We start from the raw sequence: 288,358 nt of genomic DNA on the forward strand, positions 1-288,358 counted from the left end.
TCAATTGTGATGTGTCCACACGTTGCTGGACTTATATAAGACTGACACCCCATAAGTGGATAGTGAAAGGTTCCCTTGATCTAACTCCGGCGTGGCGGATTTGTGGCTAGCAAGCTCAAATCGACGCAGACGGTGAGTCCATTGTTGAAGGCGAATATTAGTTTTGGGGGGATTTCTCGATGTTGCATACAATGGTGTGATTTGCAACAAATCCATTTTGTGTATTCGCCTTTAAAATGCTACAATGATTTCTGGACATATTCCCTCACTTCTGATTTAGTCTACATTTTAGAAAAAATAAGACAAACTAGTGTTCTATTTCTTAATACTACTTATATACGCGAACGACAATCAAAGCTACATCGAAAAAATAACAACGTCCAATAAAGAGAGCAAAACCACTTCGTTTCCAGTGTTGTTGTTGACTAAAAACTAGAATGTGGACTTTTTTTTTAACGGAGGAAGTATGCTACAAAGAGTTCTTTCAATGTTGTAAACATATTTCAAGTAATAATGTTGGATTCAATGGGAAAATATGTTGGATGTGCTGATTTATTTTGTTGCAAAGGTGACAGAGGTGTAATTTTCATGGAGGGATTTGTTGCACACAATGTTGCTTTTTGCTACATATATATTGGTCTCTAAAACGTTACAACTTTTTTTGCTACACTTTGCAAAATTCAACAGAACCATAGAGAATGACATATTGTAAAACGATGCTCGCATTTCTGACAACTTGTTACGTACACATTAAAATATTACGTTTTGGATTATTATTATTTTGCAGCGCATGTGAAAGGGCCTGTCAAACGGGCTTTCTTACGAGTTTCTCGTTTTCAGTTTTGCCGGCAATGTTTTACAAGACTTAGAGGCCCAAATTGTTTCTTTGAGGGCCTTGCAGGCCTACTGGCCCGTCAAATCATCAGGGACTACAACTAGAAGTTCGAAGGGCCAGCCTCTGACAGATTTCGTGGCTCATTGTCCTATCGGGCTCACCCAAACTCGCAGCCTCTTTCAGTTGCTGGCTCAGCTATATCACGGCCTACATGAATGAATTTTTTCATGATTATTTGAAAGTTCGAAATGACAAAGGGTAGATACGAAATATGGAGTACTATTTTCCAGAGATATTGAGCTAATTTAAGGACAGAAAAATATTTGAAACCAAACAACATCTGAAGCCAAACTGCCGAAGCCATAACAAATGTATGTTTCTAGCCTATTCTGACAGTCTCAAGCTGCAAGAACCAAGAGTCCAACTGCAGATTTTCAACCCTGAATCTAGCGCTCCATAACATACGCAACAAACTAAACCACAAATCAAGGCCAGCTTCTTCCATTTCCCTGACTGCTTCGGCTACTCTGGTGATGCCACAGCCCACAACCTGCATGATGATCAGATAAAGAATGTAAAGTTGAGAAACGTAGTTGGAGCTACAAAAGGAAGCTTTCAGTATCATGTGAACTTGTGAAGAATGTCGCTTACCTTGTCACATTTCGCTCGATCAGCTGGACGTGCAGGCCGGCTTGCGAGGGGGAAGCTGGTGATGGGGCGTCCTCTGCACGCAAAGAACAGAGGAGATGGATTTATTGCTTACACCGCAGTTCAGCTCCGAATGATAGATAACTTGTAGTGCAGTGTATTGCAGTGCAGTTGAGCTGAACAGAATCTAGCACTGTCCTTTTTGCTACTTACCTTTAGCTTTGGCTTCAAGGACTCGATTGCTGTGGCCTGTGCACTGTTGCTTGCAGCTTGCTGAAGCGAAAGAAAACACATGATTCAGATAAGGAATTCTGTTGGTAGAATGTCTAACTTGTCAAGGCAGTAGGTGATATTCAGTTTTTTCTTTGCATGTACCTTGCCCAGGACCCAGTCTGCGGAGTCGAAATAGGCGCGCTCATGGTCCTGAAGTAGTAGAATGCAAGCAAAATAGTTTAGATCCTAATTCAGAATATATTTCTTCAGCGCTTCAGACTCTATTTTAGTTTCAGAAAATAGTTGCATACTAGTATCAGCTGCTGACGCTAGCGTGATACAATATTTTTATTCTCTATGGAGCGAATGCCATGAAGAAATCCATGATGATAGAGTGTGTTACAAGTCAAGCTAATTCATGACTGTCCGTGGAGTCGGTACCTTTGAAATCAGAGGCTTCTTAGGTGCAATTCCTCCGAACTTGCTCTCAGTGACCGTCTGCAATTCAACAAAAACAGAGGTTTCAGTGAACTGAAAAACGGCACGTCATATGTGCAGTATACTGGCTCAAACATCAGAATACAACCAAAGTTTGGTGTGTACTCTTTCTCTCCAGAACGCTGAATAAGCATGAGAGAAAGATAACGTGTGAGAACAATCAAGGAATCAGCACCCAGAACCAAGCATTTTCACTTAAAGAAAAAGCTCTGCATACATCATTAGTAATTGCAGGGTGCCAACAATGCACGATTTCATATTTGGAGAGCACTAGAAGTATCTGAGCCACGCCAGGTTGATAGATAGTGACCCCACAACAAAGCCGCCCTGACATGGACATAATTCCAGAAACTATTCCGCTAAATCTACTCGAAAGGTTGAAGGTTGGACTGCAATGTTCACCTTTTTCTTCGGTGCAAGAGATTCTTCAGAACAAAAGAAAACAAAACAAAAAACGTGTAAAGTTGACGCAGTGATTATATGGTTGATATGTACTACTGTTTTGCCCATTGACACGCATGAATTGACTGGTTTTGTTGTCTAGCTGTTGGGGATAAGCAGAAGAATAACTTTACATTGACTGGCTGGGGTGCGATTCGAATAAGGTGGCTCCGATTTCCCATCTAAATAAAAGTGTTCTCTGTCGAACAACTAACAAAATTGAACAGAACTACACAGGTATAGTTAGATGTCCCAGCCGAGTTCAGGCATGAATCGGGAAACATCACCTACCGTTCCTACAATCTTCAGATAACCGATCCTCGACAATCGACATTACAGAGAGAAACAAAGCAGAAGTGAACATCAATCAACACTAATAACAGAAGGATACTTGCGAGCAGTTCAAGGAAAAATTCCTCAAGAAATTGGTGGGTTTCCCAGATGAGATTGGCGTCTCATCAGAAACAGTTTCAGAAACAGGGGATGGATTCAATTCAAAGAGATGACATGAAAGTACCTGTTGTTCCATGGGCGAGGCGGATGAGTTGCCGTTGCAGCCTGCCATCTGATCGAACGATCGATTCTTTCCCTGACGAACACGAAACAAAGAAGAGGAAGGAGATCAAGTTTCAGACCTGGAACACACGAAAACTTCATGCTATTTAAACATATGGGTGCAGAGATTTGGGGTTAGGTAAGGGAGAACCTCGGCACTGTGTGGAGACGAGGGACGGCCGGGAGGGAAGAGACGATCGAAGAGCAGATGTGGGATGAGGAGAAACGTGTGAATCGACGTGATTCTATATATAGAGAGAGGGGGAGCAGAGAAATATATCATGCTCGTGGATGCGGGGAAAGAAGGAAAAAAGGCAAGAGAAAGGTGGCATGCAATAAATTCAGTCATGCGTTTCAGATTTGGGAAAATTCAGGCCTTGGAAAGATGGTACTCATTTATGAATTTCCTTTGTTGATATATGTAGAGTTAAGAGTTATAATTAGTAAGTATGGAAAATGATTATTCGCTTTCCAATTGCAATGGCAAGATGCACGTGACGACCACGCGTACGTTCCAACCGTGCAATGCGTGAAGCAAGAACCTGATGTTGCGAGATATGCACGGAAGGTACGTGCAAGAAGAGCAGGTGCGAGCGAAACTAGCGGTTCAGGTTGGGAACCCATGACAAGAACGAGTTCAGAAATATTCAGAACACTTATGAGTTTAGTAATCAGTAAAAGTTCTTGAATTCGATTTCTCTTCGTCTATTTTATTTTCACTCCAATTCCTAATTGTTTGAATTGTATAATTTGATTGTAATTCAATTCATGACCATCATAAGTAGAAAGTTCATATTCTTCAGTCATTGATAAATAGTTTGTCGAGAATGCACATACAAACAACAACGACTATTCCTGCAAAATGAGCAAAGACAGATGACTTGTCAGAAAGAAATTAAAGATGAGCGAACCTTGGCCCCACATGTCATTCACGCAGACGGCCATATTCCTTGGGTTGGAGATCTCTTTGGGGTTACTTGTAGCAGTAGCTTGTCTATTTTCATGTGGTCTCGCTCTCCATCGAATTTCTCGTCCTCGTGGATGATTTATTGACTTGGCTTAATTGGAAAATTAAGGTTTTATAAAGATAGTTAGTATCGGAAGTTCACTTCGATCTCAGGTGCATATGCTCTCTTTACACAAAATGTACATTTCAAAATAGGAACAAATATCTTAAAAAATATTTTGATTTTTGTACATATTCCAGGTGCATATCGATATTCTGTATGCGCACGTAAAGTATCGCCAAAAAATCGACAACTTTTCTATACGCCAATTAGAAAGACAAACAAATATCTCTGGCAAACACTTATTTTCGTACCAAAGTTTGTTTTCTTTGCATGGATCACACAAAAAGTCGTTTTTCCGTGAAACGACTTGGTGCACTCAAAGGTTGTGAAGGTGTCCACACGACATTTTTTTAAAAATTTTCTTTTGACATTTCAAAATCCATTCAAAATAAATGCAGGGTGCACCTCAGAGCCAAAACGCTGCTCCCGGTTAGTATAGTGAAGAGATGATTTAAATATTTCCAATTGTGAGGCATAGTACTGTGGCAATATGCTCTTCCGTTTCTGTCTCACCAGGCCATGGCGATTGAGTGGTTTGCTTGCAAGGTGAGATCATCGGTACCTACACAAGACTCCTAATCTGGAGCACTACCTGTTATTTATACATGCAGGCTAGCTGCTTTTATTTGTACTAACCTGCAGGCACACATGAATATATACGCACGTACAGTACGTTCCAACCATGCATTCGTCAAGCAAAAGAGCATGATGTTGCACGTGAGTACGACTGTACGAGTATATATACTTGTAAGAACCTGCCGGTAGCTATCTGAACACCACAAAATACACATATAAAACGACGAATCGATGAATTCGTAAAGTTTGATGAAACATTGTATGTATGACACACACTCGGACAGTAGACAGACACAATGCCGAACGGTGGCAAATTGCCAACATATATGCCGTGACAAAGGCGAGTGGAGCCTGGTCCCGCGTGTCATTGTCACAGTCGGCCATATTCCTTTCTTGAGGATCCCAAAATCCCAACAGGAGTCTGCTGTTTGTTTCCTTGTGGTCTCTTATTCTTTGCCTGACATAGCCATCGATTCTCCTAGGTGCCTTGCCTGCCTCTCTATATCAAGATTCTCCTCCCTAGCTAGGTCCTCGTGGCCGACTTGCCGACCTAGCTGAAATGATATCTTGGACGTCAATTCTTTCTTTTTTGTTCTCTCCTTGCCTGCTTTCAAATGTTCTTCCATATCTTCGGATTTCATGGTCTCGTCTTCGCTGAGTTGGCTTCAAATTTGATCTATCCTAGTGCCGATCGGCGTGATTGCAAAAGTGAAGCCGCACAAGGTTTTTGATGGTGATCTATCCGAGTGGACGGAGAATTAAACCAGTTTTCCCTAATTCAAAGAGTGCTGGTAGTCCGATTCTTCCATTACGCGCGCGTGTGGGTTAGTTCCTTTGACCGGACACAAGAGTCTAGTCCTTGTTTGCGTCTCGCTATTTTTCATGTTCACGAGTTGGTTGGGGACATATGGGCTTGCCGCTGGTGAATCCAAGATGGTGCCTTCCTCGAATCAAGTCCCACCATCCACCACCTCCATTCTCGCATGAACGGTGGATGGCGCGTTGACAATGGAAGTTCATGCGAGCTGTTGATCTCCGTAGATGACCGGTGTTAGTTGAGACATTACAACTTTCTCAGTTTAGGATATGCTCTTTTGCTTTATAATTGCGTGGTTGCTTTCGAACTATCCCAGGTATCAAGTTGATAGTACACTCCTTATTTGCACCGAGTCATACTTATTTTATCCTTCTATCTATAAAATTATATAAGTATGAGAAAACAATCCCCATTGCTCTCTTCTTTTCTTCTTCTTTTGAGGGGTTTTCTGCTTCCTTCATTTCATCTGAATCCTTTGCTCGTAGGCCGCGGCCTCTCCCGAGCGACGGAGTTGAGCACACACGCGCCTTTGACGGGGCGCCTATTTGCCGCTCTTAGCGGGAGCAAGCACGATGCTACTGAAGCGCAACCACTTCATGGGCCGCATTAATGTAAGTTTGTTTTGTGTGTTTTCTTTATGTTCAAATTGAAAATGTATAAATATTGAAAATATTAAAATCTAAAAAAAAAATCAACTTCAGAAAAATTCAGATTAAAAAAATCAAATTTAGAAAGAATTTTTTGAAATTTTGAAGAAACGTTCAAATGTTGGAAATTTGAAAGTTGTTCAAATCTGGAAAATGTTCAAACTTTAAAAAAGTTAAAAATAAAAAATTCAGTTTAAGAAAACGAACAAAAGAAAAGAAAAAAAACATCTGAAACAAAAAACAAAAAAAAAAATCGCAATGACAAACAGACTGAAGAAAACGGATAAAAAGAAGAAAAAAAAGCGCTAAATGGGCCAGGCCTGGCTGGCTCCCGTTGCGGGCGGTGAATAGGATTGACCGCCCGTTTCGTGCTGGCCATGTCTTCGAGCGGCGGCCCAAAAGGCTGAAGAGAGCCGTTTTGACCCTCACCGGGCTAAATTCCCGCAGCGAGCGGGAAAATATTTAAGCCCCACAGCCGCTGCTCCTCGCCAAAGGGAATCCCCATTTCGAAATTCCAAATCCAAACTCCAGAGCGAGCGCACGGGAGGCCGCTGCCTACGCAGATCAGGCGAGCTGCTCCGGCCGCCCCCGCCGATCCGCCCCCAATCCACGCCGCGAGCGGATCGACTCGCCCCGAACCTCAGCCTCAGGCCCTCTCCCCACCTCGCCTCGGCCGGATTCGGCTTGGCGGCGGGGGAGCTCCGCTCCGCCCCGATTCGTGCCGCTCCAATCCGTCGTCAGCCCACGGTGAGTTCGGTTCCGCCGCTCCTCTGCCCGCGCCGCTCGAATTCGGGGGCGTCTCTGACCCTGGTGTTGGTTGGGGCTAGGGTTTTGCGAGGGTTGCGGCAGATGGGGGTGGAGGACTACCACGTAGTGGAGCTCGTCGGGGAGGGGTCCTTCGGGAAGGTCTACAAGGGCAGGCGCAAGTACTCTAGACAGGTTCGCGTCAAACCCCTCCTCTCTACTGGTGGTACCCTGGAAGGAGCGAACGATTTGTGAGGTTTTTTTTTCTCCGTATAAAGTTGGTTTAATCCGTTGTCCTGTCTGAATTTGGTTCAGACGGTTGCCATGAAGTTCATTCTTAAGCATGGGAAGAGCGACAAGGACATCCACAACCTAAGGCAGGAGATCGAGGTACCTGCTGCTATAACCATCTCTATTTCAGTCCGTGGGAGAGCCATGAGACGTGTGTCATGTATGGAACAAGCGATTAACATATAGCCAGAAATTTACAACAGTTCCCATGTAGGAGTAGCTGCATTTGTTATCTCGTAACATTGCGTTTATTATCTCAATTCACCATCTCAATGTTTGCTCTCATCAATTCTTTTGTCTAGATTCTGAGGAAACTCAAACATGAGAATATAATTGAGATGATCGATGCTTTTGAAACCCCTCAGGAGTTTTGTGTCGTCACAGAGTTCGCACAGGTACACTGCCAGATCTTTCTTACCACAGCGTGCTTTCTCACCAATGATTGGTTTGGTTTCATTGTACTGGGGTTGGCCAAACTTCAGTTTTAATGTGGGGGTAATGGCTGTTTCAGGGAGAGCTCTTTGAGGTGCTCGAGGATGATAAATGCCTTCCAGAAGAACAAGTTCAGGCAATTGCTAAGCAGCTGGTATGGACTTGGCCTTGTTTTTCTCCTTACGAACCATGCCAGTCTAGAACTTATTGCTTTCATGGTTTGAGCGTGTGCCCTCAATTTCAGGTAAAAGCATTGTATTACTTGCACTCCAATCGGATTATCCATCGGGATATGAAGCCTCAGAACATCCTTATTGGAAAAGGATCTATTGTCAAGGTATATTATATTCTGTGTATGGTACTAGTTTTAGATCATCACAAGAAGTATTTTGGATTTTTCTTGTATTTACATGCTTCAGAATTTAAAGTAATTATGTACATTTTAGTCGCTGCCATGCTGGTGCTCGTTATCTTTATTTCTTTCCTCCTTATACAGTAATAGTCTAATATCCCATGGTCTGATGGAATAAATTGCTTAGCTAGCCATGTCTTTTCATAATACTGAAAAGAAGTATTCATCTCAGTAGCCACAATCCTTGTGTGAAAGATCTAATTGATGAGATGCTAGAAATTTAATTACTGGTATTTATGGCATTTTCTATTGTGTTTACTGTTCTGGTTCCAGAATTAATGGTCGATTACAGTATTATGATTGGAGTTACGATTGAGTTTTTTCCTGCTGTATTCACAGCTTTGTGATTTTGGGTTTGCTCGTGCAATGTCGGCCAATACTGTTGTGCTACGTTCTATAAAAGGTACCTTCCATCTTTGCTTGCTAGCTTATCTTACAAAATCATTTCCTTCCTGTATGCATCTGTTGGTATGTTTCCTCCATTACTGAACAGAAACTATCACTGATCTTGTAAATTCATTAGTGTAGACTTGTATTGGCCATTGGGCATGATCATTAAGATTTTGGTTTTCTAACATAAAATGTCTGCTTGTGTTAGTTATCGAGAATAATTTATAGGAAGCTATCTTTAGATTTTGGAGTTGACTTAATACTTCCTACTTTTGAGAATTGCCACCATTATTTAAGAAAGCATGACTGCATCTAGTTGATCATCTCATTGGTTCTTGTTTAGCTTATTGTGGCATTTGATACCCATGGTAATACTAACATGGACGTTTTCCTAGTATTTCGTGACAATTATGAGACCCTTTTGCCAGTCGTCCATTTCACTAAGCATGCTTCTCTCACCCAGGAACACCATTATATATGGCTCCAGAACTTGTGAGGGAACAACCGTATAACCACACGGCAGATTTATGGTCCCTTGGGGTCATCTTGTACGTAAACTCTTCTTCTTTGCTTCCTATTATACGATGTTACTTTACAAATAGTCTCTTGTGTACTCTATTCTGCAGTCGTGTTTCTTTTCGTGTGTCCTGTATACCATAATGTCATTCCACCAATGCCTGAGCTAGAGAATCTTTGGAATGAAAGTTATATTGCCAACATGGTTAGAGATAAGTGAAAAAATAATGTTAATCCCAACATGCTCTAACGCAAGCATTGTATGAAGTAAGAGCGAGATCAACAATCATTTTGTTTTATTTCACCTTAATATCTGATCCCATGCCAGTTTGGTTCTACTCTTTCTATAAAGCATATTTTTGTTATAACCTAACTTGCTCGCTTTGAGGTACTTTGTACTGTAGTTCACAGTTATACTTGGTTTCTACTTTGTCTTTGATAATTCTGTCAGTTTACCTACTTTCAACAAGCTAGCCTTTGTTTTGATGGCCAGGTATGAACTATTTGTTGGTCAGCCCCCCTTTTATACAAATTCAGTCTATGCACTTATACGACACATTGTCAAGGTTGGTCTGTTTACTGCTTGTTTCCAAATATTTGCTCTTTGAATTTTGATGTTAATTTTTTTTATCATACGCTCTCTCTGTGTCATGGCAGGATCCTGTGAAATATCCAGATAATATGAGTGCAAACTTTAAGAGCTTCTTGAAGGGTTTACTTAACAAGGTCCTAACTGATTTTTTCCCACTATGCACAGTTATTGAATTTATTGGTTCCTCCTTTTCTTCGCTAATGCTTTATATGGTGTTGAACTGTTAACAGTTGCCTCAAAGTAGACTAACCTGGCCAGCTTTGTTGGAGCACCCGTTTGTCAAGGATGAATCAGTTGAATTAGTAGGTGCAAGCGCCTTGAATTATTTCTTCCAAAAAAAAAAAGGATTCTCGAAATAAGAAACCATATGTTTGTATACTACAAATTTATATCATGAAGCTAATGCATTTTTCGTCATTTTTCTAGGACACCCAATCCACACCTTTTGAAGTGAAAAGATCTGAGGCTACACGGAAGGAAGATGAAATTCAAACATCAAAGAACCAACCATCTGCCGCTGAACCACCAAGTAATGATTTGAATGCTAAATATGTTCTCAGTCTTACGCATTTAGGAGAGTTCCACATGCTAACTAAACTTATATGAATGTTTGGCAGGTAGAAATACTGTTACCAATAGAGAAACTGACCATGATAATAAAATAAGCAATAAAAAAGATGGCTCTACGCCAGCTACCGACAATAATCACGGTTCATCTGCTGGTGCTATTTCTGGTGCTCCATCAGGTATCTTCTCTTCCAAGCACAAGTTCGACTTGTTAGTAATAATTACCATGGCACTAGTTTTGACCAGAACAGTCATGGTTTTGTCTATGGACTGTGTGCAATTAGATGACCTATGTGAAATGAATACGCCATATGCCACTAATTGCCATTTTTTGGGAGTTGTCCTTCACAGTTCGTGAGGTATTAATGGTAGAGTATATCTATGCTGAATGTAGGTGACCTTTCAGCCAATGATGGTTTGTGGTGGAAAACTAATATTGTATTGCTAATTGCCTGGGCAACGTACCAGCCATAGCGTATGAGGGACATATGACTTCAAGGAAAGGACAATGCTGGATTGATTGTAGTCACTTCACCGTTGTCATAATAAATAGTACAGTATGTCTTTAGGAAGAGAGATTGTGTTACTTAACCAGGACCTATTCGTTCATGGAGAGTGGTAATATACAGGATGGTACATCCACATCCCACAAACGAAGCAAACCATCCTTTCTAGCTAATTGAACAACCTCGAGCAACCTTTAGCAATCTATGTTTATCTTGCGTACCTGCACATCTGGTAGAAGCTGCATTGATCAATGCCTTGCTATCTCGAATAATCGGACCCCACCTGGAACAACCATCAGTAGTTGCTGTAGCTTCTTAAAGCTTAAGAACTTATAATTATTTCATTGTAAGCTTTCATTTATAATTTACAGACATACTAAACAGCACCAACTTTTTTACTGCATTGCAGTGTGCACGGTTTTAGATAAGCTGGAAAAAGCTTCACAAACAGTAAACGGTGCTAGCAGCATTATTGAAGATAGTGAAGCACTGTTGACTATCCTCGGCCCCATAAAAAAATGGTTGAGCAATCCTTCTAGTTCCCCAAGGTAGATTTATAGCTTATGCTTCTACATTCAGCATGAGCTATTCAGATAATTGTTTCTATTGTAGAACTTACATTATGGTCTCTATCCACAAATATCCATGTAATTTCTGAAGAACAGTGCTCATATGTTTTTCTGTTAGTTTGTATGCATCCTATCTCCTCATGTATTTGCTGCGCAATTTTGACATCATTTTAGTGGTATGTTCTAATCTATAAAGATTTATCCATGGAGTTTGTCCATAGATTTTTTTTTATCAAACAGATTATTTGGATGAAAAGTTTGAATTGTAGAACTGAAAATTATTCACTAGTTCAGTTAAAGTTACCAGCTGTACTTTGTTCCGATTTATCATCATTTCTAACTGCAATTTATGCTTGGTCAAATTTCACAGGGAATTGAATTTTGATGGTGCAAATCAGTCACTCAGAATTATTAAAAATCTAATTGAAGCTGGGTCTTATCACTCCTGTGCAGCAATTGATGACATCATCTCTATGCTTCTTGAGTTCACAACTCTCATTATCAGAATGAAGCTTTCAGCTGCTTACAGTCTTGCAGTGAAGGTATTTACATCAGACACCCAGAATTTCATATTCACTTGAAATATTTGAATTGGGAAGTGCAACCGAAAGCAAACTCTTAATTCTTTTGACCTAGCATATAAAGTACATGCTATTGCTATGCAAATAATAGTTTTCAACAGATACAAGTAATTGTGATGATATATTCATGTTATTATAATCTGTAATGATTAACAATGCTTTTGTTGGCAGTGCCTAGCTATAGCACGTAAGCTGCTCGATACAAGTGAAGGTGCTGTGCTAAGTTCTTATGGCAGACATTGGTCCGCCATGTATGATCTTTATTCACAGGTGACACTTTGCTACTCACCACAGGCTCCATTGTCTGATGTTTTTTTCTTCCTTTGTCCTGACTAGTTAAGGGTTTTGATATGCAGATTCTAGCTTCCACAGTTGATCCATCTGGAAGAATATCCCGTGAGTCGACTGCATGTCTTGCTCTGATGTTATCTCGGGTTATTTCTGTGTTGAAAATGAGTATCTCCTCTGAGGGTCCGAATCAAGTTGAAGAAAGTCTCATCAACATTATTGATCATGCAAGGAAGTCACAATTACTAGAACTCTTGTGCGAATGTCTAATAGCTTCAGGTTCAGACATAATATCAGGTTCTACTAACATGGTACCAGCAGCATGTGAGGCATGCAAGGCTATTTGGTATCTAGCTCATGCTGTTGACATTGTATCCCTTGGCGCACGCAATTTTTCATTTCCATTAGCTAGTTCATGGCGACAAGGTCACTCAAAGTTGGATGGTAAAATGCAAGAGCAAGATTTGTTACCAGATTCAAACTCTACTAATCTAATAGCCATATTTGTCAAATCATTTCTGGCCTCACGACCAATGCAGATTGCTGTTTACCACTGCTTGCATAATGGTCTAGAGTCAGCTATCCATGCTTCTCTTCAGGTAGTTCTCTCATGCTTGTTAATCTATGTGCAATTAAGTCTCTCCATGGGATTCTTTTGAGTTCTAACTAGCATAATAGGTTCTGCACTTGTTTGCACTATTTCCAACCAACTACTACTTTGTACTCCATTGCTATATTTGATCTCGTCAGCTTGTGGGTGAACTCACAAGCAGCCTCACCTGATGTTCTCATCTTATATGGTCCAACTATTCTAAATTATGAGAATATTCGGTTTCTCTAGTTGTTTTCTTCACGTACATGATTAAGAATGAAATCGATGTGAGCTTAGTTTTCCATGAAAGAAAGAACATAAAGTATATTTCCATAATGGAGGTTATAGCCTGATGTGGTACTTTTAGAACTTGCGGTATATCTAAATTATACCCCCCTGTCCCAATATAAGATGTTATTACAACCAGTATACTCCTATATTGGTTCTAATAACATCTTATATTATGGAACGGAGGGAGTAGAAAACAGAAGCTTTGCGGTTGTTGGTTGATTATGTCTTTACAACATGAACTATTGATAAGTGAGCTTATTACAATTTTCCACATTGAAAGTGCAATTTAGCGCATTTGCAGTTGTTACTGAATCTACATCTATTTGTTATGATTCCTAATGCACTTAAAATTTGCTTTTCAGCTCATCGCAAGGGCCTGCCTGCTGAATCCAACTTTCTGTGCTATTATGTGTGGTCCATTGAATTCATCATCAGATGCCAATGAAGTAGATTATGGTGGAGATGGGACTATTGTATCTGATATGTTTTCGTTGCTGTCACTATGTGGCTCATATTTGAACGAGTCAAAGCAGAACAGTAATCAGAAATGCAAACTATCCAATCCTCATGCTCTAGTAGTGCACTGTTGTCTGGCATTGGCAACAATAGCAGCATGTCTGAAGTTGGATGGGAAATCTTCAGCATCAATTATTTTAACAAGTTCAACCAAGAAACAGCGGTCCAGGCTTTCTGTTCTCGCTCACCTCTCTTCAGCTGATGATACAGTGAAGAGTTGCTTGCAGCCACACTGTGCATCTGCAACACTTGCACTATCAACACTTATTGCACTTGAAAATGGAGGGCAAGCCAGATCTTCTCTATGTGAAACTGCCCTTGCTCTGTTTCCTCGTATGGCAACACTGCACACGTTACTGAAGCTTTGGCTATCTGATGGAAGTGAGGAACTTTGTCGATATAATGCTGGTTTACTGAATCTGTTTGGCCTTCGTGATGGGAGTATTGGTCTGTTAGAGACTAGATTGAAATGGGGTGGACCATTGGCCGTCGAACAAGCCTGCTCCGTTGGTATCCCTCAGCTCCTAATTCGCTTGCTTACTGACGGATTCTCAAGGGAGCCCTCTGATGGGAAAGAAGGTTCAACACACCGCAGTGGATTATCACCATTGGGAGTTGCCTGGACTCTGTCAACTTTATCTCAATGCCTTCCTGGTGGTGTTTTCCGTGAAATTTTGTATAAAAAGGAACATGTAAAGCTTTTGACCGACATGCTCTCTGATATGCACCTGAAGGCGTTGTCAGCTTGGACTGGCCTTGGTGGTGGGAAAAGAGGAGTACGGGAACTGATAAATGCAGTTGTTGATGTTTTGGCATTTCCATTTGTCGCAGTTCAGAGCTCTCCAAACATGCCATCAACAGCGGCATCCATCAATAGTGGCTTTCTCCTCAACATTGCATCACCTGGGGGAAGAATTGGTACTGAGAACAAGGAAATGCTTAAAACTATAGAGCATAACATGCCTCAGTACATTCAAGTCCTCCTGGAGGTATGACCAACTGGCTCTAATCTTGCTCTTATTCAGTAGTATACATTTCCATAACTCCTCTCTTCCTTTCTTTTTCAGGTTGGTGTCCCTGGATGTATACTTCGCTGTCTTGATTATCTCAATATGGAAGACATAGCAAGGCCCTTGGCCATTGTGGCCAAAATGGTGGGCTATCGTCCACTTGCGTTGAAGCTTCTACGAGAAGGTCTTCTAAATCCATGTAGAGTAGCAAAGCTACTCAAAGGTCCTCTTGCTAAGGAGAGTTTGCTCGACTTCCTCATGATAGTTTCTGATCTTGCTCGCATGTCAAAGGTTTGTCTTTTGTTGGCCTGTTTGCACATGTCTTGGTTTGCTTAATGATGTCACATTGAGATACCAAAGCTGTGTTGGATATACATATATTGACACAAGTTACGCTATTGTCTCAGGACTTCTATGAGCCCATTGACAAGGCAGGCATGGTTGAATTTTTAAAGAACTTTCTATCGAACGAGGATCCTGATATAAGAGCAAAAGCTTGCAGTGCCATTGGCAACATGTGCCGTCACAGTTCCTACTTCTATGTTCCATTTGTAAGATAAAGTTCATTTATTTATTTTCAGATTGAAATACCATGGCAGAGATATTTAACCTTGTTATCTGGGAACAGGCCTCAAATAAGGTGATTGAGCTTGTAGTTGAGCGTTGTTCTGACCCTGACAAACGGACGCGGAAGTTTGCATGTTTTGCTGTAAGTCCGTAAACATGTTTCTGATTGTTTCTCAACCCTGCTAATGCTTTGGAGATTGATTTTGGAGCCTGATTAGCTATTTGCGATTTCAGGTAGGCAATGCTGCTTATCACAATGACATGCTATACGAAGAACTTAGACAATCAATACCTCAACTCACTAAGCTACTTCTTGCTCCGGAGGAAGATAAAACCAAAGGCAATGCTGCAGGGGCACTAAGTAATCTCGTGAGGAACTCTGACATACTCTGCGAAGACATTGTCTCCCAAGGCGCTATTCAGGTTTGGCACAGCTTACTCATGACTCATATTCTCCCATTCCAGAGAATTTCACTTTTGGCATTGAGGGAGGAAAAGGCCCCTGATATTTAACTTACCCCAAATTTAGTGAAGCTACTAACTGGCTATGACAGCATAAGTGATTATTGTTATCTCAATGTTAGCAGAAGTGGCAAATAGCTTGTTTTTTTTGCTTCTGTTGAGTTCTTCTGCTTCTGACATAAACTGAAATGCATGTAGTTGTACCATGTATCAACAAATTTCAATGTTAATCTGCTTAAGTGCTTGCTCTTAATTTCTTGAATGTTAGCTGTCGCGGACACTAATCTCTGGACTTATTCATGCGCAGGCTCTACTGAAGCTGGTCAGCAGCTACTCCACGGTGGCCCTAAGCCCCAGCAGAAAAGATGCTCTAACTGAATCGCCACTGAGAATTGTGCTATTCGCTCTGCGCAAGATGTGCGACCACACTGTCTGCAGGCTCTTCCTGCGGTCATCAGACCTGCTCCCGATCATCGTGCACCTCAGGCAGTCACCTGATCAGACGATCTCCGAGTACGCTTCTGCCATCGCCAGTAAAGCTTACCAGGCCTGACGTTTGCAAGCGCGAGGTTCCTAGTAATGTTAAATTGTAATGCAGTACCCGTTCAGCTTGTGCTGAACGATCCTGCAATCCATTCTGTTCTGTTCTTGAACTGTGTAATTTGGAACAGCATCACGTGCGAGCGTACGAAATTGCGTATGTATGTAAGATCTATTTTGCCATGTATATATACAGATATGTAGCCCCAAACCGATACAGAGAAAGTTGCGTAATCACATGCCATTTCTGTACTGTCCTGCTTGCTAACCAAGAGCTTCACACATAATGCAGGAGTCCGATTGGCTTCAGAAGAGCCAATGAGGAATCTTCCTGGGCTGCCACAGTTCTTCGATCGTCTTCAGGCTTGGTTTCCATGCCCCCCTGGACGTCATCTCCCTGCTCAGGAACTCCGGCAGGTTGTACCCAAGCCCTTCAACCCTCGTCGGAGCCTCGTCCCGCTGCTCCTGTCTACCAGCCTGCGGCCGAGATGCTGTCGCAAGCACACGACGGACATCGTCGGTGGAGACCCTGCCCCTGATGGCCCGGAGCACGACGTACACCCCAGCACCGTGCAGCACGTCGTCGGCCGGCAGCGCAGCAACCTTGGCACCACCTACGGCGGAGACGAGACGTGCATCGACGACGAAGTGGCACGGGTGCTCCACCATGAGCTCGGCTACGGACACTGGCTCTCTCAACGCCCGCACGGTCCCGTCAGGCAGCACGATCTTGCCGCCGCGGCTGCCGCCTGCCGACACGAAGTTGCCCATGGCAACGGCAGCTTTGCAGAGTGTGGATTGCTCTTGGCCGAGGAAGATTGGGACTTGAGAAGACGGGGGTATAGAAATGCTGGCGGTTGCGAGGTTTAGTTGGTGTGGACTCGGTAGTTTTCTAAGTTATGGTGGGTTCGGTGTGAACGTTATCTGACCCAGCTGCTCCGCTAGATCCAAGGTCGCTGGCTCGCTGCCTGGCCGGTCACGGCGCGGGGGCAAACGCCGTCGCCGGCGGACCGGTGACCAGGACAAGCTGGCACTCTACGAGTAAATATGTGTCTGTATTCCTTCATTGTACACGTTGATGGGAACGCGTGGTGTAAGCGGGATGGAGCGGCGCGATCTGGGCTGAATTTTTTGTTTTGCCACATATACCTGCTTTTGCCGCTCTAAACTTTAGCATTTTGCTTTTGCCCTGCTAGTAGTTCGTACTTCGTAATAACAAAACGGAGTACATCATCTTTCTTCTCTGAGAGTCTGTGGGGGAGATTTTATTTTGCTTTTGCCCACTTTGTTATTGCTGCCAATCAGGGAGGCGCTGAAGAAGAGTCCACGTCTAGCTGGCCAACATAGTATTGTTTCTTCGCGCGGAAGCACAGATCGGTGCTGTCACAAATCCTGATGCATCCAAGTCCTAGGATCATGTACGTGAGTTTCAACGCTATTGCAAAAGCAGTACCAACTAAGTGCAAAAAATCGTGTATACTAGATCAAAATGTGGTGTGTGCCAATATGAATCTAGCAACGATTGGGATCTACTCTTTTCTCGGGCTCACATATGTATCGTGCTTCTTTGTGAATCAGGATAGTATTCTATTTCTCTTATCATGTTTAAATAGGAACAACATTAATTACAGTTCGATATCATATGGTGCAACAACCATACGATGGATGCTTTTATGCAGTTCAGTACTCCATAAAGAGCACATGGGCAATCATGCACTCAGTGAAGTCGCTTCTTCCTTGATGTTTGTAGAGCATCTCCAGCCGTTCCTCCAAAGCGGCCATTAAGAGCATCTCTAGTCGGGTCTCTAAAAGTGGTCTACAAAGATTTTTGAGGCGTGTCGGATATTTTATCGGCCCCAGTCGCACTCCAAAGGTTCCTTCCACCCGGCATGGCTCAATATGTTGTCCGGCACCGAGCCCATCCCCACTCCATAGGGGACGCTCTGGGCGCTAGACAAAGCGATAAAACATGCGGGGGGTGGCGGGCGCGATGTGTCATTGACACACGACATCCAACCGTCGCCTACCTCGCGACGAAAGTTATTGGCGCGCAGCGACGGTGCAGTTTCCACAGAGGTGTAGTGACACGTCTCGTCGCGCCCAGCTCTTGGGCCCGCCTGGCAGCGACCGGTGCTGCATGCGTCTTCTCAGCCAACTGCCGGGAAGGGGAACCGCTGGAGTGGCAATGACGTCGATCGACGCGCAAACCGCTGGAATGGAGCACAAACTCCGTGGAATAGCAACCGCATCCATATTCGATATCTGCACATCATTCATCCCCGCTAAATAAGACCCCTACGTCTGGGCATTCGGATCTCCAACCGGTCGGCGCCCTTCATCTCTACAACTGAGCAACCTCTCTTCTCTGACCATGAGCAACCTCTCTTTTTCATCGGACTCCGATAGCAAGGGGAAGCTGTCGGGATGGCGCCATTGGTGGGAAGAACCGCCGCGCCTAGCAGCTCTAGCTCCCCACCGATGGACGACCAGGAGGAGGAGGGGGAGGCCATCGCCGATGACGACCAGGAAGAGGAGGGGGACACCATTGCTGATGACGGCCAGGACGAGGAGGAGTAATATGAAGAGGATGAAGATGCCAGGTGGAGACGGCTGGAGGCGGAGAAGGGGATTGAGGAAGCGGCGGTGGCAAAGAAGGAGGCAAGGGCCCGAGCGAAGGTGAAGGAAGAGGCGCAGCTGGCGTGCACCGACGACGACGAAGACACCAAGAACTACTCGTCAGAGGGGGACACAAGCTCCTCGGATGCGTCGAACGCCACTACCTCTTCGAAGAGGTGACGACCAGGAAGCGCCTCGGTGAGGATGCCGAGGCGGGGCCATCAAAGAAGAAGTAGCTTACTTTAAAAATTAGTTAGAACATATTTTTCGTAGTTTTTTTATGTTTAATTTGTTTCAACATGTTGCAGTACTTTCAAAATCTTGATTCTACCTACAAATTCCTTCTCTCTATTGAAATGAAAATAAAAAATAAACAAAAAAGAGTTATTTTAATGTTTTGGGGGGCGCGTTTAGGGGCCGCGGCTGGGGAGAACACACCCCAAACGTGGCACGAAGCGGAGACGTCCCCAAACGCTCAATCTGGTGCCGTTTGGGGGCCGCTTTGGGGAGATGACTGGAGATGCTCTAAAGCGTGCCAAATTTAGCGTTTGGGGAGCGTTGTTGCTTCGTGCCACGTTCTCAAAGAGTTTTTGGAGCTCTGACTCTAATGCATAGAGTATGGCACACTGAACTGTGGAGTATTGGTTCTTCCGAGTGAGGTAAACATTTTTAACCTCACCGGAAGCAGTTTCTGCAGGTGGATCACCCAGCGGTGCATCGAGCATATAGAGAAGTTGTCCAGCAGTGAGGACAATCCTCATGTTACAGAACCAGTCCGTAAAGTTGCTTCCATTGTTTTCCAGCTTTTCTTTCTCTAGGAACGAATTAAAATTGATGGTAGAGGCCGCCATAATCCTCAACATATTTGCAAAAAATTAGACTAAGTTCATGATAAATTGAGTTCAAATTTTAATTTTTTAAAACAAACTAGGTGAAGTCCCACTCAAAACAACATCCCTCACAGTGCCTTCGTGATTACATGAACCAAACCCACTACACCAAGTCCGACCATCATGAGAGATGATATAGCTTCGATGTCGAACAATCAACATGTTCATCATATCAATCATATGAATCATGCTCTACCTTTTGGTATTCCGTCTTCCGAGGTCATGTATGTACACGCTAAGCTCATCAAGTTAAACCTTAGTTTCTGCACGTGCAAATCTGGATTGCACCTGTTGTATGAACACGTTGAATCTATCACACCCGATCATCACTTGATGCTTCGAAACAAAGAGTCTTAGCAACGGTGCTAACTAAGGATGAACACTTTATTATCTTGAGTTTTAGTGAGATGGATCATCTTATAATGCTATAGTGGTAATCTAAGCAATACAAGATGCATAAAAAGGATTAACGTCACATGCAATATATAATGTGATATGATATGATCCTTTTATCTTGCGCTTTGATCTTCATCTCCAAAGCACGTTCATGATCTCCATCATCAACGGGCATGATCTCCATCATCGTCGGCGGGGAGTCAAGGACAATGGCACCGTCTTCATGGTTGTCCACCACTTGTAGCAACTATTACAACTACTTTGAAATAAAACTACAACATGATGTATCGAAATGATATTAAAGACAACCATAAGGCTCCTGCCGGTTGCCACTTTACAATAAGGATCATGTCATACATCAAATGCAATCATAATCACGTCATGGACATATCACATCACCAACCCCTGCAAAAATAAGTTAGACGCCTCTAATTTTGTTTGCATATTTTACGTGGCTTAGGGTTTTCGAGTAAGATCTGATCTACCTACGAACAAGAACCACAACGTTGATACAATTGTTGTCAAGCCACCAATGTAAATTGAATCTTAACTATGGTGAGAGAGAGACAAACACCTGCAAAGCCACTTGTTCAATACGAGTTGCACATCAAGCGTGGAGCAAATCTCATGAACGCGGACATGTAAAGTTAGCCCGGGTGAAAGGACACGGATGTCGCCTAGAGGGGGGGGTGAATAGGCGGTTTAAAACTTTTACGAGATGGGCTTAACAAATGCAGAATAAAACTAGCGTTTACTTTGTCAAGCCCAAAGCCTATATACTATGGTTCACCTATGTGCACCAAGAACTTATGCTAAGCAATACAAGTAACTATGTGATAGCAAGATATATAACTTCAAGCACGATGGCTATCACAAGGTAAAGTGCATAAGTAAAGAGCTCGGGTATAGAGATAACCGAGGCACGCGGGAGACGATGATTTAACCCGAAGTTCACACTCTTGCGAGTGCTAATCTCTGTTGCAGAGGTGCGGTGTCTTAGCTCTCCCGAACGCCACAAATGGCCTCACCTTGAGGTGTGGTTGCTCGATGCACACCAACGCCACAAAGGCCTCACCCCAAGGTGCGGGAGTCACACCACACACCGAGCGCCATGAAGGCGCCTCACCTTATCCTCCGGTGACCCTCGCCACAAAAGCCTAGGTCACGGTTGTTGTGTTTGGATGCACAAAATTTGGCCGTGGAATTGAATTGGACTAAAATTCCAAATCTGAGATGGAAATGAAATGGCCTCCATTTCAATTCTATTGTTTGGGTGTACATGATATTTGTTGTTGGAATCAAAAATTGGCACCCAATTCTATTTCTGGTTTGGATGCGCAATCGTGGAATCGAATTGGAGAGAGGCAGGGAGGGCAGGAAGATGCCTACGTCATCGTTCCCTACCGTCGTCGTTCCCCTATCACCCACCGCCGTCGTTCCTCGACCGCCGTTGTCACCCTACCGGCCGCCACCGTTCCCCTCCTGCCGCCATTCCCCTCCTGCCGCCGTTCCCCTCCTGCCGCCATTCCCTACAGGTGGACAGGGAGAGCCCACAGCCCGCCGCCCCACCCCTACTAGCCAGGAAGAGGCCACCGCCCGCCGCCCGCCGCCCTGCCGTTCCCCTCCCTACCGCCGTCGTTCTAGGGTTAGGGGTCGATGAGGACGACCGGAGCCGGAGAGGAGGGCGCAGATGGGGAGAGGAGGCGCAGATGGGGAGAGGAGGGTGCAGATGGGTGGCTTACCGGAGGCGTCATCGCCGGAAACGTCCGCATCGCCGGCCGACGGAGGAGGCCGAGCTCCCGACGCCCTCGTGTCCTCGGTGTGCCGCGGGTTGACGAAGGGGTACGCTCGAGATGTGATTCCACGCCTTTCCGAGGTCCCGAGCTCGGAAAGTTTCCAAGTGAAACGGTACGCGCGGGTGGGCTGCTCGGAATTTTCCCAAAGTTTCCAGGCCTCAATTCTAAGGTGATCCAAACAGTCGAATTGGGCCAATTGGCTCCAAATTCCAATTCCATGGCCAAATTCTGTGCAGCCAAACACAGCATTTCCTTAGAGGCGGAAACCTGGCCTTACACAAAGCTTGGGGCACACATCCACAACTTAATTGGAGGCTCCCAAGAAATTGCCACAAAGGCCTAGAATCCATCTAGGGTTCCAAGAACCCAAGAGTAACAACGTTCTTGCTTTCACTTCCACGAATCACCGTGGAGAACTCAAATCGATGCACCAAATGCAATGGCAAGAATACCACAAAGATGCTCAAGTCCTTCTCTCTTAAATTCCAAAAAAGCTACAAAAGCTATTGGGGGAATAAGAGGAAGAAGAAAGAGGAGAACACAAAATTCTCCAAGATCTAGATCCCAAAGATTCACTCACAAAGAGATGATATGGTTTGGTCAAAGTGTGGATCTAGATCTCCTCTCTCTTTTCCCTCAAAAGGGGGCAAGAATCATGGAGGTATAGAGAGATAGGGCAAGCTTCTCAAGATCAACAATGGAGGAGAGAGAGAGAGTGGAAGAAGCATCAGCCCAAGGAGGAAGAAGGGGGTATTTATACCCCCAAGAAAATCGAGACGTTGCAGGATATTTGGGGGCGGATAATCCGGTCTAAGTAGGGGCCAGATTATCCGCCGCCCCCCCCCCCCCCCCCCCCCCCCGGAAAATCCGGCTTCTGGAAAAATCCGGGCAAAAGTCCGGCCTAGTTCCAGGGTATTACTGAGCCGCATTTCGAAAAGTCCTTAGCCAAATTTCAGGGGCCGGATATTTTGCAAATATCCGGCCCTGAAAATCCGGCCTGGTGATATTGACCTGCTACCTTGTAAAACCCAAACTTAACATTGGTAGCTCCGAATAGAGTGAAACCAATTTTGTTGGAAAGAGGACGACAAGAGCTTACCCAAAAAAAGTGAAAATATGGAAACCAGTGGGGGGTGATTTTCTATTATATTTAGAGGTGCAACACCTCAACAAGAGAAACCGAGAAAATCACCAAACTCGAAAACGCAACAAGTGATATATGTGAAATCCGTTTTCGATGAACTAGAGCTTGTCATGAGAATAAGCATAAGCTCTAAAATATCACATGGATAAGATCCAAATAACAACCAAGAAAGATGATGCAAGGATGCAAAGGTTTGAGCTCTCCGAAGGATACGATCGAGTTACTCACTCGAGAGCCCTCTTGATAGTACGGCAACTAAACTATAAACCGGTCTCCAACTACACCATGAGACCGGTGAGAAAGAAACCCTATCAAAAGCAAACCTTAACCTTGCGCATTCCACTTGAGCTTGATAATGATGGTCTGACCGCAACAAGATGGAACACCTATCTTGATTGTGCTTTCTTGATGAAGTCATGCGAAATTCTCCCCCATACTCCACTATGGGAGAGCTTCTTCTTCGGCGCATCTTCACATATCCATGATCACCATATGTATTGCAAGCTTCAAGCATATGATCTCTTCGAGTTGGCTCATCTTGAACTTGCACTTCATTTCTTTATTCTTCATCATGTTGATGTCTTGAAGTAACTTGAGGGCTCACTTCATCTTCATCTTCAAGACATACTTGACACTTGATATCCTTCATCAATTCCTTCTTATTGCAACCTTGAAGCCAACATATGGTTCAAGCATTGCCTATGGACAACTCCTACAAATATAACTCAATGCTAACATTAGTCCATAGGGATTGTCATTAATTACCAAAACCACACATGGGGGCTCCATGCACTTTCACCGGGCCGCTTCATCCCACCATGCCGCAGGATGAAAAGTGCACAAGAGGCGATAACAAAAGCATCAACACCCACAAAACCATTTTGTTCTACTCGTGCAACCAATTTATGCATAGACACGGTTCTGAAACCACTGTAGGGATTCGTAGCATAGAAAAAAATCCTACCGCAAGAACGAATAACAAGCCAAGATCTAATCTAGTAGATGGTAGCAATGAGATGAATATCAACATACCCTCGAAGATCGCTAAGCGTTAACGAGATAAATCTCGTGGATGATGTAGTCGATCACTTGCCGCTCTCAGGAGCGAGATGAAGATCTTGACGGTGCCGCAATCGGGAAGCACGCCTCCGCACTCGGTCACATGTACAGTCTTGATGAAGACTTCCTTATCCCCATTCCAGCGGGCTGCAGAAGTAGTAGATCCTCCTTGGAATCCCGCTAGCACGACGGCGTGGTGACGGTGGTGGTGGAGATCTCTTGCAGGGCTTCACCGTCGCTGTGCGGGAGTTAGATGGAGGTGGCGAGAGGAAGGAAGGAGGCGGCGGCTGTCGAGAGCGGTGCAGTGAGAATGGAACGTGGAAGGGACGAGCTGGAAGGATAGGGCGCTCTTTATACATCGGTGGCAGGCGAAGCTGCTGCGGGGGCGTTGGATGCATTGAACGCCGGCGTGAATGGCCACACAACCATGCGCGATGAGACGCTTCACTGCGCCGCCTAGGAAAGCCGCGATGCCATTAATGTGCCTTGACCAGAGGTAAGCGATGGGTTTTGGACTTCAGTGTCACTGACCCATCGGAGCCACCACTCACGACGTGGTTTCACGCTCTATTCGACGCACCCGAAGCGTCCCCTGTGGAGTGAGAGGCGTCGAACAGCGTATTGGATCGCGCCGGGCGAAAAGGACCTTTGGCACACGCGAATGGAACCGGTTAAATGTTCGGCGCGCCAAAAAAACCTTTGGAGGTCGGTTTTAGGGACGCTACTGAAGATGCTCTAATATTATCAATCAATTGAAGTTTAGAATGTAGCTTCTATCGAAACCATGTTCGATGCCTCACGAGTTAGTTCCAAAAAAACCACCACGTTAAGATGTGTAGTTCGCAAACCCATCAGTATTCGGCGAAACTACAAAAAATTACTAGTATTACGCGAATTCGTTACAATATCCATGGAGGTGCCGAGGAAGAGTCCATGTCTAGCTGGCCAACATCAACATGGTATTGTTACTTCGTTTGGAAACACAGATCACTGCTGCCACAAATCCTGATGCATCCGAGTCCTAGGATGTATGTGAGTTTCAACGCTATTGCAAAAGCCGCGTACTGCCAAATTTGTGTACGCTACAGCAAAACGTGGTGTATGCTAGTATGAACATAGGCACCTAGCAACGATTGGTCTCTACTCCTTTCTCTGGGTCACATACGCATCACGCCTCTTTGTGAATTGTGATCATATTTCATTTCTCTTATCATGTTTAAATAGGAACAGCATTAGTTACAGTTTGATACTATATGGTGCAACAACCATGATGGATGCTTTTATACAGTTCAGTACTCCCATAAAGATCGAGCACACGGCAATCCTGCACTTGTGTGAGGATCTCTCCCCTCGGTGAAGTAACTTCTTGCTCGATGTTCTTATATTATATCAATCAATTGAAGTTCACAATGTAGCTTATTTCCAAACTACATTTTGTGAAAAACATTGGCGTTCGATGCCTCACAATATGACATTGTCACCAACGAGGAAGAGCAGGACTAAGAAGGGCTCTTTTACGGTAGGGACAAAGGAGTCTGAGCCGTCCAATGGCCCAGATCCGAGCGCTCATATTGGCTCATACTAGCCGGGCAGATGACTAGTATTTTTCCACTGAAGTGCAAAATTGTTATATTCCTGCCCACCGAGGGGCACTTTCGGGAGTTATAAAAGAAAAAAAGCATTTTTTTTAGGAGATCGAAATTTGTCCAACCGGCTCGGGCTTGATCCACCACAATCGCTCGGCTCGGGCGACCGCGCTCCCACTCCACTTACGCAGATGGAGACGAGCGGCGACTCGGCGGCAACCTAGCCATCCGCTCCTCCCGCAGTTGATCTCCCGCCCCTATCGCTGTTCTCGGCCCGGCCGCCTCTTTCCACGCCGAGCACCGCCGATGGAGCCACCACAGCGCCAACCTGTTGGCGAGGAGCCGCCGCGGCGAGGCTACTGGTGCTGGGTGCGTAGGCGAGCTCATGCGTCAGGCTGCATGCCGACCAGCCGGCGAGGAGCCCGAGGCGTACCCGCCGCTTTCACACCGCCGAGGCGAGGTTGCTAGTGCTGGGCGCGTGGGCGAGCTCTTGCGCCAGGCTGCATGCCGACATGCCTGCGAGGAGCCCGAGGCTGCTGGTGCCGGGCACGTGGGCGAGCTCGCTGCACGCCGACCTGCCGGCTACCTGCTGGTGAGGAGCCCAACGCGGATACGCTGCGGCGAGGCTTCTGGTGCCGGGCGCGCTGACGACCTCTTGCACCAGGCTGCACGCCGTCGCGTACGCTTGCTCCTCACCGCAGCACAGCGGCCACTCCGGCGTCTGCTCCTCTAGCACGGGACACTGTTGTCGGTTCCCGGTGGCAACACACTCCACTGACATCCTAGCACTGCTATTACAGGCGTGGAGATGGGGAACAGGGAGGCGCGGGCGGGCGGAGGCGGAGCCGCGTGCGATAGACGGCGGAGCGGGGCCGTGCGAGCGACGGCAGGGCGGCAGCTGGGGCGTGCGAGACAACGGCGGCTCTCTCTCTCTTTCTGTCAGTGCTCTGTCGACGGGATAGACAGGCCCCTAAATCATGGACCAGGCTGCCCTTTTTCAGTGAAAAAAAAAACAAAACGTTACCTGCCTAAACTACCCCGCGTCAATACTACTCACCCTGGGACAAGTAAATTGTACCGTAAAAAGGCTCACTAAGAAACCACAGTAAAAGTCTCATGCAATAATGTATAGACCAAAAATCATCAAAACATTATACCCTATATAAAAGTTGGTTAACTTCTCGCCATCTGATGCCATCAGCTACTGTAGATGGACACATTTATCTCTTCCTCCTGCAATAGTTACGTGACACGTTTTCCCTTTTTGGTATAGAATGGTTGTTGTTGTAGAGTAATTGCTTTTCATTTTCTTTTCTTTTATGTCAATAGGCAACGGGTTACCGGCTGTTTTGCCGTCATTGGGCCACTGGGTCATTTGATCAAAGCGGTGGCGTGGTAGAATAGAACAATGGAGCAGTTTTTGATTGGATCTTAACATGAAGCCATGTCTCCCCGACACGTGCTATCTAGACCCTTCCTCACAATCTGCTTAGCCATCCACCTTTCCTATCTCTTCACGATAGCAGTTAGACAGCTGGTCCTCTGCGCCCCTGGCCTCTCCACGAATGCCACCGACGAAATCGTGCTCCAGCCCGTGGCAGGAGGGCTCCGCTGGCCGCGGGGTAGTGCGGGTTGGAGGCACTGGGGGCGGCGCTGCAGATGGGGGCGGATCCCGAGTCGATGGTGTCGCATTGGCGGCAGGGTAATCAAACCCTTCCTCCGCTCGAGCAGCACCGCAACGGAAGTGGGGGCGCCGGGACGGGAGCCCCCGTCTTCACGTTCTACATCCGGGAGCGGGCAGGAGTCGCAAGGTTTGGTGGCGATTTCGCGTTATATGTGGTTCCTGATGAATTGGGTAATATTGTTAATCCTATTCGCTGGCGTGGTGATGCCCGAGGGAAGGCGGTGGCTGGTTGGTTCGAGGATTCGAGCAGAGCGTGATCTTGATGACGCGTGCGCTCTAGCGCCTTGAGGATGACGATTTCAGAACGGCTTGGAGCGACCGACGCGGGCGAGCAGGTCAGTGCTATCTATTTATCTCCTCCTTATTTCCTCTTATCTTCGGCCAAATTCCGGCGTGCATGTTCAGTACTCTCTCCCGACCCGTGCCTCTCGACAGCACCCCATCATACTTTGAATCGTTGTTTGACGAATTGATTCTTGGGCACCTAGAGGGCTGCTGTACCGTTCAATCCGTGTCTTATCCTTCTTCGTTAATGTTGATTGCTAATGCAGACACAAGATGAAACATTGGTTGCAGACCAGCACAAAAGGTGAGGGTGTGTTCTTCAGCCTGCATGTGATGCCCTGAATAATTTAGCAAGCCGCCCTGCCCCGCCCCCTCTCAGCAGCGAGCCGGACTGTTGTCGACGTGAGCCGGACAACTAGGATGCTGACGGCTGCTTGAGGATGAGGGTCACTAAAGAGTGGAGAGAGGAAACCGAGGTTGGCTGGCCGCCTCCGCAGACGGTCCATCTGGTATGTTCCCTTGCTGTACGCCATGCCCAGCTATCCTACGGTTTGATCTTGTGAGTTTTTACCCTTGGGGTCTTCTTACTACATTAAAATCTGAGGCAACCATTATTGGGTATAAGTTGCAGAAAACAGTCATGTCGGCTGCTGCCTGCTGGTGCAGCTGCTGCCCTTCCTCGAGCAGCAAGCCAGCGGCAGGCTGCCTCTATTGAGCCCCTACCTCATGTATTGCAGGTCAGATCTTGCACTCAAATAAATCATACGCCAGCTATGTACACTGAAGTTAATGTCATGCCGTGTTGTACACCACCGACTTATTTTTGACTTGGTATTATCTTTCTATCAAGCAAAAGTTTGTAAGATATAGTGGTTTAGACATAGATCCCTCCTCGACAATAGATGAAAGGGTAGCCCTCCACGATGACCAAGTTAGATAGTTTATGTACAGGTTCGTGTCTTCAGAGAAGTGTATATCTGATTAATAGTTTAAAACACATCACTCATGATAAATAAGACAATTGTAGTGCCATGAGTGATTCAATTCCTGGCCTAAACTAACCATCCAACTGTTTATTTAGCTATACTTCATGAAACAGAACCATTACATGGAATCCGTCTTTTAGCGGGTATAGTAGCATTTGAAGGGGCAATCTGTTGCTGTTTATCGGTCACGAAATGTTGTAAAAGTGGGCGCAATGAAGAAAATCTCCAATTTAGAATTGATGCACCTCATTTGTGTGGTTTTCTCATCTAGCTTCTAATATGGGGCCATCAGTAACAGTCGCCGCAGTTGATGAATCATTAACTCCAGTTGTGGATACTTTCAGTCTGCTCAATAGTGTGGACCAATATGATGTGTTGGCTTCTGATATGTATTTAGGATGAAACCAGTTTCACATTCATCGTCTACTGTATTTCTCTGGCTTGGTTAGTCAATATTTTTTCTGTTGCAATCATATCTACTTCACTGGCGATGTTTGCTATGTTTTTAGCTTTCTGAAACAAGTACCTTATTAACCTGTCAAACTATGTTTAGTACTCATGTACTGTGAGTAACCAGGGATGTTTTGTTCATCAATTACTTCCTTTATTATTCAACAACACAACATATAGGTTTTCATGCATTAAGAAGGTTATCTTCATGATTTGTCTACGCTTCGAAATTAAACAAGATTAATATGTTTGATCTGTCCATTAGATCTTCTCTGAGAGTTTAATCAATTCAGCTATGGATGCTGACTCAATCTTCAAAACCAAGGTAAATAAAGCACCCCCCTTAAGGTATTTTCTACTCTACTCTATAGATATTAGATATTAGTAATATCCATATGTATTTTGGGTGTCTGCAGATAGTCTGCATATTGTTAGTATCTCTAGCCTCACTTTCATGAAGAAGAGGATGACACTAGGAGAGTTGGGGCAATTTTCGTTGGTTTATTTCACACACATCTCACACAATGCCATGCCAAACTGAGGGCACGGGGCTACAGATTTATAGCTGCTAGCCAGCCAGAACATGCTAGTCTAAAGATGCTAACTGAAAGATGCTAACTGCCAGTCCTTGATGCCTCTAAAAAGCAGTCAAAGATCAGGGATGCTATCCTATCCTAACCACCTGTCCTTCACAAAGGACCATGTGTGTGCTGCAGTCCACAGGAACATGTGTGTGCTGCAGCAGCTCCACAAAGACCAGAATACAATGACTTATTCATCATTCTCCCCCTAAGTCTTGTCATTTTGTAAAAGCCGTAACCAATTCTCCTTGTCTTAAGATGAACTGACTAGTAACTGCAACTAGGTAGGGATCTGCGGCTCTATCATCGGTCTTACATGGACCGGTACAATGTGCGGAAGTATTTGCTCGCCCGTGATCACTACATCCTTGCTTACCACTCCGTTGATTGTGTTAAGAAGAGGTTTGCAAAAGCTAGATTTTTATATTTTGCAAAAAAATAGAGTATGTCCGGGCTATAATGGAGCTCTATCTACCACACGAGATCTGCCTGTGCGCTCAACCCGGCACAGTTTGCCCCCATTTATTCAGACTTGCATCAAAGTGATTACGAATGGTAAGTTGATGTTGTCAATTTAGTAAGTATTGAATTTCCGATGTCGTTGCTCCATGTTTCAACAATAAAAACAGCATAATGCTTTGGTCTTCTATTCAGTGTTAAATTGCTTAAATCTTTTTTTGTCTTGAACCATAGCTCTGAGATACCATCATCTCTCGCTGACAAACTAAGCGTAACTTAGATGGTTAGGTTCCTTGTGGTGAAATCAACTCACCCAGATTCAAATCCTGGATTTGGCCTAGGTATGTTCACATTTCATTAGATTTAATCCAAGAATCCATGATATTTTTAGTTGTAGGTGATGTGACTGCCGATAGTGAGACGCACCGGGTGACTTCGTTAACCTCAAGATTTACCGGCCGAGCCTCTCCAAGATACTCATGGAGTAGCTATGTAGGGTGTGTGTATGTGTTTTCATAGGGTGAGAGTACATGCATGTTTAGTTGTTTACCAGCATCCGCTTTTGTACCGTGTTTGTAAAAATAAAAACCATCATCTCTTGACTTACTCATCTGCAGGCTCTAGGTTGTGTATACGTTCATAGAAGAGTTCGTGTGTGTTTACCAGCATCAGCCTCTGTACTATATTTGTAACAATAAAAACCCTCATATCTCAACTTATGTTTCTAAAAATAAAAATCCTCATATCTCAACTTATTCATCTGCAGGCTCTATTGAAAATGGTCAGAAGGTACCCATGGACCACGGTTGCCCTGAGCTGAAAGATGCTCTCACTGAATCGTGCTCCTTTTTCGAACGGAGGGAGTATTATACGAGTATATACTAACAAACTGGACACCACACATAGCAAGACGTCACAAATTGTAGACCTTAATTAAGTAACAGTAAAACTTACCTAGGTAGGAGGTTCTGCCTGGTGTTAAATGGCGTGGACGTTGAGTTGGGATTGAAGGCCTATGCTTATTCTGTCGCTGCATCATGGCAGTGACGTCTCATCCGTGCATCAAAGCACAATGCTTAATCTGCAGTTCTAACGAAGAAACTGGTTCACAGGCACTATGATTTATTAGTACAATTTTCTGTTGTTAATCAAACCTGGTGATGTCTGTACAAAAGGTGCTAGTCAAGACCCCTAGAATGCCGACAACAAAAATTTGCGAATGGACGTATCACCAGGCCTCTACCTACTGAAATCTCTGAGCATCAAATAATCAGACAATAAAATTTATATCCCATCTTTTAAGATACTAACAATTCATAAGAACACACAAAAAATTGTAAAGGCTGCAAAACTTGTGCATTCTGTTTTTGTCTCCCCAAAAGAGAATTTCTTTTCTTATTCGAGATACCTCCTCAGCTACCTAGCTACAAACATTTTTACCAAAATTTCCTTAAGTTTTGCCACATTGAGCACTAGAAAAAAATTGGTTACAACAATAAGTTACTCCCCATGTTGCTAAGAATGGTCTAAGCTGCAAACTTCTTCGAGTTTTCAGTCCTTGTGCAATCTGAACATTTTGTTCTGAAGTGCTTCCTAACTTGTTTCTGACTCACCCTTGAAAGCTAACTCGTATATTTCACTGTATGTGTCAACAAAATGAACCTCCAGACCCTCCTTCACGTTAGGAGCAAGCTCGTCGAAATCCCTTTTATTTGCTGATGGAAATATGATTGTCTTTATCGAGCTTCGCCGTGCAGCAATGGCCTTCTCTTTTACCTATTTCAGGAGTAATTATAATCAATCAATTAGAGTTTTAGTGAATAAGTGAAGTTCGCAAGTTTTACATATAAAGGGATTCACCAAACCAAGTTTGGGTTAGCAGTAGAGGAAACATACCCCGCCAATTGGGAGGATTCTGCCAGTCAGTGTTACTTCACCAGTCATTGCTAGGTCCTTCCTGGCAGGTTTTCCCATAGCTAAGGACAACATAGATGTAATCATGGTACATCCAGCACCAGGGCCATCCTTAGGGGTGGCCCCTGCAGGAACATGCAAGTGCAACTTTGAGTTTGCAAAGAACTGATTCTCCGGCTCTTTGTCTCGTAGTATAGCTCTACTAACTGTGTGAGCAATCTGAGCACTCTCTTTCATGACATCTCCAAGCTGCCCCGTCATCACAAGTGCACCTTTCCCTTCTCCTTCCTCCACTTTCGTTGTTTCAATGTATAAAGTAGAGCCACCCATAGAAGTTCAAGCTAAACCCATGACCACTCCAACAGGAGTTTGCTCATATATACGCTCAGCTTGGAATACAGGTTTCCCAACAAAATCGTCAAGGTTTGATGAGTCAACTAGTACCTTCTCAACTGCCTGCTGCCTCTTCTTGTGCTTCCTCTGCGGCTTTGTTGCCCTAAAAAATACAAAACTCAGATAAATTGGTGACCCACATAAACTTGCAATATATTATCATTATCAATTCTCAAGTCAGCTAGAAAAATAAACTTGTGTTAAGTTAGCAACAGTGGCATCCATGGTTTTTGCCTCCACACTAACTAAACCTCTCAACCGCGAGCTCTTTTAATGGCGGCCATTACCTTCCAAATCATCCTCGTCTAAGGGCACCACACTCCCGAAAGCTCCCGTTGTCATGGGCAACTTCGCTTCGGCAGGCAGCGGCGCCAAGATCGTGATGCCGGACGGGACCGTCCGGGCGTTGGGAGAGCCCGTGTCCGTAGCCGAGCTCATGGTGGAGCACCCGTGCCACTTCGTCGTCGACGCGTGGCTCGTCTCCACCGGTGCTGCTGCCAAGGTAGCCGCGCTGCTAGCCGACGACGTGCTTGACGGTGCTGGGGTGTACGTCGTGCTCCCAGCCATCAGGGGCAGGGTCTACGCCGACGATGTCCGTCGTGTGCTTGCAACAGCATCTCGGCCGCTGGCGCAGTACCAGCAGGCCAGGGAGGGAGACAAGGGGGGACGGGGAGAGGGGGGGGGGGGGGCGCAGCCCCCCTATGCTCATGATTCTTCTTTGAACACAAGCCTAATAGCTCCTTATTTGTGTGATTTTAGTTTTTCCAACCGGGCTTCCACCCCTTTCCATTGCAATAACGGAAATAACAAGTCTTACATAGTCACTTTATTTACAATGAAGAAAGGGGAGTATGAAGAACGGAAGCGAGCTGGTGCAGTATCAGGAAACCCACTGCAAGTATTCGACATTGAATACCTGCCATGGGACAAAAACCTGATACCACATACATATAAGACTAGAGTTTCAACATAAACCTCCCCATGGAAGGACAAAGAGACTAGGATGGTCCAAACGCTACAAAGGCCAGGGAAGATAGAAACTACCACATCAACTCTGGTACAAACCAAGCAACAGCCAAAAGAAGGGAAGGACTCCATCAGGCGTAACTTCAAGCTTCAGTAATCATCAGCATCTGCCCCGGAGCAGCGGAGTTGGAACGCGAAGCGTAGATGGACGAAGCTGCTGTCATCATCTTCTGGGCTCCCATCAACAGATGGTTCTTGTCCTCGACCTTCAGTAACCCTGCCCAATACATCAACAGAGCAATAGAAGAGAAAGTGATTTCACTAGGGGACCTCAACACATGATCATCAAAGGTCACTTTGTTCCTTACTGTCCAAATGGCCCAGCAAGTAGCGGCAATCAAAATCATAAAGAATCTCTCAAAACCAGGACAAAATCTATGAAACCAAGCCATCGCTTGCCAAAAATTTGTTGGACCACAACTAGCACCCATTGTTGATCCCAAAACCCCCCAGACCACTTTGAACGTATTGCAAGCAAAGAACAGATGATCATTAGTTTCAACCTGATTGCAAAAGGAGCATAAGGGGGAACCCATCCAATTCCTTTTCCTCAAGTTCTCTCTGGTAGGCAAGGCATTTCTGCAAAGTTGCCACATGAAAATCTTTATTTTCAAAGGTATTTTGGCTTTCCAAATCCATTTACTATGTGAACCAGCTAAAGGCAGCTCCAAGAGCTTATAAACAGATTTGGTCGAGAAGATACCATTTCTATTTAAACTCCAAGAGATTTTGTCTGTGGTGTCAGATAAGGTAAGATTTTCAAGCTTAGAGGTAATGAGGTGCCAGGTTTCGAGCAGATCTCCATGGAGCCTTCGCCGAAAAGGAATGACATAATTACTGTCAACACATTTTTGGACTGTACAGTCCTGCATTTGGCAAAGATCGAAAAGAGCAGGGTGGAGCTCCCACAGAGGAACATCATCCATGTAGGCATCCTTCCAAAGCCTACAAATGTTGCCTTTACCTAAGGAAACTTTCCTCCCCGCAAGATAAGTATCTCTTACTTTTATAAGTGCTTTCCAACATGGAGAGTCATTAAATTTAGGAGTCACACTCGTTATCGTTTTCCTTTTCAAATATTTCGCTTTGACAATAGTTTGCCATAAGCCATATTGTGTTTCAAGCTTCCACCACCATTTGCAAAGAAGGCTAATATTTTGTTTCCGAAGGTCTTTGACCCCAAGGCCACCTTTGTTTTTTGAGCGGCAAACTTTAAACCACTTTACCATATAATAGCCTTTTCTTTCTTTTTTACCATGCCATAGGAAACGCCTTCTATGCTTATCAAGCTTCTCAATGAAAGTTTTGTTTAAAAGGAACAGCGACATAATATAAGAAGGGAGGTTTGAGAGACAAGCATTCACCAGGATCAATCTCCCCCCAGATGAGGAGGCACTTTTCCAGTCATCCAGTTTCTTGACAAATTTATCATTGATAAAAACAAGATCAGAGTTTTTAAGATTGCGAAAGGAAACAGGGACCCCTAAGTATTTCATAGGCAGAGTACCAAGTTGACAACCAAACATAGAAGAGTAATGATCAGCAATGGTATTATCACCTCCTATGATGAACAGCTCACTTTTTTGGAAATTTATTTTCAAGCCGGACATCAGCTCAAAGATGTAAAGGAGGAGTTTGAGATTTAAAGCTTTCTCCAAATCATGTGATGTACATATGACAGTATCTGCGTATTGCATTATCGCCAGCCCTTTATCAATCAAATCAGGAGCTAAACCAATCAACAAGCCATTGGCCTGGGCCTCCAGGACCATTTTTGTTAAGCATTGAACCGCAAAATTAAAAAGAAAGGGGGAGAGAGGATCGCCTTGCCGAACCCCTTTTGCACTTTGAAAATAAGAACCCATCACATTATTGATCTTCACCGAGATAGTACCATTATGAAGGATTTGCTTGACCCTATTACACCAGAAATCACCGAAGCCCATAGCTTTTTGACAATCAAGGAGAAACTCCCAATTCACTTTATCGAAGGCTTTTTCGAAATCAAGTTTGAGGATAATCCCCGTATGTTTCTTACTGTGAGTATGGTGCATCAATTCATGAAGGGACATAATACCGTCAACAATATTGCGATTTTTTATGAAGGCATTTTGATGAGTACTAATGATTTTATGCAAGAAAGGCTCCACCCTGATAGTAAGAACTTTGGTGAGCAACTTGTAAATACATCTGAGAAGACAGATAGGTCTATATTGGGTTATCTTCTCGGCATCCGAGATTTTTGGGAGGAGGGTTATGATGCCATAGTTAAGCCTTTGAACATCCAGGGAACCTTCATGGAAGGCATAAAACAAATTCATGATATCACCTTTAACAATGTCCCAGCAATGTTGGTAAAACTCAATAGGAATATTATCGGGACCCGGGGCTTTATTCTTTCTCATAGAGAAAAGAGCATCTTTATATTGTGTGATTTTAGTTAGTTCTGCCTCCTCATACTAATATTGTCCTCCTTATATTTCATTCCTGGCTCCCTCCCTGCAGCAGGCTGGTAGACATAGCAGCGGGACGAGGACTGAAGGGCTTGGATACCACCAGCCTGAGTTCCTGAGCCGGCAGATGACGTCCAGGGGGGCATGGAAACCAAGCCTCAAGACGATCGAAGAACTGTGGCAGCCTAGGAAGATTCCTCATTGGCTCTCTGAGCCAATCGTACTCCTGCATTATGTGTGATGAAGCTCTCCTTGCCCTAATTGACGGCCTAGGAAGATTCCTCATTGGCTCTTCAGCTTTAACGGCCCATCTACAAACATATACAGGTTGAAGTTACAGATGCTGCCCTCCTTGCCCTAATTGAAAATTACTGCCGAGAAGCAGGGGTTCGGAACCTTCAAAAGCAGATCGAGAAAATTTACCGGAAGGTATGCAACGTAGTGTTAGCCTAATGATCTTTTATCTGTTAGTTTTGGAGCAAGGAGAAGTTGTCTACTATGCTCAATACAGTTTAAGAAGGAGGGTGATACAACTTAAGATTAGTGTTTGTACAATACTAAAATTGTCATTATTTTTGTGTCTGCTTAGTCTTGAAGAACAGTATGTATTTGCACCTTTTTTTACTAGTTCTGCTAAAAGAAGCTATCTACAGTTCAAACTGATTGTCAATAGTGTTTAATCGGTCTACAAGTCCCCGCAAAAAAAAATCAGTCTACAAGTCATTACATGAAAGCCTGGTAGTTGAGAGTTAATGCTCCCATTCATACCCTTGTTCCGTAGCTCTTCAGTAATGAACATCCTTCTACATACTTTACACACCCTGTTACCCTTCTTCCATATAGCTCTGCAGCTTGTCCGCCAAGGGGTGTCAAACGAGCCAGCCCAAGTGGCTGTGATTGCCACAGCAAGCGACGAACTTACTGTTGGTGGTAGCGAAACAATGGTGAAAGATGAGAATTTGAAGGATCCTGCTATCGAAGATGCCGCCTTGGTCAACAGTATAATTGATCCTGCCCCTGAGGAAGTTAAGGAGGTACCATTGACAGAAGACTCTTGTAACTGAGCAAACTCTATCAGTGGACAAATTGAGCATATCAGAGGTAGTATATAACCATCTTTCATTCTGTTGTGTTTCGCATAGATAAAACATTGATAGCTTGATCCTGAATATGGTGTCTACTGTAACGTGCAAACCTAATGATTTCCATGGTATTTATGTGATGCTAATTGACACATCTGATGACGATTGGCCTAGAGGTAGCAGATCCACTAAACTGGTGTGTTAAGGAATTCTCTTTGACTCTTGAATGAATCTATTGATGTTTCACAAAAATTTATTATGTAAATACGCAATTGTTGGTATTCCAAAAAAACTGTGGACTAGCTAGGCGAGATTTTTTTTTTTGTTTAGCGGGTTCGATGTGAACGTGATCGACTCAGCACCCAAGCTGCTCCGCTAAGTCCAAGGTCGCTGCCTGGCCAGTCACGGCCGGGGGGCAATGCCGTCGCCGGCGGACCGGTGACCACTGCAACTGGCGGTACGAGTATATATAATGTGTATTCCTTCGTTATACACGTGGATGCCTACCAGTGGATTTGTCTGTTGTTAATCAAAACCTGGTGATGTCTGTACAAAAGTTGATAGCCGACCCGGACGAATGAAACATGGGTGTGCGCGCACCCATTTACAAAAAGTTCAAAAAAATGCTATTTGAAAATTTTAAAAAAATGTGAAGTAAAATTTTGCATGTACATATTATGTTGATACTTACTCGTGAGTTTTCACGAAAAAATACCATTGTGTGTGGCCTGCATAAAAATGACAAAATGTCCAAATGAGAATAGTGAACAGGAATTTGTACTATTCACAGGAATAGGAATTTGCATTTTATCATTTTTGTGTAGGTCACACACAATAGTATTTTTCCGTGAAAACACACACGAGTAAGTATCAACATAATATCTACATGCAAAAATTTACTTCACATTTTTTGAGAACTTTTAAATAGAATTTTTTTGAACTTTTCGTAAATGGGTGCGCGGGCACCCAGGTTCCATTCACCATTTCCGCTAGTCAAGACCCCTAGAGTGCTGACAACAACAAAACTGGGAATGGACATATCACCAGGTCTTGAATTGTAACTACTGAAATCTCTGCGCATCAAATATGAGAAAATAAAATTTATCCCATCTTCTAAGATACCAACAAAGTTCATAATAACACATTGGAAAAATTGTGAAAAAACAAAGCAAAACTTGTACATTCTGTTTTTGTTCTCCCTAAAAGAAAATTTCTTTCTTATTCGAGATAACCTCCTCAGCTACCTAACTACAAACATTTTTCCAAAATTTCCTCAAGTTCATTGCCACATGGAGCACTAGAAAAAAATAAATTTGGTTACAACAATAAGTTACTCCTCATGTTGCTAAGAATGGTCTAGCTGCAAACTTCTTCAAGTTTTCAGTGCAATCTGAACATTTTGTCCTGAATTGCTTGCTAGCTTGTTTCTGCCTCACCCTTGAAAGCTAACTCGTATATTTCACTGTATGTGTCAACAAAATGAACCTCGAGACCCTCCTTCACATTAGGAGCAAGCTCGTCGAAATCCCTTTTATTTGCTGATGGAAATATGATTGTCTTTATCGAGCTTCGCCGTGCAGCAATGGCCTTCTCTTTTACCTGTTTCAGGAGTAATTGTAATCAATGAATCGGGGTTTAGGTGAATAAGTAAAGTTCAACAGTTTTACATATAAAGGGATTCAGCAAACAAAGTTTGGGTAAGCAGTAGAGGAAACATACCCCGCCAATTGGGAGGATTCTGCCAGTCAGTGTTACTTCACCAGTCATTGCTAGGTCCTTCCTGGCAGGTTTTCCCATAGCTAAGGACAACATTGATGTAATCATGGTACATCCAGCACTAGGGCCATCCTTAGGGGTGGCCCCTGCAGGAACATGCAAGTGCAACTTTGAGTTTGCAAAGAACTGATTCCCCGGCTCCCTGTCTCGTAGTATAGCTCTACTAACTGTGTGAGCAATCTGAGCGCTCTCTTTCATGACATCTCCAAGCTGCCCCGTCATCACAAGTGCACCTTTCCCTTCTCCTTCCTCCACTTTCGTTGTTTCAATGTATAAAGTAGAGCCACCCATAGAAGTCCAAGCTAAACCCATGACCACTCCAACAGGAGTTTGCTCATATATACGCTCAGCTTGGAATACAGGTTTCCCAACAAAATCATCAAGGTTTGATGAGTCAATTAGTACCTTCTCAACTGCCTTGCCTGCTGCCTCTTCTTGTGCTTCCTCTGCGTCTTTGTTGCCCTGCAAAATACAGAACTTGGGTAAATAGGTGACCCACATAAACTTGTACTGTAATACATTATCATTATCAATTCTCAAAACAGTTCTTAAGTCAGCTAGAAAAATAAACTTTTGTTAAGTTAGCAACAGTGGCATCCATGGTTTTTCGAAAACCAACAATTGTATCCAGTATTTACGTAATAAATTTTGATGAAACATCAATAGATTCATTCAAGAGTCAAGACAATTCCTTGAATACACCAGTTTATCAGATCTGCTACCTCTAGGTCATCAGATGTGTCAATTAGCACCACATAAATACCATGGAAATCATTGGGTTTGCACGTTACAGTAGAGCACCATATTCAGGATCAAGCTATCAATGTTTTATCTATATGAAACACAACCAGAATGAAAGATGATTATATACTACCTCTGATGTGTTCAATTTGTCCACTGATAGAGTTTGCTCAGTTACAAGAGTTTCTTCTGTCAATGGTACCTCCTTAACTTCCTCAGGGGCAGGATCAATTATACTGTTGACCAAGGCGGCATCTTCGATAGCAGGATCCTTCAAATTCTCATCTTTCACCATTGTTTCGCTACCACCAACAGTAAGTTCATCGCTTGCTGTGGCAATCACAGCCACTTGGGCTGGCTCGTTTGATACCCCTTGGCGGACAAGCTGCAGAGCTATCTGGAAGAAGGGTAACAGGGTGTATAAATTATGTAGAAGGATAAGTTATGTTCATTAATGAAGAGCTACAGAATAACGGTATGAATGGGAGCATTAACTCTCAACTAGCAGCCTTTCATGAAATGACTTGAAGACTGATTAAACACTGTTGCAATCAGTTTAAACTGTAGATAGCTTCTTTTAGCAGAACTAGTAAAAAAAGGTGCAAATACATACTTTTCTCAAGACTAAGCAGACACACAAAAATAAGATGTCATGATGTTTGAATTTAGTATTGGACAAACACTAATCTTAAGTTGTATCACCCTCCTTTAAAACTGTATTGAGCATAGTAGACAACTTCTCCTTGCTCCAAAACTAATAGATCAAAGATCATTAGGCTAACACTATGTTGAATACCTTCCGGTAAATTTTCTCAATCTGCTTTTGAAGGTTCCGAACCCCTGCTTCTCGGCAGTAATTTTCAATTAAGGCAAGGAGGGCAGCATCTGTAACTTCAACCTGTACATGTTTGTAGATGGGCCGTTAAAGCTGCTGAAATTAACAATGTACTTGCAAAGAACATGCAAGGCTTATAGTTCTATTTCACATATCACTAGAAGTCCCGTACTCTAATTGTCAACTAGTGCAGTTACATCCAAATTTCATAATTAAATGTGATCATTATTTCCCTTTTGTTCTTATTAATGACAGGAAGCCGTATAACAGGAGTGTTAACCTTAATAAGGAAATCAGAGATGGATATGTTGAACTATTACTTATGCAATGATCACGGAGTAAGTGCAAAAGGCTTAAAAAAATCAGAAACAGGTCTAGTAAGTTGCAAACAGAGACAAAAAATATCTGCCAAAAATAAACTGGACACTGTTGAGAAGCATTCAAATTACAAGACCACATGCATATACAGTTTTCCAAATACAGCCCTGGAATCTGCCCCCCCCCAAGTCGATGTAAGAAAAGTCCACTGGGAGCCTTATAGTGAACTAGATTTGGTAAGTTATTACGATGACCACAGTTTCACAACATTATTAGAAGAAAACTTATGCGGAGCAATAATGCACAAAAAGCTATAAGAATTTAGAGGCCATACCTAACAAGCATAACTTGGTAAGATTTCAACTGCGTTCAACATATCATAAAATTAAAGCATGATCAGTTGATCACTAGTTTTTCTTGGTCATGTTGTGAACTTCCATTTCGTAGAAAATTAAACTATAATGTGATAGCCAATACTAGAAAATAAAGTAAATTGAATAGCTAGTCTGCAGATACCTGTTCAGGTTTAATGCCACAGGCCTCTCTGGTATTCTTCTCCAGATAATCTCGAGCAATATGCATCTTCTCATCAGTTATATAACCAGCTATTGAAATGATCTCCATTCTATCCAGCAATGGATTAGGTATTGTATCAATAACATTTGCTGTGCAAACAAACAGAACCTGGTTTTCATAAAACAACGTATTAGATGATGTTTGCAATAATTAAGTTCAAAAACTTACTCGATAAAGTACATCATAAACAGAAAATAGTATGACAGTCGAGTCATGAAGCACAAGCAAAACAGCACCAATAGTAAGAGAAGAAAAAGGGAGTCAGGCAAAAAGCAATATTGCATTATGTTACCTACGGAAGTACATGGCCCCACCATGGCAGCTCCCATTTATGGGATTAGATCTATAATCTTCCAAATAGTTAGTTTATCTTAGATAGATCTACGACTTGGCACCTAGAATTAATTGTTAGGCATCTATATAAAAAGGACCCTCTGAGGAACAAAGAAGGCAAGAATTAGAAGAATGGTTCTTCCATCTTGCCTCCAGGGGTGTCTACAAGCTACGACACATTAACTGAACCAGAACTCTCAAGGCGTCAAGTGTATTGTTCTATTGTGCCACATCAATTAATAGCACAAACACTGCATGTGATAGCACAGTAACAAGCATGCAGCACGCCCAAGCGTAACAGCCAGATGTATGAATATGCCAAGAGATGCAAACTGAAATAAGGCCTGTTACAACTGGTGAGGGGACTTTTAAAAAGTTGCTTTGAACTGTAAACTGAAGTTACCCAAGTGTATATATAGGTAAAATGAAAAAAATGACCTTGAGAAAGAAACAGCCTAACCTTGGATAAGTCAATAGGAACATCAAGGTAGTGGTCCAGAAAATTAATATTCTGCTCAGGGTCCAGAAGTTCCAGCAATGCACTCGCTGGATCACCAGAATGCCCTCTCCCAAGCTGCCAGCAAACAAAGATATCCAGTTGAATAATCGAATTAATGCACATGAACCAAAATTTTCCTAGTGGCTAACAAGATAAATTGTTGTTGAATATGTAGTTGATGTCTAAACGAGTCACAAAATATTATGCAAAGTAATTGGCATCTCAAACGAATAGAACAGAACCAATTTGTTACAGTACCTTATCGATCTCATCTATCAATACTAGAGGATTTGCTGTCCCGACTGATTTGAGACATTGCACCATCTTCCCTGGCATTGCACCAACATAGGTACGCCGGTGCCCCTAAGATTGTTAAAATGTTATTCGAGCGTCTGCTCAACTAGTTTTAAACAATACTGGCACTTGATACAAGACATGACATGGATATTTGTTGTGTACCTTGATTTCGGCCACATCAGCCAAACCTCCAACAGAAAATCTGTAAAACTGCCTGTTCAATGCACGTGCAATAGAGCGGCCAATACTAGTTTTACCGACTCCTGGTGGCCCAGAAAGACATATGATCTTTCCTGTTATAAATGGTAAATGAACAAAGTCATTGGTTGAATACAGGCGAGACATGAAGCAAGGTGCTCCTTCCAGTCACATAGAAGTGTTGTTTAGAGTCAAACTTTAAACTGCTACTAGTATATCTCTGAAATATTGATGGCATGCAAAAACACTGTGTAGATTATATAAACAAGTATGTTCACGATATTATCGTTTCACTGGTATTGTGAATATATTACAATGAAGCCTAGAGACTAACATTACGTTCTGAAGATCATGTATGTCAGAAATGACACTCTTCATGATCGTAGGGAGTACCAAATTTTAGCAAGAACGAAGTGAGCAATCTAGTTACAGTATGTCTATCAGAAGCGTCTGCAGCAACTTTCAAAATCTAGCTTTACCAAATGGTGAGCTAAGATGAAGTAGAGAAATCAGATCATTTATTTGTCATTGTTCATGAATGTGGTATATATGAGGATGCCAAGATAACATTTGAAGCATCTACACCTTGCATATAAATGGCATACTTCAAAACACAAAATAGAAAGAATATGATAGGGAGAAATAAAACCTTGGGAAGTCCCTCTTAGCTTCCCAACTGCTATGAATTCCAATATTCTCTCTTTAACATCACTGAGACCATAATGATCTTCATCAAGGATTTCTTGGGCATGATGAACATCAAAATTCTCGTTGCTGCAACAAAAGGACAAACAAGTACATAAAGGCCCTGAGCCCCCTGAACTATGTTTCGCAAAGAAAGGCGGATAAAGGCAAACCTATAATTTCCCCATGGCAATACCGTCAGCCAGTCCAAATAATTACGAGTTACGTTGAACTCACTAGAACTGGCTTCTAACAGTTGTAGCTTGGTGAGCTCTTCTTCAATGACTTGCAAAACATGAGGAGGACACTTGTCTTTCTTTGCCTCAATCCTTTCCCTAAATTTTGCTGCAACCCATAGATAGTTGGTTGATTATGAAGTGGAATGAAAAAAATTAATAAACAACACATTAACTGCCAATAAGTGTGACAGTTCAAGAACAAACCAGACAATGCTGTCTTGTCGTCAGTCTCCAAACCTAGCTCCTGCAAACGTGAGACAAGGTGAGTAATAGTGAAGAACCAATAAAATATCAACCTGACAGATTAAAACTCTTATATTTCACATTTGGGATGCACATATGGTTCAAGAAGCATAGACCAGATGTTTTCATTGGTCAATTTATAGTTCTAGCATGGGCATGAAATGATTGGTCATTCTACCACTTTATGAAAATCAATAGCATCATGGATCACTAAAAGTGCTAGATTAGACATCAGTAATTATTTAAAAATCAGACTGTAAGGAGCATAATCAACGTAGTAGAAGAAATAGCGAGTAATGAAGTACCTTCTTGATTGCTTTAAGTTGTTCATTCAATAAATAACGTCGCTGATCCCCACTAATTTTTTCTTCAATTGCTTTTGCAATTGCTTGCTGGACAAAGTATAAGTACATTAGAATCAAGAAAGCTCTAACTAAGAGTTGAAACTAAGAACATGAGCTAAGACAATGAATTACCTGTAACTTACTGATCTCCATGTCTTTCTTTACCAACTCAAGAGTTAACTTCAAACGCTTATCTACCTGTTCCAGAAATACAAGTACAACATTTGAATAAAAAGGAAGACAAGAAAGATAGCATGCACTCTGAACAACATATTGTTCTTTCAAGAGCACATAACTGAGTGCTGCATTGCTGGTGCAAAGACATGTATCTTATAGTTATTTTTCACAATTGATTGTGTTTGTGAATTTGGGAGCATAGTTTGCTAGTCCAGGGACCAGTATTATCGTTTCACCAAGTATTCTTGTGCTTTCAAATTGGTTTGAAGAAGGCCAATAAGTATGATCAGTGGAGAAGAAGCAAAAGAACGTAATCTCCTGCTTAGCCCTATGACCATGAGAATACTGTTCAATTGGTAGATGAAGTGATCATATTTCACAATTTAATATTTAGATTGTAAAGTCAAACTGAAGAACAAATAAGACCAGTGCACATGGGAATTTACAGTTTCCATGTCCTCTAAACATCAATGAATGCAGAAGTATACAATTTTGAGTGGATAAGAACTTTGTAGGTTTGAAGAAACATCCAGATTGCTTAGGGAATTAATTTAGAGTAGAAAATAAATGTAGAATGAAAGGAGTTAAACAAAAGCTTCTTACATCTAATTCCTCGAGCACTTCCTGGCAAAGCAACTTGTTGGCACCAGAAATAGCAGCACCAAAGTCTGCTAACCGTGGGTAGTTAAAATCACCCACATGCTGAATCAAGTGAAAGGAGCAAAATAATCAGAAAGTCAATGTGTAAGCGAACAGCGTCCAAGAAATAAGAAACACCTAGGTATACAATGAAAATACATGTTAGATTTATGATCAGGGATTTCTATGTCAACTCTGACATGGCCACTGCTTAGAGTTCTATTATATATTGTCATTACAGCCTGACACTAACTGACTACCAGCAGGGACTGGTAACCGGGAGAGAAAATTACGCCTCTCCTAGTCATCATACTACCTGTTATTCACTTTCAGCAACTAAAAAGGATGGAAGGACTTAATAGGATTCCTTATCATGCTTAGCCTGCCTATGTTGGATATTTCACACATCATTCCAACAATCAAAACACCAGCTGTGTTTTACAGGTTTGAAAAGTTCTATGATTTCGATACAATAATCAAAAATAAATGATAGAAGATACATTCATCCACAGATGAAGAAGTTAAGGACCTAATTCACACCTGTATGTAGGTTTGGACATGATCCTTCCAAAGGGAACTTGTCTTGAGGACCTCCCTTAAAGTTGATATAACTTCAAATGAGGTTGCTTTTATGACATCATCATCCTTATTGTAGGTATTTTCCTGTGAATGACAAGTTAAATTATTTAAAATGCAAGGTATCTTCTGACAACACATAGCAATGAAATGATCTTGCATTTAGTTCATGGTGAAATCAGGGTTAACTAAGCATACAGATTGAATTAATCATGTGCCATCAAAAATTATACAATGCGAAACAAGCTAGAGAAGTTCTAAATCATCAAAAATCCCACAACGGTGGAAGAGCAAATGCAAAATAAGAAAAAGGAGGGTGGTCTAAATTCTGGTATGTAATAAAGTAGTACTACATGGATGCAGCTAAAATTCGCAGCTATAGCAGAACTTAGGATCATACACAGACTTCCCTTTCGCTTCACCAAACAAAACTATAGTGCACTTGTTCATTTTCTGTGTGAGGGATTTGAGCAGCAATTTCCAATTTGGTGGAGGAGGGAGGAATTAGATATATCCATAATGGCAGATACAATAATAAAAGAAAACATGGGAATCAGTGGTATCATTGTAGAGTTACCTTCAGATGGTCAACTTTAACTGTAAGTGGGTCCTCCTCGACCTGCAATTTTTTTGAATTTTGATGTAAACAAAGTTACCGACTCTAACTAGTAGAAACTGAATGGTAGTGGATTTTAACGTATCTCACCATCTCAGTTATCCGCAAACGTCGGTGGCCAAGCAGCACCACCTGATCCCCTTGGATGCTGGTTATCTACAGAAACAACAAAGACCAGTTACAGAAAACATATTAAGATAACACCATGTTAGCACAAGACAATCCCAGTCTTTCCAATCATCAATTACCTGAGCAAGTGTGCCAATTTCATGAAGACGCTTCAACAACTCCTTCCCTTTGAGATTATCAATGCTTTTATGGTCTGAATCTGGACTGGCCACGATACTAGGGTCAGTACCTTCTTCATCCTTTACAAGAAAGGCCCCAGCATACGGGATTGATCTTTTGCGATTTTCTATTAAGGCTTGCAACAGCTTTGGGTCCTAAAGAATTTTTAAAGGAGAGGAAAAATTTACCAGGTCAATAGGAGGCAAACGAAGGAAATTACAGAGTGAGGAGATGTTACCAAATAGCTCAGCAACATACCTTTACATAGATCGGCATGTAAAATCCTGGAAAGAGTGGTCGATGTGGAAGAGGCAGTGCTATGACCTATGGTAAAGTAAGAGAAGGGCACCCTTATTAGAACACGTCATGAAAATATAATCACACAGCAACTCTTCACTCTACAAGTTTTTCTTGTAGCAATTAAGTTTAATAGAAATGTAACAGGAAGTTTCAAATACATTTTGAAACCTTCACTATACAACTCAGATGGATCAATCACATCGGCCCCAGAATAAATACTCACTCCGTGCTAAAAATCATCTCAACTTTGCCTAAATTTGCACGTATCTAGACGCATTTTAGAGTCTAGATACATACAAATCTAGACAGAGTTGAGACATCCTTTTCAGGATGGAGGGAGTCCATTACTTCCTTTAGCACTATACATAAGCCATTTTATCTGTTCCTATTTCCCACCATATGTATGTCGTTCCACAATTTTTTGTCGTTTTTTTCTGTCAAAGTTCCTACCACTATCCTCTTCGCCTCATGAATATTACTCCCGTTACTAATTGGCTCTGCTTTCCAATCCTTTCCCTCTTGGCGTAAAGTCGCCTTCCACAGAAAATCAAGGGTTCATTTACCAAACATCCCGAGCTCAAACCAAATTACAGATTCTACTACTACTACAGCACAAAATTCCACCAAATGGTTGATCCAGGGAACTAAACATGGCGGCTATTATCGAAAATGAGAGAGAGGGCGCACCGAAAGGAAGTCCTCGGGGCGGGGGTTGGTGGACACGATGGCGGAGGATGCCTTGCCTTCCGCCTCACCCTCCGCGGGAACCGCATCCTCGGCCTTCGCCTCCGCCGCCGCCGCCGCGGCCGCGGCCTCGGAGTCGCTCCCGGAGGAACTGGAGCAGAAGCGCACCCTCGTCCTCAGCGCCGAGCTCCGGCCGCTTCTCAGTGTCCCGAAGACCCTGAGCAGCGGCGACCTCATCTCCTCCGCCGCCGCCACGGCCGGCGCGGCGGCGAACCGCGCCGGGAAGGCGGCGGCGGCAGCTGCCGCCGCGCGCAGCATGGAGGATTCGGGAGGTTGGGCGATGGGACACTAGGGTTTCGGCGAGCAGCCGCAGATGTGCGCGCGTGCGTGCGGCGGTCGCTCTGCAGTTGTGGTTTGGGGAGGAAGAAAGAAATGAGCCAAGCGGCGAAACCCTTCCAAAACCCTTTTTATGATTTGTTTTATTTTTTTGTTTAAAACACTACTACTTTTTAGTTAAAATTAAGCGATACTAGCAAAATATTAAAATAGAGATAAATATGTTAATAGTGCTTCCATGATTTAGTAAAAAAATAGTTGCACGGATATTAAGTGATTACCTACATAATTGTTCACAAAAATTAAAATTAAACGCGACCATAATTAATTGAATTTACTATCCTTCCTTATTTTGGTAGGCTCGAATGTCGTCAGGTTAACGGTTGCGTGACACTTGGACACGTCATTCCCCTCTATGTTGAAGGAGATATGCCCTAGAGGCAATAATAAAGTTGTTATTATTTATATCTTTATGTTTATGATAAATGTTTATATATCATGCTATAATTGTATTAACCGAAACATTAGTACATGTGTGATATGTAGACAAACAAAGAAGTCCCTAGTATGCCTCTTAACTAGCTTGTTGATTAATGGATGATTAGTTTCATAATCATGAACATTGGATGTTATTAATAACAAGGTTATGTCATTGTATGAATGATGTAATGGACACACCCAATTAAGCGTAGCATAAGATCTCGTCATTAAGTTATTTGTTATAAGCTTTCGATACATAGTTACCTAGTCCTTATGACCATGAGATCATGTAAATCACTTATACCGGAAAGGTACTTTGATTACACCAAATGCCACTACGTAAATGAGTGGTTATAAAGGTGGGATTAAGTATCCAGAAAGTATGAGTTGAGGCATATGGATCAACAGTGGGATTTGTCCATCCCGATGACGGATAGATATACTCTGGGCCCTCTCGGTGGAATGTCGTCTAATGTCTTGCAAGCATATGAATAAGTTCATAAGAGACCACATACCACGGTACGAGTAAAGAGTACTTGTCAGGAGACGAGGTTGAACAAGGTATAGAGTGATACCGAAGATCAAACCTCGGACAAGTAAAATATCGCGTGACAAAGGGAATTGGTATCGTATGTGAATGGTTCATTCGATCACTGAAGTCATCGTTGAATATGTGGGAGCCATTATGGATCTCCAGATCCCGCTATTGGTTATTGGTCGGAGTGAGTACTCAACCATGTCCGCATAGTTCGCGAACCGTAGGGTGACACACTTAAGGTTTGATGTTGAAATGGTAGAACTTGAATGTGGAATGGAGTTCGAATATTTGTTCGGAGTCCCGGATGAGATCCCGGACATCACGAGGAGTTCCGGAATGGTCCGGAGAATAAGATTCATATATAGGAAGTCATATTCCAAGTTTGGAAATGATCCGGTGCATTTATGGCAGGTTCTAGAAGGTTCTAGAAAAGTCCGGAAGAAATCACCATGGAAAGTAGAGTCCCGGAGGGACTCCACCTTGCATGACCAGCCAACCCTAAAGGGGAGGAGTCCAAGGTGGACTCCCCTAGGGTGGCCGGCCAACCCACCTCAAGGAAAGGTGGGAGTCCCACCTTGGGTAGGACTCCCTCTTTGAGTAGGTTTCCCACATATGGGAGGTTTTAGTGTTGGGGTCTTATTCGAAGACTTGGACTAGAACTCTTGGGGCTTCCACCTATATAATGAGGAGGAGAGGGAGGGGGGCAGCTAGTCTTTGGCTCAGCCTTGGCCGCACCCCTTAGAGGGCCGACGCCCAACCCCCCTCTCTCCCCAAACCCTAGCTTCTTCTCCTCCTCCACTTCTCCCGCATATGCTTAGCGAAGCTCCGCCGGAGATCTCCACCGCCACCGCCACCACGCCGTCGTGCTGCCGGATTCAAGGAGGAGCTACTACTTCCGCTGCCCGCTGGAACGGGGAGAAGGACGTCGTCTTCATCAACACCGAACGTGTGACCGAGTACGGAGGTCTTTGCCGATTGTGGCACCGTGATCAAGATCTTCTACGCGCTTTTGCAAGCGGCAAGTGATCGTCTACCGCAGCAATAAGAGCCTACTCTTATAGGCTTTGGAATCTCTTCAAGGGTTAGTCTTGATCATCCCCTCGTTGCTCCCATCTTCTAGATTGCATCTTGGATTGGATTGCGTGTTCGCGGTAGGAAATTTTTTGTTTTCTATGCAACGTTATCCTTCAGTGGTATCAGAGCCGTGTCTATGCATAGATGGTTGCACGAGTAGAACACAATGGTTTTGTGGGCGTTGATGCTCTTGTTATCTTTAGTTTGAGTACTTTGCATCTTTGCGGTATAGTGGGATGAAGCGGCTCGGACTAACTTTACATGACCGCGTTCATGAGACTTGTTCCTCGTTCGACATGCAACTTGTATTGCATAAGAGGCTTTGCGGGTGTCTGTCTCTCCTACTATAGTGAAGATTCAATTTACTCTTCTATTGACAACATTAGTATCAACGTTGTGGTCCATGTTCGTAGGTAGATTAGATCTCTCTCGAAAACCCTAAACCACGTAAAATATGCAAACCAAATTAGAGACGTCTAACTTGTTTTTGCAGGGTTTGGTGATGTGATATGGCCATAATGTGATGATGAATATGTATGAGATGATCATTATTGTATTGTGGCAACCGGCAGGAGCCTTATGGTTGTCTTTAAATTTCATGTTGAGAGGTATTTCAAAGTAGTTGTAATAGTTGCTACATGGAGGACAATCATGAAGACGGCGCCATGAACCTTGACGCTACGCCGACGATGATGGAGATCATGCCCGTTGATGATGGAGATCATGTTCGTGCTTTGGAGATGAAGATCAAAGGCGCAAAGACAAAAGGGCCATATCATATCACATATGAACTGCATGTGATGTTAATCCTTTATGCATCTTATTTTGCTTAGAACGCGATGGTAGCATTATAAGATGATCCCTCACATTAATATCAAGATAATAAAGTGTTCTCCCCTCGTATGCACCGTTGTAACAGTTCGTCGTTTCAAAGCATCTCGTGATGATCGGATGTGATAGATTCAACGATTCACATACAACGGGTGTAAGCCATGTTGCACACGCGGAATACTTGGATTTGCTTGACGAGCCTAGCATGTACAGACATGGCCTCGGGACAACGGAAACCGAAAGGTTGAACACGAGTCATATGGATGATATGATCAACATGTTGATGTTCACCATTGAAGCTACATCATCTCACGTGATGATCGGTTTTTGGTGTAGTGAATTTGGATCGTGTACTACTTAACAACTATGAGGGATGTTGTATTAAGTGGGAGTTCATTAGTAATTAGATTAAAACATGAACTAATTATCATAAACATAGTCTGAGTAGTATTTTGAATTAATTTTGTAGTATTGGCATCCGTTTACTACTATGCGCTAGTCTTATAATTGAGATAGAAATACTGTTAAAATCTGACAAGAAACTTTACGGATTGGTACCGTATTGTTAAAGTATCAAGAATTGATTAAGTCCTATTGCAAACTTTTAGTAAACCTCACATTGTTGATTCAAAGAGCTATGGTTTCAATTAGTACCTAAAGTTATCTTGTCTCCGTGAAACTTGAAGTTCAAATTTGTTTGAAAAGTAAGGAGCTGAAAATTTAGTTTTCAGAAATAATCAAGGTATGAGATATATGTGATATCTAAGACCTTATTGCAAGATGATAGAATATAATTTGGTGAGACTACAAGAACTCATAAGTTTTATGGGAATGTACGAAGGTTGAAGACGCAAGGCGTCACAATCCTCCAAATATTGGGGCACTAACGATATTCGCATATCCATGAAGTGACCATCCTTAATATGCACCGTTACTAAAACTCGTCGTTTCGAAGCATCACGTGATGATCGGGTGTGATAGATTCTACGTGTGCATACAACGGGTGCAAGCTAGATTTGCACATGCAAATACCAAGGTTAAAACTTTACGAGCCTAGCATGTACAGACATGGTCTCGGAAAGTCGTCATGATATGATGGATAAAATTATGAGGGAAGTTGTTCATCATATTACAAAGTTACTAATAGTGAAATCTGGAACACTTGTCATATGATGATCAACTTCAAAGTAAGAACCTCAAGGTTATTGGTATTTGACCAACAAACCTAGAAGTTATTAATGTTGAAGTGTTTTTCTGAATAATGAGGAAAGCTAAAAGAGAAACTGCAAAAGATATTTTGGCAAAAAGAAAAGAAAAGACTAGAAAGTCTAGCTCAGGTGTATATAAATGATATACTTGTTATGGTTGTATTCCTAGTTAAGTCACACAATGAAATTCTTGGGTATTAGTACCATATTGGTTGGTATGAAGTGTCATACAAAATAACGCAATACAAGAATACAATGGCCTAAGTGACTGACAAGGAATATGATAGGAATGCACGTCTGGAACAAAATAAAGTGTTATTATGTTCGTCGTTGGCATTCTATCTAGCCCTTAGAATTTATAATAAAGAACTTAATAATTGTTATTTTACTCTGGTCAAATGAAAACAATGAGTTGTTCAAATTATGACATTACTCCATGTACGATGGATAAGTTATTATAAATCTTAATGGTGAAACACACATACATAAAACTGACGCTAAAATGCCATAAGGCAAATGATTTGAATTCCACTTATTTGTGGAACCGCCATTTAGGTCATGTTAGAAAGGAACGCATGAAGGACTCCATGCAAATGGATTTTTGGAGTCATTTGATTTTTGAATCATTTGGCGCTTGCAAATCTTTTCTAAAATTAATGACTGAAATACCATTCATAGGCCAAGAGTTGAACGGGCAACAAACTTAGTGGAAAAATACATGATGATGTATGTGGTTCACTAGGCATAGTTGTGTGCGGGAGATTCTTCTACTTCATGAAAACTTCAAACAATGAATTGAGTATATATATGTGGATATATTCAATAAGGAAGAAGTTTGAAACATTTGAATAGATTCAAATAAATTCAGCATGAAGTGGAAATCATTGTAATAGAAAAGTCAAATATCTATGATTGGATCATGGTAGAAATATTTGAATTACGAGTTTTAGCGAACATCTAAGAGAGTTATGAAGTTGTTCTACAACTCACGTTTCTTGGAGTATCATAGTGATGATGAAGTATCCAAAAGACGTATCCAAACCTTGTTGGATCAATGATGAGATAAAATATTGATGCCATTATATTTTGTGGATTATGCTTTAGTGACTACCGCTTTTACACTGAATAGAGCATCATCATGATCCGTTGAAATGACACCATACGAGTTATGGCATGGGTATGAAACCTGATAGTCTTTTCTTAAAATTTTGATATGCATAGCATAAGTAAATAAGTTTACAACCAAAATCGGATGAATGTCTTTGTTGGTTATCCCAGAGATTTGATTGGGAATTCTTCCCACGAGACAAAGACAAAAGTGTTTGTCAATGTTTCTTATTTCCAAGAAATTGTTTCTAGTGAAGTATTTGAGTGGGAGGACAATAGAACTTGATAAGGTTTATGAACCTGAGCATAATGATCAGAGTAGCGCAGCATCGGAAATTGGTTTCGGAAGCGACCGCGACGATCATGGCTCCCATGACTACAAAATGTTTTAGCCATGGAGATCGAAGTACATATTGAACCTTGTAGGTATGGTTTACTTTGTGATCAAATAAATGATTTGTGGACAAAGGATTGATTTTGAACAATGATAAACCAACTACAAACAAAGAAGTTATGATGGGCCCTGACTCCGTTAAAATGGCCATACGCCATGAAATCCATAATAGATGAATACTTTTTGAAAGTAAAAGGATCTATAGACTTGGATGAAATATCCTTAAAGAAGCTCGACTTGTCGAAAAATTGTTTACGACAAAGTTCAAAGAGTTGACTACGATAAGATTAGATCTTTCGTAGCAATGCTTATAGTCTATGTGGATTATTCTAGTAATCACTACATATTTCTTTTATGAGATATGTTAGTAGGATGGCAAAATACACTACTTAACAGAAGTATGTATACAAGATACAACCAATTGTTTTGCTAGTCCGTAGAATACTAAATAGGTATACGAACTTCAATTGGATGAAGTGAGTATTACGGAGTTGGAATCTTCACCAGATGAAATAGTCAAAGAGTTTTTGATTTCATCAGAAACGATGAAGAGGCTTGCATTTGCAAGAAATTAAGTGGGAGTGCTGAGACATATTTATAATACTTTATGTAGATGACATATAGTTGGTTATAAATGATGTAATTATATACTTGATTAAAAGGTTTCATTGAGAAATTAACTTCAATGAAAGGATATGGACTAAAACATATTTAGTGTCAAGATCTATGAAGATAGATTGAAACACATGATAAGTTTAAGTCAAAGTACATATAATGGATATTGAAATAGTTCAATATAGAAATATTAAGAAGATGTTCTTGTCATGTGAAGTTTTAACAAGACTTGAATGTATTTGACACTCAATGAGTAAAAACACATGAGTGATTATAGATCACGAATAATATGTACACAATCAGATATCATGTGCTATAAAGTGTTATGAGCATATACCAGAATGATTCATATGATGATCATTGGACGACAGTAAGAATATCCTTGAGTACTTTAGAAGAACTAAGGATATATATATTTTTTTTTTGTATGAAGAAATGACAAACAAATCGATGTAAGGTGTTACACCGATATTGGTTTTGTCACATATAAAATATAATTTCAATCTCAAATTAGACTTAAAAGGTAGCACAATGAGCTAGAAGTTGTCTATGCTAGATTTAGAAGAGTTCTAAATATTGTGACGGATTCTACAAAAGAAGGCAGAGTATGTCATTGTTTTGACAATGACAAAGGATGTTAAGTCAAGAGGTTCTTTGAGAACTTGGTGTAGTTAAAATGAGTCGAACTTTGAAGCTATATTGTGTGTGACAATATTAGTGACATATTTCAGACCGCGGAATTAAGGTTCCACCAGAAGACCAAACATATTTAATGCCGACTCATTTGGAAATGAGTGATGCGTTGAGACGCAAATGAATTACAAAATACATACGTATCTGAGCATGTCAGATCCGTTGACTAAAACCTCTCCCGTGAGCAATACATGATAAAGCACCAGAAGGCCAAGGTGTTATATCTTTACAAATGTAAACTAGATTATTGACTCTAGTGCAAGTGGGAGACTGAAGGAGATATGCCCTAGAGGCAATAATAAAGTTGTTATTATTTATATCTTTATGTTTATGATAAATGTTTATATATCATGCTATAATTGTATTAACCGAAACATTAGTACATGTGTGATATGTAGACAAACAAAGAAGTCCCTAGTATGCCTCTTAACTAGCTTGTTGATTAATGGATGATTAGTTTCATAATCATGAACATTGAATGTTATTAATAACAAGGTTATGTCATTGTATGAATGATGTAATGGACACACCCAATTAAGCGTAGCATAAGATCTCGTCATTAAGTTATTTGCTATAAGCTTTCGATACATAGTTACCTAGTCCTTATGACCATGAGATCATGTAAATCACTTATACCGGAAAGGTACTTTGATTACACCAAATGCCACTGCGTAAATGGGTGGTTATAAAGGTGGGATTAAGTATCCGGAAAGTATGAGTTGAGGCATATGGATCAACAGTGGGATTTGTCCATCCCGATGACGGATAGATATACTCTGGGCCCTCTCGGTGGAATATCGTCTAATGTCTTGCAAGCATATGAATAAGTTCATAAGAGACCACATACCACGGTACGAGTAAAGAGTACTTGTCAGGAGACGAGGTTGAACAAGGTATAGAGTAATACCGAAGATCAAACCTCGGACAAGTAAAATATCGCGTGACAAAGGGAATTGGTATCGTATGTGAATGGTTCATTCGATCACTGAAGTCATCGTTGAATATGTGGGAGCCATTATGGATCTCCAGATCCCGCTATTGGTTATTGGTCGGAGTGAGTACTCAACCATGTCCGCATAGTTCGCGAACCGTAGGGTGACACACTTAAGGTTTGATGTTGAAATGGTAGAACTTGAATATGGAATGGAGTTCGAATATTTGTTCGGAGTCCCGGATGAGATCCCGGACATCACGAGGAGTTCTGGAATGGTCCGGAGAATAAGATTCATATATAGGAAGTCATATTCCAAGTTTGGAAATGATCCGGTGCATTTATGGCAGGTTCTAGAAGGTTCTAGAAAAGTCCGGAAGAAATCACCATGGAAAGTAGAGTCCCGGAGGGACTCCACCTTGCATGACCAGCCAACCCTAAAGGGGAGGAGTCCAAGGTGGACTCCCCTAGGGTGGCCGGCCAACCCACCTCAAGGAAAGGTGGGAGTCCCACCTTGGGTAGGACTCCCTCCTTGAGTAGGTTTCCCACATATGGGAGGTTTTAGTGTTGGGGTCTTATTCGAAGACTTGGACTAGAACTCTTGGGGCTTCCACCTATATAATGAGGAGGAGAGGGAGGGGGCAGCTACTCTTTGGCTCAGCCTTGGCCGCACCCCTTAGAGGGCCGGCGCCCAAGCCCCCTCTCTCCCCAAACCCTAGCTTCTTCTCCTCCTCCACTTCTTCCGCATATGCTTAGCGAAGCTCCACCGGAGATCTCCACCGCCACCGCCACCACGCCGTCGTGCTGCCGGATTCAAGGAGGAGCTGCTACTTCCGCTGCCCGCTGGAACGGGGAGAAGGACGTCGTCTTCATCAACACCGAATGTGTGACCGAGTACGGAGGTGCTGCCCGATTGTGGCACCGTGATCAAGATCTTCTACACGCTTTTGCAAGCGGCAAGTGATCGTCTACCGTAGCAATAAGAGCCTACTCTTATAGGCTTTGGAATCTCTTCAAGGGTTAGTCTTGATCATCCCCTCGTTGCTCCCATCTTCTAGATTGCATCTTGGCTTGGATTGCGTGTTCGCGGTAGGAAAATTTTTGTTTTCTATGCAACGTTATCCTTCATATGTGTCGTTACCATCTTCCTTTCGACGTAGCCTCCTAGGATAAACTCTAATCATTTTTTATTTTGGACCATTTATCTATAATCTATAATAATGCCTAAATAGGTCAACTCCTTGGATAGCATTTGGAATAATCTACATTAGCATTGTCAACAGTTATCACTAATCATGTAAATTAAGTGTCACCCTTTCCGGCTAGAAGCATTTTATCAAATAAGAAAAAAAATCCACATGGCCAAGCAGCACCGGAGGGACTGGACACACTCTTCCGAGCAACAAGTAGGGTTTCCTCCACTCGGTTAGATCTCGGAGCCTTCGGCTCCTTTCTTTGGGTGCTACAAATTTCATCCCTAGGTGTTGGGGAGGGGACCTAGAGCATCTTAGTCTCCTTCGGTTGGAGATCGGGATGCGGGGTGATGCCCGGGCTAGATCCTTTGGACCTTTCCTTTGGGTGCACTAGGTTATGTCCCGGAGCCTTTAGGTCAGAAGCTGTGATCGTTAAAGGAAATATGCCCCAGAGAAGTTGTATTATTACATATTTATTGGTTTATAATTAAAGTTTATATTCTATGTTATAATTGTATTAGCTCCAGTTATTGTGATATTGGAAGAAAACCTAGTTACATGTATCGAATCATAAACACCAAATAAGATATCTTTAGTCACGCTTCTATAATTGGTTCATGTGATATTGATAGTCTCGTTTTCCCGACTATAGGGCAATAATTAAAATTTGTTACGAGGTTGCCGGCAACACATGAGATCAACATTGTTTGTAGAACGTTGATGGATACTCCCCAACCGATATATCGTGAAACTCATTATCAATATAGTTATTGGTGTTTTTTCAAATACTAAGTATCACATCTACTAAGATCGCTATACCATGATATTATTATGAAATATGTTACAAGATCTTCAAACGTCACCTCGTAACCGAGTAACAATAAAGATGATCTTCTTGCATTTTTAGATAATATGTCATAGTGTCATTTTATATGATCATGGGAATTTCTACTCCAATAATGGAAAGATACACTCTGGGTGCCTATTCATGCATCATGATGTTCGTCATCCTTTGGCCGGACACGTGACTCATTTTTTATGTCACAAGAACATCAGTGGTACAACATGAGTGAAGGAGTATGTCGAGGGTGCTCCTCGTCAATGCCCTCCGATAGGGGCTTAGGGTTGATGGAATCCTGCAAGCTGACACGAGACATCGGTTCACAGACAAGCGGGGAGAGCAATTTACCCAGGTTCGGGGCCCTCGATGAGGTAAAACCCTTACGTCCTGCCTGTCTGTTCTTGATTATGATGATAATGGGTTACAATGGGGTGCCGAATAGTTCGGCTGAGATCTCGTCGAGATGGCTAATCGCTAAGGTGACCTAGCTCTAAGCTTTTGCTGGCTAAGATTGCTCAGATTGATCGTGTCCCTCGGCAGCCCCTCTCCTGGCCTTTATATAGGAGGCCAGGTCTCAAGAGGTCTAACCGAATACGACTAGGTTTACAGTAGTTTTAGATCCGATCTTTTCTTGTTCGACTGCTTCCTTGTCTTGCCCGTCAAGGAACCTTCAGGTGCACCGTCCTAGTGGCCTGCCTTGCTTCCGAGTGTCTTCATGGGCCTCCAACTAGATGGTACAGGATAGGGCAACATCGGTTACCCGAAGGGTAGTGCCCACATCAGTAGCCCCCGAGTGTCTAGCCGAAGATAGTTCGGGTAGAGACTAAAACACGTCTCCTCCTGATGTTCTTCTCCTTCATTGTCCTTGTTCATCTTGAATCTGCTTCACCTTCTTCTATCGGGTGCGCGTCAGCGCTCCCGATGGGAGTAGCCCCCGAGTCTAGGTACGGATGCTTGCAATCCGTGCGTAGACTCAAGTTGTACCACTCGAATATTTCGTTCTGCCAAAGTTTTTTTCTGCAAATCTTCATAGGTCATCCGATAAATTTTCTTTATGCAAGGGATAATGAGTAACGTGCCCAACTTTTGTTGGTTAACTGCCGATGGCAAAACAACGTTACCCTACACAGAATCAAGTCCCCGGGCATGATCCTGGAGTGCAAAAAACTTTTATGGGGAGCGCGTCACGCTGTCACATCCCAAAATTTTCTAAATTTTGGAATGAAAAATAAAAATGAATTTAATGCTTGATTGTTTGAACTTGATGGAAAATCCACAAAGAATTAAAACTTTTTGGAGTTATTTAAACGTATTTTCCAAACTATTGTTTTTCCAAATACTTTTGGTTTCAAGTATTTCCAAAATCAAACATATTTGATTTTCAAAGTTTTCAAATCCTTAATGGATTTCTATTTAAGAAAATAAAACTATATCTGTAAAATATTGCCCAAATAGCCATATAGGCCAAGTGTATATGATTATTATTTTATTTTCATAAATGGATTTTAAAAAGGTTTCTTAATTGTCCTAAAACAATATTTTGACTTTTACAAATTTTTGGAAACTTGTTTGCTACACTTTTGTTGAAACCTTCTCATATAGCCATAGTGGCATAATTGTAATAAAAAAATATAAAATAATAATTTACAAAATTTAAGTATTTGTGTTATCCTATAACTAGCAAAATAATTTTACAAATTTATAGAAATTTGATTCACTTAAATCGAAGTTACGAAACTTATTTTATCAAAGAAACAAGTAATAGATAAAAAGAAAAGGAAATAAAAAAAAAGCAAACGGGCCGGCCAGCCGGACCGACCGGCCCAGCAGGCGGTCAGTCCAGACGGACCGAACCGACCCGGTCGTGTGTTACCCTAAGCACGCAGGATTTTCGTCTTTGACGAAACTATCTTCACTTAAATCTATTTTTCTTGAGCTACACAAGTCCGATTTCAGATCCGTTTGTTTCTACGCGTTCCTAACTTCGAGCCCCACATTTTCCACCGATCTATGGTCTATATAAACTCTTCAGCAGACCGCAGTTTTGTTTTCCCTTTCCTCCTCTCGAAACCCTACATCAACGAAATCTTAACTCGTTGTTTTGACCACCAAAACCACCTCAAATCGCTTTGGGCTCTACACGAAAGTTGTAGATCTCGTCGAGATCTTTCAATCCCGATCAATCTCATCTCTTTTCGTCCACCATACACGGATAATTTCGCATCGCAAGGCGTCAGGTCTAATAAAGGGAATGTTCAATTAGTTCGTGCTCGTTCCACGAAATCCAAATTCCTTTGGTGAGTATGTAGATCTGATCATCCTCTACAACTTTCATGTTGAAAGTTTTTCGATTTGAAGTACCAATGTGTCGCTCATCTATAGATCTATTTCGAGTCAACCGGAGCCAAATCGAGTTTCAAAACGATCTCGAATCGTCATGACTTCAACACGGAAGTTGTTCCTCTCGTCAAGATCTTGCAATTGCCGCAAGTTTCACCTTGTTTCGTTCACCGAGCAAGGAGAAAATGATGTTACAAAATTCAGATCTTATAAGGTATAACCCAGATCTTGTCAAACTCATTATTTCGTTGTAAAAAGTAATTTGTGCGTTAGATAGATCTATTAATTCTATGCAACTTTGATGTAGAAAGTTTTTCCATCTGAGTAAATTTTTCTGTCAACCTTTATGACATCATCATGACATCAGCATAGTCAACTCAGTCTGGTCAAAGTCAAACTACAGTCAGCAGTACAGTCAGCTGATCAATGATCAGTCAGCGTCTCAGTCAAACTTGGTCAAACTCGTTTTAAATTTAATTTTAAATATTAGATTATATGTCCAACTTAGAAATTTATTATAAAATCATCCAGAGGTCCAAAATTTGCAAATTTTATATCGTTGCAAAGCTTATAAGCTGTAGAATCCAAATACGAAATGATACTGTATAGGTTTTGTGTTAGATTTTGCGTCATAATTTAAATAGTTAAATTAAGACTTTCACACTATAAAATTTGTATAAAATAATCTACTAGGCCAAATCTTATGTTTTTGTACTTTCTGGAATCCTCAGATCATGTACTTCAACTTGGTATAGGAGTTGTACAACTTTGACACGTGCACAAACTTGTTTTACTAAAATCTATACAAATCAGTAATTTGACGATAATTCAAATTCTATAAATTATTTTGGAATAATTCCAATTGGTATAATGTTGTACTACTGTAACCTATCCAGGGAAGTCAAGTTTATATTTTTACTAAACATAAATCTTGCGGTAGCTAATTAATAAGGTTGTGTATGTTAAGTAGATACTCAATTATTGTTTTTCTAAACCAAATTAAATACCCAGGAAGCTTTATTATTATTGCACATATCAGAGAACACACAATACAACACATACACACTACCTCTTTTGTGAAATAAATTGGTGCATAGCATGCATGCATGTCTATGATTGTTCATATCAAATGTTTGTTTATTTTTGTTGTTGTTGTTGAATGGTATGTTTATGTTGTGCTATATTCTATGTTATAGTTTGTACGGAGAGTAACGTATTTTGATTAAGAGAAGTGAACGCGCTTCGACTACCAAAAGGCAAGTGACACTCAATTACCTATCTATTTTGTTAAGCATTAGTGTTTTATAAATTAGAATGCATGGTAGGAATTTTGTTTTCGAAAGTTATGCTATGCTTATCAATCCTAGTAGTGTGTAGCCACCCTTGAACCATTGCTAGTATTCTTATTATGCCTAGCAATAACAAAATGCCTCTGCTATTTTTGATTGTTTCGGATTGTGAGTATTGAGAATTAAAATTAACAACCTTAATGAATCACCTGGGTGGATTGATTGTGTGGTGGGCGGCTGCTCAGGGCTCCGATCCCTGGGGATGGACCAGTGGACGGGTGGGTGCCTGAGAGCGCGCAGTTGAATAGTGGTTTCCCTAGACTGCACCTCTGGTTTTCACCAGGGGATCGTGCAGGGGTTTATTATCTGTAATGGTTTTAAGCCTGTGGGTTTCACTTGTGGATGGCCACTCAGGATTAAAGAGATTATTATGTCGTCCATGTTTTAGATAGCTTCCAGTGCAACCACAATACATTATGGGATCTGTCTTAGCTAAGTACTTAGTGGGAAACCTCGCCTAGGGTACCGCCAGTGGGTGGAGTTTCAGGGTACGGACGGATCCGGTAGGTAGAGGGGCTACTAAAGAAAGGCTTCGTGGTGACCTTGTTCTGGCCTTAATGAAGATGAAGAATTTTGGCAAAAAGGCTTGGTTGCGAATTGTGGGTAAAGAGCGCAACCTCTCGAGAGTTAAATCTAAGATCTTAGCCGTGTCCCCGGTTATGGACAATTTGAGCTTTCTAGGCAGGGAATGTACGGAAGAATCTCATCACCTTTTCAGGATAAGCTAAAATTTGAGTAGCAACTGTCGGATAGTACATGGGAGATGTAACCATGATACTGTTTATGACATCATTATGAGTTTTGTAAAATGTTTTGTTTTAAATAAAATGTAGGATAAAATTGGCTTTATGCAAATTTGCCTAAACTCCACTTGCCAAATATCATGTAGATAGTAATGCCCAAAACAGCCACTATATAAGTGTCATTTGCCAGTACATCATTGTACTGACCTCCATTCGTGGGGCTGCATATTCAAACGTGCAGGATTTTCTGAGGAGAAGTACGTGGGAGGATCTCGAGTCTACATTCCAACATGACTGCCTGTGGCACATGAAGATGATGAAGGCTCATTGCTGATTTACTTTCCGCTGTGTTTATTCTGAGCTAGTCCATGTGACTATGCAATTTGTAAGGTTTTATTATACCCTCTGGATCAACGATGTAGTAATTTGATATTATTGCAATGATTGCTATATTTTGTAATGTGTGTGCTATCAGTGATCCCGGGAATAGCACTATACACAGGTATCTTACCTTTATAAAAAGGTAGGGTGCTACACACGCGCTCCCGATGGGAGTAGCCCCCGAGTCTGGGTGCGAGTGCTTGTAACCGAGTGCAGACTCGAGCTATTCAAACAATTTTTCTTCAATCCCTTCTCCCTTCGACTGCTCATTCTGTCGGGTGCGTATCATGCACTCCCGATGGGAGTAGCCCCCGAGTCTTGGCGCGGGTGTTTGCAGCCGGGTGTAGACTTAAGTCGAGCAATTATCTCTTCCTCCAAAACATTTTTCCTTCGAGTCTTCATTTTATCGGGTGCGCGTCAGCGCTCCTGATGGGAGTAACCCCCGAGTCTAGGTACGGATGCTTGCAATCTGTGCGTAGACTCAAGTCCTTCATCCGATAACTTTTCATTTTTCCTTCGAATGCTTCTAGCTTTTTTCATGACGTCACTGATGACGCTATACTGAGACCTTGATTCTGACTGACAGGACGTATCCGGCTGGGCCTATTCTTTCTTTGTCTGGCCCTTTTCGCACAGTCACCAAGGCGTCTCCTCGATTTCTGCAATCTTTAATTGAAAAGATCCATTAAAGGAACCGGTAGCAACGACACGTGCCTACACAGCTCTTAACTTCCCCTCAAAATCTCCAAAGGGCGAGAAATCCCTAATCTTCTCCATGTTTTCCGTAGCATCTCCTCATTCTTCTCCTTCTTCCTTCCTTTGCCGTTGCTGCGCCGCCACCACTGCTTTTCCTATCTTCATCAGATCTCACAATGGTGAAGAAGAAGAATCCTGCCGCCGCCAGTTCAGCGGAGGCGCCGCCGCCAAGTCCTCCTCTTCTCTTCCGAAGGGGAGCGCTTCGAACGCTCCTCCCCCAGCTCCGGCGCCGCCAGCGCCGTCGAGTTTAATGGTCAAGCCCGGAGATTGGGTAGCATCAACCGTCACCAAGCGTGACGAGAAGAGATCCCGAAGCCTGGGATTAATATCTTCTGACGAGGGAAACGTGATCTTTCCAGGTGCGATTTCTCGGCCTAATCCCCCTGCTGGCTTTACCGTGATGTTCTTATCTTTCCTATATCGAGGCCTTTCGCTTCCCACTCATGAATTCCTCCTCCATCTCTTGCGAACGTACGGAATTCAACTATGGCAACTTACCCCCAACTCAATCCTCCACGTTGATGTGTTCATCACCCTTTGCGAGGCGTTTCTGGGTATCGAACCTCATTTCGGGTTGTGGAAAAAGATCTTCTATGTGAAGAGATACAGCAGCAGTAATGAATACTTTGTCACTGGAGGAGTGGGGTTTGTAGCCCGTTCGGAGGTCAATTACTTCAATTTCCCAATGAGAGAATCCGTGCAAGGGTGGAGGCTGAAATGGTTTTACATCAAGGACTCCCTGTCACCTGAATCTCAGCTTCCTTGCTTTGCCGATGTCTCCGAAGCCAAGCCCAAGAATTCCTGGAAGAATATTCTCTCACCCGACGAAAGAGTAACAGCCGAAGAACTATTTGCCAAATTCCTCCGAATCAAAGAGGCCGACGGCCAAACTATGATCGGCACAGAGGTGGCAGCGGTATTCTTGAAACGTCGAGTCCAACCAGTCATGGCCAGAGTTCACCCGATGTGGTTGTACTCAGGTCCAAAGGATGAAACCAGGATTAATGTTGCTGATCTGTCGGAAAAGGAGTTGCTTGACGAAGTCCGTCGCCTTACTTCCTTTAGCTAGGAAGATTCGATTCCGTTGATTTCTTCTTATGCTCCCCTTGACGCTGACCATCTACCATCAAAGGTATTTTTCTTTCTTCACGTTCCCATTATGCTGCTTTTACTTAGCCGGCATAATTACCATTGTTCTTACTTTTTATTTTCTTTGACAGATCCCTATAGTTTCTGGAAATATGCATGATTCACCGGATGATACTTCTGAGGGGAGAGGCTCCTCAATCCCCGTAGATTTTCACACTGTCGAGCACACATGCCCAGAGGACGAATATAATGGTCTGATAGATTTTGAGGTTGCTCACACCGACCTTCCTTCCTCAGTCGATGATGCTCGCGACGCAGATGGATCAGTGCGTAATGACGACGCTGATCGTGATGCCTTTGTTAATGCAGCTGCGGAGGAGGCCAGGGCTTCACCTGCGAAGAGATCAACCGGCGGCTTTGCCGATGAAGATGATCTCTTCAACATGTAAGCAGTTTCTTTTCTGAAGTTACATTTTGCCCTTTTATTTTTCATACTCCTTTTATAACCATTGTCAATCATTCATCTTTGCAGTGACGAAGGCTTTATCGAGCCTCCATCTAAAAAAGCCAAATCTGACGCTGCCCTGCCGGTCGTAGTGGCTTCCGAAGCTTCGGCTCCTAAGGCAGCCCTTGTGGCTCAAGCATCGACAGCTTCTTCCCTTTCCAAGGGGAAAGATGTTCCTCCAACTGCTGCCGCCGTGACTCCTCCTTCTGTAAGTCCTTTTCTGATTGTGATGCAAATTTCTTGGAGCGTGCTTTGTTTAACAATTTTTGGTAAATCATCCTTCTTTCTTAAGGACCTGCGAGGCGTTATTTCCTCTTTGGAGGCCTTCGCCTCCCAATTCACTTCTCTGGAAGCTGACAAGACTCGGCTACAAAAGGAAGTCAAATCTTTCTCCTCGAAATTGGATGGCGCAGTCAAGATAGCTGCTGAGGCTCGCAAAGAGGTCGACTCTTTGAAGGAGGAACTGGGCAAGCTGAAGGAGAAGCTGAAGGAGGAGGAAGCATCCAGGCTGGCTGCTGAAGCTCGGGCAGCCAAAAAGGATGAACTCCTTCGTCAGTCTTCCTTGGCTTTACTTGGTAATCTTTTTTGTACAACTCTGTCGATTGATGCACTTATGGATTCGATCCTTTTGCCAATGTATTTTTTCTTTCTTTCCCCTGCAGAAGCGGCGAACATCCCTGCTGATGCCCTGGACAGAGTTCCAAACAATTCTCTGGCAAATGCTATGTCGATGACTCTTGCCTCTCACCAGCTTACGCGGGAGCTTCTTGTAAAGGGAAAGGGTGCCCTGGCGCGGATGCACTTGATGATTTTCCCCAAGACCAAGCAGGACAAGACCCTGGGGCAGCTGATTGATGCATTCGCGGTTGACACCAAGGAGGTTATCGAGGTATTCAAGCGTACATCGCGCACTTATGGTGCCGTCCTTGCCTTCCAGCTTATGATGGGTTACGGCTTTAAGGGTGATATCGAAGAGATGATTAAGGAGCTGCCGAAAGAGCAAGACGGGCAGCTTGTTGACTTAAGCGCCTTTAAAGCGTCTGCCCTTACTTGTGCTCGCCAGCTCCTTGAACTGGGTTCATCAAGGAAGTCGTCGGCTGGACCCAGTTTATCGACTCAGACCCAAGCCCCTTGATTTTTGTAATAAACTTATGCTCGAGCTGATGTGAAACATTGTTCTGCTGCAAAACTTATGCTTGTAATAAACTCCGTGCTAGCAATGTTGTTAGCACACTTTTGTTATGATATTTCTTCTTGTACTTCTCCCGATGGGAGTTACTTCGGATGCTCAGCTGTATCATATCCATCATCCTTTGTAACGGCGTTTCCTGCAGGTCTTCCTAGTGCCCTCATTTGTCGACGACTCTTCGGGTGCTCTTCCTCAAGGTGATCGGATCCAGCGTATGAAGGATCGGATTACGCAGATGGAAAAGGACCTGCGCAGCACTTATGCCTTAGCTGCTATTGTCAATAAGAAGAGCGAGATTGCAGCCGACGTGGAGCGGTACACTCTTACTGAGCTGCATAAAGCTACCGAGAGCTTGAACTGTAAGCTTCCTGATTCCTTTGCCCTTTTGTCAACAACGCCTTGTCTGATTCTTTATTGATTCCTTTGCCAGTCATAGCTTTGAACCGTGCGGAAGAGAACAAGCGGTTACACGAGCGAGTGCATGCTCTAACCCAGCTATCCTCATCCGAAGAGATTTTCTGGCGGGAACACTTGAAGGCTTCGGCTGTCGCGAAATTTCAGGATCGGGTCCAACAAGTCCACCAATTCTTTGACAAGTGCTACAAAGCTATGAGGGTGGTTTGGAAGACGATGTTCCCTTTAAACGCAATTCCCCCTACGCTTTTGACTTTGATGTCCGAGTTTGGAAACGCCAAGAAGATTCGGGACTTAGTGCGAGCTCAAGTTTTTGCAGGGGCCAGGTTTACGCTTGCCCTTGTGCTTGCTCGTTATCCCTCAGCAAGTTTGCTGTCTATTGCCAACGCAACTGGTGATTTGGAAGCACTGTATCCGAAGGTATTATTGCCTGCTAATATAATTGTCGACAGGCTTGAGGAGGAGTCAAAGGTACCTGGAGAAAGGGAAACTCCGCAAGGGTGATATCAGGGTTTAAAGTTGTTTTTGTAAGATAAATTGCTTTGGGTAGTCCATCCAAGTGTTAGGATTGTTAAGCCGAAACTTTTTATTTGGTAAATACATGAATATGTACTTTTACCATGTTGATGCCGTTGGCAAATTTTTGAAGGAGCAAATCTTAATTGCCCGTTAGATGTATGTATACTAGTTGGTCAGCAAATCATTATGAGTGATCAGCTCGTGTTGCAGGTTTTGCTAAACCTGTTGTATGCGCAACTTTGCTTTCAACCGATTGTAAGTTTCGCAATGATTCTGCCGATGAGCCCGTTGTTCTTTGATATTTCCATAAGTAAAATATCGAACGTGGGTTGTGTTTATATTTTCCAAACTCTTGCTTTGTACGGCACTCGTAGAGGCATCTGAAGCAGATGGAAGGATTAATGTCCTTGTTTTTCTTTGTAGCACTCGTAGAGGCTTTTCCCTTGCGACGCGATCTTCTGCCGCGCGTTACGTTGTACCGTTGCTTGTAAGCAAGGTTCACGGTGGCGCGGTCATAGATGCTTTAAATTACTGCAATGCTCAACAAGGAATCAAAACTTAAGTTCTCATTAATAGGGTAAATACGAAACTAGAGGGCGAAAAAGGGAGGCCCTGTGTAAAGTAAAGGGAAAAAATTTAAAGGGCTAAGGAAGTGCTTAATCAAGGAAGGGGTTCTTCTCATCTTTGACAGCATCTTCTGACTTCTTCACCATGCTAGTGGTTGCTGCAGCGTTGTTGATTTCGCCAGGGGTCTGGGCAGTGATTGCCAGCGTCTTGCTGTTTCCTATGCCTTCTATGCCGTCCTCTGCCGAAGCTTTTGCTGCCGAGGCTTCATGAGCAAGGTTGGCTGGCTTCTTCTTGGTTTCCCTGTCATGTTTTTCCTCCTTGATTTCTCGTATCGTCAGCTTGGGCAGAGGGTCGACAATTTCTCGTTGTGGCCCAAACTTTGCAGCAATCCTTTGAAAGTCGCGATCACAATTGTCCGAGCGTGAGAAACTTCCATAGACTATGATGTTCGTCCCGTTGTTCCCAGGCATTTTCAGCTTGAGGTATGCATAGTGCGGCACAACCATGAACTTGGCATAAGCTGGTCTCCCGAGTATGGCGTGATACTGTGATTCCCAGTTCACTACCTCAAACTCGATTTTCTCCTTCCTGAAATTGTCGGTTTTGCCAAAGATAACATTCAGGTAAACTTTGCCAAGAGAGTAGCCCAGTGCGGTTGGAAGGATCCCGTGGAAGCAGGTGTCTGTCTCTTCCAACATCCTCATGGTGATCCCCATACTTTTGATTGTGTCGACGAATATCAGGTTTAACCCACTTCCACCATCCATGAAGATTTTGCTCATTTTGAACCCCCCGATTTGTGCCTCGACTACTAAGGCTGCGTGTCCTGGTTTTGGTATGGTTATTGGGTGATCTGCTCGACTGAACGTGATGTTCTGAGAAGACCACTCGACGTACTCGGGGATGTTCGCCATGATGCTTTCTGCCAAGTTAATCTCTCGGGTGAGCTTCTTCATCTCTCTTCTCGAGACACCAGTCCTATGGATCATGCTCATCTGCCCTCGTGGAGGTGGAAACGCCTCGTTGGGTTGATGAGGTTGGGCCTGCTGGATTTGATGCTGCGGTGGAGGTGGTGGTGGTGGTAGGCTTTCTTGGCCTCCCTTCTGGATGAATTTGTACATGTCAATGAACTGCCGACAGTCCTTGAGCAAGTGGCTGGACTTCGTCTTGCCGTCCTTGGAGTCGACATACGAGTGCAAATAGCAGGGAGCGTTGATCTGCTCAGCGTAGGGCAATTCGGGAGTCCTCTGCTGCCGTGGTTTATAATTGCCGCGATTCCCAGAGTTGCTCCGATTGCCGTCCTGACGATCATCTCTTCTATCGTCATATCGGTCGTCCTGTCGATCGGAGTACCCTGTGGCTACCAGATTGTTGTCATCATAGCTGCGGTTCTTCCTTCTCTTGTGTCGATCCCTTCGACCACCCGAGTCGTGTTTCGGCTGGTCGTCGTCTTCCTCGTCACTGCGCTGTCGCGGCTTTCGCACGTTGTCTTCGCCATCAGCCCAGCTGTTGGCGATTTCCATTAACTTGGTTATGGTCTTTGGCTTTTTGCGCCCAAGTTCCTCTATGTAACTTTCACGTCGAATGCCATCGCTGAAGGCGTCGATTGCTCTGTCGACAGACACATCTTCGGCAACGTTTAGGAGTTTGGTGAATCTCCCGATGTATGAGCGCATCGACTCCTTCTGCTTTTGCTGGCAATGTCGTAACTCTTCAATTCCGACCGACCTTTTGTATGTTGCTTGGAAATTGGCGACGAAAGCATCTACTAGGTCGTCCCATGACTTGATGGAACCCTTCGGCAGGCCCCTTAGCCAGGCTCGCGCAGAGTCCTTTAAGTAAAGCTGCAAGCATTGCATCGCTGCTATCTGGTTCCCTTTATGCAAAATTACAGTTTGCAGATAGTCATCTATCCAGGACCTCGGCTCATGCTGCCCATCATATTTGGCAGCGTCGGTAGGGGTGGGTTTGAATTTTGGTAGGTGGCATCGCTGATGCGTGTGGTTGGCACGTCCGTTGGGAACCCCAAGAGGAAGGTGTGATGCGCACAGCGGCAAGTTTCCCTCAGTAAGAAACCAAGGTTTAATCGGACCAGTAGGAGTCAAGAAGCACGTTGAAGGTTGATGGCGGCGAGATGTAGTGCGGCGCAACACCAGGGATTCCGGCGCCAACGTGGAACCTGCACAACACAACCAAAGTACTTTGCCCCAACGAAACAGTGAGGTTGTCAATCTCACCGGCTTGCTGTAACAAAGAGTTAACCGTATTGTGTGGAAGATGATTGTTTGCGAAAACAGTAGAACAAGTATTGCGGTAGATTGTATTTCAGTAAAGAGAATTGGACCGGGGTCCACAGTTCACTAGAGGTGTCTCTCCCATAAGACGAACAGCATGTTGGGTGAACAAATTACAGTTGGGCAATTGACAAATAAAGAGAGCATGACCATGCACATACATATCATGATGAGTATAGTGAGATTTAATTGGGCATTACGACAAAGTACATAGACCGCCATCCAACTGCATCTATGCCTAAAAAGTCCACCTTCAGGTTATCATCCGAACCCCCTCCAGTATTAAGTTGCAAAGCAACAGACAATTGCATTAAGTATGGTGCGTAATGTAATCAACAACTACATCCTTAGACATAGCATCAATGTTTTATCCCTAGTGGCAACAGCACAACACAACCTTAGAACTTTCATCACTTGTCCCGGTGTCAATGCGAGGCATGAACCCACTATCGAGCATAAGTACTCCCTCTTGGAGTTACAAGCATCTACTTGGCCAGAGCATCTACTAGTAACGGAAAGCATGCAAGATCATAAACAACACGTAGATATAACTTTGATAATCAACATAACAAGTATTCTCTATTCATTGGATCCCAACAAACGCAACATATAGAATTACAGATAGATGATCTTGATCATGTTAGGCAGCTCACAAGATCCGACAATGATAGCACAATGGGGAGAAGACAACCATCTAGCTACTGCTATGGACCCATAGTCCAGGGGTAGACTACTCACACATCACACCGGAGGCGACCATGGCGGCGTAGAGTCCTCCGGGGAGATGATTCCCCTCTCCGGCAGGTGCCGAGGCGATCTCTGGATCCCCGAGATGGGATCGGCGTTGGCGGCGTTTACGGAAGGTTTTCCGTATCGTGGCTCTCGATGCGGGGGTTTCGTCACGGAGGCTTTAAGTAGGCGGAAGGGTAGGTCAAGAGGCGGCACGGGGGCCCAGACCATAGGCCGGCGCGGCCAGGGGTGGGCCGCGCCGCCTAGGGTTTGGCCACCCCGTGGCCCCTCTTCGTTTCATCTTCGGACTTACGGAAGCTTCGTGGAAAAATAGGCCCCTGGGCTTTGATTTCGTCCAATTCCGAGAATATTTCCTTACTAGGATTTACGAAACCAAAAACAGCAGAAAAGAATCTGGCACTTCGGCATCTTGTTAATAGGTTAGTTCCAAAATGCACGAATATGACATAAAGTGTGCATAAAACATGTAGATAACATCAATAATGTGGCATGGAACATAAGAAATTATCGATACGTCGGAGACGTATCAGCATCCCCAAGCTTAGTTCTGCTCGTCCCGAAGCGAGTAAAGCGATAACACAGATAATTTCTGAAGTGACATGCCATCATAATCTTGATCATACTATTTGTAAAGCATATGTAGTGAATGCAGCGATCAAAACAATGTATATGACATGAGTAAACAAGTGAATCATAAAGCAAAGACTTTTCATGAATAGCACTTCAAGACAAGCATCAATAAGTCTTGCATAAGAGTTAACTCATAAAGCAATAATTCCAAGTAAAGGCATTGAAGCAACACAAAAAGAAGATTAAGTTTCAGCGGTTGCTTTCAACTTGTAACATGTATATCTCATGGATATTGTCAACATAGAGTAATATAATAAGTGCAATAAGCAAGTATGTAGGAATCAATGCATAGTTCACACAAGTGTTTGCTTCTTGAGGTGGAGAGAAATAGGTGAACTGACTCAACATTGAAAGTAAAAGAATGGTCCTCCATAGAGGAAAAGCATCGATTGCTATATTTGTGCTAGAGCTTTGATTTTGAAAACATGAAACAATTTTGTCAACGGTAGTAATAAAGCATATGCATCATGTAAATTATATCTTATAAGTTGCAAGCCTCATGCATAGTGTACTAATAGTGCCCGCACCTTGTCCTAATTAGCTTGGACTACCGGATCATCACAATGCCTGTTTTAACCAAGTGTCACAAAGGGGTACCTCTATGCCGCTTTGTACAAAGGTCTAAGGAGAAAGCTCGCATTGGATTTCTCGCTATTGATTATTCTTCAACTTAGACATCCATACCGGGACAACATAGACAATAGATAATGGACTCCTCTTTTATGCATAAGCATGTAACAACAATTAATAATTTTCTCATTTGAGATTGAGGATATATGTCCAAAACTGAAACTTCCACCATGGATCATGGCTTTAGTTAGCGGCCCAATGTTCTTCTCTAACATATGCATGCTAAACCATAAGGTGGTAGATCTCTCTTACTTCAGACAAGACGGACATGCATAGCAACTCACATGAAATTCAACAATGAATAGTTGATGGCGTCCCCAGTGAACATGGTTATCGCACAACAAGCAACTTAATAAGAGATAAAGTGCATAATTACATATTCAATACCACAATAGTTTTTAAGCTATTTGTCCCATGAGCTATATATTGCAAAGGTGAATGATGGAATTTTAAAGGTAGCACTCAAGCAATTTACTTTGGAATGGCGGGAAATACCATGTAGTAGGTAGGTATGGTGGACACAAATGGCATAGTGGTTGGCTCAAGTATTTTGGATGCATGAGAAGTATTCCCTCTCGATACAAGGTTTAGGCTAGCAAGGTTATTTGAAACAAACACAAGGATGAACCGGTGCAGCAAAACTCACATAAAAGACATATTGAAAACATTATAAGACTCTACACCGTCTTCCTTGTTGTTCAAACTCAATACTAGAAATTATCTAGACCTTAGAGAAACCAAATATGCAAACCAAATTTTAACATGCTCTATGTATTTCTTCATTAATGGGTGCAAAGCATATGATGCAAGAGCTTAATCATGAGCACAACAATTGCCAAGTATCACATTACCCAAGACATTAATAGCAATTACTACATGTATCATTTTCCAATTCCAACCATATAACAATTTAACGAAGGAGAAACTTCGCCAAGAATACTATGAGTAGAAACCAAGGACATACTTGTCCATATGCTACAGCGGAGCGTGTCTCTCTCCCATAAAGTGAATGCTAGGATCCATTTTATTCAAACAAAACAAAAACAAAAACAAACCGACGCTCCAAGAAAAAGCACATAAGATGTGATGGAATAAAAATATAGTTTCAGGGGAGGACCCTGATAATGTTGTCGATGAAGAAGGGGATGCCTTGGGCATCCCCAAGCTTAGACGCTTGAGTCTTCTTAATATATGCAGGGGTGCACCACCGGGGCATCCCCAAGCTTAGAGCTTTCACTCTCCTTGATCATGTTGCATCATACTCCTCTCTTGATCCTTGAAAACTTCCTCCACACCAAACTCGAAACAACTCATTAGAGGGTTAGTGCACAATATAAATTGACATATTCAGAGGTGACACAATCATTCTTAACACTTCTGGACATTGCATAATGCTACTGGACATTAGTGGATCAAAGAAATTCATCCAACATAGCAAAAGAGGCAATGCGAAATAAAAGGCAGAATCTGTCAAAACAGAACAGTTCGTATTGACGAATTTTAAAATGGCACCAGACTTGCTCAAATGAAAATGCTCAAATTGAATGAAAGTTGCGTACATATCTGAGGATCATGCACGTAAATTGGCTTAATTTTCTGAGCTACCTACAGGGAGGTGGACCCAGATTCGTGACAGCAAAGAAATCTGGAACTGCGCAGTAATCCAAATCTAGTACTTACTTTTCTATCAACGGCTTAACTTGGCACAACAAAACACAAAACTAAGATAAGGAGAGGTTGCTACAGTAGTAAACAACTTCCAAGACACAAAATAAAAACAAAGTACTGTAGGTAAAAACATGGGTTGTCTCCCAAGAAGTTCTTTCTTTATAGCCATTAAGATGGGCTCAGCAGTTTTAATGATGCACTCGCAAGAAATAGTATTTGAAGCAAAAGAGAGCTTCAAGAGGCAAATTCAAAACACATTTAAGTCTAACATGCTTCCTATGCATAGGAATCTTGTAAATAAACAAGTTCATGAGGAGCAAAGTAACAAGCATAGGAAGATAAAACAAGTGTAGCTTCAAAAATTTCAGCATATAGAGAGGTGTTTTAGTAACATGAAAATTTCCACAACCATATTTTCCTCTCTCATAATAACTTTCAGTAGTAACATGAGCAAACTCAACAATATAACTATCACATAAAGCATTCTTATCATGAGTCTCATGCATAAAATTATTACTCTCCACATAGGCATAATCAATTTTATTAGTTGTAGTGGGAGCAAATTCAACAAAGTAGCTATCATTATTATTCTCAACATCAAATATAGGAGGCATATTGTAATCATAATCATATTTATCCTCCATAACAGGTGGTATTAAAAGACCAATATCATTATCATAAATAGGAGGCAAAGTATCATCAAAGTAAATTTTCTCCTCAATGCTTGGGGGAATAAAAAGATCATGAAAACCAGCTTCCCCAAGCTTAGAACTTTCTATATTATTATCAACAATGGTGTTCAAAGCGTTCATACTAATATTACTACCAGCATGCAAATAAGATTCCATAGGTTTTTTAATTTTCGCATCAAACAATCCATGTTTTAAATCAGGAAATAGAATAAGAAGATCATTCTTGTCCATTATGCCAAACTAGTGTAATAAAAACATGCATGATATTATAAAGTAAAACAAGTAACTAATTTTTTTTTGTATTTTGATTTAGTGCAGCAAACAAAGTAGTAAATAAAACTAAGCAAGACAAAAACAAAGTAAAGAGATTGAGAAGTGGAGACTCTCCTTGCAGCGTGTCTTGATCTCCCCGGCAACGGCGCCAGAAATTTGCTTGATGCGTGTGGTTGGCACGTCCGTTGGGAACCCCAAGAGGAAGGTGTGATGCGCACAGCGGCAAGTTTCCCTCAGTAAGAAACCAAGGTTTAATCGGACCAGTAGGACTCAAGAAGCACGTTGAAGGTTGATGGCGGCGAGATGTAGTGCGGCGCAACACCAGGGATTCCGGCGCCAACGTGGAACCTGCACAACACAACCAAAGTACTTTGCCCCAACGAAACAGTGAGGTTGTCAATCTCACCGGCTTGCTGTATGATACGTCTCCGACGTATCGATAATTTCTTATGTTCCATGCCACATTATTGATGTTATCTACATGTTTTATGCACACTTTATGTCATATTCGTGCATTTTCTGGAACTAACCTATTAACAAGATGCCGAAGTGCCAGTTCCTATTTTCTGCTGTTTTTGGTTTCAGAAATCCTAGTAACGAAATATTCTCGGAATCGGACGAAATCAACGCCAAAGATCTTAGAATCCCCGGAAGCATCCAGAACACACCAGAGAGGTCAGAGGGGGGCCACAGGCCCACCAAACTACAGGCTGGCGCGGCCAGAGGGGGGGCCGCGCCGCCCTATAGTTTGGCCCCCCTGTCAGCCCTCCTGCGCCGCCTCTTCGCCTATATAAAGCCCCTGGATCAGAAACCCTGATACGTTCGACGAAACCCACAGAAACCTGCCAGAGCCGCCGCCATCGCGAAGCCAATATCTGGGGGACAGGAGTCTCTGTTCCGGCACCCTGCCGGAACGGGGAAGTGCCCCCGGAAGGCTTCTCCATCGACACCGCTGCCATCTCCACCGCCATCTTCATCACCGCTGCTACTCCCATGAGGAGGGAGTAGTTCTCCCTCGAGGCTCGGGGCTGTACCGGTAGCTATGTGGTTAATCTCTCTCCATGTACTTCAATACAATGATCTCATGAGCTGCTTTACATGATTGAGATTCATATGAGTTTTGTATCACAATTCATCTATGTGCTACTCTAGTGATGTTATTAAAGTAGTTCTATTCCTCCTGCACGTGTGTAAAGGTGACTAGTGTGTGCACCGTGTGGTTCTTGTCGTAGGCTATGATCATGATCTCTTGTAGATTGTGGAGTTGATTATCATTATGATGGTATTGATGTGATCTATCTGGTTATGTTGATCTATCTTACACTATAAGGTTACTTAAATATGAACAAATTGTGGAGCTTGTTAACTCCGGCATTGAGGGTTCGTGTAATCCTACGCAATGCGTTCATCATCCAACAAGAGTGTAGAGTATGCATTTATCTATTCTGTTATGTGATCAATGTTGAGAGTGTCCACTAGTGAAAGTATAATCCCTAGGCCTTGTTCCTAAATACTGCTGCGTTACTACTGCTTGTTTCTTGTTTCTTGCGTTACTCACTGCAATACTACCACCATCAACTACACGCCAAACAAGCTATTTTTACGGCACCGTTGCTACTGCTCATATATATTCATAACACCTGTATTTCACTATCTCTTCGCCGAACTAGTGCACCTATTAGGTGTGTTGGGGACACAAGAGACTTCTTGCTTTGTGGTTGCAGGGTTGCATAAGAGGGATATCTTTGACCTCTTCCTCCCTGAGTTCGATAAACCTTGGGTGATCCACTTAAGGGAAAACTTGCTGCTGTTCTACAAACCTCTGCTCTTGGAGGCCCAACACTGTCTACAGGAAAAGGAGGGGGAAGTAGACATCACTGTAACAAAGAGTTAACCGTATTGTGTGGAAGATGATTGTTTGCAGAAAACAGTAGAACAAGTATTGCAGTAGATTGTATTTCAGTAAAGAGAATTGGACCGGGGTCCACAGTTCACTAGAGGTGTCTCTCCCATAAGACGGACAACATGTTGGGTGAACAAATTACAGTTGGGCAATTGACAAATAAAGAGAGCATGACCATGCACATACATATCATGATGAGTATAGTGAGATTTAATTGGGCATTACGACAAAGTACATAGACCGCCATCCAACTGCATCTATGCCTAAAAAGTCCACCTTCAGGTTATCATCCGAACCCCCTCCAGTATTAAGTTGCAAAGCAACAGACAATTGCATTAAGTATGGTGCGTAATGTAATCAACAACTACATCCTTAGACATAGCATCAATGTTTTATTCCTAGTGGCAACAGCACAACACAACCTTAGAACTTTGTCGTCATTGTCCTGTGTCAATGCAGGCATGAACCCACTATCGAGCATAAGTACTCCCTCTTGGAGTTACAAGCATCTACTTGGCCAGAGCATCTACTAGTAACGGAAAGCATGCAAGATCATAAACAACACGTAAATATAACTTTGATAATCAACATAACAAGTATTCTCTATTCATCGGATCCCAACAAACGCAACATATAGAATTACAGATGGATGATCTTGATCATGTTAGGCAGCTCACAAGATCCGACAATGATAGCACAATGGGGAGAAGACAACCATCTAGCTACTGCTATGGACCCATAGTCCAGGGGTAGACTACTCACACATCACACCGGAGGCGACCATGGCGGCGTAGAGTCCTCCGGGAGATGATTCCCCTCTCCGGCAGGGTGCCGGAGGCGATCTCTGGATCCCGAGATGGGATCGGCGTTGGCGGAGTTTACGGAAGGTTTTCCGTATCGTGGCTCTCGATCCGGGGGTTTCGTCACGGAGGCTTTAAGTAGGCGGAAGGGTAGGTCAAGAGGCGGCACGGGGGGCCCAGACCATAGGCCGGCGCGGCCAGGGGTGGGGCCGCGCCGCCCTAGGGTTTGGCCACCCCGTGGCCCCTCTTCGTTTCATCTTCGGACTTCTGGAAGCTTCGTGGAAAAATAGGCCCCTGGGCTTTGATTTCGTCCAATTCCGAGAATATTTCCTTACTAGGATTTCTGAAACCAAAAACAGCAGAAAACAAGAATCGGCACTTCGGCATCTTGTTAATAGGTTAGTTCCAGAAAATGCACGAATATGACATAAAGTGTGCATAAAACATGTAGATAACATCAATAATGTGGCATGGAACATAAGAAATTATCGATACGTCGGAGACGTATCAATCGCCTCCCGGATTTTGTAGCTTAAACAATCGGCTCCCCTAAGTTCGTCGTCGTTTTCCTGGCTCTCATCCGAACAATCACTATCGGACTTCTCCCTAGCGGCGCGTCGATGCCTTGCTTTGTCGATCTTGCTCTGGGTGATTTCATCCCGAGCGTCTCTTGCATGGTGTTTTGAGCCGCTGGCCTGCAACGTGGTCTTTTCCTTCCGTGGAACTAGATTATCTCCCAATATCGCGAGACTTTCTAAGGCACCACGGTGAGCCTGAGCCATGGATCCTTCAGGACGCTGGTTAATGAGGTATGCTGCAAGGTTGGCTGTTGCTCCCGCAATGGTTTTTGGCCGTGGCATGCCCGCGGTGTCCGTAGTCATAAAGGACTTGGTCAAGTTTGACGTTATCTCCCTTGCATCATCTTCCGAAAGCCTGGATAACCTCGATCGGTGCTTGCCTGCTCCCTGAGTACTTCGAGTGGCGCTTCCGTGCGAGCCTCTTCGTCGTTCGCTGGATCGGTCTGCCGCTGATAGGCGTCTCTCGAGGGTAGCTTGTTCTTTCGATAGATGCTCCCGGTTTTTCTCTAGTATGGAGCGATAGGCGTTGAGGGTTCCAACCGAGGTTCCTGCGGGGAGTGGCGTGTTGTTAAGTACGGCTGCCCTGGCTGCTGCCCACTCCTCGTCTGCGATGGTATAATCGTTGTTGTGGTTGCTGGCGCTATTTTAGAAACTCGTTCGCCTGCTGGAACGGGGGGTGTGATCCCCGTCTCCTCTGTGTCTTGTGTTTCCCGTGTTATTGGCGACATAAACCTGATGGTGTGCTATTCTCCGGACGGTCTTTTGGACGATGCTGTCGATACTGTCCTCTCCCGACGAATACTGGGCGTTGCAGATGAATGGTGTGTCACTCGATCCCAGCCCGTGCCTGGTATCGCAGTTCAAGCAATAATATGAGGTTAGCTCCGAAGAAGTGGGGTTGTCAGATCCAACCGACATGGATGACACTGAACGGGGTGTCGAGGGCGCAGGCGAGCTCGTCGAGCCCGTCAGACCAGCCGAAAGGTCGAGTGACGACGCGCTTGCGCTCGTTGATCTGGAGGTAGGCGATTCCAGCAGACGAAGGATTCCTTCCACGTTGACGTTGTAGTGGACGCTGCCGAAGGCCATCTCCACGTTCCCTTGTAGATCTGAGAAGGTTGAGCGAGAGGATTCACTATGCGGGGTAAATGATACGTCTCCGACGTATCGATAATTTCTTATGTTCCATGCCACATTATTGATGATATCTACATGTTTTATGCATACTTTATGTCATATTTATGCATTTTCCGGCACTAACCTATTAACGAGATGCCGAAGAGCCAGTTGTTGTTTTCTGCTGTTTTTGGTTTCAGAAATCCTAGTAAGGAAATATTCTCGGAATTGGACGAAATCAACGCCCAGGGGCCTATTTTGCCACGAAGCTTCCAGAAGACCGAAGAGGAGACGAAGTGGGGCCACGGGGCACCGCCACAGTAGGGCGGCGCGGCCCAAGGGGGGCCCGCGCGGCCCTAGTGTGTGGGGCCCCCGTGCGGCCCCCTGACCTGCCCTTCCGCCTACATATAGTCTTCGTCGCGAAACCCCCAGTACCGAGAGCCACGATACGGAAAACCTTCCAGAGACACCGCCGCCGCCAATCCCATCTCGGGGGATTCAGGAGATCGCCTCCGGCACCGCTGGGAGAGGGGAATCATCTCCCGGAGGACTCTTCACCGCCATGGTCGCCTCCGGAGTGATGAGTGAGTAGTTCACCCCTGGACTATGGGTCCATAGCAGTAGCTAGATGGTCGTCTTCTCCTTATGTGCTTCATTGTCGGATCTTGTGAGCTGCCTAACATGATCAAGATCATCTATCTGTAATGCTATATGTTGTATTTGTTGGGATCCGATGGATAGAGAATGCTATGTTATGTTGATTATCAATCTATTATCTATGTGTTGTTTATGATCTTGCATGCTCTCCGTTATTAGTAGAGGCTCTGGCCAAGTTTTTTGCTAGTAACTCCAAGAGGGAGTATTTATGCTCGATAGTGGGTTCATGCCTCCATTAAATGCAGGACGATGTGAAAGTTCTAAGGTTGTGGATGTGTTGTTGCCACTAGGGATAAAACATTGATGCTATGTCCGAGGATGTAGTTATTGATTACATTACGCACCATACTTAATGCAATTGTCTGTTGTTTGCAACTTAATACTGGAAGGGGTTCGGATGATAACCTGAAGGTGGACTTTTTAGGCATAGATGCATGCTGGATAGCGGTCTATGTACTTTGTCGTAATGCCCAATTAAATCTCACTATACTCATCATATCATGTATGTGCATGGTCATGCCCTCTCTATTGTCAATTGCCCAACTGTAATTTGTTCACCCAACATGCTATTTATCTTATGGGAGAGACACCTCTAGTGAACTGTGGACCCCGGTCCATTCTTTTACATCGAATACAATCTACTGCAATACTTGTTCTACTGTTTTCTGCAAACAATCATCATCCACACTATACATCTAATCCATTGTTACAGCAAGCCGGTGAGATTGACAACCTCACTGTTTCGTTGGGGCAAAGTACTTTGGTTGTGTTGTGCAGGTTCCACGTTGGCGCCGGAATCCCTGGTGTTGCACCGCACTACATCTCGCCGCCATCAACCTTCGACGTGCTTCTTGGCTCCTACTGGTTCGATAAACCTTGGTTTCTTACTGAGGGAAACTTGCCGCTGTACGCATCACACCTTCCTCTTGGGGTTCCCAACGGACGCGTGTTGAACGGAAGACAATACGTCGACCACGCGTAGCAAGCAAAAGATTTCTGGCGCCGTTGCCGGGGAGATCAAGACACGCTGCAAGGGGAGTCTCCACAATCCAATCTCTTTACTTTGTTTTTGTCTTGCTTTATTTTATTTACTTTCTTGTTTGCTGCATTATATCAAAACACAAAAAAAATTAGTTGCTAGCTTTACTTTATTTACTGTCTTGTTTGCATACTCCATATTAAAAACACAAAAAAATTAGTTACTTGCATTTACTTTATCTAGTTTGCTTTATTTACTATTGCTAAAATGGGTAGTCCTGAAAATACTAAGTTGTGTGACTTCACAACCACAAATAATAATGATTTCTTATGCACACCTATTGCTCCACCTGCTACTGCAGCAGAATTCTTTGAAATTAAACCTGTTTTACTGAATCTTGTTATGAGAGAGCAATTTTCTGGTGTTAGTTCTGATGATGCTGCTGCCCATCTCAATAATTTTGTTGAATTGTGTGAAATGCAAAAGTATAAAGATGTAGATGGTGACATTACAAAATTAAAATTGTTTCCTTTCTCATTAAGAGGAAGAGCTAAAGATTGGTTGCTATCTCTGTCTAAGAATAGTATTGATTCATGGACTAAATGCAAGGATGCTTTTATTGGTAGATATTATCCCCCTGCTAAAATTATATCTTTGAGGAGTAGCATAATGAATTTTAAACAATTGGATAATGAGCATGTTGCACAAGCTTGGGAAAGAATGAAATCTTTGGTAAAAAATTGCCCAACCCATGGACTGACTACTTGGATGATCATCCAAACCTTTTATGCAGGACTGAACTTTTCTTCGCGGAACCTATTGGATTCAGCTGCTGGAGGGACCTTTATGTCCATCACTCTTGGTGAAGCAACAAAGCTTCTTGATAATATGATGATTAATTACTCTGAATGGCACACGGAAAGAGCTCCACAAGGTAAGAAGGTAAATTCTGTCGAAGAAACCTCTTCCTTCAGTGATAAGATTGATGCTATTATGTCTATGCTTGCGAATGATAGGACTAATGTTGATCCTAATAATGTTCCGTTAGCTTCATTGGTTGCTCAAGAAGAACATGTTGATGTAAACTTCATTAAAAATAATAATTTCAACAACAATGCTTATCGGAACAATTCTAGTAACAACTATAGGCCATATCCTTATAATAATGGTAACGGTTATGGTAATTCTTATGGGAATTCTTACAACAATAATAGGAACACACCCCCTGGACTTGAAGCTATGCTTAAAGAATTTATTAGTACACAAACTGCTTTTAACAAATCTGTTGAAGAAAAGCTTGGGAAAATTGATATACTTGCTTCTAAAGTCGATAGTCTTGCTGCTGATGTTGATCTTTTGAAATCGAGAGTTATGCCTAATGAAAATCATCATAATAAAATTGTTACTACAGCAAATGCCATCCAAGTTAGAATTAATGAGAATATAAGATTGATGGCCGAATTGCGTGCTAGGTGGGAGAAAGAAGAAAATGCTAAAGAAGATAATATAGCTAAAGTTTGGACTATTACCACCACTAGCAATGCTAATGCTTCATATGTTGCTGCACCTCCTACTAATAATGGTAAAAGAATTGGTGTTGGCAATGTTTCCACTTCTAATGCGAAGCGCGAAAAACTGCCTGAAAGCGCTAAAGCTCATTGAAACTGCCTGTGATAAAACTGCTGAAATTTTTTCCAACATTGGGGATGATGATCCCATTGCTTTAGATTATAATGGTTTGGATTTTTATGATTGCCACATCTATGAAGTTATAAAGTTCTTACAAAAACTTGCTAAGAGTCCTAATGCTAGTGCTATAAATTTGGCTTTCACCAAACATATTACAAATGCTCTCATAAAAGCTAGAGAAGAGAAACTAGAATGTGAAGCTTCTATTCCTTGGAAGCTAGAGGATGGTTGGGAGCCCATCATTAAGATGAAGGTCAATGACTTTGATTGTAATGCTTTATGTGATCTTGGTGCAAGTATTTCCGTTATGCCTAAGAAGATTTATAATATGCTTGACTTGCCACCATTGAAAAATTGTTATTTGGATGTTAATCTTGCTGATCATTCTACAAAGAAACCTTTGGGGAGAGTTGATAATGTTCGCATTACCGTTAACAATAACCTTGTCCCCGTTGATTTTGTTGTCTTGGATATTGAATGCAATGCATCTTGTCCCATTATATTGGGAAGACCTTTTCTTCGAACTGTTGGAGCTATCATTGATATGAAGGAAGGTAATATTAAATATCAATTTCCTCTCAAGAAAGGTATGGAACACTTTCCTAGAAAGAGAATGAAGTTACCTTTTGATTCTATTATTAGAACAAATTATGATGTTGATACTTCGTCTCTTGATAACATTTGATATACACTTTCTGCGCCTAGCTGAAAGGCGTTAAAGAAAAGCGCTTATGGGAGACAACCCATGTTTTTACTACAGTACTTTTATTTTATATTTGAGTCTTGGAAGTTGTTACTACTGTAGCAACCTCTCCTTATCTTAGTTTTGTGCATTGTTGTGCCAAGTAAAGTCGTTGATAGTAAGGTTCATACTAGATTTGGATTACTGCACAGAAACAGATTTCTTTGCTGTCACTAATCTGGGCCTAATTCTCTGTAGGTAACTCAGAAAATTATGCCAATTTACGTGAGTGATCCTCAAATATGTACGCAACTTTCATTCAATTTGAGCATTTTCGTTTGAGCAAGTCTGGTGCCTCTTAGAAATTCGTCTTTACGAACTGTTCTGTTTTGACAAATTCTGCCTTTTATTTCGCATTGCCTGTTTTGATATGTTTGATGGATTTTTCGATTCCATTAACTTTCAGTAGCTTTGTGCAATGTCCAGAAGTGTAAAGAATTATTATGTCACCTCTGAACATGTAAATTTTAATTGTGCACTAACCTTTTAATGAGTTGTTTTGAGTTTGGTGTGGAGGAAGTTTTCAAGGATCAAGAGAGGGAGATGATACAATATGATCAAGGAGAGTGAAAGCTCTAAGCTTGGGGATACCCCGGTGGTTCATCCCTGCATATTTTAAGAAGACTCAAGCATCTAAGCTTGGGGATGCCCAAGGCATCCCCTTCTTCATCGACAACATTATCAGGTTCCTCCCCTGAAACTATATTTTTATTCCATCACATCTTATGTGCTTTGCTTGGAGCGTCTATTTGTTTTTGTTTTTGTTTTGTTTGAATAAAATGGATCCTAGCATTCTTTGTGTGGGAGAGAGACACGCTCCGCTGTTGCATATGGACAAATATGTCCTTAGGCTTTACTCATAATGTTCATGGCGAAGGTTGAATCTTCTTTGTTAAATTGTTATATGGTTGGAATCGGGAAATGCTACATGTAGTAATTCTAAAATGTCTTGAATAATTTGATACTTGGCAATTGTTGTGCTCATGTTTAAGCTCTTGCATCATAAACTTTGCACCTATTAATGAAGAAATACATAGAGCTTGCTAAAATTTGGTTTGCATAATTGATCTCTCTAAAGTCTAGATAATTTCTAGTAAAGAGTTTGAACAACAAGGAAGACGGTGTAGAGTCTTATAATGTTTACAATATGTCTTTTATGTGAGTTTTGCTGCACCGGTTCATCCTTGTGTTTGTTTCAAATAACCTTGCTAGCCTAAGCCTTGTATCGAGAGGGATTACTTCTCATGCATCCAAAATCCTTGAGCCAACCACTATGCCATTTGTGTCCACCATACCTACCTACTACATGGTATTTCTCCGCCATTCCAAAGTAAATTGCTTGAGTGCTACCTTTAAAATTTCTATTCTTCATCTTTACAATACATAGCTCATGGGACAAATAGCCTAAAAACTATTGTGGTATTGAATATGTACTTATGCACTTTATCTCTTATTAAGTTGCTTGTTGTGCGATAACCATGTTCCTGGGGACGCCATCAACTACTCTTTGTTGAATATCATGTGAGTTGCTATGCATGTCCATCTTGTCTGAAGTAAGGGGGATTTACCACTCATTAAATGGTTAGAGCATGCATAATGTTAGAGAAGAACATTGGGCCGCTAACTAAAGCCATGAATCATGGTGGAAGTTTCAGTTTTGGACATATATCCTCAATCTCATATGAGAACATTAATTGTTGCTACATGCTTATGCATTAAAGAGGAGTCCATTATCTGTTGTCTATGTTGTTCCGGTATGGATGTCTAAGTTGAGAATAATCAAAAGCGAGAAATCCAATGCGAGCTTTCTCCTTAGACCTTTGTACAGGCGGCATAGAGGTACCCCTTTGTGACACTTGGTTAAAACATGTGTATTGCGATGATAATCCCGGTAATCCGAGCTAATTAGGACAAGGTGCGGGCACTATTAGTATACTATGCATGAGGCTTGCAACTTGTAGGATATAATTTACATAACACATATGCTTTATTACTACCGTTGACAAAATTGTTTCTTGTTTTCAAAATCAAAGCTCTAGCACAAATATAGCAATCAATGCTTCCCTCTGCGAAGGGCCATTTCTTTTACTTTTATGTTGAGTCAGTTCACCTATCTCTCTCCACCTCAAGAAGCAAACACTTGTGTGAACTGTGCATTGATTCCTACATACTTGCATATTGCACTTGTTATATTACTTTACATTGACAATATCCATGAGATATACATGGAAAGAAGTCTAAATAACCCCCTTATGTATCAGCTTTGGGACGGTAGACCCCCTCAAGTTTGGATTGGGGCATTTAACCCCCCTAACTACGAAATACCGGGCAAATTACCCCCCTGACCACTTATATCTGGTTTGGTGCACGTGGACTAGTGGTTTTCGGCCGTGATGGTGGTTTCCCGGACCTGGTCGACACGCCTCGCCTCGCGCCACCGAACCTGTCCTCCGCCGCTCTCCTCATCTGTCCCGACGATGGCCACGAGGTCATGACTGATGATAGGATACTCAATTTGATGATCCCTCCATCGCAGCTGCTGAGACCGCGGGACCCAGGCTGTTGGTGCTGTTCTGTTCGGCAGGCAAGGGGCAGACGGGTGCGCTCGGCGTCGCGCTGGAGCTGCTCGAGCCGGTGGCCGATGTTGTTGCGTGCGCGCGCGCAGCGCAAGGTGCTAGGCGGTGTGGTGTTGTATTTGAGCAAGGGAAGCAGGGCACGTCCCGACGGCTGGCTGGCTCAATGCGTGAGCGCATCAAGGAAACAAGGGAGCGATGTGATGGTGCTGCTCAGTGAAGTGATCGATCGATGTGTTGCTTTCTAAATTGCCGGATGCCTAGTTCGGCTGGTCTGGTGATGCAAAGCAAAGAGAGGAGGCGGCGGGGAGCACCACAGAAAACACAGAAGGTCACCGGCGGTAGAAAACAGTGGAGGATTAAGCAGGTGATGCCGACCCGAAACAGGAGGCGCGCCCGTGTGCTCGAGATGCCGGAGTGGTCCGCAGATACGCGACGTGCTCGTTGTTCCCGCTGCTTGTGCGGAACAATGTTGGACGTGCGCGAGCTTGGCACGGCGGCCATGGCGTGCACTCTTGGGTCGGGACGGAGACGACATTTCCGAGGCGGGGAAGAAGGTGAGATGGGCGGGAATGAGGCGGTAGCTCTTGGCGAGCCGGCAGTAGCCAGAGTGGACGGACACAACGGTGTGCTGAAGGTGCGCATGGCCGGCGCTCCGGAAAGGAGACCTTGACGATGACGGGGAGCTCGGCCGGTGCAAGGTGCCAGCTCCATCCTCGGTCATCGTTAGTGGAGGCGGCGATGCGAGGGCGGCCGTATGCACGCTTTGTGTGATGGCCGCCATGTCCAGTGCGCGGCTGCTGCTGTCGTGACATTTGCTTCTTGTAGGCAGTGAACGAGAAGCCACTGCTTGGAGATTCAGGCAAGCTTGTTACGAGAATTTTTTCCGGCGCGGACGTCCAGGCCGGTGGCAAAACCACTTGTGCCCACCAAAACAGCTACCAAAACAACCATCATTGGTTAGAGGGGGTAATTTGACTGGTATTCCATACTTAGGGGGGCTAAGTGCTCCAATCTAAACTTGTGGGGGTTTAACGTCCCAAATCCAATACTTAGGGGGGTCATTTGGACTTCTATACATGTTATAAGTTGAAAGCAACCGCTGAAACTTAATCTTCCTTTGTGTTGCTTCGATACCTTTACTTTGATTTATTGCTTTATGAGTTAACTCTTATGCAAGACTTATTGATGCTTGTCTTTAAGTACTATTCATGAAAAGTCTTTGCTTTATGATTCAGTTGTTTACTCATGTCATTACCATTGTTTTGATCGTTGCATTCATTACATATGCTTACAATAGTATGATCAAGGTTATGATGGCATGTCACTCCAGAAATTATCTTTGCTATCGTTTACCTGCTCGGGACGAGCAGGAACTAAGCTTGGGGATGCTGATACGTCTCCGACGTATCGATAATTTCTTATGTTCCATGCCACATTATTGATGATATCTACATGTTTTATGCATACTTTATGTCATATTTATGCATTTTCCGGCACTAACCTATTAATGAGATGCCGAAGAGCCAGTTGCTGTTTTCTGCTGTTTTTGGTTTCAGAAATCCTAGTAAGGAAATATTCTCGGAATTGGACGAAATCAACGCCCAGTGGCCTATTTTGCCACGAAGCTTCCAGAAGACCGAAGAGGAGACGAAGTGGGGCCACGGGGCGCCGCCACAGTAGGGCGGCGCGGCCCAAGGGGGGCCCGCGCGGCCCTAGTGTGTGGGGCCCCCGTGCGGCCCCCTGACCTGCCCTTCCGCCTACATATAGTCTTCGTCGCGAAACCCCCAGTACCGAGAGCCACGATACGGAAAACCTTCCAGAGACGCCGCCGCCGCCAATCCCATCTCTGGGGATTCAGGAGATCGCCTCCGGCACCCTACCGGAGAAGGGAATCATCTCCCGGAGGACTCTTCACCACCATGGTCGCCTCCGGAGTGATGAGTGAGTAGTTCACCCCTGGACTATGGGTCCATAGCAGTAGCTAGATGGTCGTCTTCTCCTTATGTGCTTCATTGTCGGATCTTGTGAGCTGCCTAACATGATCAAGATCATCTATCTGTAATGCTATATGTTGTGTTTGTTGGGATCCGATGGATAGAGAATGCTATGTTATGTTGATTATCAATCTATTATCTATGTGTTGTTTATGATCTTGCATGATCTCCGTTATTAGTAGAGGCTCTGGCCAAGTTTTTGCTAGTAACTCCAAGAGGGAGTATTTATGCTCGATAGTGGGTTCATGCCTCCATTAAATGCAGGACGGTGTGAGAAAGTTCTAAGGTTGTGGATGTGTTGTTGCCACTAGGGATAAAACATTGATGCTATGTCCGAGGATGTATTTATTGATTACATTACGCACCATACTTAATGCAATTGTCTGTTGTTTGCAACTTAATACTGGAAGGGGTTCGGATGATAACCTGAAGGTGGACTTTTTAGGCATAGATGCATGCTGGATAGCGGTCTATGTACTTTGTCGTAATGCCCAATTAAATCTCACTATACTCATCATATCATGTATGTGCATGGCCATGCCCTCTCTATTTGTCAATTGCCCAACTGTAATTTGTTCACCCAACATGCTATTTATCTTATGGGAGAGACACCTCTAGTGAACTGTGGACCCCGGTCCATTCTTTTACATCGAATACAATCTACTGCAATACTTGTTCTACTGTTTTCTGCAAACAATCATCATCCACACTATACATCTAATCCTTTGTTACAGCAAGCCGGTGAGATTGACAACCTCACTGTTTCGTTGGGGCAAAGTACTTTGGTTGTGTTGTGCAGGTTCCACGTTGGCGCCGGAATCCCTGGTGTTGCGCCGCACTACATCTCGCCGCCATCAACCTTCAATGTGCTTCTTGGCTCCTACTGGTTCGATAAACTTTGGTTTCTTACTGAGGGAACTTGCCGCTGTACGCATCACACCTTCCTCTTGGGGTTCCCAACGGACGCGTGTTGAACGGAAGACAATACGTCGACCACGCGTAGCAAGCAGTAAACTCATAGCAGCCGAATCGAATCGGGCTTCCCAGGCGTGGCGACGATGGTGTCGATGAGGTTGCTGGTGACATGATTGGATCTGCCGATGACCGATCTTGTGCCGACAGGGTTCCCACAGACGGCGCCAATTGTCGAGGGTGCTCCTCGTCAATGCCCTCCGATAGGGGCTTAGGGTTGATGGAATCCTGCAAGCTGACACGAGACATCGGTTCACAGACAAGCGGGGAGAGCAATTTACCCAGGTTCGGGGCCCTCGATGAGGTAAAACCCTTACATCCTGCATGTCTGTTCTTGATTATGATGATAATGGGTTACAATGGGGTGCCGAATAGTTCGGCTGAGATCTCGTCGAGATGGCTAATCGCTAAGGTGACCTAGCTCTAAGCTTTTGCTGGCTAAGATTGCTCAGATTGATCGTGTCCCTCGACAGCCCCTCTCCTGGCCTTTATATAGGAGGCCAGGTCTCAAGAGGTCTAACCGAATACGATAGGTTTACAGTAGTTTTAGATCCGATCTTTCCTTGTTCGACTGCTTCCTTGTCTTGCCCGTCAAGGAACCTTCTGGTGCACCGTCCTAGTGGCCCGCCTTGCTTCCGAGTGTCTTCATGGGCCTCCAACTAGATGGTACAGGATAGGGCAACATCGGTTACCCGAAGGGTAGTGCCCACATCAGAGTACATGTTGAGTAACGAGGAACCTAGAGTTTCACCTCGGGCTATGTAAAGTATCGATAAGCAATGCGACATGTATCGAATAGTAATACCGAAGGTTCACACGACTGACATCTTCATGTTATATGTAGGGATCATTGCGGTTATCAAGCGCACTGCATCGATCATTGTTGCGGAAGGTCGTTCCGGACAAGTTCTAGTATATCCGAACACATATGCTCGCAAGCTTAAGGTTTAACAACATTTGGAATGTGAGTACGAATGAAGAAAAAGAAGGAAGTGGTCCCGAAGGTTGTTCGGAAATTCTTAGAATGTTTGGGAGGTGTCCGAAATAATGACGAGAGTATTTAGAACGGTTTTTGGATATTTCTAGAAGGTACCGAAAGGTAATACAACAGCGTGAAAGGTCTTAGAAGGTTTAGAATAACCCGTGAAACGGTTCAAAAGCTTCGTGTGAAAGGCCTGGAGGGGCCCAATAGGCTATGGGCCGCCATGTCCCCCTCCCCGCCTCCACCCTAGTAGTGGGTGTTGGTCATGGAGAGACATGACATCAAGCTCGACCTGATCAAGGCCAACATCATCGCGAAGAAGAGGAAAGAGGACATGGCGATCCTGCTCGTCGACACCAGCGCCATGACGATGACGTCAAGGCTTGGAGTGCGGCGCAGCGCACCACGATCGTAGCCGAGAGTCGAGCTCCACCCGCGCCCCAGCCCAACACTACGACTCCAGCGATGGCTACTACTCCACCGGCCACTAATGCTTCCCCGTCGACTGCCTCACCACCATCGCTGAACGCTACGTGTACGACGCCCACCATCGGCTCCAATTCCCCGGTGGAGCAAATTGCTTGATTTATCTAATGCCGGCCGGCCTACGTGCCTCCTTTTTTGGTTCTCTAGACATTTCTATGCCACGATTTGCGACGATGTGTTCGTCGAGACTTGCCATTTGCGACGATGTGTTTCGTCGAGACAATGATCTTTTTGTGGGCCAAAAATCTGATCGGCGTATGTTTTTATATTTCAAATTTGGGGTAGGCGTTTGGGGATGCGACTGGGCGTCGGTACCCCCTATTTAGGGGTTACGCGCCGGCACCCCCTATACGGTCAGGCGCCGGATGCCATAAGGAGATCTTGAGAGGAGATGCTCTTAGCTCTTGTGTTAACGTGACTTCATGAATTTCTTCATTGGCTTGATCCCCAGGTGCATGGGTGGGTGTATGGAAAATGTTTAATACCTCGAATTAGCATATTTGTATAAGAACCGATTGCTTTAATTGATTTGATCATCAACCTCTTTATTTCCGAGCTCTCTGTGGAACAAGCAGAATATGTTTATCTGAGCGCCGTAAAATATCAAAACACTACTAATGCCAAAACATAAGGTAAAACATGATGAAAAATGCACTCATTGGGAACAATGGGCGAGGAATGGGGGAGAGGTGACAGAAAACCTTGCGACGTGTAGGCACTTCCTAGGCGCAGGCCTTAGGCACCGGTAGCTCGTGTGTATGGAGGCATGGCGTAGGGGCGGATTCGTGCATACGGGGTTTGTATATGAGAGCCATTCTTCTGCGCGGATATGACCCACCACGTGATCTCATGGCGTGGACCCTTGTACGGCCACGACCTAGAGGGTTGGCCACAATCCATGTTGGGCCCCACAACATGGGAGAAGCCATGCTCACCCGCTCTCACCGAGATTCGCTTGTACTGTCCACCCGTACCAATTTTAGAATGGTCTCAATGTGCTTAGAAAAACACAAGGAAAACAAGAACGAAAACTAGAATTAGCTTATCATAACATTTTAAACTAAACTAACAACTGAGACCTAACTTTGTGGAATGTCATATGGAGAAAATTCATCCTTATGTTTACCACGAATATTCTTTTTTCGTAGTTGATAGACAACCCTTTGCAAGACTATCGAAGTTGTTGCATATCAAATACGATGAAGGGACAGGAGCTAGCATCCAGCAACTCGAAGTAGTACATGGGTGCGTGCGAAAGGCTCATGGAGCTTTATCCTGATGATTACGCGTGTCCTCACGGGTTGGCCATTGGATGTCATAATGCTTTGGGGAGACATGAATTGAAAAAATTGCGGAAACATTCGAGAAATCTTATCTAATATGTTATTTTAATAATGGATTCTACCATTTTGTGATGGATCTATTTCAGGCCCATCAACCCATATAAGCGGATGAAGATCCCCTACGGCATCTTTGCTCCCATCCATAGAGAAATTGGTACGGCCCATCAAAACATAGCAGGCCCCGTCGCTTTCTTCCCTCTAAAACTTAGTTATGTGAGGCCTGCCAAAGAGATCACACTCGATTCCCTTCTTATATAAACTAACCCTAGCAGCGTCTCTCGTCTTCCTCCCAGCCGCCACCACAAATCCCAGATCTAGATCACATTCCACCCATGCCTCCTTCCATCCAACGACGCTCTCCACAAATTCTCCTCCATAACATCCAAATCTGATCCCTAATCCAGACGCACTAGCTGCCTTTCCCTATGCAGCCAAATCGTCTTGATCACCGTCGGAGAAGAGAAGGGGCGCCACCATGTGGATGCAGTCTTACCCATAGTTATGATGCCTTCCGTGTTTGTGCGACGCGTAATATGGTACAGTGTTATAGCATTTGTACTTACCCAAAATTAGATACTAGGAATTCATTGTGCCAAAACACAAGGTATTTAACAATAATTCTCTTTGCAGCTCTTATTTACATATTCTATTTTTAGCATTTGCTTATGTAATTCTTAAGAGGTTTTTGAAATATACATCCTGCAGCAACTTGTGGGATATCAATTGGTTGAATTAATTTGGTCGTACATGCTTACACCTTATTTTGGATGCATTCATAATTATCAACTATGTATGAAGGGATGCATTTCTCCTATGAAGAAAAAACATACCCTAATATTGACTGACTTCTCCGGTTTCCCACGTTGTTGCTCCTTACTCTGCTTTTACCCTCATCCCCCACCCTATGATTTACAATATTTTTTTGAAACTTCATTGATTTAAAAATTCACATCTGTCTAGTTCTCTGTCTTGCCATCTAAGAAATTTGTATCAATTGTGTGATGTGTGTTTCCAGATTTTTTGTGTGTGTTCAACTATCTTCCATCGTCAGGTTTGGCTTGGGGCACGCTGAGCACAAGTATTTTCCCTCAATAATGGGTAAGATTGCACTCAATGTCGGCGTCGCCGTTGCTGGAACCAAATTTATGTGTTTAATGATGTTTGCTTTCTTCGTGTTGGATAAGTATTGGATGTATAAAGTGGCATCCAAAACCTTTTTGTTCGTAATATTGGGGCTTTGTTGCGGTAACTCTTTCTTTTACTTTTTATTATCTCATCTCCAATGTAAAAGGAGAACAATTAATGTTCTTCTTATTGTCCCAGGAGGTTCCTCCACTAGGTAAATTAAGCTTGTCCGCATATTAATGGGTTGCTCTTTGGATGCTTTTTTGTGTGAGTTTCTTTTGCCTGACAGGTCCGTCAATGAATATATACATAAATGCTATGTATTACCTGCTACTTTATTTAGTTGATATACTTTGTACTTCTTAATTTTCTAATGTAATCTATCACTACGTATATTTTTCATGCCATAAAAGGTAAAGTTACTCAAATAATTTTTTTACAATTTAAGTCTAAAAGAGTAAAAATTTACACATTTATTTTGTTCTTTTTAATATGAAAATGCAAATGATTGCATCAAAACAAATATCAGATTGGTAAACAAATAGATTTTAGTTTCTAAATATATTAACATTGAAGGTAGTTGAAATAGATGGTCATACCAAAAAAATACGGGTGGGCACATACCATATCTTTAGTATTTTGTCTATTGTGGGACTCACATTTACTCTTTATCTTGGTTATGTGTGTTTTTGGATATAGAAGCGATAAGTTCTTATATCAAGCATATCTTGATTTATCATCCATTTTTGTAAAATGTATGTTTGCACATGCAGATATACTCAACACGATACTAGACATGATTAATGTGGAGTCCGGAAAGTTGCATTTGGAGGAGGTACAATTCAACACTACATACGTGCTTGAGGAGTCCATGGATTTGGCAAACGTCCCCGGCATGAACAGGGACGTTGAGGTGGTCTATGACCCTATGACTTTTCTATTTTCTGATGCGATGTCATCGTCGGTGACTTCAAGAGGTTCAAAAAAATTCTCGACAACTTTCTCGTCAACGCCATCAACTTCATGATCAAGGCCATGTTGTACTCCGAGCATGGGCCAACGTCCCCATCTCTAGGACTCTCCATGATAAGAACCCCCTTGAGGTTCTCAAAGACCTACTACCTCTTCTCCTTTGGTATCCCAACACCTGTATCAGCCACCTCAAAATAAAATTTAACTGAGTTGGGATCATTGTTAAGCGTCATGCAAGGGAGGACGAAGCCGCGCAAAATACTCGCATGCCACTTTAGAATGATCCCAACACGGCTGAGTTTACTTCATGGTTGTTGATACTGGTGTGGGATACCAACGGAGAAGAGGGAATTGGTGTTTGAGAATTATATTCATGTGAAGGAAGGGCATGGCGGCACCAGCCTCGGGCTTGGAATTTTCTAATCCTTTGTAAGTGCCCCCCTCCTTTTCATGCATGTTAAAATTATCACTAGCACCCCAAGTTATTCTAGATTAATCTTACACTTTCGCTAGTTGCCAGTTCTCTCAGTGTGGACTAAAATTATAAAACAACTAAGCCTTGGAAAGGAATGAACAAGTATCTTGCTCAGTTTGAGGCAAATGCACATATTTTGTGATTTAGAGTAACATCTTATTTTCTAGAAATATATCTTTTGATTTGAATGTAGTTCTCCATTTTTCCTATAATAAGTAAATTGTTGACCATATACATTCAACCAAATGTTACCATGGTCATGCTATATATCGTTAGAAATTTGGTATTATGTTACAATATTTGTACTTACCACCAACTTTGTCTTGGGAATTCATTTGCGCAAAGCGCCAGGTATTTAACAAGACATTATATTTTTATATCATATACACAAATTATCCTTTTAGAATTTTATGTAATTATTTAGATTTTTTACCAACACATTCCTGCAACAACATATGAGGTATTACATAGTAAGATTAATTTGGTCGTATGTGTTTATATTTTTTTGGGTGTTCATGATTGTCGGCTTTCTGAACATGCAATATTTCTCCGATAAAAACATATGATATATACCGAAAAAATATTTGTATACATCATAGATGTTCACCATTACGAACAAAATAATATGCATGCTCAAATATTACTACCGGAGATCAAAATTGGTGAGAGTAATTAAATAATTTTAGAGTTAAAATAAATTGATGTTTTAAAAGGAAGCTGAGTCTAGAAGAAATCTTACAGAACTTAATTATGCATTGTGATACGTCCATTTTGCATCACTATTTTATATCATAACTTATTGTTATTCATTGATATATTTCATATTTAGAGGTGATACTTATGTTATTTCATCTATTTTGCATGTTTCATGATTGTTGGAGAATCGCGCACCGGAGTCAGGATTCTGCTGGAAAAAGCGTCGTCAGAATGCAATATTTCGGAAGATCAACAATTGACAGAAATTATACTGAAAATCCTATTTTTCCAGAAGACGAAGATAGCCAAAAGGAGGAGCCGAGGAGGGCCACCATGGGCCCCCCATAGGCCAGCGCGGGCCCAGGCCTGGCCGCACCGCCATATGGGGAGGGGGCCCACAGCCCCCTCTGGCCTCCTCTCCTTCGCGTACTTCTTCGTCTCGAAAACCTAAGCTCCAGAGGATAGTCGCGAAGAGTCACAGCCGCCTCTGCGGGCCGGAAAACACCAGAGAGAAAAGAGCTCTCCGGCAGGCTGAAATCTGCCGGGCAAATTCCCTCCGGGAGGGGGAAATCGACGCCATCGTCACCGTCATCGAGCTGGACATCATCTCCATCATCATCACCATCATCTCCATCATCATCACCGCTGCACCTCGTCACCGCTGTAACAATTAGGGTTGGATCTTGATTGTTTGATAGGGGAAACTCTCCCGGTATTGATTTCTACTTGTTATTGATGCTATTGAGTGAAACCATTGAACCAAGGTTTATGTTCAGATTGTTATTCATCATCATATCACCTCTGATCATGTTCCATATGATGTCTCGTGAGTAGTTCGTTTAGTTCTTGAGGACATGTGTGAAGTCTAAATGTTAGTAGTGAATTATGGTTGAGTAATATTCAATGTTATGATATTTAAGTTGTGGTGTTATTCTTCTAGGGGTGTCATGTGAACGTCGACTACATGATACTTCACTTTATGGGCCTAGGGGAATATATCTTGTATTCGTTTGCTAATTGCGGGGTTGCCGGAGTGACATAAACCTAAACCCCCGTTGGTATATCGTGCAGGGGGGATAGCAGGATCTCAGAGTTTAAGGTTGTGGTTAGATTTATCTTAATTACTTTCTTGTAGTTGCGGATGCTTGCAAGGGGTATAATCACAAGTATGTATTAGTCCTATGAAGGGCGGTGCATTAGCATAGGTTCACCCACACAACACTTATCAAAACAATGAAGATTAATCAGCTATATGAAGCGAAAGCACTAGACTAAATTCCCGTGTGTCCTCAAGAACGTTTGGTCATTATAAGTAAACAAACCGGCTTGTCCTTTGTGCTAAAAAGGATTGGGCCACTCGCTGCAATTATTTCTCTCGCATTTTACTTACTCGTACTTTATTCATCTGCTACATCAAAACCCCCTGAATACTTGTCTGTGAGCATTTACAGTGAATCCTTCATCGAAACTGCTTGTCAACACCTTCTGCTCCTCGTTGGGTTCGACACTCTTATTTATCGAAAATACTACGATACACCCCCTATACTTGTGGGTCATCAAGACTATTTTCTGGCGCCGTTGCCGGGAAGGTAAGGTAAAAGGCACTCACACTCCGGACCCCGACAACTAAGCTATTTTCTGGCGCCGTTGCCGGGGAGTGAAGCGCTATTCGTAAGTGGAATTGGTAAGGGAAACTTTTACTGTTCGTGCTGATTTTATTTCTGCCTGCTGCTATAATTCGTTATGGAGAGATCCTCTCTTGAATTTTTATTTGGAAAATCTACTACTACTGCAAAGGTAGTGGATGAGGGGCCAGGTGAGAAAGAGGTTCCATACAAAATACCTATGAAAATTATTGAACGTGTTGTGGATAACCGCTATGAAGGGGATGGAACTGTCCATCCTGGAGATCATTTACTGTTCTTACATGAATTATGTGGTTTATTCAAGTGTGCAGGTATTGCTATGGATGAAGTTAGGAAGAAACTATTCTCTATATCGCTGTCTGGTAAAGCGGCGCATTGGTATAAATTACTGAAGAATGGGGATTCTCTTGAATGGAATGATATTGTGCCCCTATTTTATTCTAAATTCTATCCTCCAAGTGAAATTTACAAAGACCGGAACCGCATATATAATTTCTGGCCTCATGATGGAGAGAGTATTGCCCAAGCGTGGGGGAGATTGAAGTCTTTAATGCTCAAATGCCCCATTCATGAGCTTCCTGGTAATATTATCATTGATAATTTCTATGCAAGACTTTCTTTTCAAGATAAGACCTTGCTGGATACTTCTTGTTCTGGATCATTTACATGCAACAAAGAAGAGTTTAAAAGGGACCTTCTTGATCGGATTCAGGAGAATATTGAAGGATGGGAGAACGACAAAGATAGAAAGTCAGGTATAAATTATGATTATAAATGCATTGAAGCTTTTATGGATACTGATAAATTTCGTAATATGAGTGCTACTTATGGTCTTGATTCTCAAGTCGTTGCAAATATTTATAAAGCTTTTGCCTCTCATTATGAATTGCCTAAGAAGAATTTTGATAAGTATCATGAACCGTATAAAGATAAAATTGATTCATCTATAAATAAATGTGTTGTAATTGAAACTGTTGATCATGTTCTTCCTGAAGCTTATATTGAAAAAACTCCTTCCCCTGCTAAAATGAAGGAGTATTCTGTTATAAATAGTGATGTTAATAAAAGTGCAAAGAAACCTATAGAACCTGAAGAGCAAATAAAGGTTGAACCTGCTATTGCAATAGTTAAAGATCTTGTGACTGAAAATGTGGAAGATGGTCATATTATTTTCTGTGAAGATGCTTCTAATATTGTTTCACATCCTAATAAGTCTAGGAAAACTAGTGTTCCTATGCTATCTGTTAGAATTGGTGATCATTGTTATTATGGTTTATGCGATATTGGTGCAAGTATTAGTGCTATTCCTTATGAGCTTTACACGGAGATCATGCATGAAATTGGTTCTTGTGAACTTGAAGATATTGATGTGGTTATTCGGCTAGCTAATAGAGAAACTATCTCTCCAATTGGTATTGTTCGAGATGTGGAAGTTCTATGTGGTAAGATTAAATATCCTGCTGATGGTACTTGGTTCTGCTGCTAGTAAGCATTGTCCTATCATTTTTGGTAGACCTTTTCTAAATACGTGTGGAGTTGTAATAGATTGCAAGAAAGAGAAAATTGTGACTAAATTTGCTGGTGAATCTTATGAGTTTAATTTCTCTAAATTTGCCAAAACTCCTTATAAAGCTGATTTGCTTGATAATGATTTTAGAGTTGAACAGTGTGCATCTATTGCTCTTGCTCCTAATAATCCTTTGCAGCAACATTTGGAGAATAGTGAGAGTGAAGTCTTTAGGGAAGAAAGAAACGAGCTTGATGAAATTTTCCTTCGTCAACCTATTCTTAAACATGATTTGCCGGTAGAAGATCTAGGTACAACACCACCACCAAAGGAAGATCCTGTTTTTGATTTAAAACCATTGCCTGATAATCTTAAATATGCTCTTATTGATGATAAGAAAATATATCCTGTTATTATTAGTTCTAAGCTTTCAGAGTTCGAGGAAGAAAGGTTATTGGAAATATTAAAGAAACATCGAGGAGCTATTGGCTACACTCTTGATGACTTGAAGGGGATTTCTCCCTCTATTTGCCAACATGCCATTAATATGGAAGATGATGCAAAGCCTGTTGTTGAACATCAGCGTCGTCTAATTCCTAAAATGAAGGATGTGGTAAGAAATGAGGTATTAAAAATTCTTGAAGCTGGTATTATATATCCTATTGCTGATAGTAGATGGGTTAGTCCTGTGCATTGTGTTCCTAAGAAAGGAGGAATGACTGTTGTACCTAATGATAATGATGAGCTCATCCCTCAAAGAGTTGTCGTAGGATATAGAATGTGCTTTGATTATCGAAAAGTTAATAAGGTTACTAAGAAAGATCATTACCCTTGATGCGCGTGGTTGACGTATTGTCTTTTCGTTCGACACGCGTCCGTTGGGAACCCCAAGAGGAAGGTGTGATGCGCACAGCGGCAAGTTTCCCTCAGTAGAAACCAAGGTTTATTGAACCAGTAGGAGTCAAGAAGCACGTTGAAGGTTGATGGCGGCGAGATGTAGTGCGGCGCAACACCAGGGATTCCGACGCCAACGTGGAACCTGCACAACACAAACCAAGTACTTTGCCCCAACGAAACAGCGAGGTTGTCAATCTCACTGGCTTGCTGTAACAAAGGATTAGATGTATAGTGTGGAAGATGATTGTTTGCAGAAAACAGTAGAACGAGTATTGCAGTAGATTGTATTTCAGTATAGAGAATTGGACCGGGGTCCACAGTTCACTAGAGGTGTCTCTCCCATAAGATAAACAGCATGATGGGTGAACAAATTACAGTTGGGCAATTGACAAATAAAGAGGGCATGACCATGCACATACATATTATGATGAGTATTGTGAGATTTAATTGGGCATTACGACAAAGTACATAGACCGCTATCTAGCATGCATCTATGCCTAAAAAGTCCACCTTCAGGTTATCATCCGAACCCCCTCCAGTATTAAGTTGCTAACAACAGATAATTGCATTAAGTATTGCGCGTAATGTAATCAATAACTATATCCTCGGATATAGCATCAATGTTTTATCCCTAGTGGCAACAGCACATCCATAATCTTAGAGGTTTCTCTCACTCCCCCAGATTCATGGAGACATGAACCCACTATCGAGCATAAATACTCCCTCTTGGAGTTACTAGCATCAACTTGGCCAGAGCATCTACTAATAACGGAGAGCATGCAAGATCATAAACAACACATAGATATAAATTGATAATCAACATAACATGGTATTCTCTATTCATCGGATCCCAACAAACACAACATATAGAATTACAGATAGATGATCTTGATCATGTTCGGCAGCTCACAAGACCCGACAATTAAGCACAATGGGGAGAAGACAACCATCTAGCTACTGCTATGGACCCATAGTCCAGGGGTAGACTACTCACACATCACTCCGGAGGCGACCATGGCGGCGTAGAGTCCTCCGGGAGATGATTCCCCTCTCCGGCAGGGTGCCGGAGGCGATCTCCTGAATCCCCCGAGATGGGATTGGCGGCGGCGTCTCTGGAAGGTTTTCCGTATCGTGGCTCTCGGTACTGGGGGTTTCGCGATGAAGGCTATTTGTAGGCGGAAGGGTAGGTCAGGGGGCGTCGCGAGGGGCCCAGGAGACAGGTCGGCGCGGCCAAGGGTGGGGCCGCGCCGCCTACCCTCCTGGCCACCTCGTGGCCCCACTTCGTTGACTCTTCGGTCTTCTGGAAGCTTCGTGGCAAAATAGGACCCTGGGCGTTGATTTTGTCCAATTCCGAGAATATTTCCTTACTAGGATTTCTGAAACCAAAAACAGCAGAAAACAGCAACTGGCACTTCGGCATCTTGTTAATAGGTTAGTTCCAGAAAATGCACAAATATGACATAAAGTGTGCATAAAACATGTAGATATCATCAATAATGTGGCATGGAACATAAGAAATTGTCGATACGTCGGAGACGTATCAGCATCCCCAAGCTTAGTTTCTGCTCGTCCCGAGCAGGTAAATGATAAACAAAGATAATTTCTGGAGTGACATGCCATCATAACCTTGATCATACTATTGTAAGCATATGTAATGAATGCAGCGAACAAAACAATGGTAATGACATGAGTAAACAAATGAATCATATAGCAAAGACTTTTCATGAATAGTACTTCAAGACAAGCATCAATAAGTCTTGCATAAGAGTTAACTCATAAAGCAATAATTCAAAGTAAAGGTATTGAAGCAACACAAAGGAAGATTAAGTTTCAGCGGTTGCTTTCAACTTGTAACATGTATATCTCATGGATATTGTCAATTTAAAGTAATATAACAAGTGCAATATGCAAGTATGTAGGAATCAATGCACAGTTCACACAAGTGTTTGCTTCTTGAGGTGGAGAGAGATAGGTGAACTGACTCAACAATAAAAGTAAAAGAATGGTCCTTCAAAGAGGAAAGCATCGATTGCTATATTTGTGCTAGAGCTTTGATTTTGAAAACAATAAAGAGAGCATGAAAGTAAAATTTTGAGAGGTGTTTGTTGTTGTCAACGAATGGCAGCGGGTACTCTAACCCCCTTGCCAGACAAACCTTCAAAGAGCGGCTCCCATTTTATTTTTATTTTTGTGTGGCACTCCTTCCAACCTTTCTTTCACAAACCATGGCTAACCAAATCCTTCGGGTGCGTGCCAACAATCTCATACCATGAAGGAGTGCCTTTTTAGTTTTATTATGATGACACTCCTCCCCACCTTTGCTTTCTCAAGCCATGGTTAACCGAATCCTTCGGGTGCCGTCCAACAATCACATACCATGGAGGAGTGTCTATTTTTATTAATTAATTTGGGACTGGGAATCCCATTGCCAGCTCTTTTTGCAAAATTATTGGATAAGCGGATGAAGCCACTAGTCCATTGGTGAAAGTTGCCCAACAAGATTGAAAGATAAACACCACATACTTCCTCATGAGCTATAAAACATTGACACAAATCAGAGGTGATAAATTTTGAATTGTTTAAAGGTAGCACTCAAGCAATTTACTTTAGAATGGCGGAGAAATACCATGTAGTAGGTAGGTATGGTGGACACAAATGGCATAGTGGTTGGCTCAAGTATTTTGGATGCATGAGAAGTATTCCCTCTCGATACAAGGTTTAGGCTAGCAAGGCTATTTGAAACAAACACAAGGATGAAGCGGTGCAGCAAAACTCACATAAAAGACATATTGAAAACATTATAAGACTCTACACCATCTTCCTTGTTGTTCAAACTCAATACTAGAAATTATCTAGACTTTAGAGAGACCAAATATGCAAACCAAATTTTAGCATGCTCTATGTATTTATTCATTAATAAGTGCAAAGCATATGATGCAAGAGCTTAAACATGAGCACAACAATTGCCAAGTATCACATTATCCAAGACATTTTAGCAAATTACTACATGTATCATTTTCCAATTCCAACCATATAACAATTTAACGAAGAACAAACTTTGCCATGAATATTATGAGTAAAGCCTAAGGACATACTTGTCCATATGCTACAGCGGAGCGTGTCTCTCTCCCACACAATGAATGCTAGGATCCATTTTATTCAAACAAAACAAAAACAAAAACAAACCGACGCTCCAAGCAAAGCACATAAGATGTGATGGAATAAAAATATAGTTTCAGGGGAGGAACCTGATAATGTTGTCGATGAAGAAGGGGATGCCTTGGGCATCCCCAAGCTTAGACGCTTGAGTCTTCTTGATATATGCAGGGGTGAACCACCGGGGCATCCCCAAGCTTAGAGCTTTCACTCTCCTTGATCATGTCGTATCATCTCCCTCTCTTGATCCTTGAAAACTTCTGGACATTGCACAAAGCTACTGAAAGTCAATGGAATCGAAATATCCATCGAACATAACAAAACAGGCAATGCGAAATAAAAGGCAGAATCTGTCAAAACAGAAAAGTTCGTAATGACGAATTTTATTGCGGCACCAGACTTGCTCAAATGAAAATGCTCAAATTGAATGAAAGTATCGTACATATCTGAGGATCACTCACGTAAATTGGCATAATTTTCTGAGTTACCTACAGAGAATTTTGCCCAGATTCGTGACAGCAAAGAAATCTGTTTCTGCGCAGTAATCCAAATCTAGTATGAACCTTACTATCAACGACTTTACTTGGCACAACAAAGCACAAAACTAAGATAAGGAGAGGTTGCTATAGTAGTAAACAACTTTCAAGACTCAAAATAAAAACAAAGTACTGTAGTAAAAACATGGGTTGTCTCCCATAAGCGCTTTTGTTTAACGTCTTTCAGCTAGGCGCAGAAAGTTTGTATCAAGTATTATCAAGAGATGGAGCATCATTATCATAAGCTCCCCCATCTGTAGTGGTACTAAGGGCTTTGTCAATTTTAGGCCTATAATAATATTTTTTTGGTTTAGGCACTTTAGAGACATACATAAACTTTTGCTCCTTACCACATAAGCTTTCTCCTTATATTTAAGAGAAGAAAAGGTTGATCCCAAGGTTCCCATAGCTTTTTCAAGTTCGCCAATCCTATCGGTTTGATTATCATGGACAACACAAGTTCCTAGGACACTAATTCTTTCATCAATTCCTCCTAAGGATTTATCAAGTTCATCAGTTTTATCAAGTAACATTTCCAATTTAGTTTCAACACTTGGAAAATTTTTCCCTATGGTTTCCAATTTTTTCATAACATCTTCAAGAGAGATTTCAATTTTAACTTCATCAACAGGGGGTATTCCAAATAGACTCTCAATAATGCAGCTAGCTTCTAATGCAGGAGTACTTAGGAAGTTACCTCCTGCGAGACAATCAAGAACATACCTATTCCAGCTAGAGATACCAACATAAACCAAGTACTTTGCCCCAATGAAACAGCGAGGTTGTCAATCTCACTGGCTTGCTGTAACAAAGGATTAGATGTATAGTGTGGAAGATGATTGTTTGCAGAAAACAGTAGAACGAGTATTGCAGTAGATTGTATTTCAGTATAGAGAATTGGACCGGGGTCCACAGTTCACTAGAGGTGTCTCTCCCATAAGATAAACAGCATGTTGGGTGAACAAATTATAGTTGGGCAATTGACAAATAAAGAGGGCATGACCATGCACATACATATTATGATGAGTATTGTGAGATTTAATTGGGCATTACGACAAAGTACATAGACCGCTATCCAGCATGCATCTATGCCTAAAAAGTCCACCTTCAGGTTATCATCCGAACCCCCTCCAGTATTAAGTTGCTAACAACAGACAATTGCATTAAGTATTGCGCGTAATGTAATCAATAACTATATCCTCGGACATAGCATCAATGTTTTATCCCTAGTGGCAACAGCACATCCATAATCTTAGATGTTTCTCTCACTCCCCCAGATTCACGGAGACATGAACCCACTATCGAGCATAAATACTCCCTCTTGGAGTTACTAGCATCAACTTGGCCAGAGCATCTACTAATAACGGAGAGCATGCAAGATCATAAACAACACATAGATATAAATTGATAATCAACATAACATGGTATTCTCTATTCATCGGATCCCAACAAACACAACACATAGAATTACAGATAGATGATCTTGATCATGTTCGGCAGCTCACAAGACCCGACAATTAAGCACAATGGGGAGAAGACAACCATCTAGCTACTGCTATGGACCCATAGTCCAGGGGTAGACTACTCACACATCACTCCGGAGGCGACCATGGCGGCGTAGAGTCCTCCGGGAGATGATTCCCCTCTCCGGCAGGGTGCCGGAGGCGATCTCCTGAATCCCCCGAGATGGGATTGGCGGCGGCGTCTCTGGAATGTTTTCCGTATCGTGGCTCTCGGTACTGGGGGTTTCGCGACGAAGGCTATTTGTAGGCGGAAGGGTAGGTCAGGGGGCGTCGCGAGGGGCCCAGGAGACAGGTCAGCGCGGCCAAGGGTGGGGCCGCGCCGCCTACCCTCCTGGCCACCTCGTGGCCCCACTTCGTTGACTCTTCGGTCTTCTGGAAGCTTCGTGGCAAAATAGGACCCTGGGCGTTGATTTTGTCCAATTCCGAGAATATTTCCTTACTAGGATTTCTGAAACCAAAAATAGCAGAAAACAGCAACTGGCACTTCGGCATCTTGTTAATAGGTTAGTTCCAGAAAATGCACAAATATGACATAAAGTGTGCATAAAACATGTAGATATCATCAATAATGTGGCATGGAACATAAGAAATTATCGATACGTCGGAGACGTATCAACCCTTTACCTTTTATTGATCAAATGTTAGAAAGGTTATCAAAAAATACTCATTTTTGCTTTCTTGATGGTTATTCCGGGTTTTCACAAATTGCTGTTAAAACTAAGGATCAAGAGAAAACCACTTCCACTTGTCCCTATGGAACTTATGCTTATAGACGTATGCCTTTTGGTTTATGTAATGCTCCTGCTACTTTTCAAAGATGCATGTCTGCTATTTTTCATGGCTTTTGCGAGAATATTGTAGAGGTATTCATGGATGATTTTTCTGTCTATGAGAATTCTTTTGATAATTGCTTGCGAAACCTCGATAAAGTTTTGCAGAGATGTGAAGAAACTAACCTTGTTCTTAATTGGGAGAAATGCCACTTTATGGTTAATGAAGGAATTGTATTGGGACATAACATTTCCGAGAGAGGTATTGAAGTTGATAGAGCTAAAGTTGAAGCAATTGAGAAGATGCCCTATCCTAGGGATGTTAAAGGTATTCGTAGTGTTCTTGGTCATGCTGGGTTTTATAGGAGATTTATTAAAGACTTTTCTAAGATTTCAAAGCCTTTTACTAATCTTCTTCAAAAAGATGTACCTTTTGTTTTTGATGATGATTGTAAGGAAGCTTTTGAAACTCTAAAGAAAGCCTTAACAACTGCTCCTATAGTTGAACCTCCTGATTGGAACTTACCTTTTGAAATTATGTGTGATGCTAGTGATTTTGCTGTAGGCGCTGTTCTTGGACAGCGAGTAGATAAAAAATTAAATGTTATTCATTATGCTAGTAAAACCCTTGATGCTGCTCAAAGAAATTATGCTACAACTGAAAAAGAATTGTTAGCTGTAGTCTTTGCTTGTGACAAGTTTAGATCCTATATTGTTGATTCAAAAGTTACAATCCATACTGATCATGCTGCAATTAGATATCTTATGCAAAAGAAAGATGCTAAGCCAAGGCTTATTAGATGGGTGCTTCTGTTGCAAGAATTTGATTTACATATTATAGATAGGAAAGGTGCTGATAATCCTGTTGCTGATAATTTGTCTAGATTGGAAAATATTGCTTATGATCTTGTTCCTGTTAATGATAATTTTCCAAATGAACAATTGGCTGTAATAAAGGCGAGCTCGCGAGATAGTCCTTGGTATGCTGATTATGCTAACTTTATTGTTTCCAAGTACTTGCCTCCAACCTTTTCAGCCCAGCAAAGGAGGAAATTATTTTATGACTTGAGGCATTATTTTTGGGATGACCCACACTTATATAAAGAAGGAGTGGATGGTATTCTGTGAAGATGTGTTCCCGAATACAAACAACAAGAGATATTGAGTAAATGTCATGGTAGTGCTTATGGAGGACATCACGCCGGAGATAGAACCGCGCAAAAGGTTCTACAATCAGGTTTTTATTGGCCAACTCTCTTCAAAGATGCAAGAAGGTTTATTTTATCTTGTGATGAATGTCAAAGGGTTGGTAATATCTCCAGACGCACTGAAATGCCTATGAATTATACTCTTGTTATTGGGCCATTCGATTGTTGGGGATTTGACTTCATGGGACCTTTCCCCTCTTCAGAAGGTAACACTCATATACTTGTTGCTGTTGATTATGTTACTAAATGGGTGGAAGCCATACCCACAAAAAGTGCTGATGGTGAGACCTCTTTAAGAATGCTTTTAGATATTATTTTTCCTAGATTTGGAGTTCCTAGATATCTTATGACTGATGGAGGGCTCTCATTTTATTCATGGTGGTTTTAGAAAAACTCTTGCTAAATATGGTATTAATCATAGAATTGCTTCTGCTTATCATCCTCAAACTAGTGGGCAAGTAGAATTATCAAATAGAGAGATTAAATCTATCTTGCAAAAGACTGTTAATAAATCTAGAAAGAATTGAGCTAGTAAATTGAAGGAAGCACTATGGGCTTATAGAACTGCTTATAAAAATCTCATGGGTATGTCACCGTATAAAATGGTTTATGGAAAAGCTTGTCATTTACCTTTAGAACTAGAGCACAAAGCTTATTCGGCTGTAAGAGAACTAAATAAAGATCCTAAACTTGCCGGTAAGAAGAGATTGCTACAATTGAGTTCTCTAGATGAATGGAAAAGTGAAGCTTATGAAAATGCTAAACTCTTTAAAGAGAAAGTTAAGAAATGGCATGACAGAAGAATTATCAAAAGAGAATTTAATGCTGGGGATAAAGTCCTATTGTATCGGTCTCGTCTCAGATTCTTTGCAGGAAAATTACTCTCAGAATGGGAAGGACCATATGTCATTGTGGAGGTGTATCGTTCAGGAGCAATTAAAATTAGTTCTCTCCAAGGCGATGCCACACAAGTGGTGAATGGACAAAGACTCAAGCATTATATCTCTGGTGATTCTTATAATGAAGATGTTGATGTTATTCGAGTGGTGACTCCGGAAGCTTTCATCAAAGGTCAAATTGACAGTCCGGCAGAGTTCGACTTTGAATAGGTAACAGTACTGGTAATAAAAAGTTCGCGTTTTACTTTCCGAACAATGTTTTTGCTGTTTTTGGAAAATATGAAAAATTACGAGATCGAAACGGAGTGGAGGAGACGCACGAGGGCGTGCCCCCATATGCCGACGCGGGCCCCAGCCTGGCCGCGCCGCCCTATGAGGTGGGTCCCTTGTGGCCCCTCTCCAACTCTGGTTCGACCTGGTACTTTCCTTTTGTCGCAAAAATTCCTGCTATATAATCCCCCGGACCCGTGGAGGTCCGTATATCGTTTTCTCGACGCGTTTTGTTTCGAGCTGTTTTCTGCCAGGATCTGCTTCGGATCTAGATCCATCATGTCTTCGTCGGGAACACCGAAGGATAGCTTGTTTGAGGACGTCATCAACCCGTACATGAACGAGCTGAAGATGCACCCCAAGGAATTGCTGCTCGTTGATGGAGAGTTGCAGATCAAAGATGTACAGGGTCCTAAAGGAGAAGGAAGCTTGGAAGACAGGATGGAGAAGCTAGAACAAGAGGTCTTCAACTACAAGAAGATGGCTGAGCGTGAAGTGGACATCTTCCACAAGATTGTGTCTGAACTTATTGATGGACACAAGAAGAAGACTGCAAAACTGTGGGACGACATCCTCTCGCTTCACGACACCACCAACAAACTCCAAGCTCAACTCTATGATGTTCAGAATCAAAACTGTGAGTATGAAAACAGGTTTAAACACATAAGCTATACTGCTAGTTTCAGGATTACCGAGACCAAGATGTTGTTTGTTGATGGTGAGCTCTTCCTTGGAAGTCTGATGATGGGAAGAGTTCATCATCACCACCGCCGAAGGAGTAATTCATCATCGGTATTGGCATCCCCTTGGTTTGTTCCAAGCTTGGGGGAGTGTCGCGGTATCACATCATCACTATCTTTTACTTTTTACTGTCAAGTAGTGTCATATCATGAGTAGGGAAGTTATCTTATAAGATGGGTTGCAGTGTGGAAGTATCTCTCTTTAGTTGGTTGTCTATGTATCCCTTGGTGTGAGTTATCGTTATGGAATATTAATGAGAAGTCTTATCATTTACATATTGCACATCTTATTTTAGTTTGCAATCTCTATTATATGATTGATCTTGTTATTAGTATTGGTATCACTTTGGGAGCATTGAATAAATCTATTTGGTTTTGGCAAACTTAGCATTGGTCAATAGCAACACCACTTTGAGATTTAAGTAGAAAAGAGAAATACATGTAGTTGTTTCATTGTCTTTCTTTCTTGTTAGCTCTTAGCTTATTATTCTGAAGTTAAAATTGTTTGTGCTTACAAGGAAGATGCATGATTGTTTCTATCACATGTATATTTGTTTGTTTCCCTCAACTCTTATGCTTGCTAATCAACCTTGCTAGCCAAAAACCTGTACTGAGAGGGAATGCTTCTCGTGCATCCAAACCTTAACCCAAACCTATGCCATCAGAGTCCACCATAACTACCTACTACATGGTATTTTCTGCCATTCCAAGTAAATGCTTCGTGTGCTACCTTTAAACAATTCAAAATTTATCATCCCTTATGTTGGAGATATGCCCAAGAGGCAATAATAAAAGTGGTTATTATATATCTTTATGTTTATGATAAATGTTTACATACCATGCTATAATTGTATTAACCGAAACATTGATACATGTGTGATATGTAAACAACAAAGAGTCCCTAATATGCCTCTTAACTAGCTTGTTGATTAATGGATGATTAGTTTCATAATCATGAACATTGGATGTTATTAATAACAAGGTTATATCATTATATGAATGATCTAATGGACACACCCAATTAAGCGTAGCATAAGATCACGTCATTAAGTTATTTGCTATAAGATTTCGATACATAGTTACCTAGTCCTTATGACCATGAGATCATATAAATCACTTATACCGGAAAGGTACTTTGATTACATCAAACGCCACTGCGTAAATGGGTGGTTATAAAGGTAGGATTAAGTATCCGGAAAGTATGAGTTGAGGCATATGGATCAACAGTGGGATTTGTCCATCCCAATGATGGATAGATATACTCTGGGCCCTCTCGGTGGAATGTCGTCTAATGTCTTGCAAGCATATGAATAAGTTCATAAGAGACCACATACCACGGTACGAGTAAAGAGTACTTGTCAGGAGACGAGGTTGAACAAGGTAGAGATACCGATGATCAAACCTCGGACAAGTAAAATATCGCGTGACAAAGGGAATTGGTATCGTATGTGAATGGTTCATTCGATCACTAAAGTCATCCTTGAATATGTGGGAGCCATTATGGATCTCCAGATCCCGCTATTGGTTATTGGTCGGAGAGAGTACTCAACCATGTCCACATAGTTCGCGAACCGTAGGGTGACACACTTAAGGTTTGATGTTGAAATGGTAGAATTTGAATATGGAATGGAGTTCGAAGTATTGTTCGAAGTCTCGGATGGGATCCCGGACATCACGAGGAGTTCCGGAATGGTCCGGAGAATAAGATTCATATATAGGAAGTCATTTTATAAGTTTGAAAATGATCCGGTGATTTTACGGAAGGTTCTAGAAGGTTCTAGAAAAGTCCGGAAGGAATCACTAAGGAAGGAGGAGTCCCAGAGGGACTCCACCTCCCCATGGCCGGCCAACCCTAGTGGGGGAGTCCAAGGTGGACTCCACCTAAGGGGGCCGGCCACCCCCCCACATGGAAGGGGGGAATCCCACCTCAAGTGGGAGTCCCACCTTGGGTAGGTTTCCCTACTACATGGAAGGCTCTTGTGTTGGGGTCTTATTCGAAGACTTGTAGTCCAACACTTGGGGATCCACCTATATAATGAGGGGCATAGGGGAGGGGGCCGGCCACCCCAAGACCTCAAGGTGGCCGCATCCTATAGTGGCCGGCGCCCCCCTCTCCCAAACCCTAGCCGCCCCCCTCTCCTCCACCTCTCCCGCAACGCTTAGCGAAGCTCCGCCGGAGTTCTCCATCGCCACCGCCACCACGCCGTCATGCTGCCGGATTCAAGCAGGAGCTACTACTTCCGCTGCCCGCTGGAACGGGGAGAAGGACGTCGTCTTCATCAACACCGAACGTGTGACCGAGTACGGAGGTGCTGCCCGATCGTGGCACCGTGATCAAGATCTTCTACGCGCTTTTGCAAGCGGCAAGTGATCGTCTACCGCAGCAACAAGAGCCTCATCTTGTAGGCTTTGGAAATCTTCAAGGGTGAGTCTCGATCATCTCCTCGTTGCTCCCGTCTTCTAGATTGCATCTTGGCTTGGATTGCGTTCTCGCGGTAGGAATTTTTTGTTTTCTATGCAACGAATCCCTACACCTTATTTGTGTCAATGTTCTATAGCTCATGAGGAAGTATGTGGTGTTTTATCTTTCAATCTTGTTGGGCAACTTTCACCAATGGACTAGTGGCTTCATCCACTTATCCAACAATTTTGCAAAAAGAGCTGGCAATGGGGTTCCCAGCCCCAATTAATTAACTTTCATAATTTTACAAATAGACACTCCTCCATGGTATGTGATTGTTGGAAGGCACCCGAGGATTCGGCTAGTCACGGCTTGAGAAAGCAAAGATGGGGAGGAGTGTCATCTAAATAAAACTAAAATAAAAAGACACTCCTTCATGGCATGAGAATGATTGGAAGGCACCCGAGGATTCGCGGTAGGAAATTTTTTGTTTTCTATGCAACGTTATCCTACAGTGGTATCAGAGCCGTGTCTATGCATAGATGGTTGCACGAGTAGAACACAATGGTTTTGTGGGCGTTGATGCTCTTGTTATCTTTAGTTTGAGTACTTTGCATCTTTGTGGCATAGTGGGATGAAGCGGCTCGGACTAACTTTACATGACCGCGTTCATGAGACTTGTTCCTCGTTCGACATGCAACTTGTATTGCATAAGAGGCTTTGCGGGTGTCTGTCTCTCCTACTATAGTGAAGATTCAATTTACTCTTCTATTGACAACATTAGTATCAACGTTGTGGTTCATGTTCGTAGGTAGATTAGATCTCTCTCGAAAACCCTAAACCACGTAAAATATGCAAACCAAATTAGAGACGTCTAACTTGTTTTTGCAGGGTTTGGTGATGTGATATGGCCATAATGTGATGATGAATATGTATGAGATGATCATTATTGTATTGTGGGAACCGGCAGGAGCCTTATGGTTGTCTTTAAATTTCATGTTGAGTAGTATTTCAAAGTAGTTGTAATAGTTGCTACATGGAGGACAATCATGAAGACGGCGCCATTGACCTTGACGCTACGCCGACGATGATGGAGATCATGCCCGAAGATGATGGAGATCATGTCCGTGCTTTGGAGATGAAGATCAAAGGCGCAAAGACAAAAGGGCCATATCATATCACATATGAACTGCATGTGATGTTAATCCTTTTATGCATCTTATTTTGCTTAGATCGCGACGGTAGCATTATAAGATGATCCCTCACTAAAATTTCAAGATAATAAAGTGTTCATCCTTAGTAGCACCGTTGCCAAGACTTGTCGTTTCGAAGCATCTCGTGATGATCGGGTGTGATAGAATCAACAAGTGCATACAACGGGTGCAAGCCAGTTTTGCACATGCGGATACTAAGGTGGCCTTGATGAGCCTAGCATGTACATACATGGTCTCGGAACACGTGATACCGAAAGGTAGAGCATGAATCATATGGTTGATATGATGAACACTTTGAGTGTTCGCCATTGAAATCACACCTTGTCTCGTGATGATCGGACTTAGGTGCGGTGGATTTGGTTCATGTGATCACTAAGACAATGCGAGGGATATTGTTTTGAGTGGGAGTTCACCTAGATTTTTAATTATGTTGAATTAAAATTTGAACTCAATTTGTCATAAACTTAGTCTAAACTTTTGCAAATATATGTTGTAGAGATGGCATCCCCAATCAATTTTAACCAGTTCCTAGAGAAAGAAAAACTTAAGAGCAACGGTAGCAACTTCACCGACTGGTTCCGTCATGTGAGGATCTTCCTCTCTGGCGGAAATCTGCAATATGTGCTTGATGCACCGCTAGGTGACCCTCCTGCAGAAACTGAAACCGATGAAGTAAAAGCTGTTTACGAGACTCAGAAAACTCGGTACTCTCAAGTTCAGTGTGTCATCTGTGCGACTGGAATCCGCTCTTCAAAAACGTTTTGAGCACCACGATCCTCATGAGTTGATGAATGAGCTGAAAGCTATATTTGAGACTCATGCGGCCGTGGAATGCTATGAAGCATCGAAACATTTCTTCAGCTGTATGATGGAAGAAGGCAGCTCCGTTAGTGAGCACATGCTCGCCATGACCGGGCATGCGAAGAAACTCGGTGACTTGGGAATAGTGATTCCTAACAGATCGGGATTAATCGTGTCCTTCAATCACCGCCACCAAGTTACAAGAACTTTGTGATGAACTACAATATGCAGAACATGAACAAGGAGTTACACGAACTTTTTGGCATGCTAAAAGCTGCTGAGATTGAGATCAAGAAAGAGCACCAAGTGTTGATGGTCAACAAGACCACCAGTTTCAAGAAAGAGGGCAAGTCTAAGGGAAAATTCAAGAAGGGTGGCAAGAAAGCTGCCACGCCTCCTGTGAAACCTAAGAACGGCCCTAAGCCTGATGCTGAGTGCTATATGCAAGGAGAAGGGACAACTGGAAGTGTAATTGCTCCAAGTATCCGGCTGATCTCAAGAGCGGCCTTGTCAAGAAAAAGAAAGAAGGTATATCTGATATACATGTTATAGATGTTTATCTCACTGGTTCTCGTTCTAGTACCTGGGTATTTGATACTGGTTCGGTTGCTCATATTTGTAACTCGAAACAGGAACTAAAGAATAAACGAAGACTACTGAAAGATGAAGTGACGATGCGCGTTGGAAACGGATCCAAAGTCGATGTGATCGCTGTCGGCACACTTCCTCTACATCTACCTTCGGGATTAGTTTTAAGCCTAAATAATTGTTATTTTGTACCCGCGTTGAGCATGAACATTATATCTGGATCTTGTTTAATGCAAGACGGTTATTCATTCAAGTCTGAGAATAATGGTTGTTCTATTTTTATGAATAATATCTTTTATGGTCGAGCACCTGAAAAGAATGGCTTATTTCTGTTAGATCTCGATAGTAGTGATACGCATATACATAACATTGATGCTAAGCGAATTAAATTGAATGATAATTCTACTTATATGTGGCACTGTCGTCTTGGTCATATTGGAGTGAAACTTATGAAGAAACTCCATACCGATGGATTACTTGAATCACTTGACTTTGAGTCACTTGATAGATGCGAAACATGTCTAATGGGAAAAATGACTAAGACTCCATTTTCTGGTATGATGGAGCGAGCTACTGACTTATTGGAAATCATACATACCGATGTATGCGGACCAATGAGTGTAGCATCTCGCGGTGGTTATCGTTATGTTCTAACCTTCACAGATGATCTGAGTAGATATGGGTATATCTATTTCATGAAACATAAATCCGAAACTTTCAAGAAGTTTAAGGAATTCCAAAGTGAAGCAGAAAATCAACGTAACAAGAAGATTAAATTTCTTCGCGGAGGTGAATATCTGAGTTATGAGTTTGGCATGCATTTAAAGAAATGCGGAATACTTTCACAATTGACACCGCCGGGAACACCACAACGAAACGGTGTGTCCGAACGTCGTAATCGAACTCTCTTAGATATGGTTCATTCTATGATGTCTCTTACTGATTTGCCGTTATCATTTTGGAGTTATGCATTAGAGACAGCCACATTCACTTTAAATAGAGCACCATCAAAATCCGTAGAAACGACACCGTATGAATTATGGTTTAATAAGAAACCTAAGCTGTCGTTCCTTAAAGTTTGGGGTTGCGAAGCCTATGTAAAGAAGTTACAACCGGACAAGCTAGAACCCAAAGCGGAGAAACGCGTCTTCATAGGATACCCTAAGGAAACTATAGGGTACATTTTCTATCACAGATCCGAAGGCACAATTTTTGTTGCTAAGAACAGAACCTTTCTTGAGAAAGAATTTCTCACTAAACAAGTGACTGGAAGAAAAGTAGAACTCGATGAGATTGATGAATCTTTACTCGTTGATCAGAGTAGCACAGTACCGGAAGCTGTTCCTGTACCGCCTACACCGGCAACAGAGGAAGCTAATGATAATGATCATGAAACTTCGAACGAGGAAACTACTGAACCTCGCAGATCGACAAGGGAACGTGCCACTCCTGATTGGTATGATCCTTGTCTAAATGTCATGATTGTGGACAACAATGATGAGGACCCTGCGACGTATGAAGAAGCGATGATGAGCCCAGATTCCATCAAATGGCAAGAAGCCATGAAATCTGAAATGGGATCCATGTATGGTAACAAAGTGTGGACTTTGGTAGACTTACCTGATAGCCACAAGGCTGTCGAGAATAAATGGATCTTCAAGAGAAATACAGATGCTGATGGTAATATTACTGTCTATAAAGCTCGACTTGTCGCAAAGGGTTTCCGGCAAATTCAAGGAGTTGACTACGATGAGACTTTCTCATCTGTAGCGAAGCTAAAATCTGTGAGGATTTTGTTAGCAATAGCTGCATTTTTCGATTATGAGATTTGGCAGATGGATGTCAAAACGGCGTTCCTTAATGGAGACATTGAGGAAGAGTTGTATATGGTACAACCCAAAGGTTTTGTCGATCCTAAAAATGCTGACAAAGTATGCAAACTTCAGCGTTCAATTTATGGACTGAAGCAAGCATCGAGAAGTTGGAACCGACGTTTTGATAAGGTGATCAAAGACTTCGGGTTTATACAGTGTCATGGAGAGGCCTGTATTTACAAGAAAGTGAGTGGGAGCTCTGTAGCATTCCTGATATTATATGTAGATGACATATTATTGATTGTGAATGCTATAGAACTATTAAGCAGTGTAAAAGGTTATTTGAATAATAGTTTTTCAATGAAAGACCTTGGTGAAGCATTGTATATATTAGGCATCAAGATTTATAGAGATAGATCAAGACGCCTAATAGGGCTATCACAGAGTACATACCTGGACAAGATTCTAAAGAAGTTTAGAATGGACGAAAGTAAGAAAGGGTTCTTACCTATGTTACCAGGCAAGGTCTTGAGTAAGACTCAAGGACCGGCTACGGCAGAAGAAAGAGAAAGGATGAGTCAGATCCCCTATGTCTCGGCAGTAGGCTCTATCATGTATGCCATGCTATGTACTAGACCGGATATAGCACATGCTGTTAGTTTGACTAGCAGATATCAAAGTGATCCAGGAATGGAACACTGGACAGCGGTCAAGAATATCCTGAAGTACTTGAAAAGAACTACGGATATGTTTCTTTGTTATGGAGGTGACCAAGAGCTCGTTGTAACAAGTTACACCAATGCAAGTTGGAACACTGATCCTGATGACTCTAAGTCATAGTCTGGGTACGTGTTTATATTGAATGGTGCTGCAGTAAGCTGGGCAAGCTCGAAGCAGTGCACGGTGGCGAAGTCTTCAACAGAATCAGAGTACATAGCGGCTTCAGAGGCTTCATCAGAAGCGGTATGGATGAAGAGGTTCATTGTAGAGCTCGGTGTGGTTCCTAGTGCATTGGACCCACTAGTCATCTACTGTGACAACATGGGTGCCATCGCCAATGCACAAGAACCAAGGTCACACAAGAGGCTGAAGCATATCAAGCTGCGTTACCACTCGATTCGCGAGTACATCGAAGATGGAGAAGTAAAGATTTGCAAAGTACACACTGATCTGAATGTAGCAGATCCGTTGACTAAAGCTCTCCCTAGGGCAAAGCATGACCAACACCAGAATGCCATGGGTGTTAGGTACATTACAATGTAATCTAGATTATTGACTCTAGTGCAAGTGGGAGACTGTTGGAGATATGCCCAAGAGGCAATAATAAAAGTGGTTATTATATATCTTTATGTTTATGATAAATGTTTATATACCATGCTATAATTGTATTAACCGAAACATTGGTACATGTGTGATATGTAAACAACAAAGAGTCCCTAGTATGCCTCTTAACTAGCTTGTTGATTAATGGATGATTAGTTTCATAATCATGAACATTGGATGTTATTAATAATAAGGTTATATCATTATATGAATGATGTAATGGACACAACCAATTAAGCGTAGCATAAGATCACGTCATTAAGTTATTTGCTATAAGCTTTCGATACATAGTTACCTAGTCCTTATGACCATGAGATCATATAAATCACTTATACCGGAAAGGTACTTTGATTACATCAGACGCCACTGCATAAATGAGTGGTTATAAAGGTGGGATTAAAAATCCGGAAAGTATGAGTTGAGGCATATGGATCAACAGTGGGATTTGTCCATCCCGATGACGGATAGATATACTCTGGGCCCTCTCGGTGGAATGTCGTCTAATGTCTTGCAAGCATATGAATAAGTTTATAAGAGACCACATACCACGGTACGAGTAAAGAGTACTTGTCAGGAGACGAGGTTGAACAAGGTATAGAGTGATACCGATGATCAAACCTCAGACAAGTAAAATATCGCGTGACAAAGGGAATTGGTATCGTATGTGAATGGTTCATTCGATCACTAAAGTCATCGTTGAATATGTGGGAGCCATTATGGATCTCCAGATCCCGCTATTGGTTATTGGTCGGAGAGAGTACTCAACCATGTCCACATAGTTCGCGAACCGTAGGGTGACACACTTAAGGTTTGATGTTGAAATGGTAGAATTTGAATATGGAATGGAGTTCGAAGTATTGTTCGAAGTCTCGGATGGGATCCCGGACATCACGAGGAGTTCCGGAATGGTCCGGAGAATAAGATTCATATATAGGAAGTCATTTTATAAGTTTGAAAATGATCCGGTGATTTTACGGAAGGTTCTAGAAGGTTCTAGAAAAGTCCGGAAGGAATCACTAAGGAAGGAGGAGTCCCGGAGGGACTCCACCTCCCCATGGCTGGCCAACCCTAGTGGGGGAGTCCAAGGTGGACTCCACCTAAGGGGGCCGGCCACCCCCCCACATGGAAGGGGGGAATCCCACCTCAAGTGGGAGTCCCACCTTGGGTAGGTTTCCCTACTACATGGAAGGTTCTTGTGTTGGGGTCTTATTCGAAGACTTGTAGTCCAACACTTGGGGATCCACCTATATAATGAGGGGCATAGGGGAGGGGGCCGGCCACCCCAAGACCTCAAGGTGGCCGCACCCTATAGTGGCCGGCGCCCCCCTCTCCCAAACCCTAGCCGCCCCCCTCTCCTCCACCTCTCCCGCAACTCTTAGCGAAGCTCCGTCGGAGTTCTCCATCGCCACCGCCACCACGCCGTCGTGCTGCCGGATTCAAGCAGGAGCTACTACTTCCGCTGCCCGCTGGAACGGGGAGAAGGACGTCGTCTTCATCAACACCGAATGTGTGACCGAGTACGGAGGTGCTGCCCGATCGTGGCACCGTGATCAAGATCTTCTACGCTCTTTTGCAAGCGGCAAGTGATCGTCTACCGCAGAAACAAGAGCCTCATCTTGTAGGCTTTGGAAATCTTCAAGGGTGAGTCTCGATCATCTCCTCGTTGCTCCCGTCTTCTAGATTGCATCTTGGCTTGGATTGCGTTCTCGCGGTAGGAATTTTTTTGTTTTCTATGCAACGAATCCCTACACCTTATTTGTGTCAATGTTCTATAGCTCATGAGGAAGTATGTGGTGTTTTATCTTTCAATCTTGTTGGGCAACTTTCACCAATGGACTAGTGGCTTCATCCACTTATCCAACAATTTTGCAAAAAGAGCTGGCAATGGGGTTCCCAGCCCCAATTAATAAACTTTCATAATTTTACAAATAGACACTCCTCCATGGTATGTGATTGTTGGAAGGCACCCGAGGATTCGGCTAGCCACGGCTTGAGAAAGCAAAGATGGGGAGAAGTGTCATCTGAATAAAACTAAAATAAAAAGACACTCCTTCATGGCATGAGAATGATTGGAAGGCACCCGAGGATTCGGTTAGCCATGGTTTGTGAAAGCAAAGGTTGGAAGGAGTGTCAACCAAAAATAAAACTTTATGGGAGCCGCTCTTCGAGAGTTTGTCTGGCAAGGGGGTTAGAATACCCACTACCATTCGTTGACAACAACAAACACCTCTCAAAATTTTACTTTTATTCTGTTTATATGATTTCAAAACTGAAAAACCTCTAGCACATGATTTAATCCCTGCTTCCCTCTGCGAAGGGCCTGTCTTTTACTTTATGTCGAGTCAGTAAACCTATTTCCCTCCATCTTAAGCAAGCAATTGAGTTGTTGTGAACAAACCATTTATATTGTGATCTACTTCATCATGTCTTTTACTCTTCCTTGTTTAGTACAAGTTTTATCTGAATGAATGTAGCTTTGAAAGTTATCAATGATTATGAGGAGATTATTATGATTGAGTATGCAAGTTGTGCCATATAAGCTTTAACATAAGAGCGCTGCTCGATAGATAAGTACAATCTGTTAACTGTTCTCTGACCAAGAACGAAGTTTGCAATCACCAATTATGATTTCTTATGCACCTTTATTTGTGATTACCTTCTACTTGTTTCAAGTTGAATTATATGAGGAAGTTGTTCACTAGAATGTCTTGTGTGAATTAATATGATGCTTCTTGTCCGTATTTGGTTTATCGACTCTTCACTCCATAAACATGTGGTCCTGTTTACCGAGTTCAGTTTCGCTTGGGGACAAGCGAAGTCTAAGCTTGGGAGGAGTTGATACGTCCATTTTGCATCACTATTTTATATCATAACTTACTGTTATTCATTGATATATTTCATGATTGTTGGAGAATCGCGCACCGGAGTCAGGATTCTGCTGGAAAAAGCGTCGTCAGAATGCAATATTTTGGAAGATCAACAATTGACGGAAATTATTCTGAAAATCCTATTTTTCCAGAAGACGAAGATAGCCAAAAGGAGGAGCCGAGGAGGGCCACCATGGGCCCCCCATAGGCCGGCGCGGGCCCAGGCCTGGCCGCGCTGCCATGTGGGGAGGGGGCCCACATCTCCCTCTGGCCTCCTCTCCTTCGCGTACTTCTTCGTCTCGAAAACCTAAGCTCCAGAGGATAGTCGCGAAGAGTCACAGCCGCCTCTGCGGGGCGGAAAACACCAGAGAGAAAAGAGCTCTCCGGCAGGCTGAAATCTGCCGGGGAAATTCCCTCCCGGAGGGGGAAATCGACGCCATCGTCACCGTCATCGAGCTGGACATCATCTCCATTATCATCACCATCATCTCCATCATCATCACCGCCGTCTCCACCGCTGCACCTCGTCACCGCTGTAACAATTAGGGTTGGATCTTGATTGTTTGATATGGGAAACTCTCCCGGTATTGATTTCTACTTGTTATTGATGGTATTGAGTGAAACCATTGAACCAAGGTTTATGTTCAGATTGTTATTCATCATATCACCTCTGATCATGTTCCATATGATGTCTCGTGAGTATTTCGTTTAGTTCTTGAGGACATGGGTGAAGTCTAAATGTTAGTAGTGAATTATGGTTGAGTAATATTCAATGTTATGATATTTAAGTTGTGGTGTTATTCTTCTAGTGGTGTCATGTGAACGTCGACTACATGATACTTCACCTTTATGGGCCTAGGGGAATACATCTTGTATTCGTTTGCTAATTGCGGGGTTGCCGGAGTGACAGAAACCTAAACCCCCGTTGGTATATCGATGCAGGAGGGATAGCAGGATCTTGATGACCCACAAGTATAGGGGGTGTATCGTAGTATCTTCGATAAGTAAGAATGTCGATCCCAACGAGGAGCAGAAGGTGTTGACAAGCAGTTTCGATGAAGGATTCACTGTAAATGCTCACAAACAAGTATTCAGGGAGTTTTGATGTAACAGGTGAATAAAGTACGAGTAAGTAAAGTGCGAGAGTAACAATTGCAGCGAGTGGCCCAATCCTTTTTAGCACAAAGGACAAGCCGGTTTGTTTACTTATAATGACCAAACGTTCTCGAGGACACACGGGATTTTAGTCTAGTGCTTTCGCTACATACGGCTAATTAATCTTCATTGTTTTGATAAGTGTTGTGTGGGTGAACCTGTGCTAATGTACCGCCCTTCCTAGGACTAATACATACTTGTGATTATACCCCTTGCAAGCATCCGCAACTACAAGAAAGTAATTAAGATAAATCTAACCACAGCCTTAAACTCTGAGATCCTGCTATCCCTCCTGCATCGATATACCAACGGGGGCTTAGGCTTCTGTCACTCCGGCAACCCCGCAATTGGCAAACGAGTACAAGATGCATTCCCCTAGGCCCATAAAGGTGAAGTGTCGTGTAGTCGACGTTCACACGACACCACTAGAAGAATAACACCACAACTTAAATATCATAACATTGAATATTACTCAACCATACTTCACTACTAACATTTAGACTTCACCCATGTCCTCAAGAACTAAATGAACTACTCACGAGACATCATATGGAACATGATCAGAGGTGATATGATGATGAATAACAATCTAAACATAAACCTTGGTTCAACGGTTTCACTCAATAGCATCAATAACAAGTAGAAATCAATACCGGGAGAGTTTCCCCTATCAAACAATCAAGATCAAACCCAAATTGCTACGGCGGTGACGATGTGCAGTGGTGGAGACGGCGGTGATGATGATGAAGATGATGGTGATGGTGATGGAGATGATGTCCAACTTGATGGCGGTGACGATGGCGTCGATTTCCCCCTCCGGGAGGGAATTTCCCCGGCGGATCTCAGCCCGCCGGAGAGCTCTTTTCTCTCCGGTGTTCTCCGCCCCGCCGAGGCGGCTGTAACTCTTCGCGAGGTACCCTCTGGAGCTTAGGTTTTCGGGACGAAGGAGTTCGCGAAGAAAAGGAGGCGAGAGGGGGCTGTGGGCCCCCTCCTCACAGGGCGGCGCGGCCAGGCCTTGGGCCGCGCCGGCCTATGGGGTGGGCCCACCTCGGGTCCCCTCGGCTCCCCCTTCTGGCTCCCTTCGTCATCTGGAAAAATAGGATTTTTGATATAATTTCCATCAACTGTTGATCTTCCAAAATATTGCATTCTGACGGCGCTTTTTCCAGCAGAATCCTGGCTCCGGTGCTCGATCCTCCAATAACCATGAATCATGCAAAATAGATGAAATAACATAAGTATTATGTCCAAATATGAAATATATCAATGAATAACAGCAAATTATGATATAAAATAGTGATGCAAATTGGACGTATCAACTCCCCCCAAGCTTAGACTTCGCTTGTCCCCAAGCGAGACTGAACTCGGTAAACAGGACCACATGTTTATGGAGTGAAGAGTCGATCAATAAAATACGGACAAGAAGCATCATATTCATTCACACAAGACATTCTAGTAAACAACTTCCTCATATAACTCAACTTGAAACAAGTATAAGGTAATCACAAATAAAGGTGCATAAGAAATCATAGTTGGTGATGGCAAACTTCGTTCTTGGTCAGAGAACAATTAACAGGTTATACTTATCTATCGAGCAGCGCTCTCATGTTAAAGTTTATATGGCACAACTTGCATACTCAATCATAATAGTCTCCTTATGATCATTGATAACTTTGCAAAGCTATATTCATTTAGGTAAAACTTGTACTAAACAAGGAAGAGTAAAAGACATGATGAAACAAATCACAATATAATGGTTTGATCACAACTACTCAAATGCTTGCTTGAGATGGAGGGAAATAGGTTTACTGACTCAACATAAAGTAAAAGACAGGCCCTTCGCAGAGGGAAGCAGGGATTAAATCATGTGCTAGAGCTTTTTCAGTTTTGAAATCATATAAAGAGAATAAAAGTAACATTTTGAGAGGTGTTTGTTGTTGTCAACGATTGGTAGCGGTACTCTAACCCCTTGCCGGACAAACCTTCAAAGAGCGGCTCCCATTTTATTTTTGTGTGGCACTCCTTCCAACCTTTCTTTCAGAAACCATGGCTAACCGAATCCTCGGGTGCCTGCCAACAATCTCATACCATGAAGGAGTGCCTTTTTATTTTAGTTTTATTATGATGACACTCCCCCCAACCTTTGCTTACACAAGCCATGGCTAACCGAATCCTTCGGGTGCCGTCCATCAATCACATACCATGGAGGAGTGTCTATTTAGGTTAATTAATTTGGGACTGGGAATCCCATTGCCAGCTCTTTTTGCAAAATTATTGGATAAGCGGATGAAGCCACTAGTCCATTGGTGAAAGTTGCCCAAAAAGATTGAAAGATAAAACACCACATACTTCCTCATGAGCTATAAAACATTGACACAAATAAGAGATAGTAAATTTTGAATTGTTTAAAGGTAGCACACGAAGTATTTACTTGGAATGGCAGAAAATACCATGTAGTAGGTAGATATAGTGGACACAAATGGCATAGGTTTGGGTTAAGATTTGGATGCACGAGAAGTATTCCCTCTCAGTACAGGTCTTTGGCTAGCAAGGTTAATTAGCAAGCACAAGAGTTGAAGGAAACAAACAAATATACATGTGATAGAAACAATCATGCATCTTCCTTGTAAGCACAAACAGTTTTAACTTCAGAATAATAAGCTATGAGCTAACAAGAAAGAAAGACAATGAAACAACTACATGTATTTCTCTTTTCTAATTAAACCTCAAAGTGTTGTTGCTATTGACCAATGCTAAGTTTGCCAAAACCAAATAGATTTATTCAATGCTCCCAAAGTGATACCAATACTAAAATCAAGATCGATCATATAATAGAGATTGCAAACTAAAATAAGGTGTGCAATATGTAAATGATAAGACTTCTCATTAATATTCCATAACGATAACTCACACCAAGGGATACATAGACAACTAACTAAAGGAGAGATACTTCCAAACTGCAACCCATCTTATATGATAACTTCCCTACTCATGATATGACACTACTTGACAGTAAAAAGTAAAAAGGTAGTGATGATGTGATACCGCGGCACTCCCCCAAGCTTGGAACAAACCAAGGGGATGCCAATACCGATGATGAATTACTCCTTCGGCGATGGTGGTGATGAATTCCTGACAAGCTTCTCAACAAGCTCCTGAAGCTCATCAATCTTGTACGTGAGGTTGCGAATCATCTCCGAATTGTGCTCGACGCGGTTAAGAAGTATGTCCGACGGTGAGTCCCAACTCTTGGAGTTATTTCCCCACTCTTCACCCTCAGGCTTCATCCTTCCTGCAGTGTTAGAACGATCTATATCCCAATTGCTAGGCAATGCTGCCCTGGGAGTCCTTTCAATTTGACTATTGAAAATTAGATTGCGGAAGGGATGGTGAGTGACTGAGAAAGATGTCTTCGGAGCTAGGTAATGACGTGGAACTCTTCCCCCGGTGCGAATTCTTGCGCTCTTGTTTGCACTAAAATGGTTGTCCACCACCTTGATGCTTGCAATGGTAGCACGCGGGTGTGCGCGCGAGTCTTCCTCCACCTCTTCTTCATCCTCTTCCTTGACGCTCTTGTCCACCTCTTTCCACTCGGGATCTCGAATATCTTCATCCGAAAGCTCCTTGCCCTTGTTCTTGGAGACCATGGTGCTTCTAGACTGAAAACAGATCCTGGCAGAAACAACTCGAAATAAAACACGTTGAGAAAACGATATACGGACCTCCAGGGGTCCGGGGGATTATATAGCAAAAAATTTCACGACAAAAGGAAAGTACCAGGTCGAACCAGAGTCGGAAAGAGGCGACGAGGCGGCCAGCTCATAGGGCGGCGCGGCCTAGCTGGGGCCCGCGCCGGCCTATGAGGGCACGCCCTCGTGCGTCTCCTCCACTCCGTTTCGATCTCGTAATTTTTCATATTTTCCAAAAACAGCAAAAATATTGTTCGGAAAGTAAATTGCGAACTTTTCATTACCAGTACTGTTACCTATTCAAAGTCGAGTTCTGGCGGACTATCAATTTGTCCTTTGATGAAGGCCTCCGGTGTTTCCACTCGAATAACATCAACATCTACATTATAAGAATCACCTGAGATATAATGCTTGAGTCTTTGTCCATTCACCACTTGTGTAGCATTGCCTTGGAGAGAGCTAATTTTAATTGCTCCTGAACGATACACCTCCTCAACAACATATGGTCCTTCCCACTTCGAGAGTAATTTCCCTGCAAAGAATCTGAGACGAGACCGATACAATAGGACTTTATCCCCAATATTAAATTCTCTTTTGATAATCCTTCTATCATGCCATTTCTTAACTTTCTCTTTAAAGAGTTTAGCATTTTCATAAGCTTCACTTCTCCATTCATCTAGAGAACTCAATTGCAGCAACCTCTTATTACCGGCAAGTTTAGGATCTTTATTTAATTCTCTAATAGCCCAATAAGCTTTGTGCTCTAGTTCTAAAGGTAAATGACAAGCTTTTCCATAGACCATTTTATAAGGTGACATTCCCATGGGATTTTTATAAGCAGTTCTATAAGCCCATAGTGCATCCTTCAATTTACTAGCCCAATTCTTTCTAGTTTTATTAACAGTTTTTTCCAAGATAGATTTAATCTCTCTATTTGATAATTCTACTTGCCCACTAGTTTGAGGATGATAAGCGGAAGCAATTCTATGATTAATACCATATTTACCAAGAGTTTTTCTAAAACCACCATGAATAAAATGAGAACCTCCATCAGTCATAATATATCTAGGAACTCCAAATCTAGGAAAAATAATATCTAAAAGCATTCTTAAAGAGGTCTCACCATCAGCACTTTTTGTAGGTATGGCTTCCACCCATTTAGTAACATAATCAACAGCAACAAGTATATGAGTGTTACCTTCTGAAGAGGGAAAAGGTCCCATGAAGTCAAATCCCCAACAATCGAACGGTTCAATAACAAGAGTATAATTCATAGGCATTTCATTGCGTCTAGAGATATTACCAACCCTTTGACATTCATCACAAGATAAGATAAACTTCCTTGCATCTTTGAAGAGAGTCGGCCAATAAAAACCTGATTGTAGAACCTTTTGCGCGGTTCTATCTCCGGCGTGATGTCCTCCATAAGCACTACCATGACATTTACTCAGTATCTCTTGTTGTTCATATTCGGGAACGCATCTTCCTATCTACAATATGTAAATCAAATTCTTGCAACAAAAGTACCCATCTAATAAGCCTTGGCTTAGCATCTTTCTTTTGCATAAGGTATCTGATTGCAGCATGATCAGTATGAATTGTAACTTTTGAATCAACAATATAAGATCTAAACTTATCACAAGCAAAGACTACAGCTAACAATTCTTTTTTCAGTAGTAGCATAATTTCTTTGAGCAGCATCAAGGGTTTTACTAGCATAATGAATAACATTCAATTTTTTATTTACTCGCTGTCCAAGAATAGCGCCTACAGCAAAATCACTAGCATCACACATAATTTCAAATGGTAAATTCCAATCAGGAGGTTCGACTATGGGAGCAGTTGTTAAGGCTTTCTTTAGAGTTTCAAAAGCTTCCTTACAATCATCATCAAAAACAAAAGGTACATCTTTTTGAAGAAGATTAGTAAGAGGCTTTGAAATCTTGGAGAAGTCTTTAATAAACCTCCTATAAAACCCAGCATGACCAAGAACACTACGAATGCCTTTAACATCCCTAGGATAGGGCATCTTTTCAATTGCTTCAACTTTAGCTCTATCAACTTCAATACCTCTCTCGGAAATTTTATGTCCCAATACAATTCCTTCATTAACCATAAAGTGGCATTTCTCCCAATTAAGAACAAGGTTAGTTTCTTCACATCTCTGCAAAACTTTATCGAGGTTCCGCAAGCAATTATCAAAAGAATTCCCATAGACAGAAAAATCATCCATGAATACCTCTACAATACTCTCGCAAAAGCCATGAAAAATAGCAGACATGCATCTTTGAAAAGTAGCAGGAGCATTACATAAACCAAAAGGCATACGTCGATAAGCATGAGTTCCATAGGGACAAGTGAAAGTGGTTTTATCTTGATCCTTAGTTTTAACAGCAATTTGTGAGAACCCAGAATAACCATCAAGAAAGCAAAAGTGAGTATTTTTAGATAACCTTTCTAACATTTGATCAATAAAAGGCAAAGGGTAATGATCTTTCTTAGTAACTTTATTAACATTTTGATAATCAATGCACATTCTATACCCTACAACTACTCTTTGAGGTATGAGCTCATCATTATCATTTGGCACAACAGTCATTCCTCCTTTCTTAGGAACACAATGCACAGGACTAACCCATCTACTATCAGCAATAGGATATATAATACCAGCTTCAAGAAGTCTTAATACCTCATTTCTTACCACATCCTTCATCTTAGGAATTAGACGACGCTGAGGTTCAACAACAGGCTTCGCATCATCTTCCATATTAATGGCGTGTTGGCAAATAGAGGGAGAAATCCCCTTCAAGTCATCAAGAGTGTAGCCAATAGCTCCTCTGTGCTTCTTCAGTATTTTCAATAGCCTTTCTTCTTCAAACTCTGAAAGCTTAGAACTAATAATAACAGGATATATTTTCTTATCATCAATATGAGCATATTTAAGATTATCAGGCAATGGTTTTAAATCAAAGACAGGATCTTCCTTTGGTGGCGGTGTTGTACCCAGATCTTCCACCGGTAAATCATGCTTAAGAATAGGTTGACGAAGGAAAATTTCATCAAGCTCATCTCTTTCTTCCCTAAAAACTTCACTCTCACTATTCTCCAAATGTTGCTGCAAAGGATTATTAGGAGCAAGAACAATAGATGCACATTGTTCAACTTTAAAATCATTATTAGGAAAATCAGCTTTATAAGGAGTTTTGGTAAATTTAGAGAAGTTAAACTCATAAGATTCACCAGCAAATTTAGTCAAAATTTTCTATTTCTTGCAATCTATAATAGCTCCACATGTATTTAGAAAAGGTCTACCAAAAATGATAGGACAATATTTACTAGCAGCAGAACCAAGTACCAAAAAGTCAGCAGGATATTTAATCTTACCGCATAGGACTTCCACATCTCGAACAATACCAATTGGAGAAATAGTTTCTCTATTAGCCAGCCGAATAACCACATCAATATCTTCAAGTTCACAAGAACCAATTTCGTGCATAATCTCCGTGTAAAGCACATAAGGAATAGCACTAATACTTGCACCAATATCGCATAAACCATAATAACAATGATCACCAATTCTAACAGATAGCATAGGAACACTAGCTTGCTTGGACTTATTAGGATGTGAAACAATATTAGAAGCATCTTCACAGAAAATAATATGACCATCCACCACATTTTCAGTCACAAGATCTTTAACTATTGCAACAGCAGGTTCAACTTTTATTTGTTCTTCAGGTTCTATAGTTTTCTTTTCACTTTTATGAACCGCACTATTTATAACAGAGTACTCCTTCATTTTAGCAGGGAAAGGAGTTTTTTCAATATAAGCTTCAGGAATAACATGATCAACAGTTTCAACTACAACGCATTTATTAATAGACGAATCAATTTTATCTTTATACGGTTCATGATACTTATCAAAATTCTTCTTAGGCAATTCATAATGAGAGGCAAAAGCTTTATAAAGATTTGCAGCAACTTGAGAATCAAGACCATAAGTAGCACTCATATTACGAAATTTATCAGTATCCATAAAAGCTTCAATGCATTTATAATCATAATTTATACCTGATTCTCTATCTTTGTCGTTCTCCCATCCTTCAGTATTTTCCTGGATCCGATTGAGAAGGTCCCTTTTAAACTCTTCTTTGTTGCGCGTGAATGATCCAGAACAAGAAGTATCCAGCAAGGTCTTGTCTTCAAAAGAAAGTCTTGCATAGAAATTATCAATAATAACATTACCAGGAAGCTCATGAATGGGGCATTTGAGCATTAAAGACTTCAATCTCCCCCACGCTTGGGCGATACTCTCTCCATCATGAGGCCAAAAATTATATATGCGGTTCCGATCCTTATGAATTTCACTTGGAGGATAGAACTTAGAATAAAACCGGGGCACAATATCATTCCATTCAAGAGAATCCCCATTATCCAGTAATTTATACCAATGCGCCGCTTTACCAGACAGCGATATAGAGAATAATTTCTTCCTCACTTCATCCATAGCAATACCTGCACACTTGAATAAACCGCATAATTCATGTAAGAACAGTAAATGATCTCCAGGGTGGACAGTTCCATCACCTGTATAACGGTTATCCACTACACGTTCAATAATTTTCATAGGTATTTTGTATGGTATCTCTTCCTCACCTGGCGCCTCATCCACTACCTTTGCAGTAGTAGCAGATTTTCCAAATAAAAACTCAAGAGAAGATCTCTCCATAATGAATTATGGCAGCAGGCAGAAATAAAATCAGCACAAACAGTAGAAATTTCCCTTACCAATTCCACTTACCAATAGCGCTTCACTCCCCGGCAACGGCGCCAGAAAATAGTCTTGATGACCCACAAGTATAGGGGTGTATCGTAGTATCTTCGATAAGTAAGAATGTCGATCCCAACGAGGAGCAGAAGGTGTTGACAAGCAGTTTCGATGAAGGATTCACTGTAAATGCTCACAGACAAGTATTCAGGGAGTTTTGATGTAACAAGTGAATAAAGTACGAGTAAGTAAAGTGCGAGAGTAACAATTGCAGCGAGTGGCCCAATCCTTTTTAGCACAAAGGACAAGCCGGTTTGTTTACTTATAATGACCAAACGTTCTCGAGGACACACGGGATTTTAGTCTAGTGCTTTCGCTACATACGGCTAATTAATCTTCATTGTTTTGATAAGTGTTGTGTGGGTGAACCTGTGCTAATGTACCGCCCTTCCTAGGACTAATACATACTTGTGATTATACCCCTTGCAAGCATCCGCAACTACAAGAAAGTAATTAAGATAAATCTAACCACAGCCTTAAACTCTGAGATCCTGCTATCCCTCCTGCATCGATATACCAACGGGGGCTTAGGCTTCTGTCACTCCGGCAACCCCGCAATTGGCAAACGAGTACAAGATGCATTCCCCTAGGCCCATAAAGGTGAAGTGTCGTGTAGTCGACGTTCACACGACACCACTAGAAGAATAACACCACAACTTAAATATCATAACATTGAATATTACTCAACCATACTTCACTACTAACATTTAGACTTCACCCATGTCCTCAAGAACTAAACGAACTACTCACGAGACATCATATGGAACATGATCAGAGGTGATATGATGATGAATAACAATCTAAACATAAACCTTGGTTCAACGGTTTCACTCAATAGCATCAATAACAAGTAGAAATCAATACCGGGAGAGTTTCCCCTATCAAACAATCAAGATCAAACCCAAATTGCTACGGCGGTGACGATGTGCAGCGGTGGAGACGGCGGTGATGATGATGAAGAAGATGATGATGATGGTGATGGAGATGATGTCCAACTTGATGGCGGTGACGATGGCGTCGATTTCCCCCTCCGGGAGGGAATTTCCCCGGCGGATCTCAGCCCACCGGAGAGCTCTTTTCTCTCCGGTGTTCTCCGCCCCGCCGAGGCGGCTGTAACTCTTCGCGAGGTACCCTCTGGAGCTTAGGTTTTCGGGACGAAGGAGTTCGCGAAGAAAAGGAGGCGAGAGGGGGCTATGGGCCCCCTCCTCATAGGGCGGCGCGGCCAGGCCTTGGGCCGCGCTGGCCTATGGGGTGGGCCCACCTCGGGTCCCCTCGGCTCCCCCTTCTGGCTCCCTTCGTCATCTGGAAAAATAGGATTTTTGATATAATTTCCATCAACTGTTGATCTTCCAAAATATTGCATTGTGACGGCGCTTTTTCCAGCAGAATCCTGGCTCCAGTGCTCGATCCTCCAATAACCATGAATCATGCAAAATAGATGAAATAACATAAGTATTATGTCCAAATATGAAATATATCAATGAATAACAGCAAATTATGATATAAAATAGTGATGCAAATTGGACGTATCAGATCTCAGAGTTTAACGCTGTGGTTAGATTTATCTTAATTACTTTCTTGTAGTTGCGGATGCTTGCAAGGGGTATAATCACAAGTATGTATTAGTCCTAGGAAGGGCGGTGCATTAGCATAGGTTCACCCACACAACACTTATCAAAACAATGAAGATTAATCAGCTATATGAAGCGAAAGCACTAGACTAAATTCCCGTGTGTCCTCAAGAACGTTTGGTCATTATAAGTAAACAAACCGGCTTGTCCTTTGTGCTAAAAAGGATTGGGCCACTCGCTGCAATTATTTCTCTCGCATTTTACTTACTTGTACTTTATTCATCTGCTACATCAAAACCCCCTGAATACTTGTCTGTGAGCATTTACAGTGAATCCTTCATCGAAACTGCTTGTCAACACCTTCTGCTCCTCGTTGGGTTCGACACTCTTATTTATCGAAAATACTACGATACACCCCCTATAGTTGTGGGTCATCACATTGCAAAAACAAAACATATCTAAACAAAATGAGGCATGATGAATTTTCCTAAGAGAGGTGAGTTGGATTGCACGTGATCTTTATAGTCTGTGATTATGAAGGTGGAACCTTGACTTCAAGAAGATGTTGCATGGTAGGCCGCAACATACTCCATTCATGCAACCATGTGGATCGCCGAGGAAACACTCAAGCAATTTACTTTGGAATGGCGGAGAAATACCATGTAGTAGGTAGGTATGGTGGACACAAATGGCATAGTGGTTGGCTCAAGTATTTTGGATGCATGAGAAGTATTCCCTCTCGATACAAGGTTTAGGCTAGCAAGGCTATTTGAAACAAACACAAGGATGAAGCGGTGCAGCAAAAATCACATAAAAGACATATTGAAAACATTATAAGACTCTACACCGTCGTCCTTGTTGTTCAAACTCAATACTAGAAATTATCTAGACTTTAGAGAGACCAAATATGCAAACCAAATTTTAGCATGCTCTATGTATTTCTTCATTAATAAGTGCAAAGCATATGATGCAAGAGCTTAAACATGAGCACAACAATTGCCAAGTATCACATTATCCAAGACATTTTAGCAAATTACTACATGTATCATTTTCCAATTCCAACCATATAACAATTTAACGAAGAAGAAACTTCGCCATGAATATTATGAGTAAAGCCTAAGGACATACTTGTCCATATGCTACAGCGGAGCGTGTCTCTCTCCCACACAATGAATGCTAGGATCCATTTTATTGAAACAAAACAAAAACAAAAACAAACCGACGCTCCAAGCAAAGCACATAAGATGTGATGGAATAAAAATATAGTTTCAGGGGAGGAACCTGATAATGTTGTCGATGAAGAAGGGGATGCCTTGGGCATCCCCAAGCTTAGACGCTTGAGTCTTCTTGATATATGCAGGGGTGAACCACCGGGGCATCCCCAAGCTTAGAGCTTTCACTCTCCTTGATCATGTCGTATCATCTCCCTCTCTTGATCCTTGAAAACTTCCTCCACACCAAACTCAAAACAACTCATTAGAGGGTTAGTGCACAATCAAAATATACATGTTCAGAGGTGACATAATCATTCTTAACACTTCTGGACATTGCACAAAGCTACTGAAAGTCAATGGAATCGAAATATCCATCGAACATAACAAAACAGGCAATGCGAAATAAAAGGCAGAATCTGTCAAAACAGAACAGTTCGTACTGACGAATTTTATTGAGGCACCAGACTTGCTCAAATGAAAATGCTCAAATTGAATGAAAGTATCGTACATATCTGAGGATCACTCACGTAAACTGGCATAATTTTCTGAGTTACCTACAGAGAATTTTGCCTAGATTCGTGACAGCAAAGAAATCTGTTTCTGCGCAGTAATCCAAATCTAGTGTGAACCTTACTATCAACGACTTTACTTGGCACAACAAAGCACAAAACTAAGATAAGGAGAGGTTGCTTCAGTAGTAAACAACTTCCAAGACTCAAAATAAAAACAAAGTACTGTAGTAAAAACATGGGTTGTCTCCCATAAGCGCTTTTGTTTAACGTCTTTCAGCTAGGCGCAGCAAGTTTGTATCAAGTATTATCAAGAGATGGAGCATCGTTATCATAAGCTCCCCCATATGTAGTGGTACTAAGGGCTTTGTCAATTTTAGGCCTATAATAATATTTTTTTGGTTTAGGCACTTTAGAGACATACATAAACTTTTGCTCCTTACCACATAAGCTTTCTCCTTATATTTAAGAGAAGAAAAGGTTGATCCCAAGGTTCCCATAGCTTTTTCAAGTTCGCCAATCCTATCGGTTTGATTATCATGGACAACACAAGTTCCTAGGACACTAATTCTTTCATCAATTCCTCTTAAGGATTTATCAAGTTCATCAGTTTTATCAAGTAACATTTCCAATTTAGTTTCAACACTTGGAAATTTTTTCCCTATGGTTTCCAATTTTTTCATAACATCTTCAAGAGAGATTTCAATTTTAACTTCATCAACAGGGGGTATTCCAAATAGACTCTCAATAATGCAGCTAGCTTCTAATGCAGGAGTACTTAGGAAGTTACCTCCTGCGAGACAATCAAGAACATACCTATTCCAGCTAGAGATACCAACATAAAAATTCCTGAGTAAAATAGTGGTGGAGTGTTTCTTAGTGCACCTATTATGGGCATTACTAATTCTATACCAAGCATCTCTTAAACATTCTCCCCCTTGTTGCTTAAACGAACGAACTTCAACTTCAGGATTACTCATTTTAGCAATAGTAAATAAAGCAAACTAGATAAAGTAAATGCAAGTAACTAATTTTTTTGTGTTTTTGATATAGCAAACAAGATAGTAAATAAAGTAAAACTAGCAACTAATTTTTTTGTATTTTGATATAATGCAGCAAACAAAGTAGTAAATAAAACTAAGCAAGACAAAAACAAAGTAAAGAGATTGGGATGTGGAGACTCCCCTTGCAGCGTGTCTTGATCTCCCCGGCAACGGCGCCAGAAATTTTGCTTGATGTGCGTGGTTGACGTATTGTCTTTTCGTTCGACACGCGTCCGTTGGGAACCCCAAGAGGAAGGTGTGATGCGCACAGCGGCAAGTTTCCCTCAGTAGAAACCAAGGTTTATCGAACCAGTAGGAGTCAAGAAGCACGTTGAAGGTTGATGGCGGCGAGATGTAGTGCGGCGCAACACCAGGGATTCCGGCGCCAACGTGGAACCTGCACAACACAAACCAAGTACTTTGCCCCAACGAAACAGCGAGGTTGTCAATCTCACTGGCTTGCTGTAACAAAGGATTAGATGTATAGTGTGGAAGATGATTGTTTGCAGAAAACAGTAGAACGAGTATTGCAGTAGATTGTATTTCAGTATAGAGAATTGGACCGGGGTCCACAGTTCACTAGAGGTGTCTCTCCCATAAGATAAACAGCATGTTGGGTGAACAAATTACAGTTGGGCAATTGACAAATAAAGAGGGCATGACCATGCACATACATATTATGATGAGTATTGTGAGATTTAATTGGGCATTACGACAAAGTACATAGACCGCTATCCAGCATGCATCTATGCCTAAAAAGTCCACCTTCAGGTTATCATCCGAACCCCCTCCAGTATTAAGTTGCTAACAACAGACAATTGCATTAAGTATTGCGCGTAATGTAATCAATAACTACATCCTCGGACATAGCATCAATGTTTTATCCCTAGTGGCAATAGCACATCCATAATCTTAGAGGTTTCTCTCACTCCCCCAGATTCACGGAGACATGAACCCACTATCGAGCATAAATACTCCCTCTTGGAGTTACTAGCATCAACTTGGCCAGAGCATCTACTAATAACGAAGAGCATGCAAGATCATAAACAACACATAGATATAAATTGATAATCAACATAACATGGTATTCTCTATTCATCGGATCCCAACAAACACAACACATAGAATTACAGATAGATGATCTTGATCATGTTCGACAGCTCACAAGACCCGACAATTAAGCACAATGGGGAGAAGACAACCATCTAGCTACTGCTATGGACCCATAGTCCAGGGGTAGACTACTCACACATCACTCCGGAGGCGACCATGGCGGCGTAGAGTCCTCCGGGAGATGATTCCCCTCTCCGGCAGGGTGCCGGAGGTGATCTCCTGAATCCCCCGAGATGGGATTGGCGGCGGCGGCGTCTCTGGAAGGTTTTCCGTATCGTGGCTCTCGGTACTGGGGGTTTCGCGACGAAGGCTATTTGTAGGCGGAAGGGTAGGTCAGGGGGCGTCGCGAGGGGCCCAGGAGACAGGTCGGCGCGGCCAAGGGTGGGGCCGCGCCGCCTACCCTCCTGGCCACCTCGTGGCCCCACTTCGTTGACTCTTCGGTCTTCTGGAAGCTTCGTGGCAAAATAGGACCCTGGGCGTTGATTTCGTCCAATTCCGAGAATATTTCCTTACTAGGATTTCTGAAACCAAAAACAGCAGAAAACAGCAACTGGCACTTCGGCATCTTGTTAATAGGTTAGTTCCAGAAAATGCACAAATATGACATAAAGTGTGCATAAAACATGTAGATATCATCAATAATGTGGCATGGAACATAAGAAATTATCGATACATCGGAGACGTATCAACCCTTTACCTTTTATTGATCAAATGTTAGAAAGGTTATCAAAAAATACCCATTTTTGCTTTCTTGATGGTTATTCTGGGTTTTCACAAATTGCTGTTAAAACTAAGGATCAAGAGAAAACCACTTCCACTTGTCCCTATGGAACTTATGCTTATAGACGTATGCCTTTTGGTTTATGTAATGCTCCTGCTACTTTTCAAAGATGCATGTCTGCTATTTTTCATGGCTTTTGCGAGAATATTGTAGAGGTATTCATGGATGATTTTTCTGTCTATGAGAATTCTTTTGATAATTGCTTGCGAAACCTCGATAAAGTTTTGCAGAGATGTGAAGAAACTAACATTGTTCTTAATTGGGAGAAATGCCACTTTATGGTTAATGAAGGAATTGTATTGGGACATAAAATTTCCGAGAGAGGTATTGAAGTTGATAGAGCTAAAGTTGAAGCAATTGAGAAGATGCCCTATCCTAGGGATGTTAAAGGTATTCGTAGTGTTCTTGGTCATGCTGGGTTTTATAGGAGATTTATTAAAGACTTTTCTAAGATTTCAAAGCCTTTTACTAAACCTCTTCAAAAAGATGTACCTTTTGTTTTTGATGATGATTGTAAGGAAGCTTTTGAAACTCTAAAGAAAGCCTTAACAACTGCTCCTATAGTTGAACCTCCTGATTGGAACTTACCTTTTGAAATTATGTGTGATGCTAGTGATTTTGCTGTAGGCGCTGTTCTTGGACAGCGAGTAGATAAAAAATTAAATGTTATTCATTATGCTAGTAAAACCCTTGATGCTGCTCAAAGAAATTATGCTACAACTGAAAAAGAATTGTTAGCTATAGTCTTTGCTTCTGACAAGTTTAGATCCTATATTGTTGATTCAAAAGTTACAATCCATACTGATCATGCTGCAATTAGATATGTTATGCAAAAGAAAGATGCTAAGCCAAGGCTTATTAGATGGGTGCTTCTGTTGCAAGAATTTGATTTACATATTATAGATAGGAAAGGTGCTGATAATCCTGTTGCTGATAATTTGTCTAGATTGGAAAATATTGCTTATGATCTTGTTCCTGTTAATGATAATTTTCCAAATGAACAATTGGCTGTAATAAAGGCGAGCTCGCGAGATAGTCCTTGGTATGCTGATTATGCTAACTTTATTGTTTCCAAGTACTTGCCTCCAACCTTTTCAGCCCAGCAAAGGAGGAAATTATTTTATGACTTGAGGCATTATTTTTGGGATGACCCACACTTATATAAAGAAGGAGTGGATGGTATTCTGCGAAGATGTGTTCCCGAATACAAACAACAAGAGATATTGAGTAAATGTCATGGTAGTGCTTATGGAGGACATCACGCCGGAGATAGAACCGCGCAAAAGGTTCTACAATCAGGTTTTTATTGGCCAACTCTCTTCAAAGATGCAAGAAGGTTTATTTTATCTTGTGATGAATGTCAAAGGGTTGATAATATCTCCAGACGCACTGAAATGCCTATGAATTATACTCTTGTTATTGGGCCATTCGATTGTTGGGGATTTGACTTCATGGGACCTTTCCCCTCTTCAGAAGGTAACACTCATATACTTGTTGCTGTTGATTATGTTACTAAATGGGTGGAAGCCATACCCACAAAAAGTGCTGATGGTGAGACCTCTTTAAGAATGCTTTTAGATATTATTTTTCCAATATTTGGAGTTCCTAGATATCTTATGACTGATGGAGGGCTCTCATTTTATTCATGGTGGTTTTAGAAAAACTCTTGCTAAATATGGTATTAATCATAGAATTGCTTCCGCTTATCATCCTCAAACTAGTGGGCAAGTAGAATTATCAAATAGAGAGATTAAATCTATCTTGCAAAAGACTGTTAATAAATCTAGAAAGAATTGAGCTAGTAAATTGAAGGAAGCACTATGGGCTTATAGAACTGCTTATAAAAATCTCATGGGTATGTCACCGTATAAAATGGTTTATGGAAAAGCTTGTCATTTACCTTTAGAACTAGAGCACAAAGCTTATTCGGCTGTAAGAGAACTAAATAAAGATCCTAAACTTGCCGGTAAGAAGAGATTGCTACAATTGAGTTCTCTAGATGAATGGAGAAGTGAAGCTTATGAAAATGCTAAACTCTTTAAAGAGAAAGTTAAGAAATGGCATGACAGAAGAATTATCAAAAGAGAATTTAATGTTGGGGATAAAGTCCTATTGTATCGGTCTCGTCTCAGATTCTTTGCAGGAAAATTACTCTCAGAATGGGAAGGACCATATGTCATTGTGGAGGTGTATCGTTCAGGAGCAATTAAAATTAGTTCTCTCCAAGGCGATGCCACAAAAGTGGTGAATGGACAAAGACTCAAGCATTATATCTCTGGTGATTCTTATAATGAAGATGTTGATGTTATTCGAGTGGTGACTCCGGAAGCTTTCATCAAAGGTCAAATTGATAGTCCGGCAGAGTTCGACTTTGAATAGGTAACAGTACTGGTAATAAAAAGTTCGCGTTTTACTTTCCGAACAATGTTTTTGCTGTTTTTGGAAAATATGAAAAATTACGAGATCGAAACGGAGTGGTGGAGACGCACGAGGGCGTGCCCCCATATGCCGACGCGGGCCCCAGCCTGGCCGCGCCGCCCTATGAGGTGGGTCCCTCGTGGCCCCTCTCCAACTCTGGTTCGACCTGGTACTTTCCTTTTGTCGCAAAAATTCCTGCTATATAATCCCCCGGACCCCTGGAGGTCCGTATATCATTTTCTCGACGCGTTTTGTTTCGAGCTGTTTTCTACCAGGATCTGCTTCGGATCTAGATCCATCATGTCTTCGTCGGGAACACCGAAGGACAGCTTGTTTGAGGACGTCGTCAACCCGTACATGAACGAGCTGAAGATGCACCCCAAGGAATTGCTGCGCGTTGATGGAGAGTTGCAGATCAAAGATGTACAGGGTCCTAAAGGAGAAGGAAGCTTGGAAGACAGGATGGAGAAGCTAGAACAAGAGGTCTTCAACTACAAGAAGATGGCTGAGCGTGAAGTGGACATCTTCCACAAGATTGTGTCTGAACTTATTGATGGACACAAGAAGAAGACTGCAAAACTGTGGGACGACATCCTCTCGCTTCACGACACCACCAACAAACTCCAAGCTCAACTCTATGATGTTCAGAATCAAAACTGTGAGTATGAAAACAGGTTTAAACACATAAGCTATACTGCTAGTTTAAGGATTACCGAGACCAAGATGTCGTTTGTTGATGGTGAGCCTCTTCCTTGGAAGTCTGATGATGGGAAGAGTTCATCATCACCACCGCCGAAGGAGTAATTCATCATCGGTATTGGCATCCCCTTGGTTTGTTCCAAGCTTGGGGGAGTGCCGCGGTATCACATCATCACTATCTTTTACTTTTTACTGTCAAGTAGTGTCATATCATGAGTAGGGAAGTTATCTTATAAGATGGGTTGCAGTGTGGAAGTATCTCTCTTTAGTTGGTTGTCTATGTATCCCTTGGTGTGAGTTATCGTTATGGAATATTAATGAGAAGTCTTATCATTTACATATTGCACATCTTATTTTAGTTTGCAATCTCTATTATATGATTGATCTTGTTATTAGTATTAGTATCACTTTGGGAGCATTGAATAAATCTATTTGGTTTTGGCAAACTTAGCATTGGTCAATAGCAACACCACTTTGAGATTTAAGTAGAAAAGAGAAATACATGTAGTTGTTTCATTGTCTTTCTTTCTTGTTAGCTCTTAGCTTATTATTCTGAAGTTAAAATTGTTTGTGCTTACAAGGAAGATGCATGATTGTTTCTATCACATGTATATTTGTTTGTTTCCCTCAACTCTTATGCTTGCTAATCAACCTTGCTAGCCAAAAACCTGTACTGAGAGGGAATGCTTCTCGTGCATCCAAACCTTAACCCAAACCTATGCCATCAGAGTCCACCATAACTACCTACTACATGGTATTTTCTGCCATTCCAAGTAAATGCTTCGTGTGCTACCTTTAAACAATTCAAAATTTATCATCCCTTATGTTGGAGATATGCCCAAGAGGCAATAATAAAAGTGGTTATTATATATCTTTATGTTTATGATAAATGTTTATATACCATGCTATAATTGTATTAACCGAAACATTGATACATGTGTGATATGTAAACAACAAAGAGTCCCTAGTATGCCTCTTAACTAGCTTGTTGATTAATGGATGATTAGTTTCATAATCATGAACATTGGATGTTATTAATAACAAGGTTATATCATTATATGAATGATGTAATGGACACACCCAATTAAGCGTAGCATAAGATCACGTCATTAAGTTATTTGCTATAAGATTTCGATACATAGTTACCTAGTCCTTATGACCATGAGATCATATAAATCACTTATACCGGAAAGGTACTTTGATTACATCAAACGCCACTGCGTAAATGGGTGGTTATAAAGGTAGGATTAAGTATCCGGAAAGTATGAGTTGAGGCATATGGATCAACAGTGGGATTTGTCCATCCCGATGACGGATAGATATACTCTGGGCCCTCTCGGTGGAATGTCGTCTAATGTCTTGCAAGCATATGAATAAGTTCATAAAAGACCACATACCACGGTACGAGTAAAGAGTACTTGTCAGGAGAGGAGGTTGAACAAGGTAGACATACCGATGATCAAACCTCGGACAAGTAAAATATCGCGTGACAAAGGGAATTGGTATCGTATGTGAATGGTTCATTCGATCACTAAAGTCATCATTGAATATGTGGGAGCCATTATGGATCTCCAGATCCCGCTATTGGTTATTGGTCGGAGAGAGTACTCAACCATGTCCACATAGTTCGCGAACCGTAGGGTGACACACTTAAGGTTTGATGTTGAAATGGTAGAATTTGAATATGGAATGGAGTTCGAAGTATTGTTCGAAGTCTCGGATGGGATCCCGGACATCACGAGGAGTTCCGGAATGGTCCGGAGAATAAGATTCATATATAGGAAGTCATTTTATAAGTTTGAAAATGATCCGGTGATTTTACGGAAGGTTCTAGAAGGTTCTAGAAAAGTCCGGAAGGAATCACTAAGGAAGGAGGAGTCCCGGAGGGACTCGACCTCCCCATGGCCGGCCAACCCTAGTGGGGGAGTCCAAGGTGGACTCCACCTAAGGGGGCCGGCCACCCCCCCCACATGGAAGGGGGGAATCCCACCTCAAGTGGGAGTCCCACCTTGGGTAGGTTTCCCTACTACATGGAAGGTTCTTGTGTTGGGGTCTTATTCGAAGACTTGTAGTCCAACACTTGGGGATCCACCTATATAATGAGGGGCATAGGGGAGGGGGCCGGCCACCCCAAGACCTCAAGGTGGCCGCATCCTATAGTGGCCGGCGCCCCCCTCTCCCAAACCCTAGCCGCCCCCTCTCCTCCACCTCTCCCGCAACGCTTAGCGAAGCTCCGCCGGAGTTCTCCATCGCCACCGCCACCACGCTGTCGTGCTGCCGGATTCAAGGAGGAGCTACTACTTCCGCTGCCCGCTGGAACGGGGAGAAGGACGTCATCTTCATCAACACCGAACGTGTGACCGAGTACGGAGGTGCTGCCCGATCGTGGCACCGTGATCAAGATCTTCTACGCGCTTTTGCAAGCGGCAAGTGATCATCTACCGCAGCAACAAGAGCCTCATCTTGTAGGCTTTGGAAATCTTCAAGGGTGAGTCTCGATCATCTCCTCGTTGCTCCCGTCTTCTAGATTGCATCTTGGCTTGGATTGCGTTCTCGCGGTAGGATTTTTTTTGTTTTCTATGCAACGAATCCCTACACCTTATTTGTGTCAATGTTCTATAGCTCATGAGGAAGTATGTGGTGTTTTATCTTTCAATCTTGTTGGGCAACTTTCACCAATGGACTAGTGGCTTCATCCACTTATCCAACAATTTTGCAAAAAGAGCTGGCAATGGGGTTCCCAGCCCCAATTAATTAACTTTCATAATTTTACAAATAGACACTCCTCCATGGTATGTGATTGTTGGAAGGCACCCGAGGATTCGGCTAGCCACGGCTTGAGAAAGCAAAGATGGGGAGGAGTGTCATCTAAATAAAACTAAAATAAAAAGACACTCCTTCATGGCATGAGAATGATTGGAAGGCACCCGAGGATTCGCGGTAGGAAATTTTTTGTTTTCTATGCAACGTTATCCTACAGTGGTATCAGAGCCGTGTCTATGCATAGATGGTTGCACGAGTAGAACACAATGGTTTTGTGGGCGTTGATGCTCTTGTTATCTTTAGTTTGAGTACTTTGCATCTTTGTGGCATAGTGGGATGAAGCGGCTCGGACTAACTTTACATGACCGCGTTCATGAGACTTGTTCCTCGTTTGACATGCAACTTGTATTGCATAAGAGGCTTTGCGGGTGTCTGTCTCTCCTACTATAGTGAAGATTCAATTTACTCTTCTATTGACAACATTAGTATCAACGTTGTGGTTCATGTTCGTAGGTAGATTAGATCTCTCTCGAAAACCCTAAACCACGTAAAATATGCAAACCAAATTAGAGACGTCTAACTTGTTTTTGCAGGGTTTGGTGATGTGATATGGCCATAATGTGATGATGAATATGTATGAGATGATCATTATTGTATTGTGGCAACCGGCAGGAGCCTTATGGTTGTCTTTAAATTTCATGTTGAGTAGTATTTCAAAGTAGTTGTAATAGTTGCTACATGGAGGACAATCATGAAGACGGCGCCATTGACCTTGACGCTACGTCGACGATGATGGAGATCATGCCCGAAGATGATGGAGATTATGTCCGTGCTTTGGAGATGAAGATCAAAGGCGCAAAGACAAAAGGGCCATATCATATCACATATGAACTGCATGTGATGTTAATCCTTTTATGCATCTTATTTTGCTTAGATCGCAACGGTAGCATTATAAGATGATCCCTCACTAAAATTTCAAGATAATAAAGTGTTCATCCTTAGTAGCACCGTTGCCAAGACTTGTCGTTTCGAAGCATCTCGTGATGATCGGGTGTGATAGAATCAACAAGTGCATACAACGGGTGCAAGCCAGTTTTGCACATGCGGATACTAAGGTGGCCTTGATGAGCCTAGCATGTACATACATGGTCTCGGAACACGTGATACCGAAAGGTAGAGCATGAATCATATGGTTGATATGATGAACACTTTGAGTGTTCGCCATTGAAATCACACCTTGTCTCGTGATGATCGGACTTAGGTGCGGTGGATTTGGTTCATGTGATCACTAAGACAATGCGAGGGATATTGTTTTGAGTGGGAGTTCACCTAGATTTTTAATTATGTTGAATTAAAATTTGAACTCAATTTGTCATAAACTTAGTCTAAACTTTTGCAAATATATGTTGTAGAGATGGCGTCCCCAATCAATTTTAACCAGTTCCTAGAGAAAGAAAAACTTAAGAGCAACGGTAGCAACTTCACCGACTGGTTCCGTCATGTGAGGATCTTCCTCTCTGGCGGAAATCTGTAATATGTGCTTGATGCACCGCTAGGTGACCCTCCTGCAGAAACTGAAACCGATGAAGTAAAAGCTGTTTACGAGACTCAGAAAACTCGGTACTCTCAAGTTCAGTGTGTCATCCTGTGCAGTCTAGAATCCGATCTTCAAAAACGTTTTGAGCACCACGATCCTCATGAGTTGATGAATGAGCTGAAAGCTATATTTGAGACTCATGCGGCCGTGGAATGCTATGAAGCATCGAAACATTTCTTCAGCTGTATGATGGAAGAAGGCAGCTCCGTTAGTGAGCACATGCTCGCCATGACCGGGCATGCGAAGAAACTCAGTGACTTGGGAATAGTGATTCCTAACAGACTGGGGATTAATCGTGTCCTTCAATCACTGCCACCAAGTTACAAGAACTTTGTGATGAACTACAATATGCAGAACATGAACAAGGAGTTACCTGAACTTTTTGGCATGCTAAAAGCTGCTGAGATTGAGATCAAGAAAGAGCACCAAGTGTTGATGGTCAACAAGACCACCAGTTTCAAGAAAGAGGGCAAGTCTAAGGGAAAATTCAAGAAGGGTGGCAAGAAAGCTGCCACGCCTCCTGTGAAACCTAAGAACGGCCCTAAGCCTGATGCTGAGTGCTATTACTGCAAGGAGAAGGGACACTGGAAGTGTAATTGCTCCAAGTATCTGGCTGATCTGAAGAGCGGCCTTGTCAAGAAAAAGAAAGAAGGTATATCTGATATACATGTTATAGATGTTTATCTCACTGGTTCTCGTTCTAGTACCTGGGTATTTGATACTGGTTCGGTTGCTCATATTTGTAACTCGAAACAGGAACTAAAGAATAAACGAAGACTACTGAAAGATGAAGTGACGATGCGCGTTGGAAACGGATCCAAAGTCGATGTGATCGCTGTCGGCACACTTCCTCTACATCTACCTTCGGGATTAGTTTTAAGCCTAAATAATTGTTATTTTGTACCCGCGTTGAGCATGAATATTATATCTGGATCTTGTTTAATGCAAGACGGTTATTCATCCAAGTTTGAGAATAATGGTTGTTCTATTTTTATGAATAATATCTTTTATGGTCGAGCACCTGAAAAGAATGGCTTATTTCTGTTAGATCTCGATAGTAGTGATACGCATATACATAACATTGATGCTAAGCGAATTAAATTGAATGATAATTCTACTTATATGTGGCACTGTCATCTTGGTCATATTGGAGTGAAACGCATGAAGAAACTCCATACCGATGGATTACTTGAATCACTTGACTTTGAGTCACTTGATAGATGCGAAACATGTCTAATGGGAAAAATGACTAAGACTCCATTTTCTGGTATGATGGAGCGAGCTACTGACTTACTGGAAATCATACATACCGATGTATGCGGACCAATGAGTGTAGCATCTCGCGGTGGTTATCGTTATGTTCTAACCTTCACAGATGATCTGAGTAGATATGGGTATATCTATTTCATGAAACATAAATCCGAAACTTTCAAGAAGTTTAAGGAATTCCAAAGTGAAGCAGAAAATCAACGTAACAAGAAGATTAAATTTCTTCGCGGAGGTGAATATCTGAGTTATCAGTTTGGCATGCATTTGAAGAAATGCGGAATACTTTCACAATTGACACCGCCGGGAACACCACAACGAAACGGTGTGTCCGAACGTCGTAATCGAACTCTCTTAGATATGGTTCATTCTATGATGTCTCTTACTGATTTGTCGTTATCATTTTGGAGTTATGCATTAGAGACAGCCGCATTCACTTTAAATAGAGCACCATCAAAATCCATAGAAATGACACCGTATGAATTATGGTTTAATAAGAAACCTAAGCTGTCGTTCCTTAAAGTTTGGGGTTGCGAAGCCTATGTAAAGAAGTTACAACCAGACAAGCTAGAACCCAAAGCGGAGAAATGCGTCTTCATAGGATACCCTAAGGAAACTATAGGGTACACTTTCTATCACAGATCCGAAGGCACAATTTTTGTTGCTAAGAACAGAACCTTTCTTGAGAAAGAATTTCTCACTAAAGAAGTGACTGGAAGAAAAGTAGAACTCGATGAGATTGATGAATCTTTACTCGTTGATCAGAGTAGCACAAGACGGAAGTCGTTCTCGTACCGCCTACACCGGCAACAGAGGAAGCTAATGATAATGATCATGAAACTTCGAATGAGGAAACTACTGAACCTCGCAGATCGACAAGGGAACGTGCCACTCCTGATTGGTATGATCCTTGTCTAAATGTCATGATTGTGGACAACAATGATGAGGACCCTGCGACGTATGAAGAAGCGATGATGAGCCCAGATTCCAACAAATGGCAAGAAGCCATGAAATCCGAAATGGGATCCATGTATGATAACAAAGTGTGGACTTTGGTAGACTTACCTGATAGCCGCAAGGTTGTCGAGAATAAATGGATCTTCAAGAGAAATACAGATGCTGATGGTAATATTACTGTCTATAAAGCTCGACTTGTCGCAAAGGGTTTCCGACAAATTCAAGGAGTTGACTACGATGAGACTTTCTCACCTGTAGCGAAGCTAAAATCTGTGAGGATTTTGTTAGCAATAGCTGCATTTTTCGATTATGAGATTTGGCAGATGGATGTCAAAACGGCGTTCCTTAATGGAGACATTGAGGAAGAGTTGTATATGGTACAACCCAAAGGTTTTGTCGATCCTAAAAATGCTGACAAAGTATGCAAACTTCAGCGTTCAATTTATGGACTGAAGCAAGCATCGAGAAGTTGGAACCGACGTTTTGATAAGGTGATCAAAGACTTCGGGTTTATACAGTGTCATGGAGAGGTCTGTATTTACAAGAAAGTGAGTGGGAGCTCTGTAGCATTCCTGATATTATATGTAGATGACATATTATTGATTGTGAATGCTATAGAACTATTAAGCAGTGTAAAAGGTTATTTGAATAATAGTTTTTCAATGAAAGACCTTGGTGAAGCATCGTATATATTAGGCATCAAGATTTATAGAGATAGATCAAGACGCCTAATAGGGCTATCACAGAGTACATACCTGGACAAGATTCTAAAGAAGTTTAGAATGGACGAAAGTAAGAAAGGGTTCTTACCTATGTTACCAGGCAAGGTCTTGAGTAAGACTCAAGGACCGGCTACGCAGAAGAAAGAGAAAGGATGAGTCAGATCCCTATGTCTCGGCAAGAGGCTCTATCATGTATGCCATGCTATGTACTAGACCGGATATAGCACATGCTGTTAGTTTGACTAGCAGATATCAAAGTGATCCAGGAATGGAACACTGGACAGCGGTCAAGAATATCCTGAAGTACTTGAAAAGAACTACGGATATGTTTCTTTGTTATGGAGGTGACCAAGAGCTCGTTGTAACAAGTTACACCAATGCAAGTTGGAACACTGATCCTGATGACTCTAAGTCACAGTCTGGGTACGTGTTTATATTGAATGGTGCTGCGAAGCTGGGCAAGCTCGAAGCATTGCACGGTGGCGAAGTCTTCAACAGAATCAGAGTACATAGCGGCTTCAGAGGCTTCATCAGAAGCGGTATGGATGAAGAGGTTCATTGTAGAGCTCGGTGTGGTTCCTAGTGCATTGGACCCACTAGTCATCTACTGTGACAACATGGGTGCCATCGCCAATGCACAAGAACCAAGGTCACACAAGAGGCTGAAGCATATCAAGCTGCGTTACCACTCGATTCGCGAGTACATCGAAGATGGAGAAGTAAAGATTTGCAAAGTACACACTGATCTGAATGTAGCAGATCCGTTGACTAAAGCTCTCCCTAGGGCAAAGCATGACCAACACCAGAATGCCATGGGTGTTAGGTACATTACAATGTAATCTAGATTATTGACTCTAGTGCAAGTGGGAGACTGTTGGAGATATGCCCAAGAGGCAATAATAAAAGTGGTTATTATATATCTTTATGTTTATGATAAATGTTTATATACCATGCTATAATTGTATTAACCGAAACATTGGTACATGTGTGATATGTAAACAACAAAGAGTCCCTAGTATGCCTCTTAACTAGCTTGTTGATTAATGGATGATTAGTTTCATAATCATGAACATTGGATGTTATTAATAATAAGGTTATATCATTATATGAATGATGTAATGGACACAACCAATTAAGCGTAGCGTAAGATCACGTCATTAAGTTATTTGCTATAAGCTTTCGATACATAGTTACCTAGTCCTTATGACCATGAGATCATATAAATCACTTATACCGGAAAGGTACTTTGATTACATCAAACGCCACTGCATAAATGAGTGGTTATAAAGGTGGGATTAAAAATCCGGAAAGTATGAGTTGAGGCATATGGATCAACAGTGGGATTTGTCCATCCCGATGACAGATAGATATACTCCGGGCCCTCTCGGTGGAATGTCGTCTAATGTCTTGCAAGCATATGAATAAGTTTATAAGAGACCACATACCACGGTACGAGTAAAGAGTACTTGTCAGGAGATGAGGTTGAACAAGGTATAGAGTGATACCGATGATCAAACCTCAGACAAGTAAAATATCGCGTGACAAAGGGAATTGGTATCGTATGTGAATGGTTCATTCGATCACTAAAGTCATCGTTGAATATGTGGGAGCCATTATGGATCTCCAGATCCCGCTATTGGTTATTGGTCGGAGAGAGTACTCAACCATGTCCACATAGTTCGCGAACCGTAGGGTGACACACTTAAGGTTTGATGTTGAAATGGTAGAATTTGAATATGGAATGGAGTTCGAAGTATTGTTCGAAGTCTCGGATGGGATCCCGGACATCACGAGGAGTTCCGGAATGGTCCGGAGAATAAGATTCATATATAGGAAGTCATTTTATAAGTTTGAAAATGATCCGGTGATTTTACGGAAGGTTCTAGAAGGTTCTAGAAAAGTCCGGAAGGAATCACTAAGGAAGGAGGAGTCCCGGAGGGACTCCACCTCCCCATGGCCGGCCAACCCTAGTGGGGGAGTCCAAGGTGGACTCCACCTAAGGGGGCCGGCCACTGATGGCGTGTATTTCACACGTTCGTTGGGCAACCCCAAGAGGAAGGTATGATGCGCACAGCAGCAAGTTTTCCCTCAGAAAGAAACCAAGGTTTATCGAACCAGGAGGAGCCAAGAAGCACGTTGAAGGTTGATGGTGGCGGGATGTAGTGCGGCGCAACACCAGGGATTCCGGCGCCAACGTGGAACCTGCACAACACAACCAAAGTACTTTGCCCCAACGAAACAGTGAGGTTGTCAATCTCACCGGCTTGCTGTAACAAAGAGTTAACCGTACTGTGTGGAAGATGATTGTTTGCAGAAAACAGTAGAACAAGTATTGCAGTAGATTGTATTTCAGTAAAGAGAATTGGACCGGGGTCCACAGTTCACTAGAGGTGTCTCTCCCATAAGACAAACAGCATGTTGGGTGAACAAATTACAGTTGGGCAATTGACAAATAAAGAGAGCATGACCATGCACATACATATCATGATGAGTATAGTGAGATTTAATTGGGCATTACGACAAAGTACATAGACCGTCATCCAACTGCATCTATGCCTAAAAAGTCCACCTTCAGGTTATCATCCGAACCCCCTCCAGTATTAAGTTGCTAACAACAGACAATTGCATTAAGTATGGTGCGTAATGTAACTAGTGACTACATCCTTGAACATAGCACTAATGTTTTATCCCTAGTGGCAACAGCACATCCGTAATCTTAGTGGTTCTTGTCACTCCTCCGCATTCACGGAGACATGAACCCACTATCGAGCATAAATACTCCCTCTTGGAGTTACTAGCATCAACTTGGCCAGAGCATCTACTAATAACGGAGAGCATGCAAGATCATAAACAACACATAGATATAACTTTGATAATCAACATAACAAGTATTCTCTATTCATCGGATCCCAACAAACGCAACATATAGAATTTACAGATAGATGATCTTGATCATGTTAGGCAGCTCACAAGATCCGACAATGATAGCACAATGGGGAGAAGACAACCATCTAGCTACTGCTATGGACCCATAGTCCAGGGGTAGACTACTCACACATCACTCCGGAGGCGACCATGGCGGCGTAGAGTCCTCCGGGAGATGATTCCCCTCTCCGGCAGGGTGCCGGAGGCGATCTCCTGGATCCCCCGAGATGGGATCGGCGGCGGCGGCGTCTCTGGAAGGTTTTCCGTATCGTGGCTCTCGGTACTGGGGGTTTCGTCACGGAGACTTTTTATAGGCGGAAGGGCAGGTCAAGAGGCGGCACGGGGGCCCCACACCACACGGCCGCGCGGCCAAGGGGGGGCCGCGCCACCCTAGGGTGTGGCCCCTCCGTGGCCCCTCTTCGTCTCTCCTTCGGACTTCTGGAAGCTTCGTGAGAAAATAGGCCCCTGGGCTTTGATTTCGTCCAATTCCGAGAATATTTCCTTACTAGGATTTCTGAAACCAAAAACAGCAAAACAAAGAATCGGCACTTCGGCATCTTGTTAATAGGTTAGTTCCAGAAAATGCACGAATATGACATAAAGTGTGCATAAAACATGTAGATAACATCAATAATGTGGCATGGAACATAAGAAATTATCGATACGTCGGAGACGTATCAGCATCCCCAAGCTTAGTTCTGCTCGTCCCGAGCAGGTAAAACGATAACACAGATAATTTCTGGAGTGACATGCCATCATAATCTTGATCATACTATTTGTAAAGCATATGTAGTGAATGCAGCGATCGAAACAATGTATATGACATGAGTAAACAAGTGAATCATATAGCAAAGACTTTTCATGAATAGCACTTCAAGACAAGCATCAATAAGTCTTGCATAAGAGTTAACTCATAAAGCAATAATTCAAAGTAAAGGCATTGAAGCAACACAAAAGAAGATTAAGTTTCAGCGGTTGCTTTCAACTTGTAACATGTATATCTCATGGATATTGTCAACATAGAGTAATATAATAAGTGCAATAAGCAAGTATGTAGGAATCAATGCACAGTTCACACAAGTGTTTGCTTCTTGAGGTGGAGAGAGATAGGTGAACTGACTCAACATTGAAAGTAAAAGAATAGTCCTCCATAGAGGAAAAGCATCGATTGCTATATTTGTGCTAGAGCTTTGATTTTGAAAACATGAAACAATTTTGTCAACGGTAGTAATAAAGCATATGCATCATGTAAATTATATCTTATAAGTTGCAAGCCTCATGCATAGTGTACTAATAGTGCCCGCACCTTGTCCTAATTAGCTTGGACTACCGGATCATCACAATGCATTGTTTTTACCAAGTGTCACAAAGGGGTACCTCTATGCCGCCTGTACAAAGGTCTAAGGAGAAAGCTCGCATTGGATTTCTCGCTATTGATTATTCTTCAACTTAGACATCCATACCGGGACAACATAGACAACAGATAATGGACTCCTCTTTTATGCATAAGCATATACCAATAATTAATAATTTTCTCATTTGAGATTTGAGGATTGTTGTCCAAAACTGAAACTTCCACCATGGAGCATGGCTTTAGTTAGCGGCCCAATGTTCTTCTCTAACATATGCATGCTTAACCATATGGTGGTAGATCTCTCTTACTTCAGACAAGACGGACATGCATAGCAACTCACATGAAATTCAACAATGAAAAGTTGATGGCGTCCCCAGTGAACATGGTTATCGCACAACAAGCAACTTAATAAGAGATAAAGTGCATAATTACATATTCAATACCACAATAGTTTTTAAGCTATTTGTCCCATGAGCTATATATTGCAAAGGTGAATGATGGAATTTTAAAGGTAGCACTCAAGCAATTTACTTTGGAATGGCGGAAAATACCATGTAGTAGGTAGGTATGGTGGACACAAATGGCATAGTGGTTGGCTCAAGTATTTTGGATGCATGAGAAGTATTCCCTCTCGATACAAGGTTTAGGCTAGCAAGGCTTATTTGAAACAAACACAAGGATGAACCGGTGCAGCAAAACTCACATAAAAGACATATTGAAAACATTATAAGACTCTACACCATCTTCCTTGTTGTTCAAACTCAATACTAGAAATTATCTAGACCTTAGAGAGACCAAATATGCAAACCAAATTTTAGCATGCTCTATGTATTTCTTCATTAATGGGTGCAAAGCATATGATGCAAGAGCTTAATCATGAGCACAACAATTGCCAAGTATCACATTACCCAAGACATTTATAGCAATTACTACATGTATCATTTTCCAATTCCAACCATATAACAATTTAACGAAGGAGAAACTTCGCCATGAATACTATGAGTAGAAACCAAGGACATACTTGTCCATATGCTACAACGGAGCGTGTCTCTCTCCCATAAAGTGAATGCTAGGATCCATTTTATTCAAACAAAACAAAAACAAAAACAAACCGACGCTCCAAGAAAAAGCACATAATATGTGATGGAATAAAAATATAGTTTCAGGGGAGGAACCTGATAATGTTGTCGATGAAGAAGGGGATGCCTTGGGCATCCCCAAGCTTAGACGCTTGAGTCTTCTTGATATATGCAGGGGTGAACCACCGGGTGCATCCCCAAGCTTAGAGCTTTCACTCTCCTTGATCATGTTGCATCATACTCCTCTCTTGATCCTTGAAAACTTCCTCCACACCAAACTCGAAACAACTCATTAGAGGGTTAGTGCACAATATAAATTGACATATTCAGAGGTGACACAATCATTCTTAACACTTCTGGACATTGCATAATGCTACTGGACATTAATGGATCAAAGAAATTCATCCAACATAGCGAAAGAGGCAATGCGAAATAAAAGGCAGAATCTGTCAAAACAGAACAGTTCGTATTGACGAATTTTAAAATGGCACCAGACTTGCTCAAATGAAAATGCTCAAATTGAATGAAAGTTGCGTACATATCTGAGGATCATGCACGTAAATTGGCTTAATTTTCTGAGCTACCTACAGGGAGGTGGACCCAGATTCGTGACAGCAAAGAAATCTGGAACTGTGCAGTAATCCAAATCTAGTACTTACTTTTCTATCAAAGACTTTACTTGGCACAATAAAACACTAAACTAAGATAAGGAGAGGTTGCTACAGTAGTAAACAACTTCCAAGACACAAAATAAAAACAAAGTACTGTAGTAAAATAACACATGGGTTATCTCCCAAGAAGTTCTTTCTTTATAGCCATTAAGATGGGCTCAGCAGTTTTGATGATGCACTCGCAAGAAATAGTATTTGAAGCAAAGGAGAGCTTCAAGAGGCAAATTCAAAACAAATTTAAGTCTAACATGCTTCCTATGAAGAGGAATCTTGTAAATAAACAAGTTCAAGAAGTATAATGCAACAAGCGTAGAAAGATAAAACAAGTGTAGCTTCAAAAATTTCAGCACATAGAGAGGTGTTTTAGTAACATGAAAATTTCTACAACCATATTTTCCTCTCTCATAATAACTTTCAGTAGCATCATGAGCAAACTCAACAATATAACTATCACATAAAGCATTCTTATCATGAGTCTCATGCATAAAATTATTACTCTCCACATAAGCATAGTCAATTTTATTAGTTGTAGTGGGAGCAAATTCAACAAAGTGGCTATCATCATATATAGGAGGCATATTGTAATCATAAAAGAAAATTTTCTCCTCAATGCTTGGGGGACTAAAAAGATCATGCTCATCAAAGCCAGCTTCCCCAAGCTTAGAATTTTCCATAGCATTAGCAACAATGGTGTTCAAAGCATTCATAGTAATAACATTCCCATTGGCATGCATATAAAGTTCCATGGGTTTTTTAATTCTCTCTTCAAACACATCATGTCCTAATTCAAGATAAAGTTCATAAAGATCTCTCATATTTTTGTTGTTTTCCATTATGCTTAACTAGTGAAATAAAAACATGCATGATATTAAGTAAAGTAAAACAAGTAACTAATTTTTTTGTGTTTTTGATATAGAGTGCAAGACAGTAAATAAAGTTAAACTAGCAACTAATTTTTTTGTATTTTGATTTAGTGCAGCAAACAAAGTAGTAAATAAAACTAAGCAAGACAAAAACAAAGTAAAGAGATTGAGAAGTGGAGACTCCCCTTGCAGCGTGTCTTGATCTCCCCGGCAACGGCGCCAGAAATCTATGCTTGATGGCGTGTATTTCACACGTTCGTTGGGCAACCCCAAGAGGAAGGTATGATGCGCACAGCAGCAAGTTTTCCCTCAGAAAGAAACCAAGGTTTATCGAACCAGGAGGAGCCAAGAAGCACGTTGAAGGTTGATGGTGGCGGGATGTAGTGCGGCGCAACACCAGGGATTCCGGCGCCAACGTGGAACCTGCACAACACAACCAAAGTACTTTGCCCCAACGAAACAGTGAGGTTGTCAATCTCACCGGCTTGCTGTAACAAAGAGTTAACCGTACTGTGTGGAAGATGATTGTTTGCAGAAAACAGTAGAACAAGTATTGCAGTAGATTGTATTTCAGTAAAGAGAATTGGACCGGGGTCCACAGTTCACTAGAGGTGTCTCTCCCATAAGACAAACAGCATGTTGGGTGAACAAATTACAGTTGGGCAATTGACAAATAAAGAGAGCATGACCATGCACATACATATCATGATGAGTATAGTGAGATTTAATTGGGCATTACGACAAAGTACATAGACCGTCATCCAACTGCATCTATGCCTAAAAAGTCCACCTTCAGGTTATCATCCGAACCCCCTCCAGTATAAGTTGCTTACAACATACAATTGCATTAAGTTTGTTTCGTAATGTAACTAGTGTTTACATACTTGAACATAGCTCTTTTGTTTTATCAATAGTGTCTACTGCACATCCGTATTCTTAGTGGTTCTTGTCACTCCTCCGCATTCACGGAGACATGAACCCACTATCGAGCATAAATACTCCCTCTTGGAGTTACTAGCATCAACTTGGCCAGAGCATCTACTAATAACGGAGAGCATGCAAGATCATAAACAACACATAGATATAACTTTGATAATCAACATAACAAGTATTCTCTATTCATCGGATCCCAACAAACGCAACATATAGAATTTACAGATAGATGATCTTGATCATGTTAGGCAGCTCACAAGATCCGACAATGATAGCACAATGGGGAGAAGACAACCATCTAGCTACTGCTATGGACCCATAGTCCAGGGGTAGACTACTCACACATCACTCCGGAGGCGACCATGGCGGCGTAGAGTCCTCCGGGAGATGATTCCCCTCTCCGGCAGGGTGCCGGAGGCGATCTCCTGGATCCCCCGAGATGGGATCGGCGGCGGCGTCTCCGGAAGGTTTTCCGTATCGTGGCTCTCGGTACTGGGGGTTTCGTCACGGAGACTTTTTATAGGCGGAAGGGCAGGTCAAGAGGCGGCACGGGGGCCCCACACCACAGGGCCGCGCGGCCAAGGGGAGGGCCGCGCCGCCCTAGGGTGTGGCCCCTCCGTGGCCCCTCTTCGTCTCTCCTTCGGACTTCTGGAAGCTTCGTGAGAAAATAGGCCCCTGGGCTTTGATTTCGTCCAATTCCGAGAATATTTCCTTACTAGGATTTCTGAAACCAAAAACAGCAGAAAACAAGAATCGGCACTTCGGCATCTTGTTAATAGGTTAGTTCCAGAAAATGCACGAATATGACATAAAGTGTGCATAAAACATGTAGATAACATCAATAATGTGGCATGGAACATAAGAAATTATCGATACGTCGGAGACGTATCAGCCACCCCCCCACATGGAAGGGGGGAATCCCACCTCAAGTGGGAGTCCCACCTTGGGTAGGTTTCCCTACTACATGGAAGGTTCTTGTGTTGGGGTCTTATTCGAAGACTTGTAGTCCAACACTTGGGGATCCACCTATATAATGAGGGGCATAGGGGAGGGGGCCGGCCACCCCAAGACCTCAAGGTGGCCGCACCCTATAGTGGTCGGCGCCCCCCTCTCCCAAACCCTAGCCGCCCCCCTCTCCTCCACCTCTCCCGCAACGCTTAGCGAAGCTCCGCCGGAGTTCTCCATCGCCACCGCCACCACGCCGTCGTGCTGCCGGATTCAAGGAGGAGCTACTACTTCCGCTGCCCGCTGGAACGGGGAGAAGGACATCGTCTTCATCAACACCGAACGTGTGACCGAGTACGGAGGTGCTGCCCGATCGTGGCACCGTGATCAAGATCTTCTACGCGCTTTTGCAAGCGGCAAGTGATCGTCTACCGCAGCAACAAGAGCCCCATATTGTAGGCTTTGGAAATCTTCAAGGGTGAGTCTTGATCATCTCCTCGTTGCTCCCGTCTTCTAGATTGCATCTTGGCTTGGATTGCGTTCTCGCGGTAGGAATTTTTTTGTTTTCTATGCAACGAATCCCTACACCTTATTTGTGTCAATGTTCTATAGCTCATGAGGAAGTATGTGGTGTTTTATCTTTCAATCTTGTTGGGCAACTTTCACCAATGGACTAGTGGCTTCATCCACTTATCCAACAATTTTGCAAAAAGAGCTGGCAATGGGGTTCCCAGCCCCAATTAATTAACTTTCATAATTTTACAAATAGACACTCCTCAATGGTATGTGATTGTTGGAAGGCACCCGAGGATTCGGCTAGCCACGGCTTGAGAAAGCAAAGATGGGGAGGAGTGTCATCTAAATAAAACTAAAATAAAAAGACACTCCTTCATGGCATGAGAATGATTGGAAGGCACCCGAGGATTCGGTTAGCCATGGTTTGTGAAAGCAAAGGTTGGAAGGAGTGTCAACCAAAAATAAAACTTTATGGGAGCCGCTCTTCGAGAGTTTGTCTGGCAAGGGGGTTAGAATACCCACTACCATTCATTGACAACAACAAACACCTCTCAAAATTTTACTTTTATTCTCTTTATATGATTTCAAAACTGAAAAAGCTCTAGCACATGATTTAATCCCTGCTTCCCTCTGCGAAGGGCCTGTCTTTTACTTTATGTCGAGTCAGTAAACCTATTTTCCTCCATCTTAAGCAAGCAATTGAGTTGTTGTGATCAAACCATTTATATTGTGATCTACTTCATCATGTCTTTTACTCTTCCTTGTTTAGTACAAGTTTTATCTGAATGAATGTAGCTTTGAAAGTTATCAATGATTATGAGGAGATTATTATGATTGAGTATGCAAGTTGTGCCATATAAGCTTTAACATAAGAGCGCTGCTCGATAGATAAGTACAATCTGTTAACTGTTCTCTGACCAAGAACGAAGTTTGCAATCACCAATTATGATTTCTTATGCACCTTTATTTGTGATTACCTTCTACTTGTTTCAAGTTGAACTATATGAGGAAGTTGTTCACTAGAATGTCTTGTGTGAATTAATATGATGCTTCTTGTCCGTATTTGGTTTATCGACTCTTCACTCCATAAACATGTGGTCCTGTTTACCGAGTTCAGTTTCGCTTGGGGACAAGCGAAGTCTAAGCTTGGGAGGAGTTGATACGTCCATTTTGCATCACTATTTTATATCATAACTTACTGTTATTCATTGATATATTTCATATTTAGAGGTGATACTTATGTTATTTCATCTATTTTGCATGTTTCATGATTGTTGGAGAATCGCGCATCGGAGTCAGGATTCTGCTGGAAAAAGCGTCGTCAGAATGCAATATTTCGGAAGATCAACAATTGACGGAAATTATACTGAAAATCCTATTTTTCCAGAAGACGAAGATAGCCAAAAGGAGGAGCCGAGGAGGGCCACCATGGGCACCCCATAGGCCGGCGCGGGCCCAGGCCTGGCCGCGCCGCCATGTGGGGAGGGGGCCCACATCTCCCTCTAGCCTCCTCTCCTTCGCGTACTTCTTCGTCTCGAAAACCTAAGCTCCAGAGGATAGTCGCGAAGAGTCACAGCCGCCTCTGCGGGGCGGAAAACACCAAAGAGAAAAGAGCTCTCCGGCAGGCTGAAATCTGCCGGGGAAATTCCCTCCCGGAGGGGGAAATCGACGCCATCGTCACCGTCATTGAGCTGGACATCATCTCCATCATTATCACCATCATCTCCATCATCATCACCGCCGTCTCCACCGCTGCACCTCGTCACCGCTGTAACAATTAGGGTTGGATCTTGATTGTTTGATATGGGAAACTCTCCCCGTATTGATTTCTACTTGTTATTGATGCTATTGAGTGAAACCATTGAACCAAGGTTTATGTTCAGATTGTTATTCATCATATCACCTCTGATCATGTTCCATATGATGTCTCGTGAGTATTTCGTTTAGTTCTTGAGGACATGGGTGAAGTCTAAATGTTAGTAGTGAATTATGGTTGAGTAATATTCAATGTTATGATATTTAAGTTGTGGTGTTATTCTTCTAGCGGTGTCATGTGAACATCGACTACATGATACTTCACCTTTATGGGCCTAGGGGAATACATCTTGTATTCGTTTGCTAATTGCGGGGTTGCCGGAGTGACAGAAACCTAAACCCCCGTTGGTATATCGATGCAGGAGGGATAGCAGGATCTTGATGACCCACAAGTATAGGGGGTGTATCGTAGTATCTTCGATAAGTAAGAATGTCGATCCCAACGAGGAGCAGAAGGTGTTGACAAGCAGTTTCGATGAAGGATTCACTGTAAATGCTCACAGACAAGTATTCAGGGAGTTTTGATGTAACAAGTGAATAAAGTACGAGTAAGTAAAGTGCAAGGTTAACAATTGCAGCGAGTGGCCCAATCCTTTTTAGCACAAAGGACAAGCCGGTTTGTTTACTTATAATGACCAAACGTTCTCGAGGACACACGGGATTTTAGTCTAGTGCTTTCGCTACATACGGCTAATTAATCTTCATTGTTTTGATAAGTGTTGTGTGGGTGAACCTGTGCTAATGTACCGCCCTTCCTAGGACTAATACATACTTGTGATTATACCCCTTGCAAGCATCCGCAACTACAAGAAAGTAATTAAGATAAATCTAACCACAGCCTTAAACTCTGAGATCCTGCAATCCCTCCTGCATCGATATACCAACGGGGGCTTAGGCTTCTGTCACTCCGGCAACCCCGCAATTGGCAAACGAGTACAAGATGCATTCCCCTAGGCCCATAAAGGTGAAGTGTCGTGTAGTCGACGTTCACACGACACCACTAGAAGAATAACACCACAACTTAAATATCATAACATTGAATATTACTCAACCATACTTCACTACTAACATTTAGACTTCACCCATGTCCTCAAGAACTAAACGAACTACTCACGAGACATCATATGGAACATGATCAGAGGTGATATGATGATGAATAACAATCTAAACATAAACCTTGGTTCAACGGTTTCACTCAATAGCATCAATAACAAGTAGAAATCAATACCGGGAGAGTTTCCCCTATCAAACAATCAAGATCAAACCCAAATTGCTACGGCGGTGACGATGTGCAGCGGTGGAGACGGCGGTGATGATGATGAAGATGATGATGATGGTGATGGAGATGATGTCCAACTTGATGGCGGTGACGATGGCGTCGATTTCCCCCTCCGGGAGGGAATTTCCCCGGCGGATCTCAGCCCGCCGGAGAGCTCTTTTCTCTCCGGTGTTCTCCGCCCCGCCGAGGCGGCTGTAACTCTTCGCGAGATACCCTCTGGAGCTTAGGTTTTCGGGACGAAGGAGTTCGCGAAGAAAAGGAGGCGAGAGGGGGCTGTGGGCCCCCTCCTCACAGGGCGGCGCGGCCAGGCCTTGGGCCGCGCCGGCCTATGGGGTGGGCCCACCTCGGGTCCACTCGGCTCCCCCTTCTGGCTCCCTTCGTCATCTGGAAAAATAGGATTTTTGATATAATTTCCATCAACTGTTGATCTTCCAAAATATTGCATTCTGACGGCGCTTTTTCCAGCAGAATCCTGGCTCCGGTGCTCGATCCTCCAATAACCATGAATCATGCAAAATAGATGAAATAACATAAGTATTATGTCCAAATATGAAATATATCAATGAATAACAGCAAATTATGATATAAAATAGTGATGCAAATTGGACGTATCAACTCCCCCCAAGCTTAGACTTCGCTTGTCCCCAAGCGAGACTGAACTCGGTAAACAGGACCACATGTTTATGGAGTGAAGAGTCGATCAATAAAATACGGACAAGAAGCATCATATTCATTCACACAAGACATTCTAGTAAACAACTTCCTCATATAACTCAACTTGAAACAAGTATAAGGTAATCACAAATAAAGGTGCATAAGAAATCATAGTTGGTGATGGCAAACTTCGTTCTTGGTCAGAGAACAATTAACAGGTTATACTTATCTATCGAGCAGCGCTCTCATGTTAAAGTTTATATGGCACAACTTGCATACTCAATCATAATAGTCTCCTTATGATCATTGATAACTTTGCAAAGCTATATTCATTTAGGTAAAACTTGTACTAAACAAGGAAGAGTAAAAGACATGATGAAACAAATCACAATATAATGGTTTGATCACAACTACTCAAATGCTTGCTTGAGATGGAGGGAAATAGGTTTACTGACTCAACATAAAGTAAAAGACAGGCCCTTCGCAGAGGGAAGCAGGGATTAAATCATATGCTAGAGCTTTTTCAGTTTTGAAATCATATAAAGAGAATAAAAGTAACATTTTGAGAGGTGTTTGTTGTTGTCAACGACTGGTAGCGGGTACTCTAACCCCCTTGCCAGACAAACCTTCAAAGAGCGGCTCCCATTTTATTTTTGTGTGGCACTCCTTCCAACCTTTCTTTCAGAAACCATGGCTAACCGAATCCTCGGGTGCCTGCCAACAATCTCATACCATGAAGGAGTGCCTTTTTATTTTAGTTTTATTATGATGACACTCCCCCCAACCTTTGCTTACACAAGCCATGGCTAACCGAATCCTTCGGGTGCCGTCCATCAACCACATACCATGGAGGAGTGTCTATTTAGGTTAATTAATTTGGGACTGGGAATCCCATTGCCAGCTCTTTTTGCAAAATTATTGGATAAGCGGATGAAGCCACTAGTCCATTGGTGAAAGTTGCCCAAAAAGATTGAAAGATAAAACACCACATACTTCCTCATGAGCTATAAAACATTGACACAAATAAGAGATAGTAAATTTTGAATTGTTTAAAGGTAGCACACGAAGTATTTACTTGGAATGGCAGAAAATACCATGTAGTAGGTAGATATAGTGGACACAAATGGCATAGGTTTGGGTTAAGATTTGGATGCACGAGAAGTATTCCCTCTCAGTACAGGTCTTTGGCTAGCAAGGTTAATTAGCAAGCACAAGAGTTGAAGGAAACAAACAAATATACATGTGATAGAAACAATCATGCATCTTCCTTGTAAGCACAAACATTTTTAACTTCAGAATAATAAGCTATGAGCTAACAAGAAAGAAAGACAATGAAACAACTACATGTATTTCTCTTTTCTAATTAAACCTCAAAGTGTTGTTGCTATTGACCAATGCTAAGTTTGCCAAAACCAAATAGATTTATTCAATGCTCCCAAAGTGATACCAATACTAAAATCAAGATCGATCATATAATAGAGATTGCAAACTAAAATAAGGTGTGCAATATGTAAATGATAAGACTTCTCATTAATATTCCATAACGATAACTCACACCAAGGGATACATAGACAACTAACTAAAGGAGAGATACTTCCAAACTGCAACCCATCTTATATGATAACTTCCCTACTCATGATATGACACTACTTGACAGTAAAAAGTAAAAAGGTAGTGATGATGTGATACCGCGGCACTCCCCCAAGCTTGGAACAAACCAAGGGGATGCCAATACCGATGATGAATTACTCCTTCGGCGATGGTGGTGATGAATTCCTGACAAGCTTCTCAACAAGCTCCTGAAGCTCATCAATCTTGTACGTGAGGTTGCGAATCATCTCCGAATTGTGCTCGACGCGATTAAGAAGTATGTCCGACGGCGAGTCCCAACTCTTGGAGTTATTTCCCCACTCTTCACCCTCAGGCTTCATCCTTCCTGCAGTGTTAGAACGATCTATATCCCAATTGCTAGGCAATGCTGCCCTGGGAGTCCTTTCAATTTGACTATTGAAAATTAGATTGCGGAAGGGATGGTGAGTGACTGAGAAAGATGTCTTCGGAGCTAGGTAATGACGTGGAACTCTTCCCCCGGTGCGAATTCTTGCGCTCTTGTTTGCACTAAAAGGGTTGTCCACCACCTTGATGCTTGCAATGGTAGCACGCGGGTGTGCGCGCGAGTCTTCCTCCACCTCTTCTTCATCCTCTTCCTTGACGCTCTTGTCCACCTCTTTCCACTCGGGATCTCGAATATCTTCATCCGAAAGCTCCTTGCCCTTGTTCTTGGAGACCATGGTGCTTCTAGACTGAAAACAGATCCTGGCAGAAACAACTCGAAACAAAACACGTCGAGAAAACGATATACGGACCTCCAGGGGTCCGGGGGATTATATAGCAAAAAATTTCACGACAAAAGGAAAGTACTGTGTCGAATCCGTAGTCGGAAAGAGGCGACGAGGCGGCCAGCTCATAGGGCGGCGCGGCCTGGCTGGGGCCCGCGCCGGCCTATGAGGGCACGCCCTCGTGCGTCTCCTCCACTCCGTTTCGATCTCGTAATTTTTCATATTTTCCAAAAACAGCAAAAATATTGTTCGGAAAGTAAATTGCGAACTTTTCATTACCAAGATCATCGTTACCTATTCAAAGTCGAGTTACGGCGGATTTGTCAATTTGTCCTTTGATGAAGGCCTCCGGTGTTTCCACTCGAATAACATCAACATCTACATTATAAGAATCACCTGAGATATAATGCTTGAGTCTTTGTCCATTCACCACTTGTGTAGCATTGCCTTGGAGAGAGCTAATTTTAATTGCTCCTGAACGATACACCTCCTCAACAACATATGGTCCTTCCCACTTCGAGAGTAATTTCCCTGCAAAGAATCTGAGACGAGACCGATACAATAGGACTTTATCCCCAATATTAAATTCTCTTTTGATAATCCTTCTATCATGCCATTTCTTAACTTTCTCTTTAAAGAGTTTAGCATTTTCATAAGCTTCACTTCTCCATTCATCTAGAGAACTCAATTGCAGCAACCTCTTATTACCGGCAAGTTTAGGATCTTTATTTAATTCTCTAACAGCCCAATAAGCTTTGTGCTCTAGTTCTAAAGGTAAATGACAAGCTTTTCCATAGACCATTTTATAAGGTGACATTCCCATGGGATTTTTATAAGCAGTTCTATAAGCCCATAGTGCATCCTTCAATTTACTAGCCCAATTCTTTCTAGTTTTATTAACAGTTTTTTCCAAGATAGATTTAATCTCTCTATTTGATAATTCTACTTGCCCACTAGTTTGAGGATGATAAGCGGAAGCAATTCTATGATTAATACCATATTTAGCAAGAGTTTTTCTAAAACCACCATGAATAGAATGAGAACCTCCATCAGTCATAATATATCTAGGAACTCCAAATCTAGGAAAAATAATATCTAAAAGCATTCTTAAAGAGGTCTCACCATCAGCACTTTTTGTAGGTATGGCTTCCACCCATTTAGTAACATAATCAACAGCAACAAGTATATGAGTGTTACCTTCTGAAGAGGGAAAAGGTCCCATGAAGTCAAATCCCCAACAATCGAACGGTTCAATAACAAGAGTATAATTCATAGGCATTTCATTGCGTCTAGAGATATTACCAACCCTTTGACATTCATCACAAGATAAGATAAACTTCCTTGCATCTTTGAAGAGAGTCGGCCAATAAAAACCTGATTGTAGAACCTTTTGCGCGGTTCTATCTCCGGCGTGATGTCCTCCATAAGCACTACCATGACATTTACTCAATATCTCTTGTTGTTCATATTCGGGAACGCATCTTCGCAGAATACCATCCACTCCTTCTTTATATAAGTGTGGGTCATCCCAGAAATAATGCCTCAAGTCATAAAAGAATTTCCTCCTTTGCTGGGCTGAAAAGGTTGGAGGCAAGTACTTGGAAACAATAAAGTTAGCATAATCAGCATACCAAGGACTGTCTCGCGAGCTCACCTTTAGTACAGCCAATTGTTCATTTGGAAAACTATCATTAACAGGAACAGGATCATAAGCAATATTTTCCAATCTAGACAAATTATCAGCAACAGGATTATCAGCACCTTTCCTATCTACAATATGTAAATCGAATTCTTGCAACAAAAGTACCCATCTAATAAGCCTTGGCTTAGCATCTTTCTTTTGCATAAGGTATCTGATTGCAGCATGATCAGTATGAATTGTAACTTTTGAATCAACAATATAAGATCTAAACTTATCACAAGCAAAGACTACAGCTAACAATTCTTTTTTCAGTAGTAGCATAATTTCTTTGAGCAGCATCAAGGGTTTTACTAGCATAATGAATAACATTCAATTTTTTATTTACTCGCTGTCCAAGAACAGCGCCTACATCAAAATCACTAGCATCACACATAATTTCAAATGGTAAATTCCAATCAGGAGGTTCGACTATGGGAGCAGTTGTTAAGGCTTTCTTTAGAGTTTCAAAAGCTTCCTTACAATCATCATCAAAAACAAAAGGTACATCTTTTTGAAGAAGATTAGTAAGAGGCTTTGAAATCTTGGAGAAGTCTTTAATAAACCTCCTATAAAACCCAGCATGACCAAGAACACTACGAATACCTTTAACATCCCTAGGATAGGGCATCTTTTCAATTGCTTCAACTTTAGCTCTATCAACTTCAATACCTCTCTCGGAAATTTTATGTCCCAATACAATTCCTTCATTAACCATAAAGTGGCATTTCTCCCAATTAAGAACAAGGTTAGTTTCTTCACATCTCTGCAAAACTTTATCGAGGTTTCGCAAGCAATTATCAAAAGAATTCCCATAGACAGAAAAATCATCCATGAATACCTCTACAATACTCTCGCAAAAGCCATGAAAAATAGCAGACATGCATCTTTGAAAAGTAGCAGGAGCATTACATAAACCAAAAGGCATACGTCGATAAGCATGAGTTCCATAGGGACAAGTGAAAGTGGTTTTATCTTGATCCTTAGTTTTAACAGCAATTTGTGAGAACCCAGAATAACCATCAAGAAAGCAAAAGTGAGTATTTTTAGATAACCTTTCTAACATTTGATCAATAAAAGGCAAAGGGTAATGATCTTTCTTAGTAACTTTATTAACATTTTGATAATCAATGCACATTCTATACCCTACAACTACTCTTTGAGGTATGAGCTCACCATTATCATTTGGCACAACAGTCATTCCTCCTTTCTTAGGAACACAATGCACAGGACTAACCCATCTACTATCAGCAATAGGATATATAATACCAGCTTCAAGAAGTCTTAATACCTCATTTCTTACCACATCCTTCATCTTAGGAATTAGACGACGCCGAGGTTCAACAACAGGCTTCGCATCATCTTCCATATTAATGGCGTGTTGGCAAATAGAGGGAGAAATCCCCTTCAAGTCATCAAGAGTGTAGCCAATAGCTCCTCGGTGCTTCTTCAGTATTTTCAATAGCCTTTCTTCTTCAAACTCTGAAAGCTTAGAACTAATAATAACAGGATATATTTTCTTATCATCAATATGAGCATATTTAAGATTATCAGGCAATGGTTTTAAATCAAAGACAGGATCTTCCTTTGGTGGCGGTGTTGTACCCAGATCTTCCACCGGTAAATCATGCTTAAGAATAGGTTGACGAAGGAAAATTTCATCAAGCTCATCTCTTTCTTCCCTAAAAACTTCACTCTCACTATTCTCCAAATGTTGCTGCAAAGGATTATTAGGAGCAAGAACAATAGATGCACACTGTTCAACTTTAAAATCATTATTAGGAAAATCAGCTTTATAAGGAGTTTTGGTAAATTTAGAGAAGTTAAACTCATAAGATTCACCAGCAAATTTAGTCAAAATTTTCTATTTCTTGCAATCTATAATAGCTCCACATGTATTTAGAAAAGGTCTACCAAAAATGATAGGACAATATTTACTAGCAGCAGAACCAAGTACCAAAAAGTCAGCAGGATATTTAATCTTACCGCATAGGACTTCCACATCTCGAACAATACCAATTGGAGAAATAGTTTCTCTATTAGCCAGCCGAATAACCACATCAATATCTTCAAGTTCACAAGAACCAATTTCGTGCATAATCTCCGTGTAAAGCTCATAAGGAATAGCACTAATACTTGCACCAATATCGCATAAACCATAATAACAATGATCACCAATTCTAACAGATAGCATAGGAACACTAGCTTGCTTGGACTTATTAGGATGTGAAACAATATTAGAAGCATCTTCACAGAAAATAATATGACCATCCTCCACATTTTCAGTCACAAGATCTTTAACTATTGCAACAGCAGGTTCAACTTTTATTTGTTCTTCAGGTTCTATAGGTTTCTTTTCACTTTTATGAACCGCACTATTTATAACAGATTACTCCTTCATTTTAGCAGGGAAAGGAGTTTTTTCAATATAAGCTTCAGGAATAACATGATCAACAGTTTCAACTACAACGCATTTATTAATAGACGAATCAATTTTATCTTTATACGGTTCATGATACTTATCAAAATTCTTCTTAGGCAATTCATAATGAGAGGCAAAAGCTTTATAAAGATTTGCAGCAACTTGAGAATCAAGACCATAAGTAGCACTCATATTACGAAATTTATCAGTATCCATAAAAGCTTCAATGCATTTATAATCATAATTTATACCTGATTCTCTATCTTTGTCGTTCTCCCATCCTTCAGTATTTTCCTGGATCCGATTGAGAAGGTCCCTTTTAAACTCTTCTTTGTTGCGCGTGAATGATCTAGAACAAGAAGTATCCAGCAAGGTCTTGTCTTCAAAAGAAAGTCTTGCATAGAAATTATCAATAATAACATTACCAGGAAGCTCATGAATGGGGCATTTGAGCATTAAAGACTTCAATCTCCCCACGCTTGGGCGATACTCTCTCCATCATGAGGCCAAAAATTATATATGCGGTTCCGATCCTTATGAATTTCACTTGGAGGATAGAACTTAGAATAAAACCGGGGCACAATATCATTCCATTCAAGAGAATCCCCATTATCCAGTAATTTATACCAATGCGCCGCTTTACCAGACAGCGATATAGAGAATAGTTTCTTCCTCACTTCATCCATAGCAATACCTGCACACTTGAATAAACCGCATAATTCATGTAAGAACAGTAAATGATCTCCAGGGTGGACAGTTCCATCACCTGTATAACGGTTATCCACTACACGTTCAATAATTTTCATAGGTATTTTGTATGGTATCTCTTCCTCACCTGGCGCCTCATCCACTACCTTTACAGTAGTAGCAGATTTTCCAAATAAAAACTCAAGAGAAGATCTCTCCATAATGAATTATGGCAGCAGGCAGAAATAAAATCAGCACAAACAGTAGAGATTTCCCTTACCAATTCCACTTACCAATAGCGCTTCACTCCCCGGCAACGGCGCCAGAAAATAGTCTTGATGACCCACAAGTATAGGGGGTGTATCGTAGTATCTTCGATAAGTAAGAATGTCGATCCCAACGAGGAGCAGAAGGTGTTGACAAGCAGTTTCGATGAAGGATTCACTGTAAATGCTCACAGACAAGTATTCAGGGAGTTTTGATGTAACAGGTGAATAAAGTATGAGTAAGTAAAGTGCGAGAGTAACAATTGCAGCGAGTGGCCCAATCCTTTTTAGCACAAAGGACAAGCCGGTTTGTTTACTTATAATGACCAAACGTTCTCGAGGACACACGGGATTTTAGTCTAGTGCTTTCGCTACATACGGCTAATTAATCTTCATTGTTTTGATAAGTGTTGTGTGGGTGAACCTGTGCTAATGTACCGCCCTTCCTAGGACTAATACATACTTGTGATTATACCCCTTGCAAGCATCCGCAACTACAAGAAAGTAATTAAGATAAATCTAACCACAGCCTTAAACTCTGAGATCCTGCTATCCCTCCTGCATCGATATACCAACGGGGGATTAGGCTTCTGTCACTCCGGCAACCCCGCAATTGGCAAACGAGTACAAGATGCATTCCCCTAGGCCCATAAAGGTGAAGTGTCGTGTAGTCAACGTTCACACGACACCACTAGAAGAATAACACCACAACTTAAATATCATAACATTGAATATTACTCAACCATACTTCACTACTAACATTTAGACTTCACCCATGTCCTCAAGAACTAAACGAACTACTCACGAGACATCATATGGAACATGATCAGAGGTGATATGATGATGAATAACAATCTGAACATAAACCTTGGTTCAACGGTTTCACTCAATAGCATCAATAACAAGTAGAAATCAATACCGGGAGAGTTTCCCCTATCAAACAATCAAGATCAAACCCAAATTGCTACGGCGGTGACGATGTGCAGCGGTGGAGACGGCGGTGATGATGATGAAGAAGATGATGATGATGGTGATGGAGATGATGTCCAACTTGATGGCGGTGACGATGGCGTCGATTTCCCCCTCCGGGAGGGAATTTCCCCGGCGGATCTCAGCCCACCGGAGAGCTCTTTTCTCTCCGGTGTTCTCCGCCCCGCCGAGGCGGCTGTAACTCTTCGCGAGGTACCCTCTGGAGCTTAGGTTTTCGGGACGAAGGAGTTCGCGAAGAAAAGGAGGCGAGAGGGGGCTGTGGGCCCCCTCCTCACAGGGCGGCGCGGCCAGGCCTTAGGCCGCACCGGCCTATGGGGTGGGCCCACCTCGGGTCCCCTCGGCTCCCCCTTCTGGCTCCCTTCGTCATCTGGAAAAATAGGATTTTTGATATAATTTCCATCAACTGTTGATCTTCCAAAATATTGCATTCTGACGGCGCTTTTTCCAGCAGAATCCTGGCTCCGGTGCTCGATCCTCCAATAACCATGAATCATGCAAAATAGATGAAATAACATAAGTATTATGTCCAAATATGAAATATATCAATGAATAACAGCAAATTATGATATAAAATAGTGATGCAAATTGGACGTATCAGATCTCAGAGTTTAACGCTGTGGTTAGATTTATCTTAATTACTTTCTTGTAGTTGCGGATGCTTGCAAGGGGTATAATCACAAGTATGTATTAGTCCTAGGAAGGGCGGTGCATTAGCATAGGTTCACCCACACAACACTTATCAAAACAATGAAGATTAATCAGCTATATGAAGCGAAAGCACTAGACTAAATTCCCGTGTGTCCTCAAGAACGTTTGGTCATTATAAGTAAACAAACTGGCTTGTCCTTTGTGCTAAAAAGGATTGGGCCACTCGCTGCAATTATTTCTCTCGCATTTTACTTACTTGTATTTTATTCATCTGCTACATCAAAACCCCCTGAATACTTGTCTGTGAGCATTTACAGTGAATCCTTCATCGAAACTGCTTGTCAACACCTTCTGCTCCTCGTTGGGTTCGACACTCTTATTTATCGAAAATACTACGATACACCCCCTATAGTTGTGGGTCATCACATTACAAAAACAAAACATATCTAAACAAAATGAGGCATGATGAATTTTCCTAAGAGAGGTGAGTTGGATTGCACGTGATCTTTATAGTCTGTGATTATGAAGGTGGAACCTTGACTTCAAGAAGATGTTGCATGGTAGGCCGCAACATACTCCATTCATGCAACCATGTGGATCGCCGCGGAAACACTAGTGGATTCTTGTAGAACTTGATGATTTCCCTTGCATCGCAGTAAATATCACAATATTTTGGAGTAGAGATTTCTAGCTCCCGTGATCCCTTTATTTAAAAAATAAATAATTATATTAAAAATTGTAAGAGATCTTTATGTAGCCAATGGTGTAACTAAAAACCTCAGTTTGCAATACTTTGTTTGAGCTACACAAAAATGATAAAATTATTTTGTTTATACTTTTTTAATAATTTCCCCCTACATGGGCTAGATAACTCATGTTCGTCTTATATGAAGAGATATCATGTGTACATGAAACATATCCTATATGTCGAAGAAATGATGTCATTTTTAGCATATAATTTTCATTCACTTTATAAATATATAAATATCATTTATTAATATGCAATCAAAGTCATAATTATTTCACATGTTTTTTAAAAATAGAAATGGCACACTCATCAACTCTTTAATGGTTTACGAGGCCCCACAAGGGATGATGCAATTTGTTCTACGAATCTAACGATAACATCTATAATAACGAAAAATGGCGCATCAGGGAGTTTTTCCTATTGTATATGCTCAGATGGCACAATTTGATAATGGATTCTACCATTTTGTGATGGATCTGCTTCAGGCCCATCAACCCATATAAGCGGATGAAGATCCCCTGCGACATCTTTGCTTCCATCCATAGAGAAATTGGTATGGCCCATCGAAACATAGCAGGCCCGTCGCTTTCTTCCCTCTAAAACTTAGTTATGTGAGGCCTGCCAAAAGAGATCACACTCGATTCCCTTCTTATATAAACTAACCCTAGCAGTGTCTCTCGTCTTCCTCCCAGCCGCCACCACAAATCCCAGATCTAGATCACATTCCACCCATGCCTCCTTCCATCCAACGACGCTCTCCACAAATTCCCCTCCATAACATCCAAATCCGATCCCTAATCCAGACGCACTAGATGCCTTTCCCTATGCGCCCAAATCGTCCTGATCACCATCGGAGAAGAGAAGGGGCGCCACCATCTGGATGCAGTCTAACCCATCGTTATGATGCCTTCCGTGTTTGTGCGACGCGTAATATGATACCGTGTTATAGCATTTGTACTTACCCAAAATTAGATACTAGGAATTCATTGTGCCAAAACACAAGGTATTTAATAATAATTCTCTTTGCAACTCTTATTTACATATTCTATTTTTAGCATTTGTTTATGTAATTCTTAAGATATTTTTGAAATACACATCTCGCAGCAACTTGTGGGATATCGATTGGTTTAATTAATTTGGTCGTACATGCTTACACCTTATTTTGGATGCATTCATAATTATCAACTATGTATGAAGGGATGCATTTCTCCTACGAAGAAAAAACATACCTAATATTGATCGACTTCTCCGGTTCCCCACGTCGTTGCTCCGTACTCTGCTTTTACCCTCGTCCCCCACCCTATGATTTACAATATATTTTTGAAACTTCATGATTTAAAAATTCACATCTGTCTAGTTCTCTGTCTTGCCATCTAAGAAATTTATATCAATTGTGTGATGTGTGTTTCTAGATTTTTTGTGTGTGTTCAACTATCTTCATCGCCAGGTTTGGCTTGGGGCAGGCTGAGCACAAGTATTTTCCCTCAATCGTGGGTAAGATTGTACTCAATATCGGCATCGCCATTGCTGGAACCAAATTTATGTGTTTAGTGATGTTTGCTTTCTTCGTGTTGGATAAGTATTGGATGTATAAAGTGGCATTCAAAACCTTTTTGTTGGTAATTGTTGAAGTAACTTATTTTTACTTTTTATTATTTCATCTCCAATGTAAAAGGAGAACAACTAATGATCTTCTTATTGTCCCATATAGGAGGTGCCTCCACTAGGTAAATTAAGCTTGTGCATATATTAAGGGGTTGCTCTTTGGATGCTTTTTTTTGCGTGAGTTTCCTTTGTCTGACAGGTCCGTCAGTGCATATATACATAAATGCTATGTATTACTTGGTACTTTATTTAGTTGATATATTTTGAACTTTTTATTTTTTCTAATGTAATCTATCACTACGTATTTTTCATGCCATAAAAGGTAAAGTTACTCAAATTTTTTTTTTTACAATTTTAGGTCTAAAAGAGTAAATATTTACATATTTAATTTGTTCTTTTTAATATGAAAATGCAAATGATTACATCAAAACAAATATCAGATTGGTAAACAACTAGATTTTAGTTTCTAAATATATTAACGTTGAAGTTAGTTGAAATAGATGGTCATACAAAAAAATAGGTGGCCACATATAACTGGTAGTGAGGCCATATCTTTAGTATTTTGTCTATTGTGGGACTCACATTTACTCTTTATCTTGGTTATGTGTGTATTTGGATATAGAAGCGATAAGTTCTTCTATCGAGCATATCCTGATTTATCATCCATTTTTTGTAAAATGTATGTTTGCACATGCAGATATACTCAACATGATACTAGACATGATCAGGTGGAGTCCGGAAAGTTGTTGTTGGAGGAGGAACAATTCAACACTACATACGTGCTTGAAGAGTCCATGGATTTGGCAAACGTCCCCGACATGAAAAGAGACGATGAGGTGGTCTGCGACCCTCTGACTTTTCTATTTTCCGATGCGATGTCATCGTCGGTGACTTCAAGAGGTTCAAAAAAATTCTCGACAACTTTCTCGTCAACGCCATCAACTTCATGATCAAGGCCATGTTGTACTCCGAGCATGGGCCAACGTCCCCATCCCTAGGACTCTCCATGATAAGAACCCCCTTGAGGTTCTCAAACACATACTACCTCTTCTCCTTTGGTATCCCAACACCTGTATGAGCCACCTCAAACTAAAATTTAACTGAGTTGGGATCATTGTTAAGCGTCATGCAAGGGAGGAAGAAGCCGCGCAAAATACTCGCATGCCACTTTAGAATGATCCCAACTCGGCTGAGTTTACTTCATGGTTGTTGATACTGGTGTGGGATACCAACGGAGAAGAGGGAATTGGTGTTTGAGAACTATATTCATGTGAAAGAAGGGCGTGGCGGCCAGCCTCGGGCTTGGAATTTTCTAATCCTTTGTAAGTGGCCTTCCCCTCTTTTTCATGCATGTTAAAATTATCACAAGCACCCCGAGTGATTCTAGATTAATTTTACACTTTCGCTAGTTGCCAGTTCTCTCAGTGTGGACTAAAATTATAAAACAACTAAGCCTTAGAAAAGAATGAACAAGTATCTTGCTCAGTTTGAGGCAAATGCACATATTTCTTGATCTAGAGTAACATCTTATTTTCTAGAAATATATCTTTTGATTTGAATGTAGTTCTCCATTTTTCCTATAATAAGTAAATTGGTGACCATACATTCAACCAAATGTTACCATGGTCATGCTATATATCGTTAGTAATTTGGTATTATGTTACAATATTTGTACTTACCACCAACTTCATCTTGGGAATTCATTTACGCAAAGTGCCAGGTATTTAACAAGACATTATATTTTTATATCATATACACAAATTATCCTTTTAGAATTTTTATGTAATTATTTAGATTTTTTTACCAACACATTCCCTCAACAACATATGAGGTATTACATAGTTGGATTAATTTGTCCGTATGTGTTTATATTTTTTTGGGTGTTCATGATTGGCATGCAATATTTCTCCGATAAAAACATATGATATATACCCAAAAAATATTTTTATACATCATAAATGTTCACCATTACGAACAAAATAATATGCATGCTCAAATATTACTACCGGAGATCAAAATTGGTGAGAGTAATTCTTTTCAAAAAAAATTGGTGAGAGTAATTAAATATTTTTTAGAGTTAAAATAAATTGATATTTTAAAGGGATTTCTATTTTCGTGCCCTCGGTTCCTTAGTTGTACTCAGTTTTCCCCAGCCCCTTAGTTTTTCCTCACTTTTTCCCAAGTCCTTGTTTGAAACCCGCAGAAGGCAGCTCAGACGGCAGGATTCCCGTTAAGTTGACCGCTCCGTTCTGACGTGTGGGGCCGCGTCGTGTGGGCCCGCGTCGCGTGGGGCTGGTAGAAAGGGACCGCGTGGGACAGGACGAGATTGCGTTTGGTTGCACGTGAGCAGGAGCTGGGTTTTGTCTCTCTCGGCCATTGGCATTTCCCTTTTAAGAGTACCTTTTCTGCCTCCTTCTCTCTGCCTTTTTTCACATAATTAGTATCAAATCTAGAGAAGCTTGCATTTCTGTCTTTCTTCAATTATTATTTGTGCCTTTTGGCCCTGGTTGTTTTCCCAATATGGCAGCAAATCTAGTAGGGAGCCCAATCTAGTACTCCATCTGGTCCATATGTATGTAGTTAAATCTAGAAGCAAATCTACAGGGAATGTACGATAAATTCACAAGGTCATATAGTAGAATAGGGATAGATAATATAGATAATAAGCTGCATTCAGCAGCCAAACATAGTAGGGTTCGAGGTTCTTCACAAAGACAAAGACCATCATACTAACAACATAACAACGAGGGATCCCTAACTAACAACAAAGGGATCCCAACAACAAAATGGAGGAGGCAGCAGAAAGACACGTCCAGGACTCCGCCGACCCCCTCTGCCTCTGCCTCCACTTGTTGCTCCCCTTGGGAGCCTTGGGCTTGAGCGGAGGCATGCGCCCGCCGGAGATCTCCACCCGCTGGATGCTGCGGAGGTGCATGCCGAGCGCCAAGTGCTTGGCGCGGACGGAGGTGGGGTTCACCGACGCGCCGACCTTGGGGTTGGTGTGGCCGCTGTTCTCGGCATGCGTGAGGACGCAGTTGAAGTCGGTGCCGCCGAGCCTCCTAGTGCGTAAGGGGCACTGTAGACACCCTTGGCGACGTCGAGGTAGGAGACATATCGGCCGACCTGCAGCCTCCGCAAAGACTGGCGTAGTCTTGACGTCATGGTGCTCGTCGTCGCCGCCGACGTCGCCGCTGCATACCTGATCCATATCAAACGGGAATTTATTAGTGAATGAGTTGCAAACGTGCATGATAACAAAGTTAGGAAAAACAGAGGCAGCCTCAGTTAGAGTGGACACGATTATATGTCTACAGGACGGTGTAAGCGAACCAAAGCTCATGCACAACAGATTTGTACACGTAAATGGTTCGCTGAACCCTCCCCGTAAAAATCAGGCCCACCGATTCATCATAGGCAAAGAAACAGATTCCAGATCTGAACTTGAACACATTCCAGATTATTTGCAAAATTAAACGGTTGATATCTTTTGATTCGTGCATAAAATAACCGATTGAGATCCTATGATTACTTGCATAAATTAACCGATTGAGATCCCATTATTACTTGCATAAATTAACCGAACGGCCGAAACCCAAATCTTGAACGAAATCAAGGAGGGATCAAAGCAAAATGGAATAAAATCGGCGCAAATATTAGCCCAATACTCATCCATCCACAGATCCATCTACACCAGCACAAATAGGGTTCAAAAAGGAATGGGGAACAAAAAAGGAAGCAAACCGTAGTTATTACCTCGTTCCATGGGTCCTCTATGGAGGTGTCGTAGCGGTTCGGGGCGGGACGTACGGCACCGGCTCGTAGGGGTCCCATCCCGGTGGGATCTGACCGCGACCGGCGGCAGCCCTCCGATGCACCGGCGGAGGCGGCGGCGACGTCCGTTGAGGGGACGGCGGCGACGTCCGTTGAGGGGACGGCGTCGAAGAGGGAGGCGTCGCGCTTGGAGCCGACGGCGCCGTGGACGATGGGATTGGCATTCTCCTTGTCCATCTCGCCGGCAGAGGAGAGGGAGAGGGAGAGGGTTTTTTGCTTTGGAGAAGATGATGGGACGTGAGAGAGGCGGCGTTGCGTAGGCGAGTGAGAGTGACAGAGATAGTGGGAGGAGGCGTCTATAAAGGCTAGTGGTGGTTAATGCGACCCGCGTCCTACGCGTCCACCGCCGCACGTCCGCACGTCCCGGACTTCGCAATGCGCCACGCGTCCACGATTGCACGTCTTCGACTTCTGCACCGCGACCGGCGTCTACGCGTCAAATATTGCACGTCTTTCATTTCTGCACCGCAACACGCGTCCTCGAGTCTAACCCTGAAAATTTAGATATACTCAGTTATAACCTCGAGCATTATACTAGCATTTTTGTGTGCTCGGTTTTCCCCTTGAGTGCTAGTACTTGGCTAGTGCAATATGCTCGCTTTTACCCTCAAGTAGCTGGTCAACAGACAGTCAACAAATGGGATTAACTAGTTAAATGAGTCATTTAATGTGCAAAAAATTCCGAAAAATAGTGGCACATACTCATGGAGTCTTTACCATAAATTTCCAGTTCTCAAAACATAGATAAGTCATAGATAAATCAAGTTTTACCACAAATTGCCACTTCTCAAAGGCCTTCTCAAATCACCTAGTAGCTATGAAGGTGCATAGTTTTCCACAATAAGCCCTTCCCAAAACAGCTTTCCCCAAAACATACTTTGTCTAAATGAGGCCACAATTCTCACACTCATGTATATTTGTATTGCAAATAGTTTGAGATAGGCCAAGGTGGGTTTTATTCTACAAAACACGCATTTTTCATTTTTTAAATCTCATATTTGAATCCCTTAGTCTGTTTATTACATAGGTGCCCTTGGTTTCTTGATACTACCTAGCTTTGCCCTCTCCCTCCACAAATTCTCTCACACGTGCAACATTGCCCTGATTGGTCTAGCCCATGTCACGCGGATCGTGCCCGCCGACCGTTGATCGTATGATCTAACGGGCAGGATAACCCCTCCCTCTCTCTGTCGGCGGTTACCTTCCACTCTCTAAGTTTGCTAAATGGTGGTTTTCTGTATTTATTTACACGCGCTAAAAATTATAAACTCTTTTAGGCATTACTTTTCACGCAAAAAATGATAAACCATCACCGATTTGTTGTAGCCATAAATTTTCACGCAAAAAATGATAAACCGTCACCGATTTGTTGTAGCCATTAATTTTCACGAAAATCCCAAATGATAAACCATCACCGATTTGTTGTAGCCATTACTTTTCACGCAAAAAATGATAGACCATCACCGATTTCTTGTAGCCATTACTATTCACGGTAAAAATGATAAACGAACCAATCTATCTATCTCTGTATTTGAAGTTTGGAAGGGTTCACCATCTAGTTATGTTAACTTTCGAGGTTTTGATCTGAAAACAAATGGGTATTATAAAGGGAAATAAAAGTTCAAAAAATGTAAAAACGAAACAATCTACCTATCTTTGTATAGAAGATCGTCTGTATGATTTTTGAGGTCATTTAGAGAAGGTAGAAAAAAATCCCTTTTGAGAAGGTCGAAAAACCTAACTTGTTACAAAAGCTGGTTTCAGGTGAGACCTAACCAAATTTGGCATACATTATGCCATATCTATAACAACAAGGAATATCTAAAAGGGAAAGTTTCACAAAATTTGAAATTTATGGCGAAAATGATGCCATACATGATCTTGTTTTTCGAGGTTTTGACCTGAAAATCAATTGGATATTATAAAGGGAAATAAAAAGTTCAAAAAATATAAAAACGAAACAATCTATCTATCTATGTATAGAAGATCAGCTGTATGAAATTTGAGGTCATTTAGAGGAGGTAGAATAAATTACCTTGTTAGAAAGGCTGGTTTCAGTGAGACGAAACGGCATGCGTTTAAGCAAAGTGATTTTTTCGAACATCTCCAAATGATCCCAAATTTGCCATACATGATGCCATACGTGTAACAACAAGGAACCCTATCTAAAAAGTGTCAAAAAAGTTTGCCCAACCGTATAGCTCTATCAAAAAGAACCTCACCATGGCGCTAGTATAATTTTGGGCTTACTTACAAACTTTCGTTACCTAACCTTCAACACGAAACTTGTTTCAAATCACTTTTGGCGTACAAGAAACAAATCCCTCCTTGATTCGAGCACCACAGCCTCCAAACTTTGCCGATGCCGATATCGGCATGGTCAGAACGGCTATGCTCGACGCCACTGCTAGGTCACCGTCGGGATGCACCCTCAATCCCGTCCCCTCATTCGATCACTGACACACCAGAGATACCACCGAGGCCAATGCCGAACGTACATGCTGATGCCAATGCCGAACATGCATCCACGCCGATGTGGGCACGGCCACGCCGCCCCGCTATGTTGGACGCCACAGACCACCGCGAGGTCTTTCCCTTCGCCACCACACTCTTCTAGCACCCATCTATACACGCCAGAAAGGAGAGACACTAGTTTTCTCTACATTGCTCGCGTTCATGTCGGACACGGTCAGTCAAAGTTTTGAGGTAGTCGTCGATGTCGTTGACCATTTCTTCTCTTCTTTGCATGGTTAAACGCGTCTAGTTCATATCTATCTAATGCGTCTGGTCTCGCCTCATGCAGTTCTTTGTGGACGTCGATCTCATCTCGGCACTCCGCAGGCCACCTCCTCCGTGCCATCGCTGTAGAGCTCCGTTTAAAAATCTAATCCTACCCGTGTATTGCCCCTTGTATCAGCGCCATGGCCCCACTTGTCATTTGATATAGCGAAGCCCCACTCGTTCGCGTTTTGGTCAGGGATACAGCGATGCTTACGGTCAAACAAAGATGGATGGTCTAACGTGTCTTTGCAGGCTCTACGTGGCCCCACTAGTCAGAAGATAACGGTCAACCGTCGGGCAACCGGGCGTTACATCACGTGTGATGGTTTCAGACAAACGCTTGGGTAAAACTGAGGAAAAACTAAGGAGCTGGGGAAAACTGAGCACAACTAAGGACCCGAGGGCACGAAAATAGAAATCCCTATTTTAAAAGGAAGGCGAGTCTAGAAGAAATCTAACGGAACTTAATTAAGCATTGCAAAAACAAAACATATGTAAACAAAATGAGGAATGATGAATTTTCCTAAGAGAGGTGAGTTGGATTGCACGTGATCTTTATAGTCTGTGATTATGAAGGTGTAACCTTGGCTTCAAGGAGAGGTTGCATGGTAGGCCGCAACATAATCCATTCACGCATCCATGCGGATCGCCGCGGCAACACTAGTGGATTTTTGTAGAATTTGATGATTTCCCTTGCATCGTAGTAAGTATCACAATATTATGGAGTAGAGATTTCAAACTCCCATGATGCCTTTATTAAAAAAAATAATCATATTAAAAAATTGTAAGAGATATTTATGTAGTCAATGATGTAACTAAAAACCTCAGTTTGCAATACTTTGTTTGAGCTACACAAAAATGATAAAATTATTTTGTTTATACTTTTTTAATAATTCCCCCCTACATGGGCTAGATAACTCATGTTCGTCTTATATGAAGAGATATCATGTGTACATGAAACATATCCTATATGTGGAAGAAATGATGTCATTTTAGCATATAATTTGCATTCACTTTCTAAATATATAAATATCATTTATTAATATGCAATCAAAGTCATAATTATTTCATAGGTTTTTCAAAAATAGAAATGGCACACTCATCATCTCTTTAATGTATTACGAGGCCCCACAAGGGATGTTGCAATTTGTTCTACGAATCTAACCATAACATCTATAATAACTAAAAATATCGCATCAGGGAGTTTTTCCTATTGTTTATGCTCAGATGGCACAATTTGATAATGGATTCTACCATTTTGTGATGGAGCTGCCTCAGGCCCATCAACCCATGTAAGCAGATGAAGATCCCCTACGACATCTTTGCTCCTATCCATAGAGAAATTGGTTTGGCCCATCAAAACATAGCAGGCCCCGTCGCTTTCTTCCCTCTAAAATTTAGTTATGTGAGGCCTGCCAAAACAAATCACCCTCGATTCCCTTCTTATATAAACTAACCCTAGCAGCGTCTCTCGTCTTCCTCCCAGCCGCCACCACAAATCCCAGATCTAGATCACATTCCACCCATGCCTCCTTCCATCCAACGATGCTCTCCACAAATTCCCCTCCATAACATCCAAATCCGATCCCTAATCCAGACGCACTAGCTTCCTTTCCCTATGCGGCCAAATTGTCCTGATCACCGTCGGAGAAGAGAAGAGGCACCACCATGTGGATGCAGTCTTACCCATCGTTATGATGCCTTCCGTGTTTGTGCGACGTGTAATATGGTACCGTGTTATAGCATTTGTACTTACCCAAAATTAGATACTAGGAATTCATTGTGCCAAAACACAAGGTATTTAACAATAATTCTCTTTGCAACTCTTATTTACATATTCTATTTTTAGCATTTGTTTATGTAATTCTTAAGAGCTTTTTGAAATACACATCCCGCAGCAACTTGTGGAATATCAATTGGTTAAATTAATTTGGTCGTACATGCTTACACCTTATTTTGGATGCATTCGCAATTATCAACTATGTGTGAAGGGATGCATTTCTCCTATGAAGAAAAAACATACCCTAATATTGACCGACTTCTCCAGTTCCCCATGCCGTTGGTCCTTACTCTGCTTTTACCCTCGTCCCCCACCCTATGATTTACAATATTTTTTTGAAACTTCATGATTTAAAAATTCACATCTATCTAGTTCTCTGTCTTGCCATCTAAGAAATTTGTATCAATTGTGTGATGTGTGTTTCTAGATTTTTTTGTGTGTTCAACTATCTTCCATCGTCAGGTTTGGCTTGGGGCAGGCTGAGCACAAGTATTTTCCCCAATCGTGGGTAAGATTGTACTCAATGTCGGCGTCGCCATTGTTGGAACCAAATTTATGTGTTTAGTGATGTTTGCTTTCTTCGTGTTGGATAAGTATTGGATGTATAAATTGGCATCCAAAACCTTTTTGTTGGTAATATATTACTTTGTTACGGTAATTTTTTTTTTTACTTTTTGTTATCTCATTTCCAATGTAAAAAGAGAACAATTAATGCTCTTCTTATTGTCCCATATAGGAGGTGCCTCCACTAGGTAAATTAAGCTTGTGCGCATATTAATGGGTTGCTCTTTGGATGCTTTTTTTGGTGAGTTTCTTTTGCCTGACCGGTCCATCAATGCATATATACATAAATGCTATGTATTAGCCGCTACTTTATTTAGTTGATATACTTTGTACTTTTTATTTTTTCTAATGTAATCTATCACTACGTATTTTTCATGCCATAAAAGGTAAAGTTACTCAAATAACTTTGTTACAATTTTTGGTCTAAAAGAGTAAAAATTTACACATTTATTTTGTTCTTTTTAATATGAAAATGCAAATGATTGCATCAAAACAAATATCGGATTGGTAAACAATTAGATTTTAGTTTCTAATATATATTAACATTCAAGGTAGTTGAAATAGATGGTCATACAAAAAAAAATAGATGGCCACATATAACCGGTAGTGAGGCCATATCTTTAGTATTTTGTCTATTGTGGGACTCACATTTACTCTTTATCTTGGTTATGTGTGTTTTTGGATATAGAGGCGATAAGTTCTTCTATCGAGCATATCCTGATTTATCATCCATTTTTGTAAAATGTATGTTTGCACATGCAGATATACTCAACACGATGCTAGACATGATCAAGGTGGAGTCCGGAAAGTTGCAGTAGGAGGAGGTACAATTCAACACTACATACGTGCTTGAGGAGTCCATGGATTTGGCAAACGTCCCCGGCATGAATAGAGACGTTGAGGTGGTATGCGACCCTATGACTTTTCTATTTTCTGATGCGATATCATCGTCGGTGACTTCAAGAGGTTCAAAAAAATTCTCGACAACTTCTCGTCAACGCCATCAACTTCATGATCAAGGCCATGTTGTACTCCGAGCATGGGACAACTTCCCCATCCCTAGGACTCTCCATGATAAGAACCCCCTTGAGGTTCTCAAAGACCTACTACCTCTTCTCCTTTGGTATCCCAACACCTGTATCAGCCACCTCAAAATAAAATTTAGCTGAGTTAGGATCATTGTTAAGTGTCATGCAAGGGAGGACGAAGCCGCGCAAAATACTCGCATGCCACTTTAGAATGATCCCAACTCGGTTGAGTTTACTTCATGGTTGTTGATACTGGTGTGGGATACCAACAGAGAAGCGGGAATTGGTGTTTGAGAATTATATTCATGTGAAGGAAGGGCATGGCGGCACCAGCCTCGGGTTTGGAATTTTCTAATCCTTTGTAAGTGGCCTCCCCCTCTTTTTCATGCATGTTAAAATTATCACAAGCACCCCGAGTGATTTTAGATTAATTTTACACTTTCGCTAGTTGCCAGATCTCTCAGTGTGGACTAAAATTATAAAACAACTAAGCCTTAGAAAGGAATGAACAAGTATCTTGCTCAGTTTGAGGCAAATGCACATATTTCGTGATTTAGAGTAACATCTTATTTTCTAGAAATATATCTTTTGATTTGAATGTAGTTCTCCATTTTTCCTATAATAAGTACATTGGTGACCATACATTCAACCAAATGTTACCATGGTCATGCTATATATCGTTAGTAATTTGGTATTATGTTACAATATTTGTACTTACCACCAACTTCGTCTTGGGAATTCATTTGCGCAAAGCGCCAAGTATTAACAAGACATTATATTTTTATATCATATACACAAATTATTGTTTTAGAATTTTTATGTAATTATTAGATTTTTTACCAACACATTCCTGCAACAACATATGAGGTATTACATAGTTGGATTAAGTGTTTATATTTTTTTTTGGGTGTTCATGATTGTCGCCTTTCTGAACATGCAATATTTCTCCGAAAAAAACATATGATATATACCCAAAAAACATTTGTATACATCATAAATGTTCACCATTACGAACAAAAGAATATGCATGCTCAAATATTACTACTGAAGATAAAAATTGGTGAGAGTAATTAAATATTTTTTAGAGTTAAAATAAATTGATGTTTTAAAAGGAAGGTGAGTCTAGAAGAAATCTTACGGAACTTAATTATGCATTGCAAAAACAAAACATATCTAAACAAAATGAGGCATGATGAATTTTCCTAAGAGACGTGAGTTGGATTGCACGTGATCTTTATAGTCTGTGATTATGAAGGTGGAACCTTGGCTTCAAGGAGAGGTTGCATGGTAGGCCGCAACATACTCCATTCACGCATCCAAGCGGATCGCCGCGGCAACACTAGTGGATTCTTGTAGAATTTGATGATTTCCCTTGCATCGCAGTAAATATCACAATATTTTGGAGTAGAGATTTCTAACTCCCGTGATCCCTTTATTTAAAAAATAAATAATCATATTAAAAAATTGTAAGAGATCTTTATGTAGCCAATGATGTAACTAAAAACCCCAGTTTGCAATACTTTGTTTGAGCTACACAAAAATAATAATTTTTTTTATACTTTTTAAAAATTTCCCCCCCTACATGGGCTAGATAACTCATGTTCGTCTTATGTGAAGAGATATCATGTGTACATGAAACATATCCTATATGTCGAAGAAATGATGTCATTTTTAGCATATAATTTGCATTCACTTTCAAAATATATAAATCTCATTTATTAATATGCAATCAAAGTCATAATTATTTCACATGTTTTTTAAAAATAGAAATGGCACACTCATCAACTCTTCAATGGTTTACGAGGCCCCACAAGGGATGTTGCAACTTTTTCTACGAATCTAACCATAAAATCTATAATAACGAAAAATGGTGCATTAGAGAGTTTTTCCTATTGTTTATGCTAAAAAAATGTATAAGAACATTTGATATGTAGATGTAAGTATTAAGTCGAGAAATCAAGTCTCTCCACTCATCTAACGGTAACATTTGTCGTGACATTCAATCAGTAGGTGCAAGTAACAAGTGAACTTTTCGAACGTTTATACTCATCTAGCGATGTCATGTGTCGTGACATTTCAAGTCAACAGTCATGTGTTTCTACGCACCTAATGATATGATTGTCCTAACATTTGATCGGTACATAAGATTAATTGGACAACTTCATTTATCATGACTTCATATCAATAGGTGTAGTACATCATGACACGAAAACATTATTGGAGCATCTAATAAAGGGTGTTTCCCTAGTTGTGGCAGGAGCGGGCTAGCTCACCACCATAAAGTAGACGAAGTAGACGTGGATATATAAGTTTTGTACAATGTGCGAGCTTACACTATGTAGCGGGATTTTCACCCTATATTACAATATATTATCCCAGGATAATATATTGTAATATAGGGTGAAATCTTGTGAGATATGAAAACTATCTAGATCGACTTTTGGTGTCTATGTCTAACACATGTAGAAGGCCGTGTAATACAAGGCGGAATCTTACAAGAGAGGAAAACTAGCTAGATTTATTTTTTAAGGCAACATACCACACATGTAGGAGGATATGCCTGCTCGAAAATCTAACAAAGTAAGACTGCCCTACCCTGGAAATACCTAACATTAAATTAATACTGGTAGATTCATTTTGACATGTAGTTTAATAATATACGGAGTAGTAATTTCATGACACATATTGCTATTTTTTGTAAAAAGTTGTCAAATTCTAGAACTTATTCGCTGTCGGAGGAAGGAGCAAGGAAAAAAAAGGCGTTTGGATTTACTTCTGCACGACGACTCAACGTGCCAGTTCATCCACACAAAGCGCAGCACAGCACAGCACGAACACCTGATCACCTTGTTAGGACCTTCGGCAATGCTGCCTCAGAGGTTAGACAAGCGCCTATGCTTCGCCTATTTCAGTTCCATAGCCGCATCATCTTCCTCCGCTCTCTCCCATCGGCGCCTGCGACTCCTGCCCTACCGGAGCCATGCCACGCCCACCAGCTTCTCGGCGAAATGCGCCGCCGGTTCTCGGCCCGGCCCTGCTGCGCAGCAAGACGACGCAGGTGAGCGTGAGATCCGAGCTTTACTTGATTGTCGGGCGCGGCGAAAATATTAGTTCTTGCTAGGGTTGTCTTGGTAGAAGGCTGGAGATTCCGTTGTCTCGTATGCAGTATGCTGAACTTTGGTCGGGACCTGTTTGTTTTGAGAATATTCAGTTCGGTGTTTGGTGTGGCTTTTTTTAGCTTTTGGCTTTGGCAAAAGCCACCAAAAGCACCTAAATAGGTGCTTTTTTTGGCTTTTGGATTTTGGAAGCCAAAAGAATAGGATCTTTGTTTTTGGCTTCCAAAATCCAAAAGCCAAAAAAAGCACCTATTTAGGTGCTTTTGGTGGCTTTTGCCAAAGCCAAAAGCCAAAAAAAGCCACAACAAACACCCTCAGTGCTTCGAATCTCCTTGATTAATCAGGAAAGCGCTGTAGCTTCAGATGCTTCGTGATGTTAGAGGAACAAAATCGGTTGAAATCTATATAGTTTAGCCAAGGAAAATATTGTTTTTGCCCTTTTCATTTTTTCCCCGAAAGTGCAAGTTCAGAGTTAAATATGCTTCACCTATCCTATTAAAATGAAGCTGCTCACATTGTCCACTGCACAATCTCACTTCTTAAGAAATTGGGAAATTTAGACAAGGACGTGTGTTCCACAAAATTAGCAGAACCATTGTTCCGTTGTACATGATGCGTCTACCTGCAGCGCCGGAATATCGCCCCCCTCCAAAGGAAATCCTGGAAATCATGGATGTGCCACCGAATCCAAGTTACTATGTCTCCCCTCGCCGAGATAGGATCATGTTCCTGAAACGTAGAGCTATGCCTCCATTGTCCGAGCTTGCAAAGCCTGATAAAATACTCGCTGGTATTCGGATCGATCCCAGTTCTAACGCGAGGAGTCGAATGTAAGTAACATGCCTTTTGTCATTTTGAGAGAGCATGTGATCCTAACCTTCTTGCAGCTAAAGCCTAAAGGTTGGCTGATTTCCAGGTCCTTTTATACTGGGATTAGTGTCCATCTGCTGATGGATGATGGAAGTTTGGGTCCAGAGAAAGTGGTCCATGGGTACCCAGATGGTGCAAAGATTAATTTCATAACATGGTATTTTTTGCAAACATTCTTCAATGTAGTATACATGTGTTGGTCCTTTTTGCTCAACCATGTTTCTTCTTGTATCTGTGGATTTCATTTTCAGGTCACCAGATGGTCAGCACATGGCCTTCAGTGTGCACTATGGAGATGAGGTGATTAGCTGATGCTCTAGATTATGAAATGGGAGCACCGTTTCCCAGGTTAATGGGTTGCTGATTCTTTCATCTAGTTGATGCCTTTCATGACTCGAGTAGGTGAGCAAAGGTAGCAATTTAGCATTGTGGGTCGCCGATGCTGAATGTGGACAAGCTCGTCCACTTTTCAAATCAACAGACATAAGACTGAATGCTATTTTTGAGCTGTGAGTGCCATTGTTTTTTCAGGTGAACTGTCTTTCTGTTATTTGATTCTCTCATAAATCAACGCTCATCTTGTGATCTTTTACAGATTTGTCTGGGTGGATAATTCCACTCTGTTGGTTTGCACTGTTCCTTCATCACGTGTTGATTCACCAAAGAAGCCGTTGATTCCTTTTGGTCCAAGGATTCGTTCCAATGAGAAGAAAAATGTCATCCGGATGCGAGCCACGAAAGAAATTTTGAAAGATTTGCATGAGGAAGAATTGTTCAATTACTATGCAACCTCTCAGTTAGTACTGATCTCGTTGGATGGGATAGTGATGCCAGTAGCCTCCCCTGCTATATATGTTTCTCTTAATCCTTCACCAGATGAGAAGTACTTGATCCGAGAAGTACTTGATCCTGTGATCAAGTACTTCTCATCTGGTGAAGGATTAAGAGAAACATATCTAGCAGGAAGTGGCCCCGAAGGTTTAACAACATTTGGAATGTGAGTACGAATGAAGAAAAAGAAGGAAGTGGCCCCGAAGGTTGTTCGGAAATTCTTAGATTGTTTGGGAGGTATCCGAAATAATGACGAGAGTATTTAGAACGGTTTTCGGATATTTCTAGAAGGTACCGGAAGGTACTACAACAACGTGAACGGTCTTAGAAGGTCTAGAATAATCCGCGAAAGGTTTCAAAAGCTTCGTGTGAAAGGCCTGGAGGGGCCCAATAGGCTATGGGCCGCCATGTCCCCCTCCCCGCCTCCACCCTAGTAGTGGGTGTCGGTCATGGAGAGACATGACATCAAGCTCGACCTGATCAAGGGCAACATCGTCGCGAAGAAGAGGAAAGAGGACATGGCGATCCTGCTCATTGACACCAGTGCCATGACGACGACGTCAAGGCTTGGAGTGCGGCGCAGCGCACCACGATCGTAACCGAGAGTCAAGCTCCACCTGCTCCCCAGCCCAACACCGCGACTCCAGCGACGACTACTACTCCACCGGCCACTGACGCTTCCCCGTCGACTGCCTCACCGCCATCGCCGATCGCTACGTGGACGACGCCCACCATCATCCCCGATTCCCGGTGGAGGAAATTGCTTGATTTATCTAATGCCGACCGGCCTGCGTGCCTCCTTTTTTTTGGTTCTCTAGACATTTCTATGTCGCAATTTGCGATGATGTGTTCGTCAAGACTTATCATTTGCGACGATGTGCTTCATCGAGACAATGATCTTTTTGTGGGCTAGAAATCTGATCGGCGTGTGTTTTTATATTTCAAATTTGGGGGTGGGCGTTTGGGGATGCGACTGGGCGCCGCTACCCACTATTTCAGGGTTACGCGCCGGCACCCCCTATACGGTCTGGCGCCGGACGTCGTAAGGTGGTCATGAGTGGAGATGCTCTTAGCTCTTGTATTAACGTGACTTCATGAATTTCTTCATTGGCTTGATCCCCAGGTGCGTGGGTGGGTGTATGGAAAATGTTTAATACCTCCAATTAGCATATTTGTATAAAAACTGATTGCTTTAATTGATTTGATCACCAACCTCTTTATTTCCGAGATCTCGGTGGAACAAGCAGAATATGTGCATCTCAGCGCTGTAAAATATCAAAATACTGCTAATGCCAAAAACATGATGGAAAATGCACTCATTGGGAACAATGGGCGAGGAATGAGGGAGAAGTGACAGAAAACCTTGCGACGCGCAGGCACTTCCAAGGCGCATGCCTTGAGCACCGGTACCTCGTGTGTATGGAGGCATGGCGTAGGGGCGGATTCGTGCATACGAGGTTTGTATATGAGAGCCATTCTTCTGCGCAGATATGACCCACCACATGATCTCATGGCGTGGACCCTCGTACGGCCACGATCCATGTTGGGCCCCACAACATGGGAGAAGCCATGCTCACCAGCTCTCACCGAGATTTGCTCGTACTGTCCACCCGTACTAATTTCAGAATGGTCTCAATGTGCTTAGAAAAACACAAGGAAAACAAGAACGAAAACTAGAGCATTAATGTAGGGAATTAGCTTATCATAATATTTTAAACTAAACTAACAAGTGAGACCTAAATTTGTGGAATGTCATATGGAGAAATTCCATCCTTATGTTTACCACGAACATTCTTTTGTCGTAGTTGATAGACAACCCTTTGCAAGACTACCGAAGTTGTTGCATATCAAATACGATGAAGACTTGGGCAGGGGCGGGGGCTAGCATCCAGCAACTCGAAGTAGTACATGGGTGCGTGCGAAAGGCTCATGGGGCTTTGTCCTGATGATTACGCGTGTCCTCACTGGCTGGCCATTGGATGTCATAATGCTTTGGGGAGACATGGATTGAAAAAATTGCTAAAACATTCGAGAAATCTTATCTACTATGTTATTTTGTAGCTAAAGTATACATTTTTCCTTGCCATTCTTCAATTATAACACAATAAAAAACATGTTGATCCATAGTAATTTTCCCGAGACAGTCTAAGGAACATCACAGATGGCACAATTTGATAATGGATTTTAACATTTTGTGATGGATCTCCTTCAGGCCCATCAACCCATATAAGCGGATGAAGATCTCATGCGACATCTTTGCTCCCATCCATAGAGAAATTGGTATGGCCCATCAAAACATAGCAGGCCCCGTTGCTTTCTTCCCTCTAAAACTTAGTTATGTCAGGCCTACCAAAAGAGTTCACCCTCGATTCCCTTCTTATATAAACTAACCCTAGCAGCGTCTCTCGTCTTCCTCCCAGCCGCCACCACAAATCCCAGATCTAGATCACATTCCACCCATGCCTCCTTCCATCCAAGGACGCTCTCCACAAATTCCCCTCCATAACATCCAAATCCGATCCCTAATCCAGACGCACTAGCCGCCTTTCCCTATGCGGCCAAATCGGCCCGATCACCGTCGGAGAAGAGAAGGGGCGCCACCATGTGGATGCAGTCTTACCCATCGTTATGATGCCCTCCGTGTTTGTGCGACGCGTAATATGGTAAACGTGTTATAGCATTTGTACTTACCCAAAATTAGATACTAGGAATTCATTGTGCCAAAACACAAGGTATTTAACAACAATTCTCTTTGTAGCTCTTATTTGCATATTCTATTTTTAGCATTTGTTTATGTAATTCTGAAGAGCTTCCTGAAATACACATTCCCGCATCAACTTGTGGGATATCAATTGGTTGAATTAATTTGGTCGTACATGCTTACATCTTATTTTGGATGCATTCATAATTATCAACTATGTATGAAGGGATGCATTTCTCCTATGAAGAAAAAACATACCCTAATATTGACCGACTTCTCCGGTTCCCCACGTCGTTGCTCCTTACTCTGCTTTTACCCTCGTCCCCCAACCTATGATTTACAATTTTTTTTTTGGAAACTTCATGATTTAAAAATTTACATCTGTCTAGTTCTCTGTCTTGCCATCTAAGAAATTTGTATCAATTTTTTGATGTGTGTTTCTAGATATTTTTTTTGTGTTCAACTATCTTCCATCGCCAGGTTTGGCTGGGGCAGGCTGAGTACAAGTATTTTCCCTCAATCGTGGGTAAGATTGTACTCAATGTCGGCGTCGCCATTCCTGGAACCAAATTTATGTGTTTAGTGATGTTTGCTTTCTTCGTGTTGGATAAATATTGGATGTATAAAGTGGCATCCAAAACCATTTTGTTGGTAATATATTACTTTGTTGAGGTAACTTTTTTTAACTTTTTTATTATCTCATCTCCAATGTAAAAGGAGAACAATTAATGCTCTTCTTATTGTACCATATAGGAGGTGCCTCCAGTAGGTAAATTAAGCTTGTGCACATATTAATGGGTTGCTCTTTGGATGCTTTTTTGTGTGAGTTTCTTTTGCCTGACGAAACCATAGTTCCTGGGTCCATCAATGCATATATACACAAATGCTATGTATTACCCGCTACTTTATTTAGTTGATATACTTTGTACTTTTTAATTTTTCTAATGTAATCTATCACTACGTATTTTTCATGCCATAAAAGGTAAATTTACACAAATAACTTTTTTTTACAATTTTAGGTCTAAAAGAGTAAAAATTTACACATTTATTTTGTTCTTTTTGATATGAAAATGCAAATGATTGCATCAAAACAAATATCAGATTGGTAAAGAATTAGATTCTAGTTTTTAAATATATTAACATTGAAGGTAGTTGAAATAGATGGTCATACAAAAAAAATAGGTGGCCACATATAACTGGTATTTTTTCTATTGTGGGACTCACATTTACTCTTTATCTTGGTTATGTGTGTTTTTTGATATAGAAGTGGTAAGTTATTCTATCGAGCATATCCTGATTTATCGTCCATTTTTTTAACATGTATGTTTGCACATGCAGATATACTCAACACGATACTAGACATGATCAAGGTGGAGTCCGGAAAGTTGCAGTTGGAGGAGGTACAATTCAACACTACATTAGTGCTTGAGGAGTCCACGGATTTGGCAAACATCCCCGACATGAATAGACATCGAGATGGTCTGCGACCCAATGACTTTTGTATTTTCCAATGCGATGTCGTCGTCGGTGACTTCAAGAGGTTCAAGAAAATTCTCGACAACTTTCTCATCAACGACATCAACTTCATGATCAAGGCCATGTTGTTCTCCGAGCATGGGCCAACGCCCCCATCCCTAGGACTCTCCATGATAAGAACCCCCTTGAGGTTCTCAAACATCTACTACCTCTTTTCCTTTGGTATCCCAACACCTGTATCAGCCACCTCAAAATAAAATTTAACTGAGTTGGGATCATTGCTAAGTGTCATGCAAGGGAGGACAAAGCCACGCAAAATACTCGCATGCCACTTTAGAATGATCCCAACTCGGCTGAGTTTACTTCATGGTTGTTGATACTGGTGTGGGATACCAACGGAAAAGAGGGAATTGGTGTTTGAGAACTATATTCATGTGAAGGAAGGGCGTGGCGGCACCAGCCTCGGGCTTGGGATTTTCTAATCCTTTGTAAGTGGATTGCCCCTCTTTTTCATGCATGTTAAAATTATCACAAGCACCCCCGAGTGATTCTAGATTAATTTTACACTTTCGCTAGTTGCCAGTTCTCTCGGTGTGGACTAAAATTATAAAACAACCAAGCCTTAGAAAGGAATGAACAAGTATCTTGCTGTTTGAGGCAATTGCACATATTTCGTGATTTAGAATAACATCTTATTTTCTAGAAATATATCTTTTGATTTGAATGTAGTTATCCATTTTTCCTATAATAAGTACATTGGTGACCATACATTCAACCAAATATTACCATGGTCATCCTATCTATCGTTAGTAATTCGGTATTATGTTACATCATTTGTACTTACCACCAACTTCGTCTTGGGAATTCATTTGCGCAAAGCGCCATGTATTTAACAAGACATTATTTTTTTATATCATATACGCAAATTATCCTTTTAGAATTTTTATGTAATTATTTTGATTTTTTTACCAACACATTCCTGCAACAACATATGAGGTATTACATAGTTGGATTAATTTGGCCGTATGTGTTTATATTTTTTTTGGGCGTTCATGATTGTCGGCTTTCTGAACGGGCAATATTTATCCAATAAAAAAAGTATGATATATACCCAAAAAATATTTGTATACATCATAAATGTTCACCATTACGAAGAGAATAATATGCATGCTCAAATATTAATACTAGAGATCAAAATTGGTGAGAGTAATTAAATATTTTTTAGAGTTAAAATAAATCGATGTTTTAAAAGGAAGGTGAGGCTAGAAGAAATCTTATGGAACTTAATTATGCATTGCAAAAACAAAACATATCTAAACAAAATGAGGCATGATGAATTTTCCTAAGAGCGGTGAGTTGGATTGCACGTGATCTTTATAGTCTGTGATTATGAAGGTGGAGCCTTGGCTTCAAGGAGAGGTTGCATGGTAGGACGTAACATACTCCATTCACGCATCCATGCGGATTGTGTAAGAGTACATTGCCCCTATGTGTGGTTTTGGTAATCAATGACAACCCCTATGGACTAATGTTTTCATTGAGTTTATATGAAGGAATATTCCATAGGATCTACTTGCTCTCCATGTGTTGGATTCAAGTATGGATGCCATGAAGATAAAGATATACCTTGTGTATTGGCATCAAGATCATCGGTATGAAGATATATATGTGATATGATCAAGAAGAAGAAATGAAGATGGAGTTCTTATGTGGAACTCAATATTAGCCATGCTCTATCTTAAGTGAGTATGAGAAGATACAAGGTTGAATTGGGCAAGTTCAAGATGAGCATCTTGAGTGGATCACATGCTTGAAGCTTGCCGTCCATTTGGTGATAGTGAACATGTGAAGATGTGCATCAATAGAGCTTTCCCATCATAGTGTATGGGGGAGCATTTGTGAGTATACACGAAGCGACAATGATCAAGTGATGGGATGCGCAAGGCAAAGGTATGACCTTGCTAGGTTTTCCTTTTACCGGTCTCAAGGTGGTTGATGGGAGACCGGATTATAGGATACATAGCCGCACTATTAAGAGGGGCTTTCGGTTGGGTAACTTGATCACATCGTCTTAGGGAGCTCAATCCTTTGCATACTTTGCATATCCTTATTGCTTCTTGGTGTTTATCTGTGTGAGGTTCTTGAGCTTGTTGCTAGCTTTACAACAAGCCCAAGTTCATCGAAAACGGAATCCGCATGCATCTTCTATTGCGTTTTCGAGTTTGGACGTCTTCACCGGTTCTTGACGGTGGGACACTCCCTCTCTAAAATCATCTAAAATGTTCTGAGAGGAGTCTCCATATTTCCAACAAAATTGGTTTCATGTCAATCGGAGTTCGGGAGCAATAGTTATTAAAGAAATAGGAAAGATGAGAAAAGAATAAAAAGAAAAAGGGAAAAAGGGGAGGGAGCCGGCCGGTCGACCGGCCCAAAGAACCGGCCCACCCGGTCCGCGACCGGGTCCGGCGCTGGTGCCATCCGGCCGCGGCGATGGCCTTTGGCCCGTGACCGGTCACATGCTCCGGTCCGCCTCCGGCCTGCCCGGCGTCTCCTCCGGACCGACCGGCGCCACTGGGCCGCCTCCGCCCCGCACGGCCCACGCGCCCGCGCGCTCCTCGCCTATCCGCCGCCCGGTGCGCGTCTGCTGCCACCCGATTCGGGCCGGTCCGACCGGGCTGCTGACCGGCTGGCCGGCCGCTGCTCCGGTCGGCCGGCTCGTGACCGGCCGGGCCGTTTTACGCCCGTTTTTCCGCCCGTTTTTGTCTTTTCCCCCAACAGTTTCCTTTGCTCCCATGCTATAAATAGCTCTTCTTCCACCTTGAGCAAGTTACTTCTTCCCTTTCTCTCACCTCCATTGTTGCATTTGAAGAAGTTGCTCTCTCTCTTGTTCCCCCCCATGATTCTTGCTCATATTTGAGGATTTGAGAGAGGAGATCTAGATCTACACTTCCACCAAACCAATTCTTCTCTAAGTGAGGGAATCTCTTGGGATCTAGATCTTGGAGTCTTTGGTTGACTTTCCCCCTTGTTCTTCCTCTCCAATCTCATCCTAGCATTCGTTGCTTTGGTGGGATTTAAGTGTGAAGGACTTGAACACCTCCGGTGTTCTTGCTTTGCATCATTGCATAGTGTTGAGCTCTCCACCACGATTTGTTCGAGTGAGAGACCGTGAGCTTGTTACTCTTGGAGGGTGACCTCCTAGTTGGCTTGGTTGGTGTCCCGGTGATCTCTTCGTGGAAGATTGTGAAGGGGCCCGGGCTTCTCCTTCGTGGAGCTTGTGAAGTGGTTGTGGAGCTTGCCATCTCCGGAGCGGAGGAAAAGCTAACCATAAGGAAAGGGCCATAATCCTTCGTGGGTGTGGTTCGGAGAATAGGGTGAGCCTTCGTGGCGCGAGGAATCCTTCGTGGGACCTCCACTCCTCCAAACGTGACGTACCTTGTTGCAAAGCAAGGGAACACGGGAATACATCCTCGTCTCCGCGTGCCTCGGTTATTTCTATACCCGAGCTCTCTTTCCTTGTGATAGCCATCGTGCTTGAAGTACATATATCTTGCTATCACTTGTGCTACATATATCTTGTGCCTATCTTGCTTAGCTCTAGTTGCTATTGTTACACTTAGTTGAGCTTAGCATATTTAGGGTTTGTGCTTGTAAACTAAACGATAGTTTAATTCCGCATTCTTACAAGACAAATCCGCAAGAGTTTGTAATTGCCTATTTACCCCCCCTCTAGGCGACATCTCGATCTTTCAGATTGCCGCGGCAACACTAGTGGATTCTTGTAGAACTTGATGATTTCCCTCGCATCACAGTAAATATCATAATATTTTGGAGTAGAGATTTCTAGCTCCCGTGATCCCTTTATTTAAAAAGTAAATAGTCATACTAAAAAATTGTAAGAGATCTTTATGTAGCCAATGATGTAACTAAAAACCTCAGTTTGCAATACTTTGTTTGAGCTACACAAAAATGATTAAATTATTATTTTTATACTTTTTTAATAATTCCCCCCTACATGAGCTAGATAACTCATGTTGGTCTTATATGAAGAGATATCATGTGTACATGAAACATATCCTATATGTTGAAGAAATGATGTCATTTTTAGCATATAATTTGCATTCACTTTCTAAATATATAAATATCATTTATTAATATGCAATCAAACTCATAATTATTTCACATGTTTTTTAAAAATAGAAATGGCACACTCATCAAGTCTTTAATGGTTTACGAGGCCCCACACGGGATGTTGCAACTTGTTCTACGAATCTAACCATAACATCTATAATAACAAAAAATGGCGCATTAGGGAGTTTTTCCTATTGTTTATGCTAAAAAAAAATGTATAATAACATTTGATATGTAGATGTAAGTATTAAGTCAAGAAATCAAGTCTTCCACTCATATAACGGCAACATTTGTTGTGACATTCAATCAGTAGATATAAGTAACAAGTGAACTTTTCGAACGTTTATACTCATCTAGGGATGTCATGTGTCGTGACATTCCAAGTCAACAGTCAAATGTTTCTACTCACCAAATGATATGATTGTCCTAACATTTGATCGCTACATAAGATTAATCGGACAACTTCATTTATCATGACTTCATATCAATAGGTGTAGTACATCACGAAAACATTATTGGTAGTTGTGGCAGGAGCTAGCTCACCACCATAAAGTAGACGTGGATATATAAGTGTTGTACAGTGTGCGAGCTTACACGGTATATGTAGCGGGATTTTCCCGGTGAAATCTATGTCGATATAATTTGCGAGCTCATGCCTCACATGACTGGGATAATATATTGTAATATAGGCTGAAATCTTGCAAGATATGAAAACTATCTAGATCAACTTTTGGAGTCTATGTCTAACACATGTAGAAGGCCGTGTAATACAAGGCAGAATCTTACAAAAACCGAAAACTAGCTAGATTTATTTTTTAAGGCAACATCCCACACATGTAGGAGGATATACCTGATCGAAAATCTAACAAAGTAAGACTGCCCTACCCTAATAACGAAATACCTAACATTAAATTAATACTGGTAGATTCATTTTGACATGTAGTTTAATAATATAGTAATTTCATGACACATATTGCTATTTTTTTTTTGTAAAATGTTGTCAAATTTTAGAACTTATTATTCGCTGACGGAGGAAGGAGCAATGAAAAAAAGGCGTTTGGATTTACTTCTGCACGATAACTCAACGTGCCAGTTCATCCACACAAAGCGCAGCACAGCACGAACACCTGAACACCAATGCTGCTTCAGAGCTTAGACAAGCGCCTATGCTTCGCCTATTTCAGTTCCATAGCCGCATCACCTTCCTCCGCTCTGTCCCATCGGCGCCTGCGCCTCCTACCCTACCGGAGCCATGCCACGCCCACCAGGTTCTCGGCGAAATGCGCCGCCGGTTCTCGGCCCGGCCCTGCTGCGCAGCAAGACGACGCAGGTGAGCGTGAGATCCGAGCTTTACTATTGTCGGGCGCGGCGAAAATATTAGTTCTTGCTAGGGTCATCTGGTTGTCTTGGTAGAAGGCCGGAGATGCCGTTGTCTCGTATGCTGAACTTTGGTCGGGACCTGTTTGTTTTGGGAATATTCAGTTCACTAGGTGCTTCGAATCTCCTTGGTTAACAAGGGAAGCGCTGTAACTTCAGATGCTTCGTAACGTTAGAGGAACAAAATCGGTTGAAATCTTTATAGTTTAGCCAAGGAAAATATTGTTTTTGCCCTTTTCATTTTTCCCCAAATGCAAGTTCACAGTTAGATATGCTTCACCTATCCTATCAAAATGAAGCTGCTCACATCGTCCACTGCACAATCTCACTTCTTAAGAAATTGGGAAATTTAGAAAAGGACGTGTTAAGTTCCACATAATTAGCAGAACCGTTGTTCCGTTGTACATGATGCGTCTATCTGCAGCGCCGGAATATCGCCTCCCTCCAAAGGAAATCCAGGAAATCATGGACGTGCCACCGAATCCAAGTTACTATGTCTCCCCTCGCCGAGATAGGATCATGTTCCTGAAACGTAGAGCTATGCCTCCATTGTCCGAGCTTGCAAAGCCTGATAAAATACTCGCTGGTATTCGGATCGATCCCAGTTCTAACGCAAGGAGTCGAATGTAAGTAACATGCCTTTTGTCATCTTGAGAGAGCATGTGATCGTAACCTTCTTGCAGCTAAAGGTTGGCTGATTTCCAGGTCCTTTTATACTGGGATTAGTGTCCATCTGCTGATGGATGATGGAAGTTTGGGTCCAGAGAAAGTGGTCCATGGGTACCCAGATGGTGCAAAGATTAATTTCATAACATGGTATTTTTTTCAAACATTCTTCAATGTAGTATACATGTTTCGTTCCTTTTTGCTCAACCTTGTTTCTTCTTGTATCTGTGGATTTCATTTTCAGGTCACCAGATGGTCAGCACATGGCCTTCACTGTGCGCTATGGAGATGAGGTGATTAGCTGATGCTCTAGATTATGAAATGGGAGCACCATTTCCCAGGTTAATGGGTTGCTGATTCTGTCATCTACTTGATGCATTTCATGACTCGAGTAGGTGAGCAATGGTAGCAATTTAGCATTGTGGGTCGCTGATGCTGAATCTGGACAAGCTCGTCCACTTTTCAAATCAACAGACATAAGACTGAATGCTATTTTTGAGCTGTGAGTGCCATTGTTTTTTCAGGTGAACTGTCTTTCCGTCTTTTGATTCTCTCATAAATCAACGCTCATCTTGTGATCTTTTACAGATTTGTCTGGGTGGATAATTCCACTCTGTTGGTTTGCACTGTTCCTTCATCACGTGTCGATTCACCAAAGAAGCCATTGATTCCTTTTGGTCCAAGGATTCGTTCCAATGAGCAGAAAAATGTAATCCGGATGAGAGCCACGAAAGAAATGTTGAAAGATTTGCATGAGGAAGAATTGTTCAATTACTATGCAACCTCTCAGTTAGTACTGATCTCGTTGGATGGGATAGTGATGCCAGTAGCCTCCCCTGCTATATATGTTTCTCTTAATCCTTCACCAGATGAGAAGTACTTGATGCTCACCTCTGTTCACCAGCCATATTCTTCTATAGTCTCCTATAAAAGGTTCCCGAGGAAGGTTGAGTTGTGGACAGTTGATGGTAGATTTGTCCGTGAAGTTTGTGATCTACCCCTTGCTGAGAATATTCCAATTGCACCTAACAGCGTCCGTAAGGGAAAACGTTTAATCAGGTGGAGGCCTGACATGCCTTCAACATTTTATTGGTGAGTCACAAAAGGCTCAAGTCTTTTAATTTATTACGCACATATACTACTTCATCAACTAAAAAATGTTAATACGGTCAATTCTCATGAGAAAATACTAGGTAAACTCAATCCTGATGTATTCATAGTTCCAATAAATTTATGCCTCTTTATGCACTTGGTGGCTATGTCTCCACTCTTAATAGATAATCCAAATGTATTGCTTATATTTTTTTTGAAATATTCTTTTGAGCTTAGGCTTGGCATTTCTTACTTCTGGATTTGGTGTACTAGTCTGAAACTACATGTGATAGTCTATCTCAAATTATTTTCTTTTTGCAGAAAGGCAATCACTACATTAATGATTATTCATAATACATTAGTTGTCAATATCACATGTGCTTAACTACGACGGATTGCCAGTGTTATTATGTTCTTAATTTACACCTGGTATCTTCGAAGGGTGGAGGCACAAGATGGAGGAGATGCAAATGTTGAAGTCTCACCACGTGATATAGTTTACATGGAACCTGCTGAGCCTTTAAATGGCGAGAAACCTCAAGTTCTAGTTAAACTTGACCTTCGGTATAGGTATTGAACTACTGCAGGACAATACTTTCTTCTCATGATGATGTTACAATGGGGCATTAGTTTAGCTTCGCCTATCTGTTCTTGGAGATAAATTTGAATTTCGGCTTTTAAAGTGTACCTTAGGAAGTTTCTCATAGCTTAGTTTTTTTAACCACGGAATAAAAATACGAAACGTACGATCTTCAGCTGCCCATGTCTATGATACTACAATTCAATGTTTTTGTTAATTCTGCAGAAAGATCTCTTGGTGCTATGGATTGCATGCACTGGTCTATGAATATTGGCACAAGACACGCAGAACAAGAACATGGGTTATCTCTCCTGACTGCAAAGAGTTTAGCCCACGATTATTATTCGATAGATCTTCCGAAGATGCCTACTCAAGTCCAGGTTCTCCAATGATGTGCAGAACTCGTGCAGGCACCCTCGTCATTGCAAAAATTAAGACAAGTGAAGAGACCTACATCTTAATGAAGGGACTGGGTGCCACGCCAAAAGGAAGCGTCCCTTTCCTTGATCTCTTGAATATGTATGCTGCTGATCTCTTTCAATCATTTCTATTGTACCTCGCATTTCCACTTCGCTGCGATTGTCTGAATCTATTATATGGGGCACAACTTGCTTCTTTACAGAACTACGGGAACGAAAGAGCGGATATGGGAAAGTGGCAAAGAGAAGTACTATGAATCTGTTCTTGCACTGATGTCATATTGTCCCGAATGTGAAATCCAGCTAAATCAACTAAAATTACTTATATCAAAAGAGTCAAGAAGTGAAGCTACCCAATATTATCTTAGTATTTGGCCAGATAAGACGGAAGTCCAGTTAACAAGTTACCCCCATCCATATCCTCAGCTGGCATCGTTGCAGAAAGAAAAAATCAGATACAAGCGGGAAGATGGCGTTAAACTTACTGCTACATTATATATGCCTCCAGGCTATAATCCATCAAAAGATGGGCCTCTTCCATGCTTGATTTGGTCTTATCCTGGAGAGTTTAAAAGCAGAGAGGCTGCTGGGCAAGTTCGCCGTTCACCCAATAAATTTGCACGCATTAACAACAATTTTCCTCTTCTTTGGTTAGCTAGAGGGTACTATCTTACTTCATTTTCAAGCATATCTTTTTTGCTATTTAATTTCCCATCATTTCAAAAATGTATCTTATTCACCCTTATACCGCATCTTATCTTACAGGTTTGTTATTTTGGCTGACCCGACAATCCCCATAATTGGTGAAGGAGACCAAGAGGCGAATGATAGGTAGTGACTAGTATTCGACCTATTCAGCTAACCATTTTCTACACTTTTCTGCCCTTGTAAGTTCTGGGGCTGCTATGCTGTAGAAACATTGCACTAACATAGCCCTGCATTAAACACATTTATATAGGTAAAATGTGCCTTATTGCTTTTCTTCAGCAAGAGAAACATGCCTAACTGCTGTGATGAGATACCTAGATATGATGCTTACTTGAAATGCAATCTATTTCTTTCCTAGGTACATCGAGCAGCTAATTGCTAGTGCGGAAGCAGCAGTAAATGAAGTTGTAAGAAGAGGGGTAAGGTTTCTCTTACTTCTTTTCAACACAAATGGTTTCAGATTTGCAAGGCCATCTTTAGGTCTTCATGTTTCCCCATACTTGGTTCATTACCCTCCTTTTGGATTAATTATTTGTATCTGAGCACTGTAAAAAGGGAAATACATTTAATAAAAATGTGATTAATCAAAAAATGCAAAAATAGATATGTTGTCTATTAAGATATGTAATTCAACCCTGTATTACTCTTGAGACCTGTAATTACATAAATTTATCCTGTTCTTCAGGTTGCTCACCGTGACAAAATCGCTGTGGGTGGTCATTCATACGGTGCATTTATGACTGCTAACCTCTTGGCACATGCACCTCACCTTTTCTGCTGTGGAATCGCACGTTCGGGAGCCTACAACAGGACACTTACTCCATTTGGCTTTCAGGTTCGATCTAATGTACAATATATAAATTTGAAGAAGATGACAGGAGCTGTGCTGATTTATTCAAGCAAGGAACCGAACTCAAAAGTTGCATACTTGTCCCAGATGGATTCGCCTAGACACCACAGCACAATACACTTTCAGGTGGACTTGTCTTTGTTGATGTTTCCATGTGTTCTGCTTGCAGAAAGAGGTGAGGACGCTCTGGGAGGCTACCGATACCTATATTAAGATGAGCCCCTTCATTTTAGCTAACAAAATCAAGAAACCAATTCTACTGATTCACGGAGAAGAAGACAGCAAAGTAACAACAGCAATGCAGGTAAGTAGTAACAGTAGCTTCCGGGGTATTTCAGTTCTGAATGCTTTGTTTGTCCTACAGTTTTAATTGTTATCTAGAACTAAGATATTCCTGGACTTTTGTAGTCAACTCAATTTTACGATGTTTTGAAAAGGCATGGAGCGCCATGCCGCCTGGTGATTCTCCCATTCGAGGGTCACCGATACACTGCAAGGGAGAGCATTATGCATGTAATTTGGGAGACTGATAGGTGGCTGCAGAAATATTGTGCAAGTAATTAAAGCAGCACCCAGCTTGTGGAGTCCAGTGTTGAGAAGACAACACAATCAGCCTTTGAAGCCTTAATGTTGAACTTGACCAGTTTGGTAAGACTTTCTGTCCATTAAGTTAACCTTTTCAATGTGCACAACATTCGCTGGTTCCTGCCTACTGCAACTAGCATGTATCTGAACTATTAGATCTCTTAATTTTGGTGTTTGATGTACTTGCATCTTTTATCTGACTGCATAATCTGTAGGAACTGCACTTCAGCAAATAGTTCAACATTCACATGCTGGTGGCCGCCAGTACATGATTTTGTGCGTGTTCAAAATACATGTTTATATATCGCGACACATTCTTCTTTATTTTGGCTATCTAAGTTCTTGAGCTTGAGACTCAAATATAGCAAGTGCTTCCGTACTAAATTGTGATGTGCTATTCATGTTCATGGTTAAGTCATGAATTTGGTGTCATTTCCTTTTGCAGAGCAACCTTATACTACTGGCCTTGGATCATATTGGCTTAATGAAGTTCAAAAGCAATTCACAATGATATTGCTGGGTTTCCATGCGACACAGAAGAGCACTGTCTCATTCCTTGTCATTCTTGACACTTGTAACACGGCACTCTGAGCCATACTCTTACAGGCCAATAGACACCATTGGTATATCTGTATCTCTATTGTCTGCTTTTCAAGAGCATGGCTTCTCTGCAGTTTTTTTCTTGAATGTTAGAGCATTATACACAAAGTGCTATATCATCAGGATCTGCCAATGCACAAATCTTAGGCCTGAAGACATCAACTCTGTAAAATTCAAGTATGATAAAGCATAGCGAGGGTAAAGTCCAATCCCTTTCTTTTAATAGATTTTGTTTTAGTTAAGATCATTATGATGTATGCTCCCAAACTTGCACTTGTTTTCTGCATTTTATACATGAATTTCTGTGATTCTAAATCTCTAACTCATTTTTGCTGGTATAACTGCATAACAATGGACAATCATATGGTTCTGTGGTATCACAAATTGACCATAACCATATCAGAAATCGCAAAAGGAAATCAGATAGTTTCTTCAGTAAGATGCCGTGTGTAGAATAATGTCCTCACCTTACTACCCTCAGTGCATCTTGTTTGCTTTGGATAGATGCCTGGAGCCTGGTGTTTCTGTTACAGATACCATTCAGATTAAATTGCTCCTATTGGTCCTTCACAAGTTATCTCGTTGCACCATCTAAAAAAACTAGCAAAGAAATCTTATTAAAACACCAAGGAAAAATAATTCTGGCAAAATGTGGTTTAATATTTGAAGTTATTTTCTTGTTTTGACTTCCTTCAACAGTAAAAGCTTAGTGAATGTGAATGTGTCACCTCTAATCGATTGCAGGCGATAGTATTTTATTGGTAGGGCTCAAATAAACTTGGAAGCACTGGTGACATTTTCTTGCTTGACAAATCCTATACAGAAAAACAAAGACTTGTATGACACTGGGTGTTTGATAATATATTGAGCGTGGAGAAGGTCAATTAAGTCTCCATCATCTATGAATAGTTACAAACAGATAAGGCAACTGTTGTACCATGTGAGCTTGTTTCGATGATGCTTGTCAAATAAAATCTGCTTTTTTCTGCTGAGTTTGTTAATGTGGTACACTTAAGGATCAACTAACAATTAAAGATTATTTTAGATAACATGAGACTAACTCAAGCCTAGCTTCATCATCATCCTGTTGCACAAGCACATGATTTGGACAGCAACAGTAAGTACAACAAGACATCATACTTTGATCTAACCGCACCTAGTATCATAATCAGGTCACCATTTACTTGTGGTAAATGACAAAAAACTATAGTATGCTTTCATTTTTTTGATGGAATCCTATCAATCACACTTCTTTCTTGCCAAGAAATATGACATGGTTTTTGTAGTAAATAAAACTATAGGTCCAGAGCTCTGTTAATTCATTAACAAAATCAAAGTAACGTAAAATTGTAATTTGACACATTAAATGATTAAGTCTTAAAATATAATTTTAGTAAACTCTATTCACTTTGATAATTCTATGATGCTGATTCAGAAGGCTAGCCAGGAGCCTAGAAAGGATAATTGCTTGATCCATGCTAAGATCGAAGGAGGGACATGGATTCTGGCCAAAAAACAATTGTCAGCACTAAATGATTCAGTGTTAGCTTGCTGGCGATTCAAATATTCTTCCCTGAACTTGAACTCTTCTTTAACCTGCAGTTTGAATGTTATTTACCACTCCATTGTGCCACCTGATGAGGGAAAGTCATCAATGTACTTGCATAGCTGTTATTCCATGGGTCATTTCATTTAAGAGGTCGCCTGGAGGAGGCACACCACAAGCACATCGCAGTCATGATATACATGTACATACACGCGTGCGCGTGCACTACACGCGCTATATTCCCGAGTACAGGATTTTTTTGACAGCATTTTAATGTAGGTCGCTGTCAAGGAATCAAATCCAAGCACACATTTTTAGACTTTGTACTACCACACCATTTATTTTGCAGGAGAAAGCCAAATGGTGGTTTGAATTCTCCACAACGACAGAAGCATCTCTGTGTCTTGCAAGACTTGTGCAGGCCACACGCCTTTCCATCTGTTCTGTCCATACAAGCAACACCCATACCATTCTGGTACGTTTCCTTCCCCAATCCTCCTTGCAACTTGGCGAGTGGAGATTTCTATCAGATCGCAGCTGAACCTGAACAGTAGCTGCCATAGCCTCATCCAGGGCTTCTCCATGTTGCCCTTATCTTGTTCTCCCGAAGGTATTGCCTTCATCTGAGCAATATCTGTTGATGCGCCTGGGCCATTCATCGCCGAAAGTCTCACCAACCGGTTCAGATCAATGAAGAATATTTGCCCCTGTTTCGATCCTCTCGTCGAAAAGCTCCATTCAGGGTGTTTTCTGTCAGGGGTGCGAGTGAACGGCTGGGACGATGTCTTCCAAAAAAAAAATCAGAATGATTGGCCTCATCTTTTGCAGTTTCTTTGTGTGCAAAGTCAACAAGTCGAAATGGTTCTCATGGGCACCTTTAGTACCTATCTTTTTTGGGTGCCTTCCAATGATTCCCAAAGGCCAAGAAGCCAAGCTAGGCCTAGGAGCACCACTTGCATATCTGATGGCTGTTACTGTCTTACAGTGGCAAGCAAAAGGAGAGGTGATGAGAAGATAGGAGACGCGGCAGCAAGCAAGATCGACAGAGAAAGCAGCCGGTAGGTGGTGCAATTTAGAAAGCTCCAGGGGCACACTAATTTCACCCGAGTCGTCGCGTTTTCGCCTCGATTTGTAGCCTCCTGTTTGGTTCAGACCAATCACTGCCACAATAAAAGGTAGACATTTGGTACATTGCTTGGCTGCTGTGATATGAGATTGTTTCTAAATAGTGACTCACAGCCAGGGTAGTTGCCAGTTGCCTTCACTGGCACTGTATTATTATTAGCCTGAAACTGAGACGTTTCGACTTGTTGCTGTCACTCAATCTATTTCGTACTATTAATTCATTTATCGGTGTCCGTAGTATTTTGGCATTTCCTGAAATCTGGATACGGTACCCAGACCAGGTTGATGTGGTAGGGTTCTGAACCCAGACAGTGGAGAGCAAAGGGCATAATTCCTTGCGGGTTTGGCTTTTATAGTTACAGCAGGGCTATTTTTTCTTCGAGAGTACGCTAAAGGTGTACCATATCTTTATATCTTTATAGAAGGCAGAAGTTTGAGTACAAGAACGGCAACACTCGCTACAAGCAACGAGCGTAACCCCACACAACGCCAGCTACAGACCAAACAACCACAACACAAAGAACCTGTCCTAAGCAACAAACCAAGCCACGTCTTGACCGACGCGAAGCACCTCCGAAGAGGAACGGCTCCCAAATGAACTTCCTTGTCAACACACCATCCGAAGGAGATCAATGGCGGGACTTGGACGGATCCCAGAAGCTGTCCTCGAGAACATGCCAACAGTGACGTGCATAGTGCCTTGATGAACTGCCATGGACCGCTGCGACGCCGGATTGAAGCCGCCAAGGACCTGTGCACCGTGTCTTCATACTCGATGCTCCCAACAGAGTTACGACGTCAAAGATGCCGCCATCGAGCCGATCCACGGATCGAGGCTTTCGCCCGAAGACAACATCCAGCTCCAAGCAGGTTATGGGGACTCCGAAACTCCTCGGCGGCGCCTCCAAGGAGGGGAACGATACTCGCGGGCGCCATCGCCGCCGGCCCGACTGAGCCAAGCTAGACTTTCGTCCGAGTCATCGCAAGCCTCCCCAACCCCCGGAACTGGGGCATACCGTCCGTGAGGCCTCGCACCGCCGCCGTCGCAGCCCCTCATCGATGAAGTTGCAAAAACCGCAGAACTCCGAAACACCCACCGCATGGCTGAAGGCTAGGCGAAGACTCCAATTCCGACTCCATCCCGGCGAGGCACCGCAACCTTCACACCCGCCGGCACGAAGCACTGCGGCCAACACTCCCGCTCCTCCGGCTTGGGCTGGGGTAGCCCTCCACGAACGCTGCCCACTCCAGGCGAGACGTCCCTCCCAGCCTCCCCGCCCGCCAGACCCAGATCGGGCCCGCAAGCCCATATCGGGCCCGGGCCGCCAGCTTCCTCTGCCCGCGATGCCGACGAGGAACACCGCAGGAGCGCCGGCCAAGGGGGCGGCGGTCCTCTGCTCGCCAGGGCGTTCACTGGCCGAGGCCTCCGCGCTGCCGCCACCCAACCTGCCGCTCCCGCACGCCTCATGACGCCGCCGCGCCGCCACGACCTCCCTCCTCGCCCACCTCGCCGGGATCTCCTCTCCGCCCGACCCCTCCGCCATGCGCCACCGGGGACCACCGCACCCGGGCCGCCGTCGACCGCTCGCGCCACCTGCGCCGTCCTTCGACGTCCCGCCTCCGCACGGCAGGGGACCCGTCGGAGTGCGCCCACCTTCACCCGCCGACTTCGCCGACCGGGCGTGGCCGCCACCGCCGGCGTCAGCGACGGCAGCGGCCGAGGAGAAGGGTGGCGGCGGCTTCTAGGGTTAGGTTTTGGGGACCCCCCCAGAGTCGCCCGTGCATGGCGACCCGGGGGGAGTAATTAAATTACGCAGGGTTATTTTCTCATAACTGAGCAAAAGGAAAGCTCATCTTTTTGTTAACAATAACAGGTGGCTGAGTGATTTATAGAACTGCAGATTTGTGGGGAAATGGTTGCAACCGGGAACAGTTTTAAACACATTTTAAAATGTCAGAAAATTCTCACGTACAATGTCATGCGTCCATCTTGACACGTTACAATTCTATGTGCGCATTTGACGAAAAACCGATATATTTCATGTCGTGTGTAAAAAAGGCAAAATTCTTCATGAGACATTCCTGTATCTATACTACTTTTTTTTTATATAGGACACATAAAAACCTGGTTTCCACGAAACTTGGTGTGTGCACGCACACAGAATATCTAGATGTACGTGCAAATTTTTTGCTCAGATTTTTTAAACATTTTAAAATATTTTTTCTAGCATGTGCACCCAAAGATCACAAGTGCGCCTTGTCCAGATTTACGAGCATACATACACACTGAGAGCAAAATTAACGGACACCCAACAACCAGCTCTAGCCTTTAGTAAAAAAACCATTTCCAGCTACGTTAACCATGGGCATAATTTTTGCATGTTACAATGTGCTACAGAAAATTCAGCATTTCCTAGGGATACTGAACAATCATTCTTACCCATGGTTTTAGCAACAACAAAAAAAAACACTTAAGAGTAACCAAGTTTTTTGTGCATCGACGACGCACGTACATATATAGTGCCAGTTGTTGACATTCTACTAACGACTTCAGTTAAAAAAGAAAATCATTCCCACTTACCGTACCAAGTTTTCTCTGCATCGATGCACACGGCATAGTGCCAGTTCGACATTCTCATTCTGTGATTGATGTTGATATCAGAACAAAGGGGAAAAATCATCACACACTAACAGTGCTGAATTAGGTCGATCTACTATCGTATGTAGGAGTACCATGCACCGTACCTTTGGTAAAGTCCAAGCTCTCACTATAGATGCAGACCACACTGCACTGCAGTCCTTTCAGGTGGCAAGTGTGTCGCCATACACATATATTCGGTTGTTCATGCAACATGCAATCACACGGCTAATTAGTTGTAGCTTTCTGATCTTGATCTGCAAGTACAGTCATGCATATATTCAACCGATCAGCTTTATAGCAACAGCAAGTGAAAAAAGGTGAGTTCTGTATATGCGCATATATTGGAGTAGTAGTGTAGGGCGATATGGTTACGGGTGTTTGAACCACTTTACTACTGGTCATATGTCGGCACCAAGAGATTCCAAATGACAATCTTATGGCGACATTGTCATCGTGTGTAACCTTTTTAGTAGAGGATCGATCGAACTCATGGAATGCGCTTGGCCGATTTCCTAGCAATGTGCATTGCTGTAATCATTTCATACTCCCTACTTGGAGCGTAGAAAACTGTTCCACCGATATAAATAGTAAATTGTTCCTTGGGGATATGCTTTATTTCATATGAAAATAATAGAGAAAAACTCCAATTTAATCTACGAAGTTGCTACGGATGTGTGTTTTGGTCACGAACCTGCAAATCATGAATTTTGGGTCACGAAGTTGCCCCGTGCGGGTGTTTTCGTCACTCCGTCAGTTAGTTTGCTGACATGGACAATTGTTTTTTGCAAATTGGACCCTAAATTTGTGTTTCTTCAAATTTTCTAGTCCTCAGTTTAACTTTTTAGGGGGCAATATGCAAAAAAAAAAATTAGCCACATCAGAAAACTGACATCGGCTGTGACGGAATGACCAAAATGCCCACGTGGAGCAACTCCTTAACCCAAAATTCACGATTTGCATGTTCGCGACCAAAGAACACATCCGGGGCAAAATAATAATCAAAAGCATCACCTCATGTTTCTATACAGTTTCCAGCAACCCATATTCAAACCGGTATTTCGGTACACTTGTTGTTTTCTCAGTTACATGCTTGGTGTATGCATTCCTGTTATATTTATGTGTCCATTCTACTCTGCGTCCCATGCAGAGAAAACTTAATGAAATTCGCTAGAGTTACAAGATAGCTCCAAGCTAGGGTGCTCCAATCGAATCCGTAGCATTTAGCAACCTACAGTGCGGAGCAGTATTTTTCGTCCTAAAGAAGTGTCCGTATGTATGCAACGGTGCCACCAACCAACCCTAGCTAGCTGGATCTCTTCCCGATGAATGACGACACTGTGAACTCATAAGGTGCAACAAAGGGCACGGGCTGCTGGGGCTCCCTGCTGGCATCGTGCAAGCACACTTGGTTGTACACAACAAAGTTGCCTATACTTCCTCCGTCTACAAATAAGTGTACACGCGAGTTTTTCAAGATATATTATGAAGTGGAGTAAAAATACATTAGTAACATGCATCTCTCCTCTTTAATTCTTTGACCTCCAATAAGCTAAATGCATGTAGAAAACAAGAAGAATATGTGGTTACTATTATTGAATTTGATTTCCATGCAATGAGAGAGATGCAATTAAAGTGCATTGAGAAGATAGGAGTACACTCTTTTGTGGACAAAGTTTAGGGCTAGATGTCCACTTATTTGAGGACGGAGGGAGTATGGCATTTGCGTAGCTATATAGTAATAAGGTTCGGCGATGCATTTGCAACGGTCATTGTATGGCCCACCTGTTAGTTGCTGAAAACTTTTAAGTCGAAAATAGGGGCGAACTAGCAACCCCATATTAAGTGTACTTTTAAATAGTTGTGTGAGATCCACGAACTCATATATGGCAGTATTTTTTTTGTCGCAAGTAAAGATTAAACCGGACGATGCCCGCCCATATGCCCTTTCATACATAGTTGTCCAACATGTGCATACATTTGTATTATATAGTGAAGCAAACATAGAAGGTGGCATGTAAAGCTAGGTACCGACACAAAAGTTGCATGAGATAGTCGAATCCGATGTGTTGCATTATCATTTTTTTAATCTTCATTATACTATGTATCATCGACTATACAATAATGTTGAACTACTCTCATGCGACCCAATTGTCAGTTAGTGTTTAATTTAAACTGGTTATGTTGTACTACCAACATTTTAAACGGTTGCGTGAGATCCACAAATTCATATTGTACTACCAACACTTTAAACGGTTGCGTGAGATCCACGAATTCATATATGACAATATGTTGTTGTCGTAAGTAAAGATTGTACCGGACGATGCCGCCCATATGCCCTTTCATACTCATCTGTCCAACAATTGCATCTATTTATATTATATAGTCGATAACATAGAGACACATAAAGCTAGGTACTGACGTAAAAGTTGCGCGAGGTAGTCGAATCAGATGTGTCGTATTATGATATTTAATCTGCATTATATTAGGTTTCATCGGTAATTATAATTGTAGAAGTCACTGACAACAATGTTGAACTACTCTCGTGCAAACCAATTGTCAGTTAGTCTTTGCTTTAAACTAGTTATATGTACTACCGGGGGCACCTTTAAATGGTTGCATGAGATCCGCAAATTAACATCTGGCAATTTTTGTTGTTGTTGTAAGTAAAGATGCACCGGAAGATGCCGTCCATATGCCCTTTGTTCATGTTGTCCAACATATGAATCTATTTGTATTGTATAGTAAATAAACATGAAGGCTAGGTATCGATGCAAAATTTGCACGAGGTACCTAGTTGTATTATCGTTTTTAGTCTTCATTATGTTATATATCATCTCTTATATCAACTATAACAGGTGGTTGCAATAGTGTTGAACTCCTCTAGTGCAACCCAAATGCCAGTCAGTGTTTACTTTGAGCATGTTATATTGCACTACAGTCACTTTATGATAAAAAAAAGTGTGTTAGACACAATGTTATCGATCAATCCTTCAATAGTAGAAGTAATCGACGTAGTCGTTGTGTTTGGTATTCAAAATATGAGGTATTTTATTACCAATGTCATTGAATTCTCGTTCATATATTGTCATATAATTGATCATTTAGATTTAATTGTAGCCATGAAGCTTTAAGACTCTACCGTATGTTCGGAATCTATTCCCGAATAAAGAGAGGGCTTCACTGAAATAGTGGGCAAACCCAATTTTCCACCATATATTCATATGATGAATCTACCTATATATTTGGTTCGGCTGTGTGCATCTGTTGATGCAGAGGTTGAGGCATTTCCCATTTCGAAAAGACCTAGATATTTGGTGTTACGCTAAGACTAGCCACCAAAATTGGAAGATTTTCTAAGAGCTTTCTCCTAGTTTACTCTTTGATAAAAGATTATGTCATGTGTCACTAGCGAGGGGACCCTGAGTCACCCATAACACCCGAGGGTCCCACTTGCTAGTGACATATATCAGAAGACGAAATCAATACACACCATATATTAAAACTTAACAAACAATTGACCAAAATTAGGTGAATCTTTTGCTTGCCCGTGATATCAATGTTCTGTTGGTAATAATAAATATGAACTAGAGTATTATACAAACATGAAAAGTCATAACAAAAACTAGCAAGCATCCAGATTTGATCATATATTTTGGTGATAACCAATAACCTCTTAGCATATGTGAACTTGAACTAGGGTATGTTGATTAAAAACTTGCATCAAGCATTGTAAACATGAGATACTCTTTGTTCTCGCTATCTCAGGTCAGAAGAAGAGCTTTACACTTTGCATGAGATATTCTCTCTTTCCAATATATCTCTAATTTATACTTTAAAAGTAGCACGCATAGCATAGATTCTGCACACAGCCGAAATAATAATTTACATATTTGTGTGGACATGCATACAGTATATACTCATACAGTTCTTGACACAAAAAGGAAAATAAGACTAAAATTCTCGCTGTCTCGGATAAAGATTATGGAAGAATATACCGTCCGGTCATCAAAGCTTTTGGCACATATTGAATTGGACAAGCAAATCATGAGTATATAGTGTTTAGTTTTCACGCACACAAATATCATTAAATTGGCAGAATCAACAATTTTAGGATTTTCACAATTGTGATCCACTGTTTTCGATTTTGCCATAGTTTGCTCTTCTGGCGACTTTTCATTGGTTCGTTGCAAAGAAAGAGAAGCTTGTTCTAAAATTAGTTAACATACAGTATCATATTCAAAGAAGTTTTCTTGTTGCCCCAAATGCTATGATGAGTATGGATCCTGTTTGGTGTGTCGGTTAGCCACACGCACTGGTCTCTCGCGTACACCCGTGGTCGCTGTCGCACTGGAGGTGGGCGTTGCGTGTAGTGCGCGTGCCCGCGGGGCGGCGGCGCGTGCCCACCACGCACAGATGCGCCACGTCGGCCGTCCGTGCGCCACATATATACGAAGTCAGCTAGAATCGTATTTTCCGATGGAGAGCAGTCGCAGAGTCGTATGGATCCAGTAGGCGTCAAATTCGATCCACCAGGCATTGCCTTGCACGCCAAAGCTGCTAGAACCTCGCCGATCCAAGTTTCAGTCGATATTTTCTGCGGTCCGTTTGTGTTAGCTAGTGCGCCTACTGAATCTCTATAGTTAGCTAGGCAAAGTCTTAACGGTTGTTCGGCACCACCGGCGCTTCCATATACGCCGGCTATACATACTCCTTCTATATGTTGAAATAGGATGCCTATAATATTTGTGCTAAAAAGAAGGCACATACCAACACATGACTTAGGTCATGCATGTGCGGTTTGCACAACGTAGCAACTCAGTTGAAATTGACGAATTAAAAAAAAATTTAGATAAAGTAAATTTTTTTGAAGTTTGATCAACTATATAGAAAAAAGCGTTAACATTTATAATTTTAAATTAATATTTTTAGATCCAACGTGAAGTATATTTTTATATTATATGTATTTAAAATTTTAGATGTTGATACTTTTTGTATATAGTTTGCTCAAAAAGTTTGACTTTAACTGAAAACTATATGCATCCTAATTTGCGAAGGAGGGAGTGCCGTATATACAACATCAGACGCCACAACAGCTAAAACCACGGAAAACTCGACATAAAAAGTCTAATCTTGTTAATTATATCTCTATATTTTCAGAACCCTGTGTTTTCAAAATATAAAAAACTTCTATGATGGTTTGTAGCTAGGACTGTAGTTGAGAAGTGAAAATGAAATTGTAGGAATCAATCAGGATACACTTGTTTTCCCTTTGGGGGCCTTGGGCCGGAGATATCAATGGTGTAAAATGGATTTAATTTCTATTTTTATTTACCTCATGTTTTAGGTTTAGTCAATGTTAAATTCTGTAAAGGTTGATAAAAATATATAAGAAAATATCAGAATTCATTATACAAAATATTATACTTTCTCTGGTCCATATTTTTTTTCTCTGGTCCATATTAACGGACTCAACTTTGTCTAGATTCATATATATATATATAGTTAAATGTTTAGATTAGATGCATGTGTATCTAGATAAAATTAAGTCTACTAATATGAACCAAAGAGAGTAGAAAAATATATTTGACGATAATTCTAATACAATAGATTTTATATTATAAATATTAATATTTTTTCTACATATTTGATCGAATTTTACAATGATTTAACTTAGAATAAATCTAGAATACCAGATAATTACGAATGGAGAGAGTGTACAAAAGCCTTTACGTTGCACCCTACCGAAGACGTTAACTGCATATATAGAACAAAGCTCAATAGCGGTTGGTCCAACGTTTATTGTGGAGTTGTACGATCGACCAGGCATTAACTTGCACGCCAAAACTACTACCTCGCCGATCGATCGAATTGTCAGTTGATATTTTCTTCGCTCTGTTTGTGTTGTGCCTTGTGCGTGCGCCTTGCTTAATACGGAGTATCTCTAGCTAGCTAGAGCTGCAAAGTCTTAATAAGGTTGTCAGCGCCACCCGGATTCCATGGACGTCGGTCATAGATACCATATATATATACATGCACACGGCAGCTAAAATGGATTTAATTATTCATCCTTCATATTTCCTCTGTTTTTTATTTACCTCGGGTTCTAACTTTAGTCAATATCAAATCTTGTGAAGTTTGAGAAAATATCAACATTCATTATACTATATATTTAATGAACAATTCTAATATATCTGATTTTATATTATAAATGGTGATACTCTATTTTTTGATATTTTTTATTAAATTTTACAAAGTTTTAACTTCGACTAACCCATAACCCCAAGTAATTATAAATGGAGGAAGTATACATTGTTGCACAGTACCGAACATCGTTAGCTGTATAGAACAAATCTCGACAGTTGCGGTTCCATCATCTGTTGTTGAGTTGTACTGCATAGCTTGGGCTTCTTGGGTAGTACAAATCCACTTGGCAGTTGGCATTTTGAAAGTTGATCTCCAGCCACTTTGGGAATAAGATTTTGACGTGAAAAACCCTCTTCAATAAAAAGAAGTAAAAATCACGGACATCATCCAACAAAACTTTACTATATCAATGAGTGTTTACAAATGCAGTGAGTTATCTTATGAAGCGATTAATCCTAGCCGGTGCCTTACAAAAGGTATAAATAGTCGGTAATGACGATCCGAACCACGGGCCTTGCTCCCCTCATCAGAAGTTAGCCTTTTTATATGAATTTAGATCACAATATAAGAAGATGTAGCTTGAGCATCTTGCACCATCAAAGCAAACTACATGCGCACGGTAATCCAGGGGCGGAGCCAGGATTAATACTTGAAGGGGGTCAAATAAGCATGCAATTACATGGAGGGGGCCATATAGCCAATTCTTAGCAAATATAGGGACCAAAACACATAGTTTATAGGGGGTTTTCACCAATAAAATCAAGCATAGGGGGGCCATGGCCCCGCTAGCCCCCCACTAGCTCCATCCCTGAGAACATCCAGTGACAACATGGAGTAGTACTAGTAGCATATTATATACTGATGCATGTGATGTGAATAATAGCTAATGATTTAAGTTGAATAATTTCTTTCGGCTCATATGCTCTGGTAGCCCTCCTATTTAGAAAAAATCCAAAGTATAATCACAATTTTTAACAATTTCAACAAAACCTTGTGTACATATGAGCAGATATGTTTTTGCCATCTATCACTCATATAGATATATGATCCGTATCATCTACTAGCAAGAAACTCAAATACATTCAATCCAACCATTTGCAGCATGAACCTGCCAGCGGTTGAATATCGCACGGTAATCCAGGGGCGGAGCGAGGATGAATACTTCAAGGAGGTCAAATGAGTATACAATTACATGCAGGGGCAATTCTTAGCAAATCTAGGGACCAAAACACATAGTTTATAGGTGTTTTTTCACCAATAAAATCCAGCATAGGGGGGGCATGGCCCCCGCTAGCCCCCCACTAGCTCCATCCCTGAGAATATTAAGTGAGAACATGGAGTAGTACCACTAGCATATTATATACTGATGCATGTGATGTAGATAATAACTAATGATTTAGGTTGAATAATTTCTTTCGGCTCATAGGCTCTGGTAGCCCTCCTGTTTTGAAAAAAAATCCAAAGTATAATCACAGTTTTTAAGAATTTCAACAAAACCTTTTGTATATACTCCTGAGCAAATATGTATTTTCCATTTGTCACTCATATAGATATATATGATCCGTATCATCTACTAGCAAGAAAGTCGAATACATTCATTCCAACCATTTTTGCATTTTCAAGGCAGCATGAACCCCTATCTCTTGTTATCGGTTGAACAATGCTCAATTATTTTGTCAACTACTATTATGTTGCTCCATTATCAAGAGGTGGTGGAACCTAATTACCGCGGTAGACATATGATTTTTTTGTGTGACTCCAACCCTTTGCACCTTTATGAAATGAGGCATGGAACGGAGCCACTACGAAGAAATTCTGGGAGTTACAAAAGAAGCTTTGGACTCATATTGTTCATGGGTTGAGAACGGGAGTTAAACTCTAAGAGGTCGAATCCCCCCTTGTTCATCAGTAGCTCAGTGGTAGAGCGGTCGGTTGTTAACCGACTGGTCGTAGGTTCGAATCCTACTTGGGGAGATTTGATTCATTCTTAAGAATAAAGAGATTAAGTACATAAGATCCTCATGTGTCTTGCTCCCCAAATTCCCCAAGACATCATACATAACCGCACTTCTTTTTCTTGATCTCCACTCGTTCCCTAATGTACCTTTCAAACATATGTCATGTGCTTACAATTAATTAATGTGTATACGGTTTTGCTAAATCTAATAAGTCACCTAAGATATTCTTATGTCTAAGTTGAAATTGTGAGCCTCCAGATGCCTTTTAAACCCTATTCATGCCAGAGTGAGGGGTGTGTCAAGGGGTGGAACCAGCCCCTAATTGGAGCATGGCTGCATGGGAAAATTATGAATTATACCGACATAAATTTGCACATGCAAAAATGTGAGATGTGACTAAATCTTCACACCACACACCGCACCACACTTTAACATCAACGGATTTTATTTTTATCAGCTAACCTCGAGTGGCCACCGTTCGAGGGTCACCGAGAGGTGGCTCCGCCACTAGTTAGGGTTCAGTTCGTTTGGCGGCTTAAAAGAATTAAGCCATCTAACCTATTACTTAGGCTTCTAAGTTAATTATGGTATAACTAATTTAGAAGCCCCAACGGATAAGACAGGCAACTTATGAAAAAAGCTGGAGAGGAGGCAGTTCATTTTTTTAGCAATCATAAGAACTAGGCTATATGAGACATCTAGCACCGTTGAAGAAACGGACTTGGGTCTAGACAGACTCATTGCTCCGGTGTCCCCCCTTAGCTTCACAGTTTTGAGAAGTTGGAGCTGCTCCATCTTTTGGTATAATTATGTGAAGTTGAATTCGTGAAATATAAAAATGCAGAGCACACTGGGACGCACCGCGTGATCGCTTAAATCTTTGGCTGGAAGTTCATCTAGCCCATGGCCAAGTATTTCCTGGCGGTGGAGTTGGCCTGGCCACGATGGTGAGGATGGCTATGACGGCGGCGCTGAACCACCCGGCCCTGCCGTGACGTTCCCAAACACCGGGTAATTAGAAATCTTGAAACGCGCTCAAGAGAGGAGACGGATTTGAAAAGTTAACTGCAAGCTGCTCTAGCTTTTGGTACACAAACATGAAAAACACGGAGCGTCGTAATTTACATCCGACTGCTACTGATTTGACTTCAGCGCAACATGATTTACATTTGTCGCTACTGAATCATGGACTCCGGTGAACGAGTCGACGTACCTTCAGCTAAAGTTAAACTTATCCGATTCGTTCTCGCCGCCGCGCAAATCGAGTTGTAGCTCGCTGCCGCCACCGCTAGGAGCTTGCTGTCGCCGTCACTACGTCGCGCACCGCCTCACCCATGACGAAGTTGGTTGAGGCGGTCACAACAAGTTTCTGGCGGCTTCTTCTCACAGCGAGCACTTGATTACGGAGCCTGATTCTATATATTATTTATGGATTATTATAGAATCTATCTTTTTCTTCAAATCAGCAACAAGCTACAACTCGATTTGCGTGGCAACGAGAATGATTCAGACAAGTTTAACTCCGACTGAAGGTAAGTTCATTCGTTTGCCGGTGGCCTCGATTCGGTGGCGGCAGGCGTGAATCACACTGCGGTGAAGTCAAATCGGGGAGAGTCTGGGCATTGGGAAACATGACCGAGAGATGAGGGGGAGAAAGATAAAACGTGCGTAACATTTTGGTCACTTATCGGTGGCAGTGGGACGTAAATAAATAACAAATCCATGTTTTTGTGTTCTACGGAACCAACTCCACGTATTTGTACCAAAAGCTGAAGTAACTACACGTATATATACCAAAAGCTGGAGCAACTTCACGGATCAAAACAAAAAACCTGGAGCGACTCCAATTTTTTAGAACCATGGAGCTGAAGGGGGGACACCGGAGCAATCACGCACGAATATGCATTATGTCCAAATACGCATAAACTACGGCTCAGGACTTACATTCGTTCTTACCAGAAGGTGAAGCTGATGCGGTAGTATCTGGATGCCGCTCTCCCGTTCCTACGTTTGATACTCGTACCGATTAAGCTAGCTAGCTACATATGGTCGATCGTATCATTGACACTTGTGTGGTCGGTCAGACCAGATAGAAAACGACGGCCATCTATATCTAACAAAATAACCGGCCGGGTTAGTTCATAAATACACAACCGTTACCTGTAAAAACCAACGGTTCTGGAGGAACCAGGCGCGCGTGGGCTCCACATCGCTCATCGGTCGAGCTCGAGCAGCACGCGCCCCTAGCCACTGCCATGTGGGCCCCGGCACACTCCCAAACTTGGTCGTCTCCTACCCGCCTATATAAACATGGAAACACCCATCGCTTACTTCCACAGCAGCTCGTGCGCCTCACCTCAATCACTCACTGCTCTCAGCTAGCTAGTAGCCAGTGCATCTCGACCTCGGAGAAGCAAGCTAGCTAGCTTAGCAGAGCAAGGATCAACCTGCTGATCGATTTACCATGGGCATGGAGGGTTGCAACAAAGTGATGGAGGAGGAGGTCCTCGTGAAGAAGATCACCGAGCTGGCGGCGGCCATCGGCGAGCTTCCGTCGCTGGTCCCCTCGCCGGAGGTGAACGCGCTCTTCTCGGAACTGGTGGTGGCGTGCATCCCGCCCAGCACCGTCGACGTGGACCTGCTGGGCCCGGAGGTGCAGGACATGCGCGCACGGCTGATCCGCCTCTGCTCCGCCGCCGAGGGCCACCTGGAGGCGCACTACTCCGACCTCCTCGCCACCCACGACAACCCGCTCGACCACCTCTCCTCTTTCCCCTACTTCAACAACTACATCAAGCTCAGCCAGCTCGAGCACAGCCTCCTCGCCCGCCACATCCCGGGCCCGCCCCCGTCCCGCGTCGCCTTCCTCGGCTCCGGCCCGCTCCCGCTCAGCTCCCTCGTTCTGGCCGCGCGACACCTCCCCGCCGCGTCCTTCGACAACTACGACATCTCCTTCGACGCCAACGAGCGTGCCAGGCGGCTGGTGCGCGCCGACGCCGACGCTGGCGCGCGCATGGCCTTCGTCACGGCGGACGTGGCCGACGTGACGGACGAGCTGGCGGGGTACGACGTGGTGTTCCTGGCGGCGCTGGTGGGCATGGCGGTGGAGGAGAAGGCCGCGCTGGTGGCGCACCTCGGGAGGCACATGGCGCCCGGCGCGGCGCTGGTGGTGCGGAGCGCGCACGGCGCGCGCGGGTTCCTGTACCCGGTGGTGGACCCCGAGGAGATCCGGCGAGGCGGGTTCGAGGTCCTAACCGTGCACCACCCGCAGGACGAGGTGATCAACTCCGTCATCATCGCGCGCAAGGAGGCGGCGCCACCTGCCCTCGCCGCCGACGCGGACGCGCCGGTGATCAACGGCAGCTTGAAGGCCCAGTGCGCGGTGGCGGTCAGCCGGCCATGCCTTGGCTGCACCTGCGAGATGGAGGCGAGGGCGCACCAGAAGATGAAGGAGATGGCCATGGAAGAGATGGAGGCGTAGGCATCGCATCGCATCGACCACCACAGGCGTTGCACGGTGATTAATTTATCGACCGATTAATATTGCCGATCGATTGGTCCACGGTTAAAAACATGCATGGTAATAATTCGTTTGTCCTCATGCATGCACTACTCGTGGCTACTTATTTACCATCATTTATCCTTGCCTAGTACTCCTATTTGTACTGTGTTTTAATTATCTGACAGCTGCTGCCTCCGGGTTTAACATAGGAGGATATGTGTTGTGCTGAGATCGAGTCGATCGAGTTGCGTACTGTAATAAGTGATTTTGACACTTTACATCACTGAAGTGTGATCACTCAAAACTGTAATTCTGTGCTTGCTTGCTTAATTGATTCTCTTATCTTCACGAGTCTGCTTCTCTTTTGTTTTGATTTACTCGATGCTCAGAAAATATAGTATTTGGGTAGCAGCAAAGTGCATGCCATACGTACGGTCAACTTCGTTTACAAGAACCGCCGCAAAAAAAAAACTTCATTTTTGAGGAAGCTCATACAGCTGGCAGCTTCTTTTGGTGGTAGCAGGTTTCCTAATGATTGGAGTGCAGGATTTTTTTTTCTGTTGTGCCAACACGACAGGGCAGCTCGAGATGTGTGCCGGCCATTTCAAAGGATGTTTCCTTTTTGAGATGTAAATATAGGTCCCCGTTATCAGCCACTTCTTGTCGATTTTCTTCTGCCGAGAAAAGCCACCTTTGGGCCATTGGATCCATGTTGCATCTCCATATTGGTGCTCCAAGTAGACATTCAGCGTCCAATTGGCCCAACAAACGAACATGCTGATAACAAGAGGAGCAAGAGTACACTGATGCAAACAAAGGATAAGCACCTTTGAATGATTTGGACAATTTTGGTTGGTATGCCATTGAATATTATGCAGGTGAGGACTCAAAAGAAGATGCCAACTTATGTTCTTCAGTTCAGTAAAATGGATGGTTTTTCCCCTACGCATTGCAATGCCTACCTTGGAACTCGAGAGCACTTCATTCAAGTAACTGTTAGGGTCTCAATCAAGAATACCACTGCTCACCATGTACAGCTGCACTGACTCAAATTAGTGAATTTTAGGTTTGAATCGTGCAACATCATTCAAGGAAATCTCTTTTGGAGAACTTGAACTTCGGATGTTGTCTTGGCGGTGGTTTATGCTGCTGCTATATGAATTAATCGCTATAGCAGGATCTTTTTCTCTTCTTACTTTTGTTTTAGCATTGTGTGCATCTATAATGTCTTTCGTTATTGTGGAGGCTAGGAGTATAAATATATTCATTTTATCAGAATTTTTTTTGTTCAGGGGCAATCTCTAGAACTCTAGATTGGACCAAACCAAATTGATCAACAATAGTGAGATTGGCTATATCGTTAATCTTTCTGCGAGAGAAGCTCACCTGGTTGTAATGAAAATAATAGTAACTTAATTTTTATTTTTAATACTATGCACACTGTTCTTGAAAAACGGACATGAATAGTTGTGTAAATCCAAAGGCATCTTGGAAAGCCTAGCAATTCAAATCGTACATTCGAGAAATTTGGAGAATTCATATTATTTTATGATAGTTGATGATTGCTAATTTTCAATATCCACTATATATAATGCATGCATTGTTAGATTATTATTGAACACAATATCACTTATAAGACACGTCGGGCCACAAAAAATTGGTGAACAGTCAAGCAAACGGTTTGATTTATAATCTAAAAGTTTATTTGATTTTTCTTGCATCATCGTTCACTAGAAATCTTCTTATTAAGATATTTGCTGAGACATACCCAATAGATATATATATATATATATATATATATATATATATATATATATATCGACGCGGATTTTCTAACTACATGGCTACCTACGCACGCATTCGCTGCCGTAGAAAATTGCCTCGCGATATGCGCTGCCGTTTACGTCTGTTAACTGTGTGCAGTTGTCCGCCGTTCCTATCCACGAAAAGGAGGCGTGCCCGGTTGTGTATAAGGACAGAAAAGTGAACCCCACGCAGGCACGCAGCAGAGCTGTCTGCCCCAAGCTCCCTCCCGTGAACCCGCCGACAGCATGCACCCGTACTTGGCTCATATTATCCCTATGCTTCTTGTCCGTCTCAGCGGCTACTCCTCAAATCCCAAAAATCAGCAACTAAACCATCAATTTCTTCCAACTACATCACGAGCTGAAACACCAGAATGGCATCATTGTCACCGGTAGATCTTTCCATCCTCCAAGAACAAACCGTGCTGTGAAAAACCATGAATCTTGAAAATCATAAAGAAGAGAGATGGGGAGAAACATGACACGGAGTGGAGCATGGATCTTGACTATCAATTACATCCTGATATTTCCATCGCCAACCAAGTACACCCTTCGTCATAGATTAGGTTTCGGGAGGCTAGTTATAATCAATTTTTGCAATTCACCGTTGTAGTTTCAGTTCTTCAACGAACCAGTCCTTCCTCAAACAGCTTGGGCAGAATCCCGTGCTTGCAGCGCCGCGCCGGTCGACGGCCTTCCCATCTGGACGTTGGCGCTCTACCGTGCCTCACGTCGGCGGCCTGCTACTTCCCTAGCGCCACGGGACTTCCCCCTGCTCTCCCGAGATCTCCTCCTGCCGCACACCTCTTGCCCTCGCATCCTGCCGGCGGGCCGGCGGCCTCATGCTTCCCTAGCGTCGCCAGCCCCCCCTGCCCTCGTCTCCCGCCGCCGGTCTCCGCTTCACAAGTTGAGATCAATGCATGCCAAAACTTTCAGTCACCAGATAACTGTCATTCCAACATAATGCAGTCAAAAGATGTTGGTGTCCAAAATAATGCATGCCAAAACTTTCAGGAAGAGTGCATGTCTCTGTTTTTGACACATGAATGATAAGTCTAACAAGTAAAAGCATGTCTCTGTTCTTGAGTTTGTCATGCAGGAAGACTGCATGCAAAGGCCCTAAGCTTGGAACTAAGAAGCATGCCTATGTTTATAGTTTGTCATTCAGGAAGAGTGCATGCTGTAAAAACTTTTTGAGTTGGAGTACAAACATTAAGCATTGTCATGTAAGGTCTCCATTTTAAAATCTGACAACATCAGTAGTTTAGAGTTGTAAAAGGCTTGTCCAATCTACTCCATTAGAAGTTGAAAACATCAAGAGTACTCAGTTTAAATAAAAACAAAAGAGAAACATTAATTAATCATTAAAGAAGAGGTGAAGCTAATAAATCTACTCCCTTGGTATCTGACTCTGAATTTAGCTACTAGTACATTTTGACTACAGAACATAATGCATGTTTCCTACCACCAAATGCTGAAATGCCCCTGAAGCTCTTTAACACACAAATGATGACAAAAACTCAAAGCAGTAGAAACAAGTTAACTTACTCGATCAGCTCCCTTGGTGTGAGCTCTGTATGTCTTGCCATACTTATTTTCTCCATACCAGAAGTAGGTCTCGGTCCTCTCATCATACAACACACCTTCTCCATGCGCTTCTATCGGTTTGCTATCGCACAAACATAGAGTGGCTTGCATTTATATAGGTGAGGAAGATACTCACTTGGTGCCTAAACATAAGGTGAAGAAACCAAAGGCTGCATCACGGTTAATAAGGGACATGATGTCTGCACGAAGCAACTGTTCTCTAGACTGCACTGTCACAAAACACCTAGAGCAGGAATCCCTCAGTTACCTATACTGAATTTTATCACTGTACATGGGTTGGATATAATGTTAACAATATTACTGGATCTACTCCAAAAAAGGCACTTTGGTTATGATTATGACTGTACATGGGCTGGATATAATGTTAACAGTATTTCTGGAGTATATCATCAATTACAGAAAAGGCACTTTGGTTTTTTGCAAGATATTTAATCACTGGATACTCCAGTAGTTTCATCCAGCAGGATACCCATCTGTTTAACCTGGTTAAACTTTTTACTAAGATAAACAAGCAGCTAATAGTCCAGTAGTATTAGTAGAATAGTCCAAAAAAATTCCATCTACTGTACTGTAGAATAACAAAGAAAATTCGGGCTGGACTGTTCTACTGGAGTATAACAAAGACATTTCAGGGAGTGATGTAATTTCATCACAATCAGAAACCCATAAGCTCAGTTAAACTACTGTACATCAATGCTTAGGTCCAGTGTTTTGCAAGTATCAACCAATTTAAGCTACTCCAAAATTTCTACCCCCGAACATAAGCTTTTCGACAAAGCAAAACAAACATACAGTACTCCTAGAATGTTGCGAAGTGAGCCATATCAAGTGTGCTGGAACACTCTCCAACCATCCAAAACTGTATGTGCTGTGTTAGATTGAGAAGTTACATGGGCAGGTGACCAGCAGCAGTAGGAGTTTAACCCGTGTAAATTTGGCTAGAAAAGAACATGACCTATAATGCTTGTCATTGAGCTGCTTCAAAGTAAATTTTCCTAGGCTAGCAGCAACAGGAGTAGGAGTATTGTTTATCTACACAAGCACATCTCACGTGTGTTGCTTTGTAAATTAGTGCGTTGCCTAATTGTTTGAACTACTCTGAAAATCAGCTCTCAAAATGTGCATCTGGTAAGAGCTGGACTGACCATGCTAATTCTGAAAATTAGCAATTGGTTAATGAGTGGCTAGTACTCCGTAGTACTCCCTGTTAGCAATTAGCAATTAACAAAAGAGCATGCCGCATCTTGATGAGAATTCGTCAAAATCAGAGGGGGAGGGAAAGGGGTCGATTTCGCTTCTTGCTGCTGCAGAGCAAGGGTAAGAGTTGGGTGTAGCAGGAGACCAGGAAGCAAAAAACCTCTGTCGGAAGAAGGAGACGGGGGCGAGGATGGTGAGCGCGACGAGGTCATCGTAGACGTTGAGGACGAATTTGGTGAGGACGTGGTAGCCGCCATACGTGATCTGGACGAAGGCCATGCCCGCGTCCGCCAGCCACGCCTTGTCCTCCCACAACCGCACCCGCCCGCTGCTGCTCAATCCTCCCGGTCCTTCTTCTCCCGTGGCGTCTCCGTCCCCAACTCTCCCGATCCCTCTTTCTCGGTTTTGCCTCTCGACACGCAGCTGCTCCTCAAATCTCAAAAAACAGCACTAAAAAATCTACCTAGAAGTAGATCGGAGAAAAGGACGTGAAGCAGATCCAAGTACTGCTAATGTGCTAGTGCTAAACCGTAGGCTAGAAAATAGAAATTAGGCATAGCAAATAAACTAGCATAGGAAACAAATTGGATCCGTTTGAAGCCAGAACAATTATGATATGGATGATGGATTCGTACCAAAGAAAAAAGCTTTGGGGAAGGACCTGCATCTTGGTAAATCTTTATTTCAACAAAACAAATCAAGAGACTCAAGAAAAAATAAGCAAGAACGCATCTGAAATAATGGATCCGTAGAAAAATAAGCGAGGACGGAAGGGCCTCGTCGGGGAGGAAGGGGACAGCCGGTGGCGCGCGGTTGGATCTGGGTCAGGAACTCGGCGGGGACGATGCAGCCGGTCCTATCAGGGTCGAGCGAGGAAATCAGGAGCAGGGAAAAGGTGTGATGTGCGGGAGGAGGAAAGAAAAAGGCAAGGGAGGATGACGCGGAGGTGGTACGGAGCGGAAAGAAAGAGGAAGAAAAGTACCTGACGGCGTTAGTTTGATCGATGCGTGAAGATGGTCTCTAGGGCTGATCCAACGGTTATGCTCCTATGCATAGCTATGCACGTGACTAGCTGGCTATTTCCCATATATATATATATATATATATATATACCAAACTATTAATTTTTTATATAAATATTAATGTAGATGAAAAAACAAGGCCACATACAATTTAAGTTTTTAACGTCTTTACACTGAAAAATAACAAAGTTTTCATACAAAGTACATATGTTTAGCCCAAAACAAGTAGAATAATCAATATATACATTGGGATGAAAAGACCGATACAATTAATATTAGTGAAAATTTATATTTAATTAAGTATGCTAACTATGTAATAACATTGTAGTAAAATAAATCAAATTATAGAATAGTAAAGTTTAGTGTAAATTATATTTATTGAACTCACCCCTGGTCCAACGATCGCTGAGTTCTTGAATCACTCCATGCCTAGCCAAGACTCTTCTCTACTTGTGGGCTGCTAAACAGGTCCATTTGGATTTTAGGCCTTTTTGGGCCTTTCTTTGATGTAATCTTTTTCCCCTGCTCACCCACTAACCCTCTGGTGGAAACTCCGGTGACACAATCATCAGAGAAACCTGCTTCCGGCACCGGAGACCCAGATCCCTTCGTCCCCTGGTCGAGCGCTGCTCCTGGGTGGTCTAGACCGCCGTCCCTCCATTGGGACGGCGAAGACGACGCTGTCAATCTTCTTCTCGGGCACGCGGAATCGGACACGAAGCTTATGTGCCGAACGTAACTCATCTTCTGCAACACCGTCAGAGGTGACTTCGATGAACAATCTATTGTGGGCTGTAGTAATGTTTCTCTCTATCAACCAGGCATATCCACTTCATAGTCGGATATGTGACCCAGTTACAGACCTAACAAATATCCGTGATGAATAGATTCAGCAAGGGAAAAAACAACAAAGTGGTCAAAGTTGCTATGCTCGATTCGAATGTGGAGCGAAAAGCTGAGTATATACAGAGACAACGTATATCCCGCTAGAAAAAGAAGATGGCATCAGCCCATAGTGGTGCTAAATCATCACCACTACTAGTAATAAAAGAACTAGAGGGTCGGATCCAACAAATCTTGGCCGTTTAACCAATCTATCCAACGCTCCACACTGGCTCTGTGTTTAACGGGAGCGGAAAACTATAATCATTATTATCCCCACTAACCCACGATTAGCGAAGGATAATGATTGATATCAGGCGGAGGCACGGGCCACTCGCGACCTCCGGACACGTGGCCGTTCGATCGATTCGATCGTGTGTTGTTAATGCACCACACCGCACGGGTCTAGCTGGAAATGACACGGCAGGAGCCCCACATAACGCGTAGCCGTTCGATCGATTCGATAGTGTGTTGTTAATGCACCACACCGCAAGGGTCTAGCTGGAAACGACACGGCAGGAGCCCCACATAACGCATGCGTTCCCGACGGCTCTCCCATCCACTCCTTCCTCCTGCCCTGTTCTTCTGCCAACAAGCACGCAGACGCCGCCTGGCCGAACACCATGGCGCCGCCCTGATCTCGACCGCCGGTGCCGCCCTACATCTCCTCCTCTCCCACTTCTTCCCAACACCTCAATTCATCAGCGCAAATCCACTTGGTTCGTGAACGCCTCTATCCACAGCAAGTGCTCACCTCCGGCGGCCCAGCCGCTGGTGGAGGTCCTCGCTGGCGCTCCTCCGGCCTCACTGCACCTCCATAGCACATCCTCGTCCTCCCCCCACAAGCCGCATCTAATCCTAGTTGCTCGCCATCCGCCTCCCTAGGCCTGCCCCGACATCGGCACCGCTGCTACAAGGGGAGCTGCATATGCTTAGGGCGACGGCCGACGACGCCGCTGCTGCAAGTGGAGCTGCATATGTTGTGCGGAGGTGCTGCATATGCTGTGGGATGAAGCTGCAATACCTCATCGTCGGAGCTGCAAAGGACGGGAGATGGAGCTGCAAATCCCTGTTGGAGATATGCCCAAGAGGCAATAATAAAGTGGTTATTATAATATCTTTGTGTTTATGATAAATGTTTGCATACCATGCTATAATTGTATTAACCGAAACATTGATACATGTGTGTTATGTAAACAACAAGGAGTCCCTAGTAAGCCTCTTGTATAACTAGCTTGTTGATTAATGGATGATCATGGTTTCGTGATCATGAACATTGGATGTTATTAATAACAAGGTTATGTCATTAGTTGAATGATATAATGGACACACACCCAAATGAGCGTAGCATAAGATCAAGTCATTAAGTTCAATTTGCTATAAGTTTTCGATACATAGTTGTCTTAGTCCTTCGACCATGAGATCATGTAAATCACTTACACCGGAAGGGTACTTTGATTACATCAAACGCCATTGCGTAAATGGGTGGTTATAAAGATGGGATTAAGTATTTGGAAAGTGTGAGTTGAGGCATATGGATCAATAGTGGGATTTGTCCATCCTGATGACGGATAGACATACTCTGGGCTCTCTCGGTGGAATGTCGTCTGATTAGCTTGCAAGCATATGATTTGATCATAAGAGATGACATACCGCGGTACGAGTAAAGAGTACTTGTCAGTAACGAGGTTGAACAAGGTATGGAGATACCGATGATCAAACCTCGGATAAGTAAAATATCGTGTGATAAAGGGAATTGACATCGTATGTAAATGGTTCAATCGATCACTAAGTCATCGTTGAATATGTGGGAGCCATTATAGATCTCCAGATCCCGCTATTGGTTATTGCTCGGAGAGGAGTCTCGACCATGTGTGCATAGTTCGTGAACCGTAGGATGACGCGCTTAAGGTTCGATGTCGCATAAGTAGATTTGAATATGGTATGGAGACGAAGTTTGTTCGGAGTCTCGGATGTGATCCAGGATGTCACGAGGAGGTCCGGAATAGTCCGGAGAATAAGATTCATATAAGGGAAGTTGATTTCTGGGTTTCGGAAATGTTCGGGATTTTTCCGGTGGTTGACTGGAAGGTTCTAGAAGGTTCCGGAGGGGTCCACTGATACGTCTCCAACGTATCGATAATTTCTTATGTTCCATGCCACATTATTGATGTTATCTACATGTTTTATGCACACTTTATGTCATATTCGTGCATGTTCTGGAACTAACCTATTAACAAGATGCCGAAGTGCCGATTCTTGTTTTTGCTTGTTTTTGGTTTCGTAAATCCTAGTAACGAAATATTCTCGGAATTGGACGAAATCAACGCCCAGGGTCCTATTTTGCCACGAAGCTTCCAGAAGACCGAAGAGGAGACGAAGTGGGGCCACGAGGTGGCCACACCCTAGGGCGGCGCGCCCCCCCCCCTTGGCCGCGCGGCCCTGTGGTGTGGGCCCCTCGTGCCGCCTCCTGACCTGCCCTTCCGCCTACTTAAAGCCTCCGTCGCGAAACCCCCAGTACCGAGAGCCACGATACGGAAAACCTTCCAGAGACGCCGCCGCCGCCGATCCCATCTCGGGGGATCCAGGAGATCGCCTCTGGCACCCTGCCTGAGAGGGGAATCATCTGCCGTAGGTCTATACTCGACCATGGTATCATTCGGAGTGATGAGTGAGTAGTCTACCCCTGGACTATGGGTCCATAGCAGTAGCTAGATGGTTGTCTTCTCCCCATTGTGCTTAATTGTCGGATCTTGTGAGCTGCCTAACATGATCAAGATCATCTATCTGTAATTCTATATGTTGCGTTTGTTGGGATCCGATGAATAGAGAATACTTGTTATGTTGATTATCAAAGTTATGTCTATGTGTTGTTTATGATCTTGCATGCCCTCCGTTACTAGTAGATGCTCTGGCCAAGTAGATGCTTGTAACTCCAAGAGGGAGTATTTATGCTCGATAGTGGGTTCATGCCTCCATTGATATCTCGGGACGGTGACAGAAAGTTCTAAGGTTGTGGATGTCTTGTTGCCACTAGGGATAAAACATTGGTGCTATGTTCAAGGATGTAGTTACTGATTACATTACGCGCAATACTTAATGCAATTGTCTGTTGTTAGCAACTTAATACCGGAGGGGTTCGGATGATAACCCGAAGGTGGACTTTTTAGGCATAGATGCATGCTGGATAGCGGTCTATGTACTTTGTCGTAATGCCCAATTAAATCTCACTATACTCATCATAATATGTATGTGCATGGTCATGCCCTCTTTATTTGTCAATTGCCCAACTGTAATTTGTTCACCCAACATGCTGTTTATCTTATGGGAGAGACACCTCTAGTGAACTGTGGACCCGGTCCAATTCTCTATCTTGAAATACAATCTACTGCAATACTTGTTCTCGTTTTCTGCAAACAATCATCTTCCACACAATACGGTTAATCCTTTGTTACAGCAAGCCGGTGAGATTGACAACCTCACTGTTTCGTTGGGGCAAAGTACTTTGCTTGTGTTGTGCAGGTTCCACGTTGGCGCCGGAATCTCTGGTGTTGCGCCGCACTACATCCCGCCGCCATCAACCTTCAACGTGCTTCTTGACTCCTACTGGTTCGATAAACCTTGGTTTCTTTCTGAGGGAAAACTTGCTGCTGTGCGCATCATACCTTCCTCTTGGGGTTCCCAACGAACGTGTGAGTTACACGCCATCAAGCTCTTTTTCTGGCGCCGTTGCGGGGAGATCAAGACACGCTGCAAGGGGAGTCTCCACTTCCCAATCTCTTTACTTTGTTTTTGTCTTGCTTAGTTTTATTTACTACTTTGTTTGCTGCACTAAATCAAAATACAAAAAAATTAGTTGCTAGTTTTACTTTATTTGCTATCTTGTTTGCTATATAAAAAACACAAAAAAATTAGTTACTTGCATTTACTTTATCTAGTTTGCTTTATTTACTGTCTTGCACTCTACATTAAAAATACAAAAAAATTAGTTACTTTTGTTACCATATCTAGCTCTGAACCTGTTACTTCTTCGCCTGAAGAATTAGTCTTCACTTTTAAACAAGGGGATGAGGAGAGTTTTAAGGATGCTTGGTCTAGAATTTTTACTTCTTATCGTAAAACTGAACCTCAAATGACTCTAAGTTTGCTCCTTAGTAATTTTTATTTTGGTCTTATGATTCGCTATAGATATGCTTTGGATGCTTTAGTGGGAGGAGATTTCCTTCACTGCAATGGGGATCAAGCTTTTAATGCCATAAAGAAGTTGGTTGCATCACATGATTCAGCTAATAACTTTGATTCAGCCCTCACTAGCATTTATAATAGATTAAACAATCTCGAGATAAGTACATCTCGCTTGGATGACAACTATTGCCATGTTCGTAATCGTCTTGAACAAGTTTTAGTGAACTCTAAACTTTCATTATGGGATCCTACTGTTAAAATTGTTATCGGTGATCGAACTCTTCGTGCCAACTGTGATATTATGTCTGAATTTTGCCTTATACCTGAGAGCGTTTATAAATCTTTGAAACTTTGGGGAGTCGATGAAGGAGGAGAAGAAATAACTCTCATTGATAACTCTATTATAATTCCTAAGGGAATAGCCGCAGGTGTGCATACAACCATTCTTGGAAGAATAATATCCATTGATTATCTTGTTATTGAATGTGTAGGGACAGGAAAAATCACACTCGGAAGATCCCTGCTGAAACTATTGGGAGCAGTCATTGATGTGGGAGAAGGCACCCTGAAATTCACCTCTACACCGGGGGGAAATCATATATTTCCTAAATCAAAGGGAAAGAAAAACAATAAGAAAGGTAAGGGTAAAGCCCAAGGTAAGGTTGACACACCATCTCTTGATAATACTTGATACACACTTTCTGCGCCTAGCTGAAAGGCGTTAAAGAAAAGCGCTTATGGGAGACAACCCATGTTTTTACCTACAGTACTTTGTTTTTATTTTGTGTCTTGGAAGTTGTTTACTACTGTAGCAACCTCTCCTTATCTTAGTTTAGTGTTTTGTTGTGCCAAGTAAAGTCGTTGATAGAAAAGTTCATACTAGATTTGGATTACTGCGCAGAAACAGATTTCTTTGCTGTCACGAATCTGGGCTGTTTTCTCTGTAGGTAACTCAGAAAATTATTCCAATTTACGTGAGTGATCCTCAGATATGTACGCAACTTTCATTCAATTTGAGCATTTTCATTTGAGCAAGTCTGGTGCCTCGATAAAATTCGTCAATACGAACTGTTCTGTTTTTGACAGATTCTGCCTTTTATTTCGCATTGCCTCTTTTGCTATGTTGGATGAATTTCTTTGATCCATTAATGTCCAGTAGCTTTATGCAATGTCCAGAAGTGTTAAGAATGATTGTGTCACCTCTGAACATGTTAATTTTTATTGTCACTAACCCTCTAATGAGTTGTTCTAAGTTTGGTGTGGAGGAAGTTTTCAAGGATCGAGAGAGGAGTATGATGCAACATGATCAAGGAGAGTGAAAGCTCTAAGCTTGGGGATGCCCCGGTGGTTCACCCCTGCATATTCTAAGAAGACTCAAGCGTCTAAGCTTGGGGATGCCCAAGGCATCCCCTTCTTCATCGACAACATTATCAGGTTCCTCCCCTGAAACTATATTTTTATTCCATCACATCTTATGTGCTTTTCTTGGAGCGTCGGTTTGTTTTTGTTTTTTGTTTTGTTTGAATAAAATGGATCCTAGCATTCACTTTATGGGAGAGAGACACGCTCCGCTGTAGCATATGGACAAGTATGTCCTTAGTTTCTACTCATAGTATTCATGGCGAAGTTTCTTCTTCGTTAAATTGTTATATGGTTGGAATTGGAAAATGATACATGTAGTAATTGCTATAAATGTCTTGGGTAATGTGATACTTGGCAATTGTTGTGCTCATGTTTAAGCTCTTGCATCATATGCTTTGCACCCATTAATGAAGAAATACATAGAGCATGTTAAAATTTGGTTTGCATATTTGGTTTCTCTAAGGTCTAGATAATTTCTAGTATTGAGTTTGAACAACAAGGAAGACGGTGTAGAGTCTTATAATGTTTACAATATGTCTTTTATGTGAGTTTTGCTGCACCGGTTCATCCTTGTGTTTGTTTCAAATAAGCCTTGCTAGCCTAAACCTTGTATCGAGAGGGAATACCTCTCATGCATCCAAAATACTTGAGCCAACCACTATGCCATTCCAAAGTAAATTGCTTGAATGCTACCTTTAAAATTCCATCATTTCACCTTTGCAATATATAGCTCATGGGACAAATAGCTTAAAAACTATTGTGGTATTGAATATGTACTTATGCACTTTATCTCTTATTAAGTTGCTTGTTGTGCGATAACCATGTTCACTGGGGACGCCATCAACTACTCTTTGTTGAATTTCATGTGAGTTGCTATGCATGTTCGTCTTGTCTGAAGTAAAAGCGATCTACCACCTTATGGTTAAGCATGCATATTGTTAGAGAAGAACATTGGGCCGCTAACTAAAGCCATGATCCATGGTGGAAGTTTCAGTTTTGGACATATATCCTCAATCTCATATGAGAAAATTATTAATTGTTGTTACATGCTTATGCATAAAAGAGGAGTCCATTATCTGTTGTCTATGTTGTCCCGGTATGGATGTCTAAATTGAGAATAATCAATAGCGAGAAATCCAATGCGAGCTTTCTCCTTAGACCTTTGTACAAAGGCATAGAGGTACCCCTTTGTGACACTTGGTTAAAACATGTGCATTGTGATGATCCGGTAGTCCAAGCTAATTAGGACAAGGTGCGGGCACTATTAGTATACTATGCATGAGGCTTGCAACTTGTAAGATATAATTTACATGATACATATGCTTTATTACTACCGTTGACAAAATTGTTTCATGTTTTCAAAATCAAAGCTCTAGCACAAATATAGCAATCGATGCTTTTCCTCTATGGAGGACCATTCTTTTACTTTTATTGTTGAGTCAGTTCACCTATTTCTCTCCACCTCAAGAAGCAAACACTTGTGTGAACTGTGCATTGATTCCTACATACTTGCTTATTGCACTTATTATATTACTCTATGTTGACAATATCCATGAGATATACATGTTACAAGTTGAAAGCAACCGCTGAAACTTAATCTTCCTTTGTGTTGCTTCAATACCTTTACTATGAATTACTGCTTTATGAGTTAACTCTTATGCAAGACTTATTGATGCTTGTCTTGAAGTGCTATTCATGAAAAGTCTTTGCTTAATGATTCACTTGTTTACTCATGTCATATACATTGTTTTGATCGCTGCATTCACTACATATGCTTTACAAATAGTATGATCAAGGTTATGATGGCATGTCACTCCAGAAATTATCTTTGTTATTGTTTTACTCGCTCGGACGAGCGTAACTAAGCTTGGGGATGCTGATACGTCTCCAACGTATCGATAATTTCTTATGTTTCATGCCACATTATTGATGTTATCTACATGTTTTATGCACACTTTATGTCATATTCGTGCATGTTCTGGAACTAACCTATTAACAAGATGCCGAAGTGCCGATTCTTTGTTTCTGTTGTTTTTGGTTTCAGAAATCCTAGTAACGAAATATTCTCGGAATTGGACGAAATCAACGCCCGGGGTCCTATTTTGCCACGAAGCTTCCGGAAGACCGAAGAGGAGACGAAGTGGGGCCACGAGGTGGCCACACCCTAGGGCGGCGCGGCCCCCTTGGCCGCGCGGCCACGTGTTGTGGGCCCCTCGTGCCGCCTCCCCGACCTGCCCTTCCGCCTACTTAAAGCCTCCGTCGCGAAACCCCCGCACCGAGAGCCACGATACGGAAAACCTTCCGGAGACGCCGCCGCCGCCGATCCCATCTCGGGGGATCCAGGAGATCGCCTCCGGCACCCTGCCGGAAAGGGGAATCATCTCCCGGAGGACTCTACGCCGCCATGGTCGCCTCCGGAGTGATGAGTGAGTAGTCTACCCCTGGACTATGGGTCCATAGCAGTAGCTAGATGGTTGTCTTCTCCCCATTGTGCTTAATTGTCGGATCTTGTGAGCTGCCTAACATGATCAAGATCATCTATACGTAATTCTATATGTTGCGTTTGTTGGGATCCGATGAATAGAGAATACTTGTTATGTTGATTATCAAAGTTATGTCTATGTGTTGTTTATGATCTTGCATGCTCTCCGTTACTAGTAGATGCTCTGGCCAAGTAGATGCTTGTAACTCCAAGAGGGAGTATTTATGCTCGATAGTGGGTTCATGCCTCCATTGATATGCAGGACGGTGTGAGAAAGTTCTAAGGTTGTGGATGTCTTGTTGCCACTAGGGATAAAACATTGGTGCTATGTTCAAGGATGTAGTTACTGATTACATTACGCGCAATACTTAATGCAATTGTCTGTTGTTAGCAACTTAATACTGGAGGGGGTTCGGATGATAACCTGAAGGTGGACTTTTTAGGCATAGATGCATGCTAGATAGCGGTCTATGTACTTTGTCGTAATGCCCAATTAAATCTCACTATACTCATCATAATATGTATGTGCATGGTCATGCCCTCTTTATTTGTCAATTGCCCAACTGTAATTTGTTCACCCAACATGCTGTTTATCTTATGGGAGAGACACCTCTAGTGAACTGTGGACCCCGGTCCAATTCTCTATACTGAAATACAATCTCTTTGCAATACTTGTTCTACTGTTTTCGCAAACAATCATCTTCCACACAATACGGTTAATCCTTTGTTATGACAAGCCGGTGAGATTGACAACCTCACTGTTTCGTTGGGGCAAAGTACTTTGGTTGTGTTGTGCAGGTTCCACGTTGGCGCCGGAATCTCTGGTGTTGCGCCGCACTACATCCCGCCGCCATCAACCTTCAACGTGCTTCTTGACTCCTACTGGTTCGATAAACCTTGGTTTCTTTCTGAGGGAAAACTTGCTGCTGTGCGCATCATACCTTCCTCTTGGGGTTCCCAACGAACGTGTGAGTTACACGCCATCATCCACCATGGGGCCCACGACCTAGGAGGCCTAGCATGGGCCGAGGGGATGCTCCCTGGCCTAATGGGCCAGGGGCACATGGCCCCAAGGCCCAGGCCGGCCAACCCCCTAGGGTTTCCTAGGGGGGATCAACTTGGGGGAGGGGAAAGCCCTCTCCCCCCTCTTGGCCGCCGCCCCCCAACCCTAGATGGGAAGGGGGCCACCTTGGCCGGCTGGCCCCCTATATAAAGAGGGGAGGGGGTGGCCGGCCACACCCCTATCCATTGCCTCCTCCTCTGGCCGCCTCTCCCTCCACCATACGCTGCTCCGGCTTAGGCGAAGCCCTGTAGTTTTCTTCCTCCACTACCACCACCACGCCGTCGTGCTGCTGGAACTTGGAGGAGATCTACCACACCTCCGCTGCCCGCTGTAACGGGAGAGGAAGGAGCTTCATCGACACCGTACGCGCGACCGAGTACGGAAGTGCTGCCGGATTGCAGCACCGGGGACGATCGTCTACACCAACAACGAGATTAATCTCGTAGGCTTTGGAATCTTCGAGGGTTAGTCTCATCTCCATCTCGTTGCTTCGATCTTCTAGATCAGATCTTGGGTGTTCCATAGATTAGATCTTGGATTTATTCATCTTTGCGGTAGGAAATTTTTTGTTTTCCATGCTACGAACCCCATCAGTGGTATCAGAGCCATGTCTATGCATAGATCTGTTGCACGAGTAGAACACAATGGTTTTGTGGGCGGTGATGCTCTTGTTGCTTTAGTTTGTGTACTTTGCTTCTTGCGGGATGGTGGGATGAATCGGTCCGGGCTAACCTTACATGACCGCGTCTCATGAGACTTGCTCCACGCTTGACATGCAACTTGTATTGCATAAGTGGCTTTGCGGGTGTCTGTCTCTCCCACCATAGTGAAGATTGTAATTTACACTTCTATTGTCAACACTAGTATCACCGTTGTGGTTCATGTTCGTAGGTAGATTGGATCTTACTCGAAAACCCTAAACCACGTAAAATATGCAAACCAAATTAGAGGCGTCTAACTTGTTTTTGCAGGGTTTGGTGATGTGATATGGCCATGATGTGATGATTATTATATTTGATGTATGAGATGTTCATTATTGTATTATGGCAACCGGCAGGAGCCTAATGGTTGTCTTTAATTTTTGTTAAAGACCTGCGTCTATTCATCATGTAATAGCTTTATTTCAAGTAGTTGTTATATTACATATAAGTGATGGACAACCATGAAGCGGCGCCACTGACCTTGACGCCATGCTGGTGATGATGGAGGTCATGTCCGTGCTTTGGAGATGGAGATCAAAAGCACAAAGAAGAAAGGCCATATCATATCACACATTATGAATTGCATGTGATGTTAATCCTTTTATGCATCTTATTTTGCTTAGATCGCGACGGTAGCATTATAAGATGATCCCTCTCACTAAATATCAAGATAATAAAGTGTTCATCCTTAGTATGCACCGTTGCTAAGACTTGTCGTTTCGAAGCATCTCGTGATGATCGGGTGTGATAGACTCTACATGTGCATACAACGGGTGCAAGCCAGATTTGCACACGCGGATACCAAGGTTGCCTTGACGAGCCTAGCATGTACAGACATGGTCTCGGAACACGGGATACCGAAAGGTAGAGCATGAGTCATATGAATGATATGATGAACACTTTGAGTGTTCGCCTTTGAAGCTACATCTTTTCTCGTGAAGATCGGACTTGGTGTAGTGGATTTGGTTCATGTAATCACTAAGACAATGCGAGGGATGTTGTTTTAAGTGGGAGTTCACCTAGTTAATTTCAGAATTAAAATTGAACTCAATTTGTCATAAACTTAGTCTAAACTCTTTGCAAATATGTTGTAGATCATGGCGCCCCCCTCCATCAATTTTAACCAGTTCCTAGAGAAAGAAAAGCTTAAGGGCAATGGTAGCAACTTCACTGACTGGTTCCATCATGTGAGGATTTTCCTCACTGGTGGAAGCCTGCAATATGTGCTCGATGCACCGCTAGGTCCCCCACCACCTCCTGCAGTGTCCGAGGACATAAAGAATGTTTATGAGACTCGGGCAACTCGGTACTCCGAAGTTCAGTGTGCCATCTTGTGCAGCTTAGAGGCAGAGCTCCAAAAGCGTTTTGAGCACCACGACCCCTGTGAGATGATGCGTGAGCTCAAACTTATCTTTGAGACTCATGCGGCCATGGAGAGCTATGAGGCCTCGAAGCAGTTCTTTACCTGCATGATGGAAGAGGGCAGCTCCGTTAGTGAGCACATGCTCGTCATGTCCGGGCATGCAAAGAAACTCAATGACTTGGGGATGATGATCCCTAACCAGCTGGGTATTCATCGTGTCCTTCAATCACTGCCACCAAGTTACAAGAACTTCGTGATGAACTACAACATGCAGAACATGAATAAAGATTTACCTGAAATCTTTTCCATGCCGAAATCTCTGAAGTAGAGATTAAGAAGGAGAACCAAGTGTTGATGGTCAACAAGACCACCGGTTTCAAAAAGCGAGGCAAGCCTAACAAGGGTAACTTCAAGAAGGGCGGCAAGAAAGTTGCACCGCATCCCGAGAAGCCTAAGGCTGGTCCTAAACCCGAGACCGTGTGCTATTATCGCCAGGGGAAGGGGCACTGGAAGCGCAATTGCCCCAAATACTTGGCCGATCTGAAGAGCGGCCACGTCAAAAAGAAAGGTATATTTGATATAAATGTTATTGATGTCTATCTTACTGGTTCTCGTAGTAGTGCCTGGGTATTTGATATTGGTTCGGTTGCTCACATTTGTAACTCGAAACAGGAACTGCGGAATAGACGAAGCCTGGCAAGAGACGAGGTGACGATGCGCGTTGGAAATGGATCCAAAGTCGATGTGATCGCTGTCGGCACGCTCCCTCTACATCTACCTTCGGGATTAGTTTTAAACCTTAATAATTGTTATTTGGTACCTGCGTTGAGCATGAACATTATATCTGGATCTTGCTTAATGCAAGACGGTTATTCGTTTAAGTCTGAGAATAATGGTTGTTCGATTTATATGAGTAATGTCTTTTATGGCCATGCACCTGAGATGAATGGTTTATTCTTGTTAAATCTCGATAGTAGTGATACACATGTTCATAACATTAATGCTAAGCGAATGAAATTGAATGATAATTCTACTTATATGTGGCACTGTCGTCTTGGTCATATTGGAGTGAAGCTCATGAAGAAACTCCATTCCGATGGACTTCTTGAGTCACTTGACTTTGAGTCACTTGACAGATGCGAGGCATGTCTAATGGGAAAAATGACTAAGACTCCATTTTCTGGTACAATGGAGCGAGCTACAGAGTTATTGGAAATCATACATACCGATGTGTGCGGACCAATGAGTGTAGCATCGCGCGGTGGTTATCGTTATGTTCTAACCTTCACGGATGATCTGAGTAGATATGGATATATTTACTTTATGAAACATAAGTCCGAGACTTTTGAGAAGTTCAAGGAATTCCAAAGTGAAGTAGAAAATCAACGTAACAAGAAGATTAAGTTTACGTTACGATCGCGGAGGCGAATATCTGAGTTATGAGTTTGGCATGCATTTAAAGAAATGCGGAATACTTTCACAGTTGACACCGCCGGGAACACCACAGCGTAATGGTGTGTCCGAACGTCGTAATCGAACTCTCTTAGATATGGTTCGGTCTATGATGTCTCTTACCGATTTGCCGTTATCATTTTGGGGTTATGCATTAGAGACAGCCGCATTCACTTTAAATAGGGCACCATCTAAATCCGTTGAAACGACACCGTATGAACTATGGTTTGGAAAGAAACCTAAGCTATCGTTCCTTAAAGTTTGGGGTTGCGAAGCTTATGCAAAGAAGTTACAGCCTGACAAGCTAGAACCCAAAGCGGAGAAATGCGTCTTCATAGGATACCCTAAAGAAACAATTGGGTACACTTTCTATCACAGATCCGAAGGCAAAATCTTTGTTGCCAAGAACAGATCCTTTCTTGAGAAGGAGTTTCTCACTAAAGAAGTGACTGGAAGGAAAGTAGAACTCGACGAGGTTAATGAACCTTCTCTCATAGATCAGAGTAGCGCAGCGGTCTGGAAGAAGTTCCTGCACAGCCTGCACCGATAGGAGAGGAAGCGAATGATGATGATCATGAAACTTCGAACGAGGAAGCTACTGAACCTCGCAGATCGACGAGGGAACGTACCACTCCTGATTGGTATGATCCTTGTTTGAATGTCATGATTGTGGACAACAATGATGAGGACCCTGCGACGTATGAAGAAGCAATGATGAGCCCAGATTCCAACAAATGGCAAGAAGCCATGAAATCCGAAATGGGATCCATGTATGATAACAAAGTATGGACTTTGGTAGACTTACCTGATAGCCACAAGGCTGTCGAGAATAAATGGATCTTCAAGAGAAAAACAGATGCTGATGGTAATATTACTGTCTATAAAGCTCGACTTGTCGCAAAGGGTTTCCGACAAATTCAAGGAGTTGACTACGATGAGACTTTCTCACCTGTAGCGAAGCTAAAGTCTGTGAGGATTTTGTTAGCAATAGCTGCATTTTTCGATTATGAAATTTGGCAGATGGATGTCAAAACGGCGTTCCTTAATGGTGATATTGAGAAAGAGTTGTATATGGTACAACCCAAAGGTTTTGTTGATCCTGAAAATGCTGATAAGGTATGCAAACTTCAGCGTTCCATTTATGGACTGAAGCAAGCATCCCGGAGTTGGAACCTATGCTTTGATAGAGTGATCAAAGACTTCGGTTTTATACGGACTCATGGTGAGGCTTGTATTTACAAGAAAGTGAGTGGGAGCTCTGTAGCGTTTCTGATATTATATGTAGATGACATATTATTGATTGGGAATGATATAGAACTATTAAGCAGTGTTAAAGGTTATTTGAATAAGTGTTTTTCAATGAAAGACCTTGGTGAAGCAGGATACATTTTAGGCATCAAGATTTATAGAGATAGATCAAGACGCCTAATAGGCCTTTCACAGAGTACATACCTGGACAAGATTCTAAAGAAGTTTAGAATGGATGAAAGCAAGAAAGGGTTCTTGCCTATGTTGCCAGGTAAGGTCTTGAGTAAGACTCAAGGTCCAGCTACAGCAGATGAAAGAGAGAGGATGAGCAAGACCCCCTATGCTTCGGCAGTAGGCTCTCTCATGTATGCCATGCTGTGTACTAGATCGGATATCGCACATGCTGTTAGTTTGACCAGCAGATATCAAAGTGATCCAGGAATGGAACACTGGACAGCGGTCAAGAATATTCTGAAGTACTTGAAAAGGACTAAGGATATGTTTCTTTGTTATGGCGGTGACCAAGATCTCGTTGTAACCAGTTACACCGATGCAAGTTGGAACACCGATCCTGATGACTCTAAGTCTCAGTCTGGGTACGTGTTTATATTGAATGGTGCGGCAGTAAGCCGGAGCAGTTCCAAGCAGTGCACGGTGGCGAAATCTTCAACAGAATCTGAATATATAGAGGCTTCAGAGGCTTCATCGGAAGCGGTATGGATGAAGAGGTTCATTGTTGAGCTTGGTGTGGTTCCTAGTGCATTGGACCCGTTAGTCATTTATTGTGACAACACGGGTGCCATCGCCAATGCAAAGGAACCAAGGTCACACAAGAAGCTGAAGCATATCAAGCTGCATTTTCATTCGATTCGCGAGTACATCGAAGATGGTGAAGTAGAGATTTGCAAAGTACACACAGATCTAAATGTTGCAGATCCGTTGACTAAAGCTCTCCCTAGGGCAAACCATGACCAACACCAGAATGCTATGGGTGTTAGGTACCTTACAATGTAATCTAGATTATTGACTCTAGTGCAAGTGGGAGACTGTTGGAGATATGCCCAAGAGGCAATAATAAAGTGGTTATTATAATATCTTTGTTTTATGATAAATGTTTGCATACCATGCTATAATTGTATTAACCGAAACATTGATACATGTGTGTTATGTAAACAACAAGGAGTCCCTAGTAAGCCTCTTGTATAACTAGCTTGTTGATTAATGGATGATCATGGTTTCGTGATCATGAACATTGGATGTTATTAATAACAAGGTTATGTCATTAGTTGAATGATATAATGGACACACACCCAAATGAGCGTAGCATAAGATCAAGTCATTAAGTTCAATTTGCTATAAGCTTTCGATACATAGTTGTCTTAGTCCTTCGACCATGAGATCATGTAAATCACTTACACCGGAAGGGTACTTTGATTACATCAAACGCCATTGCGTAAATGGGTGGTTATAAAGATGGGATTAAGTATTTGGAAAGTGTGAGTTGAGGCATATGGATCAATAGTGGGATTTGTCCATCCTGATGACGGATAGATATACTCTGGGCCCTCTCGGTGGAATGTCGTCTGATTAGCTTGCAAGCATATGATTTGATCATAAGAGATGACATACTGCGGTACGAGTAAAGAGTACTTGTCAGTAACGAGGTTGAACAAGGTATGGAGATACCGATGATCAAACCTCAGATAAGTAAAATATCGTGTGACAAAGGGAATTGACATCGTATGTAAATGGTTCAATCGATCACTAAGTCATCGTTGAATATGTGGGAGCCATTATGGATCTCCAGATCCCGCTATTGGTTATTGCTCGGAGAGGAGTCTCGACCATTGATACGTCTCCGACGTATCGATAATTTCTTATGTTCCATGCCACATTATTGATGATATCTACATGTTTTATGCATACTTTATGTCATTATTATGCGTTTTCCGGAACTAACCTATTGACGAGATGCCGAAGGGTCAGTTGCTGTTTTCTGCTGTTTTTGGTTTCAGAAATCCTAGTAAGGAAATATTCTCGGAATCGGACGAAATCAACGCCCAGCATCCTATTTTTCCACGAAGCTTCCAGAACACCCGAGAGTCGCCAGAGGGGAGCCCTGGTGGGCCCAGGAGGTAGGCCGGCGCGGCCCAGGCCCTGGCTGCGCCGCCTTACCATCTCACCGCCTCGTCGCCCTTCCGACTCCGCCTCTTCGCCTATATAAAGGTCCCTGACCTAAAACCTCGATACGGAAAAGCCACGGTACGAGAAACCTTCCAGAGCCGCCGCCATCGCGAAGCCAAGATCTGGGGGACAGGAGTCTCTGTTCCGGCACGCCGCCGGGACGGGGAAGTGCCCCCGGAAGGCTTCTCCATCGACACCACCGCCATCTTCATCAACGCTGCTGTCTCCCATGAGGAGGGAGTAGTTCTCCATCGAGGCTCGGGGCTGTTCCGGTAGCTATGTGGTCAATCTCTCTCCCTATGTACTTCAATACAATAATCTCATGAGCTGCCTTACATGATTGAGATTCATATGATGATGCTTGTAATCTAGATGTCGTTATGCTAGTCAAGTGAATTTTACTTATGTGATCTCCGGAGACTCCTTGTCCCACGTGTGTAAAGGTGACAGTGTGTGCACCGTGTGGGTCTCTTAGGCTATATTTCACAGAATACTTATTCACTGTTATGAATGGCATAGTGAAGTGCTTATTTATATCCCTTTATGATTGCAATGTGTTTTGTATCACAATTTATCTGTGTGCTACTCTAGTGATGTTATTAAAGTAGTTTATTCCTCCTGCACGGTGTAATGGTGACAGTGTGTGCATCGTGTAGTACTTGGCGTAGGCTATGATTGTGATCTCTTGTAGATTATGAAGTTAACTATTGCTATGATGGTATTGATGTGATCTATTCCTCCTTTCGTAGCGTGAAGGTGACAGTGTGCATGCTATGTTAGTACTTGGTTTGGTTATATTGATCTGTCATGCACTCTAAGGTTATTTAAATATGAACATCGAATATTGTGGAGCTTGTTAACTCCGGCATTGAGGGTTCGTGTAATCCTACACAGTTAGTGGTGTTCATCATCCAACAAGAGAGTGTAGAGTCTAGCATCTATCTATTTATTCTGTTATGTGATCAAAGTTGAGAGTGTCCACTAGTGAAAGTATAATCCCTAGGCCTTGTTTCCAATACTGCTATCGCTGCTTGTTTACTGTTCTACTGCATCTCTACTTACTACAATATTACCACCATCCATCACACGCCAGTCCTGGACAGCAAAGCACTTTTCTGGTGCTGTTGCTACTGCTCATATATATTCATACCACCTGTATTTCACTATCTCTTCGCCGAACTAGTGCACCTATTAGGTGTGTTGGGGACACAAGAGACTTCTTGCTTTGTGGTTGCAAGGTTGCATGAGAGGGATATCTTTGTCCTCTTCCTCCCTGAGATCGATAAACCTTGGGTGATCCACTTAAGGGAAACTTGTTGCTGTTCTACAAACCTCTGCTCTTGGAGGCCCAACACTGTCTACAAGAATAGAAGCACCCGTAGACATCAAGTACTTTTCTGGAGCCGTTGCCGGGGAGGAAAGGTAAAAGGCACTCATACTCCGGTTCCTGTGTAACGCATTTTCTCGGCGCCATTGTGTGTGTGCTCGAAGCTATTTCCTTTAGATCCTGCAATTGCATCTTTTTGTTTCTTGTTTACACTAGTTAGGCATAATGGAAAACAACAAAAATATGAGAGATCTTTATGAACTTTATCTTGAATTAGGACATGATGTGTTTGAAGAGAGAATTAAAAAACCCATGGAACTTTATATGCATGCTAATGGGAATGTTATTAATATGAATGCTTTGAACACTATTGTTGCTAATGCTATGGAAAATTCTAAGCTTGGGGAAGCTGGTTTTGATGAGCATGATCTTTTTAGTCCACCAAGCATTGAGGAGGAAATCTACTTTGATGATACTTTGCCTCCTATTTATGATGATTATAATGATAGTAGTCTTTTGTTGCCACCTGTTATGGAGGATAAATTTGATTATGATTACAATATGCCTCCTATATTTGATGATGAGAATAATAATGATAGCTACTTTGTTGAATTTGCTCCCACTACAATTAATAAGAATGACTATGCTTATGTTGGGAGTAGTAATAATTTTATGCATGAGACTCATGATAAGAATGCTTTATGTGATAGTTATATTGTTGAGTTTGTTCATGTTGCTATTGAAAGTTATTATGAGAGAGGAAAATATGGTTGTAGAAATTTTCATGTTACTAAAACACCTCTCTATGTGCTTAAATTTTTGAAGCTACACTTGTTCTATCTTCCTATGCTTGTTACTTTGCTCTTCATGAACTTGTTTATTTACAAGATTCCTATGCATAGGAAGCATGTTAGACTTAAATGTGTTTTGAATTTGCCCCTTGATGCTCTCTTTTTGCTTTAAATACTATTTCTTGCGAGTGCATCATTAAAACTGCTGAGCCCATCTTAATGGCTATAAAGAAAGAACTTCTTGGGAGATAACCCATGTGTTTTTTTTACTACAGTACTTTTGTTTTATATTTGAGTCTTGGAAGTTGTTACTACTGTAGCAACCTCTCCTTATCTTAGTTTTGTGCATTGTTGTGCCAAGTAAAGTCGTTGATAGTAAGGTTCATACTAGATTTGGATTACTGCGCAGAAACAGATTTCTTTGCTGCCACGAATCTGGGCAAAATTCTCTGTAGGTAACTCAGAAAATTATGCCAATTTATGTGAGTGATCCTCAGATATGTACGCAACTTTCATTCAATTTGAGCATTTTCAGTTGAGCAAGTCTGGTGCCTCAATAAAATTCGTCTTTACGAACTGTTCTGTTTTGACAGATTCTGCCTTTTATTTCGCATTGCCTGTTTTGCTATGTTTGATGGATTTTTCGATTCCATTGACTTCCAGTAGCTTTGTGCAATGTCAAGAAGTGTTAAGAATGATTGTGTCACCTCTGAACATATGAATTTTTGATTATGCACTAACCCTCTAATGAGTTTGTTTCGAGTTTGGTGTGGAGGAAGTTTTCAAGGGTCAAGAGAGGAGGATGATACAATATGATCAAGGAGAGTGAAAGCTCTAAGCTTGGGGATGCCCAGGTGGTTCACCCCTGCATATTTCAAGAAGACTCAAGCATCTAAGCTTGGGGATGCCCAAGGCATCCCCTTCTTCATCGACAACATTATCAGGTTCCTCCCCTGAAACTATATTTTTATTCCGTCACATCTTATGTGCTTTGCTTGGAGCGTCGGTTTGTTTTTGTTTTTGTTTTGTTTGAATAAAATGGATCCTAGCATTCTTTGTGTGGGAGAGAGACACGCTCCGCTATTGCATATGGACAAGTATGTCCATAGGCTTTACTCATAATATTCATGGCGAAGTTTCTTCTTCGTTAAATTGTTATATGGTTGGAATTGGAAAATGATACATGTAGTAATTGCTAAAATGTCTTGGATAATGTGATACTTGGTAATTGTTGTGCTCATGTTTAAGCTCTTGCATCATATACTTTGCACCTATTAATGAAGAAATACATAGATCATGCTAAAATTTGGTTTGCATATTTGGTCTCTCTAAAGTCTAGATAATTTCTAGTATTGAGTTTGAACAACAAGGAAGACGGTGTAGAGTCTTATAATGTTTACAATATGTCTTTTATGTGAGTTTTGCTGCACCGCTTCATCCTTGTGTTTGTTTCAAATAGCCTTGCTAGCCTAAACCTTGTATCGAGAGGGAATACTTCTCATGCATCCAAATACTTGAGCCAACCACTATGCCATTTGTGTCCACCATACCTACCTACTACATGGTATTTCTCCGCCATTCCAAAGTAAATTGCTTGAGTGCTACCTTTAAACAATTCAAAAATTTATCACCTCTGATTTGTGTCAATGTTTTATAGCTCATGAGGAAGTATGTGGTGTTTATATTTCAATCTTGTTGGGCAACTTTCACCAATGGACTAGTGGCTTCATCCGCTTATCCAATAATTTTGCAAAAAGAGCTGGCAATGGGATTCCCAGTCCCGAATTAATTAATAAAAATAGACACTCCTCCATGGTATGTGATTGTTGGACGGCACCCGAAGGATTCGGTTAGCCATGGCTTGAGAAAGCAAAGGTGGGGAGGAGTGTCATCATAATAAAACTAAAATGAAAAGGCACTCCTTCATGGTATGAGATTGTTGGCAGGCACCCGAGGATTCGGTTAGCCATGGTTTGTGAAAGAAAGGTTGGAAGGAGTGCCGCTCAAAAATAAAATAAAATGGGAGCCGCTCTTTGAAGGTTTGTCTGGCAAGGGGGTTAGAGTACCCGCTACCATTCGTTGACAACAACAAACACCTCTCAAAATTTTACTTTTATGCTCTCTATATGTTTTCAAAACCAAAGCTCTAGCACAAATATAGCAATCGATGCTTTCCTCTTTGAAGGACCTTTCTTTTACTTTTATGTTGAGTCAGTTCACCTATCTCTCTCCACCTCAAGAAGCAAACACTTGTGTGAACTATGCATTGATTCTTACATACTTGCATATTGCACTTGTTATATCACTTTACATTGATAACTATCCATGAGATATACATGTTATAAGTTGAAAGCAACCGCTGAAACTTAATCTTCCTTTATGTTGCTTCAATTCCTTTACTTTGAATTATTGCTTTATGAGTTAACTCTTATGCAAGACTTATTGATGCTTGTCTTGAAGTACTATTCATGAAAAGTCTTTACTATATGATTCATTTGTTTGCTCATGTTATTTACATTGTTTGGATTGCTGCATTCATTACATATGCTTACAATAGTATGATCAAGATTATGATGGCATGTCACTCCAGAAATTATCTTTGTTATCGTTTACCTGCTCGGGACGAGCAGAAACTAAGCTTGGGGATGCTGATACGTCTCCGACGTATCGATAATTTCTTATGTTCCATACCACATTATTGATGATATCTACATGTTTTATGCATACTTTATGTCATTATTATGCGTTTTCCGGAACTAACCTATTGACGAGATGCCGAAGGGCCAGTTGCTGTTTTCTGCTGTTTTTGGTTTCATAAATCCTAGTAAGGAAATATTCTCGGAATCGGACGAAAACAACGCTCAGCATCCTATTTTTCCACGACGCTTCCAGAACACCCGAGAGTCGCTAGAGGGGAGCCCTGGTGGGCCCAGGAGGTAGGCCGGCGCGGCCCAGGCCCTGGCCGCGCCGCCTTACCATCTCACCGCCTCGTCGCCCTTCCGACTCCGCCTCTTCGCCTATATAAAGGTCCCTGACCTAAAACCTCGATACGGAAAAGCCACGGTACGAGAAACCTTCCAGAGCCGCCGCCATCGCGAAGCCAAGATCTGGGGGACTGGAGTCTCTGTTCCGGCACGCCGCCGGGACGGGGAAGTGCCCCCGGAAGGCTTCTCCATCGACACCACCGCCATCTTCATCAACGCTGCTGTCTCCCATGAGGAGGGAGTAGTTCTCCATCGAGGCTCGGGGCTGTTCCGGTAGCTATGTGGTCAATCTCTCTCCCTATGTACTTCAATACAATAATCTCATGAGCTGCCTTACATGATTGAGATTCATATGATGATGCTTGTAATCTAGATGTCGTTATGCTAGTCAAGTGAATTTTACTTATGTGATCTCCGGAGACTCCTTGTCCCACGTGTGTAAAGGTGACAGTGTGTGCACCGTGTGGGTCTCTTAGGCTATATTTCACAGAATACTTATTCACTGTTATGAATGGCATAGTGAAGTGCTTATTTATATCCCTTTATGATTGCAATGTGTTTTGTATCACAATTTATCTGTGTGCTACTCTAGTGATGTTATTAAAGTAGTTTATTCCTCCTGCATGGTGTAATGGTGACAGTGTGTGCATCATGTAGTACTTGGCGTAGGCTATGATTGTGATCTCTTGTAGATTATGAAGTTAACTATTGCTATGATGGTATTGATGTGATCTATTCCTCCTTTCGTAGCGTGAAGGTGACAGTGTGCATGCTATGTTAGTACTTGGTTTGGTTATGTTGATCTGTCATGCACTCTAAGGTTATTTAAATATGAACATCGAATATTGTGGAGCTTGTTAACTCCGGCATTGAGGGTTCGTGTAATCTTACACAGTTAGTGGTGTTCATCATCCAACAAGAGAGTGTAGAGTCTAGCATCTATCTATTTATTCTGTTATGTGATCAAAGTTGAGAGTGTCCACTAGTGAAAGTATAATCCCTAGGCCTTGTTTCCAATACTGCTATCGCTGCTTGTTTACTGTTCTACTGCATCTCTACTTACTGCAATATTACCACCATCCATCACACGCCAGTCCTGAACAGCAAAGCACTTTTCTGGTGCTGTTGCTACTGCTCATATATATTCATACCACCTGTATTTCACTATCTCTTCGCCGAACTAGTGCACCTATTAGGTGTGTTGGGGACACAAGAGACTTCTTGCTTTGTGGTTGCAGGGTTGCATGAGAGGGATATCTTTGACCTCTTCCTCCCTGAGATCGATAAACCTTGGGTGATCCACTTAAGGGAAACCTGCTGCTGTTCTACAAACCTCTGCTCTTGGAGGCCCAACACTGTCTACAAGAATAGAAGCACCCGTAGACATCAAGTACTTTTCTGGCGCCGTTGCCGGGGAGGAAAGGTAAAAGGCACTCATACTCCGGTTCCAGGTAACAGTACTTTTCTGGCACCATGTCTGCATAGTTCGCGAACCGTAGGGTGACGCGCTTAAGGTTCGATGTCGCATAAGTAGATTTGAATATGGTATGGAGACGAAGTTTGTTCGGAGTCTCGGATGTGATCCAGGATGTCACGAGGAGGTTCGGAATAGTCCGGAGAATAAGATTCGTATAAGGGAAGTTGATTTCTGGGTTTCGGAAATGTTCGGGATTTTTCCGGTGGTTGACTGGAAGGTTCTAGAAGGTTCCGGAGGGGTCCACCATGGGGCCCATGACCTAGGAGGCCGAGCATGGGCCGAGGGGATTCTCCCTGGCCTAATGGGCCAGGGGCACATGGCCCCAAGGCCCAGGCCGGCCAACCCCCTAGGGTTTCCTAGGGGGGATCAACTTGGGGGAGGGGAAAGCCCTCTCCCCCCTCTTGGCCGCCGCCCCCCCAACCCTAGATGGGAAGGGGTCCACCTTGGCCGGCTGGCCCCCTATATAAAGAGGGGAGGGGGTGGCCGGCCACACCCCCTATCCATTGCCTCCTCCTCTGGCCGCCTCTCCCTCCACCATACGCTGCTCCGGCTTAGGCGAAGCCCTGCAGTTTTCTTCCTCCACTACCACCACCATGCCATCGTGCTGCTGGAACTTGGAGGAGATCTACCACACCTCCGCTGCCCGCTGGAACGGGAGAGGAAGGAGCTTCATCGACACCGTACGCGCGACCGAGTACAGAAGTGCTGCCGGATTGCAGCACCGGGGACGATCGTCTACACCAACAACGAGATTAATCTCGTAGGCTTTGGAATCTTCGAGGGTTAGTCTCATCTCCATCTCGTTGCTTCGATCTTGTAGATCAGATCTTGGGTATTCCATAGATTAGATCTTGGATTTATTCGTCTTTGCGGTAGGAAATTTTTTATTTTCCATGCTACGAACCCCATCAATCCCCACCACCGGTGCTGTAAAGGCCACGAGCCCGGGCAGTGTCGGCGGAGCTGCATATGCTGGGAGGAGGTGCTACATATGCTATGGGGTGAAGCTGCAATCCATCATCACCGGAGCTGCAAAGGGCGGGAGCCGGGAGGTGGAGCTGCAAATCCCCACCGCCGCTGCTACAAACCGCATCCGCCCGAGCTGCAATGGTGTGTCAGTGGAGCTACAAAGGCACGCCACCGGAGCTTCAATGGCGCGCCGCTGGAGCTTCAATAGTGCGCCGACAGAGCTGCAATACTACGCCGCCGCGGGAGTTGCAAATGTGTATTGCCGGAGCTGCAAGCGGCGAACGTCGCCATTGTCAGCGTCACCTCCGTGCTGCAAGCCCATCGTGGAGCGCCGCCGCGGTGCTGCAAGCCCGCCGTTGAGTGTTGCCGCTGTGTTGTAGACCCATCGACATCGGCGTCGCATCTGTGCTGCAGACCTGCCGTCGGGCGTCACCGACGGTGCTGCAAGGAGGGGCGGCAGTGCTGCCTGCCGGAGTCGACGCGTTGCCGGCAAGGTCCGTCACCGGGTGCGTCATGGCCGAAGGTGCGGCCGTTGGTGCGCATGCCTGCGGGGATTTGTTTTTTTTTTTTTTTTTCTTTTTCTTCTGTGTGCATGCAAGAAGAGAGAACGCGCAGGTGATGGTCCCGAAGTACACGTGTCAGACGGAGGAGTCAGAGGTTCGGGAGGAATTAACCTCTGAAGGATTCTCAGCACCGTCCATTAGCGAAGGAACTGTTCGGTCCCAAACATCAACATCGCCATCAGTGGCGGAGCCACGTTAAGTTTGTGTAGTCAATTTGACTACACAGGTTTTGAGCAAAACCTTAAAAAGAACATAATAATTCATGCATAAATTCAGGAAACAATACAAGAATTAGAGATTTAATATACTTGACATCATAGCTTTATTTCTCTGGCTCCGCCACTGATCGCCATCCTGTCGCCGCAGCACTCGCTGTCCCACCAGGCCACCATTGCCGCCCTACCGCGGCAGACCTGGCAGACTCACGCTGCCAGCGACCTCCCGTTGGCTGACTGGAAATCCGCCGAGCAAACAGCGTGCCATCCCCAACACCGCCCCCGCCCCGACGCCACAACCCTCTCAGGATCCCACCATCCAACTCGAAATCTGGCCGCAACAACACCGCGATAGCCTGCACGGGAGGCCCTCGCCCTGCACGCCGGGAAGGGAGGCCGAACTGCAAGCAGACACCCACACCGCCTTGCACTCTAGGAAGCAAGGCCGGCATGCCGGACGGAACGCCGACAGCCTAGGCGCCCTGCACATCCCCTGCACGTCGTGCTTTCTTCGGGTTTGGCATCTTCAATTTGAACGAAAACATCACCATCAGATATCTGTTCTAATAGTTCTTTCTGAATTTGGGAATTAATTAGACTTCAGAGGGAAAAGACAACTACATACGGAACAATACTTGGTAAGTGTAAATGGACTGAACTTTGGAGATAAGTTCATATTTGAGAGAGAAAGACTGAAGATGACTAAAAAATTGTTCTCAACTTGTGCAATGCTGTAGTTACATGGCATACAACTGTAATTCATATTTTGATTGGTCACGGACAAAACACAAAGTGTTAAGATTGATTAATTAGTCCCTAAGCCCAAGATTTGTTGGAGCTCGCCATTTTATTTTTCGCAGCCCTTGTACGTCCCGGTGAACATGCACAGCACATGCCGCCTGCCTGCTAAATAATCCTAGGAACCGTACCATCTGGATAGAGAGCATCATTAGTTCATGCAACTTGGTCATTGCCATCCTGAATGGATGCAAAAATCATAAACAAGTCTAGGAAGCATTGGCGCGGCGACACGCTGCGCTGTGGCACTAACTTTCTTTAATATACATATTTCATAAGATAAGATAAGCAAGTAATATAAGTAGAAGTATCAATGCAGCTGATGCATATATAGGACACAAATTAGCTCATTGCAACAGCAGATATTTACAATGATGGCAAAGCGAGATGGAGCAGATGCATATTCTTACTTAGCTAAGCTAGACGACGCTTGTGCACTGGATCATAAAGTAGATGGATGTATATTAAAGACAGAGGGGTAGAGAAATTATCTAACACTTTTTTATCTACACTACGATTAACATAAGGTAGCTGATATAGCTGCTCTATACCTCTCCAACTGGTCAGTGCGTTGCATCAATGTCCTCACCGTCAGAAGAGAGGTGGATGATTGTTCTTTCCTCTTTTGCACTGGAAGGGCAAGAACAAATCTGCCAGCATTGTTCTTCATGTCTTAAGTAACAATATTTCTACAAATTGTGCTTGAATATCTGCGTCCATCACCCCCGTCCATGCTGCGAAAGGAAGCTCACAACTGTTGTAAGTAGTCGAGTCTGTATTGTTTCACCACCGGGCTTGTCTTGAAGTACTGAAATTAGATAACTGGCTCTCCTTCGACACATATATCCTGTCTCGACTTTATGTTCCTGAAATGTGAAAATCCCTAAAACAGATCGATACCAATAAATAGGATTGGAAAAACTTAAGCAATCAAAGTTCAAGTCTTTCTCAGACAGACCTTTCAAGAGCTAATCGGAATATCTTCAGCCAAAGCAAACAAAACTCATAATGTAATTGTGTTCAAAACAAATCCAGGAAGAGTGTACAAAGTAATTTTGTTAAGTGGACATGAAAGCAAGCGCAAATGGACACAAACTGGACTCTTAGATATAGAAAAATAATATTGATACTCAAAAAACATCATATACTGAAGTATAATGGAAAAAAATATAATGAACTAATGGAAGCTCAAATGGGCACAAATATTACTACGGATTTAGAAAAACAACAACCATGATTTAGCAATAATAACATTTCTTTGTTGCTAACTGAAAAACAGTATGATCCAAAGAAAAATGTTCAGTGCTATGTCTGATATTTGCACTCATAAGTAAATGAAAAAATATCCATGCAAAAAAACAGTAACTGAAAAAAGTAGTATGATTCAAAGACAAAAGTTGGGTGCAATAATTGGAATGTTGCATATTCTCGAAACTTACCACCTAACCCGCTATTTGTATTAGAAAATTATTTTCTTATAATATAAGAAATTAATAGCAAGCCTGAATATTGATCCTTAATTTTAGTCTAAATAGTTTTGTTATGGAACTGCTATAGGAAAGAACCGCAAATAAGAAAATATGGCAAATACTGGTGAAGATAGAAAGCACTCCTTCGGTACACACTAATACCTGATTTGGAAAGAAGTTGTTCCCTATGACCAAGCCCTAGTGAGATGCATCAGCCAGTGTGGTTATGTTAACTCTATGGTAACTAATATGAGCATGTTTACACATAACCTCTTCCATGTATTTCTTTATATATTTGAAATGACAAAAAAGGGGCACTACAATCAATACTTTGTGAAAAACGCATTCCCTTTTTGCCTAACAATATCGCATATGCACATAGAACATAGCCTGATTGTTACTCTAAACTGAAATACACCGTATGAATGATGGGATGGCACGGCAACACCACTTGCAGACCCGCAGCACAGTAGATGTTTTAGTTACCATCAGTCAAACCTATAACCATATAAATCCCATAATATTGTTGCGCTCGCAGTTCCGTAATTCTGATAAATCTGGATAAATCTGAAGTGGGAATGCTCTCGCAGGCAAACAGATGTTGGAGTATAGAACCCCATAATACTGATGGCTCGCAGCTTTCTTTGCACAATCAAATAGAACATCAATAAATCTCATGCATCCTCACTGGTTGATGATGACAAATGAGCAATCATTAGAAATTGGACAGAGAATGGAACTAATGGGTTGTACAAATGGTGTCTCCATCCAAGAGATAGTAATACAATGACATACCTAAAAAGGCATGATCATGTCATCTACTGTTATAGAATCTAACTATTCATACCGTAAATCATGTCTAATGCCCAAATGAATTCTGTATGCAGACTAAGCCATGGATTGATACATCGATGTTGGGGTAGGTATTGCCAAACATGACAAATAGTGCAGCGTCATCCATAAAACGGGATGCCACCAAGGTTACGGGTACAGCTGGCAACTCCATGGAAGCTGGAGAAGATGGTGAAAGCGTCCTTGATGCTCACCTCCCACTGCAGCTTGACGACGGCGTCAACACTGCTAGTGGCAACCATGTGCACAGACCAGCACGAAGGCCTCCGGAGAATCCAGCTGCGAAACTCAAACATAGGCCCTAATAAACGGTGGTGCTGGATTGAGGAACGCAAGATCCGGTGGATACACAACAGAATCAAGGAGAAGAGCCCCTCTATGCCTCCACCATCTATCCTCTCGGCCGCGATGGATAGGAGAGGGCATATACAAAAGAAAAATAGTCAGCCTCAATCAGGATTTATTGGAAAGAGAGAGCTACTCACCTGGATACGAACCTTCTTCCCTCTCACCTCCGGCCACGTACACTTACATCGGGCTCATAGGTGGGCGCTCCATCAGATAGTTTCCAACCTAACGCGCCGGCCAAGGTGGTTCTGTCGGTGCCGGCCAAGGTGGCTCTGTCAGCGCCGGCAACTGCTCCATCCGAGAGCCTCCATCCCGATGTGTCGGCCATGGCGGTTCTCTGGGCGGCCGCTGCTCCCGCCTCCCATAAAAGAGCATCCGCCCCTATGCGCCGGCCATGGCCGTTCTCTAGGCGGTTGCGGTTGACTGGGCGCTGGCCATTGTGCAGAGTACCACCCGGGCCGGAGTTTTCTGCGGTGAGCCATGCCACCTCGCGAGCCGACGGAAGGAAGCACACGCTCGAGTCATACATGGCAGAAACGTGGCACGAGAGCATGCAGAAGGTGGGGGAAGGAAGGGCGCGTCTCGTGCGGCAAGAACTCGGCCGGTGGGATTTCTGGATGCTCATGGACTACTCGGTCAAAAGCGGTGTTAACTATGGTAAGTGGAGCCCACCATTAGATATTTCTAGATGGAGCTAAGCATGGTAAAAATACAGACGACACTAATTCCTACAACGATCACCGGAAGAGCCCGCATCGGTAGGAAGGAAAGCCACGCATCAACCGGTTACCGGTTGCCTATCCAACCAAAAAACAGAGGAAATCGAAAATAAACCGCGTGAGCAAAACAGTCGGGCAATAAAAGCGGGAGGGTACGTGTCAACCAACAGGTTAATGGGACATGGCAAAAATTAGGCAATCTACAGTTCCTAAATTTTTTTTGACACGGGATCTACAGTTCCTAAATAGATGTGGGATCGTTAACTTGATCAACCATTATTAAGTAACAGTAAAATGGAACCAACAGGGCCATCTCACAGCGATTTAACGTCCTCAGCCGTCCGATCGAATGATCTAACGGCCTAAACTTAGTTACCATTCCCGAACTTACATTACAGAGCGTTACCAGTACACACCGCGTTAAAAAGACCTTTTCGTTGCTGGGCTTCTACTCCCGGCATGGACTTAGACCGCACCACGTTTCTTGGGCCTGAAACACTTAAACGGGCCTATGTGTTTCATCTCCCGTAGCATATCGCGATGGCGTCCTGGCGGCAACCGTGGACGGTTTCTACCTCCGATCCCCATCCGTCACAGCACCACTCACGATTTCAATTTAGGGGAGTGGCGGCGGCAGCGGCGCAGTGCCGGCGATGAAGGAGATAGGATGGAGCTAACCGTGGCCAAAACAGCGTCAGGTGAGTCGGCAACAACCCAGTGCAAGTGGGATGGGGGCGACCGCCAGATCGTAGGTGGATGCCTTAGATCAAACAGAGTTGTGCTTCTCCCTGTCCGCGCCATACTTCATCTCAGATTGGTAACATAAATAGGTTAGTTGATACTGATATACAAGTGAATTTTATTTAGTTTAATTATTACCAATTCTATTTTTTTATCCAAAATTTCATCTTCTACATCGAACTTGGACAGCCAGATTTGAGGTTGGAAGAGCTGGCGGAACCTGAGGCTAAGATTTTTTTCTGTTCTAGAGTTGATTATGTTCATTTATATCAAATGGTCAAGCAAAATAGCCCATCTGCTGACAGAAATTGTATGCTGCCTGCTCACTTTACTGAATCCTGCTGCCAAAACTTTTGGAATCATAATTTGAAATTTCTCACAACTATCTATTTTCCTTGTCCTATTGTCTGTAGGTATTTGGTCGGAATCATCACAATACTTTGAAGCAGATACGACAAGCTCAAAGCCACCCATTGTAAGGGTAAGTCCATTTATCGCTCCATAACACCCAAGGGTACATTATTATATTCAGAATATAAACATTTGCTCAAGGTTGCTATGTGAATTGTTCATAATCTGAATTCGTGCAGTAGATCTTATGAGAACATGTGTGTCCCAAGGCTCCATCTTTCTTCCGCAAGAGTTATAATCTATAATATCTAAATTGGAGGAACCCACTAAGGATAATTCTCTCAACATGCAAGCATGCCACATCACTTTGGTCAGTTATGTCCATGTCATCTTTCTATTTCTTCCTTCAGTTTTCATTTAGTTGTATGTCACGGCATAAACTAGAGAGGATACGCCTTACATCTCCTCCACTATCTAATTGTGGCAACAAATGCAAATGAAACTGATCCATTTCATTTCTGCGTCTTCCTCTTCTCCACTGAATAAATGCAAGGTAATTGATGGACTCAATCCTGCATAGTATTTAAGCATGGTACGCACTTCATTCCTGTCGTCTCAATCAGAGAGCCTTCCCAGATCTACATCTCAGAAGTTGTATATCCGTCAGGTTTGGAAGGGATGAATTCTATGCCTTGTCGCTCCACACTCACTGCCTCCTGATTTGCATGTCTCTATTCTCTCCGCATATCAATTTCCCAATTCTATATTTCTTGGTTCACATGTGTCTCCTTTCTTCACGTACATACATTTATTTTCCTAGATAACTTTCCACCAACACTTTAGATTTTTGCGGCGACTGCCACAAAATCTAGGCCACGAACGATTCGCCGAACTGAATTTCTAACCCTTCTGATGTTTCTTTCTGCACTTTTTTTTTAAATCTATGTAGAGAATGTGTTTGATGAAAATCGTAGCACACTGCAGGTAAAAATCGATGGTGTCTATTCTTGATAGGTACGATGGATGCTATATTCATAGGAATAGAAAAGGCTTATGGTCACATCGATCTATGACCCCGTCGGCAAGGTAAACATGCTCCCTAATTCATGATTTCACTTAATTCTCTGATATGTTATTCTATTTGGTTTTATCAAGTCTGAAGGTTACTTTTATTACTGATGGATTTTCTGTCTGACCATGAATCAGTAAACATCGTAAATATGTACTAAAACATCTATGCTCTACATCTTATTCAGTTCCGGTATTGCTTAACCTGTCGATTGTGTACATTGTTATTTTCTATTATCTGAACAAGTTGTTTGATGGGAATCGAACCAGACAACTTATCATGGATTTTTCTAAGTCCAATGCATACCTCTAGGAATAGTGAATTCAAAAACAAATGTCCATTTCTATATCTACCGAAAACACTAGCAGGTGTATTATGCCCATAGTTTTATTCCTGCTAATTTATGGTTATATTTTGTCTGAAGTGCCACACATCCTGTAAAACTTTTCAGATGGTTCTGGCTGTTTGTGGCAGATATCAGTATATTCTAACATGTGGACAAATAACTTTGTATATGAATAATTATGCATAGTAGATTGATTTGTATGTAGGGAATTTGATTTTTTTTCTTATAAAGGACGCTTCATTATTTAAAAGTTTTAAGCATTACACACAGTCACGTTTATTTACTATTGTTTTCCCCTTTTTTGTACAGTGTTTGTAGTTGAACCAAATTCAGATTATTGCGAGAGAAGTGAAATATTTTCCTCTGGGCTACTCCGGTTTATTTACAATATATCATGTATACTTAGACTAATGTGATTTTAAAATTAAATAATCTAAAATATCATTTGTGTATGCCAGTTAGTAAACTATGCAACCAAGGATTTTTATCTTTGTAAATTGTAATTGACAAGGGGTTTTAGACACATTCACAATTGTGTTCCGATAAAAGCTCAGAAAAATCTTAGTTTTTCCCTTATGTTTTAGTTGTTCTCTAAGAGTGCATCTCATCACTCTTAAGTGTTTGGCCCTTAGATATTCCGCAGCAACGCGCGGGGTATCATCTAGTTTTTTCTAATGCTTGCAGCCTGATATTATGAGCATGAGTTCAAATTTGGCATCTACTCAAACACTATGTTAATTATTGATTGTTATATGACTGACCTTCTGTTACTTTTTTTACTACATCAAATTTATCTAATTTTTTTTTTGCTTCCCTCCATATCAGGTACTGTAGAGAATCTATCAAGGCATGATCTAGGGCAAGCGAAACTTCATTTCCCACCTATTGCATATTGTCTCACTAGCAAACAATCCATGTGCGTTAAAAGAGTAAATAATCATATTGATAAGTGATTTTTCTTTTTTTGGTAGTTTATTATGACTTTTGTCCAATTCAAGGAGATACTAAAGGTGGGTGTTATCAAGGCTTAAGGGTTGCATCAATTGAGGCATAACCTTTGTCAGCGGGATTATCCAAGCCAGTATTATTCCACTCTCATTTTCTGTAGCCTTGTATAGCTTTATGTATTCTTAAATAAAAGCTTATTTTCTTGTTGGCGGACTCATGTTTTTATTTAATAACCATGGAAGGAATGACACAAGAGGATTCCCAATTTGATGTTAAGCATTGTGAGTTCATGACAACAAGCTGCTGTAAGTCATCTCTCTACGAATTATTTTATCTCAGCCTTTGGAGGCAATCTGAAGCTCTCTGTCTTGCTCTATATACTCCATACCATGTATCGTATCATAATTTTAGTATGGGGAAACATTGTGATACAGGGGTGCTTTTAATTTCATCCGATGAAACTGTATGAGAATTCTGATGACACGAGCCTCCAAGAGAGCCTTCTAGATCCATCAGCACCTATGACATGAGCCTTATATGCATCAGCTGATTCCTTTCAACTATTTATATCTTGAGCATCTTAGAAACAAAAATACTTTTGTTAAACCAACTGTTTGTAGGAGGAGAATTTACTACGATGGAGTTGGCAAAGAGGATCTAATCTGCGGTTAAGAGTGATGGAGAAATTGCTGAAGTTGTGGAAGCGAAGTATCCTTCCATAGTGTCATATGGTAGCACACTAATACTACAGGCAAGCCAATATCTCTCATGATCCCAATTTTAATACTCCCTCCATTCCTTTCTATAATGCCTATAGATTTTTGGCATTTGTGTCAGAATATAAGGTTGTAGCTTAGCTATTTTTCAATTACCCCCTCTACCGGTCAGCTCCCACACGACATGCGTGAAAAAAATCCATACAAAAAGGAAACAATTAATTGAGATTCCTAATGCATGACCCCAACGATTCCTTAGATTTAGGAAGCAATATTTTTATTTCCTTAATATAACCTGGTTGCACATATATGGAGAGTCAACCAGAGATATTTGTGGGATTTTTTTATGTTAATTTAGGAAGTTACCGATTTCCCTCATTTTACTCTGAACTCAAATCGTTAATCTACGGGGTCTTGTGTAAAGAACACTCTTATGCTAATTTCCGTGCCAAAAAACTATAGGCACTATAGAATGGAACGGAGAGAGTATTGTTTATATCTATTTACTGAGCTGTGTATGAAGTTGTTCGTTTATCATTAGCTCTTCTTCTTGCCAGATAATTATTTTCAGCATCCCATAAATTACCAATTTTCCTTTTGTCAGTTAACCATAAACATTAGAATCTCTATCAAAATCTAAAATACATTACTTTCATGGATTCCAACAATCATTGCAGTATAGCAGTTTGAGGAGCTGTAAATAGATCGTTGCAGTCTCTCTATCCCCAACTCCTTTCTCTCAGTGTGTCTCACACTCTCTCCCCTCTATATGTATAAATCTGTTCTCTTCCATTGGAAAATGATCTGAGCCATTAACTAAGAAAAAAAACGTTTCGACCTTTCACATGAGGAAAATCCTTTCATTCAAGTGGGAATACGATTTGTGTCCTGACAAATGTTTAAAAATTAGTTTTGTATGCGTAAGGATACCTGGCTTGTTTTCCTGGAAACTTCTACTGTGGCGCGAGAGAAAATACAAGATGTCAAGGAATCAACAAAGAGTTGTCTGTTAAAGCATATCCAATTATGAATGTTACTTTTCAATTGTCTTTATTTGTTATGAAACCTAGCCTGCATAAAAAAGTCATATTTTACCTATGCAATAATATACAGTATGGATACTATTGCTACTAGACTGTGTGTGTGTGTGTATGTGTGTGCTGTTTTGTAAACCGTGGTTGGAAAATTGGTATCATGGTCATGTACTCTTTCTTTGACCAAAGTGGTGGCTTGCCGGTAGAGAAATATAATAGATACTTCCACGTGTATTTATACTGTTGCGAGAGTTGATACTTTCTTGTGAAAACATCTGCTATTTATCATTTATATATCTCTTCAAACTATCTATTTATTTAGTTGTGGTTACGCCATTGGAAGTAAATACTGCCATGTTCTGGGAACTACTCTCCTTTTCCACATCAAAATTACTGTGTAGGTCAGCTGAGTGGTGTAAGCAACTGACTCAATCAAAAAATTGAGAAGGCTATGGAGCTCATGTCAGGTCAAGGGATAGAGTGTACATATGAGCAGTGGAAGGATCTCAAATCTGCGTGTAGAGCATTCCAGGCGTGCTGCTCTTTCATCGAACAAGAAAACCTTCCGAGACGAGCTGACGTTCCAGTTGGACATGTACAAGGTCGATGTAGCAGTAGTGTCGTCCGTTTGAACTGGTGGTTGTAAAATATCAAAGTAGTAATTGTTTGCTGGATCAGTATCACCCATCTAGGCAGTGTCAGAAATTTCCTTATGTTGCTATCCTTTTTTTGTGAACTTTGTTGGAATCTAAGCAGTGTTGGTATTCTTATGTATTTTCATCATTATTTATTAAAATGGACGGGCGCAGCAACACGCGCTTTATGGTCTAGTATAGTGTATAATATATGTACTCAGCAGTACTAGCATCACTCGTTCCTCTCCAGGAGTCTTGTGCCAATAGATCTAGATGTGCAATTAATTTACCTCTGCAATCTGAGAACCCTGTTTGCTTGACAGAAACCAGATAAGATAATTTCGTATTTGTACTTTATCAACCGTACCTCTCTGTATCTGTCATCAAGTTCCTGAACATCGACATATCTCATTAATCGGATAACAAAAGAAAGTTCAGATCGAGGGCTGACGATCAGTGTGTCACTAGTCAACAATTAAGATACATGGATGTCTTATCTTTTTCACTAGTGTGAATAATACCTCTGGCGAAATAATACCAGAAGGCCCTAAAATGGGAACACGTGTTGTGGGTCAGTTCTGACTTCTGATGGAATGAAGATCCCTAGCCTGGGCAATGGTACATCACTGCACAACAAAGCTTGTAAATTCATCTGTCCTCTGTCTCACAAATTACAAACATCACTCGCTGGGTTGCTGACTGTTCCAGACCCTTCATGTGTAGCATCAACACCTCCATACCAACACATTCATGTGTTGAGTTACTGCTTATAACTCTTCAACATTTATGCAAAATATGTAATCCTCACTTTCAAGCTCTTCATGAAGCATGTTAATAGTTGGAGGAGCAGGCAACTTGTTTTGGTGACCACTGGGCTCTGGTGACCTCTTGCCCTAAGAGATTTAGGAATTTAAGATAAATAAATAAAAATATGGTTTCTTGCAAGGGAACTCATGGATTAAGTAGAGTTGCGATGCAACTGAGTGATGCAAAAAAAAACTTGTTCAATGGCATCACAGCGTCTACAGGTAAAAGAACAAGGAGCACAAGAAAAAAACTAAACCTTCCGAAGGGTGTAGAAGAAGTAATGGAAGCCATCACCAAAGGTGCTCCATTCGACAGACCATGTAAACCCAGGTGCCTCAAAAAATCGACGACGAAAATGTGGCTGTCCAATACAAAGTAAAAAATTCAGAAAGAGAAGTAAAGCTGCAAAACAAATAGTACTCCCTCCGATTCATATTAATTGACTTCAATATGGATTTATCTAGAGCTAAAATGTGTCTAGATACATCCATATTAGAGTATGAAAGTGGGATTCAGACAATTGGATCTCCCAAACCTGTCCAAAGGTAATGGATACAAATATGCCGTCTGGCTTCAAGACCTTGTGGATACCTTCAAGCATTTTCATTATATTATCCACTGTTGTAGGATTGGGGTTCCACGGATCACCAACGTCCACACACAACACATCCTGTCAAAAGGATGTTTCTGCATAAGTCTAATAGGCAACATCTAGTACTCTAATAACAATGTTGGATGGTATGGTAACACAGATGTGCAAGGATAAGTCGAAACATTACGCATCTTTCTGAATTTTTCTTTAGAGATGCTAAGTTTATATTATCGATTGTAGGATTGAGTCTTTTTTCTCAGTTGTGCAGTAAAATTATTGTTAGGTAATTATCGAGATAGCATACACATGAAACCACTTCACTGATCACTAAGTTCTGTTAAACAACTGATAAAAGAGATTTATTGCATTGGACAGTCACACAAATGAGTTCTTTTAACTTAGTTACTAAATGTCAACCTTCTTTTAACCACGTAATTTATGATGAAACTTCTGCGCACTTATGTTATCTTCCGCTGATTCTTATGTGAATGACTGATTGGTCATTCAGTTAGCAGCAACACCGTACTATAAGAAGCTCCAAGGCCCAAGGGTCATCTTGTGAAATGCTGAAATGGATGAAGTTGTGCATTTTCACTAAAAGTCTAGTTATACTAACACATACTGGTATTATTAATACTGTATTATATATCTTGAGGATCAAAATAATATTTTGAGTGTATTTTCCGGCCAATGTGGCGAATCTGGCCAATATACTATTATTACCTAGCCAAATAACCTATGTACGCTTTAGCTGCGTTTGGCATTGAGGTTGATCAAAATAATCCTGCTGGTCTAGCAAAATTCATTCTATTTTATAGTTTGAAAAACCAGAAAATAAGTTTTCATGTTGAGGCATGCCAAATTGCAGTTGTAACCAGAAAATGACCGCTGTTTCGATAAATAACACATATATATAAATATTTTTTAGTGGCAGTTGTTAACAATCATAACATGCATGCATCTCAAAAGAAAAATCATACTAACATGCTCTAGAAAACATGTGTGAAAAATATCGAAGTCAGCAGCCCAATCATATATACCATGGTTCCTTTCTCAATCACAAGGTCAAAGCTCTCACTCTCGAATGGCATGTCGAGCATGTCAGCCACCACCACATCTACACCTTGAAGAAAGAAACAGAAGGCGATTTTTCACTCAACCAGTGGGTAACGGCGAGTCGAGTCGACCAAGTAGGTGAACTTACCACTGGTGCCCTGCTCCGCCAGCCGGTGGCGCATCTTTTGGACGGCGACCGGCGAGAGATCAATACAGGTGATGCCGCCGGCGACGCCCTCCCGCAAGAGGTCCTCTCCAAGCCGCGAGTTGCCACACCCGACTTCAAGAACCTGCGCAGCACAGCACAACACGCAATGGGTGGCAGTACAGTTCAAATTAAGGAATCGGGGGAAGAGGTCGGAGGAGCACGAACCGAGATGGAGGGGGAGAGGAGCGGGGAGAGGAGGTGGCGGAAGTGGGACAAGTCCTTAAACCACTCATAGTGCTCCTCCTTCCCGAACCGCTGGTCCCTGCGAAGCCACGACCGAGCTGCGTGAGATCGCTGCTAGCTCCCTGCGCCTAGCTATGGTTTGGAGTTGAGGGTACAAGAGCAAAGGGTAAGAGGGACTCGTGAGCTACCAGTAGGAGGGGTCGAGGTAGGCCAAGGCGGTGCACGGCGCGACGTCGTCTGACATCGCCGCCGCGCCGGAAGTGCGTGCGCTCTGCTCTGCTTGGCGGCCGGTGGGGTTGGTTGCTCGGGTACTTGTGGCAACGACGCTCATGGCTAGCCGGCGGGCACAACCCTACGAGGCAACGCTGGTTTAGGATGGCCGTCTGATGTGGAAATCGACGGCTCAGATGGATGCTGGAATACAACTTCTTCATCCCGTTTAAGCAAAATTTCTAGAGCGTCATATAACAACTGCCAGAAGCTAATTAAATTTCGATCAAATCCTGCAAATTTTTCACTTCATCCAAAGATATGAATTTCTTCAACCATTTCAGAAGGATAGGTAGCATTTAAACCTTTGTTGAAACATTTTTAGAGGCTTATATGCATTCAATCTGTGCGAATATATAAACCAACCGATAAGCGGGCTCTCGTATACTAAAATTCACGTGTTTTACAAGTTCATCAGCAGCATCAGGAAAATGCATACAGAAAAAGACGAATGTCGGAGAAAAAAATCATTAGGTCTTATTTGGTACTAGAGTGTTTGTGGGGATAATTTTAGGGTATTAATTTGGCGAACTTCTATCGTCACTCAATTTCTATAAAATATCATCCTAATTCACTAGGTAGGGGTAGAGTATTGGGATTAAGAAAAATACACTAACATATGAAGAAAAGGGGATAAGCGGAGATTAAATTCGCTCAATACTCTAGCGCTAAACATTAATTTAGAATAAGTGAGAATTTGAAGTTTCTGGAGATTAACCCCACTAATCCCCACTAAAATAACAAGGCCTTAATTACCACGATTTTAACCCGGGTCGTCGGTGAAGCCAGATATCCTAACCGAACTAGATGATAATGGATTTGTTATTATAGCCATGATGTTATCGAGGTTGGCCTTCACTCTTTACCGTGAAACTTAAAAGAAACATACAAAGCAGAGACAGTATAAACATCATTTTTCCTATATTATTCGTTAATTGTTTCAACATTTTACTACTTCCTCAGTCCTGAAATAATTTGTCCAATTGTGCCTAGATACTGAAGTTTATACTATTATATTGAAGTTGGTCGTAAGTCGTACAACAAGTTTGGTGAAAGAGATTGGGATCATCTAGACCATTTGATTACCAGCTAAGAAAAACCACCGCCCGATCACTAAACGCGAAATCAAGTCAAATATCCCTATTTAGCACTAATCTTGCAATCAAGTCAAATCAAGTAATTAAAGATCACTTGCAACGTTAAAAAAGTAAATATCGATTGCCAAAAGAAAAATCAAGGAGACTAAACATGCTATCGTATATGAACCAACCGATAAGCCTGCTCTCGTATACTAAAATTCACGTGTTTTACAAGTTTATCAGCAGCATGTTGAACACTGGGCATATTTCTGGCCCAAGAGGCTCAAGCCGATGTGGGTGCGAACTTTTAAAAGGAGGGTGTTGGAGGAGAGCTAACCCTAAGGCCTTGTTTACTTGTCTGGTATTTTTAGGTTTGGGAGAGTAAAATACCGATCCAGGACCAAATCCCGAAAGTTACCGGACGGCCCGTTTACTTCTCTGGGTTTCTTTGGTAATATTCCGGCCCATCCCAGATCTTCCCGACCCGGTAGCCTGCACCCTCCGGTTTTCTGAGCCACGAGGTCGACCCCGTGTATTCTATCGTGGAAAGGAGAGACGAGCGACTGAGGCTACGCAGCGGCGGCGACCGGCGGCGGGGAAAGGCAACGGCGGCGGGGAAAGGCGACGGCGGGGGGGGCAAATCAAGACGGCGCCGACGAGATCCTCCTCCGGCGACTGGTCCCCGGTGAGTCCTCGCACCTCCTCCCCTTTTCCCCTCCTCCCTAGGATTTCTTGGTCGGTGGTTGCTCCTGGGTCGGCGGTCGTCGTCCTCCGTCCACGCGGCGAGGCGGCCCTGTGGGTCCGCGATGCCGGTTTTGAAGACCACCAGCGCGAGCACGTCGTCGGTGAGCGCGGTGGTGGTCGTCGGCGAGGCGCAGCGCGGGCGGGGAGGAGGCCGCGGCGGCCATTTGCGGCCGTTTCCTAGCTCGGTGTATCTCTGCATTTTTCTTGTTTCTGAGCTGGGCAGTACAAGCAAGTTTAGAATAAAAGTACAGTCGCAAAATTTACACAAAGAAGTAGTCGGCTGTAGGCCTGTAGCGCTTGCCGCACGGCCGTCGTCGAGCTATTTTTCTAGCGCGCCTGGGGGCATCGCTTGCTCAACCTCTTCCTGCTTTCTGCCTACAGCTGCAACTTCTCATTTTTTTCTTCTTCCTATAGTGGTCAACTGTTCCCAACTGTTCCCAAATGATCTAGTGCTCTGTACCTGCTTGTTGATATGACAATGAGAAGAACGCGTTCCCAAATTACCTGCTTGTTCAGGCGCCTAGAATTGTGCAATTGTGTTGATTTATCTCCCGCAAAAGAAATGGGTTGACATATCTATACTGATATCATTCTCTGTAGCACGAATTCTATTCCTTGGATTTCTTAGCTGTTCTTTTGCTGGTTGTAGACTTGTAGTACACGCTGAACTGAAACCTTTGTTTCGTTCAGAAAGTCTTGGCCATTTTACAATATGATTGTCCCTGAAACCAAGAGAAGCCATGCATACATGATACATTAGAAACAAAACACCTATGACTGATTGACTGCTAACAAGCAACCCAAAGAATAGTCAGCCAGCCACGTGATCGATCAGCTAGTTTCCTTCACATTCTGTGTTTCTATTGAAAACTGATCCCATTTTTTCTGTGTGTTATTAATAATGCACTACATGTTTTTATCTGCCTTTCATATCTTCTGAACTTGCCTGCAGCACACTGACATGGTTCACCATAAGGCCATCCGTCTTATGGTGAAACTCCCTGGAATTGTTTGGTTTAACGTTGACATTGTAGTTTTGGAAGGACTGGAAATTATCAAATTGATTAGTTTGTGCAATGTATGGATTTTCACACAATGAAACTGTACTGCTGCTGCATGTATGGGCTTCTTAAGTTGCAGCATTAATTTATTTTACCCTTTTGAACATAAAGTGATACTTACAGTATTTATTCATTCCGCCTTGTTGTTGCTAGTTGTGGTTTATTTTATTTAGATGCTTGCACTTTATTTTTAAGATAGTTTACCAGTGCGTGGAACAGACAGAGTATGTCATGTCATCTTTTTTTGGTAGATACCTGCCCCTTGGCCTATTGTTGGATTGGATCAACCACCTCCATCTTGGGAACTTGTGAGAACTCCTGATTTTGGTATGAATCATATTTACTGCTTGTACTTGATGTGAAACCATGCAATCTAGCTTTTGTATCTTATTGTCTGCCTTTAATTGCTATTGTTTTAGTGCTGCAATGAATACACAAAGGCTAGAGCTTATTAGGAAGAGGAGAGAGGAAGACGATGAGGAGTTCATGTTCTTACTTTTACCAATATTGCACTATCACAAAAGGAGTAGAAGAGGGAAAGTAGAGAGAACGCAGCGGCATAGCTCCGTCTTGTATGGCATGCAACGTGTTCAAGGAATCCTTGACGGACATGTTAAGAATTGCCGGGTAGCCTATAGGATGGAGCCACACATTTTCAGATCCTTAGCATCCTATCTTAGAAGAGAAAAATTATTGAAGGACAAAAGGATTAAGGTTGAAGAAAAACTGGCTATTTTCCTCTACATGTTGTCACACAATGCCTCTTTCGAAGACCTACAATTGGAGTTCCAACACAGCAACCGTACCTTCCACAAGTGCATAAGAGAGTTCTTCAACATCATCCCTGTCCTAAGTAGGCGATTTCTGAAGCCTCCCATTATTGACCATCCTCATCCAAGAATAGCTAATGATGACCGTTTCTTCCCCTACTTCGAGGTTCTTGTTTTGAAACCCCAACCTTCTTCCTTGCCTTAATCCACATACTTTCTTATATCACCATTTCTTTCTTACTTTGCAGAATTGCATAGGGGCAATTGATGGAACACACGTGCCTATTTCCATATCACCGCACCTTGCTGCACCATTTAGAAATAGAAAGGGAACCCTCAGCCACAACGTAATGATAGTTAGTGACTTCGACCTTAATGTCACATACATCTCTTGTGGTTGGGAGGGTTCGGCCACAGATGCTCGAGTCCTTCGCTCTGCAAAGGCCACTGGTTTTACAGTACCTCCTGGGAAGTTTTACCTAGTTGATGGAGGATACGCAAACACAGAAAAATTCCTCGCCCCATACCATGGCGTGCGGTATCACTTGAAGGAATGGGGCCATGGACACCGTCGCCCACAAAACTACCAAGAGTTATTTAATCACCGTCACGCTCTGATGCGAAACAGTGTGGAAAGGAACATAGGAATACTAAAGAAGAGGTTTCCTATCCTACATGTTGCCACGTTTCACAAACTGAACAATCAAGTGAAGATCCCTGCGGCTACTGCAATCTTCCACAACATAATCAGAAGTCAACATGGTGACGAAGAGTGGCTTGACCATGAAGATGAAAACCTTATTCCTGTTGCTAACCATGTTGATTTGCCCAATGGAGATGATAACCACCAAGGACACAACCTTGCAGGCAATAACTTGAGAGATCAAATAGCAATGCAGATGTGGAATGATTTCCAACATGATTAGCTCTTGTATCATGTAGTAGTAATTTTTTAATGTAATAATGGAATCAATGTACTATGTTTTGTCGGAGAATAAGTTCTTATGTTTACCAATATGTTTGTAATGGACTCAGTGTATTATGGTTCCTGTCTTATGTTTGCCATTATTCATGTCCACTAGTAATTCTTATTCCTGTTTTATGTTTGCCTTTTTAGTCTAACGGTATTATTCTTATGACAACAGATATGAAGCCGACTTTGCATCCAGTGGGCACACCCAAGTTCAACTTGAAAAAAACTGCTCTTGGTGTGAGAAAAACTCCACCGACCAATAAGAAAAGGAAATCTCCAAAAGGTACTATTTGTGTATGGCTATACTGTGATATAGAGCAGCAAATTCTTTGATGAATCATGTCAAGTTTTGACTAACACCTTACTAATTTTGTTCAGCAACGAAAGCAAGAGCCCAATGGAATTTGGGGCTTGAGAAATCTCTGATCGATATACTTCATGAGCATAATAATGACTATTACAGAGCACAAAATGGATGGAGTGGGGACACTTGGAATCGAATGACGCAATTATTCCAGGAACGTAATCCGCAGGTGAACTTCGTCAAATCCCAGCTACAAGATAAAGAAAAAGAACTCAAGAGAGAATACAAGATGCTCAAGGAAGCTCGAATGCAAAGTGGCGCTGGTTGGGATGAGAAGACCTGCATGATAGTTGCTGAGAAGGCTTTGTGGGATAATCTAGAAATCGTAAGCTTCCGTTTCTCCATTCTTATACTTGGTCACAAGCTTCATAATAAGCTTAGACTCATTGTTTCCTCTCACCATTCTTTTGCAGTCCTTTCCAAGAATTGGGAAATTCAAGAGAAATGGCTTTCCTATGTATGATTCTCTTGGAGATCTATATGATGGTTAGTGCACTGATGTTAACTTGTACAATTGCTATCATATTCCTTTAATGCTCGGAGATCTATATTATGGTTACTATACTGATGTTAACTTGTATAAATAGGCCAAATAGCTTAGGGGAATCACAATTTCACTTCAAGCTCTAAGGCATCTCAACTTGATGAAGAGTTAGAAGATGAGAGAGTGGAAGAAGCTGGGTCTGAATTTGATGAGGACGTACAAATTCTGGATGAAGACCCTACTGAAAAGAAAGACGAGGGCACGGGAAGTTCAGCCAGCCGAGGTAATTACCTTCCGTCAAGACTAAATATATATAACAAATTGTATCGAGTGTATATTAACATTTGCAATTGCTGAATCTAGTGAATGTTGGTGAAAGAATGGAGAAGAAGGCAACTGGTGTACCAAAGAAAATTCCTCCAAAGGAATTAAAGAAGCCTGTTAAGAGCGATGAAATGGTGCAAGTAGTAGACAGGTATGTGAAGATGAAAGAAAAACAAGCAGAAGATGAGAAGGCCGAGTCGAGTACATTCTCCATTGCCAAGTGCATTGCAGCTGTAAACAAAATCCAAGACTTCACCCGTCAAGAGAGAGTTAAGGCTTCAAAAGTCTTCAAAAGTCTTGAAAACCGCGAGACCTTCCTCACTTGGGTCACTGAAGACGAGGAGTCAGCTATCATGTGGCTCCGGGATGAGCTGCAAGAGTTGACTTGAGGTATGTGTATGTACCATTTTACCTTCTTCATATGCCCTGTTATTCATATGCCCTGTTTTCTTCTTTTGATCCATCATCAGTAGTTCCTTGTAACAATCCTGTAATAACATTAGCTCGTTTAGTGGACATGGCATGGCCGCATGGGATTGGCTGGCGTAGTTGCAGTTATGGTCCAAATTGAACTAAATCTGCAGTTATGGTCCAAATTGGCTGGCGTAGTTACAGTTAGATTTACTTGGCTGCATCGACAACACTATCTTCTCGGCTTTTGAACTGAAGTCTTACATAGTCATGCATTGGCATTCAGTTTTCTAGTATTCTGCTTTACAAGATTTAGTCCATGCTCCAAATTACTAATGTGTGTCTACCCAGCCATGAAAAGACTACTGCATTTTGTTATCTTCAGCCCTTCGTGAGTAGGAGTTTCCTCCGATATGATTCAATCATGTTGATTAAGTAGCATTTTATTTTTTTATAGATTTCCTGCACCTTGGCCTATTGTTGGATTGGATCATGTCAAGTTTTGACTAACTACTGTTTACTTGTTGTTAGATTATAGATAGAGGTGAAAATGAGATACATGGTATGTGTATGTACCAATTTACCTTCATGTGCCTATCGAAAAGTGTTTGATATGCTCTGAATCATGTTTGATGCTTTGGAATGCTAGGTCAGGTTTTACGTCACTAGAAACCATTTTCTGAACATTCTACTGTATATGAAACAGAGCTAGAAAATACTATGGTCGATATGTAGTGTAGCATCATTTTATATGGGAGACGCTGTAGCCTGCCGTATTCATATCAGCCTGCGTTTTAAAGTACTCCTACCTGATTATTTTAAAGTAGCTTGGCCAATTCAATCATGTCTGAACTCTGAACCTGACCACTAAAATTATTTGCATGTTCATTCTTCAGTTTGAGTGGCCCAGGGATGCATCCGTGAGATTCAATTTTATAGTATTGTGCAAGAATAACTTCTACTGTTTGGTAGCTTCTGTTACTTTTGACAATTACTAAATTTTACCTCTGCAATTGAACTATCAGTAAGCAATGTATCAATACTAAATTTTACCTCTGCGTGTATTTCTAGCTGGAGGTCCTCTGGCGGCGGCGTGGTTTCCGGCGTTCGGCGGCGAAAACTTCTAATGTTCTTCAAACTCTATGACAATGTGTTTATGGCGACTTGGTTGCTCATCTGTTTGGTCGAGCATTTATTTATATCTGTGTTCTTGTTTGAGAAAATCGCATGACAAATTTGCATGACACGAAGTTTATGTTAAAGCCGAAGTTTTAAATTTACTGATTGTCAATTATCACTTCTTGGAATGCAAAGATTGACTTTTTATTATCTGATCAGAATCCTCTCGTATCCCCTCTCATCCCAAAAACAAAGTAACTAGAGGCTGTGGGGAGTGTGTGGGGAAATGAGGGGAAATTAGGGGAAAACTGGGGATTGGGTGAAAGGGAGGTTTTCACCAAATCCCCTCTCATCCCCAAACCCCTAGGGGATGGAAAAATCCTAGGAGTAAACAAGGCCTAAGAGAGAAGAAATCACACCAGCAGCCAGGGACCAAAGATGAGGTGAGCTGCTGCTCCAACAAGACCTTATTTGGTACTAGAGTGTTTGTGGAGATAATACTTCAGAGTATTTGGCGAACTTCTACCGTCACTCAATTCCTATAAAATCTCATCCTAATTCACTAGGTAGGGATAGAGTATTAGAATTAAGAAAAATATACTATGATATCGAGAAAAGTGGATAAGCGAGAATTAAATTCGCTCAATAAACATACATTTATAATAAGTGAGGATTTGAAGTTTGTTGGAGATTAACCCCACTAAACCCCACTAAAACAACAAGGCCTTACCGCGATTTTAACCTGGGTCATTGGTGAAAGCCAGATATCCTAACCGAACTATACCATAATGGATTTGTTATTTTGGCCATGATGTTATCGAGGCTGGCCTTCACTTTTTACCGTGAAACTTCAAAGAAACATACAGAACAGAGACAGTATACACATCATCTTTCCTATATTATTCGTTAATTGTTTCAACATTTTACTACTTCCTCTGTCCTGAAATAATTTGCTTAATTATGCCTAGATAATGAAGTGTATATATGTATTTCAGTTGTAGATACATCTGTATTTAAAAAATTTAAACAAGTAAGTTTGAAGGCCAGTTTTATGGCATCTTCTACTGCTTACATAACAAGGACAAGTATAAATTAATCGTACGGTTTAGAGGTGTGGGTATTTCAGACATTTCACTGTAAATTTTTTGGCGATTTACACAAAAATAACCCTTTTGGGTAAGAATCGCACGAAATGACTCTCCAACCAAAGTATCTCACACATCTAACCCTTTTGTGTAGCTCCCGGGAGCCACACCCTTCTGTATGGCGCCCTTCGCAAGTGCGCCACACATCCTGTCATACGTGGCGCTCGAGTCTACCGGCCGACGATGTGTGGCGCCGCTCCCATGGGCGCCACATAGACAGGTGTGACGCACTTGCGAAGGGCGCCAAACAAAAGGGTTAGAGGCATGAAATAGTTTGTCCGGAGGGTCATTTCGTGTTTCTTTCCCACAAAGACTTATTTTTGTGTAAATCGTCAAAGTATTTTCCCTAACGCCATAGAGGTTAGGCCCAAAAGCCCGCACAACTCCATCAATTTTGAAGAGAAAATCGCAGAAACCTCATGACCACCGCCCCATACCTGACGCAGCCGGCTCCGCCCCCAACGCCCCATACCCGATGCCGCCAACGCCACACAGAGCGCCGGAGGTGGACGCCGACAGCCAACACCGACTCAACACGGAATGCTGGAGGTGCAGATCCTGCTGCACCGCTGCCTCCGCCGAAGGGGAAATCGACACCATCGTCAACATCACTCCTCCTTGTCTTGGGGGGAGGCATCTCCATCAACATCTCCATCAGCACCGTCATCACCACCATCTCCATCCACGAGATCGACTTCATCCCCCCTCGTAGTTTTTTTGTGTTGAATTGAACCCCAAATATCGTTTTGAGACTAGTTGCATGTTTGTGGTTGATACTTTATATTTATTTGTTGAAGAGATTATATATTCAGATTGTGGTGTAACCATTGTGCCTCTGATACATATCATGTTTGACACTTGTGAGTAGTTCTTCACATTTCTGAGGGCATAGGATGACCTGGCTATGATTTTATATGATGTGCAACGAGTATTTGGTCAAGTTTTTTTTATCTTTTATGTTGTTCTATGATGATTCTATACGAACATCGACTACATATTACTTCATCTATATGGACTCATAGGGCTACACTTTAATGTTATGAATGTATGCTGGAAGGGACAGAATAACAGAAACCGTTTTCCAATACTATGAGTTGCATTAGAGGGGTTTATATCGGGGAACAATGATCTTATTGCTATGGTGGGACATTTATGTCTTAATGATTCCTATACTTGCACATGAAAATTGCTCTAGGACCCATCATGAGTGGTGTATTTTCTCATATGTATGAATGCACCTAATTTAGGTTCGCCCCTAATTGAATGAAACTTGACAAAATATTTAACATGTTGTGTAGAACTCTGATGTTAATAAACCCATGCCCTCGGGAACAACTATCTCATATAAGCGCACACACACTTGAGTTTGTCATCTTGCTGCATAGATGATTGTGCTTTCCCTCACTGAGAGCATTCACATATTGTTGTTTACTTTCTGCATTTTACTTTATTGCAAACTATACTCTCAAAACATCGAAACTACTCGGATATTCAATTTGGATCTCGGGTCTAGATACTCCTGCAGTTTGAACCAATGGCAGTCACCTGTATCCAAGCAAACGGCTGTATTTCCCCACCGTATTTTATTTGTTCTGGCTTTTATGCACAGTGTCAGTAGCCCATGTTCATTGATCAATTAATGAGGCCAGAGCCGTTTGTTGCTGGGCAGTACAGCTTTGGCGCTCTTCCTCCTATTGCCGAACATGTGGAGTCCAAATTATCCCCATGACTTATCAGTTGCAAATCAACGGCCTCCGACCTACTAAGGGTATCTCCAACGGAACGAAGTTAAATGGACGCTAAGCGACTGTTTGCGTCCATCATGATCGAAAATGCGTCTGGGTCCTGCTCCAGTGGGGGACGCAAATTGATCGGCCCGTCCGCGACATACCTGGTCCAAATATGCGTCAGGTTCGCGTCTCCGTGGACGTTGGGTGGTCGCCGAAAGTGTCCGCGGTGGTTGCATTCGGGCCGGTCGGCAGTGACTAGGTAACTATAATATTTTTTTTCATTACTATTGATTGGCCAAAAGGGTTACTCGAATTAACCTAAAACTATGACTGCCGTACCTACTCGCCGTCGCGCGGCCTACCACGGCCTGGGTTACTCGCAGTCTCGCGACCTACTACTGACCGCTGGAGGAGCCAGCACCATCGTCGAAGAGGGAGCGCTCGACGCACTCCACGCGCCGCGCACGCTGGCGATCGGACATCTCGTCCTGCCGCCTGCGATGTTCGAGGGCCTCGGCCAGAGAAGAGTCCCACATGACTCTCCTGGCCATAGAGTTGGCCGTGGCTGCCTCCTCCGCCGCCTAGGCCGCCTCCGCGTCCGCCGCCTCAACACCGCCAGTCGGGCGTGGATGTGGGCCCTGTCCCTAGCCGCCTCCGCCACCGCTTCGTCCCTGGCGGCGATGGCGCCCTCTAGCTCTCGGTTCTCCTGCTCGACCCGCGCGGGAGAAGGGGCCCTCCGCTGGAGCGAATTCAGATCGGAGCACATGTACCCCCGAGCCATGGCGACCGCATAGCTGCGGGCTGCCTCCTCTGCCGCCCAAGCCTGACGGCGCTGGGCGTCCCTAGCTAGGGTCTCGAAGGACGCGACCAGAATGTGCTGGTCGCCGGCGCACTCGAAGCGGCAGGGTACGTCGAAGTCGTTGTCGACGATGTCGTGGATGACGGCATCCGCCAGAGGGACCGCCATCGTCGCCCGTGCCTCGGCGAGCTCGGCCCTGGCCTCGGCGAGCTCGGCCCTAGCATCGGCGATTTCGGCCCTGGCCGCAGCGAGGCGCTCACGCGCTTGCACGCGCTCTGCCACCTCCGCCGCCTCTGCCGCCTCTAGGCCCAGCTGGTCGGCCTAAAAAGCGTCAGCGAATAGCTGCTCGTCCTCCGGGTGGGCTTGGCGGCACATGTGAACAACCTGATCCCAACTAAGGTTGTGCTCGGCCATGGATGGATGATAGGGTTTAGCTTGAGGTGTGCCTGTCACCCCCGCCGGTGTCCAATATATATAGCCACAGCGGGGCGGGAAACAGTGTTGGCGCACAGGTCGTTTCCCGCGCACGCGAAACGCCGACGAAACTTGCCAATGTATTGGGCAAGCGCGAGAATGACCCTCATCGCGCGGGAACCGGTAATCGCCGGCGGCAGGGCTCGACGGGACGTTAAACCGCCATTAACGACCTTGACGATGTCTTCGCTAAAAAAATGCGTCCGCACCGCTGGAGATACCCCCGACGCAAACGGTCGCCCTGGGCCGCATTGCGTCCGCGGGCCGATGCAAACGGATACAACCGGACATTTCGGACGTCCGAAATGCGTCGGCCCGTTGGAGATGCCTTAAAGCAAATCCATGGATTCGAGGTCATCATGCTCGCGCATCACCGGGATCATCTGTGGTAAGGTAGAACTAGAGGTAGTCGAGCTCGCACATCATCACGACCTTGTTCGCGTCCTCGACCTGCCGGAGGATGAGTATGAGTAGCGGGGAGGCATTGAGGAACGGGAAGTCAGAGGCGATGAGCAGCTGCACTTGCCCACCGAGGGGCGGCGTGCTGCATGCGAGACATGGAAGAACGTGAGGTGCATGGAGGCATTGACCAAGTAGGAGAGGGAGACGTGCAAGGGCTCGGAATTGCCATGCACGTCGAAGGCCACGATGACGGACACCGTGAGGAGAGTTTTTTGGAGAAGATGTCGTAGTGATAGAGCGATGTTTTGGCGAGCTCATTTGGTGGCGGAGACAATGGGCGCGAACGCATTGGGCGTGTTTGGTATGCTGCATGCAATTCGTGATTCACTGCGCTAGCGAGATGGGACTCCCATCTTGTTTCGGACGAGCTCCGGTACACAAAACACAATTCGTTCGATAGCCTAGGTTGCACCGGGTGGTACCCAAAGTCACACTTTGATTGATTGGTCACATGGTTTTCCAACCTTACCTATATGAAAACATGGTGACCTTACCTCACCTATCACAAGACCACCATGGCACCACCGTTCACAAGCTTCGGCACGTCGGCGATGGCACCGCCGAGCACGCCGGTCGAGCATCACCACGCCGCCGACCACAAAGACGAAGACCACCATGACACCATCGGTCACACCGGTCACAAGCATGGGCACGTCGCCGACCACGAAGACGAAGACCACCATGGCACCGTCGGTCACGCCGGTCACAAGCATGGGCACGTCGCCGACCATGAAGATGAAGACCACCATGGCACCGTCGTTCATGCCGGTCACAAGCATCACCATGTCGCTCTCCATTCCGATGGTTCGCGCGTCGATCGACACCGTTGCCACTCCGGCGGTTGCCCTCCCCGGCAGTTGTTGTGTTAATTCGCACCGGCTCGCACCAGGGTCGCTGCCAGACGGGCCCGTGGGAAAAGCGAGCGGATACTCGGCGTGACCGTGGAACGTCCGCAGAGACGGAAACGTGTCGCATTTTTACACCGTGTTTGCGTCTCCGCGGACGGTACGTATATTATGCGTTGTCTCGCCAAAGCAGAGGCAGACGCATTTCCGATCCGCGCGTGTGTCATCCCGTTATAGATGCCCTCACACCCGTTCCCAGGGTCGTGGAGATACTATAAGATGGGTCCGATAATCGATAATCTCAGTGGAGAGAACGAGATGTCATTTACTCGTGGAGTATTACCAATCGGCTTGATGCAAATTCTGGACCGGCGGTACGGACTGACATAGTCCATTAACGGTCACTGGCCCACCAAAAGATGTACGATACATCTGTGTATCCGATATTTTCAAAGGCCTGTATTTGCTAGGTGAAATACATCAGCACGACTTCCAATGCTCCATATGGCCAATCAACGAGCGGGAGTAGATGAGCTCGGGAGCCAAAACGCTGCTCCCGAAACTACTGCTTTATTATTATTGATTGCTTGTCAAATCCGTTAACCAATATCTTCATCTTCTCGTGGGTTCGATAAACCTTTTCTTATTAAAAAGTACTACAATTAATCTCCTACACTTGGGAGGCATCATACGCCAACCCAAGATAATTGGACACACGTCACAAAGGCATCACATACATGAATATCATTACAAAACAGGCACCAAGTGCTAAAAATGGTTTATATGGCCATTGATGCAAGTTAGGCATCACATACATGAATATCATTACAAAACAGGCACCAAGTGCTAAAAATGGTTTATATGGCCATTGATGCAAGTTCGTACATCATAGTACTAAACATGGCTCAAAGCAGAGTTTTATTGGCAGCGGAAGATACAACTAAGGCAACTAAGCCAAACATGGCTCAGGCTCCGTTTGGGAGCTCAGTTCTTTTAAAGTATTCCAGAAATACTTTATAGTATCCAAAAATAATATTGAATACTTGAAAGCTTTTGGATCTAACGAATACTATGGTTTTGGAAACCGAAGTATCTCCAATACTTCAGTTTTTTTGACGTATTAAAAACTTCAGCCCCAACCTCTTTTTTCCTAAACGGAGAAACGTGACAAACGAATCTGCCTCCTGGCATCGTCTTTGTCCACGGCGCCTGTGGCGATGTCTTCCTCATCTGCAAAGAAAGCAATCTAAGCATAAAGGGAAAAAAAATCGGTTCTGGTCTATTTTTTCGGGATCAATGGCATGATTATTTTCCAATTTGATTAGGCTATTGCTGTGCCGGCGTGGAGATGGGGAAATCGAGGCGGGTGGGACGCTGGGCGTGCCCTGCATGCTCGGGAAAAGCGGGCCGGTTGGCCTTGCTGTGCTACCTTGCCGTAAGCGCAGCGTAGGCAAGGCGAGCTGGGCGCGGTCAGCCTGCGCGGAGGGAGTGGGCGAGCGGCTCAGCTGTCAGCCGTGCAGATCGTGAACATGAATTAGTGCAGATTTATTCCGATCAGTTCAACGACATGGTGGCTTCCATCTCCTAGTAGATGCGTTTGATTAAGATTAGTAGAAGAAGGACATTACAAAACCATAATTTATAGGCATCTCAATTAGTTGGAGGTGAGCCATTTAACGTGAGCAACTCACGCTTAGCCATGCATGCAACAGCTAGTCAAAGGTACGATAAAAGAGCTTTTCTCGAACACCTTGCATTTTTTTTTTGTAAAAACAGAGAAATACTATGGTATCAAGAAACTAAAATATTCTCTTCTGTTAAGCTAAAATACTTCAGTAACACTTCGGTTTTAGAAATTTTTTGTTACCAAACTAAGCTCTTTTTACTAGTAGATATACAAAGAGAACTCTCACAACATCGAATATCGCTAGGCACCTAACACTTGCATTGGTCCACGTCTTCCAGCTTAGGCTCGAACCATATGGCGTTCATGGGCTCCTTGGCATTGAAGGCATTGAAGGAAGGATAGTATTCCCCCTCCTCTAAACAGTAGAATGCCTGCGCCCTCCCACCATCGTCACTCTCAGTATAGTAGTTCGGAAGGTACACCTTGTTACATAAATCTTCTCCGGGAGGTGGCCTCACAATTAGAGCATTGCTCCTATCCCAAAATATGGCAACATCCTCCATCTCTTCCAACTCCGTCCAAACCATCTTAGACCGGTCGAGCTTAAAGATTTCAATGGACCCATCATTGCCGCTCTCACGGAGAATGGCGTACAACTCATGTTTCCACTCCACCAGATAGGTGTAGTCACATTCCTGATCCTCCTCGCTTCCTCGTATCGGCTTGTCTGGCTTCTCGAGGATGTTCCACTCCATATCTTCATCGTTTGGGTCCACGACTCCGAGCCTGCCATTGATGTCAAGGAAATAGAAGACCCCGTCGAGGAAGACAGGGCTGTGAGATGCCATGCGGAACGGGACATCATCGTCACCTAAGCATTCTTCCTTCCAGTCTTCGTCTCCGATTCGCCATGTTTGTATGGTGATAATTTCGAAGTCTAGGGAAGTTTCCACAGCGAGGACCACAAAATCGGGAGAACCTGGCAAGGATGAGAACGAGAGCCCTCTGAGGTCGTGAGCATCTAGACGTGGAAGAGCAATCACATCACCGCCATCCGGGTAATTCTTGAACGGATTCACTAAGAAGAACATGTGGTCGCCGCCTCTTGACATGATGACCCAGCCGTTCTTTGTGAAATGCAATAGTTGTGATCCTTGCGATTTGAGATCTGAAGCAGGGATGCTTACCCTGATGTTGTACTTCTTCTCGCTCACCGGATCGAACACCTCGAGAAGATCCTCCTCCCTTCCCGGCTTAGTTGTCATGAGCAATGGCGACACCTTTGCATCCTGGATCGGGCACGTGATGGAGTTCCATCCTTTACATACGGCTTTCAGGTGCAGAAAATCTATGAATGATATCTTCTTCACTATTAGGTGCAACAAGTCGGCATTGAGATCACTCCACTTGGAGGACACAATGTTGGTCGCCATGACCTCTTTTTCTTCCTCTGTGCAGCAGTGTTCAGTTTTTCTTTGCATGACCTGTAAGAAGTTGAAAGCCGCGTCAAGGATGGACAGAAAAAAAATTCATGCACAAGCTATTTAATTTCTCTTTAGCAATGTTCAATTTGCAGTAACTAGTCGAATGAGTTATCAGTGATCAGAGAATTAGTACGTACCTCGGTGGGGAGGTCATCGCTGTCAGTGGCTTGTGGTGCTTCCAGACCAAAGCTGCAAATACAGAGATATATATTAGTATCAGACGATCTCTCCTAACCACCACATTGATCGGGCATAGAAATACTAATTAAGGGACATATATTAATATGAAGGAGATACAATTGCAGCTTATGCACAAGCGCAATGTCACGAAGTTGTCGAGTCATTAAGGATGCACACGAATTAAAAAAGACCCAACCGCTCATAGCAGCTAGACTACTCAAATTTCCAACCACCACAAATGCCAACACCCGGACAGCAAAAAACATTCTCTAGTAGCGACACCTTGAAAAAGGAAACAATACACAATGGTGAAAACTCATGGTCTGATTTTGGTTAGATTGGGCATTGTCGTCACTTACGCTAACCAAAATCAGTTTATGGGTTATTCCTCAGGAGAAAGAGAAAGTAAGAACTCTCCGCACAATGCCTTTGATAGACAACAATAAGAAGTCAGGCTTGCGATAAAGGTTAAGTCTAGGATTTTCGTCCTAAAAATTCAGGCTCAAAAAACACCACCAAAAATCAAGTCGCTCAATGGTGCCACGCCCAGCTTGCCAAGAATTCACCCATCACTAGGCTCACGCGATCGAGCGGTTTTGGTGTGGGCATCCTCCCACAAACCAAACCGTATTCGCACAACGGCATGTAAGTGTCCTTTTCATCGCATCCAAAAACCCTGTCTCCGCTATTACTTACGAGTCTCGAACTAAACACGAGTACAACCTTCCAATGTTAACCATCATGACATTTCCCGCCTCTTCCATTATCATGCACCCGGTGATGCCGGCAGAAAACACGGGACTTGGCGACGGTCATATGATGAACAAGTAAGCGCGGAATTAGACATATACTTACCTAGTAGGGAGAGCCCAGAAAGTATCCTCCTGCTCCTCGTCCTCGACGCACCCCTCGACTATGTTGAGCCTAATGGTCATGTCATCCAAAGACACAGTGTAGACACCATATTCGCCGCAAACTCGTGTGAGGACGTGGACGCAGTTGGGTTGGGTTCCTGTTTCAGCCGCCGATTGAACCACGAAAGAAAACCTGCCCACGAAGAACGTTCGGTCCCCGATGCTTTCGACGGTCTCCCAGGCATTGTCTTTCTGATTCCGCTGAAAAAGCTTGACGTCCACCACCTCCCCGGAGGAGCCAAAGTGGCAGGAGCGCACCAAGAAAAGCTCGCCGCCGGGACAAGGTATTGGGTAGCACTTGTACCAGGCATGCACCGGGCACGGCGGCGGGCGCTCCATATCCGTCCTCTCAACCACCGGTGCCGGGCCGGACGCGTCCACGGCCACCAAGGATGGCATGGTCGTCGCGTACACTTTCCCCTGGTGGCCGGAAGTTATGGGGCCGTCAAACTTTTCCCAGTCATGGTCGAACTCGAGGAGGCGGGACCACTCGGCGTCTCCCGGGCGGCAGTGTAGAAGGGACTTCTCCGTTTTGAGGCCCAGCAGGACGGTGCAGTTGGGCGGGGATTGGTTTGAGAGCGCGCAGCCGAAGCGTACGTATGGGTACGGCGGTGGCGTGTCATGCAGTGGCGGGAGAGCGATCACCGTTGGGGCCGGCGACGATGTGCTAGCCAAGCTCACGAGTGAGCACTCGCTGGTGAGCTGGTCGAACATGAGCGACCAGTCACCGTGCAGGCCGAGGCATCGTTTCCCTCGCAGCGCCGGCATGTCGACGACGTGTGTGCGGCATCCGTCGAACGGGGCGACGAGGGCGGGTTTGCTCGTCCCGTTGAACTGGACCACCCATGGCTGCTGCTGCTGTTTCTTCTTCGCCATTAAAGCTAGCTAGGAGATGGATGGATCGATCGATCGCTTTCTGTCCTCGATCTCAATCAACCTTTGCGCAGCCGGCTGGATCGATCTTGAACACAATGTATGGAGTTCGACGGCGTCGCTCTGTCTAACCTAGGCCGTCCGTATCGGGTTTTGACTCGGTATCTCGGATCGATCCAAATTTTATGGACTCCAAATCGTGTGCTGCATATATTGACACAAATCAATCTGGCGCTGAATAAGTCAGGTGAATTTCACATGCACCTGTGCATACATATGGGATATAAAAATAATAATAAACACAACATGAGTTATGTTTAATAAGATAAATAGTGTGCAGGTAAAAAAAAATTGTGGGCGGCACGTTTTAGTTCTCTATGACTTTAGTTACCCACTGCGATTATAAACTTTTGGTCCACTACAACACCTCTGATGTCCAGAGTGTTAAGCAGTCATCATTAAATAATTAAATAGACCAAAACATTACATATAGTAATGTTACAGTTACCTGTGTCACTGGCTTTTGATTTAGAGGTTGAAGCACCACTCGGAACATGGGTACCTCGCAAGTCTTTAGAGCATCCCAGCCGTGGGGCTCCTCACGCCCAAATCCGGCGCTATTTAGTGCCGGATGGATGTAAGTTTTGGTCCGGGAAGTCCATTTTTTCCAGCGGCGAGCCTAGGATGGATGTAAGTTTTTGACAAAATACGACGAATTCAGACAAAAATGGGCGAAACTCAGTCAAACATAAGCGAAATTTAATGGTATTTAACATATATAGGCGAGTTCGTACATAAGTAGGCCGAATTCGTACATATATTTGAATTCGGCGTTAGGCAAACTAAAACTTACACTAAAAGCGGCCTTCTACATGCCGAAATGGCAGTAGAAGGCCGTGTAGTCGCCGTCGTCGTCGTCGCTGGAGTTGCCGGCGCCCTGGGGAGGCGGCGCCTCGTACCAGCGGCTCGAACCCTGGCCAGGGTCACCGGCGCGTGGCGGCGTCGGTCGGTAGAGGTCGTCGCCGTTGCTCTCCTCGAGCTTGATCAGCTCTACGGGCCTGGACGGGGCGTTCCTTGCCGAGGCGGCGAGTCGCCGCGCGGCGGCTAGGTCCAGCATCCGCCGCTGCTGCTCCGCCTCCTGGCGCTCCCAGTCCCATTTGGACCACTCCAGCGCACGAAAGACGATGCGATGAGGACGACGATCGGTCTCTCTCGCCAACAACTTGGGGACACCAGCCGCGCGGGAAACTTTCTCGGTGGTTCCCGCGCTTTTCTCTCGTCCGGAGTCCCCGAGCGCTCCCGGGGGGGGGGGGGGGGCGGGGATGGCCTGGGCTCTCCGGACGGATGAAATGCATAATTCGGACGAAATCGAGGAGCAGGGGGCGCGACTGGGCCGTTTTTGTCCATCCAGATGAAAAAAGGCCTCCTGGGGGCCTCGTCGGGGAGACGGCTGGAGATGCTCTTAGATCGAGGCAATATATGATAACAAGGATAAAATCCTATTCAAACTCAACACAATATTCCCATGTTAAAATATGCATATAAACGATGCTAGGCTTCACCCAAGCCCACGGCCCGTGAGGAATACCCACTGATAGCAAGATCAAAGATCATAAACATTGCAAAGATGGATTCAATATAAATATCAAATAGTCTCACAATATCACCAATCACGGAGATCGAGATTGCAAGTAGATGGACTATGGCTATGGAGGTGGAGAAATGGATGATGGCGGCGGCTCGACGATGGATCTCCTCAGATGCGAAGTTGTGTAGGCGTTTGCGACTCTCTCTTGTTTTGCGGCATCTTTGGGTCGAATTATATAGGGCCCCTTCACGAAAGTTGTTAGGGTTGACTTGGTCAAGGAGGTGGCACCCAATAGGGGCGGCCATAAGGGCGAGTTCTGCATGTATCACTACTCGTTAAACTCTATGTTGGTCTTCTTCGCGAGGCATTTGCTTAGGAGTATTGGCAAGTCATTATTCTTCACTAATTTGCCCAGATTTCACCATAAAAGTATATATTCCTAAAAGGAAACAATTTAAGAGAAGATTTCCACATCGTGGTGGTAATTATCCATTAATGGCAAAGATAGGAAGAAATTTTATCAATTTCTTGACAAATATGAGACTTAAACATGGAGTATAGATGCTGGTTTATGAACCTATCAGGGGTCGTTGTTCTTTGGGGGTCGAGAGAAATCCATATTGGATGGTCATCACCGACGTGCTGACACCCACGGACCGGGCGGCATCGTCATCATCGTCGCATCCCTTATTGAAGGTGTTGCTTGATATGCGGTGCTTCGAAGCGCTAAGAGCATGGTGCGAATTCTCGGTAGGCGTAGCACAGTTGCGGATCATCATTGTTTTTGTCGATCCGATGTTGTCGAAATTTATTTATTTATTTCTTTTTGTTGTTTTCTTTGGGCTTGCTTGTACGGAGGCCCCAACAATTATACCGTTTCGGGAGGTTTGCTTGAAGAATTCACAATGGCATCACCTGGCACCTACAAGGGGATTGGGTCAAAATGGCATCACTTGCTAAAATAGTTTTATCCCCAAAATATGAAATGTACATATTCAAAAAATATTCATCTCCTAAGTTTATGAGGATGTTAGGAGAATCGTAGGTCGGTCAAAAAAAACTGGATCAATAATGGCATTATAGGAAATGTGGGCTATATTAGAAATATTACACTAGAGTACCGATATTTTTGCATGGTAAAGTTTTGCATGCATATGGGAGTTCTCTGGTATCTTTGGTAGTTTTTCACGAAAACGATAATAAGGTTTCCTTCGGTGGGTAGTTGTATAGGATTTAAAAGATCAATACAAGGGGGATAGTGTTTTCAAGGGAAAACATGCAAAGATTTTCAAGAGTAGTAAAATAGTTCAATAAACCCCGGGAATTATCGAAGAGAAGGAATCCAAAGTCAACATTAAACAAAAAAAAATGATAACATTTTGAGATTAGAGGGAAAAAGTTTTCAAGGCATAGAGGACACCAGTAAAATCAAAGCTTGAACTTCAGGGTGCTACAACTTCCTAGCCACGAGAGTATTATCCTCACGCAGACCGACACAATCAAGAGTTGAAGTATACAACGCATCCTGGTTATCTGCATGTATGGGTGTAGCACACCGCGTTGTGTGCGATCAAACATGTAGTGTAGACCCAAGTTGATGAAGATCCAAAGTCTTTGTGATTTCCGTCTAGATTGGATGGAGATCCTAAAGACTATAGGCCTACTGTTTCCTACTTTCTCGAAGCGAAGCGCCCTGGTCAACGGATTATGATGGTAAACCTGCTGATTTTCAGTCTACAAGATCTTTTCGATAACCTTTTTGGAGCAGAGGGGCGTGTGCCTATTATTAAGTTGACCCATGATCCGACCCAGAATCGAAGAATTCCCTTCATAGATTGGCGCTCTCTGGGCCCTATTATCAAGAATATCATTTATCACAAGAATAGCAAGAATGAAGTAGCTTAGGCAAACCTGCATCGTCCAGCCGAGGCGTCTCGCTCTGACTCAACTTCTGTAAAGAGGAACGACGTTCTTAGGCCCGTTGAGTCAACATAATAGTGGTCTCCTACTTCCCCGACCTTGTTTTCTTCTTTCTTTACTATTTCTTTATGAATTAGAGTGCGTCTCTGGGGACGAGCCTGCTGATCTAACCGATTCATTGGTTGATTGGGAATAGAATTCTACAGAGAAAGTGTGGTTCAGGTCACCGCTGACATAGAAGTTTTGAAAAAGAGAAGGTAGCGACGAACATCTGTAATAAAACTAGTGAATTACTAGCGAATTTCCAAATAGAATAGTGCATCCACGTCAGCATCTCTGTTTGTCATTTCTAGATTGACTCGGTCCACTCTCGTTCGGGGAGACCAGAGACAGCCTTGTTATCTGCCGTTCCTGTCAAATGAGCTTGAGAGCCACGCTTTCTTGAGCGGATGGCATAAAGCTTCCCCGGGCGGGCCTCATCTGATGGACTATCAGCTTCACGCTTCTTGGTACCGGCACATCTTTTATGTACGACTTCGTCCAGAACATGTTCCTTGTCATTTTGAATGAATTTCACTGGAGCCCGTTGGATCTTCACCAAGACGTGTTTAATTCCATATCTAAAATTCTATACATATCTAAAATTCTATAATAGTTACTAGAGCTCCTGGAGCAATGTTTTGATGATTTTCAAAAGAATGAAGTTAGAATAAAATCAAAGGAAACACGCGCCATATACTTACTTTTAGGTGTCCAAAGCTATAGCTGACCCCGTTCTCTCCGAAAGATAGCGCTAAGAAGCTCAGATTCGCTGGTGAAAAGACGAGGAAGGGTGAAAAGGGCTCTGCTAATGAAGTTTCAGTTTGTTCGACCGATCTATTTAATCAGTCGCGATTGACAGAGACGAAGCGTCAAAGGTTTATGGGTAGCTGTACTAAATGAGGGCAAAGGATCCTTCTGTGTGCAATTCAAGGTTGAACGCTTTCGGATACGTAATAGAATCTTTGTTTTAAGGCGCGTTTTCTTTACTTTTGACTGCGCTCGTCTCGCCCTAATCTCATGTCCAGGTCACTACGGACGGGAACTCTATTTATCTATGCAATTCCCCATATCCGACGCACTCGACAGCCCTCTTCGCAGCCTTGCTTGCTGGCAAAGCCACCATGGTTGGTTTGCCTTCCTTTGAAGCAGAAATAAATAGCTAGTTTGGCACCTTCCATACCTTAAAAGGTAAGGGGAACTAAAGCTTCGCCCTTCCCCTTTAGGAATGTGATCGGTTTGTTTTTCCGACTTGTATCAGGGCATTACCGTAAAGATAGCCAGCCGCTCCTGGTCCGCTCATTAGTTGATACGGTTCGCATCTTCCCTTTGCCGCGGAGTAGAGCAATTGAGGATGGAAGAAGAGCATGAAGAGCAGTCTAAGCACCTACATTGTTAGGGACCCGAAGCGGATCAGGCTCCTTAGGGAGTGGAAGTGGCTGACAATGGCGCTTTGCCGCTCGCACCGTCTAGAATGGAGCATCTCTGGACGTTGACTGAATCTGTTGATAGTGAGGCATAACCTTAGAAGGAAGCAAAATGCCCTTTCTATGAAGCAATGGTACCAATATGCAAATCCACTTTTTTAAGGATCTAGAGCTGGAGGATCGACCTCTTTTGGATAAGATAGCATAGGGCATGCCCCGCCCACTCTTAAGACTAGGTACCCGTAGACTAGTTTTGACTACTAAAAGAACTTCCCTATGCAATGGTGCTTTCTAGTTCTTATCTGCACCTACATTTAGAATTCACCCTATTCTTGATAATGGGAATCACGAACATATCATACCAAGCCCGCCAAGCGGGAGAAGGGGCGAAGCGAGAACTCAGGAATGAATGAACCAAGAAGGGCATATATTCAAGACAAAAGAATTCTACTCAGAATGTTGATCTTCTGACCACGAAACTGAGCAAGAAGTCCATCCGATAGTGGGCGGTTGGTATTTTGAGATAAAAAAGTACTTTTTTATGGGCAGAGGTATAGCTATCAAGTAGAAGTCTTTCGCTGTGACTAGGGATAGGCAGGAGATGATCCCTCGGTTCGTCTGAGCCGGACCGGAGGCGAATACTTCGGATCCTGCATCTGCTTCAGTTGATTAGGTGCAAATGTGCCTTTTGGACCGATCCTACGAATAAGAGGCATTAACAAAGCATTTATGAGACACCATACTTTCAATAGGCAAGGGCCAGCCCGAAGATCAACGGGATCTTTCTCCAAGCTAAGTTTCTACCCCCGAGGGAACCGGCCACGATGCGTGGGGGTATCGGTGCTGATAAACTCGTCTCCGCTCATCTTACCTGGAAATGGAAATAAATTATGATAGATTACCTACCTCATCTGAGATGAAGGAATTTCCTACTTAAGATTCATATGCCTATTTTGCTGTTGATGTGGAGGAATTGGTACTAGCCTACTCGATATGTTCCTTGCCTGGTTCGCTATAGGAAGTGCTTTCAGCAAATGAGGAGGGGAATATTCATAGGTATGAATCTTCCGTCAATGGTTAAGGTTGAAGGCAAACCTTCTTTGAATTTTGATGCCTAATGATTTTGCTCTGGTATTGAGAAAGAAACCATTCATACGGCCAGGTCACAGGAATGCTTCTTCGGCTTACAATTCCGAGTCAACAACCGTAACTCGAGCACTTAGCCCTAGCTCTTGCTCTTTCCTTCCTTGCAACGGGCTGCCTGTGTGCCTACTAATATTTACTTACCTCAATGGTGCGCTAACTTTAGAACGAGGATTTGCCAAATTCGTATTAGGGGGGGGCTATGCAGCAATTCGACCACTGTTACTGTACTAGATATCTCTGGCTTATCCTAAATCAATTCTGGCTTCGCTTCTCTTCTTCCTGGTGATGGATATAGTCTCGATGGCTTTGCCCAAGTATGGCATAAAAGTCAAATAGGATATCCTTCAAAAGGGAATTTAATGTGTGAGCACCTTGCCTCTTTTAGGGAAGGCTATTTACCAAGTGAGTCTGCGCAGCATGCTACGAAACATAAGAATCATTTTGAATCCCATTTGCACCCGGATTCAGCTTCTTTTGAACTAGCAAATGCACTTTCAGAGCCAACAACGGATCGGCTTGGCCCATTCCCCATCTGGGGAAGAAAGAGTACCTAGATCTGCATCTACTAAGTATGCCCTGAAATTCATGTTATGATCCGGTCTTTCCCAAAGCTAGGGCTTCTGCTCCAACTCTTTCAGATCCGACCGATTCAATCTCATATGAGGTAGCAGGTCAAAGATAGGCTATGCCGACCCTTTCAAACTGTTTTTCCATACCAAAAAGCATAAATCCGCTTATGGCATTCACCCGATGCAGACTCGTATGCTTGCTTCGTAGTAACTACCTCGCTGGCGAGAAGGGCTACTCCTCGATTTAATGGGGTGCAACATAAGATTTCCTTTCTTGGTATGGAAAAAGAGGAAGGAAGAGTAGCTCTTGCTTGGCCTTGAATCTGCCCTTACCTTTGTCCAGTTTCCGTACGATTGATTCCTGGAATTATTCCAATGAGTGGTCCACAAAAGTCTGATGCAACATCATTTCAGGCAGACTTTTTATCATCTCTTCGCAGCACCTCGGGAACTAATCCTTTTCACATAGTAGGTTTTAGTGGGGAAGCAAGCATTGAGGGTTTATTTCTGTGAGTCGAGGAATAGGAGGAGAATCCCCTTGCACTCTTAGCAAGAAGGAGCTCCTCTTTCCTAGTGATCTGGTGGCCAGAGGGATCGGGACCTACTATAACAACTGATTGATAAAGAACCTATTTTAAACAATTGCACAAACCAAGCTCACTGCCTGAAGGACGGAGGGAACGAAAGCGCTTTATCTACTTTAGTCTTTGTGATTTCCGTCTAGATTAGATGGAGATCCGGAAGCGCTTTCGCGAGAGGGGGTGCTCGTAGGGTGAGGGTGCACCTTGGGTTTGTACAACAATGGTTGTGGGAGAGGGACAAGGGCTAAGGCATGGGGGCTTCTGGTGTGCATCTCCTTGTCCCATATCATTATAGGTGCCTAGTGGGCTTTGGTTAGCAGACTTAGGGAGGAGGAGGACCTCCTCAAACCGACTTAGGAGGAAGGAGGAGTCCTTAGTGGTGCAGCCAAGGGGGTTGCCTTTGGAACCAAGGTTTTGACCCTTTTAGAACCTTCTATAACATTTTGGACTATATATTCAAAACTGTTCCAGAACCTTACATACCTTCTATATCCTTTTGATACATTTCATATCTTTCTTAGGACACTTCTGGACACTTTCAGGATGATCTAAGACCACTCGAAACACTTCTAAGATGACCAAGATATTCTCCTAACCCATGTTCCATACCTTCATATGTACTTACAGTACTAAATGTCACTAGACAATTAAGTATGTGACCTTACGGGTTCAGGCATATGTGGAGATGTCCAGAAGATGTTCCACGATAATAATTTACATGGGCTCTTGATATCCATAATGACTCATATAGACCCCAAAGATCTTTATTTTGTCTCTTGTTCTATGTGTGTAACTTTTTTGTATGTCTTTGTGATACTTCTAGCATTGAGAAAAATACCGACAACGTATTGACAATGTTTTTCGTTGTATGACAAAGGGGTCTACCCAACAACATTGTTCATCCTAACAATATTGTTCTTTTATGTATTGTAGGAAACCTTATAACACTTTACACATGCTCATGGTCAGGAAAACATGACCATCAATATTACATAACCTATTCTCATAGGCTAGACTAAGGATCTCACTTGGTGTTTATTATTCTACACCATGTTATTAGGTGTTTCTCGAAACTGATATTAAGAAACTATTACAATTATAGGGAAAAGTAAACTTAATCATAATTATGAAATACAATAATAAGACTTTGTTGCCTCTAGAGCATATTTCTAACACCATTTTACCGGCAGCTCGGACAACAGACATGTCATCAAGTATAGGGATCATGAGGTAGAGGGTGAAGCACAAAGAGGTCGCTTAATGCGTATGAGCTCACGAGGCAAGCCCATGGGATATATCAGGGCATCTCCAATGCTACAACCCATTTGGGTGTGGTGCATCCGTTCTTGTCCGTACAAATAAAAACAGTGGCCTAGCGTGATGGGGCAAATCACTTCCTATTTGCTTACCTATCTGCAAGGACCCATTCACCACCCAAATCTGGGTCTGGTTTGCATCCAAGTGGATAGGAGATGGACAAACGGCTTGTCCCCCACCTTCCGCTGCCTGATGGCACCAAATCTACTTGTAAGATCAACTTGTTGGGAATCTAAGCACAGTGTAGTGCAACAGGCGCAATTTCCCCCACAAAGGTGACTTGATGGTTTATATCGAGTTATTGGAGAAAAGGTGGTTCTACCTACTTTTTTCCTCTTCAAGCAAGCTAAAAATGCAAAGAAATAGTTTTGTGTCTCCAACTCCACCGAGGTGTTTGTGGGGCATACATAGCGTGTTAGCAAAATACAACAAATGTAAATATGAAGCGCAAAGTATTTTTATATTTTTGGATTTATATAGAACTAAAAATGAAAGAGCATGCAAAGTAAAGTAAAAACGCTCTCTTCTGTAGTTTAAAATGGTCTGGCGATCATGATTTCACCTCACAGATCTCTCATAAACATGGTGTCGATCATGGATATAGCTTCAAATAACAAGTTAAAAAGTGATAGCAAATTTAATGTTGTTATAGATAAGCATTCAGATGGGCTCACGTCTTAGCATAGAGAAGGCTAGTGTATCTCACTAATACTCTCTTGGTTGGCAAAACTCTTTTATCATGTTTAAGAATTAACAAAGTACCAACTTAAGAACATCAAAATGGTGTTGATTACAAAGAGTTCAATATAAACACTCGAGTCATCCTTTTGGGAAGACGCCCTTGATACATAACTTTATGTATGGAGTCCCAACGAATTGGTATCCATGTAGATTGGTGTCACTCCTTGTGCTCGGTTTGGGGGGTTTCGCTTGGCTGCCACCACGACCTTTTGCCTAGTGGTGTACTCCCTTTCTCCCCGAGGATGTGTTGCAGCCTAGTGTGCTTTATGGCTGATGGATCTTCCCCGTAATTGAGAGGCCCGGAGGAAATTTCCCTTAGGGGAGCCTGCATTGCTTTGAGAGATGCTTGGCTTTTCTTTCCCATGCATGCAACATGGCTGGTTCATGATCTCCTTGAAGGACGGCCCAAGAATGTGTGAGGCAGCGATCGGTCTCCCTTCGATCCTACCGGAGGCTTCCACGCTTCCACCTTCCCTAAATGGCTGGTTCTTCAGAACCCGTACACGGAGTGGATTTAGGGAGAAGAGGTGGCATTTGGTTGTCTGGGAAGGCAAAGTTGGGCCCATCCTTTGACGCGGAGATGGCCCGACGTCGCAGTCCCCTTTGACGGATGCCAGCTCGTGGGCCTCAACCTTTCGCCTGGGTGACTAGAATACTAATGTTGAATCTGGGTGACTAGAATGCCAGCTCGTGGGCCTCAACCTTTCACCTAGATGCCAGCTCGTGGGCCTCAAAAACTTATTAACATGCAAAATCAGAATCATTAGATACATCATGAACTATATTTTCATATGATTTATATACGATATAATATTTGATGATAGATTTTTTCTACTCCCTCCGATCCATATCAGTTGATGCTAAAATGAAAGTATCTACAACTAAAATGTGTCTAGAT

General features: G+C 42.5%; 11 protein-coding genes, 3 long non-coding RNA genes and 1 other non-coding gene across 19 annotated transcripts; 9 read left to right on the forward strand and 6 right to left on the reverse strand.

Annotated features, from left to right (window-relative positions):
- Positions 1-1,145: 1,145 nt before the first annotated feature.
- Positions 1,146-201,595, reverse strand: LOC127331407 (uncharacterized). Its single transcript, XM_051357557.2, has 7 exons — positions 201,591-201,595; positions 3,153-3,208; positions 2,138-2,194; positions 1,859-1,906; positions 1,697-1,756; positions 1,487-1,559; positions 1,146-1,385 (listed from the first exon to the last, which is right to left on the reverse strand). Exons 2-6 carry the CDS (start codon positions 3,198-3,200, stop codon positions 1,506-1,508), a joined length of 267 nt encoding a protein of 88 aa, XP_051213517.1. The 5' UTR covers positions 3,201-3,208; positions 201,591-201,595; the 3' UTR covers positions 1,146-1,385; positions 1,487-1,505.
- LOC127331408 (serine/threonine-protein kinase TIO) lies at positions 6,783-16,410 on the forward strand. Its single transcript, XM_051357558.2, has 23 exons — positions 6,783-7,047; positions 7,128-7,239; positions 7,360-7,434; positions 7,638-7,730; positions 7,847-7,921; positions 8,012-8,104; positions 8,519-8,582; positions 9,033-9,117; positions 9,579-9,651; positions 9,743-9,811; positions 9,908-9,979; positions 10,104-10,206; positions 10,295-10,423; positions 11,160-11,298; positions 11,690-11,861; positions 12,072-12,170; positions 12,257-12,787; positions 13,434-14,576; positions 14,655-14,888; positions 15,005-15,148; positions 15,226-15,306; positions 15,399-15,587; positions 15,934-16,410. The coding sequence occupies exons 2-23, from the start codon at positions 7,150-7,152 to the stop codon at positions 16,177-16,179; spliced, it is 3,999 nt and encodes a 1,332-aa protein (XP_051213518.1). The 5' UTR covers positions 6,783-7,047; positions 7,128-7,149; the 3' UTR covers positions 16,180-16,410.
- On the reverse strand, positions 16,359-17,117 carry LOC127331410 (uncharacterized). Its single transcript, XM_051357559.1, has one exon. It carries the CDS (start codon positions 16,935-16,937, stop codon positions 16,473-16,475), a length of 465 nt encoding a protein of 154 aa, XP_051213519.1. The 5' UTR covers positions 16,938-17,117; the 3' UTR covers positions 16,359-16,472.
- On the reverse strand, positions 31,692-32,273 carry LOC139835413 (lon protease homolog, mitochondrial-like). The gene is made up of 2 exons (XM_071825263.1): positions 31,995-32,273; positions 31,692-31,874 (listed from the first exon to the last, which is right to left on the reverse strand). Exons 1-2 carry the CDS (start codon positions 32,271-32,273, stop codon positions 31,692-31,694), a joined length of 462 nt encoding a protein of 153 aa, XP_071681364.1.
- LOC127330885 (uncharacterized) lies at positions 32,746-37,128 on the forward strand. The gene is made up of 4 exons (XM_051356953.2): positions 32,746-33,048; positions 35,498-35,785; positions 35,937-36,313; positions 36,728-37,128. The coding sequence occupies exons 1-3, from the start codon at positions 32,746-32,748 to the stop codon at positions 36,123-36,125; spliced, it is 780 nt and encodes a 259-aa protein (XP_051212913.1). The 3' UTR covers positions 36,126-36,313; positions 36,728-37,128.
- Positions 38,054-47,748, reverse strand: LOC127331411 (lon protease homolog, mitochondrial). The gene is made up of 20 exons (XM_051357561.2): positions 47,333-47,748; positions 46,604-46,669; positions 46,306-46,500; positions 46,148-46,213; positions 46,019-46,060; positions 45,406-45,528; positions 44,830-44,928; positions 44,182-44,247; positions 44,011-44,097; positions 43,667-43,706; positions 43,397-43,568; positions 43,189-43,313; positions 42,504-42,634; positions 42,303-42,407; positions 42,006-42,119; positions 41,153-41,320; positions 40,280-40,381; positions 39,617-39,880; positions 38,686-39,204; positions 38,054-38,565 (listed from the first exon to the last, which is right to left on the reverse strand). Exons 1-20 carry the CDS (start codon positions 47,645-47,647, stop codon positions 38,383-38,385), a joined length of 2,982 nt encoding a protein of 993 aa, XP_051213521.1. The 5' UTR covers positions 47,648-47,748; the 3' UTR covers positions 38,054-38,382.
- Positions 59,541-62,493, forward strand: LOC127329795 (uncharacterized). The gene is made up of 4 exons (XR_007869016.2): positions 59,541-59,867; positions 59,953-60,124; positions 61,107-61,166; positions 62,244-62,493. It is a non-coding gene; the product is annotated as an uncharacterized lncRNA (long non-coding RNA).
- LOC139830071 (probable glutamyl endopeptidase, chloroplastic) lies at positions 182,146-185,044 on the forward strand. The gene is made up of 6 exons (XM_071825100.1): positions 182,146-182,388; positions 183,075-183,276; positions 183,363-183,473; positions 183,568-183,616; positions 183,719-183,825; positions 183,912-185,044. The coding sequence occupies exons 1-6, from the start codon at positions 182,196-182,198 to the stop codon at positions 184,315-184,317; spliced, it is 1,068 nt and encodes a 355-aa protein (XP_071681201.1). The 5' UTR covers positions 182,146-182,195; the 3' UTR covers positions 184,318-185,044.
- LOC127331412 (probable glutamyl endopeptidase, chloroplastic) lies at positions 193,544-202,240 on the forward strand. Of its 4 annotated transcripts, none has more exons than XM_071825916.1 (16): positions 193,544-193,785; positions 194,257-194,458; positions 194,538-194,648; positions 194,743-194,791; positions 194,894-195,000; positions 195,087-195,590; positions 196,032-196,160; positions 196,396-196,689; positions 196,793-197,251; positions 197,355-197,420; positions 197,656-197,716; positions 197,983-198,132; positions 198,317-198,451; positions 198,556-198,795; positions 199,178-199,530; positions 200,077-202,240. In XM_071825916.1, the coding sequence occupies exons 1-14, from the start codon at positions 193,593-193,595 to the stop codon at positions 198,709-198,711; spliced, it is 2,616 nt and encodes an 871-aa protein (XP_071682017.1). In that variant the 5' UTR covers positions 193,544-193,592; the 3' UTR covers positions 198,712-198,795; positions 199,178-199,530; positions 200,077-202,240. The 4 variants fall into 4 exon arrangements, with proteins under 4 accessions (XP_071682017.1, XP_051213525.1, XP_051213527.1 ...); XM_051357565.2 differs by having other exon boundaries at positions 201,228-202,240; XM_051357567.2 differs by having other exon boundaries at positions 201,864-202,240.
- Positions 202,241-212,690: 10,450 nt separating this feature from the next.
- Positions 212,691-212,762, forward strand: TRNAN-GUU (transfer RNA asparagine (anticodon GUU)). The gene has a single exon. It is a non-coding gene; the product is annotated as a tRNA-Asn (tRNA).
- A 2,301-nt stretch (positions 212,763-215,063) lies between these two features.
- LOC127331413 (nicotianamine synthase 9) lies at positions 215,064-216,596 on the forward strand. Its single transcript, XM_051357575.2, has one exon. It carries the CDS (start codon positions 215,211-215,213, stop codon positions 216,225-216,227), a length of 1,017 nt encoding a protein of 338 aa, XP_051213535.1. The 5' UTR covers positions 215,064-215,210; the 3' UTR covers positions 216,228-216,596.
- Positions 216,597-218,555: 1,959 nt separating this feature from the next.
- Positions 218,556-221,959, reverse strand: LOC127331414 (uncharacterized). Its single transcript, XR_007869728.2, has 2 exons — positions 219,602-221,959; positions 218,556-219,000 (listed from the first exon to the last, which is right to left on the reverse strand). It is a non-coding gene; the product is annotated as an uncharacterized lncRNA (long non-coding RNA).
- Positions 221,960-257,457: 35,498 nt separating this feature from the next.
- On the reverse strand, positions 257,458-260,334 carry LOC127331415 (uncharacterized). Of its 2 annotated transcripts, XR_007869729.2 has the most exons (8): positions 260,189-260,334; positions 259,983-260,079; positions 259,758-259,899; positions 259,594-259,676; positions 258,497-258,631; positions 258,218-258,322; positions 257,676-258,047; positions 257,458-257,545 (listed from the first exon to the last, which is right to left on the reverse strand). XR_007869729.2 is itself a non-coding variant. In XM_051357576.2 (7 exons), the coding sequence occupies exons 1-7, from the start codon at positions 260,329-260,331 to the stop codon at positions 257,922-257,924; spliced, it is 831 nt and encodes a 276-aa protein (XP_051213536.1). In that variant the 5' UTR covers positions 260,332-260,334; the 3' UTR covers positions 257,588-257,921. The 2 variants fall into 2 exon arrangements, 1 of the variants encoding a protein (XP_051213536.1); XM_051357576.2 differs by lacking the exon at positions 257,458-257,545 and having other exon boundaries at positions 257,588-258,047.
- A 1,422-nt stretch (positions 260,335-261,756) lies between these two features.
- On the forward strand, positions 261,757-267,777 carry LOC127331416 (uncharacterized). The gene is made up of 3 exons (XR_011750845.1): positions 261,757-262,034; positions 263,406-263,481; positions 267,552-267,777. It is a non-coding gene; the product is annotated as an uncharacterized lncRNA (long non-coding RNA).
- Positions 263,494-264,856, forward strand: LOC139835133 (uncharacterized). The gene is made up of 2 exons (XM_071825101.1): positions 263,494-264,090; positions 264,173-264,856. The coding sequence occupies exons 1-2, from the start codon at positions 263,521-263,523 to the stop codon at positions 264,848-264,850; spliced, it is 1,248 nt and encodes a 415-aa protein (XP_071681202.1). The 5' UTR covers positions 263,494-263,520; the 3' UTR covers positions 264,851-264,856.
- Positions 267,778-288,358: the final 20,581 nt, after the last annotated feature.

Source organism: Lolium perenne, chromosome 2 (assembly GCF_019359855.2).
Source record: "Lolium perenne isolate Kyuss_39 chromosome 2, Kyuss_2.0, whole genome shotgun sequence".
In the NCBI taxonomy this organism is placed as follows: domain Eukaryota; kingdom Viridiplantae; phylum Streptophyta; class Magnoliopsida; order Poales; family Poaceae; genus Lolium; species Lolium perenne.

Excerpts from the sequence above, each read along its gene's own strand:
- LOC127331407 (XM_051357557.2), bottom strand. The coding sequence starts at position 3,200 with ATGGCAGGCTGCAACGGCAACTCATCCGCCTCGCCCATGGAACAACAG. Across the intron at positions 1,907-2,137 it reads AGAAGCCTCTGATTTCAAAG|GACCATGAGCGCGCCTATTT; the intron begins GTACCGACTCCA and ends CTACTACTTCAG. Across the intron at positions 1,560-1,696 it reads CCTTGAAGCCAAAGCTAAAG|AGGACGCCCCATCACCAGCT; the intron begins GTAAGTAGCAAA and ends CTTTGCGTGCAG.
- LOC127331408 (XM_051357558.2), top strand. The coding sequence starts at position 7,150 with ATGGGGGTGGAGGACTACCACGTAGTGGAGCTCGTCGGGGAGGGGTCC. Across the intron at positions 11,862-12,071 it reads CTTACAGTCTTGCAGTGAAG|TGCCTAGCTATAGCACGTAA; the intron begins GTATTTACATCA and ends TTTTGTTGGCAG. Across the intron at positions 15,588-15,933 it reads TCTCCCAAGGCGCTATTCAG|GCTCTACTGAAGCTGGTCAG; the intron begins GTTTGGCACAGC and ends ATTCATGCGCAG.
- LOC127331410 (XM_051357559.1), bottom strand. The coding sequence starts at position 16,937 with ATGGGCAACTTCGTGTCGGCAGGCGGCAGCCGCGGCGGCAAGATCGTG.
- LOC139835413 (XM_071825263.1), bottom strand. The coding sequence starts at position 32,273 with ATGACGGGGCAGCTTGGAGATGTCATGAAAGAGAGTGCTCAGATTGCT. Across the intron at positions 31,875-31,994 it reads GAATCCTCCCAATTGGCGGG|GTAAAAGAGAAGGCCATTGC; the intron begins GTATGTTTCCTC and ends CTCCTGAAATAG.
- LOC127330885 (XM_051356953.2), top strand. The coding sequence starts at position 32,746 with ATGGGCAACTTCGCTTCGGCAGGCAGCGGCGCCAAGATCGTGATGCCG. Across the intron at positions 33,049-35,497 it reads CGCTGGCGCAGTACCAGCAG|GGACATAATACCGTCAACAA; the intron begins GCCAGGGAGGGA and ends CAATTCATGAAG. Across the intron at positions 35,786-35,936 it reads ACAATGTCCCAGCAATGTTG|CAGGCTGGTAGACATAGCAG; the intron begins GTAAAACTCAAT and ends CCCTCCCTGCAG.
- LOC127331411 (XM_051357561.2), bottom strand. The coding sequence starts at position 47,647 with ATGCTGCGCGCGGCGGCAGCTGCCGCCGCCGCCTTCCCGGCGCGGTTC. Across the intron at positions 45,529-46,018 it reads TTAAAGTTGACCATCTGAAG|GAAAATACCTACAATAAGGA; the intron begins GTAACTCTACAA and ends TGTCATTCACAG. Across the intron at positions 43,314-43,396 it reads TTGCCATGGGGAAATTATAG|CAACGAGAATTTTGATGTTC; the intron begins GTTTGCCTTTAT and ends CTTTTGTTGCAG.
- LOC139830071 (XM_071825100.1), top strand. The coding sequence starts at position 182,196 with ATGCTGCCTCAGAGGTTAGACAAGCGCCTATGCTTCGCCTATTTCAGT. Across the intron at positions 183,474-183,567 it reads AAGATTAATTTCATAACATG|GTCACCAGATGGTCAGCACA; the intron begins GTATTTTTTGCA and ends TTTCATTTTCAG. Across the intron at positions 183,617-183,718 it reads GTGTGCACTATGGAGATGAG|GTGAGCAAAGGTAGCAATTT; the intron begins GTGATTAGCTGA and ends TGACTCGAGTAG.
- LOC127331412 (XM_071825916.1), top strand. The coding sequence starts at position 193,593 with ATGCTGCTTCAGAGCTTAGACAAGCGCCTATGCTTCGCCTATTTCAGT. Across the intron at positions 196,690-196,792 it reads TTCCTTGATCTCTTGAATAT|AACTACGGGAACGAAAGAGC; the intron begins GTATGCTGCTGA and ends GCTTCTTTACAG. Across the intron at positions 197,421-197,655 it reads GACCAAGAGGCGAATGATAG|GTACATCGAGCAGCTAATTG; the intron begins GTAGTGACTAGT and ends TTTCTTTCCTAG.
- LOC127331413 (XM_051357575.2), top strand. The coding sequence starts at position 215,211 with ATGGGCATGGAGGGTTGCAACAAAGTGATGGAGGAGGAGGTCCTCGTG.
- LOC127331415 (XM_051357576.2), bottom strand. The coding sequence starts at position 260,331 with ATGAGCGTCGTTGCCACAAGTACCCGAGCAACCAACCCCACCGGCCGC. Across the intron at positions 260,080-260,188 it reads TACCTCGACCCCTCCTACTG|GGACCAGCGGTTCGGGAAGG; the intron begins GTAGCTCACGAG and ends GTGGCTTCGCAG. Across the intron at positions 258,632-259,593 it reads TGATTGAGAAAGGAACCATG|GATGTGTTGTGTGTGGACGT; the intron begins GTATATATGATT and ends TCCTTTTGACAG.
- LOC139835133 (XM_071825101.1), top strand. The coding sequence starts at position 263,521 with ATGCAATCTAGCTTTTGTATCTTATTGTCTGCCTTTAATTGCTATTGT. Across the intron at positions 264,091-264,172 it reads GTTTCTTCCCCTACTTCGAG|AATTGCATAGGGGCAATTGA; the intron begins GTTCTTGTTTTG and ends CTTACTTTGCAG.